The sequence below is a fragment of the Camelus ferus genome, chromosome 24 (genome assembly GCF_009834535.1).
Source record: "Camelus ferus isolate YT-003-E chromosome 24, BCGSAC_Cfer_1.0, whole genome shotgun sequence".
Taxonomy (NCBI): domain Eukaryota; kingdom Metazoa; phylum Chordata; class Mammalia; order Artiodactyla; family Camelidae; genus Camelus; species Camelus ferus.
Window position 1 is genome coordinate 4,525,508 of NC_045719.1, and position 218,018 is coordinate 4,743,525.

Below are 218,018 nucleotides of genomic sequence, written 5' to 3' on the forward strand. Positions count from 1 at the left end.
TCCATGCAAGGCACCGGGCGACCCTGATGCCAGGAAGCCCCCTCAAGAACCCATGAGATTCCCAAGGAAACGAAAGGAAAAGAAGCCACAGGTGACAGCAGGGGGAGGGCAAGGAAAGACGATCAGGAGGACCACTCAAAGGTGGTCTTGAGCTCCTGGGATAAACCAGGGGGCACAGAGCTAGGACATCCAGGCAGGAGCTGGTTTCAGACCCATGGAGGGAAGGATTCCATAGCCCAGAAAAGGATGGTCCTTGACAAGAGGGAGTAAGGAGGTAAATGATCAACAAATGTTAAAGCTGAAGGAGTTTACAGACGCCACATCGATCGAGGTACCACATCCGATGTCAGACATCAGAGAGGGGGGTTTCAACCAAATCATCGCAGGGACAGAGGATTAAGTTTTTAATCCATTCATCAATTATGGGCATCCATCTTGGCTGTGTATACATTCGCTCCCTTTCTGTGTCTCTCTCTGTTACGTGGTTACCCCAAAGTTGAGCGTCTCTTGGATGGCCAGTTGTGATAGGAAGACAAAAGGCGAGAAACCAAGTAAAGGAACTGCCATGTACTGAGCACCTACTGTGCTCCAAGTATTCCGATCAAAGGGCTGGAAATGCCTTTATTTCTGGCGTTGACCACACCTCTGTGCTCAGTGTTATGGAGAGAGCAAAATCAAAGCTTGCACAGGGTAAGTGACTCACCCAACCAAAGTCAATTCAAAAACACAGACTATCTCTGTGAAATCATACTCTGTCTCTCCTTGATTCACACCCCTCAAAAAAATGAAAAACAAAAGACGCTGCACCTTTAAAGAAAAGTTTCAGTTGGTTCCACTGAGAAGTTTGCATCCACGCATTTTTTCGCTCAGGTGTCTTTGGCACCTCTAAAGGTCTGCCCTCCCCCCGTGACGTTTCACCACCTCAGTCCGGATGGAAGGTTCTGGCACCTTGTCAGTTGCTTCTTTGAAGGTACAGGCTGTCCCCGCAGTTAAGCTGTTCCAGCAGGCATCCCTGGAGAATGTACTTTGATAAAATTTTTTGCTATGACCAGCCTTGTGGCCTGGCCACTTTCCACTGTCCCCTGCACGCACATTCCCTTACCTTGACGGGCCTTCAGTTTATCTCCTCGTGCTGATGTTACTCACATACAATTATTTTCTTGTTATTAAAATCATAATCACGCTTTCAGCTGCTATTTATTCCCAGAAACTGCATATTAAGATAATTATTTTTATCTTGCCAATGCTAAAGTTACAACTCATACATTTTATAGTCATGGTGCAGGAATCTTAACCCCAGAGCTGCCTGCCTCGAGCTTCTCGGTGAAGAGAGAAGCAAGATTTTTCTCCCTGAGAGAGAGGGGAACGCAGGAGGGACTTGGGGATGGATAAACTTCTGAGGGGGCAGGTACCAGAGAGCCAACGAGGGTGAGCAGGAAGGGTTTGCAGGCAGCACAGGAAGGCCTCCCCGAAGTTAGAAAGAGCCATCTTTCCCAGAAGCTCCGTCTCCTCCCGCCCCCACGGGGCATCCTCAGAGCTCTGACCCTGATTTTGGCTCCACTGGAAGATAGAGTCCTCTGTTACATTTCCCAGTTCCAAATTAGCCATAACATGGGTTTTAAGAGGCAAGCACCATGCAGATGCTGCACCAACCGTGTAGGGGAAGATGTTCTTTTTGAAAGCAGTCCTGAGATTCACTACAGGGCGGAAGAGCTTTATGATGGAACATTAGGAACTCATTTTTTAAATAATGAATCATTACAGGGTGGAACAGTTAGTTGAACAATGAATAATTCTCTACAACTATCACATACAGGGAAAGAGCCAGGGGCTGTAGCCTCCTGCGTGTATGGAGTAGCCCGACCCCGCTCTCAGGTGAGGACCCCGCACGTGGCCAGTGGGGGCTGCAGGAGCAGCCCCCTTCTCTTATCATTTGCCCTCCTGGTTTCTGATCTAGACACCTCGGTTCTCAGACATTTCAGTCCTGCTACCTCGATATAGTCCTTAAAAATGATCACAGATCGCAAAGAGCTTGGGGTTATGTGTGGTGTATTGATGGATATGTGCTGCATTAGGAATAGTAAGTGAGAGATTTTTAAAATACTTAGTTTCAATTTGCTGAAAAGTAACCATGGAAGTCCATGCCGTGTGAACACAAATATTCTTAGGAAAGTTAACTGTTTCCAAAACAAAAATAATTTAAAGAGTGTTACTGCAAATCTCTTTAATGTCTGGCTTAAGAGAAGAGGGTGGATTCTGATGTCTGCTTCCGCTTCTGTATTAGAGACTGGGAGTGAGGTATTATGCATCGTGTAGCTTCTAGAAACTTCCCCAGTACACTCCTGAGTGCATGAGAGTGAAAAGGCAGATTCTGTCTTAGTGTGACTAGGAAAATTGTTGTGATCTCAGGGGCCTCGTAGAAGTGGCTTAGGGACTTCCTGGGGTCCTGGGCCACATTTTAAGGATGATCACTACTCTAGACTCATGGGCCTTCGTTTGGTTGGAAATAAGCCAATGTTTGACTGACGGATGACAGGAAATAAGGTTGGAGAGCGAGGCTGAGCCTGCAGCGTATCCTGTCTTACCTGGACGTTTCTCATCTGCTGGGAAGGAGCTGAGCGCTCCTGCCGAGAGGCAGACGACCGTTAGAGATATTCCAAAGCCCACTCTGGATTTAGCTTGCTTGGTGTTTCCCAGAGGTCTTTTTCAAGCATTTTTTTTAAAAGTCTCTATCATAACTGTATGAGAAAACCAGGACATCTTTCACTCTCTTTTTTCCACCCAAGAAAGCAGATGTTTAAGATCACCCAGTTCCTTTAAAGGACCACGGAACCCACCCCGATTCCCTGAGTCCACCCCCCCATGCGGGTGGTGTCCCCTCACCATGAGGCCAACCCATGTGCACAGGGCGATGGAGACTGTGGGCTGAAGGTGACTGAAAGCAGACATCTCAGCGTAGTTCTAGTATAGTGGCTCGTGTAGGCACCAGTGTATACCCTTCTCTGATTCTCTAGGAAATAAAAACAGTTGCTATTCCAGAGAGGAGCGACTGTACCCTTTGGCCAGAATCATTAAAGCTCACGTGTTCTCAACGGGAAGAAAATTCACCAGTCATCACTGGGACGAGGGGGAGCTCATTGAACCACACGCTGCCCACAACCCAAGGCAGTCAGCTTTTTAAGGAGCCATGTCTAAAATGGATTATAATTTATACTCTTGGAAAATGCATAATTAGAATTATTTTTGTCAAATGCTTGTTTGAATGTACAAATAATATTACTAGGTTTTCTGATTATGACTTTGAGTTAGCCCAAGTCTTTGCAACAGTCGCAGACTCCCTTCCCCCATTCTAGTCCAGACTTGCTTTAATCATTTTTATGTTCCTGTAGGTCCATTCAGCTCTTTCATAGACTCTTTCTGGAAACATCTATCACCTGTTCCAATGTGGTTTGCATGCGTTTTCTCCTCTTTGCGACTGCTAAATGGAAGTGTTAGTGAGAGGTCCCTTCATACACCTCATGAATTATCTACCTTGTTTATCTATAGCGACTCTCTCCTTAACCTGCCATGTCTTGGCAATGGGGACGTTTCTAGAAAGGGGAGAACTCATTATCAATCTCAGAAGAGGAGTGAGCTGACGTCAGCTGCCGAGTTATTCCTAATCTATGTTTCCTTCTTCTTCCTCACCTTCCTGCCTTGCTGCTGCTTGGAACGTGACTGGTGACCTGCCCGTCATCTGGGAAAACGTTATCATCTCTGGGCGTGCGGCACGGATGATGTGGGTGAGTCCTGAAATTAACGTTTAAGCTGTTGATTTCTCTCTTTGTCTGAGGAAGAAGAAAACTGCCAAATGAAATTGTTTGATGGGAAAATATCTTCCGGATCCTCGTGGCCACTTGCGGGCACCCCACATGCCTTCAGTTAGAGTTAATCTTCCTGCATTAGAGAGGGAGAAATTCTGAGGTGTGCTCTTGGGAGCACCCACATTCAAATAAAACAAAGATGAATCGTGGTCAATGACTAGAGCTAATGTTTAAATTTTTGCTGTTGGTTTTCTTTTCTTTTTTTGAAGAAGAGGGTTTATGTGAGTTTGAAGAATAGTTTTTTTTTTTTTTTATAACAAAACCATTCGTAAATATCCCACATAGTTTGAAATGGAATTTTCAAAGGCTCTTGTTCAGTTGTTTCTGTAAATCACACTTCTCAAATATTCATAGTTACCATTCGTGGCAGATAGAACCGTGCTTGTTTTGTGATGCCGGCATTGTTCCTAGTATAAACATGTTGGAAACGGTCCATTGCTGATTGTATGTATATTAAATGAGCCAGGAATCTTGACATGAAAACTCCCCCTTTAATAGGTCCTTAGGAGATGGTTTCAAAACTCAAGGTAGCAAAACTGTTAAATAGCAAACTCTAACTTTGCTTTCCCAGAAGAGAGGTAAGGCGGGGTAGGGGGTAATAGCTCGTTGGTAGAGCACATGCTTAGCAAGCATGAGGTCCTGGGTTCAATCCCTAGTACATCCACTAAAAAAAAAGAGAGAGAGAGAGAGATAAGGATGTACTGGGCACTCAACTATTCTGCACACAGGACCGGGCAGCAGAGAGAGGATTTGCATCTGCTGGTGGATTTCTTGCTATGGAATGGAGACTAGACAGGCAGGTTTTGAATTTAAAAAAAAAAATAGATTTTTAAATCTGTTTCTTTCTAGTTATCAAGCATGTAGGGAGCATCTTCCCCAAAAAACCCCAAAACAAAACAACAAACCGTTGATTAGCATGATACTATAAAAGTGGTTGGTCCAAAGGCACCTCTGTATTTTGAAAAGTACTTGGCGCGGCTGATGCCTGGGAAGAAGGAACCTGCTGAGGTGTACCTCCCCGGGAAAATCACGGTCTTGGTCATCAGTTCCACTTTCATCCCAAGTCTCCCTCTAAATAAATTTCACACTGCCGTGTCACTGCCTGAGCTGGTGGAGGTGGCAGGATGTCACTTGCTGGGAGCAAACACATTCATTCCTGCAATCTAGTATTTCTGGAATTTCTAAAATGATGTTGCGTGATAGCATGAAGTCTGGCATGGAGGTCTGTAAGACTTTCTGTCCTGGTGTAAGCAGTTTGGGGGTCTTTCTTTTTGACGATGTCGTGACCCATAAGTGGCCTTAGGAGGCTGTGCCATGTGAGTGTGATCTGTTGAGCAGTGAGTGGTTGATTTGACACAGTCATCACCTAATCAGCTGTTTTGCCTTTGGGTTACGTTACGATTCCTCGGTTCCGCATCTAAAATCTCCTTTCGGGGGATTCACACCGTGCCTTTCCCTCTGTGTGTGTCTCTGGGTCTTTCCATTGCCCTCCTTCTCATGAGCGATAACCACCTGGAGAATCATCCTTAAAATCTCACCTTCTCTTCCAGGAATAATCAGTAGCCAGAACCTACTTCTTTTAAACTGATCACAAGCCAAATAGGGCGAATTCTCCCTGTGTCTGGGACCTAGAAAGCCTTCCTCTGAAGATAACACTTTATCTGTGAGGTGCTCAGGAAATCTCCAGAAATCTCTGGTCCTAAAAGCAGCAAAGTACAAGCCAGGGTGTCTGACTGTTGTTTCCCATCCGACTCTGTTGTAGGGTGTTGGCCTCCCCTGCTTCCCTTTTCCCTTCACTGTTACTGCCCCGTTCTAGTCTGTTAAGGAATCTCTTGACTTAATGGGCCCTTTGGTTTTTTTTTAATTTGCTTTTGTTCCATTGATAAGGATAGGCTGGCTCTGCAGCCTAGTTATTGGTTTGGTCAATATGGAATCATTCTCTTAAAAAAAAAAAAGCAAATGGGTTTGTCACTCGGACACGATGCTGTGATGGACACGATCATGTGTCATCATCACCCTCATCACTTCCTCCTTCCCGGGCGCTGGGGGACGGGCTGCCCAGGCATCTCATTTAATTTCCATAACAACCTCATGACACAGGGACTTTCTGTCATCCAGTTTTATGGATGAGTAAACTGAGGGACAGCTTCACCTGAAGACCATGGGGTCCAAGTCATAAAATGTTTTCATTTAGACACCTTTTCCTTGAACCATTTTGATATACTCTTTGACTCCTCTGTACCTTCAAAGGCAGGATTTTGGTGCCTCTCAGACAATACTTTGTCACCTACAACTAAATTTGTCTCTTACCTGGCAGTTACGCAAAGCGTTCTCATCAGTCAGGGCAGGGGTGGGGGGCAGGAGTGATTAGAGTAAAAGATGTGTTAATTAGTAGGGCGCTTGGCTCTACGGACGTGAATTTCTGTTTCTAGAGGAGTTGATATCTTTGTATCTGGCAGTATGATCATATGTTAATAGAACTAACGGTAGTTTTGCAGGGGAAAAAAATCCAACAGAAGCCAACATGTTTCCAAATTCATATCAACCCTGGTTCCTACAGATTCCACTTAGATTTTCGACTTGTTTTTGAGAGATCCTGCATTGCCAAATCTAATCACGTGCACTTCTCTAATAGCTAATTTTCTGCTGTATTAGTCAGAGTCATAAGGCCCTTCTCAAAATAAGAGAGACCGGAAAAGCAGAGAGTTACCTTGGTCAGCTAGTCGCCCTGCTTGAATCTCCCGAGGTTCTCCGTTGACAAGTGTCAGCGTTGATGGAGCCCAGCTATGGACGCTCTGGGCCAGGATGCTGGGATTGCCTTGCCCAGAGTGTGCAGCTCCTCATCGCATCTCACCTGGGTTTTCCAACACTGTGCCAAACCCTTCTTTCCATCTTCATGCCATCCTCCATCTGGCGCCAGGGAGACATACCCACGCTGTGAACCTGGCCGTGCCTGTCTCTTGCTTCCAACGCCCCAGCGGTTCCGTCTTGCTTGCAGGAGGGCTTCTCCACCGCAGCACGGCAGCGCCCCGCTGAGCGCTGATCACCTGCCTAGGTGTCGCAGTGAGGGGCTGCTAATTATAAATCCGAGCATTAAAATTTTAAAAGTATTTACTTTTTTAAGTAAAATAGACTGGATTCAGGTTTACCTCTATAGTGTTATTGTTTGTACTCACTTTTATTCCGTATTATTTCTTGTGTGTGTAATACAGATAAATAGATCAATCGATAGATCATCGATCCATCAATAGATTATCTATAGATCAACAGACAGAGAGAGGAGGAGGTTCTGCCTGGCTGTGCTCTGGGGCTTGTGTAACACCATCAGCCATCTTACCTCATCACCTAATGGCTCCTGGTGGACAGCTAATAATTCTGTTTACCAAGAGTTTCTGCAGGGCTTGCGAGTTGTGATTTTGTTTGCATTAACTTTGTCTCTGTAATGTTACTCATGGATAATTTCTAGGTGAGAAGGAAGGCAAGGATAGGCAAAGAGACCTCCAACACTGTGTTGCACTGAATGATGCTGTGGACATTCTGATCCATAATGACAACGATGTATGATGACCAAATAAACATCGCAGGATCAGTGATGCTAAGGAGTAAAACTTGCAAGAAGTTAAGTCATATACATAAAAGTTAAAATCTATACAGGGCATTTGTTTCAATAGCAATAAATAACATAGTCACTCTTCAATGGCCCATGCTTATTTACTTGTTTAGTACTACCCATGTAATAGAGGGTGTGGAAAAAAAAAAAGACAAGGTTCTTTTCAAAGGAAAACAAGATACTTTGGAAAATCTTACGTGCCGAAGTTTTTCTTCTAAAGACTGATTCTGTGTACAGTAGACGATGCCATTACTCACACGTTTGTATGATGGTGTTCTCCATCCCACTGTCATCCTTCTGAAGTGTCTGCACTGCTTTGCGCTGTTTATTCTGCAGTCATTTTGGGAGAGGGGAGAAGCTGGGAAACCTGGAAGTGTTGGTTGCATGAAAAGCCACGTGTCTTGTGTCTCGGTCTAAATGAAGGTCAAGAACAAAGCTCATTAGGATGACCCGCAAGTTTTCACCATCTACCAAATGTGTCCGCCGCTTTGCTTTGGGCCCGTTCTTGTGTCACTTGTCACCCCTGCTATGTCCGGTGTGTCCTGCCTTTAGCATCCGAGGAGCTCCCATGTATCCATTATTTTTTTCATTTTCTTCCTCCTGCTTCAATTTCCTTACCTTGTCCTTATCTCGTGACTCCCGCTTGTCTTTTACACACGGCTCCTGCAAGAATTTTGCCCCAATAGGCATCCTCTCCTCCCACCCCCCTGGGTGTGAGACTCCACTGGACTCTTAGAGCACCCGCACGGGCCTCCCTCCTGCGTCTTAGCGTGTCGGAAGGGAGTGCTGGATTTACCTGTACGTGCCCCCTATTGTTACATCAAATCGGAAAGAACTGGCACTTCATCCTTTAACAAGTCTTTATGCCTAACCCCTAATGTCTGGAGGCTGTCACAGGTTGTGTTTCTTGTTTGTTTGTTTTTGTTTTTGTTTTTTTTTTTTTTGGAGGGAGGCAATTAGGTTTATTTATTATTATTTATTTATTTTTAGAGGAGGTACTGGGGATTGAACCCAGGACCTTGTGCATGCTAAGCATGTGCTCTACCACTTGAACTATATTTCCCCCCCAGGTTGTAGTTCTTGAAGATAGACTGTGAAATGGACTTTGCTGGCCAAGGTGTTTGTTAGCAAGAGCTCCTGGGACCAAAGCCAAGGGGGAACATAGGACAGGGCAGAGGGAGATGTGGGGGTGGGGCTGTGATCCCTGGAAGGGCCCCAAACCACCCTAGGGAGCCCTGGAGCTGGGGTGACCTCCAGGTTGTTTCCAGCTAGAGCCGGAAGGCCCCAGCACTTCTTCCCCCTCATAGACTGGTCCCGTGGGATGCAGGCTGCCCCTGGAGGGGGCGTGACGTGGGCAAGGCAGCTGTCTTCAGTGGAGGCAACCCCACAAAGGACTGATAGCTGAGGGCTGCCTCTTGGCAACCCTTCTAGAAGCAGGAGGAGTATAAATCCTTCACTCTTATAAGAGGACCTGGGCAGGATATCGTAGTGTCCACTGTAAAGACACAGAACTTTTTTGTGAAATTAATGGAAGACAAGCAAAATGTCTGTCAATTTGGGAAATGGGGCATAAGAGGAGGAAATGAAACACGTGGGCCATTTCTATCTGCTCTATTAATAGAAATGGTTTTAATAAAATGGATTTTTCTCTGAATCAGGAGAGGTGATTTTTTTAAAAGACCCTTTAAGCTTTAAGCCTTGCAGCACTAAAAGCAGCAAATGCATTGTTTGTAACTATTCCAAATATTTAAACTTCTGCTACTCATTCTGTAAACATTTGTGGACTCCCTGAAAGACACGCAGCACCAGAGTAGCTGGTGTGGGACCTGAAAACAAACTGTTTAAAGAAAAAATCAAATATCAAGGAGATTTCAAGCCACTGGTGGGTAACAACATCTGGACAATGGGTCATAATTCAGAGCGAAAGAAACTTTGGAACAAGATGTCACATGAGCTGAGCTTTGACCCTCCAGAGACCTGAGTTTGACTAACAGGAAATGTTAGCTTTTACTTTTCTACCTGAAATAAGATCTCATTCAACTTTTATAGCTTCTGCAACCAATGACCTCTATGTATTGAAAGGAGGGGCATGCTTACCAAAACCTATGGTGGCCAATGAAATCAGAATCCTAACTGCTTCTTCTCTATTCCATTCCCAAAGTCTGTGTGAGTGTGTGTGTGTGTGTGTATATGTGTGTGTGTATATATATATATATATTTTTTTTTTTAATTGAAGTATAGTCAGCTTACAACGTTGTGTCGGTTTCTGGTGTGCAGCATAGTGCTTCAGTCATACGTCAACACACCCATATTTGATTTCATATTCTTCTTCACCGTAAGTTAATATTCCCAGGCTCTGAAAATGAGATAATGCTTGTACTTCTCAGGCTTGGTTCCTGTAGGGAAGAAACGTCCCCAAACATGGGACTGGATTTCAATTCCAGGGCTGGGCCTGTGGTCGCCTATAGGCCTTGCTCTGTAATGTTGTCCTATAATCACCTCCCTGGTGCCCTGTGAGCCCCTGACCCCGCCGGTGACGGAGCCCTGTGCAGGATGGATGTTGTGTGTGCCTCAGCTCGTTTTCACTGTGTTTAAAAGACAGTGCCTTTATTATTTTTTTAATTGGAGTTTAGTTGATTTACAGTGTTTGTTAGATTCTGGTGTACAGCATAGTGGTTCAGTTTTTTATAAATATATATACAGTCTTTCAGTTTTATATATATTTTTATATACATACTTATATATATATATATATTCTTTTCCACTATAGGTTATTATGTACACTGAATGTAGCTCCCTGTGCTATGCCGCAGGACCCTGTTGTTTATCTATTTTATATATAGTAGTTTGTATCTGCTAATCCCAAACTCCCAATTTATCCCTTCCTCCCACCCTTTCCCCGCTGGTAACCATAAGTTTGTTTTCTATGTCTGTGAGTCTGTTTCTGTTTCGTGAGTGAGTTCATTTGTATCTTTTTTTTTTTTTAGATTCCACATGTAAGTGGTATCATATGACATTTGTCTTTCTCTGACTTACTTCACTTAGTGTGGTAATCTTATCTAGGTCCATCCATGTTGCTACAAATGGCATGATTTCATTCTTACTGTGGCTGAGTAGTACTCTGTTGTATAAATACACCACAGCTTCTTCATCCAGGCATCTGTCAGTGGACATTTAGGCTGTTTCCATGTCTTGGCTCTTGCAAACAGTGCTGCTATGAACGTTGGGGTGCGTGTGTCTTTTCGAATTAGAGTTCCCTCTGGATATATGCCCAGGAGTGGGATTGCTGGATCATATCGTAAGTTTATTTTTAATTTCTTAAGGAATCTCCAAACTGTTTTCCATAGTGGCTGCACCAAACTACATTCCCACCAACGGTGTAGGAGGGCACTCCTTAAAGTGAGTGCCTTTATTCACCTCCCTTTCACTTAAGCAGGACTTCCCCTTCCTTTTAATGGCTTCTGTGTACGTGCAGTTCCTTTGTTTTCCCTGCCTTATCTTTAGTTGCTAAAATGATGACAGTGCTGATGAATAAGACATTATCTCTCTCTCTCAAAGATTTAGTAAAAAGGGGCAAAAACCGAAGTACACCGAATTACAATAGCAAAGTTCTAAATTCTGCTTAGGAGGCAGTGTGGATGGTAAGGAAGTGGTTAAACATTACTCTGCTTAGAAAGAAACTGTCCTCAAGACCAATCGGGAGCGTCAGCAAAATGAGAAACAATTGATTCATCAGGTGCTTCCCTCCTCGGCGTGTAGAGAATGAGAGTATTAACTTGGCAAACTTATCTACCGTCTGCTTTAGTCCACAGCTTTCTCCACCAACCATTTTTCCCCCTGTCGGCCCCAAAGTCCCATATTTAAAGATTTTAAACCGTCGGTTAGCCATTCTCCTCCTCCAGCTCTTCTTCAGCTGTTACCCAGGAGGTAAAGAGAGGAGGTTGAAGGGCTGTAAATCTGTCCAGTCTGTATGATCCTTCCTGTTGGATTTAGCGTCACCTGCTTTGTATCAGTCACGCCAGAGGTGGGTGCAAGGTTCTGGGCCACCTCTATCTTCTAAGGAACAATTAAAATATAAGCTTTACATTGTAAGACTATTATCATAGTATTAGTACCGGCTACAAGACGGGCAGGAGGGTTGGGGGAGGTGCAGTGTTTGGGTTAGTATGTGTTTTCTGAGCCACTTCCCACCACTTGAAAACCTAATTGGAAAATTCCATTAAATTTTATAGCAGAAGGACAGAGAGCTTTGCCATCAACCTGAAAACTTGGTATGAAAATATAAATTTTAATGATCCATTTTACATGAAAACTGTCGATTTTAAAGGTATTGAAAAAGGCTATCTATTTAATATAGTTTGTCTAATTCATCAAGTCTTTATTTTATCCAATAAATGCTTGGAGGACCCAAAGCTCAGATAATTTTTCTTCTTTTTAAAAGCTCACCTCTGTCATCGAAGAAGATGACCCACTCTGCGTGCATTTCTTCTTTACTGTGATTAGTTTTGCTTCGATAAATCATTTATAGTTGCAGAAGCATTTGAATTTAGCAAACAGCTTGCAGAGGGAAAATCAGCTTGCCTCTGGAGAACGTGAGGCAAACATCAAAGCACGTGGTGTTCTGATGTTCATACTGTTTGGTTTAACAGGTATAAATCCCAGTCGTGTTTCATGCTGTATACTTGGGGCTAGTGGTAAGTGTCCTCCTGCCTATCTGACCCTGATTGAACCTGTTTCTTGGACTTTCTGGGGAAGAATTTACGTGAGGTCAATGATTTGTACTTGTTCAAAGGTTACTCTGCTACATAATTCAACTGTCAGCAGAACTCGGTCTTGCCTGGCCCATGATTTTGTATAGATCTGGGGGAAAAAAATTAAAAAGATTCCAGCACATTTTATTGCCTAGGACACTGACAGATTCGCATCGGCTATGTCAGCACGAGCGTTGGGGAATCGGGCAAGGGTTCTGCTCGCTGCTGGGCTGAACTTTGTATTTCAAGCACGTTGGGCTGGAAAGACAGCCCAGAGATAGCGCGGAGGGGAGCTGACCTCGCAGCGGTGCGGGGAGATAGCTGGGCGATGGTGCTGTTTTTATCAGACAGCAGTGAGTGATCACTAAGTTTGCCGGGTTATCTTGGAAGCCTTATCTCTTCCAGCTCGGGTCCACTGAGAGGCTGGAGAGTAGTGAGAGCCTATTTTTAACAGCAAGTTCTACAGACCCATAATTGAACAGGTTTTTTGGTTGTTTTTTTTTTTTTTTTTTCCGTTCAGAAGCCCCTCCCTCCCCAGACATCCCGAAATGTCTAATCAGGCCTTTCAATATTTCTGCATCACCGACAACTTAGAGGTTTGAATGCATTGGGGATGTTCTGTCTTTTGCTCATGCTCTGGTGTGTTTAAGAGTCTGTTTTCAACAACAGTGTAGCTCTCATTGGAATTCAGAAGTATCTGGGTACTGTGCCCTCTTGAGACACAGAGAGCATTAACATTGCTGGAATATTTTTGCAAGTGTCCAGAAGAGATTTACCCTCCATGCCCGGGGTACCTTCTCCCCAAAGGAAATGTAATGTTTGCAACGAATTCAGGACCTCATAGCCCTTGACTCTCAGGGTCAAGATCACCCAGAACAGTTTCCAGTTGTTTCAGTTCTATTTCTGATAGATTCCCAAAGAATTCACCTTCAAGAAGGTCCTTGGAATTTTCTGAGTCCTTCTGGAATGGTAGTGCCACCGCTGGCAGTGGAGGAAGTCACTTAATTTTAGTGGCAGCTTTGCATTTAGTGTATCTCCCAAGTAAATGTTAATGGTCCTCTTCATCATCATGGTTTTTATTATTAGAAAAAGTCTTTTCTGGTGGTACTGTAGATTTTGAGGATACATTTAAAAAAAATTTTTTTAATGCAAGAGCCTTTTAGGTTTTGCTTTCAATTGTTAATTTTTTTTTTCTTTCCCTTTTAAAAATCACTCCAAATCTTGAACATGGGGCTCCACCTAGTGTAAGTTTTAGGGTAGGAAAAAATAGTATGGATCTAAGGAGAGAGTAAAAATTAGCTGAATGCACTCCTTTATGACAAGAAGGCAAAACAAAAGACAGTGATATTTCACAAAACTCTTTTATGGTTCCAACAGCTTCAAGGAATTTAGGGACATAGAAACATTCTTTTTCATTCCTTCATTTGCCACAAATTCTTACTTTTATACCTTTTTCAAAAGGCAAAAGTACATTATAGATGTGTGTAAATACAGTTTTAGATTGCAAACATTTTCTTTGCCTGTGGTAAACGGATTTAAATCCAATTTTCCGGTAGTGTAACAAGACAAGAATCTTAAATGAAACAGATTGGATGTCTTCACTGTAAACTTTGAGTTACTGCTTGAAATTGCTTTTTTTTTTTTTAATAAATAGGGACTTAAAGTTTAGACTAACATTTTTATTTAATATTTTCCATGATGTCATCTAATTACATTTTGAAAATGTTTATATTGCATCCAGCTTTAAGATTTAGATTTTTTTCCCCTTAGCAGCCACTAAGTGTCAATAATGTTATTTTTTACAACTTAAAAATTGTCACTGTAGTGTAGTATTCAATTTCTTTGAATTTTGTTCTCCGAGAGGGGAATTTCCAGTGCTTGTATCTGTTGCCAGTGAGTTCTAAGAACAGAATGTGTGTACGTCCCAAAAGGACTAAATCCTACACGGAAGTGATGCATACAGGAAAATGACCTGACTTGACTACGACATCAGCAGACGAGAAATGCAGAGCGCCGAGAAATTCACCTGAGGGAAGTGTCCCCTCGAGCATCTGGATTTTCAGATGTGCAGCACTTGCCCTAGAGCTGAGCTGCCGCGGGTCCCGGGGGAGTGAAACTTGCCGTGTGCCGCCTGCATGACGGCTGTTGTGTATACAGCATGCCTGTGCTCTTCCTAACACCTGTGAACTAGGCACTCGGGTCTCTTACAGACAAGGAAACTGAGGCTCAGAGAAATCAAATACCTTAACTAGATGTGGCAGGATTTGAACTCAAGTCTGTCTCTCCACATTAAGTGCTTTTTCCTCTACATCGTATTACTAACCTATGTAAAACTTAGACAATCCTTCTTGACACTGACTTTTTTTTACTTTTCCAGTTAATCCCTATGTTTTTCCTTTTTAAAAAAATTGAAATATAGTTGATTGACAATATTGTGTTAGTTTCAGATGTATGGCAAAGTGATTCAGTTATACATAGATTTTTTTCAGATTCTTTTCCATTATAGGTTAGTACAAGATACTGAATATAGTTCTCTGCTCTATATGGTAAATCCTTGTTATTTATCTATTTTGTATATAGTGGTGTGTATCTATTAATCCCATATTCCTAATTTATCCCTCCCCCCCTCTTTCCCTACTGGTAACCGGAAGTTTGTATTCTATGTCTGTGAGTCTGTTTCTGTTTTGGAAATAAGTTCACTTGTATTATTTTTTAGATTCCACGTGTAAGTGATACCGTATCATACTTCTGTTCCTCTGTCTGATTTACCTCACTCAGTGTGATAATCTCTAGGTCCACCCACTCTTTTCATTCAGGACTCACTGTGTGCTGGATTCTGAAGGAGTCAATGCTGTTGTGCCCTCCAGCAACTTTCAGTTTAACTGACGAGGCCGAGCACAAGTATGATTTCTAGGATCATGTATTGCCTTGTACACTTAGTTAAGTGCCTGGCATATGGTATAGATAACAGTGCAATAGGAATTCAGATTTCTTAAAGTGTCTTCTTTCCCCTCCCCCCGCCTGCTCCAGCAACGAGAACTTTCCTTGTGCAGAGGAGGTGGCGTAATGAATGAAAGAAGTGCTGAAGAATCATATTTCAGTTAGTTCCTTCGTCATTTTCAGCCCAGAATTTTTAGTGTCCTCGAACCCAGAGTCAGAAAATGAAGTCATGGTGGGAGGGTGTAGCTCAGTGGCAGAGCACGTGCTTAGCACGCACGGGGTCCTGGGTTCCATCCCCAGTGCCTCCGTAAAAAAAAAAAAAGAAGCAGCTCTTATATCTTATTGTTTATACAAAATATGTGCAGAACAGTAACCAATTTTTAAAAATTGATTGTTGGATTAGTTACCTTAAAGATTCAAAAAAAGCTGTAAAGATCTCCAGGATATGTGTGGGGCAGGGGGAGAGCCACATACTAGAATAAACATTAAATTTATATACAGTTTCAAGAGGGTCACAGATGCCCTACCATTCATCCCTAGTCCTCACGGACTCTGCCAAGAAGCAATGACTGAGAACATTTTCAGTAAATTGTTAAGGAAAGGAAGCATATTTCCAGGAGTTCTAAACGAGAGACTCATTCAGTACATTTCCTCCAGTTTCTCCTTGTTTGTCAGATATGATTCAAATGCTTACTGATGGGGAAGGCACTGTTTTAGGTCCCGGGCTCGGATACATCCTACCCTGTGAGCTTTCACACAATTAACTGCAAAAGCAGACAGAGCAAGTACCGAACAGGCCACCGATTCCTCCTGCCGGAAGATATTTTGGGGGCCAGTTCTCAAAAGACGTGGCACATGAGTGGCCTTGGGAGGTGAGCTGGACGGGCATTTGAAAGCCGAGAGGATGGCAGGAGGGAAGACTGGAGGGGAAAGGCGGTTTAGGAGGCCAGTGGGTGGGAGAGCTTTCCATGAGGAACCCATGACGCCGTCAGTCTTTCTGCAAGGGCTGCATGGAAATCTCTAGAAAGAGATGAAACAGAATCCTTTCCTCCCCTCACTTACTAGGCACAGTTGTCACGGCTCCGCTTTGCCTTCAAGGATTCTGTTGGAAACTACCTCTTCCAACCCAGGGTGCTGGATCTTAAATAACTGGGCTGCTCTCCCTTATAGAGTGAGTTACAACCATCTGCCCACAAGGCGCTTCTTAGAATGTTAAGCTATACTTCTACTTCAACTTTCAAGAAGCTAAAAGTTGGGTCATTTTGGAGAGCTAGGAACGAATCATTTGCTTACTCTCAATGTGCCTCGTTGTGAATTGATTAATTCTGTGTACTTCACAGGGGCTCACAAGACAATGCCTTTTAGCCTTTTAACAAGATTTTAATTAATTCTTGTTAGGAAGATCCTTTTCTACTCATTCCTTAGACCTTGCTGATTATAATTACAACAGTTGTGTCTCGATGACCTCATGTAGTCCAGCATCATTTCTTGGTTGTTTACTTTCAGAAGCAGTAGGGCGGTGTGAAAGTGCCTTCTGCTCTGATTGAACCTCCATCCTTCGTATTCACTGCTAGACTGTATTAGGACCTCGTTACTGACAGAGGCTTCTTAAATCCCCCGTAAGGGGAAGAAGCAATGCTGGGCGCTGGCTTTGAGTCTACTTTCTGAAAGTTGAGTGGAGGAAAATGATGCTCTTGCCATGTCGGAAGGTGGACGATCAGAATTCAGGATGATGTAATTAAAAGCTAAGCAGCCTGTTACAATCATCAATTAAATGAACTCTTACAGAAAATACAAATGACATCTTCTTTGTACATTTTATTATAATCCACGGCTTTAAGAGAAACAGTGTTTTTCTTTCTACCTGTTCATACCAGGTCAGACAGAAGAGGAGGTCCTGTGACCCTACTTGGAATGCTCTGAAAATATTCGAGAGGTCTTACCTGATGAGGATTTAGCACCAGCCCGGGGAAAGTGGGTAACAGATGTTTGGAGTGTTGTGGTAATAAATTATGGATTGGAACCATGTCTCTATGATGCTAAAAAACCAAACAGTGCAAGATTTATGGTGCTGTTAATGATTCTCATCATTACAGTCAACTGGGGAGTTGCTGTTGCTGCCAGGGCCCCATCAGTTAAGTCCGTATCTCTGGAGCCTGGGCCCTGGTGTTGGTTTTTAAAGGCTCCCAGGCGATTCTCGAGTGCAGTTAGAGTTGCGATGTACTGGTCTTGGTGTTTTTTGTTGTTTTTTTTTTTTTTCTTTAATGGCATTTGATTTGAAAACATGCAGAGATTATGACATAAAGCAGGAGATAACAGAGTGTGTCCCCAGAGGTATTGCTTTCCAGGCCCCCAAGTTCCCTGCAGTGAGGTGCAGCTGGGATCGACGATGCCCGTGCACAGTGAGGGTCTCCCCGGGGCAGGGAACATCACTGGTCGCTCTCACCTGAGCTGTGTTCCTGCTTCTCCGTCCGTGTGCCCCTTCTGCTCTGCCTCTGTCCTGGGGCGACTGGCTGCCTGTTTTCTGCCCAGGCCTCCTCCCCTCCTCCAAGACATTGCTAAGTTCCCGCAGCAACATTGGAGGGAGGGACCCCCAGGGCATCCCTTGCCAGCCCCGCCAGGATCCCCGAACATCCGAGGCCCATTCTGACAGTGGCCAGTTGGCAGTGTGTCTAGCTTCTCTTTTAAAGATCGGAGTGATTATTCTGGAGTTTTTGGTGGCAGAACTTTTTTGATAAATTATTTATCATAATTGTTAATTAGCTCGTTTTTCTCTGTTTTTCAAGCCGAGAGACAATGAGGAGGTTCACCATCTCATAAAGGATTTCTGTCTAAGTCGAGACCACGCTTCGCTTAGTGTTCTTTCACAGGGAAGCAATCTGGAGCGCCCTTCAGACAGCAGCTGGCCCGGTGGTTATTTGGCAATTACTTCATTTTTCTGGGAAAAGGGTGGCTGTGAAGATTACATCACGCATCTATTTTGTGGTGTTTTCTCCCTTTCCTGAAAATATGTTGACATCTTGAAAGTTTTTGTTTGATTTCACTTTGCTTTTACTCCTGACATTTCTTTTGACCTTCGAGGTCAGAGTAAAGGTGAGATTCTCACTGAAGTTTTACAAAAGAAAAATGACAAATCCAAAATGTTAGCGATCATTGCAACGCCATTTGACATTTTACTTTCCTAATACTTCTTCCACTTCCTCCGCCCCAAGCAAATGATAACATTTCTCCTAAGCCTGAAAAGTGAGGCCTTAGGGGCTAAACATCCCATAAATGCTTATGAAATGGGAAGGAGAGAGAAAATCACAGTTAGGCGGTGTTTTTATTTTGGGTTTTTTTGAGTCCAAGTTTGTTAGTTCTCTCTCTCTCTCTTTAAAATTCTTTTTAAAATTTTACTTTATTTTTAACTTATCATACAATAAAGTTTACCTTTTTTTAATGTACTTTTCCCTCATATGTATAGATTCATGTAACCACCAGCACAGTCGGGACACAGAACAGTTCCATCACCACAGAACACTTTCATGCCATCCCTGAGTAGTCACAGCCTCCCCCTGCAACTACACACAACCCCTGGCGACCACCTGTCTCTTCTCCATCACTACAGTTTTGTGTTTTCTAGAATGTCATCTAAATGGAGGCATTTATATGATATTATCTGTAACCTTAAGAGACTGGCTTCTTCCACTCAGCATAATGCCTTAGAGATTCATCCAAGTTGTTGCATGCACCAATTACTTTTTCCTTTTTATTGCTGTATAGTACTTCATTGTATGGATATACCAAGGTGTGTTCGTCCATTCTCCCATTGAAGGATATTTAGATTATTTCCAGCTTTTGGTGGCTATAAGCAGACCTGCAGTAATCATCCTGTACAGACTTTTTTTTTTGTGAATATGTGTTCATGTCTCCAGGCTAAGTGCCCAGGAGTATAGAATTGTTGGGACACATGGTAGAACTTGATTGGAAACTGCCAAAGAGTGGCCCTACCATTTGCATTCCCACCAGCAGTGTATGAGAGTTCAAGTTGCTCCACATCCTCGTCCACACTTGGGACCGTCAGTCCTTTTTCCTTAGCCATCCTAATAGATGTATAGTGGTCCAGGTGTGGGTTTTAAGGGGGAAGGAGCAGGACCTTGGTGTGATCTTAGCTCACTGTTTTCTCTTAGATCAGAGGTGTGCTGGGACCTCAGTCAATGTGCTTGTAAACTGCTGTCCCCTGTCACTCCTCCAGGGGTGTGGGTCCTGGTCTTCTGACCAAGCTGCGTAAGCCCAAGAAGAACAGGAAGGGGAGGAAAGGACAGAATGAGAGGCAGCTTCAGACGGAGCAGGTGCACCATCCCCCTTCTGTCTTGACTCCCCTGGCCTCCCTTCTCGTCGTCCTCCCTTCCTCCTTCCCTGTCAGTGAATGATCACTGATGTTGCAATTTGCTCCTTTTAATTGGGATGGATGTCCACCCCAAGGAAGACAGATGCCTTTTACTTTGCTAAATAGTGACAGAGGAAAAAAATTCTAGCAAAAAGAAACTGAAATATTCAAAGGATCTCTCTGTTTTTAGCTAGATCACTGTGCCACCTGCTGTGAACCTGATTAATGTCCTCAAAGCATCAGAGAGTCTCCCCTGGCAGGAGTCCTCATTTAAAACCTTAGCAGCCAAAAAAATTCCCCTCCAAACCCCAAAAAAGTGTGTGTAAAGTTATGAGGAGGGGTTTATTTTTCAAAACATTGGAAGAAAATATTGGCAAAATTTAGGCATTGGGAAATTGATCATTAAAACACAGGTATGAGAAAACTGGGGGGGTATACAAGCTGGAGAAAGGTTTTTGTTGTTGTTTTTTCCATACATTTTCTTCTTATAACAAGTTTGGATGAAACTCCACAGAACTAAAAAAAAACCCACCCAAACATAATTAAATGTACCTGATGAAACTCTTTATCTTTGTATGGTTTACAGGCATATGATCAAAAAAAGATAAATGATTTGCTTTATAGTTACATTTTTATATTGTCAAGTCATGCTCACCTTGACTAAGAGGTAAATAACAATATTATTATTGTCAATGAAACTCCATCCTTATTAATCTCTTGCAAGAGACTAAAGTGAGTTTATAGTAATTTCTTTTGCCGGGGGGAGGGGGGTCTTGGCAGGGAAAGACATCTGATTATGGGTTGCTGAATCTTTTAATGGTTTCCTGTAACAGTTTCTTACAAATAGCATTTATAAGAGTACACTGTGTAATAAGTTGATGACCTAAAATCAGCTTTGAATTCTCCTCAAAGGAAAGAAGAAATTATGATCAACTCTTTTTATATCTTTAGCTGCAATAGTTTCATCTGCCTACCTAAGTAATTATTTATGGGAACATTGCATGCCTACATTCTTTTAAGTGCAGTTCAGCACGAATATTCAAATATCCATCTCTCAAATTAACTACACTTTCTCATCTACAGAGTAATACATTTTTTTTAATAGAACAAAGAAGTCATAAATACTTGGGTACCTGGGACTGCATCTTGTAATAATTGGCCCTCCCTCTTTTTTTTCCCTTCAACAATTAAAGCCTCCATATTTATTAATGAATTGCACTCTGCAAATCTCAAGATTTTATTTAGATATATTGATTTTTTTCCAACTTGTCACTAAGCCTATGGAAATAGGAACCTGTTGCTTTAATTCTAGTGGAGGGACAGTCTTTAGCTCTTGGGAGCTCACTCCCAGGAACAGACTCCTGGTGTTTGCTCAGCAGGGGAACCTTTGTGAACTTGGCCGATGCACTGAACGTGGAGATGCTCGTGACAAATGAACATGAAATGAGTACTTAGAGAGGCGAGAAAGTTGTACCTAACAAATACTTATTGAATAAATGAATGACTCTACCTTTCTCCTTTTTCACTCAAGACTGCTGCGCAGATACTTTTCTGGGATGTATATATCTCACGTATTTCCAATTTTAAATTATTTAATTTCATTATAGTTACATATCATTCTTAGCTTTCTCACTTATAGTTGGAAAAAGGCCATGTCCACACTATTGAAGGCATATTGAAACCATCTTTGCACATGCAACTTTTTCTCCTCTCAGTTGCATCTTGAGCGACTCTAAAGTTGGGACTCCTGGGGCCCAGGCTGAGATCAGCGTCCCACCGCTGACTGATGATCACATGGTTGTTCTCCAGGTTTACTGTGAGCTCATTTAAGGAATTTATAGGACTCCTAGCAACTCCTGACAATGCTAGATTTATTATTTTAATTTGTGTCTCCTAGCTGGGTAAGTGTGAGATGGAACTTTATTTCAATGCGTGTTGCCTTCGTTGTCTGCGAAGCTGAGTATCACTTCCAAGTGTGTTACGTTAGTGCCCCTCTGTGTGAGCTGCCTTCCACCCTTGTCAGGTTGAGGTTGGGTATTACCTGCAGGGACTTAAGCAAGTATTTCTAAGAGGCTTGCCTCCATCATACAGAGACATTTACAGTGATCACTGAAGCTGTTTTTATTTTCATCTTCGTTCTCATTTTCATGCCATGCAGAATTATTTTGTTTCATTAAATTAAAGCATCTAATAGATTACAAGAGTCAGACCAGCTCCAGCTGCTCTCCAGGACTGAAACACCCTGTCTTTCTCTCCCACTTTCCCTGCTCTCTCTCAGCCTTTTCAGCTTTTACATCACATGAGCGTGTCTGTGGATGTCACGTGACAAAACAGAATCAGGAAGGGGAAAAGGACTGTACGGCTGTGCTGCGCGTGCTCTGCGCTGCCGGTGGACCTACCCCGGGATGGGGATGGTCTCTTCCTAATTATAAAGCCCAGAACCACGTGCTTAATATCTACCCTTCCCTACTTCTTCCTGGTTATTCCTGTTTCTCAAAGCTGCAGACAATTACTCTCCTTACTCATTGATTTCTGGGCAAGGAGAGTGACTGACAGGGCTTAAACTTCATTTCCAGGCTATATATTAAAACCAGTTCTGTTGAATTTTTAACATGTTGTAAACCAAAATATGTAATTTATTCACACATGCTCAGGACATTTGAACAAGCTGAGGTCTTGCTGCTGCTTCTTGTGCAGGTAAAGGGCTACAGAATTGTGAAGGTTCTGAAAGGATTAAAAAATGATGACTATAATTACCTGGAACCCCAAGAGTTCCAATACTGACTGTTTTTCCAACATCTGCCTGTAAATGTATCATACTGTCAGGCTTCATGGAGCACAGCGAATAACCAAGCTGCCAAATAATTATTTTGGGAAATAATTATTAAATGACCATATGGGAAATCCTATTTATCTTAATAAGTACCACACACAGAAAAACACAGTGCAATACAATTTGTTGATGTTTTAAGAATATTTAGACTACTGATTCATAAAGTATGATCCTTGAATCTTTCAGCATCTCCATCTAACGTGGCTTGGTCAAATAAATGATTTTTTAAAAATGACATGTCAAAATATAGCATGTTGCTCCAACTGAATTATTGAAGTAAGGAAAGCATTTCAGTTCTCTATTAGTGTGATTTGTGTAGATACCAACCATGACCGTCGCAGGGAGCAGGAGGTACACTCAGCTGTGAGTTTTGCAGAACGTAATGCAGGGGATTTTACAGTCGCCAGCGAGGGGTGCTGAGGCTCCAGGACCAGAAGACTGGGGAGTCTTTACTACCCCTAGGCTGACATGGTGATGGGGAAGAGACTGTTAACAGAGGCCACTGCGAGCTGAAGTGTAGGAGAGAGATCGTCCAACAAGAATGGTCCTTGGAGACCACTGGAGATACTTGGAGATGCTTGGAGACCATTGGGCCTGGGAGATGCTGCCTCTGGTAGGCACGTGGCACCAAAGCAGGGAAGAAGCTGGGGGAAAGTAGCCCAGCCTCTCTCTCTGCTTCAGTCCGGGTGCCGAGTCCCATCCTCCCATCGGTCAAAGCCAACCCAAGTAGAGGATTGGGCAGCCTGAGTGATGCAGGTCCTAGGAGCAGATCCTCCCCCTCCCCCCAACTCCCTGGTACCGAGCAGAACAAAGTGGGAATGAATCTGTGTCCCTAAGAGAAAATAATTAGTGTGATAGAATTTTGAGGTTCCCTTTCAGGAAATCTATGGATAAACACATTCAGAAGAGCAGTATACAGTAGAATTGTGTATCTCTTAGAGAGATCCGTACTTGCATTACATATTTCAAAGATACTTACTGAAGATCTTTGTGTATTATTTAAGTAGCAGGAACAAGTAGAGAGATGATCATTTATTGGCAACAATTTCACCATGACTAAAGGCAGTGTCTACTTCTTGTAACTTACAGATGCAGATACCAATCGGGAGAAATTATAAGAATTCAAAAAGAACAAAAACCGAACTATAACCACTGCACCTAGCACACTTATTTATTTTCCTCTTGCTTTTAAATTTCGGTTTGAGCGTCTTCTTTCTTGAAAAGTTTCGCACAATTTCTGAAGGCATAAAAGGGTCATTCTATTAATTTGGGGAAGCTGCATCCTCCTCTACACAAGGCAGCCATTGATTGTACAGTAAGTCACACAGTCTCGCCTTCCAGTTTTCTGAGTCATCATCTCATGCTGGACTTAATGTTACATTCCTTTTTTTTTTTCTTTTATTCAAGTCAGTCCTGTCTTTGAAGCTGTGTGCCTTTGGTTTTAATTTGCTACAGATTTTCACTTTGAAGCAGATAAAATACTTTGATACTTAGAGATGTCTCATCATCAGTGGTTGCGAGTTATTCTCATATATTTATTGATTAGAGTGATGAAATTCTCCCCTTTATGATGGGAAGTAGCATAAAATATTACTCAGGGAAGGTAACTAACATTTACTGAACACCTGTTACATGCCACAATCTTTTCATCTTTCTCTTAGTTCCATATATTTCATATCATTTCACAAAGACGTTTGGAATAATTTTTGTTAACAGGTCACAATCTTTACCATAGCTCTATGCTGTAGGTGCTGTTAATTTTACTTCACAGATGAGGAAAAAAAGGTCAGAAAGCTTTTGTAACTTTGTGAAACCATGAAATGAAGGAAATATCGAAGTTAAACCTTACTGTCTCCACAATAAAAATCAGATGATCTACTAATGCTAAACTCAGTACCAGGACAACAACGAAATACACTTCACGCCACATGTGAAAGGCTTTCTGATTGTACCTGTTTCAGTGGGATGACATTCCACTGCAGCAGAATCCTTCGAGGAGTTTTGGGTCTGCCACAGACAGGCTCTAGGTAAACCTTAGTGACTGAATCTAGGAAATAAAGGCCCCGGCTTTTCACCAGTTTATGCCGTACCCTCATTTCCAGTGATTTAGGGCTAGAAGCCTATGGACAAGGCAGGGTCTAGGTCAGAAACAAGTTGGGTTAAGCATGTAAGAATTACTTTCTAGGACCGCGTTCCTTAAAATGATTAATCTGAAATTTTCAAAGGCATTTATCATCTAAAAAAAAAAGACAGCTCTTCAGTTCTCCGATGCTGTATGATTACCCCATCAATTTAATCACAGCTTCTTGGGGGGGAGGGAAAAAACACCATCAGATTAAACACAGGAATCAGTTTCACATCCTGATTTCAGAACTGTTGAAATATTCAGAGGCAAATGCACGCTAGAAGTGAGGAAATAAGGAGTTACTCGTGACATAATTTTCTGGAAGTAGACTTTGTTCCCTGTAGTCAGCTGCCTCCAGATGGTAGTCTGAAAACAAAGAGGAAGAAGGCAGCCTGCTGCTTTTGAACCGTGCTGTCTGAGATGACCCGCTTAGACTGGGATTCTGACGGGGAAATGGGTCATGACTGGGGAACTGGGCTCTCCGGGGCGGCCTCCCAAGTCCGTAGACCTGGATTAAAATCATGTCTCTATGACTGGGGCAGTAAGCTGCACACCAGAAACTGACACATTGTAACTGATTATACTTCAAGTTAAAATTAAAAAAAAAAAAATCACGTCTCTGAACTTCTCCAGTCTTCATTAATACCACGGGCAGGCGAAGGCCGGTGGGCGTTTAGAAGCGCTCCCCTGGGGCGGGGGGTGGGGGACGCGGGTACCTTTCCCCAGTGTCTGGCGCGCGGTCAGGACTGCTGCTGAGTGTTTTCTGTGATAGTTTGATGACCTGTTTGGTTTCAGCCACCCTGCCTGGGACTCAAGCAGGAATGCAGAGTCAGAAAATGTTATTTCCCTGACGTATCTCTTTGAATCTCAGAAATTCCAGAATCCTTTGCAGTCTCCTTTTCTATTCACCGTCTTTTTCCCAGAGTATGTAAGGTATGTCTCAGGGGCGTGGATTTCTTAGTTACCCTGTGGCATCTTCCACCTTCCTCTGCTGCTCTGGCTCCATGCTGTGACGTCAGCAGTGGCCCCGATTCCCAGGACAGGCCAGCAGCTCCTCTGGGGACCCTTCACTGGCCCTGTGGAAACTCTAGCATCAGTGCCTCCGAATTTCAGGTCCGTCAGGAACCCCTGGGGACTGCCTTTAGCTTGCACTTCAACTTTCATGATCGCTCCTGTAATCCCAGGGGACGTTGATGTTTTTACGAGCCATTAAAACATGTAAAGTGAAAATCACCACTTAGGTCCAACTTCCAGCTTAGTCACAAAGCATTTGCATAGAATCAAGAAGTCATTTAACTGTCTGGGATTCAGTTCTCCACTCCTAAAACGCTGGAAGAGCTTGTGTCTTTGGTCCTTTCCAGGGCTAATATTCTCTGCGCTAAAACTGGTTTGGCTGTTGTGAAAAATACTAAGTCACATTTGTCGTATTTAGAAAACATTAGTTTTAGAAGCTCCTTAAACATATACTGTTTAGCATTTTAAAAGGAAGCATCTGTTTGATGTTGGGAGAAATTAAATTGTAGGCTCCAGATGTGATCCTGTTCTCGGTGGAAACATCTATTTAAAGCGTAGATCTCAAACCAGCCTGGAGGCAGCTGCCCAGATTTCTGTCCCCTCCATAGCACCCCCCACCCTGGTTTTCCTTTACCTGTTGTCTAGGCTTTGTGGGATGAAGATTTTATGAAGTTGTTCCAGCTCCGCTGGCTTCTTTTCTTCTGTGTTTAGCACTTTTTCTAGCCTGGGATCATATTACAGCTATTACAGCCTCCTACTGCACTTCCTGTCTGACGTGGGAGCAAAATGTAGTGACTGCGGGATTCAGTTTGAGAGCAGACTCTGATGGTCTTGGATTTGAAATCGCTGGGGGGCTTTCTCCCGAGACACCGTAAAGCAAAGTTTTCCGGTTGGATGTCACACTCACCATTCCAAGTCTTTATTTTCTTTTCTGCCTTTTGTATGAAAGGTATAGGTTGTTAAAAAAAAATGCAACTGAGTCCATTTGAAGATCTAATTGGCTTCCTTTAACTATTCACGAATTGGGCGCCATCCTGTCTGGCAAATAGAGAAAAGCTCCAAAGAGCTGAACAAAATGGGAGATTTTTATAAACTGAAGGAGGCAGGGACAAGGAAAGAGCAGATTCCCTCACTTCTTTGGAGGGACAGAAAGGTGGGGCAGTAATCAGGTGGATTACCTACTACTGCTGCCCAGGAAATTCCAGATTGACGGGTGTCAGATCACATTCCTGGGAGAGGCTGAAACTGCACTCAGGTTGGGACTGAAGTCCTGGTTTGCTGGTGTGAGACTTAGCACAAGTGACTCCATTTTGGACCTGTTATCTCTTTTTTTTATCAGGTGAAACCACAACATCTGAGTCTTTTAAAAAGGTTAAATTTTTGTGTTTTGAAGGCGTGAGTGACATCTGCTGGAATGTAGAGCTAAATCATGGAGTGTGTGTGTGTGGCTGGGGCGGGGAAGGAGGGGGCTCCATGCATTTTTCCCCTAGTAGTAAATGTATCCGGTTCTCACACATCTTAGAGAGTCAGAGTTTGTAGAGGCATGTTTGTTTCTGCATTTCTGTATCCCACGTCCAACTCTTACCCCCCTCTCAGATTTACATCAACAGAAAATACTGAAAATTATAACCATTTACTCTTTCACTATTCTCTGGAGTCCCTAGGCTCTTAAACTCCAATTTGAGAGGATTTTCTTATAACTGAACCTGAACTCCGAAGAGAATGTCATATTTAGACACCGTAAGGGTGATTGCTCCAAGCTAAACGCTCTAGGGGTGGGGGTGTAGCTCAGGGGTAGAGCACATGCTTGGCGTGCATGAGGTCCTGGGTTCAATCTCCAGCGCCTCTGTTAAGGGGAAAGAAGAAAAACTAAATTAAAAAAAAAAAAGCAGTCAAACGAAAAAGCTCCGAAAATAAGATCTCGAAAGCCAGATTTAGAACGACTAGATCCTATGTATGTATTCTTTATCGATGACAACTGTGAGTCTTATTTTTTATACTAATAGTTGTTACTGTTCATGAAGCACTGGTTTCATTCCAGACTCCATATGCCAGATGTCAGCAACAATAAGACGAAAATTGTTGTTCGTTTGGTTGTGTCACCCCAAGAAGGCTTAATGGATTTTTCCCCCAGATTGAAAGAGATCTGAGTACAGATATGGACTGACTCGCTTCCACTCAGCTGGCTCCGTGAGGCCACTGCCGGCTGTTGGCCAGAGCCTCTGGAGGAGCCGAAAGAATGAGCGGGGACTCGCCCCTGCCCTCTGACAGGGAGGGACAGGCCGTGCCACGGGGCACAGGTGAGAATGGAAACGAGGATTATCGCCAGGTGCTCCGAGGGAGTCAGGAGTACTGAAGTCAAGTGGCTTCTCACACGGCCCAGCCTACGTGCTGTGCGCCCGAGGAGGGAAGGAACAGGGAGGGCTTCCCCCGTTACACTCTTTCCTTCTTTTTCTTAAATTGAAGTACAGTTGGCTTACCACGTCGTGCTGGTTTCTGGTGTACAGCATACTGATTCAGTCATACACGTATATATGTTCTTTTTCATATTTTTCCTATTACACGTTATTAAAGCTATTGAATATAGTTCCCTCTGCTCTACAGTAGGACCTTTTTATTTATCTATTCTGTATATAGTGGTTTCTGTCTTCTCATTACATTTTTAAAATTTATTTAAAAAATTTTTTTATTGAAATGTAGTTGATTTACAGTGTTAGTCTCAGGTGTACAGCAAAGTGATTCAGGTACACATTTACATACATATATATTTTTTATTTTCAGAACAGGGAGTTTTTGACAATAATTTGGGAATCTCAAGCAATGCCAGCAAAGCTGGGCACCATTTTGTGTGTGTTTGTACGTATGAGTACACGAGTGCGTATCTGTACATGGATGTGTGCCTGTCCGTGAGTGTGTCTCTCTACATGTGTATATGGTATATGTCTATACATACGTGTTCATGAGTATGTATCTGTTGTTATGAGTGTGTGCGCATGTGCCCACACGTGTGTGTGTGAATTTGTGTGTCTGAATGCAGACTGTGCGTGGGTGTGTGTTTATACGCACACGTGTATGAATGTATGTCTGAACATATAATGTTCATACACGTGTGTACTAGTGCATCTACAAGTGCGTGTGTCCATACATATGAGTATATGCGTGTGTGTATCTCCCGTGTGTATCTATGCGTGTGTGGGTGTTTGTATCTCTACATACGTGTGTGCCTTCACTGCTAAGAGCCTGGGCAGTGGAACGTGAAAGAGCTGGGTTCAAAACTTCCGTCATAATCATCTGACCTTGAGGAAATTTCTTGACCTCCTTTTTTTTCAATCACTTCATTTTTAAATTGGAAATAATAATCATTCATGCCTCATAGATTGTGGTGAGGGGCAAAGCAAGAGAAAGGTTGGTAATGCTCTGGCTTATAAGTAACTAAAAGTGTTCGTCATCTGATCACTGCCTCTCGCCATCTCTAATCCTCTCATCCCGAGGAGACTGAGGCTGGGAGAGGGAGCCCCCCCCACCCCCGTCCAGTGATACAGGCAGTGCAGAGTAGGTCCGGGATTCCAGCCCAGGGCGGTCTGTGCATTGCCCAGAAGTGTCTGTTGGGCTGGTGACATCATTCCTGCCTTTCCATACTTTCTGGAAGAAATCAGTTGATCAGTTCTGGTTCTGACCTGTAGACAAGGTCACCCCACCATCGGGGGTGGATGGGAGTCACCTGCCCTGTTAGTCCGTCCCTGGTTGAGAACAGAGCAGTGGCCCCTGCCCGGTGGCACTATGGGCTTTGGAGTCCTCTGGACCTGAATTTGAGTCCTTGATGCTGCCCTGTGTGACCTGGGCCCAATTTTTGTTTAATTGTTGGTTTTTTCTTGCTTCTTTGGGTGTTTTTAGGACCTCAGATGTACAAAACTGGACTACTGGTAATGCTGGGTTAATGACACACTCTCATCGGTGTTACCTCTTTATTTATCTCTTTGGTTATTAGTTAGACACTGTAAATACAGCAAGACCAGTGAGACCACCCCCCTAAGCAAAAGCTGGGGTTTGGCAGGAACCTCGTCTAACCACTGGGCTGTTCCCTCAGCTCATCCCGTCTCTGCCCGCACCGACTGCATCCTGCGTCTCACGTTTGTTACCTCTGTCTCTTCCTTTCTGTTCAATCTCACTGCATTCAGAAGTGTTCTGAAAAGGAGACTTTTCATTGTAATTGTCTTCACTTTCTAAAAAGGACATAATGCTGCATGTAATCCTCTGAGACTAACTTTTTAGTGGGAAGATTCATCTGCATTGTGACCTGCAGTACTCGACCTTTGTTTTGTTCTGTTGTTTAACAGCCTCAGGTGTAAAACTTTCCCTAGCGTGTCTATGCACTCACTTGTCGATAGGGCGTTTGTGTGTCCTCAGGAGTTCCCTGCTGCTGAGACAGGGGTTTTGACTTCGTTGAACATGACTCTTCATGCGCATGTCTGAGAATCTGTCTTGGGCCGGAGTCGAATTGCTGGATCATGGGGCGTAGGAATGTTCAACCTCAGGGGATAGCACAAAATTGTTTTCCCAAGTCAGTTGCCTCAATTCCCACTCTCATTGGAATGTAGATCCACGGTCCTTCAACTCTTGGCATCGTTAGACTCTTTCCTTTTTGCTAATTGAATGGGTATAAAACGGTTAATTCACTGGGGCTCTAATTTGCATTTCTCTGACTATTACTGGTGCTGAATACTACTAATGATGCAGTTAAATGAACTCAGACTCCCTTCTCACGCTCACTGGCATTATGTGCTTGTTCTGCTGTGAAATGTCTAGTCACGTATTTTGATTGCTTTTCTCTTGGGTTGTGATTTTCTTACTGGTTTGTGGGAAATGTTGGGCAAGTTACTTGATCCTTTTGGGATCACTTCTGCATCTGTAAAAATGGGGATAACACGGTGCTCACAGGATTGATTTTAGGAGTAATGTTTACATATGGTAGTGTAAATGCTGGCATATCTCACAGGAGATGATCTGCCCCTCCAAAAAAAAAAGTTAGTTCTTGCTCTCTGCTCAGTTCCGCCCCTTCTGGAGACTCCGTTTCGTGGACTGGCTTGGCTGGAATTTGCCCCTTTGCTTAGTAGAGAATCTCTTCTGATTGGCGTGGCCAGTGTAGTCCTACTAACACTTTTGTACTTTGGGGAATAAAGCAATTAAATGAACTCAGACTCTCTTGGAAGAAATATAGGGAACGAAAGTGGAAGGAAACAGCTTCAGTGGAGCCCTTGGCAAAATGAAGGAAAACAAATCAGTGTAAGTGTTCCATTTTGCTCTCAACAGCTCTGTCTGCAGATGTTTGAAGTGCATATTAATACAGCAATTGGGGAAACTAAGGATTTTTAAAATGCTCATCTACATAATTAAACTGAAAATCCGATACCACGCAAAAGATTCTGTGATGATGCTGGGGGAGCCGGCAGTCACAGGAAGCCCTAGGTCGCTTTAGGCGTCTGTTTGCTGCTGCTGGAAGCTGTCACTGCACTTTCGAGAGTGGTGCACAGTCATGCGGAGAAGCCACGGCAGGACACGGGAGGCATAGGAGGAGAGGAATCTGAAGGACACTGTAAGATGCTGTGCAGTGATTGCTTCCTGCTCCAGGCTCATTTTTTGAGAGCTGAATTCCAGGAGAGTAGCTGGATGTGATAGTAAAGCAATTGCTTTTACCTCCCTCAGTTGGTGTTTCACTGAGGATATTCCCGGAGGAAGAGACGCCAGAATGTCAGGGGTCCAGGAACTTTGAAATCTCTGCATGGCACCATGCCGTCCTCACTCTGCCTCTATCTGTGCTCAAAGTCCCTCTTAGGATTTGGAGGTAACGTCTTTGTATTGCTAGCATGAATGGACACTTAGGAGAAATGCCCCTTTTTAGGGATGATACCTCTGAATTTGATAAATAGTTAAGCAAGCCCACGTGTCAATTCAACTAGGGAAATGTGGAAGTTATCCTTGAGTGCGTGATGCCTCTTGAAATCTTTGTTCATTCGTGACTTTGCAGTGTTGGTTGTCCTCTAGTTTTTCTCTGGTTTGAAAGCTTTGCTTTTCGGTTTGTAGTAGGAAAACCTGGAAATGAGAACAGGTGGAGTTTAGCTACAATGTCGTCTCACCTTTCCCTTGGTTCTTCTCAGTCCCCGCCCATTGACTGATTCTGAGATGTTTTGCTCTAAGGACACATGCTTAAAGAGTTTGGAAACAGCTTTTAGTCGTGATGGCAACTTCAGCTAAGGAAGTGGTTAAGAGAGAAGTTGGAATGCTCTCCAAAGACAAGAATGCCATGTACTTACGCCCAACTGTGCAATTCACAAATTCACAAGTTGTAATTCACGTCCCTTTGTGCCAAGAATTACAGAGACATGTATTCTGTAAGTGATTGTAAAGACAGCTTCATTAGAACATGGATGATACCTACACCTCAAAGGGACGGAGTTGCCCATCTGTAGAACCAGGGACCTATTTCAGGCCGGAGAGTCTCAGGTACGGCTCTTAGTGGCTTTGTTGACCTTTTGTTGATTATTGGGAAAATGAATTTCAACAATAATTGGTTTTAGAAGCGACTAATTAGCAAGCTCTGTATACAGAAGCAGCGGCAAACTCAGAGAGGGTTTGCAGTGGGCTCTTGCTGAAACCTTTTGATCTTGACCTGTATTTAACCAAGGGGATTCTTCATGTTTCCAAGGGGGCTGCTTGCTGTCTTTGTCACCCGCCTCACCCTGAGGGGCATGGGGCTCTGGCTGAACCGGAACCCAACCGTGTTCCTGCCAACTACAGGGTAGCTAATTTCTCTTCAATCTTTTCTTTTCTGATAGTAACTTTCAGAAACAGCACAACGACCTGGGAGAGCTTGGTGTGGTGTTTTGAGTAGTGTCCCTATTTGGTAGCATATTATATTTTCCTTTGAATGTCTTCTTCTGAAATAGTTCTCACATCTTTTTTTTTTTCAGTGAATCCAGATATTTTTTGCAGAATGATACAAAAATTAACTTTCTATCATGGAGGTTGCAGAGAAAATAGGCCTCTCTTCATAGAGCTGTTTTGCTTTACAATAAACTTTAATAGAATGGACCTTTTAGTTGCCAATTGGTAAGAAATTATTTGTACAGAAAACCCAAACCTTGCACCTGGCTGTTATCAGTACTGTAGTTTTATTCCCATTCTACATCATGTCAGGGTAGTGAGATCTTGAGAAGCTTGAATGACTCACAATTAACAGAACAGAACAGCAGAACAGAGGGAACTGAGAACAGGAACCAGGTCTCTCCCCTCCAGGATGAGAACCTTCTCCCCGCCAGAGGCCGTCCCTACGGCACCGGTGGGGGCTGTAACTGAAGCCGTGGGCGAGCACTGGAACCCAGCGGGCATCCTGGGGGAAGTAAGGAGGACAGGTGACGAAGGGCTTTACAAATTGGACAGGAGATTCGAAATGATGCTGCAAGCTGAGCAGGAGAGACTAGACAAGACAAAAGTCGTGTCAGGGCATCCCAGATTCGGTGACTTGCTGGAGGACCACAGATTCGGCATCCAGTGATGCTCACAGCTAAGATGAATTAGAGCAAAGTGACTCAGAGCAAAAACAGCAAAGGGAAAAGGTGCACGGGCTGAAGTCTTGGGGAAACCAGCCACGCGCTTCCAGGAGTCGTCGTGCAAGATGCACCTCGATTCCCCCAGCGGCAAACTGACAGCACGTGGGCGATGCCGTCTACCTGGGAGGAAACTGAGACGGGCAGGCTGTCCCCTCTCCTCCAAGCAATTGTATTCATGATGTGTTTCTCCCAACTGGGCTTTTCATATGCATTACTCAATGCAGAATCTTGGTTTATTATCTCCAACCAGGACTGGGTGCAGTGTTGCCGAGGCATTTGGGAGTCAATGGAAGAAGGACCGAGTTAAGTTTCTCTGGTGAAACTTAAGGCCACATCCCTGAATGGATGGTCACCACGGCTTCCCTTAGGGTTGAAATAAGGGGGGACCCACAGCAGGGATAAAAATCTTCCTCCAAAACTAGCTCTGGGTCCACCTCAAACCAACACGGAGTGTGATTCTGACTCGGGTTGCCTTGGTAGCAATTACTTGGAAAAGTTAAAAATTTGGGCTAGGAATTGTGGAACAACCACATTGCCTAGAAAGGAAATGTCATTAAAAGCACATTTTGTGATGCCCACTGGAAAAGAAGTCCTAAAATGCATCATGCTGAAATGCAATCAACTATCCATGAGCTACGAAGCCTCAGGGGCCTAACATTTGATACAGAACAGGCTGAAAAGGGGTAAAAAAAAAAACCAAGAAACCTCCTAGCGATGATGCTTAAATTTTGATCACATTCTAGCTCAGTTCAAAATGGAAGCAAGCAAACCAGAACATTTGCAGTCCTTTCTCTAAAGAATCATTTTTTAATGAGCAGGCCAATGTATTTGAAAATGCAGTTTTGTTTGACATTAACTGATGATTCTTTTTTTTCTTAATATTTTATTTTATTTAACATTTTTTATTGAGTAATAGTCATTTTACAATGTTGTGTCAAATTCCAGTGGAGAGCACAATTTTTCAGTTATACATGAACATGCATATGTTCATTGTCACATTTTTTTTCGCTGTGAGCTACCACAAGATCTTGTATATATTTCCCTGTGCTATACAGTATAATCTTGTTTATCTATTCTGCATTTGAAATCCCAGTCTGTCCCTTCCCACCTCTCGCCCCCTTGGCAACCACAAGTTTGTATTCTATAAGTCTGTTTCTGTTTTGTATTTATGTTTTTTTTTATAGACTCCACATATGAGCAATCTCATATGGTATTTTTCCTTCTCTTTCTGGCTTACTTCACTTAGAATGACATTCTCAAAAGTGAGGAAATTTAGAGCCAACGTGTATTTCTGAGACCTCTTGGAACACTTTCGAGTGTGTTCACAACCACTTTTCTCATAGTACTTGACTTCACAATGCCAGAAGTTTCCCACTTTACCCTTCAAATGGTGCTAGTGTAACAGAGAAGTCCATTTCAAAATAATGCACATAATTTAAACTCTCCATGTATACTGGATTTATATTCAGAAAGAAAGAAATTCTCTAAAAACTTGGCATTTGATAAGAAAAAAAAATACAGACTACTCAATACAATGGAATCTATTTTATTTCCAGGATTATGAAGTTAGATGGAAAATGCTGATAAGCTTTCTTTCCGTAGTGACTTCAGTCTGCTCCCTCACCTCTGACATCTCTTGCCACATCTCTGTTGCCAGGCAACAGCAGAGAAATAAAACCTGTGTGAGTAAGGGAAGTTCCCAACATAAGAATGGGTTCTATTCTCGAAGCTGGGGAACTGCTTATTTAGAATTTTAAATACATTTTTTCACGTTAAAAATATTGTCCATGGTAGTTCAGCGCCCAAGCCAATCACTGTAAAGCCTGTTTAACTCCCGATGCTCTGAAGGATTGAAAAGTAGCACCTTTCCTATCCAGAGTGAACTGGATGAGTAGTAAACCCTCCACCGCTAGACATCCTCTTCATGAGAGTTATAACAACTGACCCGTAACCAACTAATAATACTCTTTTGAAAGACTCATTAATGTGTATCTGAGAAAGTTTGAGTCATACATAGTGAAAACAGCTCTGACAAGGAGGGTTTTTTTTTTTAATTGAAGTATAGTACGTTACAATGTGTCAGTTTCTGGTGTACAGCATACTGTCCCAGTCATACATATATGCATACATTCATTTTCACATTTTTTTTCATGAAAAGTTATTACAAGATGTTGAATATAGTTCTCCGCGCTATACGGAAGAAATCTGTTTTTTTTTTTTTTTATCTATTTTTATATCTATTGGTTAACATTTACAAACTTCAAACTCCCAAATTTATCCCTTCCCTTTCTCTTTCCCCAGGTAACTGTAAGATTGTTTACTATGTCTGTGAGCCTGTTTCTGTTTTGTAGATGAGTTCATTAGTGTCCTCTTTTTTCTTTTTCTTTTCTTTTTTTTTTATGATTCCACATATGCGTGATATCATATGGTATTTTTCTTTCTCTTTCTGGCTTACTTCACCTGGAATGACAATACAAGTTTCGAAGCAAAATTCATCTAGCTGCGAGTTCTGTCTAGCTAAACTTAACTGTAAGGACCACAGTTTAATTATACCAATGATTTGCACAGTGTTGCCATGGGGAAATATATTATGAATTCCCACTAGGACACCAGAAAAGCATCCCCCATTCTCAGAGGCATTGAAATTTAGCTGTCAAAAGCTGTCTGTTCTCGGGAGACACGAAGGAAAAGAAGCAAGGTCTTCATCCCTGTGTAAGAGAAACGCACACCTCTGGGTGGGCCACCCAGCCTCGTGTTGTGAACTGTGTAGTAAAATGCACGCGCCAGGACGGGGCTGAGAATGTGCTCCTGTCTCGTCCCCGCCTCCCTCTCCTCCCTGCGGTGGGCTATCACTCACAGTGCGGGGATTCCTAATTTGAGGACTACGTTGAGTATCACACCTCAGAAACGTTTTAATCTAATTGTTCATGAGCCCTGCTGACTCTTAATTGTTGTTTTGGTCAGGCACACGACAGTGACAGTAATTCCAAATTTAAAAGTGAGTGGTTGGTATTAAGCATTTGATTAACTTCATACAGTAAGTACCAATGCTTGCTGAAAATATGCAGGTATCTGAGCGCCCTCTTTAAGATGCAGCCATCTAACCAAAAAAGTTCTGCTTACCTGTGAACGGAAAAATACTGCAAACCCTGTCAGTAAACAAAGAACGTGAAACCATTAAGTCGGCGGCTGCCCCCACCCACCAGGTCCCCACCCCCTTGAAGACAAGCCTGCAGCCCAGCCTCTGCCGCCACTCCACTCGCAATGGTGCCCTCGAGGGTACTTGGAATAATAAAGGACAGGATATTGGCCCTAGTTAGCTAGGTGCTTGTCAGAGGAACTAACAGAGCTTGCTGTTACTGTTTCATTATTTCTTCTTTTCAATTGCTTTAGATCTGAAGGACTAATTTTGAGCACTCCTATTCTAGATGACTGAAAATTGTTCTAAAATGCTATGCACTGTGTTGCAAGGAAATGTCGCCCAATGAAATCTGCAGATTATGATCAAGATACATTTCGTGAAATTGTATTTATGGAGAAGTTCCTTAAGAGATGGGAGGGCTGGCTCTAAACTCAATCTTTTAAACAGTTGCTCAAGTTTTTATGACCAGAAGTCTTGGTTTTCCTTGTCTAATTTTGCAGCTTGAGTTTCTTATAGAATTCTGTAAGTTCGAAGCCTGTTGGGGCTATGCCAGGTTTCTTTGAAGAAGTAGTGGTTAAAATACAACATTCAGTGACTTATTTTGGAAATTTGGGGGTCTGAAAGTATGGACTTTAAGAGCAAAACTTTTCACGTGCTTCCTCCATTAGAGAGCCTGGGGATGGTTTGTAAATACACCGCTAGGAAGACGCCTTGGGGAACATTACTGGAACTTCGTTAGTCTCTCCTCTTGTTGACAAATACTCAGTATCACCCACAGATGTTTTGCATTTAATCAGAGGTTGAGTAGACCCAGGGGAGCCCCCTAGCAAACGTGGCTATGCCTCTGGGAAATCTAGATCTGTATCTGCACACCTAGTGTTTCAAAAACATTCTTTGCTATTTCAACAGTCTTTGCTTTCTTGCACACCTGACTTTTTTTTTTTTAACCATCCAGGGGAATTGGTATAAACCATAGTGGAAAGAGAAGGGCGGCTTTGGGGTATGGGTGGAACCGTACTCCACTGAGGACCAGTGGTCTTCATACTTTTTTCTCACGTACCATCTAAAGAAAGTTTGCAAAACTACATACCCCTTGTGCATTTGTAGGTTCATATCCAATTTTTTTTTCAATTTTTTATGTTAAATTTAGGTGGTTGTACAGCATGTGGTTCCAGCTATCATGCGTATATTGTACTTTTCATAATCAAACAAGCACATCACTCTTACTGTATCTTCTAAAAACCGTAGCAATTTGCTCTCCGTCATTGAGTATTTCACAAGCACAGGGACAAGCTTTTCTTTTACAGATATTTTCCATCATTTCTTTTTCTCCTTAAACTTTTATTTCCCTTCCTCTCCCTCCACAGAATATTACCCTCGTGAGATTTTTATGCTTGAAAGTATGTTATTGATTACTTGTCATAATTATCAGCCCCCAAAATAGGCATGTAAATTGAAATTTGAACTTCATTTTTCATTTTGTGGGGCCATAACATTCTAAGTTTTAAAAATATTTTCTAGATCAGGCGATCATTGTAATTATTAGCAGTAGACACTTTGATCTAAGCAGTGCCAATCTATTCCATTCGATGGTAAACGATGAGCCTACAAAGTAAAGTGTTACTGTGGATCAACCTCTTTATAAGACAGGCAGAGCATTTTATCCATTAGTTTATGCATTTGTGAGTAAATATGGTTAAAGTGAGACATGGTGCAGCCACATCCTTCCTCCGTCCCTCCCACCCTCCCTCCTTTTTCCCTTTTTCCCCCTCTTCCTCTTTCTCCATTTCTTAGACAGGCACAGTGACGATTGTTGAGTAGATGTGTAGATAGAAGAACTGCATTACAGCAAATATTCCCCCAATTCTTTGAACTTCATCTGTTAACTACTTCGTTTTGCCCTTTCTTGGTTTGGTTGAAAGGAAAAACGAGTACTTGGCTGAGTTGTGAAAGACTTGTTAACCAGGCACCAAAGTATTTCCAACCACTGGCGAACTCGACCTGGTCATTCTCTGGCTCGTCCCTTTTCCCGCCCTCTAGAGTTCACCATCCTGGGACGACGCGCTGCCTGGCATGGGCACAGGGGCTAGTTTGCCTCCGCCGTGTCTAGTGGGAGGAAAGGGCTTGTGAAATCGGGGGTAAGAGAGGAGAACCTCAGGATGCTGGCGCTTTCTCAGGCAGATCAGTTTAAGGATCTGGAAGTTAAGAATCTGGAAACTGAGTCTCTTAAAACTGCACAGGCCAGCGCATTCCTCTACAGGTAATCTTGTGTGCTCCCAGAGGCACCTATCTGTTTTCCAGTTTGAAGGGTGTTATTGTAGGCAGCGAATGTTTTGCTGTAGCAGCGAATGTTTTGCTGTACGGTGGTTTGCTTGAGGGGAAAGTTCTGATTCTGTGTTTGGTTGCCCTACAGATGCTATCAGGATGTGGAGGAAAAAAGCCTTATTAGGTAGAATTCTCATGGCTATGTGCCACCCCACATTGATGGCTGACCCCATCACTTCTCATCCAATACACGAGCTTGACGGAAGGTGTGGAGGCTGCAGGGAATCGGGGTTCCACTGGTGGGAAGGACCAGTAGAAGTGGGGGTGCTTGGGACAGGAAGTGAGAATTTTTATTTCCTTGGGAACTTAGATGAAACAACGGAGGTGACAGAGTTGAGCTTCCTCGACTTCCTGATGCATTACTTACAAACTTATATGTAACTCAGCCCTTCTCCCTCTCCTTCCTTCTCATTTCTGAGGCTGTGGGGGTCCCTCTCAGTTCAAGGGCTGGCCTCCACCTGTGCTCGTCATCCATCTGCTCCAGAACTTGGCCCAGGGACCCACCGTCCGCCCCCTCATCCCACGCTCTCCTCCGTGGTTCTTTCCCGGAGGGCTGTGATGCTGCTGAAGTCTGTCTCACCCCATTAGCCCCTTTCCTTGATCCGTTTCTTGCCAGCATCTTGTCTCTCTCCTTACCTTGTCCATTGCCTGATCTCTCAAATGGCAGTAACAAGAGTAGCTACGTGATAGACTTATTGAGAGGATTAAATGAACTGGGACACGCAAAAGACACAGAGCCCTAGCTCCCCCTGTAAGACGTCAGTAAGTCAGCAATTGTTATTAGCCAAGTTTCTGGCTCCCCGAGCTAGGGACCCTGACTCATCCCCTCTCTGAGAATGAAGAAACTGAGACTTGGAGAAACTGAGAGGCTTGTTCAAGGCCACAGCTCATAACTGGCTGAGTGAGGGATAGAACTGGGTCACTTCTTCGTTTATCTGAACTAGCTATAATCCCTGTTGTCACTGTTTACCATCCTTCAAGATGCAGTTCAGTTTGCAAACAGAGCAGCTAAATGAAGTTTTAGAATCTTTTATTTAGTTATTTATTTTATTGAAATATGGTTGAATTACAATGTTGTGTTCATTTCTGGTATAAGCATAGTGATTCGGTTATACATACATATATATTCCTTTTCATATTCTTTTTCATTATAGGCTATCACAACATATCAACTATAGTTCCGTGCTCTACAGTAGACTTTGTTGGTTATCTATTTTATATATAGTAGTTGGTATCTGCAAATCTGAAACTCCCAATTTGTCCCTCCACCACCCCGTTTCCCCCCAGTAGCCATATTAAATCTTTTATTTTTTAACTTTTATTTTGAAATCATTGTAGACTTAACAGAGGAGTTATAAAAATAATACAGTGCCTGTATATCCCACACTCAGCTACCCCTGGCGATAGCAACTTACATAAACATAGTACAGTGATCAACACGAGTACAGTCCTATTAACCACACAGCAGATGCTCTGATTTCACAGTTTTTCGCTCACTCCCTTCTTCCGTTCCAGGATTCATTCCAGGATCCCACCCTGCACATTAGTTGACTTACTGTCTCCTCTAATCTTGTCTGTCGTGGCCTTGGCACATTGTAAGAGTAACTCAATATCTTTTGTAGAATGTCCCTCAATTTGGGTTTGCCTCACGTGTTCCCACGATTAGACTGAGGTTAATGCATTTGGGGAAGAAGCTTTGTAGGTGACGTGACCTCCCAGGGCATCACGCCAGGAGGGCGGTGACATCTACGTCAATTTACTACCATTGATGACGTTAACTTTCATCACTTGGTTAAGGTGGTTCTGACAGTAAGGGTAGCATTGTATCCTTTTGCAGTTAAGAGATGTTTGTGGGGAGATACTTTGAAGGTTTCCACTTAACTATTCACCCACTAATTTTAGCTTTCATCAATGGGTCTTGCCTGTAGCAAATATTCCTATGGTTTTCTTTTTTCTTTTCTTTTGCTTAGTATTTTGGGGAGCGGGTAATTTAGGTTTATGAGTTTTGTGTTTGCTTTTTAACGGAGGTGCTGGGGACGGAACCCAGGACCTGGTGCATGCTGAGCCCGCGCTCTGCTGCTGCGCTCCACCCCCCCCCACCCCCGCTCCCTGTAGTTTTCTATTGGCGAGTTTCCTATTTCCTTCATTCTTTCTACAATTATTAGTTGGAATTCTCCTGGAAGAGTTATTCCTTTTCCTGCTTTCGTTTATTTATTCAGTCAGTTTATTTACAGCAGTACAGACCCTTGGATGCTTACTTGATTCTCTGGGCTATAATTCAACAATATCCTTATTTGTTTTGTTTCTGTTTTTGCTTTTTTTTGCTCCAATTGTTCCAGCCTTAGCTATTAGGAGCTCTTGCAAACTGGCTTCTATGTCCTTTCCCTATGCACCCCTCCCCAACACACACACACTTTTTTTTAGCACCTCCTTACTTCCCGGCATCACAGGATGCTCCAGGCTCAGCAAATCAAACAAACCTTAAAAATTAATTACAGCTATGTATCAGACTTGAAAATTAAAATTTCTCATTGGACAGCTCATCCCGTCCTACCCCTCGCCTTTTAAAAGCGTGGCACTTCTAATGAAGGATTTGCCTTGTATGGCCCCAAGAAACCACAGACGATAATAGCATCTTTGTTCTTTTCCCCCCATAGAAAGTCTTGGAAATCACCATGTAAAGTATGGAATGTAACATTCGAGTCACATAACAACGCCCGCCATTCAATTTCCTTTCAATAAATGTGCAGATGTTCCTCCTCCTGATCAATGTCCCCGAACAAATGTCGATTTTCGGGATGGTGCGACAGGGTATCCTGCGGTGTTTTCTAGAACTTTAGGATCTGCGAGCTTAATTCCCCTATTTCAATAAACGTGTACTTCACCTGGGGCGGTGACTTAGTTCAGTCACCAGCTGTCTCTTCCTACTGAGCGAATTAAGCTTGAAAAAGTTGAAATTAAAAAGTGACTCTTATCAGGCAAGGTTGTGCTGCCAAAATTGTTTAGTCTTTCTAAATGTTGCCCTGAGGGAGCTTTTTCTTAAAAACTGATTTTTAAGGTAGGCATGAGAGTTCTTCATTCTTAAAGTTCCCACATCTAGATTAGCATGGACTGTGGATGTCCCCCACCCATCACTCATCAGTCGGTTGCCATGACAACCAGGGGAACCCATCAAATTTTAGGTTCAGCTTTAATCAGCTCTCCTACTTGCTCCATTTTTATATCACCCTTTTATGCAAACACCTTAGATTACTTTCAGCATTTCTGTAGCAGTGGCAGAAAACCAAATCCAGCACACAGATTTTGAAAGGATTTGTAGGGCAAAGAGCATCTTGGGGAAGGTGGATGCTTATATTTTCACATCTGGATGGTATCATAGTGCTTAAGCAAAGATCAAAATAAGATGGAAAGAGGAGGGAGGGTATAGCTTAAGTGGTAGAGCACATGCTTAGTATGCACAAGGTCCTGGGTTCATTCTCCAGTACCTCCTCTAAAAATTAAATTAGTAAACCTAATTACCTCCCCCACAAAGTAAAATAAGATGGAAAGAAAAATCAGCAGATTGTATAAACTTAGCCTAAACAATACATTCATGCCTTTGCATGTATAAAGGCAAAATTTTAAATATAATAACACATCATAACATAGGTGCAGTATAATGAAATTTCTCTAGTCTCACTGGAAAAACCTCCAGTGGTGTGGTAGGTGCAAAAATATTTTATTTAAATCACATACAAAGAATCTGAGATAGCAATTAAACCATCAGTAATTTTGTTTACTCTTCATTGGTTTTTCCAGAGAAACAACCAAGTAAATATTGCTTGATTGGTATGAACTATGAAAACGTTTCAGATGACTGAGGTTTCCAATAACTGTAAATTTATAAACAGTTACATCCACAAGTTCATTGGTGGATTGATTATTTGGAACTCAGGAGATATTTTCCCATAGGAAGACTTTTAATAGTTGGCTTCCCAGGTAATGGGACAAAAGCCTGCTTCATCTACGACACATGAATGGATAAAACGTCGTATTTCAGTTCCACCGAATTGCCATTGTTCTGCATTGCTGCTATGAGACTTTGCCTTCGGAGTCCTACCTCTGGTGGCAGTGGAGTCAGTGAGGAGTTCACAGGCAGCCCCAGCTCAGCAGCTCCCTGGGGTGGGAAGAGGGGGAGAGAAGCAGAGCTTTCTTGGCAGAAGCAGGGACTTCCCGTAGTTGACATAGACCCTCCAAGTCCCATAACTTTGTCTCTCTCTCTTTTCTAACCAGTGTTCTAAATTAGGAAACCAGGAAAAAGATTTTCTTCTCCATTAATTTGAAAAGAGGGCTGTTAAAAGTCCAGACTCATGATACAAGACATTCCGTGGTAGACACCATTATCATCTCTTCCATTGATCTGCAACTTTGGAGTGACTGTGGCTGCCTCAGCTTCATAAAAATAAAACAGTAGCCAGATATTTTGAAGATCACGAAGTCTTCTCTCAGAAAAAAAGAAATGTGTATTCACCTTCATAAGGATTGCACGCTCAAGTTTCCTTTTTTTGAGGTATTATACAGAAAGAGTCCTAGAAACTTTTCAGTTCAGCAACTATCATTTAAATAATTTCAGACATTGTGCAATGTTGGCAAGGAAAATCCTCCTAAAGTTCAAAAAACTCGTACCTGCTCTAGTCTAATTGAATTACAGCCCCACCGTCAAAGACCAAGACACTTGCAGAATATGAATGTGTGTCCTGTTATGCCCTCTCCCAGATAATGACCCTTGGAGAAAAAAAATCAATGTATTTTTACATAAATATTATAGTGAACATTGAGAGTATGCTTATTACTACGTGCTAGGCACAACTGGAAGAGCTGAACGTATTTGATTCTCAAGCAACCATATGAAGGGTCTGTATAAAATATAGACTGGGGTTTTCTGAATCTCAAGTGATAGAGTGTGTAAAGTACTTACTAAGTACCTGGCAGATAGTTAGCGCTCAATAAATGAGGGTTATTTTTGTGAGCAGGGCTGGTTCTGTTGCTCAGAGTCCTTTTGGAACTGCTTTTTGAACTTCCTTCCAAACTAGCACATTAAACGATTCTAAGAACTCAGTTGAATGTGTTTATAGTTAAAACTCAGGGTTTTGTGTTTGCCCTCTCTCTCTTCTTTTTTCTTTTTTTGATGGCCACTAGCTCTGACCCTAGCGAACCCCCCTATTCATTAGCTCGGTGCGAAATTTCTCTGTCTCCTTCAGGAAAAAAATCCATCTTCAACAACATGATATTTGCAGTTCTTGATGGGATTCCCAAATAATGAGACAAGGGCTCTTAAGAACTTCATAAATAAGTGCTTTAAGAATGCTTTCAGCGGCGGCTGCAGACTGGGAAAAAAATCACATGAGGACCAGCGCGCATATCAGTATATAAGCTCTTATCTCCAGCTGTGTGGTTTCCTGCACTTAGCCCTCTCTGTCAGGCGATGGAACAGCTCAGGTTAGCTAGTAGGGGCCCCTGACTGCTTCTTCCCAGCCCCTCTGTGAAGTGGGTCTGTAAGTTCAACACACCTCCTCCACCTTTTCAAGTGGGCTGGCTCTCCAGGGGCGCCCCGCTCGGCCTCTGCATCCCACCGGGTGAGACGGAGGTGGGTGAGCGCTCAGGGAGCCCGAGGCTGCCCCGGCCGAGGCGGGGCGGCCAGCAGGTATTACTGTGATCGCCACCACAGGAACTCAGAGCTCACGCAGGGCTTTTTGCATCGTTATTTCATTTAATCCCCTCAATGGTCCTTGAAGCAGGGTTAGTCCTTCAGTTCAGAAATGAGAAAGCAGGCATAAGAAGATGAAGGCATGTGGCCCAAGCCACAAGGTTAGGGTCTCCGTGTGGAGGAGCCAGTGGGCTGACTCCAGGCCCGATGCTCTGTCCTGTCCGCGGGACCAGGGGCAGACAGAGAGACTCGTTGTCTGCCAGGCTTCCCCGCAGTCCATCCCCGACGGCTGTACCAGTGTCTCCTCTTTGTCTGCCCTTTAACTCCTCGAACAGGATCGATTGCTGACATGCAGAGAGCACATATGAATCAGGGGCGAAGCTCCGAGGCTGATGCTCTTGGGGGAGGAAGAATCAATGCCGGCAGCATTTCAGGCACCCAGTGTTCCTTCTTGTGTCACACTGCTGGGAGAAATGGCCTCGTTTTGGTTCCCACCGAGTGCCCACTTGCAAATGATATGGATACATATTTGATTGCCCGTGGTGAACCTTACTGAAGTGTCCAAGATCCAAAAGGTCTCATGGAGTCTGGATCTACGTATTTGCTTTTCCTTTGCCTCCAGAAAGAGTGAGCCCCTCGCGACCAAGTGTGCAGGCAGGCATCATGGACTGTACCATCTCCAGTGACAACAGTCCTTCGGTGTTCATTTATCATAAATGTCACTGAGCATTTCCACCATGCCAGGCTGCGTGCACCACGGTGGGAAAACGGCGGCCAGCAGCAGTTCCGGTCCTCGACTGGGACTTGGAGGGAGAGGTAGTTCATCAAACAGTTGCACACACGCAGTGCATAGTTGCAGTGGTGGCAGTGCTGCTGGGGCCCTTAATGAGGATATGTGACCTAGTCAGGGAAGTTGGAAAAGAGGAAGGGAAAGGTGGCGGTCTGACCAGAGCAGAGGAAGAAGGTGTGGTTCAGGAGCCCAGCGAGAGCTCAGGGTGCCTGAGGCTGCCTTAGAGCATGTAGTCCCTGCCCTGAGATCCAGGATGGGGATGTTCTAAGCATCCCCCTTATGTCTTGGGGAGCTCACTCCGATCGGTGAATCTGGAGACCCGAAAAGGAACTATTACAGGGTGGAGGAGACAGATCCAGGAGATTCTGGTAAAATGCAAAGGACTCAGTAATTGAGCTGGTAAAGGGAATAAGGTGCGGAGTGAGGAGGCAGGAAGACACCAGGGTTCTGACCTGCATGCCTGGGGGCGGTGGTATCATTCACTAAGCTCTCTAGTACCTGGTGCTGGAGTTTTTACAGGTTTTTTTTAAGGTTCACGTGCCATGTACTCATACTGTATAGTATGACTCTGAGAAAGTTACCTGCTTCCCTTACAGAACGTGCAACCTAACGATGTGGGGTGGAGGGGTTTTTTAGGATAGTCTATTTCCTAAGACTTGCTGCATAAACTTGGCAATGGTAACACACAGGGACGCTCCTTCCAGAGGGGGCAGGAGGCCTTAGAACTTCAGTGCCCTGGTGGAGGAAGAGGCTGGGCATTTAGGAGACATTCTTGGCAGGTGAAGGAATGATCTGGTGACCTCTGAAAAGGCACTGTGAATCACTGAATAAAACCATAATGCAGGCCAAATGGAAAAACCCAGTAGAGGCTCCAAGCTTGGAATGACAGAATCTAAGACTCGACTTTCGTCGGGATGCCAAGCGCAATCAAAAGAAGTGAACCATTTATTGGGAGCAAGTGGGATGGTGTGATTTGTGGAGACGGAGGGTGGACTGCGACTTCTTTTCCTCCAGCAGCCTCTTCAAACTGTTCCCTGCCTGCTCGTTGCTACATCTTTATAAATATTGCCATGGCAACCATTGATATGAAAAACATTACTGGCCTGGGCACGGCTGCTCCAGCTGAGGTGGCAATTCCCACCGCAGTGGTCATTTCCATTGTTTGTACAGATGAGTGAGGTCCTACCTGGAGCCTGTTACAGCTTCTTTTGTCCTGATAAGACCAGCGCTCATTAAATCCCCCCTGAGGTTAAGTGGTATCTGGGGAGGGGCAGCTTCACCATCCTTTGCTTTCTTCTCTGAGGATGTGGCCAGAGACACACCCTGCTAGTGTCATCCGTGTTGGTTCGTGGGTGAGGATGGGGTGGTGGGGTTCCTTCTTGTATTTAGTTTCTTCCTTTTGAATCTCTTCCTTCTCGTGTCTACTCCCAATCCTGGACAACCTAACTCTGCCATTCTGGACTTTCTGTCCCTCGGATCACTCTTCTCCCCGAGTCTCAGGTTTTATAATCCTTGCTGCTTTCTTCCTTTTTTCATTCAACAAACATGTACTGAAAGGCTTCCCTTGGCCAGGCACTCCTCTCGGTGGCCGGGACGCCCAGGGAACAGGACCCCAGAACTCCTGCCTTTGTGGGGCTCACATCGAGAATGTCGGGGGACAAACAATAAACATAAAGAAATGATGGGTATGTTAGATCACTTTTTTTAAAAAAAGAGTAGGACGCAGGGGTGGGAGTGCTGGGCTAGCTGGGTCACTTTCTGATCAGGCAGCTCAGGAGGGACACCTGGAGGAGGTGGCCTGTGAGCGGACTTGAAGGAGGTGAGGCGTCAGCCGGTCAGGGAGGAGAGTCGAGGGTGGGCTGTGCCGGCTCGTCTGAGGATCTGCAAGGGGGCCGGAGGGAACAAGACGGGAAGTGTGGTTGGTAGAAATGGTCAGACTGGTGGGGGCAAATGATGTAGGTCCTGGAGGCCTTTGGGGGGGCTCTAAATGCGAGTGACGTGATCTGGCTTGTTTTACTAGGATCACAGTATCTTCCGTTTGGAGAATGACTTCAGAGGTCCCAGGGAGGCAGAAGAGAGAGATGTGACGACAGTCTTGCAGGAACCCAGAGAGGGATGGTGACGGCTGGCCCCAGCGTGCCAGCAGAGGGTGTGGGGGGAAGCGCATGGATTCTGGATGTACCCTGCACGTGGAGCCACGAGGATTTACCCATGGACTAGAGCATCTCCTTTGGCCTTTTTCTCAGACTCGAACTAGGAGTAGTGTGCTCTTCCTAGTAAAAATAGGTGCATATCTGCACCCACATTCCGTGTGGGGTACAGCTTTTCAAATTTGATATTTCCTTTTCCGTAGGGGCAGCTCCGGCTGAACCAGCAGCATGCTGTAGGAACAACTTGGCTTTGTGGTTAAGAGCACAGGCTCAGAAATAAACCTGCCCAGTGCCCCTGCTTCCTGAAGTGTGACCCGGGCAAGTTACTGAGCCGCTCGGAGCCTCGGTTTTACCATCTCTAGGACGGGGGTCATGCGTCCCTGCTTCACAGAATTGTGAGGGCTAAAGGGACAACAGAGATATAAAGCCTTTAAACCAGTGTGGGCACGTGGTGGGTGTTAAAGAAAAGTTAATCATAATTATTTTATTAGCATTTGCCTTAAGTGCTTTTAGTATCTTCTTAGACTAAAAACAACCTGAATATTCTTTCTAAATTCGTGTTCTCAGAGACTTTTCAGCAGACTCTTCCTGCTCTTGAATACGTCCATGGTGGCAGAAATAGTCATTGCCTAACTCCATGCTTCTCCGCCTGCAGAGCTAATGCAGTGCTTTCTCATTGCACTGCGTAATCGTAAAGTTACTGTGTTTGAAAGTCAAAAACCATTGAATATTGGCGATTTCATGAGATTTAACCAAATGTGCGTGTGCATGTATATGTATATCTGACTATGTAGTGAGAGGCCTTTTCGGTCTAGCTTGGGAGTCTGACCACCCAAGTTTGTATCCTACTTTTATCCAAGGTGACCCTACTGGACAGAGCTGTGCAACCCTGGACACAGTGCTGACCCAGCTTCTGTGGCATTTACCCTTCTGTGATCTAGGGGCAATCACAGATCTATCTCACAAGGGTCTGGTGATGGTGAAACGAAGTATTCTCATGAACTAGCTCATAAGACAGTTCCTTGCACAAAATAAATGCCCCATAAATATTGGCTCTTTGTGAAAACAGTGATCTCTGGCCTGGGCACCCTGATGGAGAGCCCCAGTGCCTGAACACCCCTGGGGGGAAGCGCTAGCTGCAATTCAAACAACGTGAAGATTGTTTGTTTAGACATGACTCCCTTCTAGACCCCTCTGATTGTGTGCTGGGATCTTCTGTCATCCACTTAAGATAATCACGAGTGCTCAAGCATGTTTTCCCTACTTCACGCAGGAACTTGGAATAAAACCATGAATGATATATTTTTTTTTCCTTAGGGGTGTTTGAAGAGTTGTTGAAATTTTAGTCATGATATTTAGTGTTATGAGTTCCCTATGCCTGTTGTTAAATATGCCAGCATTTTATTGACACATTGCTATGAATTGGGCAGCCAGCTACAGTACTGAGTTTCCCCTAAAGACTGTGAGTATCAACAAATCTGATGGCAGGCAGTGCCAAGGGAATGCACGTGTGTTCAAAAAATAACTAACTTCACAGAGGATAAGGGGTATGTGGTTGTTTGATCCACTGACTTCTACCAAGTGCTTCAGGCAATTGCTTGAAGATATAAATAGGTGGTTGCTATTAATTTTGATATTTATAGCATCCTTCCTTTGAGGAATTCTTAACATTCAATTTAATTTTGAGCTTTAGTCTTCTTTTATTTCTGTTTCTCAACTCTGCCTACCCATAAAAACCAATGGGGGAATGTTGGAAAATATTTTTTAAATTTTTTTATTTTTTAGGGGGGAGGTAATTAGGTTTACCTATTTATTTTTAGAGGAAGTCCTGGGGGTCGAGCCCAGGACCTTGTGGATGCTAAGCATGCGCTCTACCACTTGAGCTGTACCCTCCCCTCAGTGTTGGGAAATATTGAAGCCTGGCCTTCACTCCCCAGAGGTTCCGATCTCGTTGGTTTGGGGTAGATCTCAAGAATCTGTTATTTTTTAAAGAATTTTTTATTTTAAACTTTTTGTTATGACATATTTCAAATGCACACAGAGGAGAGAGAATTATAATAACAAGCCCACGTGTACCTCTCACCCCACCATGAAAATGAACTTCAGTCACTATTTTAAAAAATCTCCCCTAAGTGATTCTTCCATTGCAGAGCCATGGTTGAGAACCACTGCTCTACGCTAATAAGACAGAAAATGGAAGGACTGTTTCAATAGACACTGATTCGAGAGAAGCTGAAATTTTCTCGAGGCCACACAACAATTTTAAGACATCATCCAGTCCTCTGTTCATCAAGCCATAAGGGCATTCATGAACAGGTATGGTAAGTGTGTGCCTGTTTGATTTTGTTAGAGAGGGGACTCATTGGGAAATGGGACGTGGGACACCTGGAAAACAATTCAGAAAAGGGCTTAGAAATATAGTGCTTTCCCATGTAGAATCTTTACGCCTCGACTCACACATCATGCCCACCCACCTAAGCTCAGTAAAACCTCACTCGGGGATGAAGAGCTGATGAGCAGGGGTGGGCAAGTACCTTAGAGCTGATGGATGGATCAGAGGGGACAGGTGGGAAGGGAAAAGGGCCAGTGGAAATGGTCCTCAGGTTCAGGGAGAAAAAGCAATGAACCGATGGCAGAGTAATCGCAACCTACAATGGAGGTTTGTAGGCTAGTCCATTACATGTATATATACATGCATCTTACTGAGGTCAACATTTGAGTTGCCACCTCAGCAGTAGAGAATTGTGAGCAAGCCCTGGTCTGGGCTCAGAACTTGGAAAATTATTTGATCTCAGAGTTGGACAGGACTTAAAGTACGGTCTTGCCCAAATGCCCACCTAACAGAGGAATCTCTTCTGCAGTATTATTGGCAGATGTCATCTGGTGTCCCCTTGACCCTTTTGGCTGGACAGCCCACTACTCATAAGATAGCTGGTCCACATTAGAATGTATTATCTTTTATTGAGCTGAAACTCCATTCTTCAACATCCCTTTAATGAAAGAAAACATTTCTGATGTCTCTCCCCATGTTGTCTTGTATTACTTTTGTTACTTAAATATTGATGTAAAACTAGATTTAAGTTTCTCATGCTGTAGGTCTCAACTATAAAACCAAACTAGCCTTAGAAATTGATATGAAAAAGTACAGGACTGATACAATTAACGTGTTAATGGAGTTGATCTCGTTTCTCTGAAAAAATTCCTCATGTTGTGCTTCAGGGGAGAAGGATGTAGCCTGTGGTCAGTTTCTTTATTCAATTTGGTCACTAGCTCTCATGAAGCAGCACAAGGGATGCCTGGCTGCACATATGTATGTTCTAGAAAAAGGTATGAATAACTAAAAGTCTCTAGTTGCCGGGCTGGGGAGAGTCAAATCTCAAACTTAACCCAAACGGCCTCCATTTCCCGTTTTAATGAGACATCCCTTGGCAACTTTGTGAAGATGTTTTGTGCACTTGGAAATTAAGGTCAGAGTTGTAGTGTTATTGCAGTTTTCAACAAATGGGCATCTAATCCAATTATTGCTAGAATTGGGTACAGAACAATCTTTCACTGTTATTTATTGCTACACTTACTGCCAATGAACGGCTGTTGCAAACTGCACACAGCGACAGGGGCCAGGCAGTAACTCTTCTTGCCAGATGCGTGCTGACTGCCTCCCTTCAGTTCTGCTCACCTACATGGCTGAATCAGGCCGTCCTCTCATTTGTCTCTGCTCCACCTTCCGTGCAACATCTGGGTGGATAACTTTGTCACCTGTGTCATTATTACTGTGCCCTGGTCACCTGGTTCAGTGGTTCTCAAAACTGAGCGTGACTTCGAATCACCTGGGGAGCTTGTTGAAAGTGCCCAATCTCTGGACCCCCTCCCTGAGGTTCTGGTTTGCTTATTCTGGGGCTGGACCCAAGATGCTATGTTATTAACAAGCGCTCTGAGGGATTCTGATGTAAGGGGTGTGAATACTTTTAGTGCTTTCCAAGATTACTGTTGACACGGAAATATAAAACGTCAACTCTTTACAACCTGATTGAGAAACTCTGGCATCCTTCTCAGATTTGTAGTATCTGCAAAAAAGCCCGCTTTGGATGTTCTGACAAATGCCTGATAAACATCGTGAACAGGAAAGAGTCAATAGCATAGGCTCTCTTTAAAATGGCTTTGCTCTAATGAGCACCAGATATATTTCAAGGGACACAGATATTCTAATAATGTTTTCATTGACTCCTAGAACATTCTGGAAGCTGTGGACTAGAGTGGAACGACATTTTCAGGTTGTACCCATACTGTTAAGTATGCCTGAATAGGGAGGCAATTGGAAATGGAAAAAAAAAATGGTCCTGGAAAACAGGAATCAAATCAAGCAGCAAAGCTGACATTTCTCTTGGAGTAGTTACAGCTGCATGTTTTGCAGTTTGTAAAGTTAACTATATGTTTGCCCAAAGAGAAGACCATGGATCTGGACACAGAATCAACAATAAACCAGACACCTGAGTGTGTCTTGTTACCATTTATTCTTCTTCAGCTAATTCTTGTTGATTGCTGTTAGAATGAAATACAATCGCTGGTTAGGAGTATTTACGACTTTACAGGAGGCTGAGGGGTTTGCTGGCATTTATTTTATGTCTTTCTGGGGGAAGGGATTAAAACGTTAAGTGTCTTGGCACAACCCAACAGGATCATCTGTTTGGAGTATCAGCGTGGTCTCAGATGGTGAACAGCTTGGGAGTTGAATCGAGTAATATTACAGATTACCAACTTCCATTCTTTATATTTTGCCATTATATACAAATTGCCAAAATATAAAATATTCTTGATGGGTTTTTATTTTTTTTCTTAAGGGGAAGAGAATAGAATTATTGAGCATTAAAACTTTATAAAGAACTGAGGATTGGAATAGCCCTTAAAATTTTACTGTAAGAAATTATTCTATTTAAAAGTGCTGAGATTTCTTTCAAAATTTGCTAGCAATGGAGAAAGCAAAAAAGTTTAATAAGGGCACATTTTAATACAATGAAACTTACATGATGTGTACTGGCCCCGCCTTTTTGACTAATATTTTTACAAGAGCACAAAGACAGAAAGGAGGCAAGTAGGGAATTTGATGAATAAGAATGATTTTTTTGAATGCTGTGCTAGCACATCTAAACTTGCTCCCTCTCATATGTACACATTTTTGTCAGTTTTGTGCTGCTTTTGTACTTATTGGCATCTTAAAATTTCGTTTTGCATCTGTGCTCTGCATGTACGTAGACCCCTGAAATGATGTATACAAACTCAAAATGAAGGAAGCATCTGGAAGCCTTGATGAGCTGTTAACTCGACACTATTCTTAGAACCTCGAAACTCTCAAATGAATTTTTATTTCAGAAGAATAAGCTTGTTGCTTCTGAATTATGCATTCATCCCTGCATTTCCCTTATTTATGGTCCCTGGTAACGCCACAGCTGAAGATTTTGTGTTCTCATTTCACAGACTTGATGTGCAATTCAGGTGCCTGACCTTATCCTGAGCATAAAAGGAGCCTCAACTGGTTACTGCAAGTGTTGTTAACATTGTGCTAAGGCAACTGGTGCTGAGAAACAGCTTAAAGGATGGAAAGATGCGGAGATATTTTTAAATACCACAGTGCTTTAATGGAGGGTGGTCTGAGATTGCCCACAGGGTGAGTGTTGCCTGCCTATGAGGGTGGCCCCATTTGTAGGATTTGCTCAGGCCTCAGTATTTTCCCAGTCCTTGCACTGGAGGGGAACGCCCCGATGGGGGCACTGGACAGACTGTCCGTTGTCTCTTTCCGGAGTCTTACTGGTGAAGCTGTCATACAACCTGTAGTCTTGTTGATGAGGCTGGTGAGATGACCTGCAAATTCTGCCCCTGCTGTGGCTATCAGGCTAGAGTCATCACTGCTGGTCTGGTAGCTGAGGACCAGTGAGTCAGGATGCTGTCGTTGGATGGAGGTTCATGGGGAAGCTTGTTTCTACAGCTTGAGATGAAGGGACACACATATTTTACCTGAAGTCAGTTGTGCCCCTTTTCTCTGTACCATGGTTGGAATTCTGGATTGGCCTTCAGTGATGTATCTTGTTTACAAGAGAGCAATTTCAGGAAGCCCCTTGGAGAGGAAGCCTTAGGATGGTGGTAGAGACCAGAATGGGTATCCTGAGACTGGAGCTGGAGTCCTGGAATCTTTCCCCACACTTCATGGATTATTTCAGCATTTCCCATGTGAACAGACAAAATTTGGAATCTGACTGTGCTTTCAAGTCAAATTTGCACTAACTCTGGTGCTGTGTGAAAGGCATTCCTTTTAACCAAGAACTGCTTTTCTATAGTCCACTGAAAAAGCACCAGGAGAGGTCTTACATTGACAAGAGTCAAAAAATTCTCTGAGGGTAGAGTGGCTTTATTTTTGTAATAAGAGGGAAGCAGGGCGGTACCCATCTTTTATAAAAAAGCAAATGCAACTCTGATGGCATCATCACCTTGCCTTCTACTTTATTTTGTGACTTCCCTTCTCTTTTCCACACGGAAGAGCTCATTATTTTATTTCCTGATGAGAGTGAAATAGTTTCTCATTATTGCTTTTTACCTAGCGGGTATTAAGCTGTGATCATGTCTTTTTATTTTGTGGAACCCTAGTGTTTTTGAAGCATAAGGCATTTGGGAATAATCCTTTATTTTATAGGTGAGGGAACGGAATCCTCAGTCAAGTGACAACTTAGTTCATTATTCGATGTCCGTTCATTTAGCAAAAATGTTTGGTGCTTGCTTGCAATGTACCCAGTGAGGCACTGCGGGGAGACAGAGATGACGCAGAGCAGCTCAGGCACAGTATTAACAAGGTACAAGGAAGAGGGTTTATTACAGAGATGCAAGCAAGTTACTGATCAGCTAGCTAGGTGCTACTCATGAATTTTTGTTTGGCGTTTCTTTTTCTCCGTATGTGTGCTAGGAAAAACAGAAGAGCAGAGAGCCTCGTCAAACCCAAAGTGTTTCACAGTCCTTGCTTCCCAGATTTACTCTTACACCACGAAGCAGTATGGTTTTTACTCCGAAGTTTGAATTCATGCAATATGTGGATAATTAGCTAGGTACTTCTAACTTTTTAAACAAGATTTAGTATTTGAACAGTTTCTCCCAAGAAAATAGACATTCATACACTATTGCTGATTTTCTCCATCACCAGAAAGATTGATTCATCAGTCAGGGAGAAAACAGTTTGCTTTCAATTACAAAAAAAATAGCAAAAATACAGCAATAAAATGAATGAAAATATGAAACCATCTGTCTGGAATGATAATGCCAACGTAGTGTATATTGTAAACAACACAATTTGTTCAAGTCCACTTTGAAAGGAAAGTGTTTTAGAGTGTGCACAAAAGAGGAAAATAAAGCCTTTATTCACAGATCTTACGTGCAAGGCGCACAACCATGTATGTACAGGTGTGATGTGTGCATGTATGTCTCCAACACTGGTGTGGCCCTGATAGGAAACTGATGCAAGTAATCACCCCACATGTCTAGTATTTGAACTTTCACCTTTATCTGTCACCTGAAAGACAGTTCAGGTCTTTGTTATCTCTGGTACTTGGGACAATGCCATAGTCACCTCGTATCAGTTCCTGGTATTGACCCATCAAGTCTTTGCAGTGTCATCAGAGTATTTTTCCTATGACATGTCTTAGGTCACATTTTCTTCCTCAAAATTTCCCAAAGCTGTACATCTTCTACAAAAATAGTTCCTAAACTCCATAGAAACACAGCAACCACAATTTTCCAACCTCCTCTCTCCTGCAACCTGAAAAATGTCTCCTCTGGATTCTATTGCCATCTTTCCTGTCCTGGAAACGCAGGCCAAGTCTTCCCACCCCCAGGGGCCTGGCAGACCAGACCCCGAAGCTCAGCCACAGCCCTTTACTCTGCACCACATCTTTGGCACCCAACAGTAAATGCAATACTTCTGTAAATCCATTTTTCCTTCCCTAAGTGAGTCGGTGAGTTCCCGGAAGGGTGACTAAAAGCATTTGGAGAGGCCCTTAAATATTTTGATAAATGTGTCTTGGCTGCTTGTTTAGAGCTTAGATATTGGGAGACGACTGGGAATCATTTCTTTTGCCTGTAAATCAGTGTACACCCCCACCTCTCCATTTCGGCGGGAAGCCCTACCAATAATGACTTCCCTGGTAGGCTGGGAAGCCTAGACCACCTGTAACTAACCACACGCTTATGGTGGGGAGGCGGGCGATGCCCAAAGACAGGCAACCTCTTCCTCAACCTGTCATTCAGATCTTCTCCACTAACCCAGTATTTCTGGGGCACCCACCCTAGGCAAAACGCCGCCAATTTGATTATTTTTCCTTTCAAACGGGAGGAAAAAAAGACCCCTACCAAACCCCTGCAGTCCCTAAGCCAATAAATAACTCACCTGAAGGTCAGGAGCACCCTCCCCCACCCCTCCCGGGGTGTCTGGGCGGGGTGGAGGGGGAGCCCAAAAAGCGCAGTGCAAATCCAGAGGCGACGCGATTGGCACCGGTCTGGCGGCGTCGGCCCGAGCCTGCCCTGCGCCCGGATGGAGGAGGCCGTGGCTGCGCGACGCTCCTGAAGTCCCGCGGCGCCCCCTCCCCCGCGCCGGGAGGCGCAGTCGGGCCGAGGTCGGCTCGCGCGCGGTCCCTGGGCGTGTGCCCCGCCGCAGCCCGCGGAGCCTCGGTGTCTCCTGCGAAGGGGGGCGCGGAGCGCGGCGAGCCGCCCGCGTCTGCGGCTTCCTCCCCGCGCCCGAGCCCCGCGCCCCGCCGAGAGCACGCGCGCCCGAGCCCGGGCCCCCGGCCCAGCCCAGGTAACTTTTCTGCAGGCGGAGCGAGGGGATCGGAGGGGGTCTTGGGGTCCCGAGGTGAGCGGGCCTGCGGCGCCGCTCGGCCACCCGAACCGCGGGATCCCGGCGCCCACCCTGCCGGGCGGCCCGGACCCTCGCGGGGACCCCCGCCCGGGGACGTGCCGGCTCCGCCCGCCGCGCCGCAGCATCTGCCAAGCGGGCGCGCGGAGCCCGAGCCCTGGCTCCGGCCTGGGGGCCTCCCTCGGAGCCCTGGCCGAGAGGGGCGACTCCTCGGCCCCCTGCGTCCCCGCTCTGTCAGCTTCCTCAGCCCCGCGTCCGGGGCGCCATGTTTTAAGTTACCCCCCGGGTGGGTGGGGTGGGGCGGGGCGCGGGGGCGATACTGCGGCGCCGCCCGGGGCGTGGGGGGCTGCGCTGGGCGCGCGGCGGCTGCGGGCTCGTCCGGGTGCTCGGCGCGGGCGGGCGCGGCGCGGGGCCGGTAAGGTGCGCTCGCACAAAGCATCCCCGCTCGGGAGCGGCCGGCCGCTTTTATGTAACTTGTCCGCTTCCCCGAACTGGGGCAGCGGCCCCCGGACAGCGGCGGGGCTGCGGCCGGCCGGCCGAGGAGGAGGAGGCAGCATCCTGAAGAAGCTGCTCGGGGTCCGGGCACACGCGGGGCCGGGGGGCCGGGGGCGGCGCGGCTCACCTGGCGCCCGCCGGGCTGCGGGCCGCCTGGGGAGGCCGGTGCGCGGGCGGCTCTGCGGCGGCTGGGGGCGGGGAGGTCGGGAGGCCCGGGTTGGGACGGCGGGAGTCGGGGGTCTCAGCCGGTTTCCGGGGGCCGGCTTTCTCGGATCTCCCCCATTATCTCGCCCTCCTTGCCCTCCCCCTTTCCCCACCCCCGCCAAGTTCACGACTTCTGCAATGCGGTGGGTGTGGTTTCCTAGTAAATTGTCACTGTGGTCCTTTGCAGTGGGAGTCTTCTCTCCCTTTTCGGTTTCCATGTTTCCGGATCCAGAGTTGTCTAGGGGTTTCTTCTCCATTTCCAGCCCAGGGTTAAAGTTGGGAAGAGATTGTTGCAGAACAAATAGAGTGATAAAGAAAACATGTGGTATTAATTACGCGGGGAGGCCGCCGGAGAAATCCTGCGAGGCCAGGCAGCCCTGCGAACGCGGCGCTTGCATGACGCGTTGAAGTCGGTGTCTCAGCTTTTTTACATTAGTCTTGCGGAACTGCTTTTGCAGATGTTCTGCGCGTCCCTTTGGAGGGGCCAGTTTCGGCCCTCTGGGGCGGCCAGGTGTGTGCCGGAGTCTCTCCTGGTAGCATTAACTTTCTTAGTAGAAGATTCGTCACACCAAGTGCTGAAAACATTCTTTTTAAATTTGATACAGATTTTTAAAGTCTCAAGGAACCAAAAATGATTGGAAAAAAAAAAACTTCCACTTATGATCTGGGAGCTCTGGACGTAGCACCAATTGCAGCAAATTAAGCAGAAAAACTCTATTAAAAGAGCTTGCGTGACCCTGGAGAATGAGAGGTGATTTAGATCTTGGCGTAGCTGGAATTTTAAGAAAATGCATGTTAATGTTGGTATCACAAACGTCTAAAACTTTAGTTGGAGTAACAAATCTATTGTGTGAGGAAATAAATTCTACATTGAGAAGCCTGACTTTAAATTTCAGAGGGCATTGATGAAAATAAAATAGCTGAATACTGAGTCATCTCATTTACATTGTGATTTTCTGGTGGTTTAAAAAAGCAAGATACCAGATGCACCAGTTACTGCATAAACTTAATCCAGCTAATACACTTTAGGCAAGTAATTTTTGCAAAACAATACATGTTTTGTGAATGATTTATCAGTAACGGGAAGGGCAGCCACTTTACTGAATTGTCAACCCCTTTTGAGGTGGAGGACTGAGAAGATATAGGTTAAAGGTCAGTGTCTTAGTGAAATGTTTACATTTAATTTTTAAGTCATTTCTTCTGCAAGAATGTGATTTAGGTTAAAAACAGTTTTTGTAAAGTCTTGTGCAGTGTTTGGACTTGGGCCAACTTTGAATTGTGTTGAAATAGGAGATGTGGAATTTTTTTACTTGATCAGAGGCTGTTTTATATACACTTGGTTTTTAAACATTGGTTGGTCAAATGCATTAAGGGGCCACTCCGGTAACCCTTCGTGTACCAGGAGATGTGATGTTGTATTTTGTGACTCATTTCTGGATTTACTGTATGTTGGATTAAGCATGGCAGTGACAGGCTGTCTGTTTTATTTTCTTCTATGTTGTAACGTACATATTTCTTTTGAGTGCTCAAAAAAAAAAAAAAGCCTTTACATTCACAAATGAGAGTTCATGTCCTCTCCAGTAAAATAGACCTCCAAGAGTAGGCTGAGAAATAAGTACATGCTTCCTTCTGTGAGAATATGACAATAATGGAGAGAGAGATGTCGTAAGTACTTGACTTCCCTGGTCATCTTTCATCCCCAGTCTCTTCCAAGTAGCCAACCACAGTTGTCCACCGAATGCCAGCTTTATTATGGAATAAAGTGTTACTAGTGGAAATCTTCCGCTCCACTTCACTTGGAGATCTGTAATGGTGCACTTGCAGCAGCTATTTCTTTCAAAAGGCCACAGAGCGGCTAATTTGTTGGGAATTCATCAGACGCTCCTGGAGGGCTCTGCTGTCATCTGATTGGCCTTGGCTGGAAAGAACTGTGTGCTCAGAAGGAGGGACTGGAGCAGTGAAGTCATTGCCCTGCCTGGTGTTGTGACATCACTATGGCTCAGAGGGAACAAGGGTGGGGCAGGCAAAACCAGACCGTCTGAAGCATCCTGCTGGCTTTAACTTTGCCTGATGAATGAATGAGACTCTCCTTTCTCAAGCTGAACTGCGCCATAAGGTATTGTTTTGAGAAGGAGAAGGTAGATGTGGATGCAAGACTATGGGAGTGTGTGTTTCATAGATCAAGGAAGAAGGGTTTTTTTTTTTTTTTTTTAATGCAGTAGTAGTAATCATTGAATATTCCTTTTACTGGGGAAATTCTGCAATTTTTAAAAAGGACTATTTAAAAATTATATTTAAGGATTAAGTCTATATTAATGCATAGAGTCAACGTATTTCTTATTCTTTGTACCAAAATAGCATTCTTACTAAAGCCTTGGTTTGGGTGATTATTGTTGTCTTGTGAAAGTATGTGGTGTCTGTCAAGCTATAATCTTTTTTTCTGAGTAGGCAGTGTTCTGTCTGATTTATTTTTAAGCGATGTGTTTTCAGTTGGCAACTGGTAAAAATGGAGAAAGTGAGAGGTTTCACGAGTGTGGGAGATATCTGCAGTGATTTGGGGTAATTGATTTCTATTTAAGTTTGTTTTATTTGCGAATTATTTTCTAATTTAGCGTTTCAATCTGAATTTAGAATTCTAGTGCAGAGATTGATCTGGTTTCACCCAGATTAGTGTTGAATCAGTTGTAAAAGGAAGCCTGAAATTCTGAGGCTGTAAAATAAATACATTTAGCGTTTTGATTTCTGAATTGAATGTGATGTGAGCATGAAGAACAGGAAAACCACAGCACAGCTGCAGGGGCCCGGGGTCCTCTCTCCACCTCCCTGGTGAGATGGTGTCCTTCACTCATGCGAGTGTATCGCGTCCAGGGGAGCTCTGGGCAGTTGTCACTTAAGTGTGTGTCTTATTCCGGACACATTTCCAAAGCAAAGGGAAGGAAAAGAAAATGGGGGAAATGGCACAAATAAAGAAGTTGAAATTAGGTCCCAGAGCTGCGCTCACTTGGTTGAAAATGTTTTCAGTACGACATTTTTAGATCTTACAGTGATCGGTTAAATTGCACACTTTGGAATTGTAAGCTTCTATTAGCACCAAACCCCTAATTCTTTGGTAATTTGCAGTACAGAGAAAAAGCTGACAACTTAATTTTTAGGTGGCTGACATTTTGATACGTTGTTCCTGTAGCCCATCCTTACAAATTTAAAACAAATAAATAAATAAATAAAAGGAAAAGAAAACACAGAAAGGTTTTATTAAATCCAGAAAACAGATGTGCTATTTAACCTGCCTTGTGTGCATACTTCCCTCACCGGTTACGCTGAGTGAGTGCTTGCGGTGAGTAAGGAACTTATTTCCCTTTGAGCTTCATCCCCACACCAGCACAGGTTCTGAGCACTTACAGTATTGAGTAAATATTTACGGAATTGGATCCAAAATGAGGTCACTTGTGACTTAACACTTCACTACAAAAAATCTTGGAAAAGCCTTAAAAGGCACGGCTGCTTGTTTATAAGAGAGAATTACTGGACTCCCGCTCGCAGTCATTATTTTTAATGGCGTGATCCTCCTCGTAACAAGTTTGCTGCTTGGTCTAGAGCTCAAACTGGGTAGGTCTACAGGTTCTGCCTGTTGGAAGCAGAGACGGCTGCGGGTTCCACGGGGAAACCAGGGCGGCTTCTTTGTGAGATGATGTGCAGGTGGCCGGCCTCCTTTCCTGCCGGCTCTAATTGGTGTCACGGAGGATGTCGGTGGAGAGGAAGTTGTCAGAGGAGGAGGAGAGGGACCAGATTGGAATGTGACAGAGGCTGCAGTAGGGCTGGGCAATGGTGGTGACCCTGGCGTTGAACTAAAAAAGAGGAAAACTATTTGCTGCTGCAGATCTCTCTTCTTTGGTCATTTTTTATTATGTATGTAGTGTTTACATCCTCAAACAGTGGCTTTCTGTGTGTTTTATTCAAGCTCCAAATTTCATCATTTCTAAAACAAAGCTTTTTTTCCCCTCACATTTTAACATCTCTGAAATCGGGATATGTCTTCCAGTTGCTCTCAGCCATGTGGCAGGGAGAAAGCTGGCAACTTAATGCATTGATTGGGAGCAGGCATCCAAAACTGGAGATTGGGTGTCAGTTGATTGAAAGAACATGTTGGAGACGGGAACGGAGCACTCGTACGAAATGGTGCATCTGCATGAAGACACGTAGATGGTGCTGTGTAAGGGCACAGACCAAAAGAGTAGGACTCTGACCTTGTGAAGAATTTTTAGGAAAGCCTTGGCCAATTTGTTTTGTTTCTGTTTTCTCCATGTATGCACAGAATATGTGAATAAATCTAGACAAGTTCTTTAAATAATTGGAAAATTAAAATTCCAGCGTGTGAGTGATTGCTTAATTGGCCAAGTGCTACAGATCATGTTATCTCTGTTACAATTAATGGTGTCGTGAATTTTACGAAATATGGTTGGTCACTTGCCTGTGCGGATTTTAAAAACCCTTTATAACGCTCAGTGCTTGTTGACGTGGCCCATTCTCTGTACTGGTAATTACTTTTTTTATGTGCATCCCTTTAGAAGAAAAAATCTATTGAGCGGTCTTCATTTTCCATTTTGGCTTTTCCATTTTAGTTCTTGGAATATGGTCAGACCTTGATAGTGATTAGTCATTTAAAAGATATTCCATCTAGAACACTCCAGAATCAAAAGCATGTACCCTGGGGAGTAGTCGGAGATGTGTCGAAGGCGAGGGTGTGGAAGGGTTTGGAGATGAGACTAAAGAATATTTTGGACTTTGCTAGGTAGTGGGGAGCCATTGAAAGTTGTAGAGCAGGAAAGACGTTCATCTGGTGATAAATGGAGGACATATTGGAAGAATAGGAGTCTGGAGACAGATGGTCTCTTGTTAGTGGACTGATCCAAAAAATTTCAGGAACTGAGTATAATGATATTTCCTCTCAATGATTGATATTTTGGCCACTCACCACATGTATTTTTTGTGGTTGTATTTAGTTGAAGATTAGCTCTTCCTTCTGGACTGTTTGGGGTGGCAAATGAGATATACAGAGATGGAACACTTTTCATTCTTATTTATCCTTCCAATTAAAACATCTTTGTTATTTCAGGTATTAAAAATAATGCATGCTCACTTTAAAATACTTTTTAATAATACTGAAAAACAAAAAGGAAGAAGTCTCGTCATCTAGACATGGCTACTGTAAATATTTTGGCAAACTTCCTCCCAAATCTCCCTCTCTGAGTGGACAGTAACCTGTCATGGGTCTTGGACTCAGACAGACCCGGGCGGGGCTCCCAGTCTTGCTGTGTAATCACCGTGTGACATGGGTCAGGTCTCTTGACTTCCATGAATCTGTTTGATCGCTTATAAAATGGCCACAGAGCTTAGACCTCAAGGACACGAGGACTAAATGATACAGTGCGTGCAAAGCACTGAGCACGGTGCCTGGTGCATCACAAGTGCCTAGTTAGCAGAATTAGCTCTGCTTTGCACAAGTGCAGGGTCACTGGTAGTTCCCTAATGTTTGACATGAGTAAGCTTCTAATTTAAATAACTTCGTCTGTTTTTAATATGTAACCGTTTTCTTTTTTACGCAGCAGTGTGTTTTGGGAAGCTTTGTCTTCTACACAAATCTGTATCTACATCATTATTTTCAGTGGGAAATAAATATTTCCTATGGGTCCTGTACCATCCCAATAAAGCATCACTACCTTGACGATGATGATTTGACTCCTTGTCATCCAGCCCCTCCTCCTCCTGCACACACTTCTCATCACTGTCTTGTAGCACACACAGCGGAGGGCTCTGGCGAAGCAGGACGTTAAGCAAAGTTAAAGCCTCTAATGATAATTGTATGCATCTCATTGTTGTGGGGGCCTATTTAGTCCTAACTAAAACAAGCAGCCTTGCGGAGTCTGAGCTGTGTTGTGGACTCTGCAGGGCGTGCTGGTACCCTCCGCCTTCCCGTGTGCCTCCTGCGTGTCCCAGGGGCAGCGACACCACAGCCTCACCTGACCCAGACCGAGGTCAGAGTCAGGCTCAGTCTACAGCTGCCAGGCAGGTGCCCCAGGGGTGTGGGCCGCTCTGCTGTGTGATTGAAAAGCACGTGGTTTTCACTGGCCTGAGGTTTACTTGAGATCCAAGCTTGTTTTCCCTAAATTCGCAGTCAAGGAAAATAGCTTTACGATCCTAAGGTGATGCTGTCTGGAACGGTGCACCTGGGCTTCTGGTCGGTCCTCCTGCCATCACCGATTCTGAGCTTAAGGCGGGCCTGGCAGCTGCCGGCTTTTCTGTAGCTCTTACCTGTTTTTACGCCACAGAGGTAGAGAGGGGTTTTGGTAATTTCATTACAGAGACTTCTCAATATCCCCCCCAACTTTATCCCATTATTTTGTGCTATTAGATGCTGACTTTTATTAACCTTAGTTTAAGAGGAATACTCTTCGTGGACTGAATATAAAGTTGGAAAAATAGAGGTTGACCAATCTGTCTGCTTATGACATTTGGAAACTTTTCCTCCTTAATTCTTTTTAACATTTTTAATTTTTTTAATTGAAGTATAGTCAGTTTACAATGTTGTGTTAATTTCTGGTCTCCCCTTCATTCTTTTTTTTTTTTTTTTTTTTTTTGGTGGGGGAGGCCATTAAGTTTATTTATTCAATTCTTTATTTAATGGAGGCACTAGGGATTGAACCCAGGACTTCGTGCATGCTGAGCATGCGCTGTACCACTGAGCTGTACCCTCCCTACCCGGTTCTTAAACTCCAGGCAGCGGTAATTCACGGGGAGGAGCTGTGTTATAAAGGAAGTACAGTGAGTTAGACAACATACAAACTGAAATGTCTGCTCACCGTCAGCTGGGTAACTTTGGACAAGTTACTCTGTTTCTCTGGGCCAGGTCCCCTGGCTGTGAAGTGGCAATGACGGCGCCAACGTCGAGGTTGAAATGAGACGTGGGTGTTGGAAGCCATCTGGAACGGTGTGTGTGTGTGCGCACCCACACAGGGGACAGTCTCCCGTTTTTCGCCAGGAGTACCGTTTCCCTCCTTCGCTGGTTCCTAGGGAACATTCCGGTGTTAGAAATTGTGAGGCTCCAAAGATAAATCCTCAGGGGGAGTGTGGAATTTTGTAACGTTCCACCACAAATGCTGTAATCCGAAAGATGAACCTCAGTGAGAAGATAGAATTTTGTCAAATTTGAGACTCCAAAGAACAGTAGTAGAAGTTTGTAAAGAATTAGCCACAGTGGTTCTCAGATGTTCCTGTGCAACAGAATCACCTGGGGACTTTGTTTAAAAAAAAAAAAAAAGCAATCTCCAGGGACCTGTCCACAGTTCTCATTGAATAGATCTGAAGTTGGGTCCAGGCATCTGTATGTCCAGCAAGTACTTCAGTGGATTTTCAGATGGCAGTCCCTGGACCACATTTTGAGGTTGCTGGCTTAAGGTGTCTTTTTCTCAGTGACTTTCCAGTTTACTGGCTGTTGTCTGGTAAACATCTGGAAAGATAATGCATTGTAAATAAACAGTCCTGAAGGTTGAGATGCGGCTTCGCACAGAGGAGAGAGCCTTGCCTGGGTGTCACTCTGGCTGCGCCATCCCTTGTCACTTTTGTGGCCCTAGGAAATTAGGTAAGACTTAAAAGATTAAGGAAGTAGGATGAAGGGTTAGTTTTCTTGCCCATTAAATAGGCATGATAGTAACTGTGTAGCGTAACGGTCAGGAGTTGGGAAATGAGTGTCTGCGTGAAAATATGTGGCTCTTTAATTCATCTTCAGTTGGGGTTAGTTTCCTTTCTTTATGATTGATCACAGAAAAAGAGAGAAAAATCAGTGAGAAGGATGCTTCTGTGAGTAAACAGGATTCTGCTGATCAGAATCGAACTGAGTTCCCTGGGTCTTACGGGTATTTTCAAGGTACGAAGCTCTGAACTTACAGACCTATAGGGGCAACACAGCAAAGCAGAACACTTACAGTGCATTGATTTCTTAGGCTCCAGAGATGAATTCAAGAGGGAGCTTCCAGCCTCTGTTGCTACATTTGCAGCGCAGCCTAAGAGTCTTAAGAAGCTTTCCCGACGGCATGGCCCCGTCTTGGTCGAGAGCCAGCTAGCCAGATGAGCGTCCAGCCGCCATCAGGCGCTGCCTCTTCCCCTCACTGCACCTTCTCCGGGCACCTACAGGTGTGCAACCGCTAAGGGTTTTCATGTTAGGACAATAGATGGACGAGGTGAAGGAGGCATATACAATTACCAGTAAACTGAATTTCGTAATCTCTTTCTACTCAATTTCCAGCCAAATGCTGCTCTGAAGCAGTCACTGGCTTTATGAGTTTACCTTCATACCTGTTATTTCTAAGCGCTCTTATCTAAGGGTTGGATTTCAACTTGGCAAATCTCCTTGCCTGCGACTTCTGGCTAGAATTGTAAACTCTCTTACTTGGTCCGATTCGTCCTGCAGAGCTGCTGCTCAGATGGAGGACACCCCCGCCCTGGCGGATTTCCACTCTCCCAGCTCAGGGAACGTCTTACGGGCCCCAAGGTGGAGCCCCGTCTTCTGCACTCAGGCCAGCTTCCGTCCACATTCTGTCTTTTCCAGATGATCTAATTTCTGTGTCTCCCAGCCTAAAGAAATATGTAAAACAAACCAGCCCCATCTTTGGACTCAGCTGCCTCCTCAGGCTTACTATCAGTGTTTCTGCTGCTTGGCCGTGAGCCAGACGTCTCTGAAATTATGATTTTTTTCCCAGGCAGGATACTCATTTGGCAATAGGGAGGGTTAATTTGAAAAGACTCACTAACATCTACCAAAATACCCACATAAGCCGGAAAGGCTGATGACGTGGCACCTTGAGCCTCTGCAAAGTTTTCTTCTCGTGTTCTTATCCATCTGCTTGTTATCCCACAGATGCTCAGGAGTGTTTTGTATGTGCCTGGTACCTTGCCGGGTGCTAGGGTTACGGCAAGCCAGGCCTCTGCTCTCCTGCACCCTGTATTTTAAGCTGGGGGACCGAGAGTGTGCACACGGACAAACTGACTGCAGATCGGGATGGGCGCTCTGCGGCAGGGCCATGTCCCCGTGTGGATGGAGCGGCAGGGTGCTCCAGGTTCTGTCCCTGGGGGTGTAGAGCATCTTGCTCAGTGCAAGCCCTTCCTTCTGTTTGTGCCCCTCCTCTGCCAGTGTGCTATCAGCCGTAGATCGTGATCAGTACCAGGCAAGGACCACACCTTCCATCATCTCTGTGGTGTCTTTGGGCCTCGCCCGGCGCCTTGCCGTGGTCCCATGTGAGCTGTAGAACCAATAGCTTTTGCTCTTTCTTGTACCTTACCTTTCTTGTGATGCAGTTTTGACTTAGGATATACATTCTCTTCTTTCTCCTTTGAGTTTGATCTCTTGTCCCATCCCACTCAGACGTGGCCTTAACCATGAAAGCAATGAAGCTTGTACTTAAGCTTAAATTTGTAATTTTATCGTCCTCCAAATTTGTAAACGCGTCAGCATTTACAAAACCTGCACCTGCCTCTCAGCCCACATTAACGTGCCCCTTTCCTGAATTCTGACGGCAGCTCTCGTGAACTTGACTGTGTCCCAGCTCGTCCTCGCACAGGTGCACACGCAGCACATCCAGGGGCTCGGGTTTATTTGTGATTCCACTGAAAAGTCACTGGGCCTCTTGGAGACATGCGTTCATATGTAAAGGTGCAGAGCAGCCCCTCTCCCTCTGGAATTACTGTGACGGCCCAGTGGTGTGACTAGTGTGAGCCATCTTGGAGCAGTGAGCCACGTGCCCATCACTGGCCGTGTTTTTAGGGAGTTAAGATGGCAAACATTTCGGGGAGGGAATCTTTGATTCCTGTCCTGCTCTGCTGCCCCCGGCCTGTGCCTTCGTCCCTTCTCCTGACAGTGGAGCCGGTCCTGAGAACTTCCTGAACGCAGGGGTTGGTGATAGGGCCGGAAGCAAAGCGAACAGCACCCGCCCTCCGGGGCTCCCTGTCCCCCAGGGCCGGGGGTGAGTCAGCAGATGGTGGGTGACTCACCATCCTCAGTCCCCTCTGACCAGGGCTGTGATGGGGGATTGGGGCGTCACATAGGAAGCACGCCTACCCAGAGGAGAGGGAGTGAGGTCCCACCTGGGACCTGGACAGTGACCGAGAGTCCGGACCTGGTGGAGAAGGGGGAGGGCCTGAGAGGGTGAGGGTGTGGAGTGGGCTAGCAAGGGGGTGGCGGTGACTGACCAGCAGGTACAAAGGCCAAGGGGAGAGGGGGCGCTTACTCAGTTCAAGGGGTTGAAAGAAATGGCACAGGGCTGAGGAGTGAGACTGGACCCCAGGAGTGCAGTGGGGGTGGTGACGGGGGTGTGGTGGGCAGCAGGGTCTGTGGGACATCCAGGAAGAGGTGTCCGGGAGCCCTCACGCAGGCTTCAGTGAGTCAGAGGGGGAAAAAAAAAGGTCCAGCATCAAGATCAAGGTGTGGACTCATTAGTGCGGGATGCGAGCTGTCAACGCCCCTGGAAGATGTGGCCTGAGAGTGGGGAGTGAAGCGAGTCTGCAGAGGAGGAGAGAGGAAAGAGGGGAGGGGACACGCTGGGAACCATGCTCTGGAAGGAGCAGGGCCCAGGGCTCCTGAGAACCCAGGCTGTTCTGTGCCGAATGCCTTTGGTTTAGCTGCTGTCCTTTTAGCCTTAGGATGCAGCACACTGAGGGGAGGGGTGTGGAGAAGAGTCAGGAGATGGGGGAGTGGGTGCCCCCAGCAAGGATCATGGATACTCAGGGAAAAGCCAGGCGCACAGCTGCTTTCCCACACGTGGGTGGGGTGTGAAATACACACGTATATATAAATATATAATGTCTTTTTCTCCTTTTTTTGAGGAGGAGAGGTGATTTGGTTTACACACACACATATATATGTATATCTTTTTAATGGAGGTACTGGGGATTGAACGCAGGACCTTGTGCATGCTGATAAGCACACACTCTGCCACTGAGCTGTACCCTCCTCCCCACCAATGATGTCTTTTTACCCAAGGTGTTTTATTTTATTTTAAAGAAGTATATTGAGAAGCAAAGGTGGCATTGCTAAGGATGCCTCCCTCCTATGTCGATAAAGGGCTGCATTTAAAATGGTGTCAGGCAGCCCAGTTGAAAGCACTAAACGCAGATTTGCCATATTTTGTTTTAGGCAGCCCGTTTCTGTGGATCCTAAAAGGCTCTAATATGTCGTTTCAGAGTTTGAGAAAAGCGATGACAGGTTTCCGTTCCCTTAATCGGTTCCCTTTCTCCTCGTAACAAATGATTCCACCAGTGGTAACACACCCTTGATCGTAGCTGAACAGGAACACGGCTGCCGCCTTGTGTGTGGCTCAGAGGTGCGTGTCCAGGTGACCTGCCGATGGTTCACCAGGAAACCAGAGGATGCTGAGATGGGGTTGAAGAGTCTTCCTGAAAAGTAGTGCAGAATATTCCTGATACACAGAAAGGTTGACTAGTGAATAGAGTGACCACTTGTGTACCCAGCACCTATTTAAGAAATAAAACAGTGCCCCAGAGGGCTTCATCTCGCCAGGTGCACCTCACGGCGCTCTCCCTCCCTCCTAGGAGCAGTCACCCGTCTGTTTCTCACAACCGTAGAATCTCTTCATTCCTTTCCACCTCGCTCCTTCTAGCATCACTCGATTATTGGCAGCATTATTTTTAGTGTTTAAGCAACTTTAAGGGTTGTGCTGTACCTGGTACCTGTCCTTCTGCAGCCTGCTTTGTTCACCGGCACATGCTGGGTTCCTGCCGGGGAGCCCACCGGGTGGTACCGGTGAAAACCGGAGGCTTTAACTGTGGCTCTTGGCCCTTTACTAGGCCTTGAACAGGGCTGTGCTTCCCACATCAGGCCATGACACAGTCAGTCCCCTATGTCCTCAGGTTCCACATCCCAGATCCAACCAACCATGGAGAGAAAAACAGTTTTTTAAAGAAATTCCAGAAGGTTCCAAAAAAAGAACTAGAATCTGCCGCCAGCAACTGTTCACATAGCATTTACATTGCATTTGCAGCTGTGTATGTAGCATTTACCTTGTATTAGGTGTTGTAAGTAACCTAGAGATGGTGTGCAGCACGCAGGAGGCTTTGCAGTGGGTTATCTGCAAAGGCTGTGCCGTTTTGTGTTAAGGACTTGAGCATCCGTGGAGTTTGATGTCTGAGGGGGTCCTGGAACCAGTCCCTCATGGACACCAAGGGACACCAGAATGTCAGCTTCATGAACATAGGACCTACATCTGTTTTGTTCACCATGGACCCCCAGCTCCTACTTAGAACCGTGCCAGGCAGGTAATAGGTGCTCAGTAAATACTTAAATGAAGGCCATTTCAAGTAGAATGTGAACTTACGAGGAGACGTCTTCATCACTCTTCAGCATTTCATTTAATGGATATGGTTTTATTCAGTGATCTAACGTCGAGTTGTAAATAGAACCTTCCAAAGTGAGACTCTGTGAAGAGACGAGGTCGCCTGGGTGGCCTGGGGGCCCTCTCTGGGATGTGAAGGAATTGGTGTGGGCGCCAGGTCGGGACCTCCCTCCACTGAGCTGTGCGTTCAGCCACGCTTGTCAGGGTGATGGTTGGGTTCCAGTCATTTTCAATTAATTTGGACTTGCAATTCTTTATGCTCATTAGAGTGGAGTAAGTTTTGCCCTCCTCAAGAATTAGCACTTCCCTGTTGTCAGTTCCCTCCCAGACATGCCATCTGGCCTACCCCCTTCTTTCCCTTCCATTTTTAGCATAGTCTAAGATAATAGTTTTATTTTTTTTTCCTTCTTTACCAATAAGTATTCCGTTTTCTTATCACCTGGAAAATAATTTGCGCACCTCTCATTTTCACTCTTTGTATTCAGTGCTGGGAGAATCAAAGCGTGGCTGGTTTTCAGTTCTGAGCTCTTCAGGTAAACATCAGGTAGATAAGTGAGGTTTTGATTAGGTGTGCATGCTAATTAAAGAAAGACGAACGATACGTTTTCATCTGGACTCCCGTAGAAAATTATTCTGAGATAGAAGGATAAATAGTTGGCAATATCATGTATAACTTGATGGTGGTGGTTGTTTGAAATTTAACTGTTTCATTTCTTCTATTTCTTATATCCTGCCATAAGAAATTTTTAAAAATTCATAATGTGACTCACATGATACCAGAAGTGGAGTTTGGAGGAGAGATTGGGGCAGAATTAGTCAGAAAAGGAAGAGGGGGAAAGGCGCCACGCTGGACACTTAGATAGAAAATCACACGTAACTTGGTTTTGAAGAACTTCTTAATCCAAAAGAAAGGTGGCATTACTGCCTTTTTTCTATTTCTTTATAGAAAAGTAAAATTTTCTCTAAATCTGAGGATCATGTCGAGGCTTCAGGAGGACAGAGCTCCAGAATTTCTCTCCATGTAGCTCTGGGTCCTCAGTAAGCGGTGGTGAAGTTGCATGGTCTGTCTTCGCTGTTCAGTTTGCTTCCAGTTACGCTGCTTTCCTCCTGATGCCAGCGGTGACTCGTTCTTGGCCGGGGCTCAGATGAGTGTGGTGACTTGCACGTGTCTGGCTAGTAAAGGGGCACTGGCTGACAGGCAGAGAGGGCGTGGACTTAACTCTTCTCTAGTAACTAGAGACGTGGGAGGCCCCCGGCCCGTCATCTCTCCTCGTGACCTGCTTCAGTGTGCGGCCCACACAGATAGCCACCGAGACGTGCGGGTGCTCCGCCCCTTTGGATCCGTCTGTCTTCGGCTTCTCTGATTTTAGGAGGTCTGGTGACAACCGTTACCCAGTTTGCAGCCACTGCTCCTCAGCCTGGGCAGTCAGGACTCCGTCTCAGGCCCGGATGAGCAAATCTGATGTTCTGAAGCTCCTTTTAATGAGTCTGTAATGACCGAGATAATTGTTTGTATGACTTTCTCATGAGATGGAATTGCCTGATAGAGCAGTCATGTTCCTTGGCGTTCTTTTCTCTGATACCGAAAAGAGGATGAGGCTGAAAAACGCTTCAGTAGGAATTCCAGCGTCTTGATGACCGTCATGAGCACTAAGTGTGCGTTGGCCGTTTCTCTTATGTAAGGTACCTCCTCGGAAGATGTCCTGAGGGCCCTGCAGGGACTAATGCATGTGCCCGATGAAGGGAAGGTGACCGAGTGGTGGTCAGGTGCTCTCTAATAATGGAAGAGTTACAAGGCCTGTGCCTTCTAAGATCATTCTCCGCACGTCTTTAAGGTTCTGGGAAGATACCTGTAAATCTTTCTTTCATACATTTTGTATTATTATCTATGACATAACAGTAAATATAATTTGTGTTTGGTATGCATGTATTAAGAGTATCACTTTGTGTCATGATCATCGTGGAAGTTTTAGATCAGCGTGGTGCTGGGCAGTAAACTGTCTTTGTATGTTGTGTGAGGTTCCAGCTCAGCCCCCTGCTCTAACTGCGGTCACGGGCCAGCTCTGTGGCGACTCGCGGTCTCAGCTGCTTCCGCCGCGCAGTGTGCCCAGTGACTGGTGTCGCGGGTTTACGTGCGGTATGCGCGCTGCGGAGTGCCCACCCCGGGAGGCAGCTGCAGCGAGGCTGGCCTCGCTGAGTGACTGTGAGGATGGCCGCTCATATCCCTGCTGCTTCCTAGCGCCAGCCTCAGCAGGCGGGCCGTGGGCGCTCCTGGGGGAGGCGCCGCTGCTCTGGTGGTCGGGGCGCTCGCTGGGCGCGCGGAGCGGGGCCGCCGGGGCCGCCTGGCCAGGAGCAGCCAGGGTGAGGAGGGGCCCGGAACAGGGGAACTTGGGCTCTGTGGCTGCTCTCACGTTTGTGTGTCATTTTGAATGAAATGAAATGGAATATGGCGCATCCGCGGTGAAACTGGGTTTCCTACAATGGTGGCTGAAAGTGAAGAGCGGACCGGTGATCTCACGTGTTCAGGCTTATCGCGGGCATCTCCTCTCCGAGGCTTCGGAGAACTGCTCCTCACTCCTGCTTGTGACAGCTTGGGCCATCACTACCGGCCTCTGGCTCTCTGGCTAAATGACAGGAGGATGGCCCAGGCCTTGGCTGTCACACCCCTCCATTCCTGGGCATGTGACCCTCCCCTGGGCTCTTCCCTTTGAGTAGAGGCAGGTGGCTTCAGCCTCCTGAGTGTTCGCAGTAGGAGACCATGACCCTGCTTGGCCCAGAGAGCATGATGTCCAGAAGAGACATGAGATTCTGTTTTAGCCAAGAACACTCCCTGAGGTCTCTGGAGCTGCTCTGTTTCCTGCAAATGACCAGTGGAAATGGCCAAAAAATTTTTTGTTAATATTAGCTAATTAAAGACAGTAGGAAAGCAGCTGTTAGCAGCATAATGTAGTTGTTTAGAGCCCAGCCAGTTACTATCTGTGCAACCACAGGAAAGTTAAATGATCTCTCTGTGCTTTGCTGTCTTCAATTGGGAATAATAATAGTACCCACATCACAGCTTTATTGTGAGAATTAAATGAGTTAATATTTTTAGGCCAATATGTGTGTGTACATACACACACATATGTATACACATATTCGTATAAATCACATTTAAATATGTCTTTAAATATCCATTTCTTGGGCATTATAAAGATATGTGCCTATTTTTTAATCTTTTTTTTTTTTTTTTTTTTTTTTTTTTGGTTTTTAGAACCCAAGAAAAGTAGTAAGGACATCATCTTGGACAATCCTTCTCCAAAATGTTGGGTTAACAAGCTCTTACCAGCAGGTATTACAGGTTTTAAAAGCTGCTCACGCTGGTCAGAATGGCCATCATCAAGATATTTACAAATAATAAATTGTAGAGAGGGTGTGGGGTAAAGTGAACCCTCTACGCTGCTGGTGGGAGTGTAAATTGGTGCAGCCACTGTGGAGGACAGCACGGAGGTTCCTTAGAAATCTAAAAATAGACTTACCATATGATCCAGCAATCCCACTCCTGGGCATATATTCAGAAAAGACAAACTCTAACTCAAAAAGACACACGCACCCTAATGTTCATAGCCGCACTATTTACAATAGCCAAGACACGGAAGCATCTCAATGTCCATTGACCAATGACTGGATAAAGATGTGGTATATATACACAATGGAATATTACTCAGCCATAAAAAGAATGAAATAATGCCATTTGCAGCAACATGGAGGGACCTAGAGATTATTATACTAAGTGAAGTTAAGTCGAACAGAGAGACAGATATTATATGATGTCACTTATATGTTGAATCTGAAAAATAATACAGATGAACTTATTTACAAAACAGAAGCAGTCTCATAGACACAGAAAACAAACTCATGGTTACCAAAGGAAGGGTGGGTGGAGGGGATACACTGAAAGTAGGGGATTAACATATACACACAACTACATATGAAAACAGGTAAGCAACAAAGGTTTACTGTGGAGCACAGGGAACTGTATTCAATATCTTGTAATAAACTATAATGCAAAATAATTGGGAAGAAGAATATAGATTATACATATGTGTATAACCTAACACAATGTTGTAAATCGGTTATACTTCACTGGAAAAAAATTTGAGGGATTAAGTTTCGGATGAGGGAATTACTCATTTTGTGTGTCCCTGTTTGCTAACCCTGTGATGTTTTTGATACTAGATCCTTAACATTGCTTCTCTTTCTGTATTAAAATAGAGTCTGTGTAGTGCGATTTCTGGTGCGTGTAGTAAAAGAGAAAACTCTGTTATTTTGTATCTGTTGCTTTGCTGTGTTGTGTTTCGTTGTTTAAGATTTCGCCCCAGTTGGGGTGACTTTTAAGAGCAATTTTAGTTATTTATGTTTTTAACTCATTGAAATTAGACTTGGGTCAAAAACTAAGGGGAAAGGCGTGTGCTCAGAAGGCTTTGAACACTAACAAAACTGCGTACTGAGAGGGCTGATGACTGTATTTGTGCATTTTTGAAGCTACATAGTATACAAAAGATGAAATGTATTCAGTCTCTAAATGATGGTCTACTGAGTATACTTTGCAGGGCAAATACCTTCTTTCATCTGGATCACCCTTTATTTCTACAGATATACATTGATTATGTTATTAAAACTATAAACATCTGTTTGGCATTGAAAGCAGTACGTGTTTCTATTCTACCAAGATAACTCTTTAACTTGTACACAACGTCCTGAGTTCCCTTTCCTGATAACATTTGATTGCATTCTTGCTACAAGTTAAATTTTTTAACTGTTAATATTGTATATTACGATTAAGGGGTTTTCAAATGGCTAATGTTGAAAATAGTTGCCAACATTTCAATATTTTATCACTAAGTTAATCACAGCAGTATTTTGAGTGCCAGCTGAGTTAGTCATTCACTCATTCATTGAACATTTCTTGAGCACCTGTTTTTTGCCAGACACTTTTCTACTTAGCAGTGGACAAAAAAACAGAAAATCTTTGCTCACGTGGAGTTTATATGCCAGTCTAATCTTCTGTTACCGCCAAGCCTGCAGTACCTTCCGTGGGTGTCCCGAGTGGAAGTTCCAGCTTTTCACTTTTCACCCTGGGGGTGGGGGAGGGCTGCTGTCACCCGGAAGAGAAATAAAACCAAAGTTATTTAGTGCAGCCTTTTCTAATTTTGTTTCCCACAATAATATATGTCAGTAAGAATATTACTCTGTGTAACATAGCTGGGGAGAAGCAACTTTAAAGTGTTATGACCTATTTTATTATTAATCAGATTTCACATCACCAGTTTTTAGATATTTCCTTTTTAAACAGCATTTTGATCATGGAAACATTGAGTTTAAATTCTTGAAAGTGATTTTCAGTGGAAGAACAGTTTATTGTTCATCTCTTCTTACTTGATTGGCAGTAATCTGAGTAACAAAGTAGTATCCAGATGGAAAGTAGATTACGGTACTTGGGCATTTTCTACCCAGAACAGTTTAACTCCCGGGGAGGTGCCTGACCCCTGACCTGGCTCTGTCCTCTCTCTGAGGCAAACAGCTTGATGGTCTCCCTCTTAACACTCTGTGGCTCAGAAACGTGTCCAACTTACTCAGCTCAGAAATAAATCTGCTGCCCTGCTTTATTTGGCCGTGGTTACTTTCTCCTTGATTTGAAGCCTGTTTCTTTTGGGACCGTCTCTGGTTTGACACCTTTGGAACATCGCTGCTTGCCGTGGGCTGTTGTCAGTGTGCGACGAGGCCCAGCCGCGCAGCAGGACGCGCAGCCGCCAGCCTCGCGCCCCCGCCTGCACCCGTGACGCGCCTCAGGGGACAAACAACCCATCCCTGAGCCGCGTTTGCCGCCCTGACCCCCGGGGACGTTTTAGGTTGGGCGTGCTCATGTGTTCCGTGTGCAGAGCGCGGTGCACAGGATGCTGTTTTCCCTTCCGGTGCCTCCCTGAGCACGGGACAGGGCGAAGCCCGGGGGTGACTAACCGCTGGAGGAAGGGGTCCCTGCTTGCTCACTTGGAGCCACTTTAGTGCAGAGAAAGGAGGGTAGATCCTTTTTCAGGAAAAACAAAGACAGCCCTGTGTGTCTCGGGGACCTCGCATAAGGTGGTCCACCGTCACCTCGATCAGAGGCCCTGCCGTAACTCAGCAAGGAGGCACTGGGGGAGGCGCCCTCCGCCTATGACATCCCAGCAGAGACGCCTTAGGGACCCCGGTGGGGACCCAGCTGGTGGCTTCAGCGTCTTTTGACAGAGGCCTTTAGCAGCTTCAGAGGCTTAGACCTCTGCTCTTAAACGTGCTTGGCACTGGGTTTGTCCTGTCGCAGTTCTCGGTCCCAGGTGATAAGTAAGTGGCGCCTGTCCCTGAGAAGTTCTGAGAAGGAGAAAGAAACGGGGTGAAGTATCAGGAGTTATGGAGGTGAAGGAGGACAGGGAACTGGGGCTGAGGCGGACAGTTCTGGTCATAGTCTGTCCCCTCTCTTTACTGGGAGTTCTCAGCTGCTTCACAGTCTCCCCAGAGACATCCTCAGGCTTCCGCGTGGGTACCAGCGAGCGCCCCGCGCTCTGCCACGTGGACAGACTTTGCCAGGAGCAAGGCGGGCGCTTTCCCCACAGAGCAACTGCCGCAGCTCCGTTGTCGTCCAGGCGTGTTTTCCTCTCTCAAAGCCTAGCGCGAGTCGTTCTCTCTGTGATTTTTCTCTCTTATCAACCCTGTAATTTTATTGTAATAATTCACTGCGGGATGTCACTTGACACACATCCGAGCTGCCGTCTTTGCCAGCAAACACATTGGCTGCTAATTTGCCAAATGGGTTCAAACACTTTAGTGAGCTTCCAAGTATTCGTGTTAACTTTTGAGGTATTTGTACCAGAAAAAAAAAAAAAAAGCTCAAGTCTTTTCATTTTAATCCTCCTCTTTGTTCATCTGCAAACATACGTCCCGTAGAAGGATGTTTGTTTGTATTATTTCTAAGTAGCAGAAGAGTGAGGAGACCCTGCATGTCCAGCCAGAGGGGACCAGCTGCGTAAGTCTTTACATCCCAGGGTGGGAACCCAGTCAGTGTTAAACACAAGGAGATTGTCTTATCCACCTAATAAGGAAACTTCTTTCCAGTGCTTTTAAAAAAATTATTATTTAAAAAAATTTTAATTGAAGGGTAGTTGGTTTACAATGTTAGTTTCAGGTGTACAGCAAAGTGATTCAGTTATACATATACGTGCATTTTTTTTTTCTTTTCAGATTCTCTTCCATTATATGTTATTACAAGAAATTGAATACAATTCCCTGTGCTATCCAGTAGGTCCTTGTTGTTTGTCTATCTTGGTGGTTTGGTACTAGGAGGAAAGCACCTCAGTTTATTGAAACTTTCACATGGGAAGCAGCGGATGATGTCAGGAACCAGCACGGACATCCCAGTGTCCCTGGGGCCACATGGCTTCTGGCTTGAGAAGTTCTCTCCCTGGTCAGTAGAGTGAGTGAGGGGAACCAGCCTTCCCAGATGCCTCCTTTGCGGAAGTAGTCATGGGGTCCTTGGCTGGGTGGGAGAGCTGGCCCTCACATCCATTCCGTCAGGATTTCCTGAAAGCAGCCTCTTTGTCTTTGGCATTTCAGAAGCCCACGACTTGGGTGAGCCCTTGGTCTTAGTTGTCATCTTGTTCTTTCAAGTTGGAGAACTCGGTAGCCAGGTCGGTTCCCAGTCGTGGTCGGTATCAGCTGCCTGGAGGAGCGCATCCTTAGGTTGTGTGAATATCCGCCCCTGGACCTGGGGCTCCAAGTGTGGTCCATGGACCAGGGGCATTGGAAGCACCTGGAATGTTTGTTAGCAAAGAGCGTCTTTCTCCTGAGGACCCTGCCTGTGCCGGTTATCAGCACTCGGGGCATCCGACTTCTTATGGGCACTTGAGTTCATGATCATAGTCATTTTTCTAGTCCGGGAAATGATTTCGTGAATTTGAGGATGACCCTGTGCGCTGGCCTTCGTCTGCAATGGCAGCAGGTCCTGCTCTGTGGGGAAAACCTGCTTCTGTGCATTTGTTTCCTGTGAATATCGGACCAGGTCAGAGGGGTGGTTGATGGTGCTCTGTGTTTTGAAAATGTTTTCTTTTCTTAAAAATCAGGCTTCTTTTTGTTTGAAAGACTTATTCCAGTAAAGCTTGCTTCCTCTTTTACTTTCTGACTTAATGTTCTCGTTTCTCACACCACTGGCCTTGAGGATTTGAAACCGGGTGGGACTGCCTGCTCCCTCTGGGTTGCCATGCTGTTTTTGGTCTGTCCCAGTGATGGTGCCTGGAACAGAGAATTACGTCAAAGACTAAAGAGCTGTTGTAAGGGGCTCAGTACTGATGATCTGTGTGCCTCCGAACCAGGAAGTTTCTCGTCTGGTTTTGGACTTACCCATTTTTCCTGCTTAGCGTCAGTTCCCTACCCCCGAGGCTGGCTCCACGCATCTGAAAGCAAACCCCGCTTCTGGAGCAGGCCTGTCCCTAGCCAGTGGTGGAAGGATTCCTGTTTGCTCTCCAGGCCGAATTCCAGTCAGTGTTCTTCCAGGAGCAGCTCCATCTGGAAGAGGGCTTTTTAGGGGAGGCTGTAAAGCAGAGCTCTCTCAGCTCCACCCGGCAGCTCGACTGCGGCAGCTGTAAAGTCTAATTATAGGCTGGGAAGCCCCCGAGGAATTGCAGAAAGTGTTAGCAGAGGGCCTGCATGCAGACGACAGCTGCTGGCCTCGGGCACCAGGGAGCCACAGTGCAGAGAGAATAAAAATAAAGTGTCCCGTCCAGCATATGTTGGCCTGAGACACTTGTGCGAGTTACCCTCCTTGGTGTTAGTGATGATGTGTTGGTGGTCAGTCACTGTCAGAGTTTTGGCTCAGACGCTGTGAGCGAGAACACACATCCGTTCCTCCGACCGTTCAGAACTGTGCGTTTGAGACGTTTGTCTCTTCTGTGTGTGTGGATTTAAGGAGAGCGTAGGCAGTCAACATTCTCAACCTGTAATTTGGAATATCAGACATCGTGGGTGCAGCTGTGCCCTGACTGCGCTGATGGATCCTGGGACCAAGGAAATCCCACCTTCTTCTCAGAAACATATGGTGTGAGAAATATTCCCTTTTCTTTTTTAAAAAGCAGCCCACCAGCACCAAAGTCATACCAAGAAAGTGCTGATTCCTCTGAATGAATCCATTTCTCAAGCTTCACATTTTTCTTCAGAGGTTCTTTTGAACATATATTGTTTCTTTGTAACTTTTGCTAATATTTTGACATCCCTTGATAAAAATAAAATGGATACGTACATTAATAACATGCCATGCAAATAAGGCTAGGTTTGTCTTTTAAAGGAGAAAACTACTTTGGAAAAAAAAAGCAGTAATTATTTGCAGGTGGACTAGAATGCTTACGTACAAACAGAGGAAGAAAATGTATTTTCATATAATCTGTATTTGTACCACGAGTGTAATGCGACATCTTATTTTGGTTATGTTGTCAAATTACTTGTTTAGAAAGTGCAAAAACATTTATGCCATTTGTGATTGGCCTCAGGTATAAAAACGTATGGCCACTTAACCTTTCATGTTGCTCTGTGGAAAGGCATGCGAAGGGGAAGTGAACCCCGCCCCGCAGTCGGTGGCGAGGACTGTGCTGGACAGCAGCTGTCGGGGCGTCCTGTTTCAGTCTCGCTGGGACAGGAAGGACGAAGTGCTTCGCGCTGAAATAATCATCGCATCAGGGTGGATGTAGCAATGTCACTGCTAAGAGTTGTAATTTAATACACAAGACAAGGGGAGTGCTCATTTTCTTCTACTTCTGCAACCTTATAATTATGCCTTTGCCTCTGTATTAACCAAGCCAAAGTCATTATCACTTTTTTTTTTTTTTTACTGAAGTGGGTTTCAAGTTTACAGATGCAACTTCAGCTTTGCTGTTTCTTATCTGATTTCTGTTAGGACACACATTGAAATTATCCTGATTTTCTACTCGAGATGTACTGTTACAACTACAGATACCCTATTCTGTACGTATTGGGTTTAGGAACCTGAAACATAAAATGATAAATAATGGCTGATGTTGACGGGTACTTGTATGTGCCAGGCTGTGTAAAGTAGATGAATTATCTCATCCAATCCTCATAAGCTGGTGGGATAGGCAGATATGATCAATACCCATGTTTACTAAACTAAAACTCAGAGAGGTTAAGTAACTTCCCCAAAGTTACACAGCTGATTAATGGTGGAGCCAGTTGAGCCAGAGCGGTAAGCGATCTGACTGTGGGGTTTGTACCCTCCCTGTTGTAATGTCTTCGTAAGACAGAGACCAGCTGGTGATGTGAACAGTTTCCTGACATAGTCACAGCAGAGATGCTCTGCCTGTATCCGAATGAGGGGAAAGTCTTTCCACGTCCTAGGCTGCCGCCTCCTTAATCTGGTCACCACAACCTGTCCTTTTCCCTGGGTCCTTCAAACCCAGCACAGACGTACCTGACTTTCTCTTCTCTTGCTGCGGCAGACGTGTGGTCTTCGTGCTCAGACAGTTAGGGGAAACGAGGTTCTGCTGCTGTAACAACCTCAGATCTCTGTGGCTTACAGGAGCAGAGACGCGCTTCTTGCTGGAGCTACAGGGCATTGTGGTTTGACAAGAGGTCTTTACTCAGAGTAGTAGCTGAGGGACCCAGACAGGGACAAGGACGTGTGGTCCTACTATGTGCCTAGAAAGAGGAGAACCGGAGATACTGGGGAGGGAGCTCTTAACCACGCAGCTGAGTTTCCAAGCGAGAGCACCACACACACCATCCACTGATGCCGGTGCCTCTCCCTCCTTAGAATACACTCTTGTCCCCTTGCCGGTGGCTCCAGCATTTTTATGCGGGTGAGGCACAACCAGGAGGTGGGAGCTAGATTTCCCTTGTACTCGCGTTTGCATCGCCAGCCCTTTTTAACGTGCATTATTTGGGGGGAGGTAGGGGAGACATGGAGGGAGGTGGCTTATGGTGGGAGTTGTCAATGATGGAGATCATGAGAGGAGCTCCAGCTCCCCAGACTCCTCTCCATTTCCACCACACTCGAGGTACTAGGACCCTCGTCTTTGCCTGCATCACCACAACCCATTCCTCACTGGTCTTCAACCCCAGGTCTCTGCCCTAATGCATCGTCCACCTCCTAGCCAGCGTGATGCATCTAACACACTGATCTGACCTTACTGCTACTACTCCAAATCTTAAAACCTTTAAATTGTCCTCCTTTGCTCCTGGTACGTGTTGGTGAGTTAGTTCCCTTTGTGGTCTGATCCCGATAGCCTCTTATCCTCCCTGTCCTATCGGCCTCAACCCCCCACCCAGACCCCCACACTCTCTCCTGACCCTGCCGCCTTCCTTGGGTGTCCGATGACACTTTCTTTGCAGAGGAATTCCTGGTCTCCTTGGTCGAGGTGGAGTGTCCCTTCCCCATACCTCGTAGCATCTGGGACATCCCCACCGCATGGAATTTCTCAGCTCTGGTTCAGATCTTATGTGCTTGTCTGTGTTTTCTCTGGACTCTTGAGATCTTTGAGCATGGTAATTTATATCCATGCCTTTAACGTTTCTCGTTTTGTCCCCGACATTAACACATTGTGCTGAGTTAGTTGAAGGAGCACCGACCAGACAAGAGAATCCAGCCTACTAGCCCTCAAATTCTTCTTCCAAAGCTGTTCTGTTTCCTTGTATTGCAGAGTTTGACCGAAGGTTCTAACGCCACCGGATCGCCTTGTCTCTTTGAAAGCTATTCTCAAGTATTAATTTATTCAGGAAATCCTTTGAAATGATTTGGGTAAGGACTAATTTCCATACATTCTTCATCACCAGCCCAGGTGGCCCTGTCTGATTTTTCAGCGCTGTTCCCGGCACACCTTTCTACCCAGGAGGGGTTCTGTGTGTGTCTGGGAGGTTGGGATGTTGAGGGCCCTTAAAAAGTAAGCACAGGGAGTCACCGCTTTGAAAATTAGTCAGTGTTTTACATGGTAAATGTAGGAAAGAAAAGAAACCCAGGGCAAGCTTCAGTTTCATGCTGTGAAATATAGACTACATATTTGACAAAAAATTATCTTGATTTTGTTAGATTGTTGGAGAAAAAACCCAATAAATCTGGGCCAAAAGCCAAGTCTCCTCTCTTCATAGATGGGGGAAGCCAAAATTGTAGCCTCTGATTACCTTTGGGAATAAGGAGGCGTCTGGAATACAGACAAGAAAACATGCTTTCTGATTTTTCCTCCTTCTCTTGTAATGGAATTCCTAATGCACAACAAACTCAAAGTCAGCGGCAGCCAAGAGCTGGGGACACATAGGTGACCCTGCTCTGTCTGCCCCTGGGTTCATTAGATATGAAGGTCTCTGGTCAAGATAGATTTCTCAGTTCTTTGTACTTTGTGTAACGGGTATCTCAGAACTTCCGGAATGCTGACTGCTTGTGGACCCAAATCATTGCCCACTTGAATAAAGGGACAGCACCCAGCTATTGTTATTTCAAGCACCCTCCTTTTTTTAGGAGATTGATGCCTGCAATGAATTTTTCATTCCTCTCCTAAGTGAACAGGTGAATGGAGTTAGCATTTAAGTAAAAAATATTGATATAAATTTAATACGCTTTATCAGATAAAATTTGAGAGTGATGAAGTGCACTTGAAGCCAAAACAAGCACTAGATTAATGTTCATTGTACCTTAACCGCACATGCACGTGATCTGTGTCCTAAGCACTGGAATAAAACCTAAAAACTGCTTGCTCCCTGCTGAAGAAGAGCTTGTGGTCAGGCTGGGCACCAGGTGACGGCAGAGCCGTTGTTGTAGGGACACGGGCACAGCTCCTGAGCACAGGTGAGGGGCTCCCTGGCTGCCTGGGAACTGGGCTTGGTTTTGTGTAATTGGTGATGCTTCCCCTGGGTCCTTAAGGAAGAAAGCTGGGACCTCTGGGCCCTCTCATCACCAACCCTAAGCATAGTGGGTCCAGTCGTAGCCCTTCTCGGACCACATGACATGGGGCCGGTTGGTAGACCAGACGTCCTGCAGGTGCAGGTGTCCCCTGTGTCCTCAATACTAGTTTTATAACAAAATCATATAGTACACATGTAGTCAGATCACATTCAAGGCTTTCCTGATGTGGAAAAGAGTTCTGCTTCAGAAGTACAAGCCCTCAAATACTATTTTTAAACTAATATTGTAGTACCAGCTTCCCCTGATTTCCACACTGAGATACCACGCCCGTATTGTGGGGTACACGTATGTGTTGTGGTACAGGTGCCTCCTGGCCTGGGTCGAGGGTGACGGTGAGCGACTCGTTTGATTGTATTTAGCTGTTTTAATGATGGCAGCGTGCGTGTAACATGCTGTGAGGTCGTCAGCGTCAAAGTAGGTCAAACCAAAAGGGTGATGTCAGAGTCTCGTATATTCAGGACCCAGCATGTGGCGTATAAGTGTGACTGAATGACGGATTGATCAAATGAGGGAATGGTGATGAACGAAGGGTGATTAGGAAGAAAATGATGAGAATAATTATCTGATGAACTGACACAAAGCAGAATAATAACAAAACAACAAAAATCCTATTAGTAGAAAATTGTCCCAAGTGCTTTGGGGAAGAAGCTGAACAGAGCAGTTTGAAGTGGATTGCATGGCATCTCCGTGTGAGCCGGAGCCTCTGGTTTCAGCACATCCGGGAGGGGCAGTCCTGTCCTGAGCAGCTGCCGTGACTCTGAAGGACACCGTGACCAAGTGTCACAAGGAGTGGACACCTCGCTGTGGTCCTTCTGAGGGAGGGGGTTGTTTGGGTTGGTTTGGGTCCTACCTGAGCCCTCCTCTGCCAGGGGAACGGCCTTCTTAAGTGTCCTCTGGTTTATTTGCTCTTCCCAGAGTTAAAGCATCCTTCCTCTCAGGCAGATGCAAAACCGGTTTGAATGTTGGTGAAGCATTTCTCAACATTGCTGGTCTCTGATTATGAGAACTGTCGCTTTTATTACCTTCAAGAGTATTTGCCTGACTGGACTCTGAAATCTGGCCTCTTCTGGCTCTGTCTTTGAGACCCTTACATGGGCGTCTGCTTAGCATGCCAAAGCTGATTAGAGTAAACATTGCCACAGTTGAGCATGGTGTGCTGTTTTATGTTTACATGCAATCTTTCCTTAACGTCTGTGCATTGCTATCAGACTTAGGAAACAGACACATCTGATAGTGTGATTTGTATGTGATGCTGTTAAAGGAATGAGGGACTATATGGAGAAAACACAAAGATGGGAACACTTTGCAAAAATTTTAGAGGGAACCAAAGCTATTTTAGTAGGAGGTGCATCTTCTGCTGTGGACAACGTTAAGAAAAAAATTATACTGTGGCTAATTGTTCCCTTTCCCCATCAACAGGGGGAGAACATTGCTTGGAAAGTTGAGTATGTATTTTTTTTTGTTTTATCATGCATTTTGAAAGCTAAATGAAGAAGACAAAATATTTTTAGAAGCAGATGAGGATTAGGTCCTAGTAATTATTTTATAGCTGTGGTTCCCTGATACCCAGAACAGTGATTTTCATCGTCTTCCTGACTAAGCAGGGGCATTGCCGTCCCGTGTAACCTTTGTCTGAACTCTTTCCTTGTCTCCCTCCTGAGAGAGTCCTGGGTGGGTAATGATCTCCCAAGCCTCGACGTTCAGCGGAGCTCATGGAAGCATGTTCCTGGAAGTGACAGGTGCACACAAGTGAGAGATGGCGCTGCGATGTTTTTGACAGAGTAGCGGGGAGAGAGCTGAGCCTGTCCCTTAATTTGGTTATTAATTGTGAATATATTAGCACCTGCAATCCTTAAGGCCCACAAGGCTCTAAAGGAGGAAATTCTATTTCATAAGTTTTAAGAAAGTTTGCCCAAATCATCTTTGGATTTTAGGAAAATGTTCATTTTTCCCCCCCTCACTAATATGAAATAAATTCTAGCCAGGAGACGGTAACAAAAGGAATTGCTCCTATGGTTTAAAAATGATGGTCCGTTTACCAAATGCTTCCTATGTGTGTGGTCTGGCGTTCAGCACTACCCTGTATGCGTTATTTACTTGATTCTCAGCCGTCATAGGAGATGTTTTATCTACATTTTACAGTGAATAAAAGTGGATTTGTAAGGAGTTTGAGTAACTTACTCCAGTTCACGGAGCTGGGAAGGGGCAGAGCTGAAATCTGACATGATCTGTTAGGTTTTAACACTTTGTCGGAGATCAGTGGCTGATCGCACTCGCCAAAAGGATTAGCTGTGCTCATTAATGTCTCTCCAGATATCTTCGATAATAATGTCCTTGCCTTTTCTCGTTAATCCCCTTTGAAAGAGGCGAGGCTCATAGCAAGTCGCCAGAGCTGCGTAGACGCTGGGTGGGCCATCTTATGCCCCTTGATTCTTCCCCTGGTTGCTCTGTGGTTCTTTACGGGTTTGGATGAGGACTGGGCTGCCTGTGGCTGTTTCCTCCTGGGGAGGCAGGATCAGGGTGTGGGGTGGATGGGGCATTCTTTAGGGCACTTTCTGGCCACCACAGATACTTTGGCCTGTTTGGTTTTACAGAGTGGAGCACTCCCTTTTAGACACGGTGGGTCAGACGTGTTCTTTGTGAGCTGGGGCTCGTGATTCATGCACAGGTACACTTCACCCCTGAACGTCGTGGGTGAGAAGTGAGCAGGCCCCACACAGTTCACAGGTGCTGGAGTGGGATTCCAGCCCACGTCGGCCTGACGTCAGGGCCCAAGGCCCTTTCACTGGGCGGGTCGTCTCCCAGGGAAAGGAGCTCTAAGAATTTCAGTAAGCATGTCAGTCATAGTGCCCTGCTGCCATTACAGCACCTCTAAGGGACAGCGCCACTGAAATAGCTCTGCAGGAATCTAGCAGCTGGGTGTGCTGACTCAGCAGACACCACCCAGTGAGGGCATGTGAAGTGCCTGACACTCACTGTTCAAGGGCCTGGAGACCCAGGCTGAGTCCATGCATCCAGCACTGCTTGTTGAGTACCTGCTCTGCACCAGACTCTTCTGGATGACGGGGATGCAACAGAGAATGAAACAGGAAGTCCCTGCCCTCTAGGGGCTCCGGCCTCCCATGGGAGGAGGCAGACATAAAGCTAAGTAACTGAGTGGAATCTTTCCTCCACTGGCTTCATGACAAGCGTTACAGAGAAAAGCAGAGCAGGAGAAAGGGGGTCGGGCGCAGAGGGGTTGGCAGGGACAGAGGACCTCACTGAGAAAGTGAGTGAATCTGAGCAAATATGTGAACGGGTGGGAGGATGTTCAGGCAAGACTAGCAGGTGCAGAGGCCCTGGGGCCAGTGTCCTGCTGTTGTAGAGGAGTCGGGGGCGGGCCGGGTAGGCTGGCCAGAGTTGGGGGTGGGGGGTGGGGGATGAGGTCACCTTTGTGGCACATTCTTCTGGGCAGGGTATACGGACTGGGGGATTTCCTCTTCATGGAACGGGGAAATCATCAGAGGATTCTGAGCAGAGAAGGGACACAATTTGATTTATCTTCCAGAAGGATCAAGCTGGCTGTTGTCTGGACAACACTATGGAGAGTGAGAGGAGAGAGGTGGGGAGAGGACACTGGGGTAACTGGGTACATGAGGGTAATGGGTTGGACAGGCTGGCGGCAGCGGAGGGGATGAGGTCCTGCTCTGGGGGGATTTTGAAGGTGGAACCACAGGATTTACTAAAGGGACTTAATGTGTGTGTACACATTTTTGTCAGTTTGTCTTTGTATTTTCTGTGGCCCAAGACTCTGGAAAGATGGACTGGCCATTGGAGGAAGACATTGGGGAAGACTGGTTTGGGGGAAAAGTTCAGGGATTCACTTTTGGAGCCTTTGGGTTTGAGACAGACTTCTAGTGGGAGTGAGAGGAAAACCCTGGGCTTGCTCGTAAGAATCTCACGTCTGCTTGCAAGAGACTCGCAGACGCAAGCGTTACTACAAATACACCGAGATCCACGTGGTGCACGGTGTTTGCCCGTGGAGACTGTTTCTGGGGAGGGCTGGAGTGGAGGTCAGGTCCAGGCTGCGTTTGTAGCATACGGTTTACAAGTTCTTGGGGAAAGTGGGTGAGCTGGGGGCGTCTGGACCCAGGAGCAGCACCTTGGAAGGCAGAGAAGACTCAGAAATTCACGCAGCTCTTGGAAAGCTAACCCCACGCCAGCAGTTCGGGTTTTCTGAAGCTTGTGTTGTGAGGATGAAAATGAGGCTTGAGGGTCCAGAACGGAGGATGTGGCTGCCCTGAGTGTCATCCTGGGGCAAAGGAAGGGATGGGAACTGTTTGAAAATATTTCATTCCTTAGAAAGAAACAGCCTCTCAGTTCCAAACTTGCCAAGAATCCAGCTGCAGACAAATACGGGAGAAAACAGGATCGAGCAGGTCATGGTCTGTGCCCTTCCTCTGTTACTTTTTGGGACTCTTTTCATAACCAGTGTTTCTTAAACGATAAAGATGCTGTGTTCCTGATGCTTAGCTGTGAGGCTGTCTGTCGTGGATTGAATTGAGTGAAAGGCACATGAAATCCGTTCGGACCCTGGCTGGCTCCGCTCCCCGCCTGCGCCCTACGCCCTGCGCCCAGCCGGGAGCTCGTCAGAGCAGCCAGGGAGAAAAGAAAGAACAGGTAAAGGTGTTACTCAAAGAGGATTTGACAGGTTTTCCTGACACTCAGGATGGGATAAATAAGAGGTTTTTGGTCATGAGGGCTTTTTAAAAAAAAAAATAAGATTTTGATCTATCTGTTAACTCTTCTGTGAGGTGACCGAGACCCCAACTCGGGGCTGAGTGCTCAGTGATTTTGGTGGAGTTGAATTGAAAGCAGGGGGCGGGGTGGGGGAGGGAGGGTAGAGCTCAGTGGTAGCATGTGTGCTTAGCATGCACCAGGTCCTGGGTTCAATCCCCAGTCCCTCCATTAAAAAAAAAAAGAAAGAAAGAAAAACAAAAACACCGGCTAAGGGCTGGTAGGGGTCCAGAGTTGTCGTCGGTCACTAAGGCGAAAACTGAAGGTGACCTCCGAATTATAATTAGCAGGGTTTTCTTCCTTTCTTGTCCTCTCCTCATAGAAAGCTCTCATTCCATCCTGAACCCATGCGACTCTTTCCAGTCCAGATAGGGTTTCCTGGTAAATGTGATAGAACCAGCGTCACCCTCTCTTCTTCTTGGTCCATTTTACTTCCGTCCCTTTGCTTGGAGACTTTTCTCCTCTTCACAGCCTGACTCTGGCAGCGTCTACTTTGGGGGAGAAAACACCTTTTTTCCTGCCCATTTGAGGATTCTTCTGAACAGGAGAGTTTTAAAGTCAAGGTTTAGTGTGGCTTCTTTAACTACATATAACGCTTCCAGCTAGACATTTATTTTGCTTTTCTTTTAAACAGACACGTTAAAGGATTTGAAATGAATTTCATTGTGAAAAGTGTAGTAATTAAAAAAAATTATCAACGTATGAAGTGAGGCAGGTTTGTTGCAATTAAACCTTTTCTAAAAACCTAAACCATAAAGAACCTCTGAAAATTTTAAAAGATGAGCTGCATTTCAAGCTTCCTTCTTCAAATTTATTTTTGTCTGTAGGGTTTTAAGTTAATCCCCATTGAACTGGAAATACGTGGCTTGAAACATTGAAAGAGCTGTTTATTGGCTTAGTTCCCTGTTAGAGAAGAAGAATAGACATGAAATATCACACCGGTAGCCATTCAGTCACTTTTAGTACGTTGTGTGGGAAATTCTGCCCCTGTAATCGGAATGTCCAAGACATCTCCAGCAGCTACGTTTTTATCTACTGAGCCACCCCAGGGGCACGAGGGAAGGCAGGGGCTGAGCTGTCTCCTAAAGTGTTAATTACAAAGGATTTGAGGCACAAATGGGGAACCCTTTCACGGTGCTGCCGGCACCCAGGGAACAGCCCTGAAGTAAAGAATGCTCTTATCTGCACCTTCAGAGAACTGGACGAGGCACTGTTCTCAAGCAGCTCATCTGTGTGCCAGGGAGATCTTTGAAGAACATTCTTTGTAGTCTCCATCCATTACCAGAAGAGAGACAAAAGCTGACACAGTACAGTAAAAACAGAATAATTGAATACTTGGCCTCGCATGGGTATTAAAGGATGAAAAAACTCAACAGCCTGTCACAACCCCAAAGCGTAGAAGGATCCAGAAGGCCAGAGGAGCTCCGGTTTCCTCTGAATTGGGAACATGTAGTTAGTTCATCGTGGGGTGGCTGAGAGAATTTGTAAGACGGAACTGTGGGGAAAAATGAGTTCTGTCACTTTGGCTTTGCAATACATAGAAGTCCTAGGAAATGTCAGGACTCAACAGGGAAGCTGATGGAATTTAGCACATTCTACATGGGAAATTGTTGAAAGCTAGTCACTTGCAATCATTTCCAGAAGGGTTTAGGAGTGGGACTGAATTGGATCTGATTTCCGGAGAAGTTAATTGTAGATACGTGACTCGGGGCACGTTTATGTTAAATGAGGCCGGTATGTTCAGCCATTTATTCATTTACATACAGGCATTCCTCGCAGATTCTGCAGGTTTGGTTCCAGACCACCACAAGAGAGTGAGTCACTTGAATTGGTTTCGCAGTGCATGTAAAAGTCTTGCTTACCCCATAGTGTAGTGTATTACGTGTGCAATAACGTTATGTCTTAAAATAACAATGTACACACCTGAATGAAAAATACTTTATGGGTAAAAATGCTAACCACCATTGACCTTCAGTGACTCTTAAAATCCCTCATTACAAATCACCCTAACAAATATAATAATGATGAAAAAGTCAGAAATATTGCGAGAATTAAGTGTGACGCAGAGACAGGAAGTGAGCGAATGCTGTTGGAAAGATGGTGCCGACAGACATGCTGGGTGCAGGGTCGCCCCAAACCTCCAGTTTATTTAAAAAACAAACAAACAAAAAAACAGCTTCTACAAAGCTGAGCAGAGTGAAGCAGAATAAAATGAGGTCTGCCTGTGTTTACTGACCACTCGGCTGCCAGTGCTGGTGACTTTGGGTGATATTTGTAAGCACTACATGGAAACAATAAAAGAATGCCTGGAATTTTCCCATCTATTTGATTTCCCTTTCTTCTCAGTAGAAATGACTTTTCCCCCCATGTCTTTATTGATTTGATCAAACATTATTCCTGCTGTGTGAGTCTTCGAATCCCAACTGCCTATGCTCCTGTAAAAGGCAAGATACAAATATTTATATGCAGCTTTCCTTCCTGGACCCCTGACAAGGTTGCCTTGGCCCTTCGTGCTCCTTCTCATTCTCCCCGCACGTCCTCTGGGGCCTCGCCCTGGACGCCTGCGCGAAGCGCGCTGTTAGGAGCTAACCAGAGAGATAAAAGCCGCGAGGCAGGCATGCCGTTAGAGAAAATGGATCTTCCGGATCTGTGCAGTGCTGCTCGTCTGAATGTATGGGGCTCCTGGGTGGTGGTGAGACCAGCCACACTGACATGTTCGTGAGGCTCAGAGACACACTGTTCATTCATTCGTTCACCGTCTGTAAGCGTTCTCCCGGACAGCGGGGCCTCGGAGCCCGGCTTTGTGCTCGGGTCGTTTGAGACAGGACTTGTTGTCCTAGCTGTCCTCACCCTTAAGGTGCTGACGCCTATGAAGAGGGATAACTAGGGGTTGGGGATTAATAGACATACTGTATACAAAATAGATAAACTGTGTATAAAATAGATAAAACAAGGAGGACCCTCTGTAGAGCACAGGGAACTGTATTCAACTTCTTGTAATAACATTAATGAAAAAGGATCTGAAAGAATATATATATATGTATAACTGAATCACTTTGCTGTACACCTGAAACTAACATTGTTAATCAATTACACTTCAATAAAAATTTTTTAAAAAGAGAGAGAGAGAAGCCCAGATACCAGAGGGGAAGTTTCCCCTCACTTAGGTACAAAGGGAGAAGTTTTAGCCGTAACTTTTCCCCTATTTTGGAGACAAGGTTCTGTGGGAGACACACCTGGTTCAGGAGGAGCAGGACCGCTCTCACGTGGGGGGGTGTGGTCATTGACGGCACAGAGCCTGACTCTGGTTTAATTTATTCACTCTCTGTGGTTCACACCTCATTTCTCACAGATGCGGAGTCAGATGTTGGGTAATAGAGAAATATGTTCTTGCGTGAAGTTGCCAAAGATATCTTTTCGCTAATCAGTTTTACCCAGAGAGAGGATTGGCCGGCAATGCCGAGGAAACCCGCCACCTTTTCTTTCCTCTCTTGATTTGAGCCATCGGATTCTTGACAGGTTCAAACAATGGAACCAGACTGTTAAAACTGGGAACGTCTGTTGCTGGTGTCTTGTCCATATGTGCCCCTCCACCCACAACACTTTCAAAGTTGGTGCTGATTACAACTTAGGCTCCATTTGAGGCTTAAAGCCACCACCAGTGGAAAGTTGTAAATGGTTGATAACCTACCAGCAGAGTCAATACTATTCACAGTGATCATTTTGTTGGTTGGTTTTCCAGAAGTAAATTGACAACCTGGCACAGCATCCTACAGGCTCACGCCAGACTAGAAACTAGCATCGTGCTGGTCTGTGTGTATGAATAAAGACGAAGTAGTGGTGAGGGTAAGTGAGGTGAGTGCTGAAGGGTGGGTACGCCATAGGGAAGTAGTCTTTGAAACAAAGTATAATGTTACAGAAGTTCAAACTGACTCATCTTTGACTTGTCCTTGAGAAGGGTAAGGGAGCATATTAGCATCAGGGAATTATAGATGATCGGATAAAGGAGTAAGTTTGAAATGCAGTCTGGTTCTGAAGTAGGAATAGGAGGTTAAGCAAGTAGGCTTCGTTGCTGTGCTGAAGTGCAGAACTTGTGCGAAAGAAAGAGCTCTGTTATCAGAGGCAGAAACTCCGACTTCGTTGCTGGCCTTGTGCTTGTTGTTACATGACTTTGGGCAAGTTATCCACTGACCTGTCTGTCCCCGCCTGTCCCGTGGGGGTCACACCCACTTCACGGGGCTCAGAGGCAGCTGGTCTGAGAGCGCGGAAGGGAGGGGCCTGCACAAGGCATCTCGGGTTCCCGACAAACACCTTCCTGTTCTTTCTCCAGCACCGCACCCTGTTCACCAAAAAATGTTAACAAAAGCAGGAAACATATAGGAGAAATTATTTCAGCTGTCCAACTCATGAAGCTCCTGTGCATTTTACAAATTGCACTTTCCTTTTAGGAAGCCATAAAGCAGCATGCTGTAACATTTGTGTCGAGGTTAGTTAAGAAGCAGGTGAGCCGCGTTGGAATTGTGACCTGCACGTTGAGGGCATGACAGCGGTTTCCTCCTTCCGGAGAGGGATGCGCGCTGCAACAGCCAGCGTAGGGAATGGTGGCTACGTTAGGCTTATTCTGTTAGACTTTCCAGGATCCAGTTTGACATAAGGACTGAACATTTTGCTTTCTTCTGTATTTCATTGGTGTTCTGAATTTTCCACGTTGATTTAGTTTTTTTGCTTAAAACCTCAAGGATGCTGTCGGAGAGCCTTTGGCTGGCGGAAATGAAGTCACAGTCAATTCTGAACGCTATGCCAATGAGACGGGACACTAATGACTGTAGACAGAGCTAGCAGGAGACTGAATTCAGGCACTCCTGTTAACTCCTGAAAATAAACGATGTGTTTGGCGCTTTTCTAACCCAGAAACAGCTCTCTGAGGTGTTCCTGCTGTGCAATGAGTGATCCATTAAAATGCTTGCCCAAGTGAAAAAAATGTAAAGATGCTGTGAAAAAATACTTCCCTGTGCTTCGTGAAGTGGCTCTCAGTCCAGCCTGGAAAGATGAGATTCATGGGTGAACAACTTAGTCACTTAAATTAATGCCCCAAAAAACACCAGCCAGCTTCTTGTGTGGACCCTGTGGAAACTTTACCAACACCTATTTGAATTCCCGATAATGACAGCGCCTCAGTGATCATCACGTTAACGTTTCCTGGAGACCGAAATTCTCCGCCAGATTATGTGTGAAAGGAGCACAGAGCTACAGATGCCACGTAGCCGCAAGCGGGGTTCTCAGGTGATGTCTGGAAACACATGCTGTGCCCGGAAGGCCAGAGCTTCTCATGTTAACCTGCTTGCTTTTCTGGGAAGGCTGGAGCTGTCACTTAGCCCAGAAGAATAGTCATTATGAATAAAGTCAGGCTGTTGCTTCTCACCTGCACGTGTTCAGAAATGGTAGCCGGTGACGTCGGGTTCACCATAGGCTTCCCGCAGTAGGGATGCAGCACCGCCCAGAGGAAGAATGATGGAAGATTGACGTGGGTTTACCGGGGGGCGCCCTGCCTTGCAGAGAAAACATGATTTGCAGTCTTTTCACCTGCAGGGATCCCTGTGTTGCTACGAGGGGGAACGTTTATAAGTGACTATGCCGACTAGCTAGTGCAGTTCCGCTGTCTTCACAAGGCTCTGATCAGGCTTCAGATGGACTAGAAGGCGCCATTGCCCTCCTGCCCCTGCCCCTCCCGCTGCCCTGCCCCAGCACCTTCTCTCGCCTGGACTGTTGCCGTGGCTGCTAACCGCTCTCCCAGCTCCCACTCATTTCCAAACCAGAGTGGTCTTCTACAAGCATCTAGAAGACCTTCTCATTCCTCCCCTTAGAGTGCTCCATTGCATTTAAAATAAAACCTAGCTCCATACATTGGCTTATCGACAAGACCCACAGCATCTGACCACCTCTCACATCTTCTGCTTCATCAGGGACCATTCTCTCCTGCACCTCCTGGGGCCCAGCTACCTCCATCTTCCTCCCTCTTCTTTCCCTTCCTTGCCCACACCAAGCTCGTTTCGTCCTTAGGGCCTGGGCACTGGTCTTCCTGGAAGGCATATCCCGGCCTCTGTATCTTCACGTGTATGGCAGATTCTTCTCCATATTGGAATGTCCCCTCTGTGGAGGAGCCCTCCCTAACCATCCCATGTCGGCAGCCACCCACCTATATTAAATTGGGTTATCTAATAACCTCTCTCTGGCTGACATCTTTCATTTCTTTTTCTCCTTCAATTAGAAGGTTGCCTCCACTAGAGCAGAGCCCCATTCGTTTTGATCTGACGCGTCCCCAGGAGCAGCTATTCAGCAAACATCTGTTGAAGGAATGTATTAATGAATGAAGAAATGATGTAGCCGGTATTTCTAACCTTAACAGATAGATTTCCAACCAAAAACAAAGAGACCTGGTTAGTGTCTGTGGCTTGTCGTGGCTGAAAATGCACTTGGCTTTGAAATTTCCAAACAGACTCTTGGGCCTTCAGGGCCCGCTGCCCCAGTGTCTGGAGTTCAGGAATCCGAGTTTGGGAACTTGCTTACTGTTAACAGAGTGGTCACGATGCAGACGCACTGGAGAAGGACTTGAGTTGGCTCTTCTGCCATCTCCCTATAAACTTAACTTGCAGGTTTTGTCCCCTCAGGAACTCTGCTCTCCTGCTCTGTTAAAGTCCTTTACTAACACAGGTCCCCCTTCCTCTAGATGGGGACCCAGCTGCTTCCTTGGTTTTATTGAAATGTGTTTAGGGGGCTTATGGAAACCATCAACTATTATTGTATTTTAAAGGCATATTGGTATCGTATACCCTGGTGTTTGGCATCAGTTGGATTTGGAAAGATGAATGCCTGCTGTTAAGGTGGACACTTACATAACCACCTTTTCTATTTTCTAACTTGTATTTGTTAATTTTCCTGCTCACATAGACCTAAACACTTTTGAACTTAAAAAAGCAAAGCTTAAAGCTTACTGGGGGAAAAAATTAGGTTTTTCAAATGTATTAAGTAAAGTATGAGTGTTTCCTTCAGCTTCTTCAGATGACCCGGGTAAAGTATGCCTTCAGTGAATTAAATAAAACTGTAATGGACTCAGATAGTTCATGAAGCCTCCAGCCGACTGCGGTGGTGGGGAGGCTGCCTTTCTCGATGGAGGGCTAGTGGTCGCCACGCCCTGGAGCTGGACGCTCTTGCTCTGGTCTGTAAGATCAGGGGTATCCTGACTTATCTCAGAGGACAACATTTCCGTAGGTTGCACGCAGTGAATATAGCAGTGTCTCTGGTTCTCAGCATCCTAGAATTTCAGGTTCTTTGAACAGACAGGAAAGCCAAATTCTGCTGAGGTCACAGAGCCCAAGGCAGAGTTGAGGCTGGTTCTTGCCCTCCTGCCCTACACTGTGCTTCTCTCCTGGACTTTCATTCGTCCCCAATTTCCCTTTCGTCTTCCTGAAGCAGCCTGTGATTTTTACTTGCAAGTAAGCTTAAAACTAGCCATTTAACTTGGGGCTGAAGGTTAGTGATTATTTTTCTATCACCCAAGATTATTTCCCACGAAGGAGTTTATTCATGGAGGAATGGTTGGGTTCCGGGGTTTGGAGGGACAGAGCAGGACCCCCGTGTATACGGAGGAAGGGTAAAGGGAAGGAGAGAGAATGTCTGCTTCTGTTATTAGATCATCCTTCCCAGAGATTAACGTAGATCTTCAGCAAATCCGTTTTTCTGACATTAAACGTATCTAAGTTAGGTAATTATTATGCCGGTAATGTCATTTCACGGTCATCTGTGGCAAAAATCTAATAGGAATAAAACCCGTGATCATTCCAAATCAACTCTGACTTCTAGTTCAGTGTTCATTTTGAGCCGCCCACGGGCAGCCGCCTTTGTGGAGAATTGGACGAGTCTGGTGTGTGCAGTGGGACGGGCTTTGATGGGTAGCTTTGCTGCGTCATTCCCGCGCTAGTTCGCGTCAGCCTTCCGCGTGGAGCATCCCGCCTCCCTTCCCTGGAGGAGGTAACTGCACCCACTGATGGGGCCTTCCCTCTTTCTGCTTGCAGAACAATCGACCATGACGACCGAATCGGGATCAGACTCAGAATCCAAGCCGGAGCAGGAGGCCGAGCCCCAGCAGGCGGCGGGTCCGCAGGGGCACGCGGGGGCGCAGCCGGAGGCGCAGGCCGGGGCGCAGCCCGAGGCGCAGGCGGGGGCGCAGCCGGACCCCGAGCCGGGCGCCGAGGAGCCGCCGCAGGCGCTGGACGAGTTCGAGGCGGCGGCGCACAGCACACCCGTGAGGAAGGAGGTGAGCCCGGCCCGCCCCGCGCCTCCGGGCGTCCCGCAGAAAACCCACCGGGAGTGTTTGCTGAGCTGTTCCAGGCTCTGCTCTGACCTTGGTCTCTTAGCACTCGAGGGAACCACGAGGGGTCATTGCTTGGCCCCTTCTGGTCCCAGGCAGATGGAAATTTATGCTATTTTAAGGCTTTCAGTGAATTTCGCAACCTTGCTTGCTAGCTCCTTCCTTTAATTAAAGCACTTAAACTCACCCTGAAACCTGGACTGCAGGTTAGTGGTTTTATCTGGGTTCACAGGGAGGCTGAACACCTCCTAATTGAGTGACTCAAACTATAGTCAGGGTTGTTTATTCAAGCCCGGGGGTTGAGCTCTTGTGATTTTTTTCTGGGGGCTACTCTGACCCTCAGGTTGGCAGCTCCTGTTAAGGCGGCCTCTTTCCCTCTCCCACGTACACGTATATTTTCAGCTCTGTTACCTAAACATGTGTAAGTTGTCACAGATAATGTGATTACCCCTTTTAAAGTTTTCATACAAAATATAAAGCATAGCTTATACCTGAGCCTTGAATGGATCCATGTTTCAATTTCTCTGGCTTAAAACTTCAAACGTGGAGTCAACTATTGTAGAATAGTGACTCACATGGGGTGAGGAAATCCAGGAGTCCCTGCGATTATAGGTTGGAAGGGTTTGTGTGAAGCTAGAAATTCTAGAAGACGTTAAAAGAAGAGACATGAAGTCAGCATGTCTGTGGAAAACGAAACACATTGATATACCGTTAAACTATATGTTTGCAGCCTGATTATTTCTTTTCTCGTAGTATTTTAGTTCTGCTTTAGAACTGTGTAAGGATTAATATTTATTTTCATAATTCGATGCTCTGTCTCGTCTCTGATGTGTGATGGGGAACTGCGGGGCACCCTTCAGCTTGTCAGGCAGAATCTGAGCAGCTGTCGTTAACATCATGGCTTTCCTGTATCTTCTCTTTTTGTGGATATGTGATGGTGGTAGTGTTTTGTTTGTTTATTTTTAAATCTTCAGAAATTTAAAACGACGAGACTGGATGTTTCCCTCTTTCCTCTTAACTCTGAAATGAAATAAACAGGAAAGTGCGGGATGGAAGAATTTCTACACACAGACGTGATTCAGCACATGTACTGAATCAGCGCAGCGATGCTCTAAAAATACAGGTGACATTCTCAAGTCACATGTTAAAGAGAAGTGACACTGGGCGCTAGAGGAAAGGTGACTGGGCTCAGTCCGTGGACCGCAGCCCCGTCTCTTCCCCGGTTCTCCCAGTCTCAGAACTCTTTCAAGGCCTCTGGGCCTCGGCCTCCTCGTTTACAAAGCGAAGAGATCAGAAAAGAGAACTTTCTCAGATTCTTCCACTCTGAAATTCTTCGATTGGTACTAGGCGCCCAGTTATGTTGAGGTAGAATGAAGTGCGTGTTCATATTTAGTGACAGCTAGCACTTGGGCTTTGGCTGGATTTGAATTCCTGTTCACTGGTTTGCTGACGTGGAGAAAGTGTCTTCAGAGGGGGCCTTTCCTCCTCGTGTGCACGTGCGGGTAAGGATGCGCCTACTTCCCAGAGCTGTTAGGAGGATGAACAAAGTAGAGGATTGGCTAACGTGGCTGAGACCGATGTTTTTTTAAATTGCTGTGCATCGTGTGACTACGGTTCATGTTTTACTTGAGTACTGGGGCTGCTCTTCTAGAGCTGATAAAATTGTTTTAAAAATGTGTGTGAAAACCTCCATGATGGATCTGTGTCTCAAGTGTTCCAGAAGGGAGGCCTCCCTCTGCATGGTGGCGGTTTAAGAGGCTCCCGGGAGTGACCTATGAATAACCCTGTGCGCTTAGCCTCACGCAGATGCTTTTATTTTAGTAAAGGAAATATGAGATTCCATATTCCCTGATACACAGAAAGAGCTGATGACAGGCAACCTTTAAATAAAAATGTACCTTCTGTTGAGGTTGCCTGTGAGCTGAAGATGCAAATTAAACCTGCAGAAGTTGTATGTAAATTATAAAGCACTTAACAAAGATATATTACGGTTATTGAAATAAAATTTCAAGTTTTCCAAACTTCTCCTTAAACTACCTTGAGGAGTTTAAGGCCAAAATTAATGAGTTTATATCTGTTTCGCACTTACTTTTTAATGCTTTGTTATGGAAAGACTAGTAGTCAAAAAAGTTGGACCGAAGTTGCCAGAGCAGGTGCTTTGATATACTAGTTTTAGCTGAGGCTTGCCTTCTTAGCTAGTTTGGCTCTTTAAGCTGGTTATTCAGTTTTTTCTTGGTTTCTTCTCTGAGCAAATTGGTGTCATTTTATTCTGAAGACTTCTCAAGACGTTGCCTTGAATTCCTGGGCAAGGCAGTGGAGGAAAGGACGATATTAGTAATCCTCTGGATGGAAAACGAGACAGAGGATGCCGCTGTAAAAGCAGAAGTCTTTTCCTAAAATCCAAAATAAATGCAACACGGGGTTGAACTGCAAGGATGTTCACTTAAGCTGATTTTTTTCAATAGTAAATGCTACAATCCTGAGACAGGCGGGAAGAGGGCAGGGCAAAGCCATGAGAAGAATGACACAGCAATTAGCACCCAGAGGGCGGAGATTCAACTCCCAGAGACCTTGAGGCCCACGATGGCCAGAGACTTGACTTCCCATAGACCTTGAACTTCATTATATGCTCATTGTAATGTATTAGCCTGGTAAACGGCACTCCCACGGGCGCCATGACAATTCCAGGGTTGCCCATAAAAGGTCAAAAAGTGGGCAGTGGCCCTGTTCCTGGGAATCTTGGCCCCTTCCCAAAGGTAGTTCAGTAATCCTCCCACTTGTTAGCACGTGAAGCTACAGAGCCTATAAAAACTAACGCCACCTCATCGCGAGGCCTCTCGCTCCCTCGCCGTCAGAGCCTGCGCGCGCTCTGTCTATGGAGCGTGCATCTCTCTGAATAAATTTGCTTTCACTCATCTGTGGCTCGCTCTGAATTCTTTCCTATGCGAAGCCAAGGACCCTTACCTGGTGGGACGCATCCCAGTGACCTGCCCAAGACCTGGGACACAGCCATCCTCTCGCCCCCTTTTCCAATACCAAGACTGCGTGATCTGGGGCTGGTTGAACCCTCAGGTGCAGAACCACAGATACAGATGGCTGGCTTCAAGTCATACTCAGATTTTCTGCTGTGTGGAGGGTTGGTGCCCCTAACCACCCCTTCCCTGGTGTTCAAGAGTCAACTGCACACCAAAAAAAAAGCTTTGTGATTAGTGTTATAGAAGTGTAGAGGCTAATAAAAAAGAGAGGTTGGACCCATCAGTGTGGTTTTACCCTTTAGCCCAGGTGCTTTAGCCTCTGGATGATACATTCATGAGTGAGGAAGTTTCGTGCTTATTGAAGGGGCCCAGGCTGAATCTCAGAACATATCTTCCTTTGGACTTTCAGAGTGTGTTTGCAGACCAGTGGAAGCGGTGGTCTGGCCCGTGGGTTGAATTTGCATTGGTGGTCATTTAATAGATGGTGGGTGGGGGAGCGGGGAAAGAGTCATTGGATGTGACCGATTTAAGGGCACATTTTTTTGGTTACATAGGACGTCCTCTGCAGTCTGAGTCTAGCTCAGGCTGGACTGTTGTGATTTCAAAGCAGATTAAAGCTTTTGGACAGATCTGAGCTGTTCTTATACTGGCTCATTACAGTGAAGGGGGAAGCAGACTTAAGGGATTACCCTGTAATGAATTTCAGTGCTGCTGGCTTCATTGAATTGATTTAGAGCTAAATCAAATATTTTAACAGTTGTAAAATTACTGAGAAGATTAATACTTGAAGCTCTCTGGGCCTTACTGTTTATAAGGTACCTGGTATATTTATGGGGCAGTTATAGGTCATGGAATATAGAAGGACCCAGTGAATGAAGAAAGCAGAATGCATTAGATTAAATCTTAGACGACTGATTTATTTTTAAGGCTTCTACTACCCAGTGTGTTTTTAAGAAGTCGGAAGCCCATTTGCATCCTCCTTGGCTGGGTGGAATGGTGCTGGCATCTGCTAATAATGCAGGGTTTCTAATGTAAATCCTCGAGTCAAACTGAGATAGGCCCTATGAGGACACTTAAAGGGCAGATGTTACTTGGATTAAGTGTTAGCATTGTTGAGTGTTTGAACAGGTATATCCACTTCTAACATCCTAATCCAGGCATCTCTCGTCCTTTAGGAAATGGGGAAGTCTGTTTCTAGAGTGCTGCATTACTGCATTACTGCCTGGCCGATGCAGGATTTATTTCCCGCGTTGCAGTGAAAGCTGTTCATTGTTCACTCTTCACAGGTCACTGACAAGGAACGGGAGTTTGCTGCTGGAGCTGCCAGACAGCTCGAATATCAGCAATTAGAAGACGATAAACTTTCTCAGAAATCATATAGCAGTAAACTATCTCGATCCCCATTAAAGATTGTCAAGAAGCCTAAAAGCATGCAGTGCAAAGTGATACTTCTGGACGGCTCAGAGTATACCTGCGATGTAGAGGTGAGTGTCTGCTTCAAGACTTTTCTGTTCCCGATATTGAGAGCTAGGGAATGTGGCATAACGCGTACGGGTTGCCTCTCTTTTTCCAGAACTCTGGAAAATTACTCAGGCCCAGTTTCTAAATACAAAATTATTTCCAGAGTCTCTAACAGGGGATTAAATAACTGAAAATACTTATAATGTCCCCAAAATGTTACAGTCAAGAGGAAAATGTGGTCATCTTTAAAAAAGAAAAAGAAGAAATCTCTAATACTTTCCATGGTAGGAAAAAATATTTGGAGGCCTTAAAGAATCAAGTTTTCTTTACTATCCTAGCTGGGAGCTGTCATCGAAATGAATTTTACCTTTTCTACTTGCATAATTCATGGCCAAGTGGATTGTTACCTGGTAGAAACTTGTAGATTTCTGTACGTAGGAGCTGAAGGATAATTTGAACTGGGAACATCCTTGTCTTACTTGGAGGATGAGTCATTATTAAAATGCACATCGTGGTGGGCATTGCAGCTTGAGTGTCCGAGAGCATGTCACCCTTTGCTCCTTTTGTAAAGAAAGGAAGAAACCCTCTGCGAAAAGGGGCAGTTGAATGACTTTTGTCAGAGATGTTTAGCAAGACCAAGTTAACAGAGGAGAGTGACTGACTTGGATGGCTGATGAGTGTCTGAGGAGACAGGCAGGGCGGGGACACAAGCCACCAGCAGGTCTGCCTGTGCCCCGCCCACAGCATCTCCTCCCTGCTGGGAAGGGGCAGCTGGCTCTGTTAGCAAGGTGATTCCATTGCAGATTTAACTTTTTCATCCAAAGAGCTGTTTTCTGCCTCCAGCCCCTGCCCTTTGTCCTGTGGGGCACTTCACTTCCCTCTGCGCCAGCCCCGCCCCCAGCAGGGTCCCCTCTTCTGCCTGGTGTGCACACTCAGCAGCCCGTTTATGTCCGCGTGTGGTCATGCATTTCTGCTCTCCCCAGACACAGCCGGCACCACGCCCCCCAATTCCCTGCGTTCCACGTTCATCCATCTCTGCTCGCCCTGCCCCCCACATCATCCCTTACACTTTTGCATAATGTACTCACGGTGGCTTTTCTTGGAACAGAAGATTCAAATCCGTTTCCAGTTGATAATGTCATTTAGGGTAGGGATGGGTTGGGCTCCTAATTTATTACAGATTGCAGGGACATAGAAAGCATTTTTTTTGGAAATAAGCTCTTCTATCAGAAGTGATTTATTCCATCATATATTAATTTAGACTGTTTGTCATCCAGTGACCTGAGAAGTATTGATGAGTTGCTGCAGGGAGTAAAACACGTGTATCAAGGGCCGCACCTAAGGCTTGCCGTGCACAGATCCATTTCTTGCATTTTTCTGTCTTTGATTTTTGGCTAATTTCTTAGCCCAGAGTGTTCAATTATTGACTGAGATGTTTACTCTGGAAATGGGGACATCCAATAATGCACCCCTCCCTGAGTTTTACTGTGATGCTCACAGCACTGCCGTACCCTCAGGCGAGAGTGTGCTTTTCCATTGTGCATCTGCCTTCTGGAAGAATTGATCTAAGTCAAGAGCAGCTTTTTTCCTTACCTTTGAGGCAAGTCTTTCTACCAATTGTATTTATGTAATGGCATAAGGAGGGCTACCTGGCAGTCCTGGAGTCACGGCTACCAGAGTTTCCTGAAGAAGAATCTCAGAGAAGGTTGATAGTATTTCTTGCAGGGAGAATGAATGCCTCAGGGCTGATGGAGTACATTTCATGCTGATCATTTTGCTAATAAACTTAATTTATATCCCGTACCTCGCATTCATTCTAGCTAATCTGTGTTTTTCAGTGCCGCATTTTTATTTTGTAATTAACTGTTGGTACAGTTCAGTGTTACTTTTGATGTCACTGTGACTATTTTGAGTGGCACGGCAATGTTGGTCAGCTGTTTCCTTTTATAATAAAGCACTTTTATGAATTTGACAGATTCTTAAGAGTAACTTTTTTCCGGGATACACAAATCCTTTGCCAGCAGAATATTTTCAGTTTCACAGCAGACATTGGTGGTAGAAAAAAGCGTGGTCCTTACGGCATCCTTTTGGTAGAAGATGGAGAAACGCGGACATGGAAAAGGGAAATGGGTTTGTTTGTCGCTGCCTGGCTGAATAAGGAAAATAGGTTGGGAATCAGTGACGTGGTTTGCAGGGTGGCAGTGAGACACCAATTGAAAAAGCAAATTCAAAATGCCTCTTGTTTTTAGATACAAACCTATGGAAAGTCGAGCTTTGCCAGCAGGGTACCTGGGGTCTAATTGGTAAAAAGAGGCTGAAAACCACTGTCCCAGGAAGATGCCCTTCGGCCTTTGCTCTCCTCTAAACTGAGTTGTTATCCAAGTCTTGGATGAAGGCACAGCGCACACACACAAAAACAGTTCAACAATTTTTTCAAGCGATAAGGGCTTTTAAAGTGAGTAACAGCCCATGTGTCAGAATCCAGATTTCTTGCAAAGTGGATGGTGTGGGACTCTGAAGCCAAGTAGCAGGATAACATTTAGCAGAAGGGGAGGTAAAACTTCACTCTGTTTTTAAGGATCATGTGCAATAGACGTGGGTTTGGAGGGAAGGGCATGAGACTTGGTGACAGTTCAGGTGAATCTCCTCTTTGGGTTTAAGTTGATTCCCCACCCACGTGAACCAGCAGGGCCACCTCAGGCTGCTCTCGGGGAAGTGCAGTGTTGGGTTAGAAGTGGAAGGTGGCCGGTCACCCCATCCCAGCTGGAGACATTGCCATTTGGGTTTCTGGTGTAATTCAAACGTGGTGGGTGCTCCAGAGCCACCAGCCCTGGGAGTGAAGATGGACCTGTCTGCATGTCACCTGTGCGATTTCGAGGGAACTTCTTAAACCTTCTGCACCTGAGTGACCTCACCAGAAAAATGAGGTGAAATACTGCCTCGGAAAGGCATTTCTGAGAAGATTAAAGCAGATACTCTGTACACTCTGGGATGTAGCGTATTCTTAATAACTGGTCGCAGTTTGATAACTAATCAGGGCAGTGACCAGTGACTGACTAGGGCTTATTCAGCAGAGAATTACAGGGCGGTGAGGGGTTCGAAACCTTCCCATGAGGAGCCATTCTAGAAACAGAATATGCTGAATATGGAAAAAATAAGATTTGGAGGAGACAGGATAGCTACTTCCAGTTACTTGGAAAGGTTGTCATTGAACATTGTAACATGTTTTTAATGCATAGGAAGTAAAACTAAGGTAGAAGGTACAGGAAGTCAGATTTTAAATAAGCGGAAAAGGGATGTTTTAAATGACTGCAGTCCACCTTGTGGCGCTGCATGCGCTGCCATTAGGATTCCAGCAAAATACGCGGGCCTGTCTGTGGAAACCACTCGCTCTTGGATACAGTCTCAGGACCTCCCTCCCCCCAACTTGCTTCCAGTGCCCCTTCCTGCTCTAAGCTCCTGGAGGGAAGAGACACAAAACTCTGAGCTGAAGCAGCAGGGTTGCCTCCCCAGCCCCTGACCCCGGCACATGCAGTTGTAGGGGAATGAGAGCAGAATGCGGGAGGCAGTAACAGGCATAGCTTTTTTTTTTTTTTTTTTTTTTTTTTTTGCATTGACTAAGGCATCAAAAAGACGTTCTATTTTCATGAAATCTCTATGCCTTGGTGTTTTCCCATGTAGCTTATTTTAACGTCTTCATTACTTCGCCATCAATATCAAGAAGGCTCAACTCTGCCATGATTTTATCATGAGAATTTATAGTCACTTCACAGGACCCCCTGCCCACACTCAGACACACACAGAGACACACACAGACACACACACACACACACACACACACACACACACACACACACACACACACACACACACACACACACATGCATAGACATGCACACACCCTGCCTGGTTCTCCTTTCCTTTGAAAGCACGAGGTGGCATTTTCTCTTGCCCGGCAGTGCTTCACCGGGAGAAACCCAACGACCCAGAGAAGCATGAGAGCAATGGCCAAGCATTTAATGAATCTTCAGTTCTTACCCCCAAAGTTTTGATGGGAGGCCTTTTCCAACTCTGTGAGGTTTTCAAATTTCCCTCCAGCAGTAGGCTGAGATTGTTACAGCATCTGGTGTTTTTCCATTTGAGAGACTTTTTCCTCAATAATTTTTTCAAAAGCTTAGTCTTGATGATCTAGAATATAGAAAGACGTTATTATGAGTAAAATATAAGAAAAGATCTTGTAAGTCGTTTGATGTATGTCTGGGCAGTGTTTTCAGGCTGCCGGATTTTCACATGTGCCGACAGAATCTCCATCTCTGCTGGTCCCTTCTTGTTGTTTATTTGGACCCTTAGGGAACACAAGCAGCTCCCCGTGGCTTGTGATCCTTGTTGCTGTTTATGTCTGAAACATGAATTTTAAAAGAAAAACAAAAGTGCCCCCGTCACACACAGTAGAGGAACCAGTGCTCCTCGCGTCCGTTTCAGTCCCGCTGCTGCTGGGTTCGGGGGCCTGTGTGAGTCTGCTCAGGGACAGCGTTGTTCCTAGTGCCCATCCAGTTAGAAATGTCTGCTCTCACCTGGCACCATCCTCATCTGGTCTGATTTGGTTTTAGGACAAGAAGTCAGCCGTGATCTGAGATGCGGGTCCCTCTTTCGTAGCATAGGTGTGCTGCTGAGTGTTTACACACGTAAAACCATTTTCCAGGGGAGTTTGGTTTGTTCTCCACCAGAATCCCATGGCTGGGGGTGTCTGGAGCGTTCCTGCGGAGTGGCGGGCGGGACGTGGACCTTGCGGGTGTTCCCCACAGGGCCCCGCCGGGTCTGTGTGCGCGGGGACCTGGGCTCGCTCTTCTGCACCCCGCACGCCGCTGAGTCAGTGCTCCTAAGCCCCGGTAAGTCCGCACGGGGCTGGAACTCTGGGGGAGGACGGCAGCGACTCAGCCATGCTGCAGGGACGTTTGCATCCAGATTGGGGCAAGTCCAAAAGCTACTTAAGTGCAGCAGTAAAGCCTTAGAAGCGCGCCTCCCTGCCCCCAGGTCTGGCTGCGTCCAGAGCTCTGTGCTGGTCGGAGGGCCCTTCGGTATGGCCCGGGGCTGGGAGTAAGCACGGAAACGGTGGCGTTTACTCCTCAGGCTCTTCTCGTTCCTGTCCAGAGATGCTTCCAAGGCACCAGAGAGGGGGAGGGACGCCACGCACTCTGTCCTGAATGTGCGTTTGTCCCCTTCTGACTGTTGGTCAGGAAGCGACTGTTTACAAAATGTCCAAATGCTCTGTCTTGCTCGTGATTCAATCAGATGTCCAAATCATGCTTCTGTTTTATATATTCCCCTCATGGGATTTGGTTGGAAAAACAAACTCAGTGTCTGAATTTTCCAGCTTCTCTTAAAATGCCTTGCAGCCCCTATAGAAGCTCTGGACTGGCCAGCGGGTAGGGTTGCCACACCCGGAACGTTGAATAGAGCACCTGTGGCCTTTCATGGATTATGAGAAATGATCATTGTGAAAAATTAAAAATAGGAATTTTTTCCAAACCAGTCCGGGGATCGTTCATTCAACAATAGCCTAAGCCACAGAGTTTTTGATTCTGTGACACCGTGTAAATTCTGACTTAACCTCTCAGTGGGTCTCTGCTCAGCTGTCTGTCTCATCACATCAAACCATCTGCCCTGTGCTGGAACCGAGGGGCCCAGTCCGGCAGCAGCGGCAGCCTCCCTGCTGCAGATCAGGCCCTGGGGCCTCCCGGTGGCTTAAGAGCTTTAATTACCTTGGTTTCCTCCTGCAGTGATGCTGGTGCAGCCATGGGGACCGTCACGCACAAGGACTGTTAACACGCATCTTCTTATTTACCTGACAGAGTCAGCATTCAGTCTTCCCGAAGGGTGCAGATTGGACCTTGTTATGGCTTGGTTAAGAGAGACAAACCCAAGGGGAAGGGTGTAGCTCGGTGGTAGAGCATGTGCTTAGCACACCCGAGGTCCTGGGTCTGGCCCCCAGTACCTCCATTATACAGTCAATAAATAAGTAAACCTAATTACCTCACCCCCAAAAAAGAATTTTAAAAAATATTTGTTTAAAAAAGAGAAACAAATGCTTTTACTAAAATTGTTAGCTCTTTTCTGCTGATTTTGTGATCTTCAAAAAGTAACAGATTCATAGTCCGTCATGAGTGTAGGCACACTGCACACACTGTGAAGGTTAAAAGTGTGAGCATCTATGTCAAGAAATAAGACCAGTAAACCCTGTGGAGCACCACCACACTGGGGGCTGTGTAATGGAGGCTGAGTGACTTTGAACTTGAGTGGCTGTGCACGTTGAGGGGACCGCATGTCAAAGACCTCAGCCCCGGGGTGCTTTTTGCGTTCACTGCCCGCGGTCACACGGTGTTGAGGCCGGGTGGAGGTTTGTTTTCCGGGTGTTACTGTTCTGACCCGTGGTGCCGAAGGCCTAGGTCTGCTTTTCGCTTCGCTGTCCCCCGAGCTCTTCACTCTCGCCTTGTGTTTCCCGACCACTTTGTGTCGCTGACTTGATGAAACGAGCTTCCGAGCTCTGCGTTCAGGCGGGGGTGGGGGGCTTCGGAAGCGGAATGTGGGCGTGCGGTCCCGCGAGCAGTGTCTCATTCATCTTTGTATTTCGTACAGCGCAGCGGCCGACTCTCACGTAGCGGGTGTTCCTTACCTGCTTGGGGAAGAAAGCCATCTTCCAGGTTTCAGAATAATCCAGATTTTCTTGTTCTCACCATGGTGTGATTAAATGTTCAGATTATTCAGGTTACACATTTTTATATCCAGTAGACTTGCTTAAAATTTGTCTTTTCAGAATCTTCCCCAGCTTTACCTCTGAGAGTTTTCACCTATGCTCTAGAAAAAAAAAATCCTTGAAATCCTTTGCTCTGCTCCTGGTCTTAAGAGATGTTGATTCAGCTGCGGGCACCTTCCTCTGGGCTCAGGGGAGGGTCCTGCTCGCTCGGGGCTGCTTCTCCAGAAGAACTTGCCCTTTGCACACCTGCATCTAGGCTTAACTTGAGGTTTGAGGAAAGCGCACCTGTCACTGAGCGCCACGTGTGTGACAGACTGCAGCCCTGCTCCCGGGCCAGGCTTCATCCTGCTTACCGCCGATACTGCTTCCAGATGCTCGGTGCCTGCTCTAACTCATCCCTGGCCCCGGAAGCAAAGATGGTTCTTCCCTACTTTTGTCCAAGCCATTCCTCATCTCCCAGCCTGGTGGACAGCGGCCTCCCATTCACATGAGTTAAGCTGGCCCCTGGGCCCCAGGACAGGAGTGTCTGCTACCAGTGAGCTGCCCCAGCCACCTTCCGAGAAGCCGGCCTTTGCTACAGCTTCCAAGCCTCTTTCTTAAGTTTTTGTCTGGGCCGAGCACCTCCTTAAAATCTTTCTATTTTCTAGAACACAGTGATCAATTTGTATATGGCAGGCACAGAGATAGTTTTTAACAAGGGAGTGCATCGTTCGAGGTTTAATTATGATTTGGCTTAATGCATATTCTTTTTTCCTGTTTACAACAATTCCAGTCTCTGGAACTACCGTCACACAGTGTGCAAAAGATGCCAAGGAGTTTTACTAATTTTACAGACTTTGATATAAAGTTTGTCTTGAGGGCCTTTGATATAAAGTTTTTTTCCAGACACTGAAAACCAAATGAGACAAAGACTTCGGGCTCAGACAGGGCATTGTCTTCCTCACAGAGCCACGCATTCTAAGATCTGGAAGGGACGTTGGAAATCATTTTGTCTCCTACCTCATTTCGCTGAAGAAGAAATGGGCTCAGAGCAGTTAATGGTGTGCCTGAGGACACGCAGCCGCAACCCAGACCTCCTGCCCTCTCCCCCAGAGCGCTCTTGGCTGGGGACATCAGGACACCCAAAGTCCTGATGTAGCAGCAGAAAGATCAAATCAAAATACAGTATTTACTCCAGCATGGACTTGTGAAATACTAGGAGGAAAGGAGAAAAAGAAGGGAAAAGATGTGCTTTTTAAATTACTTAATAATATATTTGTTCAGTTCTTAAGTATCTACTCTGTTTTAAATGCTGTAAGCTTTTGACATCAAATAGATCAATTTTTCTAAATTCCATAGTTACTTACATACGTAGATTGGGAGGAGGTAGAAGGAAGTGAGGCCACCCCAGTCTGTCTCCTGTGCTCACTTTCACATCTGTATTCCTTCTCCCATCTCCTTCCCTCTCCTCCCTCCTTCCTGCCCCTCACCTGGTGGCTGGAAGTAGACACTCGCAAAGGTCGCTCCTTTTAATAAATCGGGCAGCGTGACTCTGGCCTGAAGTGGATGAATGAGGTCTCCCGGGAACAAAAGGGCTCTGAGGTTATGAGCAGACCTTATCCAAGGGACAGCTTGAGTTGATGGAAAGGGTGTCATCTTCTTGAGATTTCTTAAACCTAATTTTCTCAAAGTGATCACCAAGGCTTTGGTTTTGGCTGTATTATCATGAAATAAGATATTCTGTGAGACAGACGCACCCCGATGTTCACAGCAGCACTATTTACAACAGCCAAGACGTGGAAACAACTTAAATGTCCATCAACAGATGACTGGATAAAGAAGCTGTGGTACATTTATACAATGGAATACTACTCGGCCATAAAAAAATGAAACAATGCCATTTGCAACAACGTGGATGGACCTAGAGATTGTCATTCTAAGTGAAGTAAGCCAGAAAGAGAAGGAAAAATACTGTGTGATATCACTTATATAGGGAATCTAAAAAATAGTACAGATGAACTTATTTACAAAACAGAAACAGACTCATAGACACAGAAAAGAAACTTATAGTTACCGAAGGGGAAAGGAGGGGGGATAAATTAGGAGTTTGGGATTAACAGATACACACTACTATACATAAAATAGATAAAGAACAAGTTTCTACTGTAGAGCACAGGGAACTCTATTCAATATATTGTAATAACCTATAATGGAAAAGAATTTGAAAAAGGATATATCTATATATATAACTGAATCACTTTGCTGTATGCCTGAAACTAGCAACGTTGTAAGTCAACTACACTTCAATTGAAAAAAAATACTGTGTGAAGAGTAAAACTTGGAACCAACACTATTTTATTGTGAATGAGAAGAGGCAAACAGCTGGGGGATAATAGTGCAGAAGCTCTTCAGAGTAGGGCAGTGAACAGAGTTCCAGGCGCGACTCAGCTCTTTGCCTTAATATAGAATGACTTTAAGCACATTTGTGTAGTTTCCACACCATCCCGCTCAAGGTGGAGAGGCAGCTCGGCCTCGCTGGGACCCTAGCCAGCCTTCCGGAGAGAAACAGTTTTCACCAGGCAGTGATTCCACCCCTCACCCCCCATTTTCCTGACCAATTGCCAGTTCATTTCATAAGTACAGCATTTCCCCCATGCAAGGCAGGTTGTAATTTTCAAGATTATAGCTCGTCTCCTCTTAGTTAGCATTTAAATTGATGCCTTTCTTTTCCGTAGATGTAGTCTTGGCCCCGCAGGAAGTTTAGGAAGAAGGCTGCTGGTATCCGCCACAGGATGAGAAAGTCTTTCCGTAGGTCGGTCACCACCTGGGGAGATCCCCACTTGGTGGATCTTCCTGAATTTGACAGCACTTTCCTTGTCGTTGTTTCCCTTAGTTTCAGAGGCAGATGTCTTTGACCTTGTCTCCAAATTCCAAGGCTTACAAACAGCACCCGTGACTTCTTTGCAGGGCCAGAGTCTGGTAGAATCACAGACTCTTTAAGAGTTGGAGGAGAGCGTGAATGCTGTGAGTCCTCCAAAATGTGCATGTGGTGTGTGTCCGCACACGTTCCAGCAAAACACAGAGGGAGGCTCAGGAAGCCTGGCGGAGAGTATGGTATTGAAGGCGCCATTATAGGGACACGGTGAAATATTTACAAAGAACCAGCTGGCACATGGCTTACTGGCATCCACACACCAGCTGATCTGGCCCCAAAAGGAAGTGCGCATAGTCAGGCAGCAGCTAGCTACAGGATTTGGCTGCCGTGGGCGTCTTACGGCCCAGTGTCCCATCGGCATGAGAAGAGAGGGGAATGTGGTGCTCTTCATTTGAAAAAACGTTGTTCACTTAAAAGGAGATAGTAAAGCGCATTCATGACACCTTTTGTGGTTTTAGTATTCCTGTGGTCGTGTTAATTTTTGTAGCAAAGGAATATGGGAGAATCCATCGTGGTGGCATTTCAGTCCAGTCTTGGTGGCTCTTCAGATGGCAGTTAAACAATTCAGCAGGAGGTGGGAAAGTTGATGATGAAATACAGAGGGTGGCTCCACTAAAGCGTTGTGTAGTGAGACAGAATAGCTTCCTTCTCAGCTTTTTTGTTTGTGGCACATAAGCCGTAGCTAATATTATTGGCAATAAGTTGATAAATCACCGTGGCCCGTTTGGGCACTTATGTCGAGGCTAATAGTGTATTTAGCTCTAAATGCAAGCTTCATTTGGGGCTGTCGATATGTGGAAAAGGTATTGTTAACCATTCTTGCCAAGGTTTTATATTTCCCTTACATTTACTCTCAAGGTTTCTGCATCAGACAGACATGCTCAGGGTGTCTGTAGTCGTTCCAGTAAACAGAGGACCATTTAAAAATTCTAAATTAATTTAAAAATTGGATTCAGCTTTGCCAAAATTAAGCTTTCTTGAATGGCTGGCGACTTCTGCTAAGGAACACGCCCCATCAGGTTTTCTGTAGCAGTACCCGAGATGTTGGGGTCCGTTAAAGACAGAATAGAGGGAGGGCTGAACTCGGAGTTCCCCCTGAATTCCTTCATCCAGGAGTGGGGCAAGCTTGTAGTATTTCAGTGGAAAGGGCTGCTCGCCCCCAGGCTTGTTAAGCCGTGTTCATGAAACTCATGTTGTGTAGGTGTCCCAGCGGCTGGGTGTCCATCGAAGTCTCACGAATCAGATTGGACTAGAGGGCTGTTGTACAGTCCCAGTTGACTCTATAAAGAACTGAACTTTGAGCTTCAATTCTATTAAACTGCGGGGGGCAGTATGTGACAGTAGCAGCGGCCTGGTTGGCATCTTGGTTTGCCCTTTGTTTGTAAGTTATTGAAGTGTCCGTTTTCTCCTCTGTAAACTAGAGTTCACTTGTGAGTGGAAGAAAGAGTGTTTACAGGAGCTGGGAGCCCTGTTGGTCTATACTGGCTGGCAAATTGGAAAGGGTCCCAACCTTATGGAACTTCCATGCTGTAAGGCATAAGGCATATCCTTCTAGGCACTGTCTGTAAGAATATAAGTATAAAATACTCTGTATAGAGAATGGGGGGTTTTTATGTAAAAATGGAATCACAGCTTCATATGTTTTAGAGATTTGCTTTTATCCTTCAGTAGGTAAGTGGATAAGTAAACTGTGTTAGAATCCAGACAGTGGAATAGTACTCAGCAGTGTAAAAAAGTGAGCCATCGAGCATGGAAGAGACATGGAAGAACCTTAACTGCATGTTACTAAGTGAAAGAAGCCGATCTGGAAAGGCTGCGCACTGGATGAGTCCAGTTACTGTGTGGCGTTCTGGAAAAGGCAAAACTATGGAGACGGGAGAGAGCTCACTGGTTACCAGGGCTTGGGTAGGAGAAGGGGGGATGAATTGAGGGTGTTGCAGGCGGTGAGAATACTCTGTATATTTCCATAATGATGTCTGTATACACTTGTCCAAACCCACGGAAGTTACAGCACCAAGAGTGGGCTGTGATGTCAACTAGGAACTTGGGGTGTGTTCTGATGTGTCCGTGTAAGCTCATTAATGGTAATAAACCCACCACTTACGTGGTGCACGGATGCTGACGGCAGGAGGCTATGCCGGTATGTGTGTGTGAGGGGGATGTGGGAAACCTCTGTACCTTCCCCTCCTTTTTGCTGTGAACTAAAATTGCTCTAAAAATATAAAGTCTTAACAACAACAACCAAAAAAAACCACACTATTTACAGATTTGCTCTCATCACCTAACAATATATTAGACACTGGAAAGTATTCCTTAAATCTGTGAAAGTGAATTTCATCTTGACTCCCCACTTCTAGGTGGTTGGGTTTTTCTTAACCTGGAAAGAATATTATCAGTGTTTTTGTATCAGCTAATCACGAATCCGGCGGTTTGGGAAATGCTCTTAATCGATATGAGCAGGAAGCAACTGCACTCGTGTTGAAGATTTCACAGCCACTCACCTAGGAGCTTGCTGGGACTGATAAACCTGCCTTGGAAGCAGCAGACTCGCTTTTCTCACGCTGCCCGGCTTGACCCTGCTGAGGTCGGACAGAAGATGCGGCTCGGGGTCTGTGCTGCTGTGTCGGAAAGCACTCGGTGTGTGAGAGCCTGACCGTGTGCCAGACGTGCTCACACCCACTCCGTTCCTGGCTTCGGTGCCGGCGCCCTGGGAGCCGCCCGCTGCCACGCGGGTGAGGAGCCAGCCGTCCTGGGCTGCAGCGGTGGGCTCCTCGAGGCGTGCAGGCGGGGCTGTGGCAGGAGGGGTTGACAGGGTCACCCTGCTTGTCCTCCATGCCTACTCCCTTCAGAAGTTGACACGGAACACCCTTCCTAGTTCCACTTAGCCTCGACTCCCTGTATTTTCTGATTTCTCACACAGTGACTGAAGGTTTTTGAAGAGGCTTCAATTTTATTTTAAGAATCTTTAAAAATACAGGCCATCCTCTGTTTGCCCTTCTGTAGCAGGTCCAGAACATGGGTCTCTGCCTCTCATTGTATCAGGAGTTCCGTGATGCACTGAGCTTGGGTCAGATAACTAGGGACACGGTAGGAGCAACTCGGAAAAAGGGAAGCAATGGGATCTTCTCAGTGCGCTGCCGTTCCGTGTTGGCACAGAGCCTCCGCTGTGGGAGAGAACTGTCTCTTTTGCCCGAACAAATTGGGAGTGGCTGTCGGAGGCATGTTTCCTGGATTCCTCTCTCTTTTAGGATCTAGGATTTGAAATAGGGCTGATGTAAAAAATCACGACTCCAGATCCTCCGCTGGCTGTGAAAACCTCCTTTCAAGCAGAGACTCCCCAGCAGTGGGCCACGCTGTTAGAGGCGGTAAGCAGGTGTCCAGGCACTGTGCTGGCGGACTTTCCCTGTGGTGAATTTAAGTCAAGTGGCATTCGCTTATTTTATTTTTATTTATTTATTTTTAAATCTCCAGAGTGATTCCGATTACACTTAGGAAATTTACATAATTCCCTTAGAATTTGGGCAGATAAGGAGACGTGAAAAGCGAGCGTGGAGAATTTGAAACATCAGGGGCGGGGGAGGCTGGAACGGAAGACCAACGACCTGCCGGGGAGGGACGGGTCTGGCTTGCTAACAGGGTGGGGTATTGTTTGCATAAGTTGGGTTTCTATTGCTTTGTAGCAAATTGCCATGAATTTAGAGAGTCAAAACGACACACGTTTATCATCTCCCATTTTCTGGCTAGTCCGCTGCGCCGCGTCTGACAGAGCAGAAATCGTGCTGGTCACTGATGCATGTCCATTTGGAGGCCCTGTCTTCATGCTTTTTGGTGCCGTTGGCAGCATTCATTTCCTCCTGGTTGTAGGACTGAGGTCCCCACTGTCGTTCTGGCTGTCACATGGGGCCGTGGGGACTACTCGGGGCTGCCGAGTTTGCTGTCCCTGAGGCCCCGTCTGTCTCAGCAACAGAGAAACACTCTACTTGAATCGCTCTAACTTCAAGTCTCCTGGCCTCGCCCCCTCCTTCTGCTCCCAGCTGGGGAAAACTCTGCTTTTACGAGCTTATGTGACTAGGTTGGGCCTGCCCAGATAGCGTCCCTGTCTTAAGGTCAACTGTGCCAGCGCATGTGGCCCAGTCATTAGACAGAGTAACAGCCACTCTGTCTGCTGTCTCCGGGACTGCAGGGCGTGCACACCAGGGCAGAGGGACATCACAGTAGGTGACGGGGCTTTACTTAGGGCAGCTCTTTGGCCATTTGCATTTTTAAATGCACTTCTTCTAAATAGCCATTGAAGAAGAAGGGTCTTGAAACAGGGCTGCTAGTTGGCTGCATCTCAGTCAAACAGGCAAGAATTGCCAAGGGCCAGAGCCAAGGCGGTGGCAGTGGGACGGAAGGAAGAGAATGGATTGTCAAGAACTATCCTGAAAATGAGCAGGTGATTAACTGGATGTGTGGGGAGGGGTATGGGTGGTGGTAAGAGGCAGTAACTGATACTGACGTCCAGATTTCTGGACTGAGTGACTGCATGACAGGCATGGAATACCGAAGACAGGCTTGTGGGGGAAGATGGTGAATTTAACTTAAACCTATTGAATTTAAAGTGCCTGGAATATGAAAGTAGCAGTCTACCATTGCAGTTGGATATATTATCGTTCAGCCTTTGGAGGAGAAGTCAGGCTGGTAGACTTCGTGAGAGCTGTTACCTTTTATGCTCATTCAAACATCAGAGGGAATGAGGTTGTGCAGATAGCGAGTCAGTGGGAGGAGAGCACTGGCAGCAGAACCCTGGGGACCCCTGACATTTAAAGTCGGGATCGGGGAGGGCTTTGTGCAGTCTCCCCCCACCCGCTCTGGCGCTTCCATACACCCAACGCCTGCCCCTTCTGGCCAGACCTTCCGCTTATGAACTGGGTGTGCCTGCCTGACCCCGCAGGGACATTGCAGGAGTGATTGCAGGGTTATGATTGAGTGGGTCTCCTTCAGACAGGTCGAGGAGAGAATGTACACAGAGAAGCATTCCCAGTACTTCCTAGGGGCCGTCGAGGCACGGCGGGAGCAGTACCAGGTGCCGTCCACCGAGAAGTAATGTGGTGTTGTCATTCGTGGTGACGGGTTCTTGAGCCTCGCTCCAGCCCCTTGCCAATTCTCCTCTTATTTCTTTAATTTGGTTTTTGTACATTAAAATTTCAGCTACACAAAGCGATAGGAACCCCAACATTATATTTCTTATAAGGAATGACTGACCCCCGTTTCTTGGAACAGTTTGAGGAGACTCTCAGGAGTGGTCTTACCTTAGCAGACTGGGTAATCGTGATTTTTACAGTCCCACGACTGCGAAGGAGTGGTGGTATTCAAAAAGTTCTCTTAAAATTTTTTTATCTTAAACCAGAAAAAAGCCCACCCCCATGCAGAGCGTCCAGCACTTTGGCAGTCTGGGGCTATGGTTGTGCCCTGCTGTTCATTAAGGAAATGCCACCCGCCTCCCCCATCCTCCGTCCCTCCTGGTCCAGGGCAGAAGGACGTCTCAGTGCTGAGCCCTGGGTTTGGTTGCCTCTCTTTGCAGCAGAAAAGCAGGGGCTTCTTTTCCTCTTTAGTTGTGTGGATTGTACGGACCAGTGAATGCACTTGAAGCTTTTTATGTGTTTCTTCTAGAAGAGGTCGGAGGTTCCAAGTCGTGGGATCCTCGTGTTGGAACACATAACGTTTCCATCAGTAACGTTAACATCCTATGACTTGTGTGACTTCCCTCATCAGACGGCCGTTGTGGATGTTTTGTTTGTAGATAATTGGAATCGAGGTCTTCCTTTTGCTTCTCCTGCCGAGACTGATCTAGTTTGTTAGTGTTGCCTAGTGACTGTTTCCTGCAACCCGGGTCCAGGATGTCTCTACAAACGGCAAATTAAAACGGCTGGATTAGATATTAACTCATGAGATGCTTTGATCAGTGGGAGTTTCTTCTTGCCAACAGATGAGACACCTTCGCCGTGCCGGAATGCGTTTGTTCAGTGTGACAGACAGCTGTGTTTAACTGGTATGTCCACTTGGAGTCATTTTCTAATGAGGGTGAAAGAAAATCCTCTCGGGAAGTCGTCTTTGCACGTAGGAACGCTCCTCGTTTTCGCGCTGCTGCCTGCAGGGCTGAGTGATGCCGGCAGATGGGCGGCCCGCACAGGGACCCGGTTCTCATTACGGTGTTTGCGAAACTGCAGGGAATAAAGAGACGCTTTTTTTCTTATGGAATGCCGTGGCGACAGCAAATAAAGTCACTAAAGAGCCAGCATGTTCTTTAGGGAAATGCCGTTCAGACTGAACTGGTAAAGCACATGGGGTGGTTTTAAATGATTACCCCAAGCAAAATGCTCCAGCTATTCCTTTAAAAATATATACTGTCCAGACATCATCTGAGACCATTCTAAACCATTCTGGACTAACGTTTCTGTAATGAAACTTAGAGTTCCCTGTCTTTCTCTAGATTTTCTTTTATGTTTTTTTATTATTGAAGTATGGTTGATTTACACTGTTGTTAGTTTCTAGTGAACAGCATAGTGATTCAGTGATCCATATATCTATCTATCTATCTATTCTTTTTCAGATTCTTTTCCATTATAAGTTATTATAAGATACTGAGTATAGTTCCCTGTGCTGTACAGTGGGACCTTGTTGTTTATCTGTTTTATATATAGTAGTGTCTGTCTGCTAACTCCAAACTCCTGACTTATCCCTCCCCACCCCTTCCTTTTTGGTAAACATAAGTTTGTTTTCTATGTCTGTGAGTCTGCTTCTGTTTTGTAAATAAGTTCATTAGTATCATTTTCTTAAGATTCCACATGTAAGCGATATCATATGTTATTTGTCTTTCTCTGTCTGACTTAAACAGAATAGATTATTCAAATTGAGTTTTCAAGGCTCCATTTCACTTTTGTTTTGTTTTATTTTAAAGAAGCCCTAAATGGGCGATTGAATCTAATTTCCTGACTTGTTCCAAAGGTACATATTTGAATGGGGAAAATCTGTAAAGTCTTCCATATTATCTCATGTTTGCTAAAAATTGAAGTATCAAAACTAAACTCTTACACAATATTTGTCCGCCAATCTTTCAGAAATCGACCCTCAATCAATCTGATTGCTATCAATGAGAAATAACCCTGATATTAAGATGCTAAACAAGCTCAAAGTTGTAGACCCGTCACTGTCTTCATTTACCACGTGCAAATCCAATTGTGTATTCAGTCCCCAGTGTTTTACTTTAATTTATTGGCCTACTTATTAGATCTGAAGTGTTCTCTTGTAGGCATGAAATTATATATGCTTGCTAAACCTTTCAAGAAAGCTTACAAGTTTCAAATATCTTCTCTCTACTGTCAGATACACGAAGTATCAGCACTTTCTCATCAGTAATGATGCAATGTTAAATAGGATGCCGTCAACAAAGAAGTCTAGCTCATTCTCAACAAAACAGCTAGTTTAGACCACTAAACAACTAGTAGTTTAGACCACTAAAAAAAGAAAAACAATATACGGTGCAGAATATCATGACGGAATGATGCACAGAGTTTCCTTCATAGTACAAGGTCAAGGATTTGTCATCATAGCAGAGAAAAACCCACCAGAATCATGAAGGTCCTTTGTTTCAAAAATACACTATGACTTGGGGCCTCTGTTGTTCCTATCCTGCCATGTGCCAACAAGGATTTCAGGTGTTTTACACTCATACACGTAACAGCGTGAGAAGAAATTAGAAAGCAGGACCAAGAGGCAGTGAGAGTTGGAAGCCGGGAAGATTAGTCCATCAGACCCGCGCCCGGAGTGCGCTCGGGGGCCCTGCGGAGGAAGCCTTGTTTCGCAGCGTCCTCCTGACAGAAACGCCCCAGCTGTGCAGGGGAAGCCCGTTCCAGGTGTGTGAGGCGCTCTCCTCCACCCGCTTCATCCCAGGGAGGGGTGGGCGGGGCGCAAGGAGCTGCCAGGAAGGTCTCCACGGTGGGTTTCCCCTTGGTCGAACCTTTAAGCAGCACCAGGTGCTGGTCTGCCGGGTGGAGGTGACACTGCTCAGCCCCTCGTCGGGGTGAGATGTGCACCTTTTATGTTGCCAGTTGAGTGGAGGAGGAACTGTGTTTTTTAACAGCAGGACTAGGGAGGCTGTTGACATCTTCTCAGAAGAGATGAGGGCTTGACAAGCACGTTCACAGAGAGATCATCACCCACCTGCTCCAGGGACATGGCCGAGGAGGTGCCTGAGGGTGAGGTTAAGACCCACCTAGACGTTTGGTTCTAGGCCTTACGATGCCAACTGGTGCCTGCCGAGGCCCTGCGACCCCCAAACTTCCATCCCTAAGGCATCCACCTGCTCCTCCTCAGAAAGTAAAGTTCATCCTTTCGTGACATGTGTGTTTCCTAGCAAAGTTAACTGCCCTGGGTGATGTCTAAACACTCAGTGAAAAACTCCAGCCCAACGCGTCTGTCTCAACCCTCTGTCTCCATCTAATCGGAGTTGTAATCCCAGTATCTTGACATTTACCAAAGCCCCTGACCTCAGTTAGAGCCAGTCAGAAGTCTGCCCCCCATCCCTTTGTGTTCACAGCTCCTTCGTCAATTGAAGACCCGACCCTGCTCGTTCATCCCAGCGCACACACAGGCACCTCTCGTCTGTGTGGCCCGCTGTTGCCTGTAGCAACAGGCAAGAAACTTTCCCTTTGGCTCTTAAACTTTTCTTTGTCTCTGGTAAATTCCTTTACCGCCTGTGCACCAGCCCGCCATGTCCTCCGCAGGCCAGCGCAGAGACCAAGGATGCCCAAGACCCCAGTGCTGCACTTGACAGAACATGACTTCAATGATTTCAGCTCAGAAAAACATAAAAGCTTGAGCCGTGTAATTTCCCTCACTCTTCGGGACAACTCTAAAGCAGAATGTATGCCTGGATGTGTGAATGAGGGAGTTCATTTCCTTTCTAGGATTGTTGACTGTAAGCCCATTACATTTTGTGACTGCTACAAAAATACCGACGTCAGTTTTAGAAAAATTTTTTAGGTAGCAAGACAAATTGCACACTGAATAGTTAGCTCTCCAGTCTTTCTATCCTCCTGTAGTTTGGTGGGGGAGAGAGAGTTATCTTCCTACTTATGCAGGAATTTTAAAAAGCATTTTTAAAATAGAATCCAGGAGGAGGGGAAGGGTATATCTCAGTGGTAGAGTGTGTGCTTAACATGCATGAGGTCCTGGGTTCAATCCCCAGTACCTCCATTAAAATAAGTAAATTAAATAAAAAACTAATTACCCCCACAAATACTGATTATAAAATAAAATAAAATAAAATAAAATAAAATAAAATAAAATAAAATAAAATAAAATAAAAATGTTTAAATAAAATTTAAAAAAAGAGAGAGAATCCAGGGGGTGTCCCTGTCCTGTGCACACTGCTGCTCTCCACACTCATCAGACACAGGCCTCCTGACCCCTGGGGGACTGGGCTCATTTCGTGCTGTTTAGTCATAGATTGTCCTTAAAAACCACCATCCACCTTATGCTTTTCTATTTCAGTGTGAGGGGTGGAGCCTGTATCAAACGAAAGTCACTGAGTGAAGCCACAGCTCAGGACCTTTTGGGAGAACTTGAGAAATTTACCAGGAAGTTAACCTGCAACATTTGAGGTGGAATTTTTAAAACAAATAAGTCTTCCACCTGTGGGGAGAAAGTATTGTCTTTTTGCAAAAAAGAGGGGAAAAAAATCCAACACTCTAGATCCAGCCGGAGCAGATTATACCCACATGGTAGAAAAGCATAAATAAACAGGCCCTGAACAAATTTTAAAGATCAGAGCAGGTTTTCAAGAGTGCTGAGAAAGGAAATCAACCTCAGATGCATTTCTTTAGCTTGATTTTTTTTTCCTGTTTAAAAAAATAATAATTCTGCTGTCTGCGGGGCACAGTGGTCCATGCTGGGAGCCCAGTGCAGAATGGAAACTGCTTACCTGAGGAGCTGGCATTAACATTACTCAGATCATCACACAAAGGAATGTAAACTCACCACCCTGGCAAGTCCCATGTGGGAGCTGTAGAAGCACGTTCTCTGGGACCGGGTCCTGGAGGCCGGGATGGAGTCCCAGGCGAGGGCTCTTGAGCAGGGATCTGAAGGGCAGGGAGGCGGCTTGTGCAGACTTTGTTTGGCGGGAGGAGGCCTGCGGGCGAGAGGGGCTGAAGGACGGTTTGATGAAGGGGAGCCCCCCGAGAAGCAGGTCGGGCATCACTGCCGCCCCGGGGCCTGACCACACTCTCTCTCTGGCCGGCTGTGTTCTCACTACGGAATCTCATTGCCAAATTCTAGTCTTCCCATGTGGATTTATTCTCACAAAGATTTTTTAAATGTTCATGCACCCCTGTGTTGATAGCAGCACCATACACAACAGCCAAGACATGGAAGCAACCTAAACGTCCATCAACAGGTGACTGGATAAAGAAGCTGTGGTATATTTATACAGTGGAATACTACTCACCCATAAAAAAGAATAAAATAATGCCATTTGATACAACATAAATGGACCTGGAGATCGTCTTTCTAAGTGAAGTAAGCCAGAAAGAGAAAGAAAAATGCCCTGTGATATCACTCATATGTGGAATCTTAAAAAAAGGACACAAATGAACTTACTTACAAAACAGAGACTCACAGACAAAGAAAACAAGCTTATGGTTACCAGCGGGTAAGGGGGTGGGAAGAGATAAATCGGGAGTTTGAGATTTGCAATACTAACTACTATGTATAAAATAGATAAACAAGTTTCTTCTGTACAGCACAGGGAACTACATTCCGTGTCTTGTAGTAACCTATAATGAAAAACAATATGAAAAGGAATATATGTGTGTGTATGGATGACTGAACTATTATGCTGTACATCAGAAATAGGCATAACATTGTAGACTGGCCATACTTCAATTAAAAAAATGCTTAAAGGTGAAAACAGAAGCTAAAATACATTTGATAAAATCTCAGGGGTGACCTCCTTGGAATTCCGCTCCACAGCCTCCCAAGCACCCCCGCACCACAGGCGTCCTGCCACCCCGCAGTCCTGGTTAAGCCTGAGAGAGCAGGCGGGGCTGGCTTATAGCCTCGATGTTCAGAGAAGGGGACGCAGCATCACCTTTGTGCCAGAGAACACTCAAAAGCCCCTCAGCCCCGAAGCACCCATTTCAACCCTGAACACAGATAAGGTCCAGGAAGGATGGAGGCTTCCTTGTGAGCACCAGAAAAAAGTAGAATGATCTGAATGAATGTGTAATATTTTACCTTTTGCTTGCATAGAATGGCTTTAATTTTTCCTGTCAATAAAAGAACATTCTAGTTGTTTGTTAGGGAAAAAGGCTGTACTTACTTCCAAAGCAATTTGTCTTTTTGGTTCAGTTTGCCTTGTCAGTTCAGTTTTTCAGTGATTATTATTTACTACCATTTGCTAAAGCAATTCATGCCTTAAAAAAAAAAAGAGTTAACCACAAAACTCAAAGAAATCCCCGTCTTAGATTCCAGTGTCAGCAGAGACTGACATTCTCTGGAGGTCACATGAGCCCTGAGGATGGCTGCCATGTGGTGACCTCGTGCTGCTCCAGCTTCTAACACGCACTGACCCAAGCGCCAGGCTGTCTGCTCTGGTTCTAGAATGAGATCCAAGCCTCCCTTCTAAGCAGGGCTGAGCAGCCTCCTCCCACCCCCACGCCCAGGAGTGAGAACCGCCGGCCAAAGAGGATTAGCGCTGGCTTTTCAGGATGGCGACCTCAGAAGCCTTAGCCCAGGATGCTCCTGGTAAAGAGGGCCGGGAAGATGACACTGACCTTGGACTCGCAGACCCCGCAGTACCCAGGGTGGTCCACACGGGCTCCTGGAGTGTCAGACAAAGCTGGAGAACATGCATGTAGAATCAGAGTATTTGATGATTGGAAAACGTTCTCCCCTCAATGTGCTAGATTTTAAATACTAATCCAAAATATGAAATGCTTTAAATGAAGGCAGAACTGAGCTAAGTATCATTTCAAGTGTGATGACCTACCCTGGTTTTTTTTACCTTTTAGCGATATTTTATTATTTCAGTAGGTCTTTCATAGATGATACAATTATTTTAATTTAAAACCTATATTTGGTGAAATAATATAATTACACTTTTTAATTATGTGAGTAGATTGTGTAATAACCCTGAAATCCTTCCTCTCCCTGCCAGTTCACAGCCTGTCCTGTTAACAGCCTAAAACAGTTGATGGACCAGACACACAGGTCAGTTAGGACCTATTTGTTCAAAGCACTGTTATTCTTATATTGTTTTGATGGTCAGCGCCTTGCAGGATTGGAAAGTGGTTAGTCTCCAAATTCATGCTCGTTAAATTTGTATTATTAAAACTTGTGTTTTCATGGTCAGTATTTGCATTGCCTGCGGCTCTTTCTTTGACCAAGTGAATTATAAATCACGATTTGGATTTTTGTTTGATTTTTTTTTTTTTTTTTTTTTTTTTTTTGGTGAATTGTCTTGGAAAGGAGATTAAGTATTTCTTCTCCCAGGGGGAAAAAAAAATCCTCAAAGTTCCACGTCGTTCTGAATTAGGTCCCACGATTGTTACGTGATCTTTCAAAGATTCCTCTTCCTAAGGCTTCCTGTTTTGCATTCATCTTGCCCACATTGGCTTAGTGACCTGAATCCTTAGCAGATTAACAGCAGGAAATGTTGTCTGACAATTTGCTGCCAACATCTCATATGTGTGATGTGAAACTCTTTGGAAAAAAAGCAAGCCCAGTGTCATTGCTGGCCAGGAAGGAGCATGCCTCACTGGAAAGCTGCTGTCTGCCACAGCTTACATCTCTGAGCCCAGAGCTCTGATTTCGAATAGAGGCATAAATTGCTGCAACAAATGAAGGCAGAAACAGATTGTGGCTGAAAGAAAAAGGCCTCTTTTTTTTTTAAACAAATGTATTTTTCTTAATTGTAGTTGATTTACAATGTTGTGTTGGTTTCTGGTGTACAGCAAAGTGATTTCGTTTATATATATACATACACACACACATGTTCTTTTTCAGATTCTTTTTCATTGTGGTTTGTTACAGGTTATTGAATAGAGTTTCCTGTGCTCTACAGTAGGACCTTGTTGTTTATCTGTTTCATGTATAGTAGTTAGTATCTGCTAATCCCAAACTCCCAATTTATCCCAGCCCCACCCCCTTTCCCCTTTGGTGACCATAAGTTCGTTTTCTATGTCTGTGAGTCTGTTTCTGTTTTATAAGTATTTTTGTACCATATTTTAGATTCTGCCTGTGAGTGATATCATTTGATATTTGTCTTTCTCTGACTTACTTCACTTAGTATGAGCATCTCTAGGTCCATCCATATTGCTGCAAATGGCATTATTTCATTCTTTTTTGTGGCTGAGTAGTATTCCATTGTGTATATACACCACGTAAAAGGTGGGGGGCTTCACGTGCAGGAAGGGACTCTTGCTGGGTATGTGCTGAGAGTATCTGTGCAGAGAATCTCAGTCAAACCTAGGTCAACTCTACCTACTTGTCTGGGCTGTGCTCCTTGCTGTATAGACGACAGTATGTAGTTATGTTTTGGCCCAGGAGGTACCAAAATGTGCCAGTACAGACAGTGCATATTAAAAACCGTTTTGTGTGTGTTTGTAAGTGATAATTGAATGTACCCTTAGTTTACGGACAACCGTACTATTTTCAGCTGTTTCCCACTTTTACCTGTACAAGATTTGTTTCCTACACGAGGAATGGGATGATTTCAGTGCAGATGAAATAGGCACCAGCGGTATATCAGACTCTGTACCAGATTTCAGCAATAGAAACCCTAAATTTATTGGGCTCCTTATGACAAGGGCCTGCTAATAATAAACACGGACATTTATTGGTTATTGCTGCCCATGAGCTGGGCAGCAGGCCTGCTTTCCTGTGTTTTATTTACTGCATCAATCCTCTGAGTAAGGACCAGTGTTATTTCCACTTTACAGTGAGGACAGTGAGGTTCAGGAAGGTTAGATGACTAACCTCACGGAGCCAGCGAATTACAGAGCCAGGGTCCAGCCTGGGGCAGTCTCACAGGCCTCATTTCGAATGGAATAATGGGAAAACACGTTGAACTGTCTAGGGATATCCATTTTAAAGGTGTCTACATAGTGCTAGATGAATTCTAACCTCTAGACAGTTGAGACATGGAAATAAACCACTGTTTCATTTAAAAACTTACCACGACCAGTACAGAGTTCCATGTTCATATTTTTCCAGGATGCTCTGATCTTCATGGCTAACTTAACTAAGACAGTGGCCCCTCCTGAGAGGGGGCCGCTGATGAGCTGCAATTTGCAGGCGGAATAGCGCGCCCTGCCTCGTCTTCCTCGTGATGGTGCAGCCTCCGATAAATCAGAACTCCAACCCGTCTTCTAAGGCTAGAAGATTATACTTGACTTTACACTTTCCTCTAATTTCAGCGTTTAGCCTTTCCTCAGGCTGATTTAGAGCTTTGTGAGATGGAAGAGGAAGATAAATTCTCGTGAAGCCTTGTGCCGAGATCCAGTACAATTTGTGCCCCCTGCTTGTGCGCGCACTGTCCCGAGCACGGCTGGAGAAATGATGTCCGGCGGCTGCAGGCCAGCCGGCGCTCATCTCGGGGAAGGCGCCGCGGGTGCCCTGCCCCCAGGCCGGCCGGCCGTCACGAGCAGCCCTCACTCCCGGGGTCCTCCCCTGAGTTCAGTGCCCCGTGTTCGCTCCTCCCAGCGCCTCCCCAGCCTGCTAGGAAGACGTGAATGCTTCCGCTCTTTCACGGAAGAGGAAATCAAGACAACTTGCCTGGGTCATTTTTAGTAAGGTAGCAGGTTCTTGAGTAAAAGTCTATATTTTAGCTCTACCAAGGGAAAATGTCACTCCTTTCTTTTTTTAATGTTCTTGGGGGGGGGGGTAATTAGGTTTGTTTGTTTATGTATTTATGTATGTATTTACTTATTTATTTTAATGGAAGGACTGGGGACTGAACCCAGGACCCGGTGCATGCTAAGCATGCACTCTGCCACTGAGCTATACCCTCCCCTCAGTGCCACTCCCTTTAAAAAAATTCAACCAAATCAAAAGCATTTCTATTTTGTGTATTTTGTCCTTAGCTTTAAATGCAAGTTCATTGGTTGGTTGATTGGTTGGTTGGTTGGTTTTGTAGTCTGCTGGTTTATCATTGCTCATTGGCAGCATTTTATGTCAGCATTTGGACGGTGTATCGTTTCGTGAGAACTTAGATTTCTTTAGAAAATCTGGTGGAAAGGATGTCTTAAGATTTCGAGCGTGTGTACATGTGTGAATAAAAATGATAGCAATGCAGTTATGAATGTGGGGACCAGTGAGCCTACATGAGATTGGTGTGAGCCTGAACCAGGTCTGAAAAAGTTACACATTCGCTCAGAAAAAGAAGAAATTGCTTTAGGGCCCCCATATTTAAGAATTTCTAAGCAGTAAACTTAATGTAGCTAGTGTACCTTTCAGCCCTGCCTGTATGGATTCCCTGGGATCTTGAAAACATGCAGAGGCCTTGGGCCCAGCTTCAGAAAGTCTGATTTATTTGACCTGAGGGGGTTCCTGGACAGTGGCATATTTTAAATGCTCCCAGGGCCCACAGTTGGAAACCATGAGTTTAAAATATTGCATCTACGACATTGGTTATGATGCGCAAGTAAGAAAAATTTTATGTAAAGTTTCAAGTGACCTTTTTAATCTCTTAATGGTATTTGACCAAAATGAGGCTCCATGTCAGATAAATACAAGAGGCAGGATGCCAGCGGAAACATCTCTGTATTCTGCCGGGATATTCAGGGAGTTCACAGAGGGGCAGCTGGGATGTAAGGCAGGGTATGGAAAGTGCCCTCGTGGTGCCATGAAGTGTGATCCTGTCTGCAGGAGAGAGAAAAGTCACATTTGGCTGGGAGGATGGGAAAGGCTTTAAAGAAGTGGCCCTGGAGAGGCATCATGAAGGATGGGAGAGGTGACAGGCAAAGGGCGAGGCAGAGCATTAGGGAGACATTTAGGGCATCAGTATAGGGAACACCCACAGTGGACTGAAATGCCTCAAAGCTGATTTAGTCCATGAATTCTCAGTGAGAATATAAAGCAGAAATTCTCCTTGGTGACTTTTGGGTGGTGCTTGAGAGCTAACTCGTTATCTTGAAATTGGATAAAGGAAAAGGCATCAATGCTGGTGAACCCTGACTTCCACTGTCAGACTGTGTCACTGGATACATAATTCTGACCAAGAGGAGGGTCTCTGCACAGGCAGACTCCAGCTAATCCATGGAGAAGGAATGGTTAAGATTGGAATATTTCCATCTTGCCGCCTCAGATGAATGTGTCTAGGGCAGTGATCATGAGTGCTGATGACTGCTAATATCACCCCCCCAAAAAAAAAGAGTCATTTTATGTCTCCTGATGAAATTACACAGCATCATTTATGGGAAACAGTCAAACAAGAATCTGATCAAGCTTCTAGAATTTACTCTCCATTTACAGGAAATGAAGAAGGCAGGAAAACATGTTAAATTACTCCATGGAGAGTTCAACTGAGGGAACTCTAAAGGCAAATGACCTGGTCTCCTAGACAAATTAATTTCAAGGGGGAAACTAAGCTAAGTGGAGAAGTTTCGGATTAAGAGAGACCCGAGAAATATTTAGGCAACTGCAGTATATTGGCTTATCAAACAAAACGAAAAAGAAAAAAAAAATCTTTGAAACAATTGGGTCAATTAAAGTACTGACTCAGTATCTGGTGATGTTAAGGACTGACTGCTAATTCTGTTTAGATGTAATAAAGGTATTGAGATGACATTTTTTAAAAGAGCAGAGTTACATACTGAGATGCGTAGAGATTAAGTGATTTGCTGTGATGATTCAGAATAACCAGGGGACGGATGAGTTGAGGGAAACTCCAGATGAACCAAGGTTGTGGTCCTCAGAAGGCATTTGTTGGAATACTTACATGTGTGCGTCTAATTGAATCACTGTGCTGTACACCAGAAACTAATGCAATGTTGTAAATCCACCATTGGTTTCTTATAAAACTAAACACATTCTTACTATATGATCTAACCATCATGCTCCTTGGCACCTACCCAAAGAAGTTGAAACAGGAGTTCTGTTATTCCAGGAAAGCAAAATCAATTTTTCTGGGTGTCCAGCTGCTAATAGCGAGTTGGTTACATGAACCGAGAATGCCTTTGAGTCAGAGACGTGACTTAACAACTCACAGAAAACAGCAAATGAGACTAGAAACTGTTCATCTTCTCTGGTTAGGTAAATTATCCACTGATTTAGAATTCCTCTGTCAAAAAGGTGTTTTTTAATATACTGAGTCTTGATTCATTATGGCTGTTTATAAACACACCCAGTGACAGAAAGGTAGCTAGAGTTGGTCACTTACGGAACATCAGATCTTTGGGAACCAAGTATTTAAATTCTCTGTAAGGTCTGGTGATTGTAGGATTTCAGCCATGTTGTAGGTGTGATGACCTACAGAGGCGCACGGTCAGCATGCAGAACTCATTGACTTGAAAAGTCAGATCATCTGCTAGGAAAAAAAAAATCTCCTGAGTAAGAAGAATCAAGAATTTGAGGGAGTTGGGAGTGATTGCAGAGGGCTGGGAAATAGTGCCTCTGTGTGTCCTGTCCCAACTCCATCCAGGGCCCGTGTGTCTCTCATTGCGTGTGCGGAGGGCGGTGGTCAGTAGTGATGTCGGCCTTGAGCAGAGGGGCCCAGGTGGCCTTTATCTCAGTCTCACCGTGCTCCGTAGAGCCTCCCATCCTCACTCAAGGATGAGCACGTGAAGGCCCAAAGGACGCGAGAGGCCTTTCCGCTGTCATCCAGCGAGCCGGCAGCTGTGGTGATGTTAGCAGGTAGGAATTTCGTCGTTTACATCTAACCAGCAAGAATGGATTCTGGACAACTCGTCTGGGTTCTGAGAGCCAAAACAAACAAACAGAAACAAACCAAAAAAACCCCTTCAGTATGAAGAATGGACCACCATGTAATTGTCTTAAGAACCGTTTCTAGACTTCAGATATGTTTAAAATCATCAGAAAAAGCCTGGTCTACTCAAGAGAGAGCTGTGAGTCATGGACAGAAATCAAATTGTGAGAAGCCAGAAACTGAAGAACTAGTTAGCACAGTGGTCTGTGCTGAGCTCATCCTTCCACCTGTTAGACAAAAGCAAGAACACAGCCGTCAGAAGACAGCTCATTAAAGCCCAAGGCAGCCTGCAGAGCACCAGAATAATTCCTGCACCGGGGCCTGGCTGTGGTCTGCTGGGCCAGAGGACAGAGAAGGCTTTGCAGAGGAAAGCTTACTTATTTGCATTTGTTTTGTTTTGTTTTTACTCATTGAGGAAATACTCGTCCAGACACTGATGTGTATTTGTGTGTGTGTGTTGTGGTCTAGTTAAAGCCATTAGGCAGTGAACAGATCATTAATAACTAAAGAAAGAGCAGGCAGGTTAACACCAAGGATGCCGATTGGCACCACGAGGACCTGCGTGTGCTCCGACAGCAGAGGTGCATCCTGAGGTCTGTGTCATGTGTTCTGCCATTTGTCCTTCACTTGGGCCATAGTAGCTGACATCTGTGGGATGCCTGCTATGTGCCGTCGCTGGACCGAGTTTGAATACTTTATATTAATGCCAACCACTCCAAAGAAGTAGACGGTCTCAAGAGGGAAAGCAGAGAGGTGCGCACAGCTGCGGGGCCCTCGTGAAGATGCAGCCCAGGTTTGTCTGCTAAAGCCACCGTCACAGCCAGTGCACAAGACTGCCTCCCCCGTCTAACGTCTCTGAACCTCTGTGTCCTTACCTCTCAAGTGGAGGTAATACCAATGGAGACATTGGAGGAACCGACCTTTTTTGTGTGAAAACGTTGTAATCTGTGGGGCATCATTCAGAAGTAATATGCAGTTACTTACAAATAAAGCGTTTAAGGCAGCGAGCAGCATTTCATTGTCACGAGGCTTAGTCATACCCATGGAGCACTGGTATGTAGTTTTGCTAACATGCAGTGTGTTTTCATACGTTATTAAACTTTTTTCAATTACACCATTGATACAATCCAGGCTTCATGTTTCTATCATAAATGTATCTTTTTTCCTGAAGAGTTGCGCTTGAGGGGACGAATTAATTTCCAATATAATCACAGTTACACAGAAAGTACCACTTCCGGATCCTCCAGATACTTACTCATTTGGCTGCTCGTTGTTTATCGGTTTTCATATTTCCGGTATTACATTAAATCTTAAAGACAAATATGCTTAATGTATGAGATGTGAAATGCTGGTACTGCACAAACAGAAAATAGTTTAGCTTAATTGTTGCCAGTTAATCCATCTCAGACTCCAAGGCCAAGCTGAAAGGCCTTTGAAGGTTTAAATGAAAATACGACTCTGTGTATCACCATAAATTAAGCCGATGGACTTTTTTTCCCCAGATGACTGCCTTTTTTCTTTCTCCAACTGACTGCTTTATGACCAAAAGTACAACACGTGTATCTCCATCTTAGATTTATAATTTTTAAATTATATTTTAAAATAATTTATTTTTTAATGCACAGCTACATCACTGTACATTAAAAAAATTAATGATATCAGAAATAACTAAAATCTTTCAACTTAATGAACGTTTTTGTTATGTTTAGTGAGAAGGATTTTCTCTAAAAAAATTTTAAAAGAAAGTTGAACACTGTGATAACAAAATTGAAATTTGTGGCAGGGGAAAAAATAATAAATGAATAAAGTTTAATGAGCTTTAGAAACAGAGCCATAACTAGAATTTCTAAGTAAGGTCTGGGATGTAAAGTTTTAAGGGAAGTTCTGTCTGAAGCAAGGAATGGGGCCAGTTCTTCTAGGCTCAGAATCTGACCATGCTGGGGAGTGAGTTTGGATATTTTGAAACACAGCCGTTGTGGGTCCTTTAATGCTCTGAGTGTCAGGATTTTTATCTTTCAGAAGATACTTGAGGCTTCCAAGCACCACATCACTTTCCCAGCTACTTCCGTTTAGAAGCCATCCGCAGGTCGCCTGTGCTCACGCGCTGGCAGGAGTGACTGGGGTTTGCTGTTTGTTTGTAGGAGCTGGTCTTTGTAGGGTTAGGTCCACTGTGTTGAGCCTCGTTTCTGGTTAAAGAGGAGATGCGATGTGGTCGCACCGCTTGCCACTTACTGAACAGTTACAGCAAGCAGTATTTGAAATTTGGCCCATTTTTATTCATGGCCATTGAGAGAACCTTTGTTGTGTGTGTGTACACTCACTGACTTGTGTTTGTTTTGTTTTCCATAGAAACGCTCCAGAGGCCAAGTGCTGTTTGATAAAGTATGTGAACATCTGAATTTGCTAGAAAAAGACTACTTCGGGCTTACATACCGAGATGCTGAGAACCAGAAGGTGAGTGCTTAAAAGCACTGCAGCCTGCGACGGCTGCTCTTCACCGCGAGCGATGAGCTAGGGCTCAGTTGGTAAATCGCTTCCTCCGCCTCCCCTCACACCCTCACGTTCGCTGCTCAGAGGCCCTAAATGCTGCTGTTCCTCACCTTGTTTCTTCATGAGGGAATTGACTGACAGCTTCCTTTCATCTTGAGTATTTTGGAAACAGTAAGTCATGTTTCTGGTTTTCATGCTTGAGTTATTTATGGTTCCAGAAAAGCATTATATATGGTGCTTTCGGGAGGATGATCTGTTTCAGTGGATTTGAGCCAATGAAAATCAAGTATGTTGCGACTTACACAGAAAACATGTTCACCAGACGCCATGTTACTGTTAGGTCCTCTCAGCCTGCTTTCACGTACTTGCCGAATCAAAATATGAGACGGTTCATGTCCTGGTGGTTGTCTGATGTATTCAGTCGGCGTTTAATGTAATACCCTCCAGACTCAGACACCTGAGTAATGCAATCTCTTTCAGAGACTTTACTAATTATCACAATTACCTGAAAAATAAAGAAGAAACTGTTTCCATTGTCTTAAGACTGGAAACGGAGTCACAGAAATGGTGCGCGGGGGTGTTGTTTGTTTTGTTGATGTGCAGTGAGCCATTCTCACATCTCCTGGATTCACCGGGTGGTGTCTGACTTCATTGTGAAACACCGAGTGTTCTGATGAGGAGGATCATAAGTCTCAAACAAGTGTTCGTTTGTTAAGGAAAGTTTTCTAAGTAGGTGCCGAAAAAATCTGTAATCACAGAAGTCACTATATGGGGCTGAATGGCTCGGACATCTGTGGTCAGGTTGCATGTGCAGTCAGCGCTCCATATTCTCAGATTCCACCTCTGTGGACTTAGCCAACAGCAGATGAGAAATACTCCCCCCTCCAAAAAATCCTGGAAAGTTCCAAAAAGCAAAACTTGGTCAATGCCTCGGCAACTATTTACACTGTATTAGGTGTTATATATTAATCCAGAGACCATTTCAAGTATACAGAGGGATTGTGTAGGTTACAGACAAGTACTGCACCGTTTTATAAAAGAGACTTGAGCATCTTCAGATTTCAGTGTCCTCCGGGGCCGTGGAACCAGCCCCTGCAGTCACCAAGGGATGACTGTCTTTAGTTTGTTCTCGTAATTTGTTTGAACCTAGGATCCAGCAATTTTCTCCTCTGTGTGCCAGCTTGAATCCCTGGGGGCAGTGGTTGTAGAAGAAAAGAAATTTGTCAGGCCTGACTTGTGCATGCGCACATCTTCTCGTTAGACGGTGCCTGGGCCCTCGCGGGGCTAGTGAAGGGGGCAGCAGATGTGTGGAAGGACCCTGCTTGGAGGCCCTCGGCAACCCCGCCCTCTCAAATAGCTTTAGTCCGTGTGGCTCCCTGATCGGCATTGAGTCATCTTTATTCTTCTCTGATTCATGTTCAAACTCTCGTTTCTTTTTCAGAATTGGTTGGATCCTGCTAAGGAAATTAAAAAACAGATACGGAGTAAGTTCTTTTGGGTTATTCTGTGTGGAAATGTGAAGATTTTCCGAGAGTGGAGCTGTCTGAATTGACAGCCCGTTCCCACATGGCTGGTGTGAACACACTGTTTTGAAAGACAGAGATTAAGATCTCAAATTTTATCTTTGGCAGGTTGGTCCTAACTCAGATACCCAGTATTAATTATCACAACTCAAGGATAAAAATCACATGACATTTGACCTCGTTCCTTGCCTGTACACAGCTGTGAAATCTGGTTTAATCAAGCGATGCTCCAGTTGACAGTCATTTAAAAGTTCCAAACTTAATTATTAATGTCATATTAATTCCAGCTGCCACAGGCAAGCAGTCAAGCTAAAAGTAATAGTCATTGAATAGTTTAGAAATGGAATAACAGGTCAGACTGAAGTTTACTGTCTTGTAACATCTTATTTTCTTGGCCCCTAAAGGCAAAATAAGAAATGCGTATTTCTTGAGGGGAGGGTGTAGTAGCTCAAGTGGCAGCGCAGCTTGGCGTACACAGGGTCCTGGGCTCAATCCCCAGTACCTCCTCCAAATATGAATAAATGTATAAATCTAATCTCCCCTCCAGAAGTAAAGAAATATGTATTTCCTAATGGACAAACTAAATACATGAATGGCCCACAAAACTGAAACATGAGTAACTAGTAAGTAATACAAAAGGTGCTAAGTCTTTTTTTTTTTTGTAACATTTTTTATTGATTTATAATCATTTTACAATGTTGTGTCAAATTCCAGTGTTCAGCACAATTTTTCAGTTATTCATGGACATATACACACTCATTGTCACATTTTTTTCTCTGTGAGTTATCATAACATTTTGTGTATATTTCCCTGTGCTATACAGTTTTTTTTAACATTTTTTATTGATTTATAATCATTTTACACAAAAGGTGCTAAGTCTTACTAATAATTAAATGCAAATTAAAATCAGACATTTTTTTCATCTACTCAGATTAGCAAAAATTTGTAAAAGTTAGTAATACCCTGCATTGACAATTTTGTGCACAATTGGTAGAAACATAACCCTTTTAGGCACTTTGTGTGTTTATTAAAATGAAAAATGTGTTTATTTCTGACTGTTAATTTTTACTTGTAGAAATGTAACTATGTATGTGCAAGAGGGAAATTGTGCGTATGTGTACATGTGCTCACGATGACACCATTTGCAGTAACAGTAAACTGGAAGCAACTCAAATATCCGTTTATAAAGAAATGATTACATCAATCATGAAATAGCTGTACCTTGAAATTCTAGGTAGCTATTAAATAGGGTGAGTGGAATAAGCATGTCTCGGCTCCCATTAGTCAGATGTTAGTGAGAGAAATAAATCGTTTTTGTTTGAAAACAGTTATGCATATATAGATACGTGGAAATTTGGGAAGAAAATAGATGACCTATAGTAATTTATGCTCTAATTGTAGTATATTAAGAAATTTTAAGATTTGGCAGGCATAAAAGACCAAAGGTAGAATTTTTTTCATGAGAATGAATTCTCGGGCGGAAGGGTATAGCTCAGTGGTAGAGCACATGCTTAGCATGCACGAGGTCCTGGGCTCAGTCCCGAGTACCTCCTCTAAAAATAAATAAATAGACCCAATTATCTCCCCACCCAAATATATATATAAATAAAAAATAAAAATAAATAAATAAAAGAATGAATTCTCTTCAGGTTGACAATTTTCTGTTTATTATAAATGTGTCACTTAAAATCCGACATCGGCATTGCGGAACGGCATTGTGCACAGGCAGGCTGCTTCATTTCTTGTCTCTAAGCAGGGCCGTCATCTGAGCAGACACGGGCTGGCAGGCCTCTTTTTGGCATCACCACATCCTCCCGGTGGTTGGTTTTCAGCAAACTCTTCATGGGGCTACGTATTTCAGCTTTAATCTGACTCTCATTCATTTCAAGTTTTATGCCTCATTTAACTGGATTTTTTTTTTCTTGACTATGGTGTAGATTGCATTTTCCTTAAACTTTCCCTGCAAAATCATGTCCTGCAAAACCTTCTGATTGTTTGGGTTATAACCTGAGGAAAGTGGATTCCTTAGGATCCGTGATTTTTCTAAGCGTGGCCCCCCAAGCCCCACTCTATTAGAACCTCAGAGGAAGCCGCGAATTCCTGGGCCATGTTGCAGATCTTTGGGGTACGGCCTCTGGGTGGAGCCTCGGAGTTGGCATTTTTAACCGGCACCTCAGACGCTGCCTGAGGCCCACTGTCGTTTGAAACTCACTTTCCTGTAATGAGGATTTTTGCACTGAAATATCTTTCTTCTACTTTCATTACGTCTTAGTCTCCAACTTAGAGTATTTACCCGAATTTATGATGAGGTGGTTTAATTACGTTGCTGAACTGTTCATTGGATTCACTTTGAAGTGGATAAAAATTATAAAGGGCAATAAATCCACTTCCCATAACTAATCCATTAGTTTTAATTCCACTTGCTTGGGGGGAAGCCAGCTCTCATTATGAACCTCACCGTCGGCCAGCAATTCTGTTTTAGCAGGAAGTAGCTCGGAATCAAGAGGAAAATAAAAACAAATCGGACTATTTTTAGAATAACAAAAGGACTCTTTGGAGACCAGTGAGGAAAACAATCACTAGAAATATATTTGATGGGCAAATATTTTATGCCTTACAATTCTTAGAGCCCAGGTTTCAGAAATATTCTCTGAGTGGTTTAGAAATAGCATTAAGCCTCCAGTAATGCCTGGTCCTACAACATGTCCTTTAGAAGGACTGCGGCTGCTGTCCCTGCCAGACGACGTAGTTTATATATATATACATATATATATATATATATGTATATATATATAAACGGATCACTGTGTAACACAGGGAAATACATGCCAGATCTTGTGGTAGCTCATGGTGAAAAAGAATGTGAAAATGAATATATGTGTACTCATGTATGGCTGAAAAAGTGTGCTCTACACCAGAAATTGACACATTGTAAACTGACTATAACTCAATTAAAAAAAAAACGAATCACTATGCTGTACACCAGAAATTAACATTGTAAACTGACTATATTTTAATTAAAAAAAAGTTTCCCCAAGTAAGAACTTTCCGAAGCCCATAGAGCAGCTCATTTCTTAATATGACAGCAAACCTTTCCCATAAAATAAAAATATCTTGAACAGTCCCTTGACATGCCTTATTATGGGATTTGACCTGTAATAACAAAGCCAACAGGACAGAGGCAGTGGGATCACGTCTGTGGTGTCGGCATGTGCGCGTCCCAGAACTTCAGAGCAGTGGATTCTGATGATCTCCAGACTCGTGTGATTGAGGATTGTCCGTATCATTCACTTCTTTCCATCTTCCCAAGGCTTTCCTCCGTCCCTGGGAAAGGGAGGAAGCCCAGTCAATTTCCTTGCTAGTGAGGAGGATTTGACTGCAGAAAAGCGGAGAAACTAGATCAACTTTCACACCTACCTGTGGGTCTCATTGAAGGGAGACGTCCTTTTCTGTTGATGATGAAAAGTGCTGCATAGCACAGGGAACTGTATTCAGTACCTTGTAGTAACCTTAATGGAAAAGAATATATACCTATGTGTGTATGTAACTGAGTCAATGGGCTGCACACCAGAGACCAACACAACATTGTGAATCGACTACACTTCAATTAATAAAAAAAATTTTTAAAGGTCGCCTGCGTTTGTGTCAGAAGCTAGGGCAGTTCCAGCTGTCGGTTAGTAAAGTAAGTGTAAAGGGAACGTCCAAGTATTTATTCTGACTTTCCTCTCCTCTCTGTAGGTGGTGCTTGGCACTTTTCATTCAGTGTGAAGTTTTACCCGCCAGACCCCGCCCAGCTCTCTGAAGATATCACCAGGTATTTGACAGTTGGCCCTGAACAAGGCAGGCATATCGGGGGGTCGTGCTTCTCTTAAATTCTCCCGAGAAGAGCGTGCTTACCGCTGGGAACCTTACCATCAGTCACCCAGGCTGAGGTGGCAAACAAGAGGCAACTGGGTAAGAGCAGGCATCTGAAGGGAAGATTTGCCAGATCATGTGTGTTCGCAGTTGACTCGGTGGTGAGCTGACACTTCCCTCTGCCTGACCCTGGTGGGAAACTGAGCATCAGCAGAACTGAGGGGTGTTGTCCACCCACCACCGCCAGGCTGGCTGGGATTCAGCCTTAAGGGCTACAGCCATTCTTAGTGCTCCTGCTTTAAAACTTACAGTGAAAACGTGTCTTCGGATGCTTATGCCCTTTATATAACCAATCTGATAGGTGATAGCTGTTTTAAAAAAGCACACATGCATGCACGCACACACACTCATACACATGAGCACGTACTCGTTGAATAGTTTACCTTCCATGACCTATGTATGCAAGCAAAATGGTTAACTCATTTTGGGGGAAAAAGACAACAGGAAAGGAACCTCGCGTTCTGGCGTGATGACCGAGCATCAGGGCTGTCCTGGGTTCGCTGCGTGTCCTCCTGGGCCTCTTCCAGTGCTTCCTCCTTGGGAAGCCCTGGTTTTCTCACTGGGTTTGGGAGCGAGTTGACAGCCAGTCAGAGCGACCTTGTGCAGTGTGGCCTGACGTCCTTCATTGGCAGGCTTTTCAAGAGAGAGAAATTACTCAAAAAGCTTCAATTCAATCACTTGCTGTGATTAAAAATAGTTTCAGCAGACATGTTAGGAGAAAGGTGAAAGCTAGTTTTTTTCCTTTACATTTGCATTAAATATAAATGCAATTTGTAACTTCTCATTCAAAGATACTTCTTAGTCACGTTGAGGAACAATTTAATAGTGGCTAATTCACCGTAGAGAGCCTGTCAGTGCCTGGGTTCGGAATCCAGCGCCTTTCGATTAGTGTCATGTTTGTAGAGCCTGTGAAGTGTGTAGAAGTTTTTGTATCTGGATGCTTGTATTATCAGCTTAAAATTACAAGGCCCCATATTTAGAAGGGGCTTTAAGACTTTATTCTCTGCTTCAACAGATGAACAGTTCACTTCTTATATGAAAGGTCCCAAGTGTATGTTATTGTTATACTTAGATCCTGGGCCATGCAGAGTATTACTAAGACGCATCAGTGTTCACACCTACCTTGGAGACTTCTGAGTTAGTATTACATCTGTAACCCTTAGAAGCAGAATAAGAGAGAAGATAAAAGTCAGCTGTTAATGGCGATATTTGTGTGATATTGGCAAAATTATAGGGAAAATGTTTTATATTCCCCCAATTTAAAACTGTTTACTTACAGCAATGAGGTACTCAGATTTTAAGGCAGTCATTCTCCAAAGTTAGTCTTCAGATCCTTTCAAGTCTAGGAAGTTATCTAAATAAAGCAATGAGAACTTGAACAGGAGAAAGTTCATTATTATAAAGAGACCAGGTCACCCAGAATGCAGGAAGGCGAGCAGCGTTCACGGCGGTGCAGCCGGTGCGTTACCTGAAACACGCCTTGGTCCCGCGGCAGGACGTGCATCTGGACATCCGAAGGAGACTTCCTTTAGGCTAGTTGGGGCCTAAGAATTATATTTAAGATCACCATTTTTATATTATGATTCCCTCCACCAGAGATTTTGTTTGACTTTAAATAGTGTCTTAATGTTAGAGGAATATGTGTTTAGGTTTCTTTTACTCTGTGCTTGGTCAGTAAAACTACTGTGAACATTAACTCACCTCTAGATATTATACTTTGTAGTCCCGTGTCTTCCCCGTGAATCTAGATCCAAAGATAGATGCCGGGAAAGGTGTCCCAGGGGTTGCCCCGCGGGGAGGCGGAGCTTGCGGCACCCTTGGTGCCGGGCAGGCGCCTTCTCACGTGTCCTGACCCCGCTTCCCGCTCCGTGCTCTTGGCGCCCGGAAGGTACTACCTCTGCTTGCAGCTGCGGGACGACATCGTGTCCGGAAGGCTGCCCTGCTCCTTCGTCACCCTCGCCCTGCTGGGCTCCTACACGGTGCAGTCAGAGCTGGGCGACTACGACCCGGAGGAGTGCGGGAGCGACTACATCAGCGAGTTCCACTTCGCGCCGAACCACACGAAGGAGCTGGAGGACAAAGTGATCGAGCTGCACAAGAGCCACAGGTCAGAGCCGGAGCCCCGCTGAAGCTGTGCCCGGCGGGGTAGCGGCCCCCGCCTCGCCTGCCTTTACCGGGACTGACGTCTGTGCATTAGGGACGGACTGCAGCTCCGGGTGGTTACGCTCTCGCTCAGGGCGTCCCTTTGTGATGTTGCCTTTAAAAGCCGTTTTTCCTGTTACTCTCCAGCCCCCCACCCCTGCATCCCCCTCAAAGCGCAAATCCTTGGGGTCTCTGAGCAAACTTACTTATTAGCAGGAGAGCTAAGCGGGAAACTTTACAGCCCCTCCAGGTCCAAGAAAAGCATCAGTGTCTTACCTTTTATTTTTTCTCATCAGAGGGATGACGCCGGCAGAGGCAGAGATGCATTTTCTGGAAAACGCCAAAAAACTCTCCATGTATGGGGTGGATTTACATCATGCCAAGGTATGCTGTGCTTAAACTCCTGACTTCTCTGTCTCATTTTGTTTGAGTGTCCAAGACCCAGTTGTCACAAATGTTACGTGCCAAGTACCGTTGGTGCCTCTGCTCTGGACACCCACCGGGCACTCGGGAAACGCAAGTTAAATTTAAAAAACTCTCTCTCCGAAGTTTAGGCACCATGACACATAATCAGTACTTTGAAATAAGATTGCTATTCTGAAGTTCAGTTGAAATCAACCAGCCAGGCTAAGATGGCTTGGTGGATGGGTGACTCGTTGAGGCTGTGTCTTGGCTTCAGAGTCTCAGGGAGAGAGCGGTTGGACCCGGACTATAGGAGGGGTAAGGCTGTGAGAATGCAGGATCACATCGGCAGCCTTTACTCCATGTCCTGCTTCCAGAATCTCTGTTTTTCCACCTTGGGAGAGTGAGCGTGTGGACCGTTAAGCTGTCCTTTGAACAGCTTGACTACAAGCACTGTGGACATGCAGGCAAGCTTCCCTGAAAACATTTATCATCTAAACAGAAGGAATTTGTTAGGGTCTTAGGGGTGGGTTCTGTACTTCAGGAGGGTTGGAAAGATCAGTGATTTGAAGCTCGGGGCACATTCTTCTGATCAGGGCAGACAGGGCGCCGTCGTTCTTGTGTGGGAAGGTGCCTTTACTTCAGAGGGACACAGTGGTCACAATCGCACGGTCGGGACCCCGGGGAACATGCAGTTAACAGGCTCCCAGGCCAGCGAGTGTCTTCCACGGTCAGGCTTGGGGCCAGGAAATGAAGGGGGCTTCAGCCGGCTCTGTCCAGGCAAACATCTCAGCCTCCATGGGGACCCTGGGCAGGGGGAGGGCGGCTGTCCATGATCTGCAGGGTCTGTTGATGCTGCAGGTGGAGCCGCTCCCCGGTTGGCTTTGGGGAAGCTGACTGACCCACCATGAGTTTGGTCAAGAGAATGGCGAGGGTCAAATGAACTTAGGTCTGACTGGTAATGGAACACAGGTCTGTTGGGTCATTTTGTGCATCATGAGAGATGAGACCCAGCCGGAGCTTCCCCCGGGAACGCGCGAGTGTGTGAAGCCCGAGCCCCTGGACGTCTGTGTGCGATTCCAGCAGCAGGTGTAGCTCTGTTTACTTGCTGGTTAATTATTCTACATTTTCACTGCCTTTGCACTCAGATAAAATGCTTTACGGTGGATGCCAGCTGTAAGGTGGGTGAGGATCTAAAAAGCGAATAAGGACACGCACTCCGACTGTTTTCCTCTTTGAGTTTTTCCCCACGTGGCTAGAAGATAAGGAAACGAGAAGGAAGTGACGGAAGCCTGGAAATTTGAGTGAATCCAAAGCTGTTTGTCGTTACATGACACACAGTGACTCACTCACTGCTCTGGGAAAAATTAATAAATGAAATACTAGGGCCTCCACTGAGGAGAACAGGAACTCGGGGAACTCGGGACGGATCCGCGTTCCTGTAGGTAAAAACGAAATCATGTAACGTGGCTGCAGCCGCCAAGTTAAAATGGAGGGCTGCTTTTTCATCCCATAATGTGATCTGAAATTCTGCCAATTAAAAAAGAAAGGGAATTAAGGAGGTGCCAGTGCGGCCTGGTACAGGATTTCATCCGACTACTGAGTGTAACGGGCGATTTGGTTCTGGATTCCATTTACTCACGGAGCCGCCCTCAGTCATAGCAAGAAGGACATTTTACTGAATTAAATCAGAGCGAATTTCCAGTTATAAGTGAGACGCTTGTCTCGCCTGATGGTGTGGAAGGCGCCGAGCTTTAGGACCTATCTGGAAATTCTGAATGGTGATCTTGGACTCCACGGGCTCTGTAGAAAGATGAACACCCGTCTTAGATGAAGGTCCCTTGTGGAAACCCTATCCCTCACGCTTTGTTTTTCATCCATAGGAAGCCTGTCTCTGCGTGTTTGTCATTTAATGTCACTCTGAATAGGCTCTGCCAGAGCCACTTCTTTCATGTGAGATTCTGAAGTGTAGATACAAATCCATACCGGAGGCTGTCCCACGGACCAGGAGACGAGGCAGGCGGCAGAGCTGGAACTGTGGTGTTAAGTTAAGCGAGTCAGACGCTCGTTTATTTTGACTACGCCAGGCTGAGATTTTCCAGGGCTCCTTCAGAGATCCCTGCTGAAGGGCGCGTGAACTGTGTGTGTTGATAGGAAACCATGTGTCACCAAGGAGGACTGTGGCTCTGGCTGGCTGTACAAAAGACCTAGCGGGCTGCCTCGTTGCTGCGGGCTGCAGGAGAGCCTTGGTATCCACAGTGTCCTTTTCCTGTCTGCTGTGCCAAACACGCATCCAGTTTTAAACCTCGCTTATTCCTGCCATCTTCCTCCTCCATTTGCCTTTTCTTCCGACAAACACATAATGGCTTAACACTGCCGGGCAGGCCCTGTGCTGACCGTGTGGTTCCCAAGATGAGCAGAGCCCGCTCTCCACCAGCGGGAGCTGCAGGACAAGGGAGGGGAGTGGGGGTTCACTTCGGCACTTGGCTTGGCATGCGCCAGCGGTAACACTGATGCCAAGACAGAGGAGTGTGCGTTGGAGGCCCCGAAGGAGCCTCCCTGGTCTTTCCCGTGGAGGGATTCCATTCTCTTGTGATGCAAAGACACTAATGAGTGATTTTAAAATAGATAATAGTGGGGCGGGCAGAGCTCAGTGGTGGGACGAGTGCTTAGCTTGCACGAGGTCCTGGGTTCATCCCCAGTCCCTCCATTAAAAAGAAATGAGCTAGAATAGATTACATAATACTGACAAAAAAATTATTGAAGACAGATAATAGTGGGAAAGGTTGCAAATGTCCTTTTCCTCCCTTGGCCAGAGGCGCGTCTCCCGCACTGCTGTCCTCTCTTCATCACAAAGAAAGCGAATCAAGGAGGAGTCACTCCAGCAGCCCCCCTCCTGCAGGCGGTTCTGCCCGTGGCCTGGGGGCTCACCTGTGCAGTCCTGAGAGCAAGGGGGCTGGACCTGAGGGTCCATCCTGCCAGCTCCGTCCAACATCAGGTTAAAGTCTTTCAGGTTAAAGCCCTTGAGAAATGGTGGGCAGTTCCTGGTCTTTGCCATCTCCTCAAACTTAATTACCTTGTAATATCCTGCCATCAAGTACTTCCACTCTGTAATTTCATGTCTGATGGGGTGATGCGTTTCCAAGGAAGAATGTTTCATTTTAAGTCAATTAGATTGTATTTGTAACCTTACATTTCCCAGAGATGGACCAAGATGTCTGTTTTCGATCCTGGAAACGTTCATCCCATGCTTTGCACTGACAGGGTTTGGGAAGTGAATTCGCCCGGCACGAATGAGTCAGTATCCCCTGTTTGAATTCTTCCCTGCTCCCCTCCCACCTCTGCTGATGCAACAGAGACTCAGGGAGGGGACAGCCCTGCCGCTGAATGTGGCAGAGACCTCAGCTTCGCCCCCACGTGCCCCTGCTTCCAACAACCAGTGAGAGGTGGAGTAGGGACCGCACCTCACATGGCCCTGCCTCCTGTCCTTGGTTTTCACTCCACTCAGCCGCCCCAGAGGTTCACTTTACCCTGATTACCCCCGATCACAACACTCAGGGCCATAGACTGCTTGTGGCGTGTCTCGTGAGCTTTGTAGAACATCTCTGAAGACGTCTGGGACCTCTAATCACTCACCCCTAAGAAATGAGCGACAGATGAAATGTGCAGGTAGCAAAAGCAGGTTGCAGACATAGCAGGACCCGTTTTGTTTTGTTTAGAAAGTATGCGCATTTATAGACTGCATCTGTGTTTGTGTACATGAGCCCCATTACTAAGGGTACGTGCCACTGGGCAGTGTGTGTGTCTTGGGACCTGTTGAGGAGTACACTCATATTTCAAAAAGACTATTTGATACTCAAATTTTACTCTGACAATAATGGGATATTAAAAAAAATAAAGGCTATTTTTAAAGGAACAAGTCCCAAAACACTCAGTAGGAGAGGACGAGGCTTCTCTGTATGTGTACATGTTGGTTCAAAGTCCTGCCTCTGGAACCAGGCCGTTTGTGCTCACCTGGGACACGTCGCCTTCAGTTTTCTTGTCTGTACTATGGGGATAATTAACAGCGGCCATCTCAAAATAATCATGGGGATGGTGAATAATATATGTGAAGTGGCCAGAGCCACGCCCGGCCCTCAGGGAGGAGAGCCCAGGCTCCCAGCCGGAACTGGCACTGACCTGCTGCGCCCGGCGGGCCTTCTCCGTGCTCAGTGTTTCCCTGGTGGGTCCAGGACACCTGGCCAAGCGGAGCTCACGCTAGCAAGTCTCTGTAGTGACATGTGTCTTCATCAAAATGCTGTTACTTAGCGGTGCTGTTTGAAAAAATGGCTGCATCACTTTTCATGTTTAAATCAGAGCTGCAGGGGGTCAGTTATTGGTTCTAACACAGAGGCTTGACCAGTGCACCCGGCCGGCCGTCCAGCCATAGATGGCATAGGGGAGATTCTCACCCGTAGTTTGTTACTGCTGTTTTCCAGGATTCCGAAGGAGTCGAAATCATGTTAGGAGTTTGTGCGAGCGGTTTGCTGATTTATCGCGACCGGCTGCGCATCAACAGGTTCGCCTGGCCGAAGGTTCTGAAAATCTCGTACAAGCGGAACAACTTCTACATTAAGATCCGGCCAGGAGAGGTAAATAGACCCCGATGTGCATGTACATGGGGAGGAAAGTTACCTGAGAGCAAAGAAGAATCTAAGTCACCTGCTCCCAAGTCGCGACCCTGGCAGGATGTAAGGAGTCACATCCAAGTGCCTAAGGGAATCTCTTGTGGGTTTGTCCAGTAAACGGTAATAAAACGTTCTCCTCTGTTTCATTGTTTTGTTCTAATTCTCCCCCACTGCATACATTAATTGAAAGGTTTTCCTTTTGACATACTTTAATGTAAAATCAAGATTCATGAGTAATGTTTTGTATTTTTCAAGTGGTGGCATCAAAGACACTCCTAGTTGTTAAACCTCTTTGTGAGTAAAGAACAGACTCCTTCCTGTCTGTCCTGTTTCTCTGTCTCCACGTCCCCTCTCTGTCCTCCAAATCTGGTAGCACCCTAAAGGGAGTAGCTTAGACACAATGAGCATCAAGGTACAAGGAAGATTAGAACGAGTGATGCCAGGTGTAAATTATGCAAGTGTTCCACAGCCTGAACTATTTCTCTCCCTTTTTTTTTTTTCAATCAGAGAGACTAATGAAAGGATCAAAATTGTTAACTAATCCTTGCTCCTTAGGCAGAAGCATCCATGATCAACTTTTCTTCTATAGTGGTGTGACATAGTCCATAGTGAATATCTGCTCTTGTCTACATAATAGATAATTAATGAATACGTGCAGTTTCTAATTAGTTAATATAAGGGAGGCTGCCAAAGCTCTAAGATTATAGCTCATTGATGTTTCTGAACATCCCTGGTGCAATATAGAATTCTCTCCTGTCTTCAAAATCAGCCTCTCCACTGGTGGGAAATGCTAGTTTAAAAAAATCAGACTGTATGGGATGTGATGCATAGCATGGTGACTACAGTTAATAATACTGTATTGTACGTTTGAAGTTGCTAAGAGAGTAGATCTTAAAAGTTCCCCTCATAGAAAAAGAATTCTGAACTGCATGTGGTAATGGATATTAACTAGCCTTATCATGGTGGTCATTTCACAAAATAAAAAAGTGTCAAATCATGCTGTACATCTGAACTAATATAATGTTACATGTCAGTTATATCTCAATACAAGAAAGTTTTAAAAGTTAGACTATAAAGTAATGTAAATATAAAATCAAACTTGTCTTTGAAGACCGAAATGATCTGCCAGCTTTTCATGTAAATACCTGAAATTCATTTTTTATATTTCCTAAAGATTGCCTGTTACACTTATAAACAATTTATATTCGACTTTTTTTAACAGTTTTTATTGACTTATAATCATTTTTATATTCGATTTATTAAACATGTGTTAAGTGAGCATCTGTTTATTGCCAGGCACTGTTGGGCTTTGAAAATAAGAGGATAATTACGACCTCGTTCCTGTCCTATAGGGACTTTCTGTTCAGCACAGAAACAGACCCGCACACGTGGAATTGCATCAGGATTCAGATGTGATAATATTGCGTAGACGTGGGATGAGCATCGTGTTGGGAGAGGTCGAAGGGAGCGTCGGACCAGGGCGTTGGCAGAGCGTAGGGAGCCATGGGAGCTTTGTAACTGGGCTGTGACATGCCAGGTGGATATTTTGGAATGCAATGCAGCAACTTGGTAGTGTGACGTGGTAAGATCTAAACTAGGGCAGAGGCTGTGGGAATAGGCTGGAAGGAGCAAATGGAGAGAGAGGTTTCAGAGCAGAAGCAGTAGGTCCTGGAGACAGGGAGGGGGAGGGTAAAAAAGGCAGGAAAAGAGTGTAGGAGAATCAGAGGTTTGGGGTCTGCATGAGAGAAGTCGATGGCAATGGTGTTATTAGGTAAGAAATCGGGGAGAATCTCAGGAAAAAAAGCATTGAAATTCCTGTGGGGACAGATTTCTGGGGGTGATTCTTGCGTAGTAAGAAGCATAGGACTTGAACAGAGTCCTCCACGTTTTATGCAAAGCTTTGGGCAGGGAGTAAATTACTAAAGAACAAGGGAAGTTAGAGGAGGGGAAAAAGACCCTAAAACAAAACCTCTTTCTGAGGGAGGGGAGGGCAGGAAAGGAGCATCGGCAGCTCAGGAAAACCAGCCGGAGAGGGAAAGGGACACAGTCGTGGACGACAAGGGAGGAGATTCGGGGAAGAGGTTACCCAGCGGCGCCCGACGTCACAGAGGAGGCGCTGGGGGTGAGAACTAAGTGCGTTGAGCTTGACGGTCAGGCCCCGTTGTGACATTGGTTCAGGAAGGAGTCAGGGCCCCTGGCAGGTTGCGGTGAGGGGAGGAGGGGGTGGCGGAGGCTTCCCTTCCTGACGCCGGGCAGGGACGTGCATGTCGGGAGCCCGGGTCGGCAGAAGCAACCTCAGAGAACGTTGTCCTTCCACCCCTCCTTTTTTTTTTTTTTTACAACCGTATGTACAGCCTGAGAAGAATGAGTGAGAATGATTATTAATGGCACAAAGGCTCTGAAGAGGTTGGAAGAAATGAGTACAAAGCAGAGAGAGAGAGAAACATTCAGGAAGGGCTGGGCGGGCTCGCATCCTTGTGCGTCTGAGGAGGAGGGCAGCGAGAGACTCTTCCCCGCTTCTTGCAGCAGGAAGTCAGCTTCTTAGACCCCCCCCCCCCCCGAGCGTAGCGTGTGGTGCACGTGAGATGCAGGGTGGATACGGGCGGGATGCTTTGAGTCCGAGTCCACGGTCCCCTGGCTTGTCGATTGCCCGGGTCCCTTGGGCGGTGGTGAGTTTCACGACCACGGCTGCATAGGAGCATCAGAGGGACAGTAACAGGGGAAGACAACTGCATTGAGAGCACCGGGATGTATCTCCCTGTCTCCCCTGCCCAGCCCCCCTCAACACATTAGAAGTAGAGTCGAGCATGGTTAGAGCGCACCTGCCTTGCATAGAACCCCTCCTCTTGGGTGTTTGCCACATAAAGTGCTTTTGCTGTTGATCACAGCAGTGGTCCGGAGGTTTTGTGCTCTTTTGGAAAGCCTTTACTGTTTAGGGTGATTGCCCTCTGGTGGCCTGATGTATCCTGTCTTCAGAAAACAAAACGTTATCAAGTGTCTGCCATAATCATGTTAAAATATATTACTGAGAAAGTCAGATATGTCACCTTGAAAAGTCGGGTGGCTGATGGAGTATCATGGAAACTATAGATGCTGAAAAATAGGAAAATGTGTTTTCTCGGCTTCTGATCTTACACAGCCAGCCCTCTGTATCCCAGGGCTCTGCATCTGTGGGGGAAAAAAAATTCCAGAAAGTTCCAAAAAGCAAAACTTGAATTTGCTGCATGCAGACAACTATTTCCATAGCATTTCCATTGTTTTTTACTATTTCCATAGCATTTACATTGCATCAGATAGTATAAATAATCTAGGGATGATTTAAAGTATGCAAGAGGATTACATGAGTGATTACACATGTACTATGCAATTGTGCATGAGGAGCTTGAGCATCCATGGATTTTGGTATCCATGGGGGTCTTGGAACCAATCCCCCTTGGATACTGAGGGCCAACTGTATACTGTATTGACAGCTGTTAGCATTTAACATGTTAATGCACAAATGAAATCAGCAGTATCTGATACCAAGTCATCAGATACGTAGGATATATGCACATTTCCAGACGAGATGCAGAGAAAATGTCATCCTGAGAACACTGTGAACCACACACATTTTATTCGTGTCTGTCCATTCCAGGTGAAGTCAGGATTTCGTTGAGAAACCATGAAAATTAGGCTCAAAAACTAGATCAGGACAAATTGGTCTCTGGAAGGAACACAAGCGTCCTTCTTTTTTTGCATTTAATTTTTGTAAGATTCATCCTTGTACATGGAACGTTTACTGCATGCATAATGTGGTGATCTGTACCCGCAGTACTGTAAGGCGATAGGAGATTCTTTTTATTAATGGATGAATGTTTGTAGTATGAAATCTGCATGGAGCAGTTGATTTCAGGAGTAAAGAAAAAAACCTGTGGGTGGTATTTTGATTTTGTCTGTTATTTGCTTGTATGTTATTTACGATTCCAAACTTCACTCTGCCCTTCCATGTGTCTTTTTAAATTTAGTTTGAACAATTTGAAAGCACCATTGGGTTTAAGCTGCCAAACCATCGAGCTGCCAAGCGTTTATGGAAAGTATGTGTAGAACACCATACATTCTTCAGGTGGGTAGAGACCAGTTTGGTTTTTCCCTAAGGAGGAAAGAGAACAATTGGCATCACTTACAGTGCAGAAGATTGTTGGGAAGAAGAATGTGGAAACAGTAGCCTTTCTATTCCTTCAGCTTTGTTGCCACCAGATTTCTTGATAAATCCTAAAAGAGCTTATAACTAAATTTGAAAGATTTTCCTTAACTTGTCTTATACTTACCTGCCTCATCTCCCCTTTACTATCTTTAGTGGCTTTTCATTATTTTCATAGGCGGTCCACTTCAGATGTCCAGTCTATTTCTTCTATTTCAGTAATTTCTCAATGCCCTGAACTCCTTTGCTCAAAATGGTCCTAAAGCCATCAGATCTGTGTCTGCAGAATCACAGATCATCACTGTTCTTCACCAACATGACCTACTTAATTGCTCTCTGGGTTTGCAGAACCATAGACTCTCCCACTGCACGGGATGTTAAAGTGTGTCTAGTCCCACTCAGCCGCCATTTTCCTTGTAGCCTCTGCGACGACACCACTTGAAATACACTGTATGAACTGATTTTTTTCTTATAAGACAAGATTCATTGCATGGCATGTTGGGTGTGGAACCTTTAGTACGCAGAGCACGTTACCTTTCAGAACAGAGTAGAAAGTTAGCATTCTTAGTATTTGGCTTAACAAACTTCCCGATGTTTTTTTCTTTAATATCTCTAGACTGTTGTTACCAGAAGCACCGCCAAAGAAATTCCTTACCTTGGGTTCCAAGTTTCGTTATAGTGGAAGAACACAAGCCCAAACCAGACGGGCCAGTGCGTTGATAGACCGCCCTGCCCCTTACTTTGAACGCTCATCCAGCAAACGTTACACCATGTCGCGCAGCTTGGATGGAGGTAGGTACCTCTTCCTGCTCCTTCATTATTCCTAGCGGCTGCCCAGGAGGAGGAAGCCATCATGAGCCTTTGATGAGCAGAGGTCCTCGGGGACAGTGTGAAATGCAAAGCACTTGTTGGTCTCTGGCTGAATGGCAAATTATAACCCCTCCAGCCTCGGAAAAACAAAAGTGCCTTTGTTAGTCTAATGTCTGTTGGTGGTGGATTTATATAAAATTACAGGCTGGTACTTAGGGATTGAGGAGCATAGCTTTCCTAAGCTGGCATCCTGAATTTGGAAAAAGATGCTCTCATTCTAAATATCATAACCACATATTTATAAGTCAGTTGGTTCCCTCGGCTGCAGATCTTTAATGATTATCAGGTCTGTTTTAGACGCTTTGTTTCAGAAAGAAAACTGAGTTAAATTTGTCTCTTATTTCTAAAATATGTTTATGAGTAAAATGTGACTTTCCATCAGCCAGTGGATAATAGCTGATAAAAAGGATTACGTTCAGGTAACAGAGCAAAGGCTGTATGTGAAATCCCCCTGGTTAATGCTAATTACTGCGGCAGACAGACGGGGGAGCGCACCTGTGAAATGGTCTCTGCCGCTAAGTCAAATGTGTGAGGGGACCAGGGAGAGAGTCACTTAATCACTTCAATGATATTTTCAGGGAAGGACATGGTAGTGAGTTTTTAGCAGGTGTTTGTTCCGTGTGACGGATTTCTCCCGCCGTCCGTAGTCGCGTGCGGGTGTACTTTCTGCTACAAGACGCGGCCGTGGGGCAGTCGGAGCTGCTGTATCCTTGGGCGTGGAGCCCACAATACAGAGGGCCGACTGTGTTGTTACACCATACACCCCGTTTTCTGTGGGAGACTCAAGCATCCGTGGACTCTGGTTATCTGCAGGGATCCCAGGACTGTCCTCACAGGTACCGAGGGACCACCGTAGTACTTAACATAGCAACAGAGCCATGGCCAGGGCTCTGTCCTCCGATTCAGAGCCCCTGGAGATCAGATGTCGTGTAGGAGGCCTGCCCTGTGCACACACAAAGGAAAGTTTCTAGCATGTATGTACGATTTTTTTAATTGAAGTACAGTCAGTTACAGTGTGTCAGTTTCTGGTGCACAGCAGAGTGTCCCAGCCACACATACACATGTATATATTCATTTTCATATTTTTTTCATTAAAGGTTATTACAAAATATTAAACAGAGTCCTATGTTGTACAGAAGAAACTTTTTTTCAATCTATTTATATATACAGTGGCTAACATTGGCAAATCTCAAAGTCTAATTTTAATAGTAAGCAAAAACATACAAAGTCACAGAGCCTGGGACCACCTTCCTCCTGACCTTTTTTGCCCCGCCCACTCCCCACTCACCATAGGGTCTCAGTTCTTCCTTCCCTTTTGCCAGACCCCCGTGTGGCTGCTGGGGTGACATGCTCCCCAAATCCCATGATTAAAAAGACCATATTGTCCTAATGGAATACTTTATAAACAATTTCTAGAGGACGTCAAAATTGTGTTATTAGCGCGATATTATCATTACACATTATGTCAGTGAAGCGGAAGGAAGGCTCACCAGGCATGGATAAATTCAGACCCAGGTCCAGGCGCCTTGCCTGTGCCGCCGTGTGCAAATGAGTTAGTCTGCAGGTCTCAGCTTCAGTAGTTTGTCATCTGTAAGATGGGGCCAAGGCCGCCCCGACAGGTGCGAAGGGTGAGTAAGGTGTAGACGAGGTGATGATAATGATGTCAGTATGTTGTACAGTTGTACAGTTACATGGGTGATTATCCTGAAGGCTTTTGCGAGCTGCCCTGGGAGGCCAATTACCGTTCTCTCTATCTGCTCGAGAGTCTCCTGTTTTCATAATATCTAACTTGGAGCCAAACTTTTGGGTAAAGTGTTTTATTAGGACTACTTCAAGTTGAATTAAGATACTGAAAATTCCACGTTAACATTGGTACTTTCTTCCGGCATCTTCCCCCTTAACGAATTTCTGTGGCCGAGTTGTGTGTTCTGTCGGGCAGGGTTGCAGGCACTTGTGTAGAATCACACCTCGTTCCCCCAAACACCACCCACTTGTTTAGCGATGAGAACCCAAGGGGACATATCTGTTGTGAATGTCGTTTTCCTCGTGACCTGTTGTGTGATACAGTGATGGCTGAGAAGACAGAAGACTATTGAGAAATAAATGTACTAATATCATGCTGTCTCTCTCTCCCTGCCCAAAAGTGATGTTAGTATGTTTTGTCTCTCATTCTTTGGGGTCCTGCCGATTCTCGAATGTTTTCTGTGCTGCTGCACTGGGGGCCATGGCTGCATGTTGGAATAGAAACTGCTTTTTGCAAGATTGCATCTCCTGTAGAGCGGCCTAATGGGCCCACTAGGAAACTGTGTCTCATACGAGCTTCTTCATCAGCAGAAAGAGATTAAAAAAATGTCTTAGTGAAGGTATTTTAGTAAAATGATTTACTATTAAAACAATTTCAGAATTTTTTCCTTACATTTACGTTTTAAACTTCCTAACATGTGAAAGATTTAGAAAGATTGTATTTTGCCTGTGATTAGCTACTCTGTATTTGAGAAGCAGCTTTTCTAAATTATTTCAGTAAATGTTGTGGTACCTAAAACCTAAAATAACGACCACCGAGTTTCAAAAATTTAACTGAATGAAGCATCTCTTTCACTAAGACATTTTAGCCGGGACGAAGGCTGTGTCATGTATCTCTTACGTTTGCATGCTCTGCATTTGCATGAATTTCATTAGCAACCTTTGTCTGGTTTTCCCAGAATACTAGAGGTGAATGAAAGGATGCATAAAGCGGTCATCTCTTTCAAGTGCGGTGACAATTAAATCGTCTCTGCACTTTAGCTGAACGGAGTTTGGCCGTCTGAATTCTATAATCTCTGCCAAGAGGGTTACTGTTCATTATTACTTATGTAACTTTTATATTGTAGGAGTGGTAGACTCTTCAACCGCTAATAATAATAGTGGTAGCAGTAGTAATAATAATAATAAAAAAAAAAACATTCCAGTGCTCATTAATGAATGGCCCTTCCAAAGGTGTGTTCAAAGCCAAGTGCACTGGAGCAGTTGTCTGTCTACTGAAAGCACTGCTAGTTGTGGAATTTGCCCCTAATTGTCTGGTGCCAGGGGCCCCCCGTTACTCTGTGGGGTAACAGGCTCCACGGCAGCTCGGCCTCCCATCTGTCCGCTCCCACCCACCCTCACACACATCCTCACCCGAGGGCCCGAGAGTGGATGGCAGGTGGCCTCAGGAGATGAGCTTGGAATCCTGCTGAAACACTGTTAGGGCTGGCGCAGAAGGACGAGCCTGGCATTGCTTAGATCAGGGACCTGTGGTGCTGACCTCCCTGTTGAAGAGAAACCCGGGGTCTTGCAGGGGCATTTTTTTCTGTAACAGGACGATCGGCAGTGCTATTCTGTCTTCTGACTTAACTCTTCCGGACTTTATTTCTTCAATTGTATTCGCTTTTAGCGTCGGTGAATGAAAACCATGAAATATACATGAAGGATTCTGTGTCCGCTGCAGAGGTTGGTACTGGCCAGTACGCCACAACAAAGGGCATCTCTCAGACCAACTTGATCACCACTGTGACTCCGGAGAAGAAGGCGGAGGAGGAGCGGGACGAGGAGGAGGACAGACGGAAAAAGGCCGAGGAAGCCACGCCTGCCGCTGCTGTACGGCACGAGGGCAAGGTACATCCCCGGCCGCCTCCCGCAGACCAGAGGGCTCCCGAGTGGCGCTGAGGCTGGAGACCAGGCATGCGTGCGTGAGGGTCAGGCCGATTCCTAGTGCAGCCTTAGTCACGTACATATTGTCAGTCTGTAAATTATTATTTCCTGTGCCAACATTTTTCCTCCGAAAGACCCTTTTTTAACTTTCTGGAAATGTTTATTGAACACCTTGGGTGCTACGTAAGACTTTCAACAGCTGTCCTGTCTGTATAGCTTAAAATACGTCTGGTGGCGTGTTACACTCTCGTGTTTGGGCTCACGTTTCAGAACTGCACTGAAGCTCTTTTCCTTGTTTCTGGCCCCATTCTCCTACCCACGGACTGTCCGTCTGTCTAGGTATCCAGCAGTTGCATTGCTGCTCTTCTGACTGCAAGTAACTGAGTGTTTATACATCCTTCTCTCTCTTAGGCTTATGACTATAACCTGATTATCAAGGTAGCGAGTGGACATGTTTTGGAAAAGGGATATTAAGGCAGAACATTTCAGGGGAAGACAGAGTGAACTTGGCAGCAATTTCTCCAAGGTGTTTTATCTATTAAATTTGGTCACTTCATTTCATCCAAAATTCAGTTAATTTTTAAACATTATGTTTATTTCTGGAGATCCATCACTGTAAAGCAACGTTTCAGAAAAATGAAAGTCAGAAAAACATGTAGACAACCTGCTTCTGGTGTGGGGTTTTGTATGTGGCGGAACAGCTCCGCTAAAAGTCAGACACCACGTGGGGAGGTTTATACATAATAATAATGGAAAAACAAGAGTGGGTCTTGGAGTGGACAGAGTACAGAGTGAAAGGAAACAGCCAAATAAAAATGCTGTGTAACTTTAGAGGTTATGCTAAAGCTAAGGTAAATTTCAGAAGTGCTCGTTCACATGTGGGCTTTTCAGATATAGAAGACGGGACAGAGAATTACCCAGGGTTCTCTAGAAAAATGCTCCTTTTGAGAAGAATTTAACAGTGACATCTAAATGGGCAGACTAGCAAACACGCCATCCATCTGCTTATGTTAGACTATCCCAGTGACCCAGTCTGCCATCCTTTTTAGGGTAGATCGTTTATTTACCAAACACAAAAATAAAAACAGGATATGCGCCAACAGCAAGAGTGTTTGGATCACTTCTCTATTAAATGTGCTCTGTTCCGGATTTTCCTTTTACATAATTCCTGTTCCATTAAGTCAAGGCGGGTTTTAAGTAGGACCCGAGAAGAAGGTGACATACTTGAAAAGCCAGTGTGTCCCATGATTTCTTGATACCACCCACGCCCACACTCCGTTCTCACAGGTGTGTAAATATGATTAAGTGGCCCATAAAAGTAAATGACTTGTCGTTTACTCCAAAAAAAAAAAAAAAAAAAAACCAGATACAGTCTCACTTTATTGGATTTTCAAAGATCAGCGATTTGTTGACATAAGATGTAGCCCTGGGCCAGCGTCACGCAGGGCCATTTATGCTGTGGGAAAATAAAAGGACAAGACTGCGGCTCTCACCGCCTGGGTCTCTGAGAAGCCAGCACTTTGACCCAGCTGCCTTCTGAAAGGCTGGGGCTGAGGCCTCCTGCTCCAGGAGGCGGACGGCTGTCTTACCGCCCACGGGGCGAAGCCGTCTTTTAAAAACCGCTTTCATCAGCAGCACAGAAGATAAAGCGGTAGTTGTGTTCTTCCCGCTTCAAGAAGTAGCATAGAGGGTACTCATTTTTCAGCCAAAATGAAACTGTATTACTGAAAATGGCCCTTAAATGACTGGCCCCTAGATTTCTTTGAGAGGAGGCGTCTTCCTGGCCTAATGATCACCCCGGGTGACAGGGCAGCCTTCTGCGGGCAGAAGCCAGCTCGTAACTTGAACGTTGTCCTCAGTTCAGTGAGATTCATGCGGGGTCTTGTTTAAGACACAATCTTTTAAGTCAGATGTGAGTATTCGGAAAAGATATACTTGTCCAGTACCAACAAGGAGACCCTTCTGAATTCTAACAGATCCATGATGTAATTTTGTCTGTGCATTCTCTCACCCTCGGTCTCTTTATTTACCAAGTCAGAATCAGATAACCGCCCCAAAGCAGGCCGGGTAACATCCGTGCTGTGGTCACTAGGCAAAAACACGCACACGCTTAAACACACACAGAGCGGAAGTCCAGGCACCTTCAGGCTCCGAGTGACCCGGTCTTGAACTCCCGGCGGTAGCAGCCTCTGCGTGGGGCCCAGGTCCTGTTTGGCACTGGCCTGCTTCCTCCTTTTCCTCCTCGCTCAGCAGCCAGGGAAGGAGGGCGGAAGAGCCTCACTCCCCCTGCAGAAGCCTGCACGCAGCGGGAGCACTTTCGCGGGATGCCTGCCTTGATGGAGCTCTTAACGACTCAAACCAGGCTAGCTGCGCGTACCGCCCGTCTGCTGAGAAACCAGAAGGCGGGGAAATGGTATCTTCCAGTTATTCATGGGCCACAAGTAACACAAAGTGAGCGCTTATAAACCATCTCACAGGAAAACACGTTCTTTTTTGCTACTTAGCTGGTTGAAAACACTTATTGAAGGTCCATGTGCATCGGGGTAAAGGAACCGAAAGAGGAGTTTTCAAAAGAACCTTAGTTCTTTGTGAGTAGTTAAGGCTCCTACAGTGTTCATCGCTGAATTCCCTGATCAGAACTGCCTGTCAGATAGGAGTGGGGCCAGAAACATCTTGATTTGGAAACCCACCTGTTTCAGATATAACCGACTAACCAAGGAAAAGGTAATGCTAGAGATTTTGTCTAAAATAATCAAAATTTGGATTCATTCTCCTTTGAATCCAGCCGAACTCCAGTAACGGATCTGTTAGCTGGAGATCAGGAGAAGTTATTGAAAGTCTTGGTTTTACGTTTGCTCTCAACACCCTAAAAATTTCTAGAGTTATTGGTCTAAACAAAATTTGGGGCTTTTTTATTTTTATTTTTAATGGTCTTTTTTTAAACCTATATTTATTTTTCCCCTTAACGGAGGCACTGGAGATTGAACCCAGGACCTTGTAAACAAAATTCCTGAAGCGTGTGAAACATGTAGACATTGAGATTACCCACAGATGCCTTCTGTTCTGATTTTTTTTTTAAGCCCACCCTGTATTTGATTGTCCAATGGGAAAACGATGGCCGTTCGTGGCCACGTTGGCATGCAGCTTGAATACTTTAAAATCCCTGAACAACCCTAGTGCTGAATTTCTTGTTTTACGGTTTTGTATTGATGCCCACAAGGAAGTTAACTAATTGCAGTTTTCTTTTTGTCCTTTTGCACCTCTGTTTGCTGCTTTCTGTCTCTGTCTCTCTCATCAGTCACCCGGGCTTGGCACTGACTCATGTCCCCTGCCCCCCCCATCGGCCCACCATCCCCCAGCATCTCCCCCCGGGCTCCGCCGGAGGTGTAAGGAGAACCAGCGCCCCCCACCGGGGCTGGAGCCGTCCCGGGACCCCGGGCACCTGCACTGGGAGCCTGCCTCGGACCCCGACGGCCGAGGGAAGCCGTGCCGAGGGGACCAGGACATGGCTTTTAGCTACAAGCAGCAGACGGGCAAAGGGGCCACCCTGTTCTCCTTCTCCTTGCAGCTCCCCGAGTCCTTCCCTTCTCTGCTGGATGACGACGGCTACCTCTCTTTCCCCAGCCTGTCCGAGACCAGCCTCCTGCCCCAGAGCTGGCAGCACTTCCTCCCCATCCGCTCGCCCTCCCTCGTGCCCTGCTTCCTCTTCATCTTCTTCTTCCTGCTCTCCGCCTCCTTCTCAGTGCCATATGCCCTCACTCTCTCCTTCCCTCTGGCTCTGTGCCTCTGCTACCTGGAGCCCAAGGCGGCCTCCTTGAGTGCCTCACTAGACAATGACCCGAGTGACAGTTCAGAGGAAGAGGTGTGTACCTCGGCATAGAACACACGTCCCTGTCATGTTCGGAGCTGCGGTCCGAAGCAGTGTTAGACGGCTGCTGCGATAGTGGTCCTACTTTCAGAGCCTCATTTATTGTCTGTGCCGATGCGTGACGAGGTTGTGTGTGGGGGGAACACCGCCCGGCCCAGGGTTAGGCACAACACCATGTGGCCGGAGCAGTCGGAGCCCAGCCCGGAATCCCACCGCTACCCACCGAGTCCCGCGGGTGCCGGAGGACTCAGCCCAGGTCCGCTGTAAATGAGTAACCCGGGGGCTGTGTAGAGAGTCAGGGCTAAGTTGAAGGCGCTGCTCAGGTTCCGCTCGATAAAGGAAATCACACAGAAGACAGATACATAACTTTCAGCTAGGTCCATGGCGAGTTACCGAAACGCATCCTGACAGAGTGATACCCGGTGGTGACCCGCGCTGGGTAGAGGATGCTCAGGTGTGGCGGGAGAGCGCACCGCCGTCAGGGGTGCAGCATTATCATCTGGGTAAATGCCTCCCTCTCCCCCCTGGAGATTCCGAAATGCCCCCACTGCTCTTTGATCGTCATTGCCAGACCATCACTGTGACTCCCGGAGGGGAGCCAGGGCCCATGGGGGTGTTGGGTCAGGAAGGATGCCTGAGCAGTTTCAGACGCCCAGTGACATCAGCCATTGGCAGGATCAGAAACAGGACCAGAAAGAGCAGCATTTGAAAACAGCAGTTTCCAAACACAGTCAGGGAAGACTCGTTTGGGGTTTCTGCACACTGTCACAGGGGCTGAACTTCCATCAGCAAGAGTGATGTCAGTGCACACGTTGGGGGGCAGCCGTTCTCTTAGCTCCAGCGTGAGCCCCTAAGTCCACGCCTCCCCCTGGCGAGGCCAGGGAAGCCGGAAGGGCCTCTGTGGCTCTCAGCCAAGCTTGTGTGCGGTGGGGAAAGGACTGGCGCCTTCAGCCTCTGTCTGAGAGGGCATGCCACCTGTCAGTCTCCCGTCCCCTCCTCCCAGCCACTGGGTGGGGTGACGTAGCCAATAGTTTTTCCTCTTAATTGTTCCCTGTTCCCACCGCTCCACTGCCGGCTGAACAGCCCAGCAGTGTCCTTTGTGCAGCCTTCAAACAGAGCGCACAGAAAAGAACAGAAGCGGCCACCAGAGGCGCCTGGCTGACACCTACCCTCCTGCCTCCACCTGCCCCGGCCCCTCCAGCAATTCTGTTCCCACAGAACAAGGGGTTTTTTGTGGCAGGAGACAAACCCACTATACCTCGCGTTGAAAAAGAAAACCACACGGTCAAAGCAACACTAAAAAAGGAAAGTCTATTCAGCTCTGGGCTCAAATGCTAATTCGAGCTGCACCTGCGAGCATGCAGCATCGCGGGGGTGCGTGTGTGTCTATATTTAGTGGTGTTGTGACCATTTCTTTGCAGCAAAAAGGAAAAAAAATGGGAATGGTCTCACAGATGTTCTAAAGAAAAGTTTAAGCTTTTCAATCTGATTTTGCCTAAGAGCCCTTTCCAAGGCTCTTGGATTGTATATGACTTAGCTCCAAATCTACCTTTATGTAACCATTTTCATATGTGGAAAATATTTTAAGATAAAACAACTCTAAATCCTAGGCTTGAATATCTCTACTTCTTATAGTGGCAACATGATCAAATAATGTAGGGCTAGACCCTCCCACCATTCAGAACACAATGTTTATCTGCAAAGACTTCGTAATATTAACTGGTTTCCAACCTGGACATCTATTTTTCCTTTAGCAATGGGATTAGTCATCAAGCTAACAGAAGGCAAAAAGATTGCCACTTTCGGTTTTTTTCTGAATTTTAAATAACTGAACTTTTATGTAGCCAACCACACAGATCTTGTGCCTAATCCAGGGTGTACATCTTGTTGTAATCAGTGCATGAAAATTAATGTGAAACTCGGGCATGTCTGCATTACATCAGCAAAACAAATCACAGCAGTTACTCCTTGCAAGCTAGTGACCGCATGATCAGAGCTTCCCCTATGTTAGGCCCCCTGGACTTTGCAAACCTCTGAAACCGTGGAGGGGCTCCGGCCGTGCAGCCCCCCCGAGCCCTCCTCTCCAGCCTGGTCACCCGTGGCCTGACACGCGACTTTGTATTTGGCCCTCTGTTCAGTGTCGTCTCAACCCCAAGTGTTAAGAGCTGCGCGCCCTGGTTCATGCTGAGCAGGAGAACACGTGTAGGTCGTTCCGTTAAAAAAACAAGAGAGAGAAATCGCCGTTTGTTGGCATGGCCTTTTGCAGTCCCTGGGCCTCAAGCCTTGCGGCAGCTCAGCTCTGTCACTTTCGTTTTGCAAAATCGCTAATGACTCTAGTTCTCTCTAAATATTTTATCGTCCCTGCTTACATTTTTCACGTGTGGTGGTGGCTTAATTAGCTCCAGCCCTCCTGCAGAGGGAGGCCCAGTGTAGAGCGGGGTCATCATTTCAGGCTACGAAGCTGACGGCCGTTCCCCCTCCTGTGCTGCCCGCGTGGCCAAGTGAGAAGAGGCAGCACGCTGAATCATCTTCATCTGCCAGGAGATGGGAGCTGAGTTTAGCTCACCACACCGTGAAATGTAATCATGTGTCATTTTGCGAGGAATTTTTGGACAATACCCAAAAAAGGGAGATGGACTAAATCTGGAGGGAAAGATCGATCACATGATTTGACGTTTTAAATTGCATATTACAGGGTAGTTCACGGCTTGCCATCTATTTTTCAGTTTTTAATCATAGGATATAAGTAACAGTCTTTATTCAGCCTTTATTACTTCATCTATTAACTGTTTATTGACCAGGCACTATGTTTGTTGAGTGACTGACTGACCAGGTGCTAAGCAGGAATTTGAGGGAGTTTAGACACAGCCCAGGCTATTTGTGTGTAGTAGGGGGAAAGTATTATCATTATGAAATGCTGTGTTGATAACAGTATTTCCGATCCTTGTAGTCACGTGTGTGAGGTCCTGGGTGAAGCGGTTAGTGTCCATCACCTGACACAGGGCTGTCATTTTCCCCACTTTACTAGAAGGAAATCGGAATTAAAATACGAAGCCTGCCCAGCCTGCCGCAGAGTTAAACAGCAAGGAGTTGTGCTCATGTCAGTCTGACAGCAGACCCCTCGCTCTGAACCGTGGCCGTAATTCTGGTCCCAAGATGCTTGGAAAGCAACTGAAGGGAATTCTAAAGCCACGAGGAATAGAATCTAAATTGGAAGAGAAGGACTTTCACAAGATCTTTTGACGTCCTTGGCACAACCAGTTAGCACACTGAGCACAAGTCATTCTTAGCTGCTCTTGAAAGCCTCAGGTTTCCTCGAGTCATTCTGTACCCTCGAACTGGAACCTGTCCCTCTTCCTAATTCAAACTGGCCTTCCCCTAGACTGTCGGTTGGGGAAGCCTTGCTAATGCTGCAGCAGCGATCACCCTAATGAGAAGATTACTAGCCACTCCCCAGGGATCGCCACGTGGGTCCGGTCGTGAAGCTGTCAGCCAGCCCTTTACCACCTATCGAAAGTGACTTCCCGCGTAGGCAGGTGACTTCTGCCCGGTGGTCAGGGTGGCAACCTGAGGTGCACATGCCAACCGTGAATTCCAGCTCCTTTTCTTTTAGGGAAATAGAAAGTGAAAGTTTGGGAGAAGAACTGCCAAGAAATCAGCCTCTCCAGATGTAGGTGGACATGACACCATCCCAACCCTCCCGCTTAAGAGTCTGTGTTCTTTGGGGTTAGAGATTACTCACAACCGTGCAGCCTCCACGTGCGATTTTTGTTCTCGCTTAATCAGTCGCATATCTTGCTTGGCTCAAGGGAATTTCAGTCATGACTAGTTGATATTTGTGGAGGGAGAGTCGGTTAATATTATATTTAGCATTTAGAGATCCCCAATTTCAATGGCTATTGTTCTGCTCACCTCCAGGAAAAAAAAAAAAAAAAAGCTTTTCTTTTAAATCATAAACCTCTATAAACCAGATTAAAAACAATTATTGTGATTCTCCCTGGAAAAGCTGGGCTCTGTCAAATGCTGTGCTTTGTTTTATTTGTCTCCAAGTAGATGTCTTTCTCCCTCTCTCTCTCCTGATTTTTTATTACTTTATTATTATTATTTGCTTCATTTGAATGTGTTTTTTTTCTTTTGGAACGACATTGAATTATATACTTCTGTGTACCTCCTTTATATTGGAGGGTGGGACAAACTAAACAGATAGTCTTAAAAATATCTAGTTAGCCACACTACCTGAAACTTGAGTTACATTTCTGATATGCGTAAAACATGCCTGTGAGTCACTGGCAGGTGCTTTTTGTAATTCAGAGGTAATGCAGACAGCCTGGTGGTCCTAGGATGGATGTAAATTATTGAAATGTTGTAAATGAGGGGCTGAAAGTCCGCAACTGTTATAGTAGCTTTTTATTTAAATTTACTTTTTAATTTGCCTTTTAAATGTGACATATTCCTAGATTTAAAAAAAAAAAGATCTATAAACATCCGTTTTATTTGCATTAAACGTTTTTAGGAGCTCTTTCTCGGGGTTTGAGTAGAAGTGGGGAAGGAATGACATGGCACCAGACATGTCAGCTTGGCTGCCACACTTCTGTGGTTTCTGCAGGCTGTGTGCCTCTGGTCTCCCCCTGAGTGGCTCTGCTGATGGAACCTAGCTCTGGCCTTTCTTTTGCTTTTGTTTGAACTTTCATTCTTGTGGGAAGGTAGTCTGATAACAGATCACAGAAAAAAAGAATGAAGTCGGACCCAGGCATGCCCCGTTTGACCAGATGGTTTGTTTTCTATCCCTGCCTTCCTCCTGGAACCTGATCACTTCGGTGGTCGTAGACCGACAGTGAGCGCACAGACACCGCGGCTGATGGGGAAACCACCGCCACTGAGGTTGGTATCGGAACTGAGGGCACCGGCCGGTTGCCTAACGGACATGCTCTCTGGGGTGGCTCTGCGTTTGAGGACTTTGCATCTTAGCTTGTAGAGTGGGGGTCGAGTCTAACTTTAGCCGTAGGAGTTAAAGATCTCCTCTTGCCTGGACCAGTGGTTCTCAAACTCTGGCAAGTGGCAGAGTCACCTGGAGGCACCCACCCTCCTGTTCCTCATTCAGGGGAGGTCCGGGGAGGACTCAAGAATTTGTGTTCCTAACAGGTTCCCAGGTGATGGTGACTCTGTCCACTTCACAGTCACAGTTTGAGAACCACTGGCTAAACTGATAATACTTTTTTTAAAATGTATTTTACCCAAAATGAGAGGCTGTTTATGTGCGAGACTCATAATGAGCGGGAGGGAGGGTCACAATTAATTAAATTAGCGTATTGACTGGAATCCACAGATGCATTTTTAAATCCCAAAGGGTCAAAATACTAGTTGAAGTTACATTTAACTCATTTTGGTGTGCTGGATGTAGGCACTCAAAAGAAATGAATTCTCTAAGCAAGAGAAAATGAGCAAATTACTATTATCTCTTTCTTGGAAAAAACGTCACATTGAACTATTGTGGGAGAGATACTATGCTATTATTTGTCCTTTATTAATTCTTAAGGGTCCGTTAAATTTGCCTGTGGCTTCTCTACCAATAACTAAATTTTTTCAAGTCTTCTCTACCAATAACTAAATTTAAATTTCTGTAAAAATAATATTTACGGATACTAACAGAAGTCAAGATGTTCATTTCTCAGAGTGCTAACAGAATTTATGTTTTACTTTGTAATAGTGTTTACATTAGGTTGTTTTTTATACTAGGTTGTTTTTTGCATCATCAAATCAGAACAATATTTTCTAGCTGAGTATTTAGGAAGAACTAAAAATGGTAAAAGTATTACCTATACATCACTTAATTGAAAATATCTTCAGAAAAACATTTCAAAATGGAGTTTAGTTGCATTTCTTCCTTTTGAAATGCCAAAGTTCAATTCAAAGCTTGGAAATCATTTTTTAAGTTGAAGACAATACTGTGAAACTGTTATCCAGACTCTTTTAAGCAGTCACTTATAAATTGATTACAGGGTAATTTTCTATGCCAAATATAACAAAATTGCATCTTAATTTTGTAAGAATTATTTATGTGTAGCCACTGATACATTCCATAAACTTCCCTGTAATCCTGATGTGTGCTATAAATGAAAAATACTATAATAACAATACTTAAAATTCCTATAGCAGTCTTAACATTTGTTCTACACCATTTGAGGCATGCGCCTGAGGACATGTAACATAGGTTGATTATAAGGCTTAAAAATAAAAACGAAGAGCTATGAATCCACCACAACTTAAGAATCACTGTGCCACCAGAGCTGTTAAGACTTCCCTGTGTGCCCTCTAATGCTTTTTAAATACGTCCCGCCTCTCGGGAGCCAGTGAACAGTAGTGCATGGTGGGGTGTGCAGGTTATACAGTCTGGCCCCTGCTGAGACCCAGACAGACTCATCGATTTTGCTGAAGTCCACCTGCTCAGGCACCCCCTGCTTCTCACCCATAATCTCACCCTGGACCCCCTCTTGTAGTTGATTTTTGTATTTGATGGTTGTTAATTTTTAAAATTTCCTTACTTACCCCATATCAGCACTTTCCCCTCCCAAATTTGTTCCTAAGTATGTGGGTTCAAGAAATTCAAGGTTCTAAGAAATGTTTAATGTGGGAACCTCTGTGGTAAGCTCTTTGAGCCTCGGTTCTCTGGTGTGCAAATTCGGGGTAGGAATAGCTAACCTCAGAGGATAACTGTGCTTCTGCATTTCGACGTGGCTCCCCGCACTCCCTGAACCATTGCTGATGCCCATTAAGGGCAGCGCCCTGGCTGTGGCCTCCCCAGTACGAGTGTGCACTCGTCACACTTGGAAGTCTTAGGTTAAAGCATCAGAGACCCACTGAGCGAGGACTCTCTCACTCCCATCTTCTTATGAAGCTTCATGACTTGTGTGTGAGAATGTCGTGGTTTGCACGTAAGAAAGAAACAGCACCTCACGTAGGAGCAACGTAACACCCTCCTTTAGCGAGCTCACGTAGACCATGCTGCTTCCGTCTTGGAGTGACTTGCATGGTAAGACTTTATCTCCCACTCTTTCTTGATGCTGGCAGTCGGACCAGGAGGAAGATGCAGAGATCAAGGCACAGGTAGAAAACTTAAAAATCAAACGAAAGCCAAAAGCAGCGTGTGATGGAGTCGTTGTCCGTCTCCGGTGTGGGGCCCCTCCAGCATGCTCCGCGGCGGCTACCTGCTGTCGGTGCCGCGGGGAGGAGAGCACGTGACACTTGTTCCTGTGACTATCATGTCCCTTACGTTTCCTTTCTTCTCCACTTTTTTCAGAATAGTCTGATTAAGCGAATAAAGGGTGAAAATGTGTATGTCAAACATAGTAATCTTATGTTAGAGGTTGGTATCGGTGTAGACCAGTGCATGTCCGTGTGTGTTGGTTTCTTTTAGTGGCTGACCTGTGTGCCCGTGCCCCGATGCATGACCTGTGTGTTCTCACCTGTGACTAAGCGGGGCTGCCCTTCGGCCGCCGCCGACCCCTCCCTCTCCTAGATGTAGACCCCCTTCCCTGCGTGTTGTTTATTTTAATTCTCTGGTTACATGCGAATGACACTCGTGACAGCGGACCTTGGAAACGTTTGATTTTGTGCTTGCGTGAACTGAATTTTGTCTTCCTCTCATTTCCTTGGGAGTCACACATTTTCACCAGTGTGTCTGTGGTGGTGTCGTGAGCCCTGATCAGAATTCGTGGAGTTTGACTACTAATGAGATAACGGCGTTATTTTTTGAAAAGAGCGAGAGCAGAGAAAGGAAAACCAGTGTAAAAGCAGCTGACTGTTGGATTCTTTATGTTCTGGATGTAGGAGCTAGATAAAACTCAAGACGACCTGATGAAACACCAGACCAACATCAGTGAGCTGAAAAGAACCTTTTTAGAGACGTCCACAGACACTGCCGTCACGAACGAATGGGAAAAGCGGCTTTCCACGTCCCCGGTGCGGCTGGCTGCCCGGCAGGACGACGCGCCCATGATCGAGCCGCTGGTCCCTGAAGAGGTCGGTACCTGGGCTTTGGGCTGCCCTGGGCTTCTGTGCGCCGGCCTGGCTCCTCTCCGGGCCCTGCAGCCGGTGTGGGGGGGGGGGGGGGGGACTTGGCCAGCTTCTGAGCAGAGAGATCTCTCCGCTAGTCTGGGTGTAACTGGTAAAATGATTCGGGGGCTGAGGAGTGAGTGAGTCACATCCGATGGTGCCTTGGAGTGAACAGGGAGACTCTGGTGCACACCTGCTGCTTCTGACAGTAAACGTGGGTTTCACAGCTGGGAGACGTTGATGTACTGTCTTAATGAACAGACACTTTTTCTGAGTATACTTCTGCTTTAAGAAATGCCCTGAAAATTCATGAATGTTTCTCATCAGTTGCAAGATGAGGCCTATTGAATGGTCTCATGTTTAACTAAATGCTGTTCTGAAGTTGATAATGTTTCAGGACATGTTTTACTCTGGAGATACTATAACCAGGCTTTTACTGGTATAATCAGTGTTTTGATTTTTATTTATAACTGATATATATATATATATATACACACACATACACACATATATAACTGATTATTTTAACTGATTTTTATATATGTGTATATATATTATAATTTATAATCATACGTATTATGAATTATAATTTATAATTTTATCTGATTTTTAGTAGAGGAAGTAGGTGCCAGGATGCCTTTCTGAGTAAGAGTTTTACGTGTAGGAACACTCTAAATATCCAGCTGGAGCGAGAGGGTTCAGCTGGTGTTGCTTCAAGGCTCCCATGAGCAGCGGCGCTCACCTGACTGCCGCCTGTTACACAGCACCTTGCTTTAGCTGCCTTTCAAAAGAAGTATTTTGCTTATAACTGCATCTTTCTAGCATCCTATTGATTAACTTCTTTCTTACCAAGATTCCCTTATTGTGAGGTATTTGTCCAGGAAGCCGAGACAGAACAGAAGAAAATTAAAACTTAGGCCTTTATGAGAGAAAAATCTTTGAAACAGTCATCTGTATGCAATGCTTAGGTCTTGGCAGCAAAAAGAATACAATTACGCTTATTTTGATCACTTCCTCAACTTCCGTTGAAAGCAGTGACCACAATCACTATATTCATGACAGTTCCCATCCTAGTTTAAAATGACAAGGTATATCTCCATTTGAATTACTTTGCAAAGGGCCTTTTTATATAGAATAAAATGAAAAGTCCTGTGCCCAGAGTCTTCCTGTACCATTAAACACCAGTTTCATTCAGATTGCTTGAGATTCAGGACGTAAAAATTTCAGATTTTTCCAGATCAGTTTAAATATTGTTGTTCCTGCATTAGTTAAGAGTTATTAGTTATTAGTTATGGTCACATCCATTTTATTATAATTGGTCAAGTTTGGCTAACCCTGTCTCCACTGGGGTTGGAAATAAGAAAGAACGTTCTGGCTCTGAGGATGGCTTTGTTCAGGAATAAGTTACAGTACCGCTGGCCGTGAGTTCAAAGTTAATGAATGAATGATACATATTAAATAAGGGACCTTTAAACAGAGACACATATAAAACAAGGTTATGCATTGATCAGTTGAAAATTTGATGGCCAGAAGCTCCCAGGTACCTAGCCTTGTCTTTCCCAGGGGAGCCGTGGTTCAGTATTCACTGATTCAGTGCCCACGGAGACTTGATAGAAGACAACTGCCATGAATAACTAGAATTAGTTCTCTTTATGCATTTGTCTACTTTCTTGTCCAGCTTTACTTTTGCTATTCAGGTCTTGGATGAGCCTTAAAAATCCTTTCACGGATGGAGAGAATTATCTCCATTCTCTGAATCTGACTTCTGTGACACTCCATCCAGACCTTGGGCTGCAATTCTAGGTGCATATTAAAACCACCTACAGAAAATTTTTTAAACACTGATGCCTGGGTTCTATATCAGAGTCTGATTTAATCAAGTGGGGGTGCGCCGCACACAGTACTGTCATTTAAAGGCTCTCCACATTATTCTTATGCAGGGCCCAGTTTAAGAACCTCTGCCCTGGGCAGAAACGAGAGTCACGGCTCTGCAGAAACTCTTAATCACCTGAGCAAGTAACACCTCTGTGAATTTTGCATACGATTGTAGGGCCTTGTGTCCCAATTATGACCCAGAGATGAACGCTTAAGTAACTAAATGAAATGGTTGGGGTATACATCTGACCCAGCAGTAACCCGAAGTAAATGTTTAGATGATCAGTTTTTCTTTATCCGTACCTCTTCACTTCTCTTTAGCCGGGCTCGCTGGGGCTTGGGGTTCACCAAACGTAGGATTTGATGTTAACATCTGTCCCCTTATGTTACCCTTCTCTGTTTTGGGGCATACACAGTTCTGGGTGTACACAGCATTGACCTTTTTAATTACAGACACGGACATCTTCAAAATTAATTGATGTCAGATAACAGGATATGCTGAAAACCACTGTTTTCCTGCTGTTGTTTTTTTAAGCTTTCATCTTAGGAAAAATACTTAGCTCGGTGATTGTAATTAGAGGCCTAGCAGGGGTATTATGAAAAGTACCTATAATTTTGACCTTTCCTTCCTGTTTCTCATTTCTATTTGAAAAAGAGGCCATGATCGAAAGTTTAAAAAAATAAATCCACATTTAATGATTCCACATGGTACATTTTGCCTCTTCCAATTTCTTTCTCCAAAATGGGGCAGGACAGGAATTTTTTTTTTCCTTCAAAATGTCTTGTTTATTCCTTATTAAAAAGGAGCATATGAGAATGACGCATCAGAATTTGTCAGCAGGTCCTTCAGGAGAGTTTCCCAGATGCTCCTCTGCAACCTCTTGCAGGCAATTGATTACATATCGTATTGATGGATTCGTAGACACACACATAAGAATTTTAAATACCTCTCATAAAATTATATTGCTTAACAAGAGGGTTTTTTTTTTTTAAAGTTCCACTTGTCTAGAAACTTTGACCTTTGTGTTATTATTTTTAAACTACTCTTCCAAGATACCCTGTCACTCTCTGTGGAGTTGTGTGCTGTGCAGAGACAGGCTCGGTAGCTAATGTATTGCCACATGAATTAGGCCCATTTGATACTAAAGAAAGGGATAAAAAGTAGATAAAAGGAGAAAACTAGTTCTAACCTAGCATATTTACTCTTTTTCTTACTTGTATGTGTTAAAGACAGGTATGACTTGAAATGCTTAATAAGATATTTTGAAGTTGATTTTTCAAAATTATTCACCATGTTATAAAAGTCCAAATAAAGCTGTAACCTTGAGTATATTTTATATTTATTTGGGGAACACAGAAATCAATGTAAGCACCCCGGGCTTTTTCAGATTGGAGCTCCCGTGGTGACCTATGTGTATTTCCTTACTCTTGGTCAAGCATCACTTCAGTGGGATATGATCGAGTATTTGTCAGAAATGGATCTCGGGATTTATCCCTAATTTGATTTTTTTTCAGTCTTAACATTTTCATTTTAATACTTACTTTTATGGTGTTGCAGGTGACCGGCACGTAGACACTGTTCTCGTGCCAGGAAGCTGTTTATCGCCACGTTGGCATGTTCTGTGTTTGTAGAAATGAAAGATGTTGGAGTCCTCAGGACACCAGAAATTCAGAAAAGCAATCTGTTACTCTTTGGAAATAATTATTAAACGTTGAGATGCTTTCAGACCATTTTTTCAAATTAATTAACAGTCATTTACTTCATCAGGAAAAAAAAATGAATGACTATTATATGTGTAGCACAGCAAAAGCACTCTCTTCCTAACTTGCCTTTTTGGAAATTGTCTGCTTCCTCTTCTCCATCCCAACCCCCTTTATTCAAACAGACCAAAGAAGAAAGAGTGATTTCTGAAAAAGTTATATTTTTGCAGCAAGGAAGCTCTCCATTCTTTGAGTCTCAGGTAAAAAACAAGCATGAAGGAATTTTCCAGAAGGTGAATTTCTCTCCAGATTCCAGTGTCATTCAAATGTCTTTAGCTTTTCTTTCCCTTTAAAAATTTTCTTTGTTGGCCACTGAGGTAGGTATGTCATTTTTGCCTAGATTCTGGGGAGGGAAGTAGGGACTTTCCTTACTGTTTTAGTTGTTAGCCATCATTACTTTGTGGCTTTTGCTCCCAGGTGCCTAGATCTGTGTGTCTTCATTGAAGTGTCATGACTATACTTTCTAATGATATTATTGGGGCTTTTTTACTGTCTGTCTCACCCATTGATTGATTCTGAAAGTTCTGAGCTTTCGCTGGTTTTCCCACTAGCCGAGCGTCATAAAGGAAACGCAGGAAGGAGACTCTGCGGGCTCCGTGTTTACCTCCCGTCAAATCATTTTCCAGAAAACTGTCCCGTCGACACTAGAGGTTATTTTTCAATTGATTTCCTTTAACCCAGCACCAGCCCTTAGATGAGTCAGTAATCCTTTCTCTTAAGGCCCACCTGTTTCTAGATTCGAGTTTTCAGGCTGTGAGAAATGTGACAGTAGAGAACATCTGAGTTTAAAATGTTAACCGAGGTGCCATGTGCTCTTCTGTAACCTGTCAGACCTGCCGGCGGCCCCTGCTGGCGCCCCGGCAGGCTGCCCGGGGACAGGCGTTGCTTACCCTTCTGTCTGCCTTGCTGGCGCGCGCACTAGGGAAGGTGGCAGAGAGACTCTCGAGACGATGGCCTTCGGCTGTAAATAAGATTGCAACAGCCCACAGACCACGGTGGCCCGTTTGTCAGAGGCTCCAGCGGTGTCCTCCCAGTGGGAGGTACTTCACTGCAATGCCTGGAGCACAGGTGCACTCAGTTTATTGGATAGTAAGTGCGAGGGTAGGTTCCGTCTCCTGTGAGAGGAAGTAGAAGTCACAGGCATGGAAAACGGTTGGCACAGAAAGTTGTGGAAATGCTGGCAGGTTCTTTGGGAGAACAACAGATACAAAGTATAGTGTTCTATTTCGCATGGAAAACTGTGTGTGTCCACACAAATAAAGCTAAATAAGTTGTACAGCAGCTTCAAATATGTCATTTAATCTTGAAACATGAAATGATCAGACATTTAGCATGAGATTGAATATATTCCTTGGCCAAGTTTCCCACCAAAGTGTCTTCCTATTTCAAGAGATCTGAAATTGAGAATCTACCTGCATCCTGTATTCCTAGTTGAAGGTTAGAGGTGATAAATTCCAGGTGAGGAGAGACTGCAGCCGTAATCAATAGTAACCCCAGCCCTGTGCAGTCACTTCCCAGACCTGAGTGTCGCTCTCACCCTGATTGTCTTAATGGATTCTTATTTTAGAAATGGGATACCATCAGAATTTCTAATTTAGCTTTTATATTTCAAATATAGGGCACAGAGGATTGGGTTATTGTAGACAGAGTACCCACTGAGATAGTTGATGGTGAGTCGGGAAAGATTGTAACGTACAAGGTGGTGACGGTGAGCAGCGGAACGGGCGACGTCCCCGCCGACCTGCTGGAGTCTAGTGCCGTTGAAGTGCAGAGCTTTGAAGACCTGGCCCGAGAAATGCACTTGAAGGATGAGAGCAGACAGAAGATATACACGCTTGGAAAGTCCTATGATACCGTATCTGGAAAAATTGTTACAATGACAGGAAAAGCCAAGGATGGGGAGAAGGTGGCACCGGCTGAGTTGGTGAAGGCCCCCCCGGGCCTGGTGGAGTTCGAGGTCCTGAGTGCCATCGCCGATGACAGGGCCAGGAGGGGTCCCGAGGGCGACACGCCGAAGCGGAGGTTGTCGGAGACCCTGGCTCCCATCAGGGAGGCCGAGTCCCGGAGGCAGAGCCCGGAGGATGGGGACCCCGGGAAGACCCACGTGCCGGGGAGAGATGCCGGCCCGGAGGGCGCGCGGCTCAGCAGAGCGGAGCCTGAGGCCCTGAAAGTGGGGCCCTTCGGTCCCCGCAGGAAGAGCCTGTCTGAGTGGAGATACTCCCAGGAACCGGCCGTCACCGTCGCCACCGCCCGTTACGTGACCGAGTCGGCCGCGGCCCGAGTCGTGGTAACCGGTGCCTCTCCGGGGCCACCGCTTCCGATGCCAGCATGACATTTGCCGAGGCAGCCCTTCCACCCCGAGCCTTTCCGTTTCTCCTGCTGTTTGGCTTATGTTGAGAGCGGCCAACCCAAGCTTTTTAGTTGTTTTCCTGGTTAAGTCACCACCGCGGTCCAGCGCGAGCATCTGGACACCTGCCGTTTGGTTTCCAGCTCCCGTCCCCGAGGCGGGATGCTGCGGCTGGCGCTTGCGGTGAAGGGGGAACGTGATGGCTTAACCCAGCACCGCCCACACCCCGGGACCTCTCTCTGCTTTCCCACACCGGAGCTCGTGGTCACCCCGATTTGCTCTTTTATTTCCCATTCTTTTCTGTTTCCAAAGTCTGGATTCCTTGATCCCTCACCCTCAGTCCTGCGCCCCTGTCCCGTCTCACCAGCTGTGAGTGTGTCTGTGCCGCTTGTGTCCCGACCTCTGTGCTTGACTCTCCATTTCTTTGTTCACTCAGACTAAGCAGTCTTCTGGCGAAAAGCTCATGGATGGCTCTGAAATCCTCAGTTTGTTAGAGTCTGCGAGGAAACCGACAGAATTCATAGGAGGGGTTACTTCTACTTCTCAAAGCTGGGTTCAGGTGGCCGTTTACTTCCATCCTTCGTGTCCCTGCCTCTGCCTGTTTGCCTTTCTTTATGCCTTTTTGGGGTGTGTGTGTGTGTGTGTGTGTGTTTTGCATCCAAGTGGCTTTGCCTTAAACACCTGAGAAGTGTCTTCAGTTACATCCTCTGTGTCTGCTCCGCATATCCGTCATGTGCCTTTAGCACCATTACAAGAACATGCTTCAGTTGTTCAGAAAGCAATCGTGCTGAGAAATTTTAACAGCATTTAATTTTCTAAAGCATTTTTTATCACCTATTAGGTTTAAGAAAGCAGCCAGAACCAACATGCATGTGCTACGGTGCTTTGTTTTGTTTTGTTAATTGCATTTTATGTTGCATTCTGTTTCCTTTGCGGCGACGTGCAGGAGCAGCGCAGGTTGGAGTGTATATGTCGGGGCGGGGACAGGCATCAATGATTGCGGTGGGGAGAGTGAACGCTAATTTATATTTTCTTTAAGTGTTGCTGGTTATAAGCCCTTGGCTCTGGCTTTAGGCCCCCTGGTGAGTGGCTTCTTTTGGTTTTTTTGCTTTTTGGTTTTGGTTTTTTTCTTTTTTTCTTTTTGAACTTTGATTTGTGTGAAGCCATGCTGACACCACAGGTTTTTTTTTTTTTTTTTTCCTTTCGTGCAGAAAACAGAAACCAAGACGGAGTCCAGTGAAGTAGAAATGGAAACAACCCAATGCCCCCAGCCACTTAGCACTGAGAAGGTTGTGCAGGAAACTGTGTTGGTGGAGGAAAGACATGTGCTGAGTGTGCTTGCAAGCGGGGATGCTTCTCACGCGGCTGGAGATGATGTAGATGCTGCAGCACAGGCGGCATCTGCTGATGCTGCTAGCGTGAAAGGGAAGGAGGGCTCGGCGCTAACTGAGGGCGCTAAAAAGGAGAAAGGGGAGGTGGCCGATAAAGCTGCCCTCGAGCAGGAAGAAATGGCCACTGCTTCCCAGGAGCCAGAGGAGGAGCAGAGTGCCGCCATCCACATTTCTGAAACTCTGGAACAAAAACCCCATCTTGAGGTAACAAGTAGTTCATGTTACTTTTAGCACTAAAGACGGCTATGAGTGCCTGAAGTTTAGTTATGGCATAAAGGCGAGGCTGTTTAATTCCCTGCCATTTCCAAGAGCAGTTTGTTTCTCCTCTTATTTCCTTGCACGGCAATTATGGGTCTCCATGCTGGTTTCCATCTTTGGGATCACATGCAGACACATGTGATGATTATTAATAATGTACTGTTCCAGGAAATAGTTTCCACTTTCACTGTAATTATTATAATTGGCCAGAAACCTGGGAAATGCATGGCCAGCCAAGATATTGGAAAATTTGATCAGTTTATTGCTTATCAGTGTCCTTATCCGGAAAGACCAAACCCGAGCTTGCCTCGGCACCAAGTGCTAGAATTCATTCTTTATTTTCTTTTATTGAGATTCCTGAAGTATATGGGGGTGGGGGTGGTTTAACATCTGAGTACTTGTTCCATCTCTTTAAGAAGTTATTACATAAAAGCCTAATTTATGATTTTTAATCTTTTGAAATTAGTTTATATCTCATAAACTAGAGGAGAAGGGGTGTCAACTTTTTAAAAATTACCTTCAGAATGTTTCCCTTTACCTGGAACATTCCATGTTAAAAACGCTGTGGAATTCTAGGAGACTGACGTATATCTGTTGTGTGCCTCATCCCCAGCCTCCTGCCCATGTAACACATAAACGTTGATTTCATACTAACCTGTGCTCATTATGTCCACCAAGAGGGGAGGGACAAAACCACAAGTGCTCGTGTGCAAAACGTAAGAGCCGCTCTCGTGCTTCCCTTGGTACAGTCATCAACTGTGACAACGGAAACCGTCAGCTTTGGCAGTGTTTCACCAGGAGGAGTAAAGCTGGAAATTTCTACCAAGGAAGTGCCGGTGGTTCACACAGAAACAAAGACCATCACATATGAATCATCACAGGTAAGACAGTCTGTAAGGCCAAGCCCAGCGCTTGGTTTGTCCATTCAACGGTTTGGTTCACTTAAGGCTAACTCATGACATTTCATTTGTGAGGCACGGAGGACCCAGTGGCCAGACTGCCTGTTGAGAGCGATATAATAATTGTAATCTTATTACCAGTCAAGGAGGAGCAGGTAACTTAAACAGGTCTTCATATATCTCAAAATACAGAAAGAGTCTCAGAAACCTATTTCCCGAGCCATCGATAAGGGCTCAACCAGCCGCTGCTCACATTTCTGAAGTCCCAGGTTTTTAATGCCGGTTAACTCTGGCCGTGTTGGCATCAGTCCTTACTCTCTGCGACAGCTCCCAGATGCCGACTAACAGCACAGTTATCATGGAGATAATGCCCTCAGCCAGTACAGTGACTGTCTGCTGAGGTCATACAAGTATTCAAGTATGGTGTCTCCCCCTTTGCTCGCTCAGGTGGACCTTGGTGCTGATTTGGAGCCTGGTGTGCTAATGAGCGCACAGACGATCACATCTGAAACCACCAGTACCACGACCACCACCCACATCACCAAGGTGAGTGCCCTGGGAACGGACACAGGAGGCTCAGAGCCGCCGAGCTGGGCTGCACAAGCAGACACCTGCGTGGGACGGCAGGATGCCAGGCGGCTGCACGGGCACTTTGACGGCTCCCGGATCTGTGCTGCCTCTGTCCTCACGTGCCAGGTTCTGTTTAGGAACATACGTTCTGACACCCTCTGTGGCACTCTTAACTCTAGCGCACAGCGTAGGCTAGGTGTTCCAGACACACCAGCCCGCCAAACCCAAAGGACGGAGTCCGTCCTCTCCTCTGAAATCGACCACGTAAAGCACCGCCATGGAATTGCTTCCGGTTCCTGAAGAATGAGCGCTGTTACTCGGAACTGTCAGCGCGCGCTGCCGTCTCCCCCAGGCCTCGGTGACTGTTCCTCCCAAGTTCGTGCATTCATAATGCTCGTCTGTTCCTTTCAGACCGTGAAGGGAGGCATTTCAGAGACGAGAATTGAGAAGCGAATCGTCATCACGGGAGACGCGGACATTGACCACGACCAGGTAGCGTGGGAGACAGGGCAGGGACCCCGGCAGCGAGGGCGCGGGACACGAGGGGGCGCTCCTCCTCCCGGTGCCGCTCGCCAAGCCCCGCCTGGGGTCTGAACCGCACTTTCCCAGTTAGCGTTCCAGTCCTCCGCGTGGGGCTCCTTTCCCAGTCCCTCTAGCCCGGGTGTCAGCTGTGTATATAGATCTGGCTCCTGAGTCTCCACCTTGCTCTGACCGTGCATGTCCCACCTCCTTTTTGTCTTTGCCCTCCTGCGGTTTCCTGGGGCTAGGCGCTGGCTCAGGCAATTAAAGAGGCCAAAGAGCAGCACCCTGACATGTCAGTGACCAAAGTAGTGGTCCATAAAGAGACAGAGATCACCCCGGAAGACGGAGAGGATTAAGCCCAGGTAAGAGGCGGCACCGGGTCCCTCGGCCGGGCCTGGGCTGGCATGTGGCATGTGCGTCCCTCTCCCCTCCACCTGCCTCCTCCTTCCCTTTTTGGTCTCTCACTGGCGTCGGCAGGGCTGGGTATCAGGAGGATGGAGAATTGGTTTGCAGGGCTGGTTTGTTTCAGATTTGGAGGCTCCACGCCATGGACTTTTTGCATCCTTGCCAGTTAGAGGGTAAAGAAGGCAGTCTCTGCTTACACGGTCATGACCGCATCCCCTGTTAACCCGTGCCCTGTGCTTCTCCCAGTTTCCACATTTGAAAGGTCAAATTAGTTTTCACTTGCCATGTGGCCTAATCGGAACTGAGATGGCTTTAATTCCAAATACTTGGAAGATAAACATCCTCTGTCTCCTTTGGACGGAGGCTGCGTTAACCCATCGTAAGCTTTCTCTTCACACTGTGTTTGGTGCGAGCCTGTCGTTGCTTTTGTTTTCTTTGCTTTACAATTTGCAACCACTTTCATGGTGGGTGTTTTGTCATCCATTTCCTGTATCCTTTGGGACAATGGATGCTTCCTGCTGAGTGTGCCACGTGTCTCGGGAGGAGGCAAAAATGCAGTCCTGTGATCCTGATTGCCTCCAGAAAGCGCATGCCTTTCCAGCTGCTGTTTGGCCAGCATCGCGAGCAGGCGGCATCTTCCGTGTGTGCGCAGACTTGTCACGCGTGCTCACCTGCCCTGCAAAGAACTCGAGGGGCCCCGAGCATCCCACGGGGGCTTGGAATGCTGGATGAAGCAGGGGGAGGTACCTGCACACTTGGTTATGTGATAAAGGTCTCTTAACATGTTTCATGGGTACAGATGAACTAATGAGTAAGTTCTCTAACATTGGTTTAGGGAGCCTAGATTGATGAGTGGCCTGTTAAAGAAAAAAATACAAAGATCACTCATTATATTCAAGTTAATAATGTCATTTGGAAGATAGTAAGGGGGGGAAAAAAGGTTTTCTTCAGTGAGTTCAGCCCCTTGGGTGAAGCTGCAGTTAATTCAGAGAGCACTTCAGTAACTTCCACTGGTATTTCACAATACCTTGTCAAAAGAGCATTTAATGACCTGCAGGATACTTTTCCTGTGACCTCCATCTGAGAGGGAAACTCTCAGGTGCTTTCCGATGAGTAACGGATCAAATCTCTTTTCTCCAGGAATAACCTAGCCTGCACATGAATCCAGCCATGCAGACCATTAGGAACGAACCAGAGCCTATCTGCACCTCCCTCTAACCCCCTGACCTGTGTCTGCCCATGGGACATTTCAATCCGGAGGAACAGACCTTGATCATTAAAAAAAAAGACACTGGCAGAGAGATCTTCCCGTAATAAAGCAATCCGAATCAGCATCACTAAACTGATATTGCATGAAGCAACGATAAAATTACAAAACGAGCAGCATTTTTACTTTTCACACAGCGTCTCAGCTTTCAGCTGCACCTGCACATCCATAGCCGACGGTGGGAGCCGTGGTCTCGTGTAACACAACAATCCACGCCTCTCGCAGTTTATGATAATTAAAGTCAAAACAAAATTGCAATTTCTTAGGTGACAGATCTTTTGTTTACAGATAAATGGAGATTACCCGAAACTGCGTGGAAGCTGTCTAGGTCCAATGTGTCGGGCTCGCCCCGGATTAGATGTGCCAATAACCGAGTTTACTCAGTAAGCCACTTGAATCTTGTACTTGCTTATCCGGCTTTATTACTCTCGCCCGTAAACAGTAATGACTCTCTGAGCCTCTGGAAATACTTAACGCTTACAACCCTGCTCTGTGTAATCTAATTTAATTCGTTACAAGGTAGTGCTGATTTTAACCTATTAATGTGCTTTCTTCCCTCTTGTCCGCTTTGGTCTGTGTTCAATCCAGAAAGCTTCCCAGAGTTCCGGAACAAGTCCTAAATATGTAAATTGCCATTATTTTGGAAGGAAAAACCTGTATTTTTGTTAGTTTACAACATTACGAAATTTCACTCCAGAAAAAAACCCGTTGGGCTTCTCTGTTGCTTTGTTTTCTTTCTTCGTTTCTTCTTCCTTGTATTTTTTTTAATTGATTTTTCTTATTTTACTTGGGAAAAAAAAAGTGTTTTATTTCTAAATCTGGTCCATATTTACAATCTAGTTCAGAGCCAAGCCTTAAACTGTACAGAATTTCCACTGTAATTATACTGTTTAGCGCTGAGTTATAAATAGCCTTCAAGAAGATCTATTCTCCATGACACTGTCGACGGCATCACACGGCCCATGGTGAATGTGTGTTTCTGCATAGCAAAATAAAAATGGTCCATGCATTTAAACCTCCACTTCTCTATGTGTTTCTCTGCGTGTGACACTTTCAGTGTCATGTGTGTCTAGCCCAGAGGTAACATGTGCCTGCCATCAAAGTCCTCGTTCATCTGCAGGGTAGAGAGAGCCTGTCTTTTTACAGGGTAAAAAGTGTGTACAGTGACACAGTGTATAGACTCTTGGAGGAAATTTCTAGTTTTTCTATTAGAAGGGAGGCTCTGCTACAAACCCACTGTTCCTGGGTGCTTTTCATCCACCAGAGGGACAGTCTGCCTCGCATCAACTCCGAACCTCAGCAGATTACCTGGCGGGTTCTGTGGGGGCCCACCCCGTGCTCCCAAGGCTCATTCTCACCAAACTCCTTCATGCCAAGGACCAAGGAGCAGACTTTCTGCTACCAGCCAACCACCTGACATCTAAGTGTGCTCATATTCCCTGCCACGTTGTACTTTATCCCACTTCAGGATTTTTTTTTTTAAACTCTAATTAAAACACACACACACACACAACTTTTTTTTCTTCAGAAAATTGTTAGATTTGACCATATATCTTAGTCTTTTTTTTTTAACATACATGTATTTGTTTTCAAATTCTTTTTAACCATAAGTTACTATAAGATACTGAATATAGTTCCCTGTGCTCTACGGTATGAACATGTTTATTTTCTATGTAGTAGTTAGTTTCAGCAAATCTCAGACTCCCAGTCTATCCCCTCCCACCCCCTTCCCCCCCTGGTAACCACAAGTTTGTTTTCTATATCTGTGAGTCTGTTTTATAAATAAATTTGTTTGTCTTTTTTAAGATTCCACATATAAGTGATCTCATGGTATTTTTCTTTCTCTTTCTGGCTTATGTCACTTAGAGTGACAGTCTCCAGGTCCATCCACATCGCTGCAAATGGCATTATTATTTTTATGGCTGAGTAGTATTCCATTGTATAATTATACCACAACTTCTTTATCCAGTCACCTGTCGATGGACATTTAGGTTGTTTCCATGTCTTGGCTATTGTAAATAGTGCTGCTATGAACATTGGGTTGCATGTGTCTTTTTGAATTAAGGTTCCCTCTGGATATATGCCCAGGAGCAGGATTGCTGGATCATATGGTAAGTCTGTTTTTAGTCTTTTGAGGAGCCTCCATACTGTTTTCCATAATGGCTGCACCATTAGTCTTACTGAGGGAGTCAGAGTCTCATTAGTTATCTCTGAAGTAGCTATCAGTTTATCCTTACTGTCTGTACTAAGTGTTTTAGGAACTGAAGTATCATCTTAATTGTGTTTGAAGCCAATCAACAAAATGTGTTGAGGGAAATGAACACCTTATTGATAAGAAAATGGCTCATGGCCTCCCAAGGATGCTTGAACCTGATCTGCTCAGCCTGTGTCCTAGCTGTACCTGTGGTCACTTTTTTTTTTTTAATTTTTATTATGGTATAATTGGCATATATTATTTTGAGGGTCCAACATGATGATCTGGTATTTTGTGTATATTGTGAAATGATCCCCACAGTAAATTTAGTTCCCATCTGTCACCGCACATAGTCACAATCTTTTTCTCATGACGAGACCTTTTAAGATTTATTCTGTTGACAACTTTTAAATATGTAATATGGTATTTTTGGTTCTTTTATTTTTATTTTTTTAATTAATTACCGTGACACTTTTTTAAATTAAAGTACAGTCAGTTACAATGTGTCAATTCCTGGTGTACAGCACAGTGTCCCAGTCATGCAGATACAGACATACATTCATTTTCGTGTTTTTTCATTGAAGGTTTATGATGCAGTTTTATTAATTACAGTCACCACGCCGTCCCTGTTTGCCATGTTTGCCAAACCTAGTGTTACCATGTTTCTCTGTCCTCGGCCACAAGGGCTCATTCATTTTTATAAAATTATAAGTTACCAAGAACATTGCATATTTTCAGCTTTCTTTCCCTTCTGTTATGCCCCTGGATGGAGCTTTTCCAGCCTCCAGCGGCTGCTGTGTGGCGTTCCCAGCACTCCCACATACCTGGGTATCCGTGACAGCAGTGCCCCACTTCTAGTACCAAAATCCGTATCTGTTTTTTCCCTTTTTATTGCTGCGTAACAAATTCCGCAAATCAACAGCTTAAAACAGCACATACTGATTATCTCACGGTCTGTGGGTCAGGAGTCCAGGCTTGGTTTCACTGCGCCCTCCAAGGCTGCAGCCAAAGTACCGGCCAGGCCTGGGGTCTCACCTGGAGGCTCTGCTGGGGAAGCATCTCCTAAGCTCTCTCTGGTTGTTTGCAGAATTTGCTGCTTTGTGGTTGCTTCTAGGGCTCCTGGCGGCTTGCTGCTTCAGAGCCAGAAATGGAGAGGGAGCCTCTTGAGAGTGTGTTTGCTGGCAAACCAGTCTTAGATAACGTAGCATAACCGAGGGAGTGGCTTCTGTTACCTTTGCCGTGTTCTGCTCATTACAGACAAGTCACAGGCTCTGCTCACATTCCCTAATCTGACAGTCTGAGAGCTGGATTCCACTAATGCATAAAGTCAGCTGTGGTCGTTGCTAAACCCTTAGCTCATCTCAGAACACTTATTTATTTTAGCCATTACTACTAACACAGAATACTGTCGCATTGTGTTAGGTGTGTAAAAGGCCCTAGATGTTAAACACTTGCAGAAACTGAAGAATTCCATGACAGTTAGCTGTTTGCCTCACAGAAAAGAAATGCTTGCTTCTCAGTTTGCTCTGAGATTCAGGTCCAGGGTCATAAGAAAATCAGAATTCTTAGGGCTCTCACATGAGCAGAAAAACAAATCACAAACCTGAAGGCATCGTGGTCCGGCCGGTGGAGAGCCTGCACTTCCTGCTGACCTCACAGGGTCTGCAGAAACACCTGTGGAGTTGCCGAGCCAACAAGAAAAGCCTTAGTGATATTTTCTCTGGAGTCATCGAGGCATTGCCAAGTCCAGGGAATAAGCCTGCCTTCAGCGCGGTGCTTTCTGCTTTATGTCAGTGGAGCTCAGCCTGGGAGTGAGGCTCCGCCAGTTTAGACCCCACCCTGCCCCTTCCTGGGTGTTGGGATTAATGGATGGAACTGCACTGGTGCTGAGACATCACTGCCCCTGCAAGAGAAGTAAGGGCAACCTTAATGCGGGGATTCCCTGCACTTTCACTCTCCCAGAATTTTTCCATCCTCTATTCCACATTCCTTCCAGATTTCACGGGACCGCCGTATCCCGGTGCTCGGGCACGGTGACTTAGATCATGCACCCTGTAGGATTTTTCACTCCCCCCCCCCCTTTTTTTAACAATAACTAATAATCCATTTCCTTCATTCTATCAGCACATCTATTATGTTATTTTCTAAGTCAGCATCAATTCTAGCTAATTTTTAAAAATCAGCCTGGAGTCTACAACAGTGATCTAAAATTTCTTCTGACTTACAATTGAGGCTTACGTGTACCTCCTTCAAATGCCTTTTTTTTTTTTAATCTTTCTCACTGCAGTAAAGTAACCAGAGTCAGAATTCTGCCTTGAATTGCCATAGAGGTAGCCTTGTGTTTCAAAGGGCATTTACTCCTTAAGTAAAATTGCGTTACTCCACTTTTTTTTATAAATACATGTTGGTGGCAGGCGATCGGTGCGTGTAAAATGGTACTCTCAGACACGACATTTCATTTCGACAAACAGTTTCTGATCAGAGCTGATGAACCCTGAGGAAGAGGGACAGAAGGAGTTAACGCTCCCCAACGAGTGTGGTTACGTCCACGCACACACCCCGCACAGTAGCCTCATGTTTCCTTGGGATAAATGACATCTTTTAAGAGGTTGGATGGGTTCTTGTAGTGCAAGCTTAAGAAAGAGTTTATCAGCCAAAATAATACGTGGATTTTCACAGTGCCCTGTGCAACAGGGAGGAACCAGAATATTTACCCATTTCAGGCTTACCCATTCTCCTTGAAGAATGCTGAAATCTAAGTGATCTCTGAAGACAAGCTGTGACAAAGAAATGCGCATTTTAATGCAGGATACCTTTCCAATAATCAATTGACCAAAACATCACCTTAATTCTAAGCTTTGGGAGGGTGCCAAGCCACAGCCACTTCTGGTGGGATGGTAAGTTGGTAATTTGGGGTAGAATCGATTAAGACATATATATGCTCTTAAATTTTTCAGAAAGCTTTTGGCCCAGCAAATCCAGTTCTGGGAATTTTTCTAAATCAGACACAGAGGTTTATAGAAATTAATGTAAAGGGATGTTTAGTGCAGCATTGCTCATAAAAACCAAAATGTTTAAACAGTAAATATTCAGCAAAGTGGAAAATGAGTAAATAAATTCTGGTGTTTACACAAGATAGAATGCTGTGTACTCACCAAAAATTATAGATTACTGACCTGATGGAGGAAATAATCTTAATAAGTTAAGTGTAAAATGGATAAAGCAATTAATACATTCTGGTGGTAAGTAGGCAAAAATGCTTATCTGTGCATAGAAAATGCATAGATGTATATACCAAAGTGGTGATAGTGATTTTTTCTCCCTGAAGGGGCGCATATAATGATTTTTTTTCTTCCTTGTGCTGTTCTGTTTTTCCAGTTTTTTCAGGTGTCTGTCGCCATCATTATATATTTTGAAAAACAGTTTATTTGAGAACTGAGTAATGGCGAGCGAGAGAGACATAGATGTGGAGAAGTTGGGAAAACTGACTCACCAAGTGTTGCAAACGCCTTCTTTAGTCCCGTTCTAATTAGAATGGTGATCAATGAGTTTCTGTTACAGATAGTGACGTTATTTATAGTAACACTTGATGTGAGAGCTTTCTAAATGAAAGACCTTTGCCTTGGACGCACATTAGTGGTTTATCAGTGCTTTTGCTTTTTTTTTTTTTTAAAGGGGAGTGATTTAGCATACGGTGAGAGTAATTTTTAAGTGTTACCACAATATAATTGAAAGATAATGCTTCTCTGGGTTTGCTGAAATTTTACTTCCCTCTGCATAAAAGCTGTCTCTCACTAGCACCGTCTTTAAGCAAGCATAGCCTAAAAAGAAAAAAGAAAAAAACAGAAACAAAACCCACAGACTCTGGACTCAGCAGTCCTGTGCCCTGCCACAACTAATGTTGTCACCTCAAGGTGGTGACTTAACCATTTGCGCCTTGGTCTGCTCAAAGTTAAAAAAAGAATTATAGCCAAGTACAAAGCTTGTTCTGGTGAAACAAGATGCTTTGGTTCTATGAGAAAGTACCAAATTACCAAACGGGAGTGCATGAGACAATTCTTTGTAAAACTACTATTTTGGCAGTTTGATGTCATGGCTTCATTTTTTCCCCTCGTCTCTCGCCTCAACACTGCACATCACTACTCTGTATAAGAGAACTCAAAATGGTTTATCTCAGGAATAGCAGATTGCCTCTGCTTGAGAAGAAATACTCCTCAGCTTGGGGAGAGATCAGAAGCTGCAAAAATCTTTTTTTTGTTTGTTTTGTTATGATTCAAGCCATGTGAGTGACCCCAGCTAGGAGGCTTCCCCGTATCCGGGTCAGTGTTCACTTTGTTCAGAGGAGGGGAAAAAAAAGAAACGCCTGTGTGTGATGACCCTCCGACTTCTCCTAGGGCGAGAATGCCGCTGATACTGTCAACGAGACCGTGCCCGTGAGGCAGCCAGCACGAGGCCTCACAGGGCTCAGCGGAATCCGGAACCTCCCCGCGCCGCGCCTGGGGCGCTGGCCTTGCTTGTCGGGTAAGGTGCTGCGTCTCAGGGCGCAAGTGCGGTGGTGGATTCGCTGCACTGACTTCCTGTGTAGGGATTTCGTATTTGCACGGGCCCTTGGTGTGTGAATAGAGTTGGTAAGAGATAGCATCCCCAGAATTGCATAGAGCAGTTGAATGCTTGAATCGGTTCGTGCCCAGCACCTTTTCTGGGGATTCTCCTTGGGAACTTCATGGGTGGCACAGGCTCTACACGTCCAGAGCTGTGGGTCTTAGACCTAAACGTGCGTTGGGATCACTTGGGGAACCGGAAACGAATCTGTGTATGTTCATGTACGACTGAAGCATTGTGCTGTGTGCCAGAAATTGACAACATTGTAGACTAACCATACTTCAATTTAAAAAAAAAAAAAAAAGGAATCACTCAGGGATTTTTTTTTTTAAGATGCTAAAGTCTGAGCTTCCAGAGAGTCTGACCTCATTAGTGCAGCCCAGCATCACCATTTTTTAAGAGCTTGGCAGGTGAATCTCATGAGCTCATGGACGGCCAGTGTGGACAGTCACTGGCCTCGTGAAGTGGGTCTCAGGCCCAAGCCTGCATCAAAATACATGGACCCCACCCCCAGCGTTTCTGATTCAGTCGATCTGGGGCGAGGCCTGGGAATGCGCATTTCTAGCAAGTTCTCGGATGCTGCTGATGCCACGGGTCCAGAGACGGCACTTTGAGAACTACCGCCCCAGCAGAATGGGCGCTGGTTTGAGGACTGAGAAGACACAGCTGGCAAGTTTCTTAACCTCCTGTGATCCACCTTTTATAAAAGGAAATTAACTTATCCACATACAAATTATTATGGAGATTTATTGAGACAACATTCTCAAAGCCACACAAGGAATCTTCCCAGTGCTGAATGAGCCCAAGGCAATATGCTGTCTCCCCCGCTGCTGGGAGCCTGTGAGAGCAAGAGGGCAGCTCCTAGGACCACTAAGGAAACAAAGGCAGCCCTGGTGACACCTGTGGTCAGGACGGAAGGAACAGCGCTGGTCAAAGAAATTATACCTTTAAGGGATGGCAGGAACGGGCTGGTAAGCACTGGTAAGTGTGCCCAAAGGGACAGAAAGGAGAGCGAACCCAAGGAGGCACCAAAAATAATTTTTTAAACATTGTGACGATGCCCCCCAAAGTGCTTCAGCATTTGTTACAATCACCCAGAACAGGCCTTCCACACAGTGTCCGAGAGCCTTGAAATAAACTGCACTGCAGAAGAGCAAGTCCTGCCCCTCAGCAGGACGCTCACGCAGCGGGTGGGCAGGCAGACCAAGAAATCAACCTGCGACAGAAAGCGATGGCAGCTGTCACAGTGGGGACTGAGAACGGGCGGTCTCCAAGAGGAGAGAGAGCCTCTCCCAGGCTGGGTAGGAGTGACGCTGGACTCGATCCTTAAAGCATGTGGAGCCTCCCCAGACACCAGACAGAGGCGGCAGGAGGCGGTGAGGACCAGGACTCTGAGGAAGCAGAAGCTTCTCCCCCAGGAGTGGTTCCTAGGTCTGGCACTTCACGATTCCAAAAAGCCGTCTCCTGCTATGGTTACTGTAGGAACGTGAACCGAATTGACGCTATAACGGAGGCCAGCAGAGGTGTAAGGCAAATGTCCCAAGAGTGAGGGTCACCAAAGGGCATCTGACTGCACCGCCCGGCTGAAGTCCGAAGTCAGGGCTGAAAAACGAAGCGTGGGGGCGAGGGAAGGATTTTTATAACTTGGAACAGATGATGGAGGCCATGGGGCATCTCCCCTCTAGAGATGGTAAGGGGAAGCCAAAACGTACAACAGACAGCAGCTCTGGGGACTGGCTTCGGAGAGCCTGCAAGAAGTTTGGAGATGGATTGGATTTCTTATCCAGTAGTCCTTCCAGTTTTGGTAATTCTAGGTTTATACAAGTCGCAACTTTACATGTAAGGAAAGTTTAAAAATAGAAAAGCATGTTTTTCAAGTAGGAGGAGAATTAGCTGAACTGTTTAAAAAAATAGCATTAAGAATTAAATGGAGTTTTTTTGTATAAAAAGTCAATTACCAGAAATAGGTGGGACTGATTAAGTAGTCTGATTAATTTCATGCCATGTATTTCATACATGACTTAACAATGTTTGAAGATTGACAATACCATGGAGTAGACTTAATGCCAATGATGCTATGAATAATTTCTTCTGTGATCATTCAAAACACCCTTTCAGGGTTTTTCCAGGGATGACACGTTTGAAACAGGAAGCACGGCATCGCCCCTTAGGTTTGGAGAGAACTGGATTATCGGGAGCACCTGGGGAAGTCCCGCCAGCTTTGGGTGTCGCTGGTATTGGCTGGGATGTTCTCGGTTAGATTCTGAAATAGGTGAAATTATCCTTAGGGTTGAAGACATCTTCAGACCTTCAGGGTGGGGCAGGCTGCCTTATGTAGGAGTCTTTTTTTTTTTTTTTTGCTCAGAGCTAATTAAGTCTACTCATTAATTCCTTTGATGGAGGGACTGGGGATTGAAGCCAGGACCTTGTGCGTGCTAGGTATGCACTCTACCACTGAGCTATACCCTCCCCACCGAAGGACCATTTCTCAGGTCTCTTCTAGTCCTTTCTGAATGCGTTAAGAGTTTTCTGTCCATCAGGGTTAGGGGTAGGAGTCGGTGGAGGAAGGGGGCACATTGGAAGGTGGCAGCTGGGAGCACAGGGACCAGCCAGCACAGCCTGGGTCTGCGTTTGGAGAATCCCAGAGGGAATCACAGAGGGTGCAGGGAGCCCGGGGCCAGGTGACAGCCACAGGGCAGGGAGGGACACATGAGCCCTGCAGGTCAGAGTGCAGGAAAGGTGGGCAGGAGACGCATGTGAAGACGAAAGGTTGAGAGGGAAGTGGGGCTTGACTGGCAGAGGACTAGCGGCTGCTCTGAGTACATGCGGCTTTTAAAAACTCTGATATTGGTGTGGTTTTGCTTGTCATTCTTCTTCCTAAACGTGATCCGGCAGGGAGGGGGAGACCAAGGCGGGGGGCAGAAGTCTAGCTCGGTCAGTTGGGTCCCCATTAATTAAGGGCTGACGATAAATGGACGTTCTTGAAGAACTCATGACTAATATCTAGCTGTCATTCCCTTGCAGCGGCCCATGAAATGCCCCTGCTGTGCCCAGAATGGCTCCTACAGAATTTGTTGACAGGTGCTACATGTTACAAAGAATAAACACCTGACTTCAGCCCTTTTAGATGTGAAAAAAAGAAAAATGCTAACACCATTTATAAGGCCCGGCACAATGAGAGGTGACTTTATAAATGGTCACCCCTCCTACACACGCACCTCCCTCACCCCTTGGCTTACAGCTCCAGCCGTCTCCAGTGCCCCCCACACCTCTCTAGGATGGCTTTTCCAGAAGCTTCCCCATCCTTGCTGACTTCACTTAACCCCATGGGAAGCAGCGTTTCCCTGGCTTCTCGGTCATCCCCTTCTGAGGGTGCCACCTGTTCCTCCTGCAAGAACACTCCATCTGTACCGCCATCTATTAGCTTTGTGATGTTGGGCACCCACTGAAGATCTTTCTTTCACATCTTAAGGTGGAGAATTAAATTTAGAACATGCTTAGGAAAATGAAATATTAAAGAACTGAGGCAGACCTGTAACTTCAAAGAATTAAGGCCAAATAATAAAGGTAAAACATCTTTCCTTTTGAATGTTTGACGTACTATGCCGAATGACAAAGGAGACAAAGGAGGTGGTGCCTTAAAAAAAACAAAACAGAGTGGTACGAATGAGGCCAGCCTCCTCTGACTTTTGTTAGGTCTATTGTCAAAGAAACAGTTTCCAGCCACTCACACACTGCGGGCTTTGGTGTGCACGTGGCAAACATCCTTCAGAGGTCCTGCTTTTGAGGAAGGATGAAATGGCTTCCCTAACACATCAGCAAAATACACCAGGAATGAATTCCTAACAAGAGAGACAACTGACGTAGCATTTAATTTCGAGTGGAAGCACTCTTTCTCCACTGTTACTGAGAGATATAAATCCCCACCCCACCTATGCCCTGGGTGGAGAAGGGGCCGGTAACAGCGAACATAACTTAGACTGAATTCAACCGTCATTTACTGGATTAGCCGGCTGGTTCTGGGACTGAGATCTGGGCTGATAAATCAGTTTACCCAACTACCTTTTTTCCTTTTTGGCCTATAAAACTTCGCTCCCCCTCATCAACATCTTCCTTTTGCATGACAGTTAGGTAACTATTTATAACTTTAATTCCTTTTTACACAGAGGAAGTTTGTGTGCACTTGCAAGCTATATCCCAAATGCAAACTTAGCAGACTATGGTATATTTTAAGAATCTATAGTTTTGCCTCTGCCAGGTAATTCAAATAGTGGTATAGCTCCTTTCCCTAACTCAGAGAAGAGAAAGTAGCGGGACCGGAGTTCAGAGCCTCCCTAGGCGTCTCCTGCCTGATCGCGGTTTAACCCACGCCAAGATCACACGCATTCTAAGTTTAGATGCTGCCAGATTTGGACAACATTTCACTTTCCAGTGTATTTGCAGCCATGTTGCAAGACGCTGCTCAATTTCAGGGATCGTTTCGCTCTGCTTTCAACAGTTTTGTCAGGAGGCTTGCATTTATTTTTGAGAGTGCTACCTTGTTGGTTTTGTTGTCCTCCAGCACTGAGCAGCCAGATGAGACAGGGCACTGGGGACCAGAAGGGGCCCCAGCGGGCCGCCTCCTGCTGAGGCCTGAGGATGCTGCCTGGCTTCCAGCCTGAGTCTGGCCTTTCAGAATTCTCAGGCTTTCCCCTCGTGATTTCAAGGTGTTTTTTCATTAGCCTCAGGGCTGTCTTTAAAAAGTTAGCTCTGGGCTACTACCCCAGAATTGTGGCGGCCTCTTGAAGAGCATACATGGAAAGACACTATTTATCAGCAAATCTCAAGACTCTAATCACCAGGGTTCACCATTTGTCCCTCGGCCTGGACTATGAACAGAGCCCCTGGCTGCCTAGTCCTACGGAAATGTCGACAAAAATAATCAAACAATCAGTAGTAAGAAATGAAAAGAGTTTTATTTGAGCCAAACTGAGGACTGGCCTGGAAGCCCGCTTCCCAGATGACTCAGAGAAACCGCTCCGGAGAAGCCGGGTTTCAGCACAGCTTTACATCTTGCCAGAACAAAGAACATTAAACAAGCCGAGGATGCATTTCTTCAAGCTTTCAAAAAGAAGAAAACAGTCGGGCATGTACACAGTGAGTCAGTGTGGCCTCCGCACCTTGTGGTGGGGGGAGTCTCATCATCAAAGGAGGACCCGCTCTGGTGTCCCGGGAAGGGCGGTGTTTAATCTTTATTTTTAACTTGGCCCTTCTTTACTTCTGATCAATGTGCCCTTTTCTTTCGTAATTAAAGGAGATGTACAATGAATGTCTGATAGGCCAGAAACAGGGTGTTTTCGTTAGCATACAATTCAGGTTAACTGGTGCATAAGCCAGAATGACTTCCCCGTATCTCAATACGTGAACATTTCTTTTAGCAGAAGCCTCAAACCTACATCTTGGCAAGCTCACCCAAACGAAGGTGGCCGAGATCCTGCTCAAAATATCTCTCTTCAAAGTGAAGACAGAAAAAATTCCCCCGAGACACACCTCGTATCCCAAGGACCCTGAATCAAAGCCCCCAGGTTTGAACACTCAGACCGGAATTCTTGAGCCTCAGCGCACTTGGACTTGAATGACCTTCCTGGGTCCCAGCCTCAGCTCGCGCTGCTGGTTCTGGAGCACGAGGGGCCGCGTTCGGCTCCCTGCGGGAGCTCAGGCTCTGGCAGCTGTCTGTGCCCTCCCGCCGGTGCTCCTCCCACCCGGACAGGTCGCTCCCGGGTCGTCCTCTGTGTGGATCCCCTCCCGGTCACACCAGCAAGACCTTTAGCCTCGGGTTTTCTCAACCGCGAGAGCCTGAGATGAATAGAATATTATGCAGATGTGAGTGCAGGATGTGACCGGGTCACGGGGAGGTTAGATGCCAGGAGTCCTCTGTCATCCTCCAAGGCTTGCTCCCCCAGTGTCATCTCCAGCCTGACCCCAGTTCCTCCTTGACCCACTGCCCTCTGCCTGCGCAGCAAGATGTAGACCGACTCCAGCCCTTTCCTGCATTTATTCGACAGTAAATACTTTATTGTTCTCTATGCATTGATGGCCTCACACCCCTGTGACTTTCTCATGCTGCCCCCTCTGCCGGCAGCCTCTATCCTGATTTCTCTAAAGGGTGAATTTTACTCACTCTTCAGGGCACCATGGTCCACACTCAAGCAAAGTGCCCCTCTGCAGGCCTGCTGGACATAGAACATTATATTGAAGGCACTGCTTTGTGTCTTTCCTACCAGGCTCTACGTTTTCAGTGGCCAAAGATGTTATCCTGTCTCAAATATTCCCTGCCCTGCCCCTACTTAATGTGTACTTGCAGGACTCAGATCCTCTGTCTGTAAAGCTTATTCAACAACTTCAAATAGTCCAAATTGATTTCCTCCTTGTCTGCATTCTAACCGGAACCACATAACTTAGAATGTAAGCTGTCTCTATTCTGTTTTTATCACCTGCTCAACTAGATGTAAGTTTCATGCAGGTTGGGATCATTCACTCATTAGATGCTCTAATAGCTAACACCACCTAGCGCAGCGGGGAGCACACTCCACAAGGCAAACACTTCTAGACGGTTTCCTGAACTCTTGTTCTCCTTCTACTAAATGAGAAGAGTTGACTAGCTTCTCTACTTCAGGGAGTGATTATAAACATTGTTTAGTAAACATTCACGTTTAATTTGATTTTTTTGTATGAAATGTGGTTTTAAAATGCAAAATCTCAATATGAAAACCTTTATTCAGTATTCTATTCATGGCCTTCCAAGGGCTAAAGAGAAACCCACAAAGATAACAGAGTAAATCAGAAAAGAAATGACGTCAGTATGTTTGGTCCCTCTTTTTCAAAGGCTGTGTATCTTTGACGCTTCGATGTTAGAATTGTCAGACAAGCCAATACTTACATATTCACACGCTCCATGTTAACATCATTCCATTCACTCACATGTAAATATAATTTGATGGCACTTAAAATCCCCAGAAGTCAACAAAGAGATCAACGTACAGAAACAACATATATTATAAAATTGCTTAATATGATCCATATTTCATTTTATTATCTCGTTTGGGGCACAAAAGATCAGCTTAGTAATTCAAAGAAGAGAAATAGATGCAATTTTTTGGAGATAATTCTCTAACAATGTTTGGAAATTTCCCATATCCATCTTATCTAACGATATGGGGGAAATGTTTAAAATATTACACAGTGAATTTATTGAAATGGACTGTTGCTGCCTTTTTAGAAACAGAATGATCACAAGCCATTTCTAATCTAGAGATAACGGCAGACTCTTAGCAACCCAAAGAGTCTGGAAGGAAGCTCACTGGTGGAGTTACTTTTAGATGTTTATTTTTGTGCCTGACTTTATATTTAACAACTGTCCTGTCAAATCACAGTGCGTGTTGTTTCATCCCACATTCTTAGTGACAGGGACTTTCAGTTAAAAAAAAATAAGCACCTACTACAAGTAGTAGAAGAGTTTACGTAACAAGAAAACCCCGGAAGCACTTGCAGAACAGCTAAGGAGCCATTAGCGCGTCTGCTCATATAGTTCTAGCCCATTTGTTTAAGCTGTTCTTCCAGATGACTCTGCCTTTCAAACAAGATTTGCTTATGTTTTATTCCTATTTATGAACAATAGTGCATACCATCACATAATACCTGTCGTTCTGCCCGCTTTACATCATTTAAATACTGAGAGATTTTTAATTAAAAAGAACACACTCTATCAGTCGCAATCAATGTTCCCTAAGTTTTGTTCTGAAATATTTTCCTAAAGCTCTCTGGCATTTTCTGTCCCGGCTTTCAATGATTTAAGGTCAATAGAATGAACTCACGGAATTCTGTCATTCTACGTTATGTGCTGGATCTTAGGCGTTTCCGGGGCTGCTGAAGCAGCCGTAGGAGCTGTCCATGGTGTTTCACAACGTTCTGAGTAACTCCCAAGCCAATGGTTCACAAACGTTTTGGATTCAGGACTTTTTCACACTCTTAAAAACAACTGAGGACCCAGAGAGAGGTGTTCTATGTAGTTACATCGACGAATATTTATGTTAGTAGAAACTTAAAGGGATAAATGTTAAATACCTGTATTTAAAAGTAATAAATCCTCTTCATGTTAGATTATTTAGCATAATTTTATTAAAAATAGCTCTCTTTCCCAAAACCAAAAAGTGAGAACAATGGCATTTTTTTACATTTTTTTAAAAAAAATCTCTTTACTGTCTGGAATAATAGAAATATAGGTGAATTTTCATATCTGCTTTTGCATTCAGTCTGTTGTAATATGCTACTCTGCTTGAAGTATATGAAGAAAAATCGAGCATCACACAGATATGTAGTTGGAAAAGGAAAGACTATTTTTCACACAATTTTGGATATTCTTTAACATGACACCAAAACTGCACAAATGATATGTGGGAAATCTGAAGCCATATCAATGGACTTCTTGTACTCTGTCATAATATCACCCATTGACTTGTATCTTGTACTTACCATTTAAGTTATGATTGTTGTATCGTGCATTGGTCATTGAGAAAATATTGGTTCACGGAATTAGGCAGATCTTTTAAGTACTGACATATTTCATTACACCATACCAAAACACCTCATTCGTTAGTATAACTGCTAATGTCACAATACTTGAAATCTTTAAGGGTTAGAAAGCTGAAAAGCTTACAGTGGCAAAGACAAGTTTTCCATTATTCTCATTTTCACCTGAAAGCTTGAATTTCATTATTGGAAGAAAAAAATACTCTCAGTTGAAGTATTTTTCCTCGAAGTGGAAACCCCTTTTTGTTTTTGTGAAAATATCTGCCAAGTCCCTAAGTCTGAATAGCTGTGGTTTTTCTCTCCGACAATCACATCCCATGAAATAAAGCATTAGTTCGGTTTGCCGCTCAAAGAGCCACCAGGCACCCATCGTGCAGCAGAAGTGCTTTTCTCATACGTCCAATTTCACCATCAAAACATTAAAAGACATGTTGAAGGTCTAGAACATATAAGGTTCGTAGTTTTTACTGCTTCATCATGGGCATTCTTAGTGTAACTAGCATTTTAAAATTTTTATTTATTTATTTTTTTACCGCAAGTGTGTTGTGGTGATGAACACGATGGCTGCTACAAGTTTGTCCCATTCGCTAGATTTGGACTAAAGGACCAGCGGTTTTACCCACTAAAGCTTTTGAACCTTTGATGCAAATGTCGGCACTGAAAACGGTAACTAACATTTCAGGGTTATTAGGAAAACAGTTGGGGCTCTGAAAGTTCTTGGGGACCTCCTGGCGCCTGTGGGCCACACTTTGGGCATCACTGTCCTAAGCGATTGCAGAATCATAGGTCACTGGATATGCCAGGAGCCCCCAGACAGAACCACAGCTTTACAAGAGGCATTGAGGATCATTTAGCAAAATTTGAACCTTGAGCATTCCTTTCCTCGGGTCACAAATGGCGGGGATGGGAAGAGAGAGCAGAATGATATCTCCTGGCCTCCCGACTGAATTGGTTAATGCTTTCATTCTTATTGTAATGCTTTTCCAAATAAGGATTAGTTCCACAGAAGCCTGTTTAATCCAAAAGACAGTTTTAAGAATTGCAGACGCTGTGGAATAGGCTAGGAGTCTACTTCTAAATTTTGTTTCAGTCGGTAATGTATTCCAAGTTTGGCTAATATATCCAAAATGAAAATTTAAAAATAAAAAAAATCAGTTGTATTGGATAATTGGTTACAGAAAATAGAAACAGCATTGTATATTGTGCAATTACCCCAGGATGTTATTAGCAACAACTACTGTACTCACCATATATTGTCTGCCTTAAATGTCTTTATTCACCCTTTGAAGTGATAAGCCTTGGATGTTGGTTATTTCATGTATTCAGCAAATATCTATAACATTACCCATTATGTCCCAGTGCCTGCTATGCATTTGGTACAGAGCAGTGAACAAAATCCACAAAATACCTGTCCTTGTGGAGCTGACAGTTTAGTGGGAGATGTAAACATTAAGTAAGTACACAGTTAAATATATAATTACAAATTGTGTCAATTTTCCCAAAATTCAGCCTAAATGTAATGTGATTCAATTTATTATCCCAATCTTTTTTTTTCTGATGAAGGTGATAATGTGTAGCACACTGATAGTGTGTGTACAGAAGGATGAGACCAAAGCTAGCCAGGAGAAGAAGGAGGCAGTGTGAGGCTAGGGGTGGGGGAAGTTTACCTTGGGTATAAATGTGAGTCCTTGGAAAGCAGACAGAGCTAGAGGGGCAAGAGGCTAACTGAGGGAGGGGGAAGGAGGGAGGAATGCCTGGAAGAGGGAGGAAGCCAGGTGGGGCGGGAGATGCCTTCAGGTCCTGTTGAGATCTGACACCTGTGAAAGGAAAGAGGCAGGAAGTGCCTTGACCGCCCCACACACGTGATTCGTCCAAGCCAGCGGAGACACTCTGCGGTTGGTGGGGTCCCTCACCCGACAGAAGCGGCTGGGCCCTCCCGCATCAGGTCAGTCGTCGGCGGGGGGTCCACCCGGCTCCAACCCAGCGCCCTGGCAGCTCACCAGGCCCCCACCGCTCAGCTGCTGACTTCTTCCTGCCGGAGGGCGGAGCAGGCACATCATGGCCCCACCGAGCCAGCGCCACCAGCGCAAGATGGTGCTGACTCTGGACAGGATACCAGGTCAGTGGGGTGGAATACAGAGCAAAAGCCAGCATCAGTAAGGGAGACTTCCTAGATAAAAAAAAAGCATAATCCAGTGGGAGAAATGGTTTATTTAATAAATGGTGCTGGCATAAAGAGCTATCTTTCTAGAAGAAAATGAAAGTCGGCCTCTAACTTAAGCATAGATAGACAAAGGCTCATGCCAGCTGCACGTCAGATCAACTAAAATATTACCAGAAATGCTATGAAACTTCATAATCCAACAGCAAGGAAGACTTTATTCTGGAAACCCAGAAGCGATTTTTAAAAAAAAAAGACTGTAAAATATCTAAAACCTTTGCTGAGAAAAGATACCATAAACAAAGTCCCTGGAGCATGAAAGATCAGGAAAATCATTTTTAACTCGGGAAAGAGAGCTGGCTCATTACAAGGTACAGCTGTGAACTAAGGAGGTTGATATCCCTCAGCCAGGAAGGAAAATCAATTATGCGTTTTGTAGCCAAATGACATACCTACCCTTTCCACGGCAGTTGAGGGAAGAAATACCTGGGTAGGACCGATCCTATGGCCTGAAACTCTTAAACGATGCCAGAGGAGAACCATGTTGACTTTCTCCAGTTTCTAATCCCATTGAGCACACGAACATTGTGAGAAAATCTGACCCTCCTTGCAGTGGGCGCCACTCCCCCCACCAAAGGCATGTATGACTCTTTTGCACTAATGGGGGGTTTTTGCATTGCATCCCTGAAAAATACACTGAATGCATGTGGATGCCTCCTAGAAAATTCCCCTAGCCTTATGGGGAGGTCTTAATTGGCCCCAGAAGGTGTGGTCATTTCCTAGATCAGAGATGAGGTTACGTGGAAGAAGTTAATCTTCAGGAAATGAAGTCTAGAAAGGGAGTCTTCAAGGAGGTCAGAAAAGGACTTGTTTTCTTTTTTTGAGGTCGTCTTCCCTTGGCGACAGATTCCAATAATGTAGATGTCTTAGAAGTGACTCATATTTGGTAGATGTTAAGATGACCTCAGTTAATAGCCCTGAGAGGGTCTCGAGTGCTAAGCCACCAACTGAAGATGCATATGGCAGATACACTGAGTCACTAAGGCAGATACTTAAGTGTCACAAGTTCTCTGTAGCTCCTCCCCATTTATTTCCCAAGCCTTTGGTAGACATTGCAGCCTTGTCCTGCGGTGTAGCACTAAGGATGGACCGTAGCATGAAAAGCCCCAGGACAGGGTGACACCATAATAATGTGTTTCTGCTGTCTTCACCTCCTAGAACAATGTATCCATAAGTTGACTATTGCTTTGTAAAGTAGAACTACTTTTATTAGTTCTCAGTTAGTTTCTTCAGGCTTCAAGGGATAACTCCTAGTATGACAATATTTGTTGAATAATTTGGGGTTATTCTTGATCTATATAAACTCTGTGTGTGTGTGTGTGTGTGTGTGTGTATGTGTGTATGAATTCTAAGACCATCAATGTGCATTTGAAATAAGTTCATTTGGAAATATTTATGGGATTAAATCGTCTTAGACTCAGAACCACTCTGTACATCAATGTATAACAATTTTCGTTCGATTTTCCTCCGTCTGAAATTTGAAAGAAATCTTATCCATATCTGTGATGACGGTGGTGACAATAGAAATAGTCATCTAATTTCAATATTTATATGAATACATGAATATTCTTGTATCACTCACAGGATTTACGAATAGTACATTCTGTTGAGGCTGAAAGACTGCGAGGCCTAAAGGCACAATTACGTTTTTAATTCTAATTTCTTTCCAGGAGTTTTAATTTACTTCATGAGAAACTGTCTGGTTTTAATGTGAGATTTTATAAATTGTTGTAAGACGAGGTGGGAGAGTGAAAAGAAAACTAGCTTTGGAGTTTCTAAAACCGGGGAGGTTCCGGCCCGCGGCTTTGAAGCCTTCTGGGATCTGAGCTGTGCCATTTAATGGACAGTTCACTGTACTTGAGCAAATCACATCGGATCTCTGGACCTTAAGATTCCGTCTTCGAGGAGGAGGACTAAGGTGAGGGCGCAGGAGATGTGCAGGTGCCGCCCTCGCGCTGGGTGTGACACGGCAGCTGTTCTTCTAGTCGTTTTCATCCTGGGTCCGCCGCTAGTTTTGTGATGCTGGGCCAATCACAGCCTGCAAGAGCATCAGTCTCTTTATTTATAGTGAGAAAGTTAGGGTCAACTCTAAATTCCCTTTCAACACTGCATCTTATATTCTTATATCTGAAATGCAATGTTTTTCCGCCATGTCCACCTTAAAGCCACTCTTTAAGTTTCCTTCCTGTTGCGTCTTCCATGACCAACACCCAAACCCGTCTCCACACACCAAGAAGAGTCAGTCCTTCCTCCCTGCATCTCAGAGTCTCTTGTCTCCTGAGATTAAAAGCTCTCAGGACCAGAGCTGGTTTCTTTCTCATCTTTGCCTCCTTGGAAATCCTGTACACTGTGCCTAGTATACAACGAGTGCTAAATAAACGCCATTTGACTGAATGGGTAGATGGGTGTGAAGATGGATGGAGAGCTGGGTGGTTTATTAGTTTCATAGAGCTGCCCTAACAAGTACCACAAACGGGGTTGCATAAAACAACAGAAGTTTCTTGTCTCACAGTTGTCCCCCCGTGTGCCCTCCCCCTGTGTGCCCTCCCCCCGGTGCCCTCCCCGCGGGTGCCCTCCCTCCGGGTGCCGATGTGCCTGTGCGTCTTCTTCTTAGAAGGACACCAGTCCACACTGCTCCAGCGTGACTTCCTCTTCTGTGACAGCCTTGTTTCCAAATAAGGTCACCTTCAGAGCTGCTGGTGGCTAGGACTTCAGTGTATCTTCTAGGGGGACACGATTCATTCCACAACAGATGTTTACAGAGCAAAGAGCTTAATCACCTTCAAAATCAAACACCCTCTTCAGCCCAAGAAGAATTTAATGTTCCAATATAAAGTCTTTTTAAGTAGAGATTAAAAATTAAGTGAGGGTAAAGAAAGCGGAATGAGGTAGAAGCCAGAATCCTACATCTTAAAAGCTGGAGTATAACTAGAGAGAAAGAACATAAAAAGTCCAATTACAGACTTAGCCCAGTGACAGGGACCGCTAGTGACGCCTCCTATGGAAGAAGCTTCTGGCTGGAGCTAGGGATTCAGTGCAAGCTTGTTCCCCGTCCAGTTACAGGTCTTGGTCCTATTGTGTCTTTAAAGGTCCACCCCACTCCGTCAGACGTCACTGAAGTTAGAGGCAGTGGGAATAACGTGGCAGGAATGGCCTCTCGCATTTCCTCCTCCCTATGGAAGTGCTGAATAAACACAGGATTACTTATAAAATATAGGTTTGCCCCTCTTTTTAACTTGCTATGTTATTTTAACACAAGAGGAGCTAGACTAGTAACTCGTCCTTCTCGAAATTTACCCTTAAATTTCACACACACATACACAAATGTAATTTTATTTATTTTACTCGGTTTACACTTGATCTTTATATCTATTCATAATCTAGCTCAAAATACAACAGGTGCTGACGGAGGACCCTACCTGACAGTTACCTCTAACTTTCATAGTAATTGTGCAAAGAACTCTAGACTTGGAGTTTCATTTCTTCTACGTTAGCACTTTACAGAGTATCATCAGGTGGGTGGATAATTCACAGGAGAATTTGCCACACAGATCTGCACGGCAGTGTGGTCAACAAGACGACAGGACAGAGAGTAGACATGTGCTCCCCTGACTTCTCAATATCCCCTGAAGCCAGGCCCTTCTGAGAAAGAGCACACCCTGATCACTCTATACCTGACACTGGAAACTTTGTCATTAATAGGTTTAATATTTAAAAACAAATTAAGTGTAAAATAGCCTCAGAAATACGGGGATCTTTTAATTTCTGCTAACTAATTTAAACTTTAAAAATTTTTAAAAATCATGGAACGTTTCCTAGTGTGTGCTGTGGTTTAAACTTAGAATCAGAGGCATTTATTGTGACAAGTCCTTGCCAAACAATTTAAAAATATGGTTGGCAGTGGAGGGGGAGCCAAAACAATGCAGTCCACCACCCAGTCCTGCCCGTGTTGCCACGACAGTGTCTCCTCCAGGCCCACCTCCCCATCCCACTGCCAGCTCCCAACATCGCTCGCTGGGGAGTCCGCAGAGCCTCCTCCCTGGTCTCCCTGCACCTTCTTTGGAGCCTCACCGCACTGCACACAGGTGGTCTTTGGAAGATCCAATGTGAGCGAGCCCCTCACCATACTCCCTTCATACCTCCCTCCCACTGCCTCTTCCTTCTCTCTTCTCCTAAGAGTGTGTGCTTAGAACCTGAAAGTAGTAAGGATTGAAGAGGGGAAGTGCCTCACGTCTGTCTTTTTCCTCATCTCAGGAATGCTGCCTGAACATCACTGAGTCTATATGGACCTTAATTTTATCCCCACCATAATGTGAACAAACGTGCACCTTAGCACGGCATGGAAATTTAGACTACTGCCCTTTTTAGGGTTCTTTACAGTCCAAGATTTCCATGAAGAGAGAGACACATTACAACAGGTCTTAGGAGAAAGTCTATGTTACGTACCATACCTCTTAAGTCCTAAGGTGCACACTCTTCTCAAACTCTCTGCAATCAAGATGGGAGAGATTTTATAACTACAATTACAGTCAATGGTGGGTCACGGCTTAATCAGCAAATTTTTTTCCTTCTTCAACTTTCCTAAAATAATTGTTCATCTTACAATCAATGGTGTCTTAAGTAAAACACAACACTTATTCCTTGAGATCCTAGAGATAGTGTTAGTGTCATCATAAACTAGTAGTTCAACCAACATCAAAATTCTTTTTTGCACATAGTATCATATCAGCAATGATTTACTGAGCATCTTCCATGCATATGGCGCTGTGTTCGGTGCTGTTGGAAATAAAAAGTCATTTATTCATTCATACAGCAAGTGTATATTAAATATTCACTACCTGCTAGATTCTGTTGTATACAGCGTGACGTGTGATGATTTAGACAGATACGATCTCTATCTTCATGGAGCTTATATTCTGTTAGAGAAGAGAGTAAAGAGGTAAATAAACCATATAAAAATTATAATGACAAGTTGTAAATATTGCTATGAAGAAACTATGCTACATTAAGAAATTACAAGATTTATTAGTCAATTATTTTTCGGTCTTTCCTGTCCCTGAATACATTTCCTCATCGTCCCAGAAGGATTTCTGAGTAAATCTTTGGTGGCAACATTCTGAGAAATATTTCAATACAATCTGAAGCTTAGAAATTTTTCTGAGTATTCTCTCTGGAAACAAATCTACTTCTTCCTGTTGCTACATTTTCTTTCAGCTACTGCTTTTTCTGAAAATGTGTTTAACTCTGGATATTTTGAGTTTATGTATCTAATGCTTTCACAACATAAGCATGGGAATCAACAATTAATATTCTTTCTTATTTTATTTACTAATGTAATCATGTCATATTATACAATTGCCTTTTACTAACCCCCCACCACCGCTTAATTTCATGTTCTACTTTTACGCTATTGGAAGAAATGAGAACAGAGAGATAAAATGCCCCTCGGGACCTTTCTGACCTGATGCCTAGGCTACATACAGATGACAGTTTAACAGTATTTCTTACATGGGTTTGGGCTCCACTAAATTATTTTCGCTCCCTGTGCCTGATTCCTTATCTATCAACAGAGCTCTTATTCCTTTGTTGGAAAGCAGGGGTCAAACTTTGAGTGGAGTTTCCACTTGACTAGAGACTTGAACGTAACATGATGTTTTTCATACACACCTGGCACTGGAAACTGTAAATTGCTCCTCTCACCCAAGACTGGGCAAGCCTTTGGATGGAGTGGTTGTGGTGTCGCCTCTGGCCTCACGCTAACTGACATCACCAGGGAACGCTAACCTTAATCTCAGGAGAAGTCTGCCATTTCTGAGGCTCCAGAAAGACGCTCAGACACTTTTGGTTTTGCTTTAATATGATTTTCTTTTGAGCTTGACATATGTGCCGCAGATAAAAATCTCACATAATTTGATATTCTCCTTTGGGCTGTAACCTCTAGGTGACAGTCAATATTATTGAATAAAGGATTCAACACTGGAATATTTTGCAACTAGCCTTGTGACATTTTGAGCATGCCATGTCGTTTTTCTGGGATGATTTGTTATTGAACAAATCAAATTTCCCAAGAACATGGCCATTCCTTTTTCTGCAACAATAACACACTTGCTCAAGTTGCTTTAGGTAGCTCTGCAAATCTCCACTACATCATCTTTGTTTCCCTCAAATCTCACAAGCCAGTAGATCCAAGAGCTTGAATGAGAATTCTCCAAAGTAAACTTGAAAGCTGCAAGGCCCTAGAGCAGTATTTCTCCAAGAGACAATTTGGCCACATCTGCAGATGGGCCAAAGCCTCTGCTGGGTGTCACAGTCTTTAAGCCCTCCTGTGTCCCATGGTCATGGTGAAGGGGCTCTTAGGGGGCTCCTGAGCGGCACAGGGCTTTAGAAAGTCACATCTTTTATGTCAAGGTTCATCGCTATCACTCAGGAAGGAGTATGACTGACGAAAGTCATTTGGGAGCTGCTGAGTAATTCAGTAAATGACAGCTTTGACCTTGAAGCGAACTTTGCCAGAATCAGACTGGAATGCAGGAAACAAGAGAAGAGCGATGCAGACTTGAAGATGAGTAAACAGCAATTCCAGCGAACCGTGCACCACACAGGGGTGAGCTGGCCGGTAAACAGGAAGATTGCCACCCTCTTTACATCATTGGAGTCTCACCCTACCCCAGTCTCCAGGCCTCACACCCAGCAGGAGGGAGAACCCCAAGCGCTAGACACAGGGGAGCAGGAAAGCACACCCCGCTTGGCTGTTAGGGGAGGAGTCCGGCCTTAGCTGATGGGCCCTGGCGCTCACTGGTGCTGCTTGTGGTTTCCCCCACCTGCCGAGGAGCAGAGGCACAGGAATGTGGGGTTGTGACCCAAGGGCATAAACGTATTCCTGGCTCATTCAAAAAGTGCCCTTCTAGGGGATGGGTGGAGCTCAGTGCTGGAGCACAAGCTTAGCATACACAAAGTCCTGGGTTCAATCCCCAGTCCCTCTATTAAAAAAGAAAAAAAAAAAAGGAACAAAAAGTGCAATGTGCAGAAACGCACATGGAGGTGAAGATAACTTCTGTCATTTTATGAGGCAAGTTATTGTCTTTGAAACGATTGATCTATAGAAATGATCAAATTAGACCTTGTCAGATGATTCCTTAGAATACATTAAAAAATGAAGCACCATATAAATGAAGTGGAAATCACTTTATAGCAAGAACGAGGACCGCAAGCTGGCCTATGAAGAACGAGCTTCAGTGACTTGTGCTGGTATCCATTTAGTGGATGGGAATTCAGTCATGCCTAACTAATCACAAGGAGGTCCTCGCCTCGGGTCATTTTCTCTTTATGCTGGCAGAATTCAAGAATTAAACCATAATAGCAAGTAATGGAGGAACTTTTAAAGCAACCCAGACCAACTGAAAATGGGATTTACTTGCAGAAGGGACTGAGGACAAAAACTGCTTCTACCTACTGTAAACTGGCCTAAAGCAGCTCTGTACAGGATTAAAGCAGATTAAAAAGCATAACCAAATGGAACAAGGGCCTAGAAGAATTCTTCGTTGTGAGTTGTATCCAGATTGGCTCATTGGTGCTTTTGTTATTTTCAGCTTTTGATATTTCCCAGAAGCAAATATCTCCTTGAGCCCTGAGTGCCCCAGAAGGGGAGGCAAGCAGGCAGCAGCCATCTGGCTTCCCCTTCGCACCCAGCCCGGGGGCTCCTTCTGGGTCTCTGGGGCAGAATCCTCAGGAAGCCGGTTGGACCGAAAAGCTGAGAATTGGGCTCCAGGGTCCTGACGTTGGGGAGACAGGTGCGTAAGATCCCAGGTGGACCTGCACAAAGACCGGGTCTGCTGAAGAAGGGCTGCTTGCTCCTTGGAGACCGGGGAAAAGCCAGGGACTTCGTGTGACTGAGGAGACGGGCACCCTTCACTGCTCTGCAGACACACCTGTGATGCTGGTAAAGCAGTGATGCTGATGTCAGAAACAGCCGTAATTCTCCCTCAGCTGAACAGCAATTTAAGATTCACTCACCATGCCAGGCACTGTCATAAATACTAGAAATACGAAGATAAGTACCATAGTTTTTGTGCTCCAGGAAGTCATAGTCTGCTGGAAGAGATAAACATACAACACAATAAAGGATGTGCTGGATAAAGGGTAACAAAGAATATTAGAAACAGATAAGACAGCAGGACAGGAGTGATCCCGGGGTGGACCGGGAGGGGATTACCGGGGAAGACGTGCTTGAAGTAGATCTTGAAAGATGAGTAGGAACTCTTCCAAACACCTGGAAAAAGAAAAGGCGAGAGAGAATGTGGCTAGTCTGGAAAAAGTCTGAGGAGTTGTCTGTGCTTGAGCTTAAGCTTAACTGGCCAAGAGGAGAGGGATGGGCAGGAACCAGAAGTCGGAAAGCCTGGTAGGGGGTGCTGAGCCATTTGCTCCTATCTTGTGTGCGCTGGAGCGTCGTTAATTTAAGCAGAGGAGAAAGATGATTGTATTTGCATCTTAAAAGTTGGCGGCGGTGTGGTGTGTGACAGCCGGATTGGAAACAAGACTAGCCTTGGGGAGGCCCCCTGGGACACTACGGACCACGACCTGTTTGAGCCTGTGCTCGTGGGGGTGAAACTGAGGAAGCACATCACCGAATTTCAGGACATAAGAGGCTGCCGCCAGCAGTGTACTTTTAGTGGAATGCACGCGGGCGGGTGTGAGGCAGGGGTCGGAAGCCAGTGGGCAGGGGAAGAACTACAAAGCGAACTCAGGAAACTCGACTCGGCTTTCATACGTCCCACTCCGCCGCAGCTGCTCCGCCACCTCCCCTCCTCTCACATCTCAGCCCGCGGCTGCCCTGCTGCCCCCTCGCCGGCCCTCAGCGCTGCTGCGGCCAAGGTCATCAAAGACCCCCTCAGGCAGGCCTCACCCTCTGGTGCCTCCCTGCAGCACCTGGCACCGCCCCGCCTCCCTCCTTGAGCTATCTCCTTTCCTCAGCTGCCTTGGCACCCACTCTTCCACTGTCCTCCTTGTTTCTCTGGCTTTTTTTTTTTCTAGTTCTTTCTAAGCTTCCTTTTCTCGGTCGAGATCCCTGGGGTTTATCCCAGGTGTCTTCTTCTTTTTTTAGTTTATTTTTTCCAAGCTTTATGGAGATGTAATCGACATGTAAGTTTAAGGTGTACAGTGTGGTGATTTATATATATATATATATTCTGTGAAATTATTACCACAGTAAGATTACTTAATCCATCCATCACCTCACATAATTACCTTGTGTGTGTATGTGTGTTGAGAACGTTCAAGATCTACTACTGTCTTAGCAACTTTCTCGTATACGATGCAGTATTGTCAACTACCATCACCACGCTGTATATTGCATCCCCAGAAGTTACTCATCTTATAACCGAAGTTTGTACACTTTGACCAACTTCTCCCTGGGAACCACCCCTCTACTCTCTGTTTCTGTGAGTTCAGCTTTTTTGAATTCCACATATAAATGAAATGTACAGTATTTGTCATTCTCTGTCTGACTTACTTCACTTAGCATAATGCCCTCAGGGCAGCTGCTCCATTGTATTTTCTCTCCCTGCCGCGGATTTATGGAGGTTTACTTGACATACAACATTGTGTAAGTTTAAGATGTGCACCATGATGACTTGCTCTATGTATATATTGTGAAATGATTGCTAGTAAGGCTCGTTGACACATCCACCACCTCATACAGTTAAGATAATTGTTTTATGTGGTGAGAACTCAAAATCTACTCTCTTAGCAACTTTTAAAATATATAATATTGTTAACTGCAGTCACTGTGCTGCACATTACATCCCCGGAAGTTATTCCTCTTATAACTCAAAGTTTGTACCCTTTGCCCACCTTCATCCACTTCACACCCCGTCCTCAGCCAGTCCCTGGCAACCAATGTGTTCTCTGTTCCTATGAGTTTGGTTGTTTTAGATTACACATACAGATGGGATCAGACAGTATTTGTCTTTCTCTGTCTGACTGATTTCACTTCACATAATGCCCTCAAGGTCCATCGATATTGTCACAAATGGCAGGATTTCCTTTCTTATTTTTTATGGCTGAACAATATTCCACTAGATCTGTACACCACATTTTCTTTACCTACTCATCCACTGATGGACCCTCAGGTGCAGAACCAGCATGACTAAGCACTGGAAACAGAGCCCAGGGTTAGAGCCAAAGGCACAGATCTGATACGGAGTCAGGCTTGTTCTTCCCCACTATTTGCAGACCCTTAGGAATCCGCAGCAAAGCCCTGGCATCCTCTGCAAAGAACTACTCTTCTTTTGAGAAGCAGCTTTTGATTGGCTACGCAGCCTCAGCAAAGGCTGAGCACTTAGCCGTGGGCCACCAAGTTACCCATCATAAACTGGGTGTTGTCTGCCCACTAAGCTGTAAGGTCAGTTCCCAGAAGCACCCCACCAGCGGGCGCAAGCAGAATAGACAAGATTAGGCTGGAAGCACAAGTAAGTTACACAAAGCCAAGGCCCACGTGCCCAAGGTCCCCACCTCGGCCACACCATCTTCTCCCTCCCGGCCTGTGCCTACAAAGAGGGAGGGGTGCCCTCTGATCAGTCGACAGAGGAGGAGAAAACTTGGGCTTGGTTTACAGATGGTTCTGCACAACATGCGGGAACCGCCCAAACGCGGACAGCCGCAGCTCTGTGACCCCTTTCTAGAACACCCCTAAATCCAGTGGGCAGAACTGGGCTGTGCACCTGGTTGTTCATATTTCTTGGCAAGAGAAATGGCCAGATGTGCGACTGTATCTTCCGCACTGAGAATTGTGTATTTGTGGGCTGTGGCCCAATGGTTTGGCTGGATGGTCAGAGACTTGGAAGGAACGTGATTGGAAAATTGGTGGCAAGGAGGTTTAAATAAATGCAACTAGACCTCTCTAAATGGATGACAAATGAGAAGATATATGTGTCCCATGTGAATATTTACCAAGTGGTGACCTCAGCAGAGGAGGGTGTTAACAATCAAGTGGACAGGATGACCCTCTCTAGGGACACCAGCCACTTCTGCCTTCCACGAATTGGCTCATGAACATAGTGGCCCTGGAGGAGCTTAACTCTTAAGGGAAACAGCCGTCAGGACAGACAAGGTTTTTGTTTGTTCGTTTGTTTTTAGTAGATTATATAAACATTTTATGCTGAGGAAGCCCTCCAGTAAAATGGAAGACAGTTATATCCCCGAGCAATGGGAATCCCTGCAGCGTCCTTTGGGAAAGGCCCCTCCTCCGCTGTGACGTGAGGAGGAAAGCAGTCGTGCTGGCAGGGCGGCTGCAGAGCAGGCAGGAGGCAGGGGCCCCAGGGGCTCTCTGTTTTCTCTAAACGGAGGGAGGACCTTTGCTGATTCAGGGTGGAGGCTGCCAGCTCAGGACTTGGGCACCTTCTCAGCTTTGCCACTTTCTTTCGTGCTTCTCAACTGCCAGGGGATAGGGACGCCAAGGCTAGAACAGGTGGGTTGACTGAGCGGTAGGGCTTTGCCTGGGAGATATGGGGAGAGGCGGGCGAGGGAAGTGAGGGTTTGGGGGGAAAGAGTCATGAAGCTTCTTAGGAGCCTCACTGGACAGGGAGCTTACAAGCTTAGCAACTGCTTCCTTCTATAAAGGGAGGGCTCAAAGAACCCATCCAAAGTCACAGCTGGTTGCTGGCACAGTGGTGGCCAAAATTTAGAACGTCTGATCCTGTGTCTTTTCCAGCTATAACGACTGAGGTGTTTCTGTCCCGCTCTGCTCCGTACCTGCCCTTGGCGCTGACTTTCCCCGTGGATTATTGGAACACAGTCATTAAGCATCTGGGAGAAGGCAAGTCTGCTTTGCCTCTGACCTGGCTTTTGACCATGACTGAGTCACTGGTTGCTCCACGCAGACATGGGCAGCTTGAATTTACCTCTTAGCACGTGGAAAGCTTTTCTCTTTCTGCTCATTCCCAGCAGACATCCAGGAAGCATAGAGTTAGTACAACAGGGAAGGAAACTTTATGAGACAAAGCCAGTGATGGTAGAATGCCCCAAGATGGAGATCTTTAACCATTTTTTCCTATTTTCCTCCAGTCACCATGCCATCTTTTCTCATGCCAATTCCTTTCATTCCACTTTGAATATTTCCCCTTTGATTTTACTGTCTTCTTTGTTACAAGAAGAAATAGTCATTACTGTGATTATGGCTCCTGTGGAACAGCAAGGGACTAACTCCGGGCTGACACTGTCAGAGATATTTCAATCACCATCTTCTTGATTGGCGTCACACCAGAAATGTATCATGGAACTTCTGGTATAAGCATTTTCTGAATTGACGCTAGTCTCAAGATCTCTCTGTCTCTCTCTCTCAATAGTTAACAGGCTAATTGCGAAAAAGAAAAGGACTTACTATCAATTAGAATTGTTCTTAAATATGGGAGCTATATTTCAAGTACTTAAGCTTCATCACAATAATATGAGTGATATCAGGTCATCATTTAGATCATTTCCATCCACAAATGAGAGTTACGGATCCCCAAGTAATATGAATTAGGAATACTGTACAGACCTTGAAAATAAGAAAATGACTGTAGGAACTGGGCTGACAAGTGTTTAAAGGCTTACATTGGATTAACATTTGATTTTGTTGGAAATCATTACTCAGGTTTAGAGTTACCAAATTCAGCAAATAAAAATACAGGGTGCTCTGTCAAATTTGAATTTCAGATAAACAATGAATGAATAATTGTTCGTGTAAGTCTGCACACTCACATCCGCATTTATGCATTGCTGTCTGAAATTCGAACTTCACAGGGCTGTCCTGTATTTCATGCAGCAGGCTGGGTCCTCGGTGGATCCTCCAGGCATCTCCCCTTCCCTGTCCCTCTGTCCCTGGGCTTATGTGACATTATTGTTGGGCCAGTGTCTGCTACCCAGGCTGAAGAGGAGGTGAGAAGTCCAGCAGTTTCCACTGGATAAGTACACATGGCTGGGAGCTGGGAGACAGGGGCAGGGACACAGATCTTTAGGACCCTTGGAAGGGCTGGCTCATCCCCTACAAACCCTGGAGAGTTACGATTGCATCCAAGGGTATCCTTTCAATATGCCCAGGATGGAACTCCCCCTTTCAAGACAGCAAATGGGGAGGATTGTACAGCTCAGTGGTGGAGCACATGCTTAGCATGCACGAGGTCCTGAGTTCCAGCCCCAGTACCTCCATTATGTAAATAAATAAATAAATAAATAAATAAATAAATAAATCTAATTATCTCCACCCAAATAAAAATAAAACAGATCAGTATTATAAAAAAAAAAAAAGGGCAGCAAATGAGGCTTTGATCAAAATGTATTCCTGACGGGTATGAAGGTGTGTGTATTAAGGAAAGTTCCCTGGCCTTCTCCCATCCCCTCGTGTAAGTTTATTTTACTCTCTGGAGTAGAAGCAACAACTTTAACTCCAAGAGTTTTCTTTCTTTTCTTGCTAGTGGTGGTTTGGGGGGAGGGATTCATCAGGATATCGGAAACCAACTGATCCAGTGATAGAATGGAAGATAATGAGCTTTTCCTCAAACTTTAATGTTTTGGGGTAGCAGAGGGGAGCTGGGAGTGGGGTGTGGGGTGCTGGCTGTCTGCCTGAGCCCTGTTGTACCCCCTGCCCCATCTGAAAAAACACCTGAGGGTCATTTGTTTATTCCTAGCCTGTCTGGGAGAGCTATGGAGCAGACAGCTTAGAACTGCAGATGCTATATGAACAGGAAAGCAATGTTATAAACCTCCCACCCCTCCCCCACCCGTTTAGGGACATACACTGTCTGTTACATGGTTATGATAATGGACCCCCGGTCTCCACCGAGGACATAATGACTCAAAATATTCTTCTAAGTGTGTGTACATGTATCTTCTTCACACACACACACACATATATATACACACATATAATATCTTGTTAAGAATAAATGTAATATGTATTTATTGCAGAAAAGTTAGCAAAGGCTAAAAAAAAAGCATTAGAAGGGAAACAAATGTCCCACAATCTGGAGTTAGCAGCTATTAACATTTGGGGATATTTTCTTTGTATTCTTCTATGTACAGTTTTGTGTTGTTTTTTTACATATTTGAGATCACAATCTTGTTTCCTGTTGAAACATGATCACGTCCCACCATCAGATCTTGCTTTATAAGAAGATAGGTAAGTCTTATGAGTCTGTGCAAGATATTTAAAGATAAAGTGTTAGAGTTTTTTAATCCCTAAGACTCTCCCAAACCATCTTTTAAAGCAGAACTGCCCTTGGCAGTGCTGGCCTGTGCCTTCAAACAAGCAGCCTCAAATTCTCACCGAGGAAGTCTCCGTCATCCTTGGAAGAAAATTCCTGTTCTTCTTCTTCAGGTTCCGTAGCTCATGTTCTTAAATATCGCACAGCTGCAGGGATTCCTTAGTCTCAGCTCTATTTTGAAATTATATGGATCCCAAGTTTACTTGAAGCCTGTCTTTCTCCACATCAGTGGGAGACACCTTAAAGTTCAAGAATGCCCATTGTGACCCTCCTACACTGTTGGTGGGAATGTAGTTTAATGCAGCCTCTATGGAAAGCAGTATAGAGATTCCTTTAAAAACTGAAAATAGACTTTCCGTACAATCCAGCAGTCCTATTCCTGGGCATATATTGGGAGGGAACTCTAATTCGAAAAGACACATGCACCCCAATGTTCATAGCAGCACTATTTACATGAGCCAAGATATGGAAACAACCTAAATGTCCATCGACAGATGACTGGATAAAGAAGCTGTGGTATATTTATATAATGGAATGCTACTCAGCCATTAAAAAGAATAAAATAATGCCATTTGCTGCAACATGGATGGACCTGGAGATTGTCATTCTAAGTGAAATAAGCCAGAAAGAGAAAGAAAAATACCATATGATACCACTTATGTGTGGAATCTAAACAAAAGACACAAATGAACTTATTTACAAAACAGAAACAGACTCACAGAGATAGAAAACAAACTTATGGTTACCAGGAGGAAAAGAGGGTGGGAAGAGATAAATTGGGAGTTTGAGACTTGCAGGTACTAACTACTATATATAAAATAGGTAAACAAATTGTACAGCACAGGGAACTATATTCAATATCTTGTAGTAACATATAATGAAAAAGAATATGAAAACAAGTATATGTATATATTGGTATGACTGAAGCATTATGCTGTACACCAGAAATTGACACAACATTGTAAACTGACTATACTTCAACTGAAATAGATAAATCTGAAATAAAATCACACACACACAAAAAGAATGCCCATTGTAACTTTTGGTTGCTTCCTTACCTGGAAACATAACAGGCTCAGGAAGACAGACACATGATAGGAACTCAATAAATGTTTATTTAGTAAATGAGGGAAGAATAAACTAACCAGGTACAGTTAGGTTCATGCATCCTCTCATGTGAGTCTACAGTGCTGGAATGAAAGAATCTTCCATATTTTTCACAGTTTTCTAAATGTAAGGTTTAAATAATTTGCATGTATAAATTACTAGGAGATTTTTGCTCTAGAGGGAGATTCTGTATGCTTTAATCTAAATTCATCATGTTGATACAGATGTTGGACCAGATAACTACTATATTTAGATGATGTATCTTGAATTCATCTTAGCCTCATTTCCCCCTTTTTCTCTTGGCCATCATTGCAGTGCACTGGAACTATAAACAAGTCCATCACCCAAGTCCACACAGAAGGTAGAATCTGATCACGTCAAAGGAAAGGAATTTACATTGGTAGATTTACCTTCATGGAGTCGGGCACTGTGCATATCCAGAATTATCATTAGAAACCTCACAGCAATCTGATGGGGAGGTGAATTTTCATTGCTCTATTGTTTGGCTGGGGAGAGATGGTCTCCATGCCTTTAGGTCATACCAATGGTAACCGAATTGAGCTTCAAAGCCAGGTTGATAAAATTTCAAAGCTCATAATGTTTTCATTGTCTGAAGGTAAAAGCAGCGTTAGACAAAAGGGCATCTTTATCAAATGGAATTGGTAAAAGGAGTGGGAGCAACCCCAGGGACTACAGACATCAAATAAAAGATAACAGATCATGGGGTTTTTAACAGAATCAAACAAAAGGTCACATTTGCTCATCCATCCCAGCAATGAAATCCTTTTGTGAATTGTCAAACACATTGCCTCTATTGTCTAACTTCGTTTGTTTTATTTGTTTGTTGAGGGGAGTGCAGAGAGAGAAGTATGGTCAAGGAATCGGAGGATTCTAGCATCAGCTGGGCCACTTGTGACCTATATCATCCTGGACAGGTCATTTAGATTCCAAGTCTTGGTTTCTCCTTTTCTAAAATATTGCCTCTCCCAGCCCTGTACAAAAATCATAACGACCCCCTTACCTAAAGACTACTGAGACAAACGTGTTTTTCTAAGACTAGCGAGGACGAAGGAAGAAAGGACCTGGGATGTGTGACGGATTCCAGAGGTAATCTGGATTCTAGTTGAGTCTGGTTGCGGTGGTGACTCTAATGATTTTGGATCTACTTGATTATTGTCCTTTCTCCTTGGTGGGGGAATAAATCATTTTATGAGTCTAGATTGCAGGTAACACCTCGACAATAAAAATAAGAAGTTTCACGTGAAGCGTTGATTTACTTGTGACTAGAGCTATAGCAATTCTGATCAAGTGACTGAATTTGACGGCAGAAGAAATGTAAGCATCCAGCAGTGGGTTGTTCAGAGTGAAAACAGTCGTGCTGCTTCCAGAAACATTTGGCAAGCCATTTGTGTGGGGAGAAAGCCACAGCATGGGCGAAGATGGACCAATGACAGCCCGGCCATCAGTGCATGCCCTGCGGAGCCACCAAAGCTGAAAGAGAGATTTCCGGCTGTGATTTCAGGCTCGTAATTCCTTCTTGTGACTGCATGCAAATTAGGAAAAGCCGGGTCGATGTGACCATATCAAGGAATTTATGAGTCAGCATAAATAAATAAAAATGCTGACTAGGAGACTAAATAATGGCTTCTATTTCCTGTCTAAATAGCCTCTTCTTGAAGTTATATTAGAATCATAAATAATGAAATCTGGACAGTATGAATACATGCTCATTAGCTGAATTTGAAGTTCAAAATAAAGTCAGCATTCCACATGAAGATTTTTTTAAAGGTAAGTTATCAGATGTATTCCATTCCGTGGACCCTATGCTAATAAAGGTATCATAAGCTCCCTCTTGTCAGTAGGTAAAAATAGAAGAATTATTTTTAGCTTAAAACTCAGGTACTAAAAAATTTTCAACTTCCAGAGACCTCCAGGGCACAGTAAGGCACATTTGGAAATATTTATCTTTGGGGGATAGAGGCTTGTTTAGGACCAGAAAAGAATGTGTCTTCTCATGAATTTCAAACATTTTGCAGTTTGCTTCCCCTGGCATACAGATATGATAAAAGCCTTCCCTCTTCGAAAAGTCAGAAACAAACTTTGGCAAATAGATCGTTTTAAAGGAGTGTTAGAATACTCTGGTTTCTCTTCAGATCGTATAAATCTTTTGCCTTTTTAAAGGAGTATTAGAAATGGAGTGACTCTTACATCGTGTCTTATATGAACTATTATTACTGTACTTACTTCTTTCCTGGTAGAGCAGATGACTGGCTTTCTTCTAAAACATTACCAGGACCTTACCTAGTATTTTATTTTGTACTTATTAATCTATACGGGGTGACTTTATTTGCAGCTACAATTTGCTACATGTTTTTTATTTTTTCAGCAATGACCCATTTGCTCTGGTATTAGAACATTTTATCTCTACCATCCCAAATTCCTCCCCCTTCGATCCCCTAAAGTATAATTTCCTTGAGAGCAGGATTATGTCTGTCTTGCTCCTGGCTATGTCCTCAATCCCTTAGGCATAGAGAGTGCTCAGTATGGATTTGTGACGTTGAACCACTGAATGGAAGCAGGAGCCGCTTTCCAATGCACTGTGAAGGCAAACGTGGAAGGAGAAATTCAGCAGCCGTCCCGAGAGAGCACTGTCATTTCAGCTCAGCGCGGGCGAATGTCCTGCACACTGACGACACCCAGCAACCTCACCCAGTGAGGCTCCGGTGAACGCCTGAGACGCTGAGGATGGTTTAAAGTTTTCTACTCATGGGCGAGAAAGTGAAACCGAGAGACAAAGAAATGAGCATTTGAGTTAGGGCAGTTGGTGTCGTGGTTAAGAGGTCCTGGAGTGAGGCAATCAGGGTTCAAATCTTTGGCCGTTTGCAGGGTGCAGGAGGCTGCGCCAGCTGTTTGATCTCGATGTGCTCCAGTTTTGTCACTTGTACACGGGCATAGCCACCTCACAGGGTGTTGTAAGGATAGATGAGTTAATACATGTCAAGTGTTTGGAAGGCTTCCTGACTCAGGACAGTTCCTGGGTAGGTACTGACTGCATCATAATACAATGTATCCTCAAGAAGCCAGCCAGCAGACCTGCAGGACTAGACCACCAGCGACTGTTTCCAGGCTCCACCAGGAACTAAAAATGAACGCCAGTGCTGACATCTCTAGGTTTCTGTCCTCTCATGTGTAAAATGAGGCTGGAGGCCACATGAGAGAACCTCCGGATTTTAAATCCTATGACAATGGCTTCCGTTCTCAAATGGAAATCCACAGCAATGGCAGCGATCAAATGGGACAGTGAGCGTGCAAGTATCACGCACAGGCGAAGCAAATGTATCAGCATAGGGTGTATTCAGGGCTATATTCACTATGCAAACTTTTTTATAGTAATTTCTAAATCTGGGAAGACCCCACAGCTCTCAGGTTTAAACTTGAGTGGTCATAAAAGGAAATAAATCAACTACAAAAACTCTTTTTAAAAAAAGAAATTTCATTTTCACTTTCTAAATTATATTTTTTGTTTATTTTTCTGGGGGGTAATTAGGTTATTTATTTACTTATTTATTTTTTAATGAGGTACTGGGGCTTGAACCCAGGTCCTCGTGCATGCTAAGTACGCACCGCTCTGATACTGAGCTGTACCCTCCCCACCAAATCTCTTTAATCAAATGGTTTGCCTCCTGACCAGCATCTTCTCTCCTTTCTCCTCCCCTCTCTCTCTGTCTGTCTCTTTCTTCTCCAACTTTCCCTCCTGTTCTCACTCGAGGTTGTGGATTCCTAGAACTGGGAGTATCTGTCTCATTCTTGAGGTTCCCCCTAACTGAAGACATTCCAGTCCTTTTTTTAAAAAATGGGATTTTCTTTTCATTTATTTCCTTTCATTCTAAAATAAAATATAATATATTTGTCTCCAAAGGGTCAGTGTGGCCAAGGACAGAGATATTTAGTAGCCTGGTGACATCTGTCAGCAATCTGTAAATACTCGCCATCCCTGCGGAGCACGTGGCTTGAGGCAAAAGTATAAAATCACTCTGCTGCAGTCCATGTATTCAGTGGGCTTCTCTGCCTGCTCATCCCTTGTGTGAAAATACAGGCCAAAATATACAAAACTGGAATATATATATACATACACACACACACACACACACACACACATATATATATATAATTTGCTTTAAAAAATAGTGAGCTCTATATAATATATGACCATAGCATTTTAAAACCAGGAAGGATCTTACCTAGTCTAAATTTAGTGATTTTAAAATATTTAGATGATGTGATGGGGTCACCTCACCTCTGTGGTATTCTTTCCAAAATCCCGTAATCCCAGTGTAATCGTGAGAAAAACATCAGAGAAGCCCAGATTGGGGGAACATTCTACAGGACACCGGTCCTGCACCCCCTAAAATTGCCAAAGTCATGGAAAATACGTAAAGCCTGAGAAGCTGTCCCAGACCAGAAGTGGCCCGGCGACACACAAACTGCATGCAGTGTGTGACCCTGGGCTGGATCCCAGAGCAGAAAAAGGACCTTTCTGAGAAAAATGAGGAAATTGTTTAAAGCCTGGAATTAAGGTACTAATGATACACCAATGCCAGTGTTTCACTTTGGACAAATGTACCACAGAAATGCACGTTGTTAACAATGGGAAAACTAGGTGGAGGTGTATATATGAGCACTGTACACTATTTTTGCAACTTTTCCATAAGTCTAAAATTATTCTGAAATAAAATGTTTATTAAAGACTAGTTAGAAACTTCTAATGTAAATGGTTACCCCCTTTTTTGTGTGGAATATTGCTCTAGTGCTGACCTATGGTAAGTACACAGACGCTTCACAGAGCAAACAGAATAGTAAATCTGTAACTCCCCTGGATGGAACGTTTGAAATGTGTATCTCCCTTGGATGGAAAACATGAACATTCCTAACTGCTAGACTTTTTTTTAAGAATTAATTTTCACGCATTGCACCATGAGTATTCCTTTATTCTATTTGTTTATTTTTGCTTGTATTTCTATTGCCTAGGTAGACTGCCCTAGGAGAACATTGCTAAGATTTAAGTTAGATAAGGTTTTGCCTATGTTTTCTTCTAGGAGATTTATTGTGTCTTGTCTTACGTTTAAGTCTTTAAGCAATTTTGAGTTAATTTCTGTGTATGGTGTGAGGGAGTGTTCTAAATTCATTGATTTACATGCAGCTGTCCCTTTATTCTGAATACTATTTTGCAAACAGAATGGAGCTCTACAAATAACTTTTTCAAATTAAATATAGACTTTTCCAAAAAGATCTGTTTAGAAAGATCAAGAGCTTCCTTCCAAAACTGAAGACACAGAACGAGAAGCCAGTGACATAATTTGTCTAGTCATTTCCTTTTCCAGTTACAGAAATGGTTGAAATACTAGCTCTGAAAAGATCTACGGGTCTTTATGAATTCCTTAGGACCCTCACTGAATTGTGTCTTTTTAAACTGGAGATTGAGGCCATAACTTTTATTAATATCCGATGACAGAAGTATGGGGAAATGTATTAGCTTGATCCCTAAGCATAAAGATAATCATGTAATATTTAGGGTCATCTGTTACTTTAATTATTCTACAGTTGGAAGATAGTAGCAGCTAATAAATTAACCAGCTTAAACTTGTACTCAGCCTGCTCATCCCAAAGGAAAACGGGGATTCAGAACCAATGTGGCAACTACTCATGCAGACAAATCTTCATGAGTCCTCAGCTAATTATGAGGCGAAAAGGAACCTTCTACTTATTCAACTTGGCCCCGTCTGCAGTCTCATTTGTAAAGCACAGGCGCTAAGGAATGGCTGATTTCTGGACAGAGCTATGGGCTGATCATGGAAAGATGGATGAGTGCTGTAAAGATATTATCTTGATGGAGTAAAGAGTTCCATGGAGATGTCCTTATCTATTTAATGCCAACCTCATCTTGCAGAACAAATGTCCCCTTCTTAGTCGTGCCAGAATTGAAGCATTGGCGTCTGAAGAAGGACATTAACAGCTGACTCTGTACCAGGAATTGTGCTAATATCTTAAAAGTATCATGTTATGTAAATCTGTCCACGCTCTGAATGCCCCTGATTGGCCCCCTTCCCTTTTTGCTATGAAGAGGTGGTCTCCAAGGGTGGCTGTACCTTTCAGGCACCTGGGGAGCTATTGTAACTCCATGATCACTCAGACCACACCACAAAGCAATTAATTAGAAACTCTGAGGGTGAGACCCCAGGGCCAGTATCCTCAAAGTCCCCCAGGTGATTGTGATGAGCAGCCAAGGGTGACGAGGACTGCTCTCGGGGTCCACCCCAGGGAACATGTCTCCCTGTAGCTCTCTGGAGCGTGCCTGTGCATACACTCCTGCCTGGAGTCAAGCTGGTGTTCGCCTGCCCTTTCCAAACCCTTCTCTCTCTCTTCTCTACGAAAGCTCGTACTTGTGACCGTCCGGTCATCCACCTATCACTCTACTGCTTTTCTACGATGTGTTAAATGGAAGATTCGTCTCCTAACTTTGAATGATAAGAAACTGAAGAATATTATATTCATGGGCATGGATTGTTTCAATGGCCATTTGACCACCTATTATACTTTTATTTCGACAATAATAATCTAAGATACATTAAAAAAATTCAGTCTGAATATCACAGAGGTACACAAGCGACTGGGAGGGCATGCCTGATGTGCTCAAGGAATAGCCAAGACCGAGTACCAGGGGGCAGTAATACCTCCTTGCCCAAATCTATAAGGACAGATGCCAGTTGGAGGAATTTTTATTTCAGTTTTTCACTGAGTTACTTATTACATTGAATGTGAAGTCCTTACAACTGAGAAAACAATTTACCAATATACTTTTTGTTTATACCAAAAAGGAAACTACAATTTTAGCTCACCAGAACTAAGGATAAATACTTTGCAGATTTCTGGACACGGTTTTAACAATATTTGGCATCACAGTGATAACTTTGATAGATTAAAATATTAAATGCTAAAGCACACTGATGATTTGACTCTATATGTGATATACACTAGACAGTTTACTAAACATCAGAAATAATATGACACATAGTTTACGTATTTTAGGCTTATAATGTCAATATGCTGGAAGACCAGTTTTAAAAAGTAGTTGGAAAATTATCAACAGCTTAAGTCACAGAAAAAGGAATTTGATGTAAGTAGAATTTGATAGATATTTCTTTTTAGTATTTAATCATAGGAGCTTTCATCTGAATTCCAGTTGCAAATTAGAAAGTGTCATTCTTTTGGAGTGCAATGGTTCAGACAGCCTGGTGTGGTGCGTCCAGACACTGTCACAGAGCAGGAGAAGGGTAATTGACAAGCATCAGCCCATATGATGGATGAAGAGCTATTCCATGCATCAAAAGTGTCCACATTTTTTAAAAAGCCCAGAGGAGACCAGTTTAAGCTTCAGTGGCATGCTAGCTCAAGGAGAATAAAATGTTTTTAATATTAATATAAGAATATGTGTTTCACTCTAGCAGATGAAATATTCTTTGCTCAAGGACAAAAGTCAAAACTTGAGGTTTGTCGTCTGGAAATGAAGAAAACTCAAATGTAAATCATTGCTCTACTCTGTTTTAAACCACATAGCTGAGCTTTGCCGCTGACACAAGGTAGAGAGAAGGAGAAAGAAAGGTGACCAAAATTGTTCTGAGTTTTTAGAAATGCCAGCCTAGAAGATGAGAACGATAGTCTTTGATAATGGGGAAGGCTGCAGCAAGGAAGAGAGGGAATCTTGCTCCTGATATACTAAAATTTAAAAGATGCAAAATATTCTCAATAGAGATGTTTTAGCATAACATAAATCACAGGATTTGGAAAAGGACCAGTATTGGTGTTGAGACACAAAAGAAAAGATTAGGACATAAATGACCAGAGTACAGCTCCGTGATAGCTAAAGGCAAAAATGCAGTGGGTAACACTGTACCAGATCCCGAACTAGGAGGAAAAAGGCTCTACGCTATAATGGACCTCACTGAGGCAACTGGTGAAATTCTTAACACAGACTGTGGACTAGCTAACAGTGTATCAATGTTAAATACTTGCTTTTTGTCATAGTTTTATCATGTGGTTATGGAAGAGATTGTCCTTATTTTTAGGAACACACACTGAGGTCTTTAGGGAAGGTGGCATAATACCTCTAACTTACTCTGAAAAAATGGTTCAGAATAAAAAGTGTGTGTGTGTGTGTGTAGATAGAGACTGAGAGAGAAAGAGAAAGAGAGGGGGAGAGTAAGGGAAAGAGGGAGCCTGAGAGCACATGATTAAACAAATGGGGGCAAAATGTTAACAATTGGTAAATTGGGATAAAGGTAAAATGAATATAGGAATTCTTTTTTACAAGTTCCAAAAAGATAACTCAAAAAAAAAATTCTCATACAATGGGAAACAAAATAACATTGGATTATTAAATAACATGGGTTAAAAAGGAAGTCATAAAGTAACCTAAGAAATACATCCAACTGAATATAAATAAAACTATATGGAAAAATACGTTGGAAAGGGGAACACAGTCCTAAGAAGGAAATTTATAGCTCTTTAAAAGAAATGTATCAGAGAATAAGCCAGCTTATCACCAAACCAGCAGTGAGTTTACCAATGTTTTTCCTTCAGGTCTTCCTACCTCTTGTGGATGCAGGTGTGGCCACGCAAGTGCCCCAGCTTTCTGGATGAAGGATGGGAAAAGACAGCCCCTGGAAGGCGGAGGGTAACAGGGAGTCACAAAGACAAAAACCAACCCCATAAAGTTGTTTACAAATCCTAGGCCCACCTTCAAGCTGCACATCCTATTCAGCACATAAAAGACTTGGAGAACTGAACTAACAGATCACTGCCCAGGTCCTACACGGGCCAACGCACGAAAACACTTGAGGCAGATCCAAATAGCACTCCAAATATACCGAGCAAGAGCCCACAGAAAGTAGGTTAAAACCTGTGACCAGAACTTAACCAGGTTGATTATCTGCTAAAATTAAAAAAAAAAAAATCAGCAGGGAGGGCATAGCTCAGTGGTAGAGTGCATGCCTAGCATGCACAAGGTCCTAGGTTCAATCCCCAGTACTTCCACTAAAAATAAATAAATAAACCTAATTACCTTACCTCCCACCAAAAGAAAAAAAAAGAATAAACATTTTTTTCATAGGATTTAACATGACTCAGAGTCTTATAACATAATATTTAAAATATCTAAGATACAATCTAAACATACTCAATATGAAAAGACCCAGGAAATCTCAACTCACTTCTGAAAAGACCATCAACAGAAAGTAACAGTGAGATGAGAAAGGTGTTGGAATTAAATAACAAAGGCTTAGAAGCAGTTTTTATTCAAATTCTCCAACAAGCAACTGTGGACACTCTTAAAACAAATTCAAAAAAAAAAAAAAAATCGAAAGTCTCAGAAAAGAAACAGAAGTTAAAAGAAAAAGAAAATGGAAATTTTCAAACTGAAATACACAACTGAAATGAAAACTCTCACTGAATGTCTAAACAGCAGATTGGAGATGACAAAAGGACAAATCAGTTACCTTGATGACAGAGCGATAGAAATTATTCAATCTGAATGAGAGTGGGAAAACGATTTTTGTAAATAAAAATCTTATAATCCTAAAAGAAAAAAAAATTTTAAATCCATTGTTTATGTCACTGAAGTCTAAGAAGAAGAAAAAGAATGTATGCTGAAAAAAATGTGAAGAAATAATGGCTGAAAACTCCCCCAAATTAGTCAGGGGATGGTACAGCTTAGTGGTAGAGCATATGCTTAGCATGTAAGAGGTCCTGGTTTCAATCCCCAGTACCTCCATTGAAAAATAATAAATAAATAAATAAACCTAATTACCCCCCCCAAATACTTCCCCAAATTAGAGAAATATGTCAGTAAACCCCAAATAGGATAAACTCAATAAAATATATACCCAGAAATACCATAATTAAAATGCTGAAAACTAAAAACAAGGAAAAGAATCTTGAAAGTTACCAGAGAAAAAGAATTGCCTTTAGAGAAAAACTTTTTTGTTTTGAAATGATTCTATATTTATAGAAGAGTTGCCCCAAATGTACAATGTTCCTATAAACCCTTCGCCCAGCTCCCTCTGATGTTAACCCGAGAGAATCATCAGGGGCTCCTCCAGATGCCTAGTTTCCAGAGGAGGAGCAAAGGCTGCCTTGGCCCAGGGTAGACCAGGTGCCCCAGCAAGTTCAAGTCCACAGAGGAAGGGTCTCTTCAGCCAGCCAACTCCATACTTAGGCTGCAGGGCAAAGCTTGTCCTGGTGCTCCTTGCCCTGCAAGACTTTCAGGACTTTCTTTGACTCCACACTCTCACCTGAAAGGGGAGCTGCTAGTCCAGGTGCCCTCTTCAGAGGTCAGATGTGACAGAGAAACCCCAGGGGGCAGTTCCTGAGGATACCCTGTTTTCCCTTCCTCTGGAAAGCGAGAACAGACCTCCCCGGAAGTCCACTCCCCTAAGGAACTTCCCTGGCCCAACACAACCAACACGAGCAATATGAAAGGTGCGCAGGCTGGATGCAATCTTGTATCTACAAAACCCGAAAACAGAAGGGAATTATCTTGTAAGCAGACCCACCTTCTAATCAGCATACTTCTGAAGGTACAGGACT

The 218,018-nt window shown here is 44.8% G+C and overlaps 1 protein-coding gene, 1 long non-coding RNA gene and 1 other non-coding gene across 20 annotated transcripts; 2 read left to right on the forward strand and 1 right to left on the reverse strand.

Moving 5' to 3' along the window:
* The first annotated feature begins 3,725 nt into the window (after positions 1 to 3,725).
* On the forward strand, positions 3,726 to 175,460 carry EPB41L3 (erythrocyte membrane protein band 4.1 like 3). Of its 18 annotated transcripts, none has more exons than XM_032467488.1 (26): positions 3,726 to 3,782; positions 95,008 to 95,249; positions 99,565 to 99,762; positions 129,722 to 129,826; positions 131,304 to 131,346; positions 135,124 to 135,199; positions 137,189 to 137,407; positions 137,739 to 137,826; positions 142,323 to 142,475; positions 146,516 to 146,613; positions 147,308 to 147,483; positions 150,974 to 151,194; positions 159,926 to 159,979; positions 162,167 to 162,202; positions 162,396 to 162,461; positions 162,926 to 163,117; positions 166,912 to 166,986; positions 167,338 to 167,436; positions 168,405 to 169,073; positions 169,570 to 169,692; positions 170,345 to 170,728; positions 171,532 to 171,663; positions 172,129 to 172,227; positions 172,663 to 172,743; positions 173,019 to 173,135; positions 174,319 to 175,460. In XM_032467488.1, exons 2-25 carry the CDS (start codon positions 95,019 to 95,021, stop codon positions 173,127 to 173,129), a joined length of 3,729 nt encoding a protein of 1,242 aa, XP_032323379.1. In that variant the 5' UTR covers positions 3,726 to 3,782; positions 95,008 to 95,018; the 3' UTR covers positions 173,130 to 173,135; positions 174,319 to 175,460. The 18 variants fall into 18 exon arrangements, with proteins under 18 accessions (XP_032323379.1, XP_032323374.1, XP_032323378.1 ...); XM_032467483.1 differs by lacking the exon at positions 3,726 to 3,782 and adding an exon at positions 55,701 to 56,035; XM_032467487.1 differs by lacking the exon at positions 3,726 to 3,782 and adding an exon at positions 56,356 to 56,378.
* Positions 27,283 to 27,354, forward strand: TRNAA-GGC. The gene has a single exon. It is a non-coding gene; the product is annotated as a tRNA-Ala (tRNA).
* Positions 47,318 to 69,104, reverse strand: LOC116659668. Its single transcript, XR_004315037.1, has 3 exons — positions 69,025 to 69,104; positions 63,047 to 63,051; positions 47,318 to 47,328 (listed from the first exon to the last, which is right to left on the reverse strand). It is a non-coding gene; the product is annotated as an uncharacterized LOC116659668 (long non-coding RNA).
* Positions 175,461 to 218,018: the final 42,558 nt, after the last annotated feature.

Bases quoted from the DNA above. Each gene is read 5' to 3' on its own strand.
- EPB41L3 (XM_032467488.1), top strand. From the start codon at position 95,019: ATGACGACCGAATCGGGATCAGACTCAGAATCCAAGCCGGAGCAGGAG. The intron at 95,250-99,564 runs GTGAGCCCGGCC...CACTCTTCACAG, and splicing joins GCACACCCGTGAGGAAGGAG to GTCACTGACAAGGAACGGGA. The intron at 169,693-170,344 runs GTGGCCGTTTAC...CCTTTCGTGCAG, and splicing joins CTTCTCAAAGCTGGGTTCAG to AAAACAGAAACCAAGACGGA.